This window comes from Pangasianodon hypophthalmus, chromosome 14 (genome assembly GCF_027358585.1).
Source record: "Pangasianodon hypophthalmus isolate fPanHyp1 chromosome 14, fPanHyp1.pri, whole genome shotgun sequence".
Lineage (NCBI taxonomy): Eukaryota > Metazoa > Chordata > Actinopteri > Siluriformes > Pangasiidae > Pangasianodon > Pangasianodon hypophthalmus.
This window is the reverse complement of record NC_069723.1, coordinates 17,366,376-17,654,733: the sequence shown is the minus strand read 5'-3', so window position 1 is coordinate 17,654,733 and position 288,358 is coordinate 17,366,376. Positions and strand designations below refer to the sequence as shown.

General features: G+C 38.3%; 15 protein-coding genes and 1 long non-coding RNA gene across 31 annotated transcripts in view; 7 read left to right on the top strand and 9 right to left on the bottom strand.

The window, feature by feature from the left end:
* gabbr1a (gamma-aminobutyric acid (GABA) B receptor, 1a) overlaps positions 1–39,157 on the top strand; it is a 52,135-nt gene extending 12,978 nt beyond the window's left edge. For both annotated transcript variants that reach the window (XM_026935078.3, XM_026935080.3), the window contains 18 exons: positions 3,471–3,631; positions 11,024–11,158; positions 12,668–12,838; positions 15,244–15,345; positions 16,912–16,977; positions 17,522–17,713; positions 18,432–18,677; positions 18,921–18,984; positions 19,470–19,547; positions 23,257–23,407; positions 25,217–25,349; positions 25,511–25,627; positions 27,204–27,311; positions 29,606–29,699; positions 32,051–32,178; positions 34,885–35,013; positions 35,221–35,364; positions 36,982–39,157. In XM_026935078.3, the coding sequence (XP_026790879.1) occupies positions 3,471–3,631; positions 11,024–11,158; positions 12,668–12,838; positions 15,244–15,345; positions 16,912–16,977; positions 17,522–17,713; positions 18,432–18,677; positions 18,921–18,984; positions 19,470–19,547; positions 23,257–23,407; positions 25,217–25,349; positions 25,511–25,627; positions 27,204–27,311; positions 29,606–29,699; positions 32,051–32,178; positions 34,885–35,013; positions 35,221–35,364; positions 36,982–37,245 (2,483 nt within the window). In that variant the 3' untranslated portion in view covers positions 37,246–39,157. The remainder of the gene's footprint in view (positions 1–3,470; positions 3,632–11,023; positions 11,159–12,667; positions 12,839–15,243; positions 15,346–16,911; positions 16,978–17,521; positions 17,714–18,431; positions 18,678–18,920; positions 18,985–19,469; positions 19,548–23,256; positions 23,408–25,216; positions 25,350–25,510; positions 25,628–27,203; positions 27,312–29,605; positions 29,700–32,050; positions 32,179–34,884; positions 35,014–35,220; positions 35,365–36,981) is intronic.
* Positions 39,158–40,417: 1,260 nt separating this feature from the next.
* tnfb (tumor necrosis factor b (TNF superfamily, member 2)) lies at positions 40,418–45,456 on the bottom strand. The gene is made up of 4 exons (XM_026934736.3): positions 43,070–45,456; positions 42,910–42,961; positions 42,736–42,804; positions 40,418–42,274 (listed from the first exon to the last, which is right to left on the bottom strand). The coding sequence occupies exons 1-4, from the start codon at positions 43,241–43,243 to the stop codon at positions 41,826–41,828; spliced, it is 744 nt and encodes a 247-aa protein (XP_026790537.3). The 5' UTR covers positions 43,244–45,456; the 3' UTR covers positions 40,418–41,825.
* Positions 45,457–65,870: 20,414 nt separating this feature from the next.
* On the bottom strand, positions 65,871–68,485 carry apom (apolipoprotein M). The gene is made up of 7 exons (XM_034310923.2): positions 68,301–68,485; positions 67,809–67,948; positions 67,221–67,297; positions 66,984–67,091; positions 66,639–66,737; positions 66,395–66,427; positions 65,871–66,051 (listed from the first exon to the last, which is right to left on the bottom strand). The coding sequence occupies exons 1-6, from the start codon at positions 68,403–68,405 to the stop codon at positions 66,399–66,401; spliced, it is 558 nt and encodes a 185-aa protein (XP_034166814.1). The 5' UTR covers positions 68,406–68,485; the 3' UTR covers positions 65,871–66,051; positions 66,395–66,398.
* A 9,115-nt stretch (positions 68,486–77,600) lies between these two features.
* kmt2bb (lysine (K)-specific methyltransferase 2Bb) lies at positions 77,601–115,360 on the bottom strand. Its single transcript, XM_026934873.3, has 37 exons — positions 114,990–115,360; positions 110,095–110,173; positions 105,890–109,300; positions 105,541–105,752; positions 104,372–104,476; positions 104,097–104,253; positions 103,238–103,433; positions 102,957–103,021; positions 102,263–102,514; positions 101,480–101,586; positions 100,314–100,424; positions 99,333–99,446; positions 98,853–98,999; positions 98,520–98,612; positions 97,960–98,077; positions 96,864–96,977; positions 95,950–96,161; positions 95,737–95,847; positions 95,477–95,587; positions 95,136–95,212; positions 92,797–93,011; positions 92,542–92,645; positions 92,266–92,403; positions 91,173–91,331; positions 90,963–91,080; positions 90,776–90,854; positions 89,520–89,680; positions 89,280–89,432; positions 86,078–89,126; positions 85,254–85,349; positions 84,889–84,998; positions 84,207–84,344; positions 82,422–82,674; positions 82,110–82,217; positions 81,213–81,296; positions 80,740–80,869; positions 77,601–80,249 (listed from the first exon to the last, which is right to left on the bottom strand). The coding sequence occupies exons 1-37, from the start codon at positions 115,296–115,298 to the stop codon at positions 79,974–79,976; spliced, it is 11,472 nt and encodes a 3,823-aa protein (XP_026790674.3). The 5' UTR covers positions 115,299–115,360; the 3' UTR covers positions 77,601–79,973.
* A 1,155-nt stretch (positions 115,361–116,515) lies between these two features.
* On the top strand, positions 116,516–120,144 carry psenen (presenilin enhancer, gamma-secretase subunit). The gene is given in 5 exon segments (XM_053239728.1): positions 116,516–116,558; positions 116,561–116,632; positions 117,096–117,161; positions 118,524–118,628; positions 119,099–120,144. Coding segments are annotated over 5 exon segments (411 nt in total). The 5' UTR covers positions 116,516–116,530; the 3' UTR covers positions 119,239–120,144.
* A 2,283-nt stretch (positions 120,145–122,427) lies between these two features.
* Positions 122,428–124,881, top strand: hspb6 (heat shock protein, alpha-crystallin-related, b6). Of its 2 annotated transcripts, XM_053239727.1 has the most exons (4): positions 122,428–122,583; positions 122,850–123,009; positions 124,359–124,481; positions 124,614–124,881. In XM_053239727.1, exons 2-4 carry the CDS (start codon positions 122,851–122,853, stop codon positions 124,785–124,787), a joined length of 456 nt encoding a protein of 151 aa, XP_053095702.1. In that variant the 5' UTR covers positions 122,428–122,583; position 122,850; the 3' UTR covers positions 124,788–124,881. The 2 variants fall into 2 exon arrangements, with proteins under 2 accessions (XP_053095702.1, XP_026790714.1); XM_026934913.3 differs by lacking the exon at positions 122,428–122,583 and having other exon boundaries at positions 122,737–123,009.
* A 448-nt stretch (positions 124,882–125,329) lies between these two features.
* Positions 125,330–134,540, bottom strand: proser3 (proline and serine rich 3). 6 transcript variants are annotated; one of them, XM_034310726.2, is made up of 14 exons: positions 134,472–134,540; positions 134,048–134,107; positions 133,840–133,948; positions 133,476–133,738; positions 133,007–133,167; positions 132,531–132,640; positions 130,545–130,630; positions 129,967–130,106; positions 129,295–129,485; positions 128,747–129,213; positions 127,318–127,507; positions 126,760–126,934; positions 125,616–125,697; positions 125,330–125,467 (listed from the first exon to the last, which is right to left on the bottom strand). In XM_034310726.2, exons 2-14 carry the CDS (start codon positions 134,056–134,058, stop codon positions 125,428–125,430), a joined length of 2,025 nt encoding a protein of 674 aa, XP_034166617.2. In that variant the 5' UTR covers positions 134,059–134,107; positions 134,472–134,540; the 3' UTR covers positions 125,330–125,427. The 6 variants fall into 6 exon arrangements, with proteins under 6 accessions (XP_034166617.2, XP_034166615.2, XP_034166618.2 ...); XM_034310724.2 differs by lacking the exon at positions 134,472–134,540 and adding an exon at positions 134,248–134,465; XM_034310727.2 differs by lacking the exon at positions 134,472–134,540 and adding an exon at positions 134,291–134,465 and having other exon boundaries at positions 134,048–134,125.
* A 53-nt stretch (positions 134,541–134,593) lies between these two features.
* On the top strand, positions 134,594–141,022 carry lin37 (lin-37 DREAM MuvB core complex component). Of its 6 annotated transcripts, none has more exons than XM_026934910.3 (10): positions 134,594–134,714; positions 135,590–135,684; positions 135,816–135,891; positions 136,708–136,758; positions 137,901–137,930; positions 138,275–138,360; positions 139,023–139,180; positions 139,654–139,785; positions 140,411–140,484; positions 140,606–141,022. In XM_026934910.3, exons 2-10 carry the CDS (start codon positions 135,651–135,653, stop codon positions 140,682–140,684), a joined length of 720 nt encoding a protein of 239 aa, XP_026790711.1. In that variant the 5' UTR covers positions 134,594–134,714; positions 135,590–135,650; the 3' UTR covers positions 140,685–141,022. The 6 variants fall into 6 exon arrangements, with proteins under 6 accessions (XP_026790711.1, XP_026790712.1, XP_053095699.1 ...); XM_026934911.3 differs by having other exon boundaries at positions 134,600–134,714; positions 135,587–135,684; XM_053239724.1 differs by lacking the exon at positions 134,594–134,714 and adding an exon at positions 134,783–134,941.
* An 840-nt stretch (positions 141,023–141,862) lies between these two features.
* Positions 141,863–144,695, bottom strand: LOC113539243 (chymotrypsin-like protease CTRL-1). Its single transcript, XM_026934909.3, has 7 exons — positions 144,559–144,695; positions 144,322–144,425; positions 144,029–144,108; positions 143,846–143,927; positions 143,357–143,537; positions 142,452–142,579; positions 141,863–142,168 (listed from the first exon to the last, which is right to left on the bottom strand). Exons 1-7 carry the CDS (start codon positions 144,602–144,604, stop codon positions 142,007–142,009), a joined length of 783 nt encoding a protein of 260 aa, XP_026790710.1. The 5' UTR covers positions 144,605–144,695; the 3' UTR covers positions 141,863–142,006.
* A 3,195-nt stretch (positions 144,696–147,890) lies between these two features.
* Positions 147,891–153,582, bottom strand: hsc70 (heat shock cognate 70). Its single transcript, XM_026934766.3, has 9 exons — positions 153,449–153,582; positions 151,789–151,998; positions 151,156–151,361; positions 150,551–150,703; positions 149,850–150,405; positions 149,525–149,727; positions 149,196–149,394; positions 148,884–149,116; positions 147,891–148,441 (listed from the first exon to the last, which is right to left on the bottom strand). The coding sequence occupies exons 2-9, from the start codon at positions 151,991–151,993 to the stop codon at positions 148,256–148,258; spliced, it is 1,941 nt and encodes a 646-aa protein (XP_026790567.1). The 5' UTR covers positions 151,994–151,998; positions 153,449–153,582; the 3' UTR covers positions 147,891–148,255.
* On the bottom strand, positions 153,449–168,592 carry si:dkey-238d18.4 (TBC1 domain family member 15). The gene is made up of 10 exons (XM_026935155.3): positions 168,093–168,592; positions 164,913–165,098; positions 164,632–164,756; positions 162,753–162,856; positions 160,001–160,068; positions 159,701–159,847; positions 158,954–159,044; positions 158,643–158,791; positions 157,410–157,551; positions 153,449–156,060 (listed from the first exon to the last, which is right to left on the bottom strand). The coding sequence occupies exons 1-10, from the start codon at positions 168,373–168,375 to the stop codon at positions 155,898–155,900; spliced, it is 1,458 nt and encodes a 485-aa protein (XP_026790956.3). The 5' UTR covers positions 168,376–168,592; the 3' UTR covers positions 153,449–155,897.
* A 2,252-nt stretch (positions 168,593–170,844) lies between these two features.
* Positions 170,845–175,980, bottom strand: LOC113539288 (uncharacterized). Of its 2 annotated transcripts, XR_003403915.3 has the most exons (5): positions 175,876–175,980; positions 175,709–175,766; positions 174,950–174,998; positions 173,972–174,385; positions 170,845–171,978 (listed from the first exon to the last, which is right to left on the bottom strand). It is a non-coding gene; the product is annotated as an uncharacterized LOC113539288 (long non-coding RNA). The 2 variants fall into 2 exon arrangements; XR_004579528.2 differs by lacking the exon at positions 175,876–175,980 and having other exon boundaries at positions 175,709–175,855.
* Positions 175,981–182,317: 6,337 nt separating this feature from the next.
* Positions 182,318–190,127, bottom strand: LOC113539287 (myelin-associated glycoprotein). Its single transcript, XM_034310813.2, has 10 exons — positions 190,014–190,127; positions 189,777–189,844; positions 188,570–188,932; positions 186,681–186,971; positions 184,754–185,005; positions 184,282–184,563; positions 183,843–183,924; positions 183,599–183,673; positions 183,367–183,427; positions 182,318–182,738 (listed from the first exon to the last, which is right to left on the bottom strand). The coding sequence occupies exons 1-10, from the start codon at positions 190,031–190,033 to the stop codon at positions 182,664–182,666; spliced, it is 1,569 nt and encodes a 522-aa protein (XP_034166704.2). The 5' UTR covers positions 190,034–190,127; the 3' UTR covers positions 182,318–182,663.
* Positions 190,128–220,397: 30,270 nt separating this feature from the next.
* LOC128319995 (sialoadhesin-like) lies at positions 220,398–227,804 on the top strand. Of its 2 annotated transcripts, XM_053239480.1 has the most exons (5): positions 220,398–222,078; positions 223,052–223,426; positions 224,266–224,585; positions 224,976–225,008; positions 227,387–227,804. In XM_053239480.1, exons 1-5 carry the CDS (start codon positions 221,745–221,747, stop codon positions 227,435–227,437), a joined length of 1,113 nt encoding a protein of 370 aa, XP_053095455.1. In that variant the 5' UTR covers positions 220,398–221,744; the 3' UTR covers positions 227,438–227,804. The 2 variants fall into 2 exon arrangements, with proteins under 2 accessions (XP_053095455.1, XP_053095454.1); XM_053239479.1 differs by lacking the exons at positions 224,976–225,008; positions 227,387–227,804 and having other exon boundaries at positions 224,266–224,912.
* A 686-nt stretch (positions 227,805–228,490) lies between these two features.
* LOC113539361 (myelin-associated glycoprotein-like) lies at positions 228,491–240,710 on the top strand. 2 transcript variants are annotated; one of them, XM_053239481.1, is made up of 4 exons: positions 228,491–228,596; positions 238,661–238,722; positions 238,853–239,227; positions 240,068–240,710. In XM_053239481.1, the coding sequence occupies exons 2-4, from the start codon at positions 238,677–238,679 to the stop codon at positions 240,511–240,513; spliced, it is 867 nt and encodes a 288-aa protein (XP_053095456.1). In that variant the 5' UTR covers positions 228,491–228,596; positions 238,661–238,676; the 3' UTR covers positions 240,514–240,710. The 2 variants fall into 2 exon arrangements, with proteins under 2 accessions (XP_053095456.1, XP_053095457.1); XM_053239482.1 differs by lacking the exon at positions 228,491–228,596 and adding an exon at positions 228,827–228,848.
* Positions 240,711–245,802: 5,092 nt separating this feature from the next.
* On the top strand, positions 245,803–248,882 carry LOC113539084 (myelin-associated glycoprotein). The gene is made up of 5 exons (XM_026934640.3): positions 245,803–245,858; positions 245,991–246,365; positions 247,127–247,420; positions 248,375–248,474; positions 248,840–248,882. The coding sequence occupies exons 1-5, from the start codon at positions 245,813–245,815 to the stop codon at positions 248,880–248,882; spliced, it is 858 nt and encodes a 285-aa protein (XP_026790441.3). The 5' UTR covers positions 245,803–245,812.
* The last annotated feature ends 39,476 nt before the right edge of the window (positions 248,883–288,358 follow it).

Genomic DNA, 288,358 nt, shown 5'->3' with positions numbered 1-288,358 from the left:
TCACTTGGACCTAACGTTCTGTTGGTGGAAAGGTCAGGAATGAAAAGCTTTATGACTCTAATAAAGAGATAATATAAATTTAATATAAATTTAAATAAAAAATTTTGAAATAAATCTGTGCTGAGGGAGACCATGGAATTTAAATTCCTGGCTACGTAAAGTTTGAGAACCCCTGAATTAAAGCATTCTAGAGAAATGTTTTTTTACTGCTTCAGCAGCAGCCCTGAGACTTCCATAATAAGTAAGTTTTGAGTAAACAGGTTTTTATGTTTCTTGCTCAGTTCAGAGAAAGGTGTAGAAATTTTTGTCACTGGTAATCACACATACGCTACAGAAATCTCAATCTGTCAGTTTGCACAGCACTTATTGTAGTCTTGCATATTGCTGCAGTGTACGTGTCTTATCAGTGGATTTCATGTGTCATAATATCCAATAATATGATATGCTTGCAGCCAGTGTGTTTTCTCTAGTGCTCTAATGCTGACAGGTGTCTGTCAGCTACAATACCTGAATGAGCAGTAATTCTGTCCCATAAGCCTGAGCAGAGAGCAAAAGAGCAGAAAGAAAATGCATTAGGAGTTTCAGTGGCTTTATGCTGTAGTGGCTTCAAGACATGAACACAAAACCCTGTGGGAAATGAGCCGACATTATTCCGTCAATATCAGTTATTTGACAGAGATCATGTAGGCTGCTACTTGATTTATTGGAGAGGAGCATGCTGTGAGATGCCGCTGGTAATGGCATGAGAGATTGATTGTTTATCTGAGTAAGCTTGGTTGTGTTCGATGGTGTGTGTGTGAGAGAGAGAGAGAGACAGGCAAAAAGAAAGGGAAAAGGTGGTATTGACTGATTATGCAATACTCTTCTGAACTTTCTGAATTGAATTATTCAAACTGTTCTAAGGTCGCTTATAAAACACATAAGATATTTATGTTTTTGCAAGCTAAAGTATGGGCTGTGCTAAAATACAGTATTTACTGTATTTTAGATAGATGGATGGATAGCTAGATAGCTAGATAGATAGATAGATAGATAGATAGATAGATAGATAGATCACTTTATTCATCCCAGAGGGAAATCCACCCTTGCGCAGTTTTTTTTTTTTTTTTGCACAAATGTTCTAGCTGTTCCATGCAGGTATACAGCAAAATCTCCTGTGCTGAATTAACTCTTTACAGTCTTCATTAGGAGCCAGTGCATCTAGGTCTGTATGGTTTTCCTAGTTTATTACTATTTTTTTTAACAAACATTAGATTAATTATATAAATTTTCAAAATACATAAACAGAATTGCATCAGTAAATTCTAAGGCTTTCACACACATTTATTGGAGTTATTATTAAAATGTAGTGATTAGCATGGGAAATGGTGTATAACAAGCAACAGAGAGTTGTATTAACAGTAAATGGATGCTGTAGTAATATATATATATGTAGTAATATAACACCGTTTTGGGACCTAGGTGAAAACTATTTAGGAAAGCAACATATTTTTTTTAAACTGTGTATTTTTTTAATGAATGATTGCTATGTAAATATTACAATACTTTCAGTAGTCAAGAAGTTTGATTTGTACAGGGTTTAAGAGGGATGAGCAACATTGTTTGAGGACAGGGTTAGGAAAAATCCACCCTGAATGACTTGCATATTAATCTTGCATATAATTAGCATGTGAGGTTCACCGACTTCCATGATTTATTTTGCCTTTAAATTCTAATTTAATTTTTTTTTGGTTTAAACCTCTTTCATTGACATGTTGGTCTATGTTCACATTGGTTAAGTTTCCTACATTACCCACAATGTCACTCTCCTGAAACAGGTCAGGTTCCAAAGCTTCAAGTTTCTTGCTTTTCTTTCTTATAGTTTTCAGATTTTCAGTTTTCATGTGCTTTATTGCAATGACAAATAATTGTACATTTGTATTGCCAAAGCAAGTACAAAGGAAGGGTAGTGTACAACTGTCAATGCCATTGTGCTTATCATCTCAGAGATCAGTAATTAGTCAAGCCAAGCCTCGTTCACTGTCTCCATTTCTATGTTGGATTTCGCATTAATATGACCTTCAATGTTGCTGAAATATGGTGAATAAGAAAAGAAGCACTTGCTCTATTGTTTTAGGTGCTAATAGCCTACGTAACCAGAAACCCACGTAACTATTATCCCTTACAGCTGAGATCCATTCATTTTTTTTCCTCCTATTAAATGCCTAGCAATGTCCCCTGTGACCTCAGAGCCAGAGACAACCTCTGATGTCTCACAGGAATAATGAAAAGACAGCATCAGCCAAGGCTGGTACGGTGGCTCAGCGGGTAGCGTTTCCGTCTTACAGCTCCTGGGTCCCGGGTTTGATCCTGAGCTTGTGTTAAGTTTCTGCATTTCTGAGTTTCCTCTGGGTTCTCTGGTTTCCTCCCATCTCACAAAAACATGCCAGAAGGTGGATTGACTAAGAAAGTGAATCACAAATTAGCACCAGAATTGCAGAGCACATCACAAATATTTCACTATAAACATTTAATGTGTTTCAGGGTGGAATTTTCCTTCAAGAGTTCATTCACCATGTGGAAAAGCATACAGAGACACTTTAATAACTGTAATAAGACAGGGGATAATATGACCTGAAATGTGGCTTCAGTCCACACTCCCATCCCTGTCCATGTCCACCTCTCTCTCTCTCTCTCTCTCTCTCTCTCTCTCTCTCCCTCTCTCTCTCTGTAAGTGTATATATAGGGATGCTCTCCTTCAGCAGTGCTGTACTTCTCTAATCCTGCTTGCTCTGACCTTGGTGCTTGCTGTTTTCTTTTTCATCTCCGGATTAAGGGATTAGAACGAGTTGCATTTTTTTTTCAATATTTTGATCAAACCCCCGAATAGCACGCTGTAGAGTTCATCCTCGATCATCATGTCTCTTTGTCTGACTCGGAGATTTAGATTAGACTACGCAGTGCGTTAGTGATTTATTCCAGTAATAATGAAATATTGCGCGCTGATTGGATCCAGTTGATGCATGCACGCGCGAGTCGCTGTCCGATATTTCTGGGTATAATTATGCGCGTGCTGGTTTCGGTTATTTAACTACTTGATCTGTCGCACGGTGAGAACTTTCTCTTTAACGTGAATGCGTGTATTAGTTCTATGTTTAGAAGCGTGGATAGAAACACGGCACATGTGATGTGGCATTCGCTCCAGAGATCATTATGATAGCAGTCGACTCGGGACGCAGTGAAACGCGCCGCGCCGCGCGCAGGTCGCCGTGTAGCGCTTTCAGCTCGCGCTAACGCGCGCACATCGCTTGCTATCAGTTTGTATTGCAGATTAGTGGTGAAGCCTTGACGCGTTATTTCCGCACTTCATCTCGAGGAAATCCACCATTCAGCAGCAGCCATGGAGAACCCGGGTGATTTCAGGAGCCTGTGGCTGAGAATAGTGCTGTGTTGGCTTACATTGCTGCTCTCCTGGCCGTGTGCGGTTGCAGGGAAGAAGAAGCTGTACATCGGCGCGCTGTTCCCCATGAGCGGAGGATGGCCTGGGGGACAGGCATGTCTGCCCGCCGCGCAGATGGCACTGGAGCTCGTCAACAACCGCACTGACATCCTGCCCGACTACGAGCTCGAGCTCATCTATTACGACAGCATGGTAAGGACAACAATAAAACCTTAATGCACTCTTACAATAATAATAATAATGATAATAATGTTCCACTAAGAACCTTATTAAGAACATTAAGGGGTTTCTTATTAAAAATCCAAGGAACCTATGCAGCAAAGTTCCTGGAGGCACTTTCAAGGGTTTACTTGTACTGTGAGATCATAACTTTAGAGTTTTTAGACTGTCAAAACCTGATCCTTGGTGCTCTGTCAGTGTTCACCACCACAGCCAGCCCAGCAGTACAGATTTAGGGTGGATATTAGTGAACATTTTTATAGAAGTTAATTTAAAGTCTAATCTCTATCCGCATCTGTCACGCTCGTGCGATTACACAGATTACAGTAAATTCCTTTTACTGAGAAATGAAGAAAAAACCCATTAACTCAAACTCAGCTTACACTGGAAGTAAGGGCACTTGTTAAACTCCATCAAAAAATGCTTAAAATACACAGCAATGTAATGCCAGGTCTTAGCATTAGACACACATGAGAGTTAATAGCACACACATATGAAAGTTAATAGCTGTTTGTGTTTAGGTGTATCCAGATTTCCATCACTGCAGCAATACTTTACTACTTCTCCTGTTCTGCACGTATTTGTGAAAGATAAACATGGATATTACAAACATGGATAAACTAACCATGGAACAACATGGAAAATAAACTACAGCAGAGAGCCCAGTTTTTTTTTTTTAACCTTCTGTGGCCGAAGGTCCCTGAGGATATAGCTGTCCTCCCCAGTTTCTCACTGGAAGAGAGGAATAGTAGAGTCTGTTTTTTTCCCCCCAACACTATGCATCCTTCTTCTCCTCCTTGTCATTTGGAGTCTGAAAGGTTGTGACAAAGCTGAGGAGTTCTGCATACACAGATTTTTAACCTCTAAATTATAACCTTTAAATGATAAATTATAATACATCCATAAACACCAAGTATGTACAGTCAAATCTCTACTTTATATATCACCAAAATAAAACGGGTTATCAGAGACCTCACCTCCCTGCTCTTCCGGTGACTTTGGAATGTCACTGTTGAATAAGTGAGAAATCAAACACAGCAGGCTGTTATAGGAAAATAATCAACAATAGGGTGGTGTGATGTTTGACCATGCAAGTACATCCAGAGGAGTGTTATTGCTCTTATAGCACAGCAATTTGTCAGGCGTTTACTTAAAAAAAAAATAAGGAGGACACATCATCATGTTTAATCAGTTTATATGACTTTTAATGTTGTTGATTGTCAAGTTTGTTCCTACTATTAGTTATATTGTAGCATCTATTAACAGCTATGCCCTTACCAGACTCTCTTTTTCTCTATCTTTAACTTAATAAGACATAAAAACACAGCTTGTCAAGTTACCAAGAAACAGGAAATTGTAAAGTCCTCTGTCTTGAAGACTCTCTGGCTTTGGAAAAATTGAAACTGACACCCAAGACTCTTTTAATGTTAAATAAACATCTTACAGAAAGCTTCAACATATTAATGATTATAGTTTTTTATGTAGCAACACACAGTAACAGTAATGTTAATACAAATGCATTTATATAAACCTGTGGTTTGAATGACAGCTTTATTGTCAGAAGTGCTGTTATAGAAAATTAATAAGATTCGAGAATTCAGCTGTGCTGTGGTATAACACTGGGTAATGGTATTTATATTCCTTCAGGGTTTTTAACAAAATTATCATTCTTTATGACAAAGATTCTAGTTAATACCAAGCAGACCCTCCGTAGAATAAAGAGCCTTTAGTTACTGTCAAGGTACTAAATCTTCATGTAATGTATTTTTTTGAGAAACATTTAAACCATCTTAGGTGCTGCTGGATATTTTTCCATTTCACTGTGAAAAACACAGCGCTTCTTGTTGTGTGTCTCAATTGATCGTGCTGAGGGGGAAGAAGAGAAAGAAAAAAATAGGAACCAAAAAAAAAACGTGAGCAACCATAATATTGAAACAAGAAGTGTTCAGTGTGAACTTTAGAGAACAGGTATATTAATATCGCTTTAGGTCAGTAAACAGAGAGGGAGCTGTTTTGGAGCGAGATTGCAGCAGGTCTGAGTTTGGCAGAGAGCACTCTGCACTGGAATCACGCTCAGTAATGAAAAGCGAGGAAAAGGAAAGGAAAGTTGGCATGGCAACAGGCACCAATGAAAATGCGTACAGAGTGCACACAGAAATGCAGTTTTGTAAATCTTACATCAGTAATATGAGGGGATACTTCGGAAGATTTGTATGTGGTGACAGGTAAAAGCTAATACATTCATGCTTCAGAACTAACAGCAAATAGGCATCCTGGGCTCTGAATTCTGGAACAAGGAGTTGGAGATTCTTTCATTTACATTTACACACTGCACTGATTTACTGACTTACAAATGAGAGAGAATACAATCCAAACATGGAGCTGAAGATTTGAGGCTTAAAAGTCTTGTTTAAGGGGACAGCAGTGGCTCTCTAACAATCTTAGATTTAAATTCATAACTTTCCAGTCACAAGCACAATAATTTAACTGCTATGTGATTTACAGTTCCTTTATGAAACTCTACAGAGTGAGCAGTATAAATACAATATAAACCAAATGATACTTAGCAAATAAAGCAAGTGAATGAGTAAATGAGTATACGTCATAATTGATGTATTTCTTTTCGTGTAAATAATAGCTTATCCTGAAGGTAAACTGGCAAAACGTAACTACAAATATGAAAGGTTTAAAACATATATTAAGTGCACCATTCTGAAAGCAGAAAAAGAGCAACTATCCACTAAAAGACTTGCACTAAATTATGTCCCCTGCTAACGCTATGTTTACTTATACAGCAATGTGCAACATATGCAAAATGAGCCTTGTTGCATTTGCATATAAGGATGTGATGTATTTTTTGTGATGTAAGAACACTTGACTGTCATATGTTTGTCAAAGTCATTTTCTAATGACATTTTCGGCTCCTTCTGTGTTTTAAAACATTCAGGTACACTGGGGTGTCAGTTTTCACAATTAAATCAGTCTGCACACTCAGTGGGTGAATTCAGAGAGAAAAAAGTTGGTTATAAAAAACATGCTAGATTTTTAACTTTAAGCTCCAGAATGTTTTAGGCCAGTTACATTTAAATGCATGTGGGTATTATGATTTTTTTTCTTTCCTTGAGAGACCCGAGAGGGGACTGCTGTATACCGAAACAAGATCATAATCTAAATAGCTTTTGGTGCCAGAACTGTAATTACAAAAAAAATAAAAAAATCGGATTTGATTTGGGCTTGCTTTTAATTACCTTTTCAAACAAGTAATTATAACGCATAGCAATGTTTCCATGCTCTAATTTGTCAATTTAATATGACATTTGCTTGATGTTGATTAATGTCTTGGATGATGAGCTTAAAATCTGAAAGTAAAAACATAGATATTCCCATATTATTTTGCATCACTTCCTGTGAGTGTGTCTCATCCTCACCAGTAGATTATACCGTTTGTACTTTCAATCCTTTACTCCAAAGGTTCAATTAAACCTTGAAAACAGATTGTTATATGCTGTATAATGCTATAGGCTATAGGCAGTGTGAAACTGTAATTTGCTTCAACCAGTCAAAACCTCTTTTCCAGGATAAATGAGCAAATGTGTTTTTGTTTAAATTACTCTTGAGCATGACATTATAATTATTTCACAGTTCAAACAATTGAAACAATAGTCAATAGAAAATAACATTCTATGTAGAATAATACATTGTTAGTGGTTTTTTCCTTCTCTTTGCCAGGACCTATGACTATACATGAATAAAAATTTTGGAAGTGCCTCCATGTCCTATGCTATTCCTAATAGCTAGCTGGCTAGTTAAGTGCTATAAACTAATTCGCATTTGTCAAAAATGGGCACAAGTAGGATTTCATAATGCAAGGCTTGAGTTACTTTATGTTTAGTGGGTTATTTAACAGCAGCCAAACCTGTCAAAGTATGCCATAACAGCTACAATTTTGTTCGTCAAAGACATTAGCTGAGCTAGTAAACTAGCTGGCTAGTGCACCATTGATAGCTTACTGACATCTCAGTGACAGCATAGCTCACTAATTTGCATCTACATATTCTTAGTGATTTATGTAAAAGAAGATTGTAAATATAAGGATCAAAACTATTGGTTCACCATTAAAGTTAGCTAAGTTTGGTTGGTATCTGTTTAGTGCACCTGATATTGTTATCTGTTTAAACAAGATTTATTTTTTTTTCGTGGGTATGTGTGGGAATACTTTTATTATATTAGTTTGTACCTGCCCATGACATTTTCTAATGAATTTACTTGCTTCTATTTCTCAAAATATCTGACTGCTTGTTCATGCCCACGAGCTTCATCTGGTCACTCACCTGCACGAAAGTAAAAACCACCTGCTTGTATGACTTTTTATTTGGAGTTCTAATCTTAATGCATGCCACTAGTCTGCACCAGACCTAGTGTAAAATGAAAAATATACATCTGTGCTTGTATCTGTTTAGAACACATTATCTGTTCATTTCAAATAATGAATTTGGTCCTAATCCCTAATTTAATAGATAACATTGGGCCTGGTTGTGTTCTTTGATATTTATGAACTTTGCTTCACAATAACAATTTGGTTCACAATAACAGTATGTCTGAGCAAGGAGAATGAATGGGATATTAATTAAACCAAATTACAGAAAAAAAAATCCTGAGCACAATAAACTATATAATTTATTAAGGATTTCAGTGGAAAACTATTGATTGGGTATGTGTAGTAGTCTCTCTCTCTCTCTCTCTCTCTCTCTCTCTCTCTCACAGACTGCTGTCATGGTTCTATCAAATCTCACACTTTGATCAATTATTAACTGGGATGAAGAGAGACAGTATAGGTAGCAAGAGAGAAAGACAGACATGAAGAGGTGCTTCTGAGCTTCTCTGTGTTTTAATTGGCAGCTGTTGTTCCCAGATTGCATTGAGTAGCATTACCATATCCAAATACATGCTTTATTCATACACATCAATGTTTCCTGCTAAGTATCAAAGCACTGAAATAATAAACCAATACTTGGAGCTGACAGCAGAGTTGCAACAGATGCATACATAATACATGTTGTGAAACTCTTAATCCAAAATGTAATACCTCAAAAACAAGTAGGCTTTAAATAATGTCAGCTTGGAGCAGTGTGTTGTGTCAGTGGAAAGTTCAGGAATTAAAAGCTCTAATGCTCTAATAAATAGACAGAATGTTATTGTACACAGTTAAATAATATTCCTGAAATAAATCTTGTGATATTTGAATTTAAAGGGGTCCCTGACTGCAAAAAATTTGAGAACCCCTGGTCTAAGATACATGGTTCTCTAAATGGTCTTACAATGTTTGACTCTCCATGGACATTAATTATATAATTTTTGGTTCACGTACATGTCTCTGCTTTGCTGTTGGAAAATAAACGTAACTGTGATGTAATGCTACATTTATTAAGCTATTTAAATAATAATTACCCCTTCATTATTAGACTTCACTAATACTTATTACCATCTCGCATTATACAGTAAATAGGTGATGTCATATAGCACTGGCAACGTTGAAGCCAGAACACAGTTGTTTGCTGCTCAGTCTGTAGACCATGACTAGGCTTAGCTTGTGTGCTGAATAAAAAGCCTGCTCCCCAGAGAATTAGGAGGTGGGGGAAAGAGTATTCTGTTTTTCACCAAATAAAGCTATTGTGCAAAAAGTATGATAGATGCTGAAAAACATACTGATGGGGATGTGATGCGAATTATATATAGCTATTGGGGCCAATATCTTCCTAAAAACTCTATTTACATTGAATCTGAAATGAAAATATTTTCTAATCAGATCGTTTTATGCAGTGCATGTGTGTGATGTTGACTGATACGGCATACATCTTGCATGAGAGGAGACACAGAGAACATAAAACACATTGATGTCACATCTCTGATGTTTTGCAACACTTGGCAAGAGAAGCTAGGAGAGAGTCAGCTTGGTTACTGTGAGGATGATATTGGATCAGTATCAAACTATACACAGTGCTCTGATATCGGTGTCATATTGGAAATGGAAATGATGGAATAGGGTCATCTCTGTTTAGTGATCAGGGAAGATAAAGGACCAAATGTGAATCAATTAATCGCTTAATTTTCTTTTCGTTGCAGACAACACTGTGGAATCAAAGGAAACAGGATATAAAATGTCTTGCACAAACACATACAGGCAAAGAAACAAAATTAGAAGTTAAACAGTGTGACCCAGGATCCTTTCTAATCGCCGCTTCAGTGTGTAATCATACATTAGTGCTGTCCTCAGTGACAGTCACCTTCTTATTTGTTGTGAGTTAGAGCCACCATTGAGCCCTTGAGCCAAACCCTTAAAGGCTGTTTTTTTTTTTTTTGCTTCTGTGTGAACAGACTTCTGAAGTCTCTAGCAGGATGGAAAAGCACTTCTGGGGGAATCTGTTCTGAAAAGTCGTTTTCTGAAAAAGAAACATAGCTTGCTACCTATGAAGCAGTTGACCAGGGATGTTTAACGCAGTGGAAATTGAAGGAAATGTTGGCACTGTCGCTGCGTTGAAATGAACATATTTGAGAAATGGTTGTTCAAGATGCAGTAGCAAATCTATTGGTTTAACTACATTTCACAGTAGTGAGGTGGTAGTGCTACTACTTTTTAAATCAAGTAGTTCAATTATTTTATTGAGTATCATTGATTAGCACTACTAGTAACATTTTATCAAAAACAGCAGCATTCTCCACTTTGTCAAAGCTTGTTGGCATTTTGTTTGAACAGGCGACAACAAAATGTGTCTTTCACTTGTTTATTACCCCATTCCCTTGTTCTTTGATTACCAGTAGCTAAGAAACCCATACTGAATCCCAAACCAGAATGTTCCAGGCATTCAGAAGTTTGTTTCAGACCCTAATGCTGGGATAAGTGGAAATTAAATTTCTATGGTCATCAGTCATAGTAAAAAAAAAAAGATATTTTTACATACATATATTTTCTAACTGTTCAAAGGCTTTCAATGGTTAATAGTTGAGGCTAGCACCAGACAACTGATTTTCAAATTTTCACATAATTATGAAGCATTGTAGGTGTGTAAGGTGTGTAACAGTGAAATAACCCAACTATGCTGTGCTCCATGCATACAGGAAATCACCTGGACCACAGACTACACAGTGTGTAAATGAGATGTGGTCAGATTTAGTTTAGACCGGCTAGAGCAGCTGTAACTCCTCCTGTGTTACTTTTTATATGAATTGTGTTATGCAAATTGTTACAAATTTGCAAGCATGAGATAATGCTAAACAAGCTATATACCCAAACTTGAGAAACAAATTACAAGTATGTGTACCTTATGTACCTTGTGTTTATACTGTATCTTTTTGTCTCTGTCTCAGTGTGACCCTGGGGAAGCAACAAAGCTCCTGTATGACCTCCTCTACACAGAGCCGATAAAAATCGTACTGATGCCAGGATGCAGCTCTGTTTCTACACTAGTGGCTGAAGCAGCTCGCATGTGGAACCTTATAGTGGTGTGTTTCTCTTTACAAGCTCTGTTTATCTAGACCCATGCTAAGCCTTGTGTAAGAATAGATTACACTCTTAATCTGGGACTGAATCTGTAAGAGATCAACTAACCAACCAGTAATGAATTTTCTTGCTGTGTTTATCTGCAGCTCCTTTCTATAATTATTTTTATATTGTAAATACGTAATGATATTTAGATAAGTTATAACATTGTCAGTGCTCATTTAAATGTGAAATATGTGTTGGTCTAGTAGTGTTGGACACATGGATCCCAAAAGCTGAGACAATTTCTTATTTCTGTGGATTAAAAAAAAAAATCAAAGAGAGAACAAGCAGAGAAAGTTGAAGACTAAATTGGAGAGAAAGAGGGAAAGAAGGAGAATCTGTCACAAACTGGGAAAGAGATTAACTTAAAATTAATTACTTTCTGTCTATGAGCACTCACTGAGTTTTGAATTAGTAAGTCATTTTCAAGTGATTTCCTCAAATCTGCTTTATTGGTGCATCATAGAAATATGCCATGAATTTTCTCATTAATGCCTCACATCCTTGCAGATCTTAAGGATGCCTCATATGCATTATATTATTGCAGATTTCCCCTCAGCGAATTAGTTTGTCACATATTTATCAGCAAAAGTTAAGCTCAGGCAAGGCATCCGAGGCATCCAGGTGACAGCACTGTCTCAGCTTCTCTGCTGCTGATACACTGACTTTTAAAATTCTTAACTCAGTTACAGTTCCCCATGGAATATAATTAGCGTCAAACCGGGATGCTGTGGTGAGAGGGTATCGGTGTACTGTATGCTAAACAATCTAGTCGCAAAGTGAATTATTTATTAAGGCATTAGTTTGAATGAGTTTGTCACATTTTTATCAATGAAAGTTTGGCTCATGCATTATTCAGGCATTAGAAGAGCCAGACCTGTAGTTTTGAAACGGTGACAGCACAGTGTCTTGCTTTTTGTGCTGCTGATACGTTGACTTTTAAAATTCACAACTCAGTTACAGTTCCCCATGGAATACAATTAATGTCAAACCCACATCCTGTGGCAAGCGAGTATCGGCGTACTGTATGCCAGACAATATAGTCATGCAGTGAATTATTTATTAAGGTATGAGAAAACATCCAGTCACACTGAGTTGACATTAATCTTCTCTTACAGTTTGCTGAAAGATTGTCGCTTGTTAAATGTAGAGTTTATGAAGGTGGTCTAGGGTCATCTTATCCCGAACTTGGGTTACTGTCTGTGCACTTCTCCATGGTCATGTAGGCAGATTAGCAATGCTAAATTGCCCATAGGTATGAATGGGTGTGTGAATGTATATGTACATGTTGCTATATGGAGTGAATTCTCCTGCCTTGTGCCCAATATTCTCAGGATAGGCTCTGGATTCACCGTGATCCTGACTAGGATTAAGTGCTTACTGAAGATGAATATGGCTGTAATTTTGTAGCCCTGCAACACAAATCTGTATCACACCATACCTTAACCAGTTTATTTCTCTTTGTCTAGTTCTCCTATGGCTCCAGCTCTCCAGCACTGTCCAACAGGCAACGTTTCCCGACATTCTTCCGCACACATCCCTCCGCGACGCTGCATAACCCCACACGTGTGCGCCTCTTCCAGAAGTGGAATTGGAACAAGATCGCCACAATCCAGCAAACAACAGAAGTCTTCACTTCGGTCAGCCTCCAAAAAACACTTCACATTAAAATATTCTCTTAAAAAAATATTCCTAACCCAACCCTGACACATTGCCATTTGTCACTGAATAGGAAATATTTCAGTAAAGATGTCCATTGTGACCTGAAAAATCTGAATAAATTAGTTGGAGCCACTCCAACATATTAATCTTAGCAAGTGAAAATATCCTGAATATAGGCAAATATATATATTTTTCATAATAAGATTACAATGAAGCAAATATAATATTATTAATACATATTTACTAATTTGATGTTTGAAATTGCCATATTCCATTGGTTGATAATTTTACTTATTTCAAACATTTTATTTCTAGTAAGAAAAACTAGAACAGATTAAGGATGGAGGCGCAAATGTGTCTAAGAGAACAATACACTGGCATATCTCAGAGGGTTAACTACTAAACACACACCATGAGTAGGGTGGACGAAACTAAATTCATCTAACCCACTGTGCAAGTGAATCTTCCAACTTGTTTGCCCAGTCATGTATTGTTTAGCCAAGAAACAGTTAATATTAGTTAATATTATGCTCAAATTTGAAGAAATGCTAATATATTTATCTGACTTATTACAAAGTTAAATATACATCTGTTCATACCTTTTACTTGTTGTAATTACAAAAAAGATAGATAGTGTCCAGAATTCAACACCCAGTATATTGTGTTATTTGTCTTAAAGGTGCAATAGTCAATTTTTTTTATTCCTTGTACAAATAACCTGGAAGATATGTAGAACATAATAAAACACAACGCATTAAGTCATGGTCTTAACAATAGTGTATTAAGTCTCTGAGAAAACGCATTTGGAAAACTGTCTTCTAATCCGGAATGCTTGTTTGTGATTGGATGCGCCTCCTGTCAGTCATTTTATAGACACTTTACAAGCCACTGTAGATCACGGTGGTGGAGCTTCGTGAACATTGGCAGGACTCATTCGAATGTCGAACCCATTTACATTTACAGCATTTAGCAGCTCAAGGGCCCGGCAGTGGTAGCTTGGTGGTGCTGGGATTTGAACTCTCAACCTTCCAATCAGAAGTCTAACAGCTTAACCACTGAGCTACCACTACCCACCTACCTGTTACAGACCTAAACTTGAAAAAAAGACTAATCTTATGTTAATGCACCTTTAAAGCACAGCATTCAGTAATTCACTAATTTTTCAGTAACTATTATGGTTTATTGAAGCCAACAGATAAAGAATGTATTTACAAGAGGAAGAAATTTGGATCTGCCAATACGTCCTGAGAACAAAACATTTAGCAAGGAAAAGAAGTGAGCTTTATGTTAGTTAGCTAGCTAGCTGGCTAGCAACATTAAGTAGGCAAAAAATGGCTAATGTAATTATAGCTATATTAATGTAATTATAGACAGGATTGATAGTTGAGGGCCAAAACACAAACTAAAAGCAAAGTCGTAAATCAGGCATTGTTCAAACACAGACGATGCACACTGTACCATCCAGAGGGCAAGTCCAGGAGAGTAATCAACAGGCAATACAAAGGTCAACACATGGCAATAGCAGAGTAAACATAGCTCAGAATATGCACAAATGCTGAGAATGGCAAGACTTCACAAGGTTAAAATATATTGGCATACAGTATAGTAGCCTTATATGATGCACTACTAGGAAATATCCTACAAGTAGTGAGATAGCACCTAGGCTCAAGTGAGAGTGACCTCTGTTGGCCAGGAGGTGTAATATCCTGGGCTGATTTTAATAAGTTAACCCAAGTTTATGTTTGTCAATTAATTAAGTGCATACTCTCAGAATAAAAAGAAGTATTGTTTAGCAACTCTGGTTAGTGGACAGGAGAAAACAATGCTAGTGACCAGGATATGAGCAGCCTACTTAAGTCACTTGTCCCCCAAGCAGTGATAGATTAAAAACAAAGTGAATAGGCTGGACACACCTATTTGTAACAGGAGCCAGGGTTACTGATTTGTCCACCCCTGAGTTTGAGAAAAAGTACAGTTATAAAGCCTGTAGCATTCTGTTTCTATTTTAAAGAGTGTGCAAAGGCCACGGGGCTGATGGAGGATCATTTATCAGAATGTTGGTTGTGAATATTACTTGAGTCATAAATCTCTCCAGCACTGGTCTAATTCTCCCATATCTCCTCATACCTTTATAATTTTTTAATAATTTCCCTCTTTCCAATCTCCTCCTCTTACATTAGGCTGTCATGCTTCTTTCCTGTCAGCTCTTCTTGCTTTTCTTTATGCCACTTTCAGCTCTGAATCCCGCTTCTTTTGTGCATTTCTCTCCACCAATCTTGCTTTCTATACTGGACATCCCTGGCTGCTATTTTATACCATGATCTCAAAATTCTTTTGCTCTTTACTCACTATCTCCTTCCCTGTTCTCTCTCTCCTCTCCCAGACATTGGATGATCTGGAACAGAGGGTGAAGGAAGCTGGTATTGAGATAAGCGTGAGACAGAGTTTCCTCACTGATCCCGCCGTGGCTGTCAAGAACTTGAAGGTACTTTGATGAAAAATTTAGCAGCCTTCACTTCCTCACGGTGCGCTGTGCAGTTAGCCAGGCTGAGGATGATGGAGCTCATGAAAACATTATGTGAAATAAATCAACAATCTCAGGATCTCAGGAGCCTCAGATCAAGTGACAGCTCACATGACATATCTATGGTCCGGGGCTAAACTGACAGGAGATGATGAGCATGCACCCTTTTTATTGCAGCACCAATATTACATAAGAACCCCATGAGATTTACACTCCCTCCCAACAAGGTGCAAGCATGCCTTCATTTCATCAGCATTGTAGGTTGCACAGTGACGTGTGTTAAGGACTTCTATCAGAAAGGAGAGAAGATGTGAAAGGACCATAATACATTTTTGATGCAATGGAAATTTCTAGTGTGTAAATATTATTTAATGTGCCATAATATTTCAATAGACACAGAGTACAATGGATATAAAATGCCTACACACTCCTGTTAAAATGGCAGGATTTTGTGATGTAAAAATGAAACCAAGCACTTTTAATGTGAAATTGTAAATTATACAAATAAAGTGAAAAACAACCAGAAATTTTTTTAGGGAAAAAAGGAAAATAAAAGCTTACAATAACCTGGTTGCATAAGTGTGCACACCTCTAAACTAATATTTTGTTGAAGCACCTTTTGATTTTATCATACCACTCAGTCTTTTTGGGTAAGAGTCTATCAGTGTGGCACATCTTGGCTTGGCAATATTTTCCCACTCTTTCTTGCAAAAAATTCTAGATCCATCAAATTGTAAGGGCATCTCCTGTGCACAGCACAGATTTTTAGTTGGATTCAGGTGTGGGCTCTGGCTAGATCATTCAAAAACACTGATCTTCTTTTGGATAAACCATTCCTTTGTTGATTTGGATGTATGCTTTGGGTCATTGTCATGCTGAAAGGTGAAATTCCTTTTCACCTTTAGCTTACTAGTAGACACCTGAATGTTTTGCACTAAAATCGACTGGTATTTGTAGCTATTCATGATTCCCTCCCTGATAAAAGCCCCAGTTCTGAAGGACGAAAAGCAACCCTAAAGCATGATACTGCCACCACCATGCTTTTCACCATGGGTATGGTGTTCTTTTGGTGATGTAGAGATGTGAAGAAAATCTTACAAAAACGGCTGGTCTTTATTTGGAGTTATCAGGATAATTTCATTGATGACAGCTGTATGATAATTACTTTTGAACATGAGATTGAATGTGATTGGTTCAATCTGAACACAGCCACATCCCCCTATTATAAAAGGGTGTGTACACTTATGCAACCAGTTTATTGTAACTTTTTTATTTTTTCTATTTTTCTCTAAAATGTTTATGATTATTTTTCACTTAATTTTTGTACATTGTAATTTCACATTGAGGGTGGAAAATGTTCTGACATGATTCATCTTAGTCTCATTTTTTACATCACAAAAACCTGCCATTTTAACAAGAGTGTATAGACTTTTTCTATCCATTGTATATAAAGTTATGACACTGACAGACTATATTGTTTGTTTTGTCCATCTTTTCTTAAAAGATTCTTTCTTGTTTGTTATCCAGCGTCAAGATGCCAGGATCATTGTTGGCCTTTTCTATGAGACTGAAGCAAGAAAAGTCTTTTGTGAGGCAAGTTATGAACATTTATATTCATGAATATTATGAATTATATATTATGAATTAGCTGTTACTATAGAAACGATAATGAATTAGAACAAGCTCATTCAGTATAAACCTGTGATTTGTCTTCTGGAACCTTCAGAATTTAACAGCGCTGTGGTATAAATATGTTTATACCCCAGCCCTATATGAACATGTATATGTTACATCATCATATTGTACCATAAAGTATGCAGTAAAATACGTACAGTAGATTGTACCATTCACACATAATAGCATATTTTTATCAAATATTTCTGCTTTCATACTTTTTTCAATATTTAGTCAGTTTAGGTTTATTTTGTGCATTACATTCTTTTCTGGTTCAGCTATAATAAACAATACCAGGATTACTCATGTGTACTTATGTTTCATTAGTTATACTAATATTATGCCACTCTACAGAAACATTAATTGTCACACACTGATAATTTTATCATCCTCTGTTGAGAATGGTTCATTAATCCAACACTGGTCATTGTCTGTTCTCATTTTCTTCCTCTTTCTCTGCCAGGTCTATAAGGAGAAACTCTATGGAAAGAAGTATGTCTGGTTTCTCATTGGCTGGTACGCAGACAACTGGTTTAAAATCAAAGACCCAGCCATTAACTGCACCATGGAGCAGATGACAGAAGCTGTGGAGGGACACGTCACTACAGAGATCGTCATGCTGAACCCCGAGACTGTTCGTGGTGCCTCCAACCTGGTGGGTGAAATATAATTATATGTATTTATGCTAATTCTGATACTGTTACATATAAGATTAAGAGGGTGCCATTCAGCCAAAGTAACTAAAGAAGTGTGGGAATTGAAACACTTTCAGATAAAAGGTACTAAACCTTGATAAACTTTGAATACAGCTACATTATAATACTCTTGATGGTACATTTATCTTGGGAGGAAATGAAGCTGTACAGTACCTTGATATGACATTGAATTATGAATAAGCTGATTCAGTTTATTAGAGTTTTCACATCATTGTGTTTAATGATGGAACCATTGAAAACTTGGGCCAGTGTTTTAAATGCTAAACATTCTCAGGTGTCAGAGTAACCTTTGCTTCCAACATAGTCAGATATAAAAGACACATACATGTACATATTCAATACAGCTTGTGCATGTGTTTTATTTCATGATGTAAAACATCTCACAAATTATTGCCCTGATGATTACTAGCTTAAATTTAATTATTGTCTGGCTGGATACTATCTGTGACGTGTGTCTAGTCAAGTGTTCCTCTCCATCCAGTCTAATATAGTAGGTGAGGGTCAAGTCTATTAAATTTCCCAACCACTTCATTATTGTCAGTATTTAGCTTTGGTTAGAGTATTGCTCCAGCTCTGGTATTCAGCTTCTGATTACTGCACTATTCCCCTTAAACAACCACTTTGATTCTTAAATTCAGTCTTGTGTTATCTATTCAGACATCCCAGGAGTTTCTGGCGCAGCTCATGTCTCGTCTTGGTGGGAAGAACCCTGAGGAGACAGGGGGTTTTCAAGAGGCTCCCTTGGCATATGATGCAGTGTGGGCTCTTGCTTTGGCTCTTAATAAGACGGTTGCACCGCTACAAGCTAAAGGAAGAAGACTGGAGGACTTTAATTACAACAACCAGGACATCACAGCAGAGATATATCGGGCGCTTAATACCAGCTCATTTGAAGGAGTATCAGTGAGTAAAACATGGATGTTAGAGGCAGCATTAGAAATAGACAAAAATGTAAAAGATCTTAGAAATAAGATGAATTTAGTTTGAAAAATGTAGTGGTGGATAATCTTATCTGTAAAATATGAGCAAATTTATTGTCAGGCCTAATGAATACCTTTATGAATATTGTACTTAAACACAGGAGGATATTTTATAGGTATCTACATTCTTTTCGCTTGTAAATGCCCATATCTGTGTCTTTCTCAGGGCCATGTAGTCTTCGATGCTCAGGGATCCAGAATGGCTTGGACACTCATAGAACAACTGCAAGGTATTATCGCATTATCAATTCTGGCTATTACATCAAAATAACCCTCAAGACTTCGCTTCAAAAAAAAAAAAAAAAAAAAAAAAAAAAAACCGCCAAAATGCAATTTCTAGAAAAGTCTTTTTTTTGTCTCCATTAAATTGCATCAGCCTACAGCATGTCTCCTTAGCTAGCATTTATTAAGCAATTGTAATAAGGATTTTATGCACATTTGTCCCATTGCTTCATTCATTCCATAATTATCTATTGTTCTAATGGATTGAGGATTTAAGCCTCATTATTTTTGTAAATGACTATTTTGTAAATGAATGTTTTGCTAATGATGAGTTAATCCCTTTTTCTTCTAAAGTCTCCTTAAAGAATAGCTTTATTTCATGCCATCCACAATCACTAATAGGATGACTTAGGGGCCAGACTGAGTATTTTCTTTTCTGCCCTTTGAGACTTCTTATCTGAGTCTTTACCAGGTTCACTGTTTAATTTTGTAGGTGGGAGTTACAAGAAGATTGGATACTATGACAGCTCAAAAGGCAATCTTTCGTGGTACGGAAATGACAAGTGGATAGGTGAGACAGATTGATTCTTTTCTCCTCCGTCTAGACAACTGTCGCCAGCTTTGTCCGTTTCATTCTCCTCCTGTCCATTCCCTTATATTTGTCATGATTCAAGATTACTACTATTGATTTTTTTTGCTTGCTTCACTGTTTAATATGTCACTAGAACATAACTGCTCTTTGTGCTGGCTGTGGTTTTAAAAACTGAAATGCAAGAGCTGAAATTTATAGTGTCCTAAATATGAGCTGTTGATGAACTGAACACTGAATCGACATCCTGTGGTTTTAAAATCGATGTCAAGCATGGCTGAGCCTTGTTTTCAGGATTACAGCGTTACCTGAGCTCTGCTTGACCAAATCAGCATCTGTCACCAGTGTTCTGCTTTAAAGGAGAGCAGGGTTTTTGAAAGTATATTTCTTATATAGTAAAAACTAAACATAAAAGGTTTTAAAAAGGTCTGGATTTCACCACGAAAGGTACAAGACACCTGAAGGGGAAAAAAATATTGTTTAAAAAAATTGTCAGCAATAGTTAGCATTGGGTTAATGTTGCATGAAACTCAAGGATTTTTGCATTATGTAAACAAAATGCAAACATATTTGCATTACATTTTGTGTAAGTCATTGAAATGTGATTAACCTCCTAAGCTGGAAAGCCCTGTTTCATAACTCTGACATAGATTCATGAATGCCATGACTGGATTGTCAGTAAACTACTATGACAGTAAAATGCCAAATTACTTAATATTAAATAATGATTAAACCTTAATAACATTCCAATTACATCTCAAATTGCCTTGACTGTTGAAAGCTGATGTAAATGCCCCTGTGTATTTCTGATTTACTTCTTCCTCCATATACTTAGGATGCTATTTACATGCCCAGCCAGCCCCCATGAGTCAGACTCGATTGAAGCTCTAATCAGTTCTCCATGCTCTGGTCTCATTGAGGAAGAAGGTTCTGGCAGCATGACATTAGTGAACTGACATTGCTCGGTATCAGAGGAGAAAAGTGACCGGACAATTCACTTCAGCTTGTTGTGCAAGCAGATGCCAATGTCAGGATTAAGGCTAATCACAGCTGTAAAAGTTAAATAAAAACGGTTCACATAAGGTTCTTCTAATACGTTTTTGCTAGCTTATATTTTGACAAGCATTTTTATTTTATTATTTTATTATGTTAGGAAGGATTTATTAGGAAGGACGAATAGAGTAATAAAATGTCGATGTGCAGCATTTTTGTAATTACTATATTCGGCAAACAAGTTCTAAGCCTAGAGATTAAAATAAGATGATGCTAAAGTTTATTTTGGTATAGTAAATTGCAGCTCCGACTTTAGCCAACGTTCTGATGCGTGCTGTTTTGGGAAACTTTTTTTTGCCCACCAATTGCTTGTAATTGCAGTAATCTTTATCCTGATGTGTGACCAATTTATTTACAGCTCACTTTCTTCACGCCTACAAAATCAGTCCATGCCACTCTTGCTCTTGCTAAAAAAAAATGCAAAAGAGAGGCAGAATACAAATAACCCAGAAACTCTCAGGGTTCTCTCTCTCTCTCTCTCTCTCTCTCTCTCTCTCTCAATAGAGGCTTTAGGATTTAATTAGCATTAGGTTGATTGTGCTATTCTCAAGCTAATCTTTGACTGCTAGCTTTTGAAAGAGGATAAATGTTAAAATTGACCCCAAACTTAGAGTAAAACTTTGAAATGAACTCATTTGCAATTTTTCTGTGCGTGTCTGCAACATATTGCCTGCTCATGCTCTCTTAGCTCCTGCATGGTAGCCCCTGACAACTGCTTGAGCATGTCTTTCCTTTCCAAATAGCTTTGGCAACTGTTGTGAAGTGGGGTCTCCATGGCAACATGCCGTCCCAATTCTTAGATCAAGGACGAAGTAAGGTTTTAGTGTGTAAATGCGTCAAATGACAGCACTCTTGAGCTCACACCCACGCTCATCGTCTTGAATACATGTCCCTACATATTCACGTTTTTCTATCTTTGTGAGGACCATTACATCATTTCAGTAACATAGTGATTACTGTAGATTATTAATGCTATGCCTGCACCTAACACTAACCCTTCAGCAGTTTTTGTTTCAAACAAAGACATTTGACACTATACTATCATTTGTTCCTTTTCGGTGCTCACTGGTTTAAATGTATGTACACACACACACACACACACACAGAGACATACACTGCACCCTGATATTATGAAAAGAATCAAAACGAACCCGGATGTCGTGACATCGCATGGCACCTGGGATCTAACAGGGACACATGGCCCTCACGCTGTGTGCTCTCTTCTCCATAATGGCTCATGCTGTTTTGGCAAATAAGATGTTTGTTTTACTGAGTAAAATCTTCCTCCCCGTGAGGCTTACATTACAGCCTTTATTTATAAGTGGAAATTTAAACGGTGCCCTGCTTATTATTCTGACTTTAGAGCCGGGGTGTCAAACTCAGGTCCTGGAGGGCCATTACCTTACAGAGATTTGTATTTACCTTCTTCTAACACCCCAATTGCAGCCTTGGGAATTCTCTAATGAGTGGAATCAGGTGAGATAAAAACTAAACTCTACAGTGCTGCCACTTTCCAGGCCTGGAGCCTGACACCCCTGATATAAGAAATAATTAACAGCAGGGGTTCCAACCCTGGAGTTGATTACTTTCCTGTAAATGTACATGCTGAAGTGTTTTGTTCTCCTTATAGCACAGCAATTTACCAACAATTACACATTCTTAGTTATTAAAACCAACATTTTTAAATAAGTTTATAGTTACATTTAATGTTGTGGAAGGTCTGTGCTTACTAAGGCTGCATGTATATAACAAATATATTGTGCAATGTCTCTGCTATCACTTACTTTATAGTAGATATAAATAGCAGTTCCCTTAACAAACTTTTTTTTTTCTCTTTCTTTCTCTCTTGAAGTTAATAAGACAAAAAATGCAGCTTGTGATGTTACTGAGAAAGTCCTTTGCTCTGAATATTTTTCCTGCACTGGAAAGCTTAAAGCAACAGTTACATTTTAACTGTTACAAAGCCCTGAAACTGGAGACTCCTTCTATCAACATTAAATGAAAGATTCTCTTATATCCACATCATAGGAATGTTTTTCTTTGTCATATAACTACCCCTATAGTTAGACGTTAATTATGTAAGAGTCCGCTATACAAGTTCCTGTGAATTAATGGTTACTATAAAAACGATAACGTATTACAACATGCACAGGTGTCTATTCACCAAATAACCAGTGATTATTCACCAAATCTTTCAGAGCTGCTGTCATTCAGGAGGTGGGACTATGTGTTGATGAGATTCTAAAGGACATACTGTATTTAATCACCAGTATACACCATATGCTTTGCTCTTTATGTTCTGATTGATGGGCCAGTTTTAACCTGCACATGTAGCTGAATGTAGCTTAATGTAGCTGAAACTGCTCATAAAGACTAAAAAAACTGCAAATGAGAGTATTTATGCTGTGATCCTGCTACTTCCCCAGATATCTGTCATGGTGCTGAGCAACATTATAATGCTCCTCTTCTGACTAATTTTGAGTGCTAAGCTCTATCATCTCTCTGTTCCTGTGTTTTGACTTTTGAAGTCTTTATCGTAAATGGATTTCCATCATTTTGTTCTGCACTCTCACTCCTTCATTTCGAGTTCTTTATATCTTCCATTTTTTACCCTGACCTATTTATCTCCACTTTGCAGGCGGAGACCCTCCAAGAGATCAGACGGTGGTGTTAGAAGAATTTCGCTTCCTTTCCCAGAAGCTGTTTGTTTCTGTATCTGTGTTTGCTGGCCTGGGAATCATCTTGGGCATCGTTTGTCTCACATTCAACATCTACAACAGCAACATTCGGTAATCGCTCAGTACAGATGTGTAGTGTAATTAGGTTCTGTGTAATCTTGGAGCTCAGGATGTAAATAAGTTCAACTCAGTTTAGATTCTGAGCTCGGGTTATTTACTCTGTGGGACAGAAACTACTCAGTAACTCAGGGTGCCCTCCTCTTGCAAACTCCTCACCTCCTGCTGTGTGTTTACTCTGGGCTGAAGTGGAGTTCAACCTTTTGTTAAACATGTCTGCACGTGTAGTGTCGAAATCAATCTAATCCTTTTAAAATGTTAAGAAAATATTCCCAGTCAAACTTTTTACAGCAGTATTATGACAACTAAGTGCAGGTAATTCTAACTTCTTTGTATGGAGCATTAACTTACGATTTAGCATAGAGAATATATATAAGCATATAATCTTATATCAACAAGACATAAATTATTATTATAGATTTTTTTCCAAAATGAAAGTCTGCATATCGTTTTCAGTTAAACTTTTCAAATTTGAACAGCTAAGAGTGTGCATAATAAAAATTACATTCACATGACGGAGACGCATGCTATTTGGAGCTCTTGCATGAAATGAAAAAGTAGTCTACGTTTATTCATATAATATTTCAGTATCTACAGAGGATGCATGAGTAAAATTTTGTAAAATGCATTCAGGAAGCAAATCCCAACATAATACTTGTCTGTAGGGGTGTTAACCATCTGACAAACAGATATGTAAATACATTAATAGGCTAGCAAGGTGATTTGCTCATAACTCATAACTTTTTAAATAGCCTTCTGTACTCAATCATGATTTGCAAATTAACAGTGGACCTACACCAGATTCAGAACAAAGTTGGTCACATATCAATTGGAGGCTGCTAAATTGAATCGTATTGTATCATAGCAGATTCAGTTGTTTCATCATGTATCAGAAATAGTGGCTTTATGAATTGAAATTTGTTCGTATGGTGTGGAAGCCTGAGGTTTAACCTCTACTTGTTCGAGGCTATCTTCATTAAAGCCAAATGACTGCTGAAAGCAAATGTACTGTCCATAAAGTAACATGAAAGATACCTGAAACATTCACTGAATTGAAAGCATTAATTGAAAATAATATACATTCTATATGCTGAGTTTTATTTTGAAGTAAAATGACAAATTAGATCATGTTAATGTCATGGAAAATGTGAATACTCTGTGAATGCTGATCTAAACACAAGCCCTCTGGACAAAAATTAGTCGCATCCAACAATAGCAGCGCCTTTTTAATATAATGCCAATAGGTTGCACAGCATAGCATAAAACCAGATTATGAGTTGTTGGCGAGACTCTGAGGAGTGTGCAGAACACGTGAAGAGACAGTGTAGTGCAAAATGGGTCAGAAGAAGGATGTCAGAGTGGCAAAAGAGTGTCAGTGCATTTGGTAAGGCAAGAGGACACCAGTCACAGGAAGTTGAAATTCAAATTCGAAATTCAAAGGAAGTCAAATATGGGTCATGTCTGGGAAACGCTTGTGGGATTATTTGGAACAACCAGTAAAACCCTGAAATAGACACCACACATTGTTGTGCAGTGGGTTAAAATGGACAGGAACTCCATCTTACATGACCGGATTGATGCTGTGATTCAGGCAAGGGAAAGCCTTGTCTGGAGAGCTTATATAAATAAATACTTTATGAAGTGCTTATGTATAATATTTTGAATGTGTCATATAGACACTCTTCATACTAAGTGCAGTTGAAATAATGTAGTAAAATTTTGGCCTTACAAATTGGTGTTCCACTTTTTTTTTTTTTTTTTTTTTCTTTTAAAGGCATTAAAATGCAGCGTGTGTGTTAACAGGTACATCCAGAACTCTCAGCCATACCTGAATAACATTACAGCTGTGGGTTGTGTACTTGCCCTGGCTGCTGTTTTTCCACTGGGCATTGACGGGCTTCATGTAGACAGATCTCGGTTTCCCGTGGTGTGTCAGGTAATTGGATGAATTTATTTCTATTTCCCTCTTCTCCTGACTTCTTTGTCTGTCATGCTTAGACAGGCTCTTGGTGCTATGTGCTTAATACCCTGTTATAACTGTCTCTAAGAAATGCATTACTTTACCCTTTTGTATCCACACATTATCTGTTCCTCTAGTTCCGCCTGTGGCTGCTGGGCCTGGGGTTCAGTTTGGCTTATGGCAGCATGTTCACTAAGATTTGGTGGGTTCATACTGTGTTCACTAAGAAGGATGAGAAAAAAGAGAAGAGGAAGGTAAGCGATGGAATTTTGTGGTTAAAAATGGCAGAAAGCAATATATAAATGTAATTCAAGTTTAGTTAATTAGGAAGAACACCAACACTAATTACAGGCCTACATAAAATCTACAAAGAATTATGAGAAAAAACATGAATTTATGTTTAGAATTGTTTAAAATCTGATAATACTCACCGATTTTTCTCTCACAGCTCATGAATATTAGTGTAATATCGCTCTCATATCAACACTCTTAACAAGTTTTTTTTTTTTTCTAAGTAGAAGGCTCTCATTCCATTACACTACACTTCACACTTCCATTCACTGCCTCTCCACACCACACACACAAACATACACACACTGCATACAGTATTTACACATGTCTTGATATTTGCATCAGCATGTGTTTTTTTATATTTATATATATATACACAGGGTGTTCCAAAAGTGTCCATACATTGGGGGCTATGTGTGCCAGCACCACGTCGCTTGTGTCTTTGTCAATAGATGGTCATAGATGTCCACTTCTAGACTTCCAGTCTTTTTGAATTTGTTAATAAGTCTGGCAACAGTGTCGTGTGTGTGATGTGCTTGCCGTGTTTCCTGTTAAAGTCCATCGCAACCTTACGACAGCTTCCTGAGCCAGCCATGAGAATGCTTTCAATACACTCTTCTTCAAAGGCTTTCTTAAAGCTATCTGAAAAATAATATATAATATAAACTAAGTATGAAAAATTTTGAAAAGCATTTTGTTAAAAAGTGTGAATTTCCCCTATGTGTGGAGACTTTTGGGACACCCTGTATAATCGATTCATTGGGGAAGGCCTATGAGAAATATCAGATCACACCAGCTGCACAATATTCATGAATATGGATGAGTATTAAAAATTCTTTGTGGAGATCCGACCTTTGAGAGCTTTATTTTTTGAGCCTTTGCATGACAAAGCAGATTTATTCTCAACTCGCTTGATGTTCATGCTACAGCAGTTTGGCATTTTAGAGTCATTTTAGAAATGCTTGAGAAAGTCACATGTTCAGAGAGGAAGGTGGCAGAAATGGGGCTCTAAAGTCATTAGGTGCGCTACATGTACACTGGGAGGAGAGAGTATGTGTAGCACAGCTCAGTAGAATGCTATTTACAGTGTGATGGCCTGGAGGAAGCTGACAGTGCTGGGTTAATGGACGGTGAAACAGACATTGCCCTGCATTTTGGAACATTTGACTTTCTCCAAGTTTGTTGACAACTGCTATATATGCATCCAACAGATTCAATAAGATTCAACTGAATCAAGTAGAACCATTCAAGATGTTTACCATATACTCTTCTAAGACCCACTGGTGGTTTATATTCCTTGCTCTCATAATTACTAAGCTTTCCTGTTGGATTCACTGAATAATGCATAGAAGTAACTGATTAATATGGTTTAAGATGAACAACTGAATAATCAGCATGGACTTTACAGACTTAAAGAGTTTTTTTTTTTTTTTAATATGGTGTAACAGCGCAACTATAATTTGCCTTGATTTGAAAATTGTAGTTTTGTAAAAACACTGTGATAGATGACTGATGTGTTGTTGTGTCTCTTTCTCACAGCATTTGGAACCCTGGAAGCTCTACGCAACAGTAGGAGTTTTACTGGCCATTGACGTCCTGTCTCTGATGATCTGGCAGATTGTTGACCCTTTGCACATTACCTTAGAGGTGCTTCAATTCTTTTACCAAAATGCAAAATTATGTAGAAAACCTCTGTAATAATATTGTGAGAAGCAGCACTGCAATCAGGTTCAATCTTAAATTCTATGGATTTGTTGTGTTATGTTAAAAGTAATGTACAAATGTGGATTTTTGAAACCTGATATTCTTACATGAAAATGTTCTTAAGTATATCGACATTTCTACCTGAGGTTACCTACCCAGTTGTTATTATATTGTTATATTATATAGTATTAACACTTATGTCCAGTGGTGGAAAGAGTACAAAACACAATACTGCTTCTGTAGTGATAATTCATAAGAGAAAAAGTAGCAATCAAGAAAATTGCTCAAGTAAGAGTAAATAAGTCTGTATTGCAAAAACCTACTTGAGTAATTATTTTACAGATTACTTTTTCATATGTTTTTCATACAACTAATCAGTGGTATTATGCAAGGAATGCATGCAATAATTGTGTAACTATACAAGTGAACACCATCTTTATTATCAACAGTGTATAAAGAAAGGTAACATTAGCTGGCTATTGGTTTTAGTAGCTTGTTAGGTTTGTTAGCTAACACGTTTGTTAGCTAGCACATGTTAATTCATACACGTTTCTAGCTACAGAGTTTGCTACCTTACACATTATTCTGAGCGTTATAGGCTGTAGCAGTACTTAGATACAGTGGGCTTCAAAAATCTGAGACCACAGTGAAAATCTGGGATTTTTTTTAAATTTAAGACTAGAAATAAACAGGAAAAACAGGAAATGTGCAACATCCTATCCATTCAATATTCAAGATGTTGAACAATTTCTAGGTCACTATTTAAATTTAACAAATTTGTGATATTGACCATGTTAAATCCTTTGTACAAAAGTTCAGATTTTCCGGGTGTCTTATCCCTTCCACTAAAGCATGTGCTCAGACGACACGCCAGTGGATTTGATCTAACATGGATCATCAGATTTTACTTGTGGAGTCCACACCAGCTTGAGTGCACACTGTTATTAAAGCAAAAAAGGGACATACCAACTACTAAGAAACTCTGAAATTCATGTAAATATTTCTGAGATTCTACTTTTCGCAACTTGTTGCTGATAATATCATTTGTAATAAAACCCTTTGGTGAAACTGAAAAAGAATGCCAAACAGAAGCATTTTCACTCTCTCAGACTTTTGGACCCCACTGTATATTTAACACAACAGGCAATTGTTACCAAATATCAAAGTTTCGTCATAAACTTAATACTGAATTTTCATACTGTAGAACATCAATATATTAAGCTAGCTAGTTTAGCTCACTCAGCTAGCTAATGGTCTTCCTGTACATGTCTCAGCAGGTTGGATGTTGAGCTGTGAAATGCCGATATCTCCACTAGTTTCAGCTCATTTGCAGTTCATTATCACGCTGTTTCATTTGAAGCATTTAAAACTGAAGATTCCTGATTAATTAAGGCTCATCGTCTGTCTACACTGTCTCAGACATTGCTGCTGCTGCTGTTGAGTAAAGCATTTAGCACCTGAAATGTAGACAATCGGAAGGAAACTTTATTTTTGATTGGCTCTTGAAATTAAATAATTTAAAATTTTGACATAATGTCTTTTGGTTGGCTTATGCTCTTCCAGCGTTAAATGCAGTACAATTTTTTTACTCCTGTTTTTTTTTTTTTACTGTAACCGTGATCAAAATTAAATGTAACAAAATCGATTATCGTATTTTTGAAAAGCGTGAATAAAAGTATTAATTATATATTTAATTATAGTCACAAAGTATACTTAAATAGTTATTTAATTATACTCAAAAAAAGCAGCATTTAGTTACTTTTCACCCCTGTTTATGTCCCACCGTATAAGGATATTTGAGGATGTTCTCTAAGTAAAGTCGATATATGTGTTCACAAGCACATGGTTTTAAAGAAGTCACGGGTAGGAAGCATTTAGAAACATTTTTTCACAAATGTTTAATTAATGGTTCATAGAAACATTTAGGAATTAATTACAAATCCATATTTAGGATTAATCTATAAATGAGAGCCTGATTTCTGATTTCTGCTTTAAACTTTTATCATTTGTACAACTGCGTACTCGCAGCATTTCAGCTGCCTCTGATATTTAGCTAGTTACTAATGGTTTTCGAAAGATGAACATGTGAAATGAAAAAGTGAGGTTGAAACTGGTTGAAAGTTCTTTACCCTTCACCCACCTTCACTCTCTCTTTCTCTCACTCTCTCTGTTTCTCTCTCCCCCCTCTCTCTCTCGCTTCCTCCCTCACTGTCTCCTCTCGGTATCTGTCTGAGCAGAAGTTCACTAAAGAAGATCCTAAAGGAGATCTGGATTTTTTGATTCAGCCTGTACTTGAGCACTGCAGCTCAGAGAAGATGAACACATGGCTTGGTACTACATCCTTCATCTCTATCTACTCTCTCTCTCTTTCTCTCTCTCTCTCTCTCTCTCTCCCTTTCTCTCTCTCTCTCTCTCTCTCTCTCCCTTTCTCTCTAATTTCCTTTTCTACTTCATATTTCTTCTTTCATTTTCGTATTCTTTTGTATTCTTCGTTTCATTCTCCTTTATTCTTTCTGCCTATTTCTAAGTCTCTTTTCCATCTGAGCACCACAATTTGGGATTTAATTATGTGGGTCAATGAAAATGTCTTGGACACAGAGCAGGATGTTCTCATTTTGCCAAAAAAAAAAGATGTCATTCTATTGAGGAATCAGTGACAAGTATTAAGACAAATTCTTAAGACAAATAAACTTTGTTCTCAGCACCAACGTATTGATAAAATGTAGATAAACAGTATTTATGTGGCAGTGTTGTCTTTGCTATGTATTCCCTATGTAAGAACACTCACTGGGAGGAAAAATCTATAAATCGCGACAGTGCTGCAGGGACAGTGGCCTAGTTTACTAAGATACAGTGGCCAAACTCTTGCATATCAAGAAAACATGGGCAGGCATCCTAAATTCATCATCTTAGTTTGGAGACTCTGACATATGGTAGAGGAGAGGCCTTACTGATTACTGCGGATAACTATACTGGGGGAAGGCAGGGAAATAAAACCCAATAAATGTCAGTTATGTGACAGATAATGTGAATTTTGCTCAATATATCTTTTCAAAAATATTATTCAACAGTGAAGGTGTTTTTCTGTACTGCTGTTGCTGTTCTATACAAAGTTGTGTAGCTCTTAGAACTTTATCAGGGCGCATGATATTTCCATTGCTGAAGTGTTAAATGCATTTTTTTCTTTACTGTTATTGGAATTACAGCTTATAATTCTGACATTACAGTTTATAATTACAACCAGTTACTTGGCACCTCACTTTCTCTCATGCTTGCACTGCTAAACATTCGCGCTCTGCTGCTGCTGCTGAGTGAAAGTGTCAGCAGTGTGGAAGTTTCCCACAGTTTCAGCAGAGGACAGCAGAGCTACAGTCTTCAACAAATGATCAGTATAGATACAGTGAGGGGGAACTCTCAAAACAGCTCAAGCAAACACTGGGAGGAAATCATGACTAAAACAATACTGATGTGTCAGCTCAGACATTTCTTCTTTTTTAACATTTACAGGTTTACATGTTCTTTAAGTGGCAGGTGTTTAATTCACACTGACTTATAGTCAAGGCAGGACACAAACCACATGTGCGCAGATGAGCAGATAAGGGTTAACTTCTTTACTCAAGGACTCATGAATGGCTCTCTGACAGTCCTCATAACCCTCTGATCACTAGCACAGAACCTTAACCACTGAACCACCACATTTCAGCACTATGCTTCCTAGGACAAAAATTCTCTGAAAATCGCAGCAACATTTAGAGGTGATATTAAGAGGCAACATTATATCTTATTTGGTAGACAAGTTAAAAAGGAAGCAACACAAAGCCAAAACAGAAGAAGTAAAATACTGGTCTTTGGAAATGTTAGCAAATAAATGACCTCTGCCATTGTGTTTTTTCTCGCTCTTTATTATTACTTTCGACGTAAGTGTAATGGTAGTCCCTTTACTATTACAGTGTATCCTGAGCTAGCAAATGACTGAGGCTAATGATTCAGCTGTGGAGAACAGACACTGTAAAGTGTCAAACAAAACTGTCAGGAATAGCAACATTTTCCTCAGATGTGTTGGTAAATTACCAAGAAAAGTTTCTGTACAGCTAAAATTACTCTGTAACTACATTAAGCTTGACGGCTAGCTGAACTTCCATGGGTTTTTCCATACTGAGAAATGACAATATTGGGTCACAGCTCGTGAGCATATATCTGTCAGAAAAATTCCACTTTCAAAGCAGTGAATACTGCAAGAGTGGACAGTTTGTGTAGAAGTTTCTTATAAACATGGTGAATACACAACCCCATTTGACTGTAGCATTAGACATAGACTAAAATAATACTTGCAGATACTTGCAAGTGTCAAATTACTTGACGCACACTTCCTGTATGACTCACAAATAATTTGGCCCATTTTTTCAGGTGTATAACCATGGCTTGTATGTCCAATTAAGACATTGTGTTACATACGCTGCAGAGCTTATGTATTTGAGATTCAGTCAACCCTGTGCAATGCACTGTCATTAGAGCACCACTGTATGGAAGAAATAACATGTCAGGTATCATTGTCATTTATTTGTGAAGAGATGTATTAATTCAAGGCATAAACCTCGTCACAGAGTATTTAATGCTATTTTTCCACTTGTGTTCCCAAAACGCAAAAAAGAGATGCTTAATTCTCATCTTTTTCTCCTTAGGGGTTGTGTATGGCTATAAGGGCCTGCTCCTGCTGTTGGGCATCTTCCTGGCCTATGAGACCAAATCCATCTCCACTGAGAAGATTAATGACCACCGAGCTGTTGGCATGGCTATCTACAACGTAGCTGTGAGTGTGACTGCTGGTTGCTGCCATTCACAGCACTGCTAACGATTTCCTGCCTCTAGAGTCTGCCTACAGCTGATATGGTAGCATGTCATATGCAAACTGGACATGATGAAAAAAAATGAATGTGATGGCTTGATTTAATAGATTGATTTACCAGATTGCCACTGTCAGTCAAAAGTTTTTGAACACACTATATTGGAACTTTTTTTTTTTTTTAAATGACTTCATTTTAAAAATTCTATAATTTCTAACCATGAAATAGGTGTTAATGAATTGAAAAATGTTTATTATTGATAATAAATCACTCCTTTAGAGTCACATTGCGATTTGACAGTGAACAGGTAATACATTCTACAAAGATTTAGCGATCTTTTAAATTACTGATAATTTTGTTTGGTCTGTGGCAATAATAGTGATTACTCTATAGCACAAAATAGTCCAGGGGTTCAAAAATCTTTGCCCGGCATTGTATGTACTTAATATCTTTCGGATTATTCCATTCAAAATAGAAATGTGAATTAAAATGTACTGTGAATTGTTTAGTAACGAAAAGGGGTGGAGCTGAGCAACATATTTAAGGTGTAGGGAGAGCTTATTATGCTGGCTTAGCAGAGCCAACTTTCTGTTCTTCTTAATCTTATTATTATTATTATTATTATTATTATTATTATTATTATTATTATTTCTTGTTATATTTCTAGGCCCAGAAAAACAGAAGTCTGAAACAATGAAACTATTAAGATCCAGTGCATGGAAAATCAGCAAATAATTTTTTATATTGAAAATATAAGATAAGATATATTGAAAATTTATGAATATAGGTCTAGAAATGCTTTAAAAATTACAGATTGCACCTTTGCACAGAGCTAGAATGCAAACTTCTGTATTTGGTGTGGCCTCCAAGACACCTTGTTTTTGAGGTTTCAACAATATTTCACCCATTTTTTTAAATTAAAATCTCTATGTGCGTCACTTGACCATTTCTATACTTCTCTACAAAACTACTCATAATACCCATAGCTTGGATTCATGCTGATTTATTCCAGGGTAAATTGTATAAACTGAGATTTTTTCCAATTGTATGAGAGACTTCTTTTAAATGAAGCCTAAATTGCTAGTGCTGAATGCTGCGCTCTCTTGCCTGGCTGCTTGAGAACAGTTCCAGTAATAACTGCAAGTGCTTTGAAGGATGATTTGCATAATTGAAACTGTTTCTCCAAATCCCCTCCCTCTAAAACGGGTTTAATGAGAAAACAAGAAAACACTTGACTGGAACATGAGGGTGGCTGCAGCTTTTACCACCTGCAGAAGATTTCAGTTTCATCAGATAATGTTTCAACTTCATAGTTTCTCATAGTCATTTTTATTCAGAAGTAAATATAGATTTTCTGTCTGTGAGGACATGGCTTTTTGAGGCAAATGCTCAAGTCCTGTGAATATGTGAAAATGCATTAGTAGCATTGGTAATACAATATTATGGTGCAAGTACATGCAATTTCAGAGGTTAGAAACACAAATTCTATGCCAAAGATGTTCTGTTGATGTGCCGTCTGCTACTCTTGTGCCGATTTTTTTAAAGGTGGGCTGTAAACACAGCTATTTTCCCCCAGACCACTAGTTAGCCACTTTTCCACATCCAATATCTATCTACTCTGGAATTCTTTAAACTTATCCAACTGACCATTCCTTGGACAGGATGAAATTCCATGTTGTCTTTAGCACATCAGTGTTTCTCAGTTCTTGGAGGGAAGGAAATGCAGTTTGTGACTACTGCTTAAAACAGTAATAGTTTGTCCTGATGTGTGGTGCATTAGCTGAACTGTGGTTTTTGTAAAGATCTATGCTATATAGACAAAGGTGTGTGGACAGATTTCCCTTCATTGGAACTAAGAGGCACAAACATGTTCCAGCATGACAGTGCCCCTGTTCACAAAGCGAGATTTATAAAGTCATGGTTTGCTGAGGTTGCAGTGGAAGAACCTCAACTAAACTGAACATCTTTGGGATGAATTGGAATGCAGACTGCACACCAGGCCTTTTCACTCAACATCAGTGCCACGCACTTGTGGCTGAGCGAACACACAATCCCCAAAGCCACACTCCAAAATCTAGTGGAAACCCTTCCCAGAAGAGTCGATGTTATTATAACAGCAAAAGAGGGGACTAAATCTGGAATGGGATGTTCAACAAGAACATAAGAGTACGATTGGTCAAGTGTCCATATACTTTTGGCCATATCATCTATGATATATCGCACAAGAAGTGGCCCTCATTAGTTGCACAATCATAGCTTATAAACGAATATATCATTTATTATTGATTTATTAAATGATGGTTCTCATTAGCTGAGGTTGTGTTGACTGTGGGCAATATACCATAAAAAATACAAAAATGGAAAGCTAGGGCTGGACAATATGAGGACATTAGATCAATATCACAATGAGTTAACATCCAGATATGCTTTTCAGAGCTTCTGGAATGTTGTCAGGTGTCAGTACTTTTTATAACTTGTATTAAAATTAACTGATGGATGTTTTACTAAATTTGCTGATGGTGGAGGCAAGTTCTACTTGTTTTCATAATAAAATCTTTGAACTTTTTATGCATTTATCAAAGGCAGAAAGGGCATAATGTAGGTCTAATGATGTAGGGTTAATTAAAATGACCCCTCTCTCTCTCTCTCTTTCTCTCTTTCACTCTCTCTAGGTTCTGTGTATGATCACAGCTCCTGTGACGATGATTCTCTCCTCTCAGCAGGATGCCTCTTTTGCCTTTGCCTCTCTTGCTATAGTGTTCTCAGTCTACATCACTTTGGTGGTGCTCTTTGTGCCCAAGGTGTGTAAATCAGCTTATAAAACCTAATTATTATTATTATTATTTATTTTACACTAGCTTTTTGTTTCCCTTGCACTGTTCTTTGTCTTATTGTTCTCTTTACGTGAAGTGGTATTGCTTTCTATGTTCCTCATATACTTTCTATCTCTGTATGCTTTTGTAGTTTTGTTATGAGTTTGACAATGGGTTTTTCCTGTGGTTATGTAGATGCGGCGTTTAATCATGCGTGGGGAGTGGCAGTCTGAGCAGCAGGACACACTGAAGACAGGATCGTCTACCAATAACAATGATGAAGAAAAATCAAGGCAGCTCGAGAGAGAGAATCAAGAACTCCAGAAGATCATTCAGGAGGCATGTCTAGCATCTCTTTTGTGTTTCTATCCTACAGTCTATGATAGAAAGGTGTCAGAACACACAGTGCCTCCCAGCCTGTATGGGGTGCCCTGACCACTGTCCACTGCCGAAAGCGCCTACAGTGGGCATGTGAGCATTGAACTGGACCATAGAGCAATGGAAGAAGGTGGCCTGGTCTGATGAATCACTTTTTTTTTTTTTTTTTTTACATCATGCGGGGTGCATGACAGCCGGGTGCATGGGTGTCACTTACCTGGGGAAGACATGGCACCAGGATGCACTATGGGAAGAAGACAAGCAGGCAGTGGTTTTAATGTTATCTATCTATCTATCATATATATGTGTGTGTGTGTGTATGTATGTATGTGTATATATATATATATATATATATATATATATATATATATATATATATATATATATAAAACATTAAAACCACTGCCTGCTTGCCTTCTTCCCATAGTGCATCATGGTGCCATGTCTTCCCCAGGTAAATGACGCACACACGCCCGGAAGGAAGGGCTTCTTTAATTTTCTCTAATTTTCTGTAATTATCAAGGCCTACAAAGTGATCGTCTGATTCCAAAGGGTTAAAGGAAAAGTTTGTAATGTTTAGAGCCCTCTGCTGCCTGTGAGGTGAATTGCAACTGCAATGACACTGACAAGCCTCCCCTTTTCCCCACCTGACCCCAAATCACTGGTAAAATATGTAAGGCTTATAAGTTACATTTTAAGGGCAAGAGGCTGATCTGAACTGCTCTGTTTCAACTGGGAGGTGGAGCTAATTTTCCAGGCCAGAAAAAATGCAGATTAAACTAAGAAAATAACCAGACTAACCATATGAGAATATTGCAAAACATTTTTCTAATGTATCTTTGAAATTATGTGTTATAGGACTAGAATCAGTTTTAAAAATTATAAACTGCAGCTTGAATGCTAAACTACAGCATTGTGGCCTAGTGTTTTTTTTTTTGTTTTGTTTTGTTTTGTTTTGTTTTTGATTTTTTTTTTTTTTTGAGTTTCCTTTATTTTCTCCCCAATTTGCTCTTGCCAGTTCCCACTCACTAGCTAACTCTTCCCTATCACAGCATCTACCAGCTGGGGAGGCTAGGGTAAGCACGTGCTTCCCCTGAGCCACGTGAAGCCAACCTCCGCATCTCTGCAACAGGGCAGCGCAACACACTTGGGAAAATGCTATTAGCCCTATTCTACATGCATGAGCTCACAGACACACTAGAGTTCCTGTAAGTGACAGGGGAGAGAGAGAATGCCATCCCTCCCACTCTGAGAACACAGCTAATTTTGCCCTCTTGACCCCCGGCCATGGATGGCTATGGCATCTTTGAGATTCAAACTCACAAGCTCACAAGCTCACAAGCTCAAACTCACAAGCTCACAAGCTCAAACTCACAAGCTAGGCTGAACACTTTTCTGTTGTGCCGCTTGGGAGATAACAACTTATAATAAACACCCAAAACTATGTTTACATTTCAGTCATAACTTTACCTATACATAAGCTATCGATAATTATTTTAAATTCAGTAGATCATTTTGAGTGTATTTGAATATACATTTTGCAGACGGCTCTTTATTATTATTTTTTATTTGTTACAGAAAGAGGAACGTGTAACAGAACTGCGAAACCAATTAGCAGAACGTCAGGCTCTCCGGGCTCGGAAACCAGTATCTTGTCAGAACCAGAACCAGAACCACAGCGCCCCCCCTCTGGCTTTATCTGAGCCTCCTGTCTACTCGCCTGGCACAGAGCAGCACTCTGTGCCTCCCTCCTTCTCCAACAATTCCACCCTCTACCAGGGAGAAGGGAAGCTCAGCCGGAATCACTGCCACAACAGCCGACTGCCTCTTCTCTACAAATGAACTGGGCAGAACTGGAGATAAACAGGCTGTGTGTTGATGAGTCCATGTGAGTTAACAAGAGTGTAGTTCAACATCTTTGTTTTTAATGACTCTATCACTCCAGTCTTTTTTTTTTTTTTTTTTTTTTAAGCAATGTCTGCCAATATATGTTCAGGTCTAGTGCTATGTCGTCTTATATGTCGCCACTGTATCAATATTAATATCAATATTCTGCTCTATCAGTGTATATTATGGAGCTTGTCTTGTTTTACAATTTACAACTTTGCTCTACCTACATGTGTAAAGAAAGCACAAATATTAAGTAGCCTTTGGTAAATAACTAAAATGGGAAATGTTATATACAACAAATGTTATATGTATAGAAAATTGGAACAGTAATATAGAAATCGGAACAAATGCATATTGGTATCATTTTGATCCTTGCAATTTTATTTTAAGAAATGAAACATGTGATGCTCAATACAAAATGTCACTCTCTCCTTCTTCCATTTATTCCTCTTTATTGGGGGAATCCCTTGGGGGAATAAGAGCATTATCCTTTAGGCAGGGGAGGCCCCATGTTTGCAGAAGTGAAATTGATATTTAAAGCTTTCCAGGTGAGTCAGTTTATGTACAAACTAAAGCCAAGTCCATTATTCACTGCAAAAAAAAAAAAAAAAAAAAATTGCGTGAGTTTGCGTGACTGTTCTTTTGCTTCCTGAAATGTCTGAGTCTTCCAAGTGTTATTCTCTACAGACATTCTTTATGGACTCTTCATGCTGTATTTGATTTTTAGTGGTGATAGGAGGGAAGTGAGCAGACATTGTGTATGTTTAGGGTCATTTGGTTTGGGCGAGTGTTTCAGAAGGGGTCCATCCCCAAAGCAGTTTTCTTTTACAGTCTTATTCAATATTAACCTGCTTTTCAGACTTCGTGTAAATTTGGATTAGATGAAAAAGTCAAACCTTCCTTTGTCCTTTACGTTGTACTTTTGTGTGTTTTCTGTAAACCTTTCGTATGTTTTCTCATTCTAGCATAGGTAAGTTGGTCTGTGTTATTTTTTTCCTTGGCGTTTTATTTTTATGGAGTTGTGGTCAAATTTTACGACTTACAAAGGCACACCTGTAGTACAAAATCATGTGCTGCAGCATTTTTAGCACATAATGAGAGCACAGCGCACAAGAAATGGTGAAATTGTTCCACTTATTTATTTTTTTCGTGAAGTTCAATGTTGCCATTAAAAAAAATCCAGTTGCAATCCATTTTAGATTTAGCACAAATAATAAGCCTTACCCAAACCCTTTACTCTGCACTTTTGGCATAGATACAGTATGTCTGTGTCTGCAAGGTAGTGTTATTCAGAGAGAAAATATAACTAATTTGCTTATTGTGATGAGACTGAATGATATTCAGAAACACAGTTATAAAACTGGTACTCTCGTGCAATATTTCAGTACTCAGCCTTTGTGTCTTGATGATAGTACAATACTGAGCTTTATGTTTGCACAGTGCTACTGACCATTTTTCATGCTTCGGGTTGTTCATGTGTTACGTTACTGTTGTATTGTTGGAAGCTCATTCAGAAAATGTGTCAAGTTTCTTTGTATAATTGCTTCTCTAAACATATTTAAACACAGCACGACATAGCAAATGTTCCTACAGCATGTAAACATTATATTCACTAATTTAGCTCAGGGTATGTAATTATACTATCACTTTATATATATATATAATAAATGTTTATTTGAATTTGAATAAGATGTGTGCACTATATTACAACTTAGACATACTCAGAATCATTCCATATATAAATCAATAATCCAAGCCCTATATAATTTTTGGTAATTTATTTGTAATTAATATATGTATTGTAAATACAATAATCTTTTGTCTATATGCAAACTTTATAGTTCAATAAAACCCATTATTTTGCACTGACTTTAAATGTTGTCTAGATGTGGATTTAATACACTAGTAATATGAGAAATTACTAAAAATTAAATGAAAAATGAATCTAAGAAAGATTTACTATTATCTCTAAAACGTTTCTGTCATTGACTGATGTATGAATTTGTTCAAAATAGTTTTGTACACGCAGGATTTTCCAGTATACAGTATTTCACAAACTTATTTTCATTTTTATAATTAGAATCCATTATTATTATTATTTTATTAACACCATTTAATGTTTAGTGACATCTTGCTTGTTTTTTTTTTTTTTTTGGTGAAAGTCTTCCCACCTGGGTTCAGACCTTTCCATTTGTTTACATATTCATGTTAGTTGTATGAACAATAGTGAAACTCAAATGCATCCTACAGACTGGAATACATGAAGTGAAGTGAAGTGACTTGTGGCCAAGTCTGGTGACCCATACTCGGGATTTGTGCTCTGCATTTAACCCATCCAAGTGCGCACACACACACCACGAACACACACCCGGAGCAGTGGGCAGCCTTTTTGCTCCAGCGCCCGGGGAGGTATTGAGGGTGGAAGAGAGCTCATCCTCCCCTTCCGGACCTGAGACTCGAACCCACAACCTTAAGGTTCACCTTCGGGTTGCATGTCCAATTCTCTATCCATTAGGCCACAACTGCCTACATGAAGACTTTGGTATAGAGCATATTTCAGTGTGTCCTGTAGAGGGCCTCATGAGTCTACGTCAACTACACACACTCAGGCTATACCAGAGAATAGTCAGAGGTTAAATACAGTACATTACAGGGGCAGTTGAAATTTTTTTGTATAATTATGGCTGGTGTTTACTCTAAAATTCTGACATCACCGTATATATTTGTTGTGCTGTTTGCTCGTTTTTGATCTGTGACTGGATAGCAATGACTTCATTTTGCGTTACAGTATTAGGAAGTGGCAGGAAGTAAACAATGTAGCTGATGTCAGATCCTGTGCCCTTGTATCTTGGAGAATTGGAAAACAACGTGGGCTGTTGGCTCTGGCTCACAGAGAAAACCCAGCTATTTCTCCTTTTATGCATCAGTGGCTTTACTGCAGTACAGATCATCAGCTTACATCAGTGTTACAGTAAATACCACACTGATGTAATTCTTTAAAACGAAACCAATAAGGCTGAATAAGCCCATACTACAAACCTGTTGGCACTTTACAAGACTTTAAATAAATACTTCAGCATTTTTCAAGCTAATCTCTATTTACCAAATCTGTAGCAGTAACACTTTAAGGAACACATATTAGGCGTTAGTTAAGGTCTTTGTTCAATAAAGCCCAAAATCGGTGATTAATAATGCTCAATAATTTAAATAACATGGTTTTAACAAAGAATTTATTGCACATTATTGCAACCAATAATGTATTTATTGGTCGTTTTCACACAACAGGTCACCAATTATTAACCAATACATGTATTTATAAATAAAGTCTAATTTATAGTGAATAACATGTTTAAAAGTGTCTAATTTGGGCTTTACTGAACAAACACCAGAACAAACACTGAATTCACACCCTGTTTGTGTTCACCAATATGTAAGGTGTTACCTCTGTAGTATATGTGTGATTACCACAAACAAGAACTTGCTGTAGTGAGAAAATAACAGAAACTCTGTTTCCTCGATAGTTAAGGGCAGTTATTGGCCTGCATCAAGTCTTGCCAAAGCTGTTCTTTTGTAGTTTAACCCAACTTTTCAACTGGAGCAACACAATAAAACATACTTATTTCCCCTAAGATTTTGAGGTCTCCACAAGCCATCAGGCTGAAACAAAGGTACTTCCATGTTTAATAAGAGCTATGTGGACTATACAAGTATGGTATAAGCACAAATCGTTCCCTCTGAAAGTACCTCCATCTCTGAAGGGATGTTTTATACAGATTTAGAGCTTGACTTACAAATACCTCTGAAAGGTTCATGAAAGCGTTATAAATGTTTATTGACTGCCCCAACACTTGCACTTAGACTTCCATTATAAGTTAGTTTGGAGTAGACAGTTTTTCCATTCATTCCTCGATGCAGGACATTCTTGTCTGTTGTAATCAGACATATACTACAGATGTGGTGTATAGAGATTAGGCTTTAAAAATGCTGCAGTATTCCTTAAAAAGAGCACATAAGTGTACAGCATTGATTTTAAGAATTTTATTCACATCCATTATAACAACAATAATAAATAGGCAAGTGTGAATGAATAAATACATAATATGTCTCATTAATAAATACGAAATACTTATTTTGAATCAGTTAAAACACTAAACCAAAAAAAAAAGTGCATTCATTACAACATTCAGTTTGTACATGAGCAGTTTCTGTAGTGAGCTACAGTTTTTCAGTATTATTCTACAAGCTTAACATGCTGGTCTAGGAAGAGTACAGAGGAGTAGTGCTCTCCTGTTTCTCAGTTCAGTAGCCTTCTCACACACTAGGTATTACACCATAATACAGCAAGTACAATGGAGAACTTTGCAACACTTTGATACACTGTATCACATTCGAAACTATTACGTTTACAAAAGTTAATAATTTCACATTCCTCATGTGATTAATTTTCACAAATCACCCTGAGAAATACAACATTGGTGTTTTAACATAAAACAATTTGTCTTCACATTGGTCAGCAAGCAGCTTCGAAGTTCTCACAGCTCAAACACCCCAAAAAAGGTCTTGGCACTGTGTACATCGATGCCAACAAGATGGTTGGCCTCCGTTGACAGTTTGTCCCCCTTATAAAGCTGAAAGATGGCGCCAAGATAGATGGAATCATAGACAGGCTGTCCATTCATCTGTTCCTCTGTTTTGGTTTGGCACACGGATTTGACTCCATGGAGCAGATACCGTTTATTTTTGGATGGTGCTGTGAGAGATGACCAGAGAATTCTGTAGCTCAGATGCATGTTGCTACTGTCATTATCTTCCTCACTTGACTTGCAGATGATGTGGAATGATGCCTGGCTGTAGACAAAGTACAGGCCATCGTGGGGAATGACGATGTTGTTGTCCTCCAGCTTGAGGCCTCCTTTAGTGAAGGACTGGTCCACTCCACTCACCCAGACTGGAGACCTTTTCTTGTGGGGCTGATTTGAAACTAGAATGATGAGGGTTTTTTGAGTAAGCAGCATGAATAAGCAATGTCTACTTTTATCCTGTCATTGCCGTCTTCACTAAGGTCAGAGGTTCTACATCTTGGTGAAAGTACTATATAACCAGCTTTCCTATAGTAGCGGAAGGATGTCCTCTGACAATGTTAAAAGAACATCCCGAAAGATTTTGATTGACGTTTTCATTTAAAATGGCTTATAGCTAGAGAGTGACTAGGGATCATACTTTTAATATCATAATTTTTATTCCTATGGTTAACATTTCCAGCTGAACCTTTGTTAAAAATGTACAGAATTATGTTCCTTATGTTACTCATCATTTGATGTCACTTCCTTTTCAAATGCTATCACATTTGCTATCAAATCTTGTGAGAGCATTCCCATCTGGCGCTAATGCTACTTTACTAAACAAAGTAAAGACCAGTGACAAATAGGTATTGTAACTTACCATGGAGGTGAATGGCTGCCTTTGTACTCTTGGCGATCTGTGTTAGTATTTTCTGCTGGCTTGATGAACCTAGGATACAGAGAGAGGCTTTGTAAGTCTTCCTAGCCCACGTACGTTGGAGGTCTATGGCTAAGCCATTTAGAGTGTTTTGATGAATCATTTCTTGTTTCTTACCTGTGCTTGTGTTGCTTTGCTGCTTCAGGAAAAGCTCGCCTTGATTCTTATTCTGTTGAAAATCATGAAATGAATTTTACTCTTTGTCCCCCTTTATCTTATCTCACTTTCAAATCTCTCAGCTGCATAAACATGCCTCTAATGTGAGCTTCAGACTTACCGTGAAATGCCATGCAAAACAGAGAGATGCTACAGCACAGAGGGAAAGGAAGACCACAGCACCAACTATCGTCCACATCCAAGATCTGGATGGCTTCACGGCTTCCACAGTAGGTTGGTAAACATCTCCAATAGCGGCTTCTATGTCGGCTGCTGTCCCCTTGTAGTTCTCCATCCTGTACTTGGTCTCTTAGTATCACCTTCAGTGTAATTTATTATAACGACACCAGACTTTAGATGGATCCCAGACCTGTTCGGAGTTATATCTGAAGGGTAATGTGGTGTACAGAGTGTCTTCATGGAGTAGAATTCACTAATATATATATGAGAAAGAAGGGGAAAGTCCAGTGATGTCAGGGGAGCAGAAGTTGGTCTGAAAAGGGAAAGAACAATTTTGCTCGCAGGCACACCGACACTCTCACAACCTCCACCCCGCCCACACACACACACACTCTCACACACTCACACACACACACACTCACACACTGAATGAGACAGCGAGAGTCACTGATATTTGCCTACAAGCAAACAGGTTTCGTGAGCGTAATTATTCAAACATATATGCAACCATTAAAGTAAGAAAGAAGTCAAGTTCCAGATACCTTCATTACTTTTAGGACAACTTTTATATGTGTCACGAAATGTATAGAGTGTATCAAGCATTACATATTTGGAATTTCCACAAACATTCTTCAACTGACAGTGTAAACAAAAAAGGTAACCTATGGCCTCATAGTAGAAAGGTGTTTACTACTAAGGCTATTAAGTCATTGAGCCTTCAATTAAATACGTAACAAGTTATAAAGTGTAATCTGAGTACATTACAAGGATTTGAAATCCTTTATAATGATTAACAAAAGAATTACTTTAAAACTGACAACTTTTATAGGTTTATGTTTAGCAATACATAGATCACCATTCACAAAAGTAATTAAACTCATCACTGGTTTAGTGGATTAAACTTGAAGATTAACCCTAAAAAAGATTAAAAGTTTAAACCGGAAATAACTGGATTAAAAGATTAAACCTTAATTTAAGTGTTCATAGTCATGTGCCTGCCATGGTGGGGTTAATGGTAATGCAGAATTCATAGCGATATCACGCTTTAGATCACATTCGATCACAATCATTTTGAGAGTGTCAGTAATGGCTCTCAGATGTTGTGTGATGGGGGAACTAGCTAGTGAGGAGGAATTGCCAATGACCAAATTGTGAGAAAAACTAGTCTTCTAATTAGGTCAAAAGACACATTATCTGTTATCAGGGGCATGGCCACATGGGTAGCAGCTGGCATCCTTGAAATAAACTTTGCCACTGTAATCATCAACCCAAATCGGACTCCAAATCACACTATGAGATTACTGTGCAATTCATGCAGACATAATGAATCATATCTAGCTCTATTTGTAACACCTGAAGGTATTTTAGCCAAGGTCCTTGAGTATTTGGAGCAACTATGACACCACTACAGTAGTCATTATGTGTCCATTAATTTTGCATCATTCGGCAAGTGCAGTTTTGTCCTCTACATAGGTTGTGCTGTTCTTTAGAGTGCTCTTGCCCCCCCTCCTTTGCTACTCCATGTCTAAAAACCTGGAATCACCGAAGCTTGTAAAGCCTGTACATTCATGTCTCATTTTTCCACTAATTAGTAGAATTCAAGCTGCTGAAACAAAATCTTCTGACGCTATGCCAGCGTCAGAACAACGCAATGTTACTATATAGACAAGAGGACCTTTTGTCTAAGCAAACTACATAGGCTCTGTGAGAAATACTCAGGGACTAAAACAATGTACACTTTTATCTATTCTATCTTATCTAACAATGTACTCTAATCTTATCTATCTATTGTTATTATACACGTGCTCTCACCATTAGTGTAATCAAATTATATGATATATTAAAATGGTTACCTTGCAAAAGACATGAGTCTTTAAATATAGTGTTTCCTTCAGGACAAGAAACAGGATTTCTTGCTTATTAATGTTGTGTAATTCTTTTTTTTTTATCTGACAATAAAATGCATTCATTCACAGTTAACTGACGTCACAGCTATACTTGCAAGTTACGGCTGGCTCAGGAGGTTAAAAATAGCAATACTGTATACTGAAGAATGTCTTCAGGTGTTTATTAGAACTATACCATGAATCCTAAACAAACTGTGCAATGATGAAAACGATATATGTTTGATATTTTGAGTAATGTTTGAGTTTTAAATGAATATTGAGTGTACTTCAAAAAGCAGTGATCACCAACCTATTTACAGCTCCAGTTCACACCCTTTTTCCACCTGAAACCAACAGATAATCCATCTACTTGACTAGCTGGATTTGTGCAGGAAATAAATTCTTTGAGAAATTTGCTGGGAACAGGGTTGGTGATCACTGCCCTTGACCTTGTTTGTGTACTGTGTGCATTTACCCCTCCTACTTTGCATAGTGTAGCAGCTTGGGACTGTCTTTAGTGTCATAACTGAAGATAATTGTATGTTACGAACAATTAGGTTTTACTCTTCAAATAAGCAAAAAATAAGCCTGGACCAAGGAAATGCAAATATTTAATGGCCTACAGTGTGCAAGAAAGCTAAGATAATAGATTATGAGTAAAATGTCTATACAGGCATTTTTTAAATTTCTAGGAATAATGTTGGGCCTCTAAGTTTGTAATTACCCCTGGAATTTTAGCCTAGCGACGGCACTACAGTAATGTTTATGAGATCATGCAAAGGGACTTTATGGGTTAAGTAGGTCCAACTGAAAAGAAAAAAAATAATTCTTTCTTAATGATTTTGCCTGTATGTTTGCAAGACACAAATAGTTTTATTAATCATTATATGATTTACCCAATAATATTATTACAGGATTATCTGAAACCGAAATGGAAATAGAAAGACATCAGGAAGAGCTTAGACGCATTGTTTTACAACATCTTGGCTGAATGCCAACAGTCATTAGCTTGCTGGCTTTCATTCCCTGGTTGAGGCAATCTCTCACATGAGCTGGAGATTCCCCTCCTCCTCCCACATGCTAGGCCTTTTAAAAAAGTTAGACAAAACATAAATGCGGTTGTATAGTGGACAAAATAATTCACACCACATGCATTATGTAATAGGCTGATTTAGCAGGTTAAACATGTAAAACTGTTAGCTGTGGAAAAATAACTTTAAAGAACAGTGCCAGTTTCAGTTTTCAGTTCATGATGCAACTTCTGCACATGTGACCATACCAGCACAGGCGCTTTCCAACGGACATTCCAATAATTACCCCCCCTCCCCCCTCAGTCTTATGAGACAGTGGAAATCATTTTCTAGTTATCACTGAATATTTCTGTGCTTTTTCTTTGTTTCTGTTTCCCTTTTAACCTCACTTTCTCTTCCTCATTCACTCCCTCTCTTTCTACAAGCTAAGGGTTTTGCTTGACTAGATGATGATGACCAGTAAAAAATGCAGTTATTTAATAATGCAGTTATTAAACTGTTCTGAAAAAGAAAAAAAAAGATTTGTATGGTAAAGTGGCATTTAGAGGACTGTCACATGCTCCACCTCCTGCGGTTGGCTGTAGAAATGGATCAGGAAATTTGACATGATTGCATCATCAGTATAAGCTGTTGGCTTGTTTTATATTTCAGATTGCCACACTGATACGTAATAGTGAGGTTAAATGTTTCAACCTATTACATCACCAGCTTTAGCTGTTACTGAAACCTACTGAGGTTTCAGGATATGCCAGGTAATGAATGTCACAACATGACCTGCTTTATAACCTTTTCATCCTCCAGTGGTTTGGTATTTGATTGGCAGTAAAACCTTCCTAGAAAGTCCTGCACCAATAGATTTGATTAATTACCACTGCATGGAAAGAAACAAATGTATTAATTTGTACCTCTTTTGCAAGTATGATTACCATTTTTGATTACTATGCTATATATACAGTACTGTGCAAAAGTCTTAGGCACATGCAAAGAAATGCTGTAGAGCAAAGATGCCTTCAAAAATAATGAAACGAAATGTTTCTACATTAAAAAATACTATAAAGAGCAGTAAACAGTAATAAATGAAACAAAGTCAATATTTGGTGTAACAATCCTTTGCTTTTTTTTTTTTTTTTTTTTTTAAATAGTAGTCTCTGGAACAATTTGTGCAGTTTTGTGCAGTAAGGAAATGAGCTGCAAGTTTTACTGAGCATCTTGCAGAGGCAGCCACAGTTCTTCTGGAGACTTTGACTGTCACACTTGCTTCTTATTTTTATTTATGTAATATGCTGCTTTCTTTACTGACATACAGGCATTTTTTTGTAACATTTCATTTTGTGCTGGAAAACTAATGTTTGGAAATCTAAAATGTTTTGTACTGAATCAATAATGTAGAAGTGTAAAGTCATAAAATAAAAATCTATAACCAAGTTTGTACTAAAAAAAAAATAGGGTGCCCAAGAGTTTTGCACAGTACTGTGTATGTATATATATATAAATGATGGGTGGTCTCCCTCTCACCCCTCCCTTTTCCTTTTGGGGGGGGGGGGGGGGGGGGGGGGGGGGGGGGTTTGGGGATGGGGGTCTTTCTCAACCAGTTTGAGGGTTCTGCGCAGTATCTTAGCCGTTCCTAGGATTGCACTCTTCTGGAACGAGTCCTCAGATGATGTACCTGGAGTCTGCTGGAGCCACTCTCCCAGTTTGGGGGTCACAGCCCCTAATGCTCCTATTAGCACTGGAACCACTTTGGACTTCACCTTACACATCTGTTCCAGTTGTTCCTTCAGGCCCTGGTACTTCTCAGTCTTCTCATGCTCCTTCTTCCTGATGTTACTGTCAGCTGGGATTGCCACATCTATCACAACTGCTGTCTTCTTCTCCTTGTGAACCACCACTATGTCTGATTGATTAGCCCACAGCTGCTTGTCAGCCTGGAACTCAAAGTCCCACAGGATCTTAGCTCTACTGTTCTCAACCACATTCTATGGTGTGTCCCATTGAGTCTTGGGGACTTCTAACCCATACTCGGCACAGATGTTTCTATACGCTATCCCAGCCACTTGATTATGTCTCTCAATGTATGCTGTCCCAGCTTGCATCTTACACACTGCTACTATATTGTACTGTTTGAGGGACGTCTTTGCACCTTGGGTCCTGGTGGCTGTGATAGACCCCTGCCTCTATGAATTTGGTACTTAGGGCCTGTTCTTGTGCTGCTTTTATCAGAGCCTCTGTGCTGTCCTTCAGGCCAGATTTTTTTAGCCACTGGTAGGATTTCTTGATGTCAGCCACTTCTTCTATCTGCTGATAATGCATCCCATGTAGGGGCTTGGTCTTCCACGATATTTTCTCTTCCTCCTCATCACCCCTCTGTCTTCTGCTGCCTGAGGAACTCTCTTAGCAGCTCATCCCTAGGGGACATCTTCCTGATGTATTCAGGGATGCTCCTTGTTTCATTCTGGATAGTGGCTCTGGCACTCACCAATCCTTGCCTTCTCTCTTTTCGCTGCTTGTAGACTCTCAGGGTACTGGACTTTGGGTGAAACCCTCTGTGCATTGTGAAGAGTTTTCTTGTCTTGACATCAGTGGCATCTATCTCCTCCTGTGGCTGGCTTACTATTCCAGCTGGGTATCTGATGCCTGGTAGGGTGTACATATTGATGGCCTGGATCTTATTCCTACCATTGAGCTGGCTTCTCAGGACCTGTCTTACCCTCTGGAAGTATTTGGCTGTAGCTGATCTCATTGCATCCTCATCGTGGCTCCCATTGGCCTGTGGGATACCAAGGTACTTGTAGCTGCCCTGTATATCTGCTATTGTACCTCCTGGTAACTCCACCCCTTCAGTCCTAATCACCTTCCCTTTCTTTGCCAGCATGTGGCCATAATTATCCAGTTCAAATGGCATCCTGATGTCCTTGCTGTAGATCCTGGTGAGGTGGATCAGATAGAATGTGTGTGTGTGTGTGTGTGTGTGTGTGTGTGAACAAAGCATAAATATTTAACATAAATATATTCCTATAAAAAACAATTCCATTTGTAGATCAAGAACATGGATAATTATAATAAGACGAATAAGAATAAGATAGTATAGCATGCTTCAAGTCAAAGTTTCTATACATAAAGGTTTAAATATTAATTGTTAATTATCATATACTCTAAAAAAAACACTATTATATTATGAACTAACCTACATTATAATTCATGTGGCAAATCAGGACTTTTGAGGTAAGGTACTTCTCCGGGAGGATCTGATGACAGGTTCTTTCTTCTTGTAGCTTCCATGACCTTTTAGGAATTGAAAGCCACCCACTTCTCCCTGGTTGAGAGTAGACTGTAACCAAAAGCCAGGTAAAATCTATACTTTTGTGCTGATGTGAGAACAGTTTTGCCTTTTCTCCTATTATAGAAAAAGAGGATGTAGGCATGGGGAAGTAGCAACTGATAATTAAAAACAGACACATGACCATCATAGTGTGTCTTTCAGATTTACAACATACAGTTACATCTTGTACACTCATGAAATGACTTGTATTTATACTTGTACTCAATAATTCACATAAACCATGCCTCACATAAACTACAAACAACAGTCTTCAGCAGAACAAATTCAGTTATCAAAATATGGAGCAGATTGAGACTTCACTCATAACAGTGGGAAACCTAGACCAGAGCATAGAGAAATTCTCCAAATTCTCCACCAAACTGGTTTACACACAACACAACACGTGTTGTTAGAACAGTATTCAACAAGTGTTGTTAGAACAGTCTGCCTTGCCAGACATGTAAATCAACCCTGTGAAATCTGCCCTGTGTTCCAGGGATTCTGTGTGAAGAGTCCCCAGAAAGGTCAGTACCAGTTTTTAGAATCAGGAAACCAGCATAGTCACAATTCTGAATAAAGGTTTCTACTCAATTTACTTTCTCATTCAGATGAAGGATGACATTTCCGTCCAATTCTAGATTTGACAGTGTGGTGCCACAGGAGGTCTCAGGTGTGAGATGAGGTGTACTGCCCAATTCCCAAAATACTATCTTTGCTTCAGGGACAGTGGCAAGTCCCCATCTACGCTTAAAGTGTATTTGCCAGCCATTGTGGCAGGTCACAGCACTGTGGATGGTGTTTCCCTAGGGGCTCATGAGTTTATTATGGGGCATCAGATCTCCCCCTTGTGCTTAAGTCTTTTAAGGCCCCTCCTTACACGAGATGCTGAACTGAAATGGGTGTCTCTAAAACTTCCTTTTAGCTAGTGATTATATCAGCAAAAATGGATGCTTGTATGTGCTGGTGGCCACATAACTCTGGAGTTGTCTGGTGGCTAAATTTGGGGTTTCTGATCAAGATCAAGTGCCTCAAACCAGTTTATTTTAGCATTTCATGAACGCGAACCTGCAGAGTGTTTTCTATTCCACTTAGCATTTAGTGTTTTTTTTTACCACTTAGTCTGAACAGCAGCCATACAATCATCAATCACCCTCCCTTGTATAAATATAGTAGTGACTGGCCAGCTGGGTGATGGACATCATTGCCATTGGCCTACAGGCAGGACATACTAAGGGAAATACTGTTTCTCATTTCTGAAATGCTATGCAGTTTTGCACACAAGTTAAGTATCACCTAATTAGTTTTGCTGTTTCACTTTTTCTTTTGTTTCATTTTCAAACCAAGTCCTTGAAGAAACATTTTTTCTAAGCGTGTACACTCTTTGCTCTTGGGGATAAATAAAATACAGCTATCTGTCTATCTATCCATACTATATGGCCAAAAGATTGTGGACACCTGACCATCACACCCATATGTGCTTGTGGAACCATTCCAGATTTAGTCCCCATTTGCTGTTATAACAACCTCCACTCTTCTGGGAAGGCTTTCCTGTAGATTGCGGTATGTGACTGTGGGGATTTGTGCTCATTCAACCACAAGAGCCTTAGTAAGGTCAGGCACTGATGTTGAGCAAGAAGGCTTGATGCACAGTTCATCCCAAAGGTGTTCGTTGGGGTTCAGTCAGGGCTCTGTGTTCAAAGGTGTTCAGTCAGGGCTCTGTGCAGGCCACTCGAGTTCTTTCACACCAACCTTTGCAAACCATGTTTTTAGGGACCTCACTTTGTGCACAGGGGTATTGTCATGCTGGAAAAGGTTTGTGCTCAACCCGTTAGTTCCAGTGTAGGGAAATCTTAATATTACAGCATACAAAGACATCCTATACAGTTGTGTGCTTCCAACTCAAAAGTTATTTAGATGCAAAGATAGCTCAATATGACATTACATGTGAGCATCATGAATCCATATTTGATTGTTAATTTAGTATCTCACTCAAGAAAAATGGACAATAAAGACACAAAACTGTATTAGTAAAATAATTATCAACATGCAAGAATGAACAATTTGTCTTTTAGTTAACATACAGCGATCAGCCATAACATTAAAACCACTGGCCTAATATTGTGCAGGTTCCCCTTGTGCCTTCAAAACAGCTCTGACCCGTCGAGGCATGGACTCCAAAAGACCTCTGAAGGTGTGCTGTGGTATCTAAGATATTAGCAGCAGATCCTTTAAGTCCTGTAAGTTGAGAGGTGGGGCCTCAATGAACCAGAATTGTTTGTCTAGCACATCCCGCAGATGCTCGATCGGATTGAGATCTGGGGAAATTGGAGGCCAAGTCAACACCACAAACTCTTTGTCATTTTCCTCAAACCATTTTTGCAGTGTGGCAGGACTCATTATCCTACTGAAAGAGGCCACTGCCTTAGGGAATACCGTTGCCATGAAGCTGTGTACTGGGTCTGCAACAATGTTTAGGTAAGGGGTTCGTGTGAAAGTAATATCCACATGAATGCCAGTACCCAAGGTTACCCAGCAGAACATTGCCCAGAGCATCACATTGCCTCCGTCGGCTTGCCTTCTTCAATAATGCATCCTGGTGCCATCTCTTCCTCAGGTAAGCCCTGCCATCCAAATGATGAAAAAGAAAAAGTGGTTCATCAGCACAGGCCACCTTCTTCCTTTGCTCTATGGTGCAGTTCTGATACTCATGTGCCTATTGTAGACGCTTTTGGCAGTGGACAGGGGTCAGCATGGGCACTCGGACCGGTCTGCAGCTACGCAGCCCAATACACAGCAAGCTGTGATGCACTGTGTGTTCTGACACTTTTCTGTCATAGCAAACATGAACTTTTTCAGCAATTTGTGCTACAGTAGCTCTTCTGTGAGATCTGACCAAATGGACTAGCCTTTGCTCCCCACGTGCATCAGCGAGACTTGGGTGCCTATGACCCTGTCGGCTGTTCACCGGTGGTCCTTCTTTGGACTATTTTTGGTAGGTACTAACCACTGCATACCAGGAACACCCCACAAGAACTGTCATTTTGGAGATGCTCTGACCCACTCATCTAGCAATCACAGTTTCGCCCTTGTCAAAGTTGCTCAGAGCCTTACAATTTTTCCAGCTTCCAACACATGAACTTTGAGAATGGACAGTTCTTGCTGCCTAATATATCTCAACCCTTGACAGGTACCATTGTAACGAGATAATCAATGTGATTCACTTCATTTGTCAGTGGTTTTAATGTTATGGCTAATTAATGTATATACTATACAGTTTAACTGGACAATTATTTTGACAATCATGCATACACTCTTAGAGAAAGGAATCTTCTTTGGATAGTTAAGTATTTTAGCTTCCTGAAGGGGTTCTACTTGGAACACTTTCTAATTGGAAAACACTCTGTTGTAGGGTTCTACCTTGAAGCTTTAAGGGTTCAAAATGCTTAAGTATTCCATATTGTACATTTACTACAGGACGGACATTTTGTGTTGTTTCAGTAAAATGTTTCAGTAAATTTTTCAGTAAATTAACTCCTTAACCGAAATGAATGTTGAAACATTTTAAACTATGTATAATTTTCCAGAAGTTTTCCTAATGTGAAAATTGCACTGAAAAGTAAAAATGGCCCATTTATAATGGCTTTGTGCCAGTAGTAATTGATATTAGCAAAGAGATTATTTGTTTGATTTATTTATAAACCTTTACTCACACTCTCATGAAAATCCCTGAAGTAATAAAAGCTTATTATTATAATAAAGGAAATGATGTATGTTGCCACATTGACCACTGTCCCAAATCATCCTTTTCTAAACTCAGAAACATATTGCTGACAAGTAAAGTTATTCCCTATATTCATTCACTCCCTCTCTTACTAATTTCATAATATCAGCCAAACTCACTATTCCTATATGCCATATTTTATAATATATTTTATAATTGCTTAATTACATTGGATTTTTGTGGCTTGCTTTTGTACCTGTAGATTTCTCAGGCTTTAATGTAGTCTCTTAATATAGTCACATTGTCACTTTAATATAGCAGCCTGACGTATGTTCTAATTTGGGCTGAAGGGCTAATGTGTGTTCTTCCTGTGGCTATACATTGTTTAATTCTTGAACAGGAAGTGATGTAAAGTGATGTCCCGCCGACTAATAGCTTTAAATGGCGATTATAGTAAAGTACTGTCATAACTGTGAAGTTCTTCTAATTGCTTCAACATTCTTGTTTTTAAGCATTGTAAAGCCTCACATTTTATTTTGAATGCTTTATGGCAATTATGCTGAGGACATGCGGCATCCAAATGTCGTTCATTTTAATGTCGGATGAGTCATTCAGCATTGGGCGCCGATCAACATGACATAAACATGGAAATAAAGCAGCTTGAGATGTTACAAGTATGCGGTAATTCTTTAACAGGAGTACAGGTAGAATTTGAGGTTACATTAATGTGGTTACATAGCACTAAGGCTTAGTAAATATGTGGATTCCTCCTTCTTAGCACCTTCCCCGCCTACTCTCCGTCTAGCCTCTTTGCTCTGAGTCTGGCCCACAACTCTCCACGCAAAGTGTGCTTTAGCCTACACAGCATCTTTCCGTTTCAGCTTTGTGCCCTGAAACCATCCCTGCTTCCTTCCTTTCCGAGATTGTCCTCCATTACCCCCTTTACAGGGGATTTTAGCTGCATCTCCTAGTGACATTATAACCAAGCCTTTCCACCACCTCAGACTAATCTACATGTGGCAAACACCGTTCTTCGCATATGTGTAGGCTATGCTGTAGTCAATAGGCAAGAACGCTTTTCTTTCGATCAGTTACTTGAGGTCAAAATAAAATAGAGTATCTTAAGCCTGTGAGTCACAAAGTGGAGCCTGTGATGTATAGGCATGGGGTCAGTGATTTTAGTATTATTTATTTGTAATGATGGGACATTAAAAGTATTATTTTTTAATTAAGTAAGGAATAAAACATGGTGGGGCATACTATTATAGGGAAATAATCCACAGTGGGGTGGTGTGTTATGTCCTGAACCTGAAGTGTTTTATTCCTTGGTTCACAGTGTCTTATTCCTCTTATACAGCAGCGATTTGCCAACAATTACATTTTTTTAATTTATTTCTGAATGACATTTTGTGCTTTTTAACCAGTGTTGTTCCCGTCCAGCCTCTTTTTTTTCTCTCTCTTGAAGTTTATAAGACAAAATAAATAGAAACATACCAAAATCCAGCTTCTGGTGTTACAGAGAAAGCAAAAAGTACAAAGTCCTCTGTCCTGAAGATTTCCCGAAACTTACTGTTTGTAAGTGCTAATGCTAACAAATGCTAACACTGGAGACTTCTTCCATGAATGTGATATAAACATCACCTTGCATAAAGCTTCTTTGTTAAATAATATTTTTAATCTATTAATTATTAGTGCATTACTGTCAGTAGTTCTGGCTTTAATTAATAAGCAATAATCTGTAATTTCTAATAGTATACAGTATATATTTCTTCTTCTTCTTCGTTTCCTAATCTAAAGATTAAAAACAAATAGCTCAATGTTAGCTACAATTCAGAGGAAAACTTTTTGTTCATTTACTGTAGCTGGTCTGGTTTGGGTGCTGTGGACGGAAACTAATTGCTCCAATAAATAAATATAATGGAACATATTTGCCTATTGTGCAATAAAGTGTGAATAGGTTATATATGCTCATAAAATTAGTCTGTGCTCTAATCATAATGTGGTCTTTTTATTTTTATTTTTTTTTTATACTCTGGAAGTGGTTAAAATGAGTGGACTAAATGTTTGAGACCCCAAGCCATAGGCTTTGTGTACCATGGCTATGTGTCCATGAGGATATTTCATATTCCTCATTTTTCCTTTATATCTACCAAAGTAGTTTAACTGACAAAATGCTGTTGACAGTAATGTTGTTATTCCTCTTTCAGCTGCTCTCATTAGGGGTCGCCACAGCGGATCATTGGTCCGCGTATTTGATTTGGCACAGTTTTTGCGCTGGATGCCCTTTCTGACACGACCCTCCCCAATTTTATCCGCGCTTGGGACTGACACTGAGAGCGCACTGTTGTGTGCAACTCCAGTGGCTGGGATTGGTTCTCTGGCTGGGAATTGAACCTGGGCTGCAGCGGTGAGAGCACTGTGGCCTAAATGGATAGTAATGTAAAATTTCTTTGACCTGTACAGACAAAACCTGAATATCTGAAAATAGCAGAAAAAGAGAAGTAGCCTTTTCAAAGAAAGTAGCATTTTCATGTTAGTTCTGGTTAAGGTTCAGTGGATGGAAGCTCCATTGGCTCCATTAAAGAAATATAATGGCACATATTTGCCTAAGTGATGGCTGTGTGTACCATGATGTTGGCATTTTTTTTCCCAGTCCCACATGCTTCTATTATAGAAATCAAACTACTTTAACATATCTGGCAAAGGGAATAAGCTTATAAAATTAACTAAAGATGATAGCACTTGGTCAGTTTAAAATTTTATTGTTTGTCCAGTTATAACCTAATGACAGCACAAGAAATTATAACTTTAAGGGATACAGGGTATCCAGTTTGTCATAAGTACAAGTTTAGCATGCATTGTGGGACTTTTTATGGTTAAGATTTTCTGAATACCGCAATCAGTAACGAAATAACTGGTTGGAGAATCAAAGGTTGGAGAAACGAAAAGAACTGCACTCCAGCAGAGACCAATAGAGTGATTCATACTCACTAAACCAGTTTAGAAGACAGTGCATTGCTAAATAGTGTAATGTGCAGAGTCAGGCAGGGGTGTTCAGTTTCCTGTGTACATGCACATTAAAACCACTAACTCACAGGAAATGACAAGGCAAACACAAACAAACAAGGAAAGAAATGTCAAAGAAAGGTATGAAGCATTATATTGGGCAACTTGATGACACATAGGTCTCTGATCCCACACGCTTTGTTTTAAGTAGGCAAATTCCACCTTTTTTCATTCTTTAACAGATTTTACTGTTTCTCTTTTCACTGTTATGAGTGGTAAGTCAATTTAAGACTATCGACCCTTGTCTTATATTCATCAGGGAAACAACATTTGCTCTAATTGTACATGCTGAAGAGAATTTTGAGATTAAAACAAAAATCCCTAAGTCTCACAAAGTCCCAAGGTCTGGGAATCTTTTCCACATGAGAATAAAGGCAGTTTTGAGGTCAGATTAAGGCAGATAATGCGTTTTGTTGTATAAATGTCTGGTAATACAGGAGTAAGAGAACTGATGTAATGAAGTGCCATCTGGGCTATTCTTAGAGTTTACGCCTCAAATTGTAAATGCTTTCCTGTTCTCATGTATATACCAAATTTGGACTTCCTGCTTCCGACATATTCAGACCTATAGCAAAGCATGCAGAGCACAAAGAGCAATTTTGGATTAACAGGAAGCAAACAACTTATGTTTGTTAATCAAAATGAAAGATACTTGTCACAAATTCAGAACTGATTCCACAAATCAAATTCAGAACAACTGAGCACAGTTGCTGCTAGAACATCAATTAACAATAACTGTCAAAGCTATATCTACAGAAAAGTATGTTATATTTTATTTTGTAGCATTCTTTTTGATTGAGAAAGATTCAAAAGATTCAAAATTATCATCTAATTATCTACCAACTACTCTTTCATGGTTATAGTGTGATAGACATTTTATGCTGAAAAGCATTAATAAGGCTTTATCACTTGTTCATGTATGTGATTTAATAGGAAACCAACTTTAACACGAACTCATTTATATGAATGCACCTGTGTTTGTAATAAATGATAAAGTAGTTTAGTGAAAGAGTAACATTTACATAGCAGTCATTTATTTAGATTGTGTTGTAACTGTGAGATGATTGATGGTGCACAGAACCATCATAAGGATAAGATATAGCTTGTGATTTAGTAGCACCACCATGTGGTGAGGCTTAGCAGAGGCATAAATACAGATCGTAGAATTAGTTTCATAGACAGTACTATGTGTTAAGATTTTGTTGAAAACATCATCAGAATGGTGTTTAATAAAAAAAGAAGTATTTATGATTTTATATTTTTGAAAAGAGTTTTATTATGTGGAAAATAGTTAGAAATATAACCATGTTTATTGCAAAACACTCTTACATATTACATGTATCATGTCAGACTAACACAGTACTTCACTGCTGTTGGAGAAAATGTCATGCTTTAGAAAATAAAAGGAATTTCAATTCATTTAAATAAGCCTCATAAATAACCAATTTATCATTTACACTTAAGCATCTTTAGAATACATAATAACACGATTCTTAACAAAGTATCTTGTCATTTCATAAAAGCAAGTAAAACTTAAAAACGGCATTCAGTGTAGATTTTATAGTACCACTAACGGCTGAGAACAGTAAATGTTTCAAATGCTGAAATCACAAGAGCAAAAAACCCCACAGGAGAAGAAAATACAGAGAAGATATGTCTCGATGACACAGTAATCACAATTTGGATAATTAAGTGACTGGTTCTGCACATTTTGTATTACATATACATGAGTTAATGTCAGATAGACACTACAAAATTTAGACAGATCCACAATCTTCAGTCTCTGCAATTTTTCATTATAGAATACATTCCCTGAGCCAGTGTGACCTCTGGTTCTAGCAACTTATAGATGAGGTCAGTGAGAGTTTACCATCTCTGAACTCTCATTATAACCCTGATTATGCTAGTATGCAACACAGACAGCACATGATATAAAGAAGTTACTTGCCTTACTAGAGCAGACAACTAGAGTGCTGCTAGAGACTCACAGACATAAGCTCTGTCTGTTTCAGCATTATAAGACCTGAGATTAGGAACTATTTATTTGTCTGCTCGCTTAGCAAGCAGGAAGAGACCCCAGTATGTTTTTGAAGCCTCCCTTGACAATAGCAGAGAATCTGGTGAGATGTTCAGTTTCACGCTGTCACCATTTCTCAGACGGATCACCCCCGACATAGACACAGTGCCATATCCATGCTCAGCCTCACTCAGTTTGCGGGGTGTTTTGCCAGGCACATTCTCGTTTGCAACCAAAATCACTGTCGCCTCACGTGGTTCGTTGTTTATGAAGGTGACCTGGGCATAGGTGTGGTAAAATCCTCCAGTTTTAATTATGACTGAGTCGTTTTGCAGGCGGAGGGAGGTGTTATCGCAGAAACATGAAGAGCTGCGTGTCCATGGTGACTTGTCATTTCCTGCTATACCAAACATCACATCATTAAAGAAATGAGAAGAGAATAAGTTAAATGCCAATTATTCTACACTAAATCTTTCAGAAAGCTAAAATTGTGAAAGTCCTTGTAATATATATATATATATATATATATATATATATATATATATATATATATATATATATATAGTATCTATCTATCTGAAGCCCATGCAAACACACTCACACTCACACACACAGACACACACATATATATATATATATATATAATAACGCAATAATGCATTGACATCTCTACATAAATAAATATTTTACCAAAACAGTGTGGAAATGTTTTTATTCAGGCTACTGTCTAACCTTGCCTTAAGGTCTGCCTGCAAAGATCATGTTCAGTAAGAAGCTAGTTTAAGTCAATCTGCCTAAAGATGTCTAAAACCTTACTAGCTAAGTGTGTTTTCTCACACAATGAATGTCACGATTTGATCAGGTTACTGGATAACATATACGCCATAGTAAAAAGGACATAAGCCTAATCAGTTCATTTTGTAATCAAATACCAACTGTGAAATTATCCATGATGCTCCTGCACCGTTACATCATTATCACAACAGAGATGACAGTGGAAAAGTTTTAAAAATATTTAAATGACCTAATAAGAAATAATTAATAACAAAAAATGTATTCATTATACAGAGCAAAACTGCCAGAATGAATCAGAGATTATTTTCCCACTGATGTTAACATTAACAGATATCAGTTGAGTGAAGAGATGTTGATGTTTAAAATGCAGTGAGTGAATTTTACCTCAGGCGAGTAAAATTCCGAGACTGATGTGAATGATGCTGATAATCAAAGTGAAAACTCATTTCTCATTGTAAACCTATAATTCTTTCAAATTTGACAGTAAAAATCTTTTTCCATATGTAGATTATCTTATATAAAGGGGCCTTTCAGAGGAATTTAATCTTTTAATATAACTTTCTCTTTTTTCGCTTTTGGGTTTAACCAGATTCTAAAATGATAGAACCTGTGGTTGAGATATACGCAAAATGGAAACATGTTTTAGTTCAGGAGATTCGTAGTTTCAGAAGTTTATATAGTAGATAAGTCCAATTTTGACCATGTGGTGGGTTTTCCCAGGCCAGTTAAGGCTATATAATTTTGTGCCAGTTGAGGCTATATAATGTTGTAAAATATCTACAAAATTAAATGAATAGAAAGAGCTCATTAAATTCTGATTGGTTTCTGTATATGTAGATACTGAAAGAATGTACTGAATGAAAGAACAGTTTGTATTAATCTCGTATGAGAGATTATGCATCGACATGCGGAGGAGCACAGATCTACTTAAGTGCGTAGTGTCAGTTATTGCAGTAAAAGGAGCAGCGTGCAGTTGAAACCAACGTACATTAGATTTTAGTCAGATAAATTTGTTCCGTACGTGTAGGCCCTAGTTATAAGCCTAACCACATTTAGACATATGAACACCCACTTCTGAAAAGCAGCGGATATTAGACCCCCTCCCCACAGTTATCTCCTTTTCCATGGTGATTCACAATTCACCTACGATTTCAATGTTGAATTTTCCTCCTGGGTTAATCGTGTTTTGTTTTTTTTCGCAAATCTCGAACGCTGCACAACATAGAGATTAAAGCTACATGATAGCTAACTGTAAAAAAAATTTTTTTTGCCTGAGACGTTTTTGCGGTCAGTCAATGAGTGGGAGGTTCCATAATCGCAAGTTCTTTCAGTCTTACATAGAGAATACTGTAAACTGCATATTTTTAAACATGACTGAGTTATTTCTGTACTGACATATCTTGATGATAAATGCCTACAGTAGGTGGAATTAAGACGCAGTTTGTACTTAATGCCCAAATGTGTTATTTTCGTTTAGTCAACCACCGACTTAATCCATAATTAAGAGCATATGTGACACTTCCTCAATAAAACAGAGAAAAGGAACAAAATATTGAGATCATCTGCCTACTGAAAGTCCCTTTCTAAGTTTCATTAAGAGAGGGAAAGGGAAATAAACACATTGCTTACCCCACACAAGATGGATGTAATCTACTGAGCTCTGCCCAGAACCTTAAAAAAATAAACAATTTTCACACTCAGTTAGCAATCAGAGCCTGTCATAAACTAATATAATTACATATATGCATGTACTGCATATACTTTACTTTGTAGATCCATTTCATACATGCTATCATACATAAAATATGATTTTGTAATAAAGACACCAATTGGTGTCTTTGTCATTTAATACATATATGCAACCATTTACAATTACTATATAAAATTAAAGATGCATGCGATGCATTTATGGCTTGCATAATAAGAGGAACAGGGAAAAAAGTATATAAATGTCTCTATAAAATAAATAAAGCCGTGTTCCTCCCTTGACTTAACCATATGTTTGCCTACGTCGTAGCTGTTTGCTAAGCAGTTGTTCATAAAAGTAGGCCATGACCTATTTAAGACCCTGTATTTATATTACTGTAAGTATTAACAGACAAGAGTGAAAACAAACAAGTGAGGATTACGTTATTCAAGTGACTGCGAGTTACAAATGTTTTGCATATTGCATATTGCATACAAATGTTTTTTTGTATAAATTTCACAAATATAGTGACAACATTGCATTTCTCACCTGCAAGGTATTCAGGACCATGTGTATTACCTCCTAAAAGAAAGATATTGAATTGTTATTTATGTGGGCCATATAAATCTGATTTTATTAAACAGAAGTTAACACATTCACTTGGTGTGAATCACGTATCATCTCAGACACAACTACCAGCAACAGAGGAAATAAACCTACATCTGTAATTAGAAGGCGATAGCAAATATATAATTAAAGACATAAGACACAAGCCTACCTGTATTATTATTTACTTCTGGTGTTGGTATTTCTCTCTTCTGTATGTGAATAATTGTTTTAAAAATCAGCTGTTGTTTTTGAATAGTATAGTCCATTTTTCATATTGCTTGAGTTGAGCTTGTAGCTACACAAATATTTTGATTTGAGATGTACCTGGTCTCTCTCTTTAGCAATCATTGCAACCATAATCACAATGGAGAAGGATAACAGGCAACACCAGCTGACCAAGAAGTTGAACTTGTAGCTTTTGTTGTGCATCGCTTACTGAAAGTATCAGAGAGAAAGGGTGGTTAAGAGAGAATCCACACAATCCACAGTAACTCCACAAGACATGGAGCTTTTCAGTTAGAAAGAAATGTGAAGATAAAGACGCTGCCAGACTGTGGAGTGCTCAGCACTTATTTGGTGTGTGTATGTGTGTGTGTATGTGTGTGTGTATGTGTGTGTGCGTGTGCTATTTCAAGTGGAGCTAAAACAGTGCTGAGTGATGTGACAAAACGAAGTGGGTTTTCACCTTTACAAGGTGTTTTCCCCTTTAACCCACACACAGAATTCACCCACAGGTGAGTGAAACATCCTACGTTGAATTACACAGCACAACAACTTGGCATGTGGTACAGTTTCTAGGTCTCAGGGAATTCTTCACAAAGACTGATTTCTTTTACAATGTGGGTGTCATATAAATTTAATTGTACACAGTTGCTTTGCATGAGAGATCCTAGGAACAGGAAACAGACATTGTGCATGATGGTGAATTTGATCTTTTACTTTGAATCCTACACACACATGAAGCTATAGGATTCAAAGTATAAGAGCAAATTCACCATCATGCACCCTGTCTGTGTGTGTGTGTGTATACATACTTACATACATACATATATATATTCCTGTTCCTAGGATTTTTCATATATATATATATATTTATATATATATATATATGTGTGTGTGTGTGTGTGTGTGTGTGTGTGATTGTATATGTATATATATATATATATACATATCTTTTGAGCATTTTACAATAAGTACATTACTGTAATTCATTATAATCTGTAATTCAATTCATTGACTCTTGACTCTTTGAGTCAGTATCAACATATTGAGAATATATCAGTTTGCATATTTGTATTACATCACTTGTAAGTCGTCTATTTTTCATATTTAATAAATTAATGTACTATACTTAATTAATGCCACAAGCCTTAAATTACTCTGCAATTACTATGTTAATTACTTCATGCCAGTTATCTGTATCTCTGTATACTATCATATAGTCAGGCTAAAGAATCATAGACATAGCTGAGAGGTTAGAAGTTAATGACATGGCTGTTAACAATTAATACATTTATTAATAAGCCTGACCCAGGAGTAGCAAGAAAATTCAAATAATACCTCTTTAAATTTAAATTGCTGAATAATTTGTTATTAATATTGGTATGAATCAGATGAGAGATAGACTGTACTTACCTCATGTAGTGTAAAGACCAATGAACTAATATGTGTTTGTTCCAGTCACATAAATCAACTCTGCCCACAGGATTTCCCCTTCTTTGGTCTCTCTTTATACAGAGATTCACTCTCTCACTCACTCTGTGGTTGGAAAGGAAACTCGAGCAGCATGGACATCTTCTTCTTGTAGATTTAGAGAAAGTACACCTCAGAAGGTTGCCATTTCCCTGAGCTATTAAGCCACATGATGACCTTGATGCATGTACAACAAATTCAATATGTTTTGTAACAAGATAGTTTTTCTAAAGCATTTCAGCTTTCTGGTAGATGACTCATGTCAAAATACTGCATCTTTTGACTGCTTTAGATTCAGTGCATCTGTATTACATTCATTGGTTTCTGTCACTGATGAAATGGGTTTAAGGAGCAAACAACAATAGAATTTAATAATTTAGACAATTTCTCAGTAGGCGCATGGTGGTGCAGTGGGTAGCGTTGACACATCCCGACTCCACGATTCCTGGGTTCATGAGCTTGGCTTACTGTCTCCGCTGGTGTTCTCCCTGTGTCCATGTGGATGTCCTCCAGGGTTGCCCGGTTTCTGACCACCTCCCAAAAACATGCCAGTAGGCATGGCTGTGCTAAATTGCCCCTAGGTGTGAAAGAATGTGTGTGTGCATGGTGACCTGTGATGGACTGGCACCTCACCCAGGGTGTATTCCTGCCCCCCACCCAGTGTTCCTGAGATAGGCTCTGGCTCCACCATGACTCTGACCGGGAAAAAGTAGCTAGTAAACGTGAATTAGTGAATTTCCCAGTAGGTGGGCAAAACATAATATAATGACACATCAAGGTTTAAAACTTTTGCAATACATTTATTCATGCTGTGAGTATTGGGGCCAGTGTTTAAGACATTTACGGCTGTACTGAAACAGATAAACATGACTGAGTATATAGATGAGTGCTAACCTTATTTATACTCTATGAAAAAAAAAAAAAAAACACCTCAGCACAGCAAGGCCATTGATTTAAAATCAGTAGCTTGTTTGCTGGATTGTGAGAAAAGAAAGAAATATATGCAACGTGTTTATGTAAAATGAAATGCAGTGGACTTCCGTGTTCCAGTTGAGTGATACTGCTAATATCTGTGGTTTTTTTTTTTTTTTTTTTTTTGGTGTCACAGAGTAATTCAATGTAGTTCAATGTGTGGGACAACCCCGGGTAAGCCACTTGTACTTTCCTGCAAAGACACAGAGACACCAACACAGCAACATACCCCACCCACAAGACATAAATATATGCATACACTGAGGGGTGCTGTCCCTGAACTCACAAGGTCACCAAAGTAGTCATAAACAACAACAAATCACTTATATTTCTGCAGTTGAAATTAAATATATTTAATATAAGTGCTTCTTGGTGTCCAGTTACCTGGCAGGTTTCTTAGTTGTGCTCTTTTTCTCACATTCTGTCTGTGTGATTTCGATTTTCAATTGTAAAATACAAAACTCTTTCAAGAGCGTGTAATTATAAGATTTATATTTGGCAAATATAAATTTTAAATTAATTAATTAATTAATTAAAATGAATTTATTTTCATCCAGATGAATCAAACACGTTTACTATTTAGACCTAAACAAAGACATAATACCCTAGCCAAGCCTTTCAAAGACCAAACAATCAGCAGTTATCAAGAAGGAAGAAGAACAACATTCAGAGAAAGGCTGAAAACAAAAATCAGCATGTGGGTAGAAAGTGTTTGTGTGGGAAACTCTTTTTGCAGATCTGTAAGATTTTTTTCCCATGTTGGCCTCTGAGAGCAGGCAAATGTCTTTCTGTTTTCATTTGTATGGGAGGGAAAACAGAAAGCGAAACAGAGGGAATGAGAAACATATAACCGTTGATATTTTTTATATTTATTTTTTATATTTATATGTTTTAAAAACAGCATTGCTTTTCCATTCATGTCCACAGAGCAGGCAAAGTGACATTCCTCTTGTGGTTACCTACACAATCATGAAACGCTGGCTGAATTTCCCCGCTATGTCTTTGGCCTACTTTTTTTCACACACCTGATTTGACAGTGTGATATAGATGTAGAGTCTGAAGCGTAAGATAAGCCACTTTTAGCTTTGCGTTATATTGTTATGTTTTGTCAGCATAGGCTGTTAACAAACGTTTAAGGCTGATTATTTTGGATTTTTTTATGGCACCAATCTCAACAGCACCACCAATGGTCATAAAGACAAAGAATGGTATAAAGAAATGAGGCTGAGGCTGATTTCTTTCTAGTTCAGACTGTAGATTCCTGCAGCCTATCAGTGACAGTGATGTCAAGTGATTAAACAATGTGAAATGCCCTCTAGATTTGATCTTCATATAGGCTGACAATTTTCACTGACTCACCTGTAACACATCATTAGCAGTGATTGAGAGATTGAGAAGGTGCATGGAAACTACATTATTAGACAGACCAAGAATACATCATTCAATCACTGTACAAATTACACAGAAGAACGGATGGCAGACCCGTAATTTTAGTGGTTTTTTTTTTGTTTGAATCAAAGAGTTACAACTTTTTTGTTTATCTTTATCTTGTTTATCTTGGTATTCGGGGGAAACACATGCTGTGCTTCCCCTGAATACCAAACAAGAATACCAAACTAAGACTAATCTAGGCACACGTTTTGGGCATATGTAATACTACTAAACTTTCAGTTGATCCAAACCTAAGTGAGAATTACCAGAATATAATGTTATTGTATACATATACTCTTTATAGCAAAAGTCCTTGAGGGCCACAAGTTTTCATCTTCTTCATCTATTTAGCCCATGAAAGTATATTTATAATTAGCTGATAAGGTGAATCCAGAGTATTAAATAAGGTAGAATGCTAAACCTTGGAAGTATGGCCCTGAAATGAAATTGAGCTTACCAATTTACATAAATTGTACATATTAAAGAAGGTCTGAAAAAACAAAACTTTAAGTCTAATCACTACAAAATCACAAACTTTATTTGACTGATGTACAAAGGCATATATATCTGGCAGCTCTAAATGGTCAAATTAATTAAGTGTAGACAGCTCAGGTTTTCCTGTAGGGGATCTTCTTCTTGTACATACTGAAGTCTCTTCATCACAGGTGAGCCATAATTAAAGTAAGGGTTGTCAGCACTGAGGAATGTATATATATATATATATATATATATATATATATATATATATATATATATATATATATATATATATATGGAGAGATAGAAAGTATATTTTTAAAAAATATATATATATTTAATATATTAATAATCATATTAAAATTGATTTTTTATTTTTTGATATATGTAAGTATTAATAATTTTTCTGAAATTATATTACTTGAATACTATTATTTCAGTGAAAGAATAGAATTGAGTTAGGATATTAATATGAATAGCTACTACATTGCTGAAAACAACGCTGAATAAATCAATTTTTAGGTAGGATCAAACATGCAGCTGCTCTCAGACGATCTCATTACCTGCTCATTCAGTTCCTTCTAGTTCACAGAAGTCTGGAACATGAGACAGATATTTAGACAGACACAGGAATGTTCATTTAACATTTAGGGATGGCATTAGTACATGACATTGTACTGGCATTTTTCTGAATAGTTGCATTTCTCTATTCTCTGTAATCTGCACTGATTTACGTCGGAAACACCAGCGGAACTTAGAAACAATAAGGAACAATAACAGTTATAATAAAAGGAAATTTTCACGTACCTTTTGTCCGTGGAGATATTAAAAACCTATTGATCAACAAGCATCCCATTTTTGACTTAAAATTTTTCACCAAGTCATCTGACGTTTTCTCGTTACGGTCTGTAAAGACAAACCAAGAGTGTTTTAATCCTTGCATGCAAAATTTGATACATTGATTTGCATATAAACATACAAAAGCCACAATCATTATGTATAAAATATGTATCACCAGCTTCATAATGATGGACTAGAATATTATTTTTATTCAGATCTAACAGCTAAAACTACTAGGGTAACATCTGAAATACCAAGATGTTTGTAAGAAAATATAAGTAACTTAAATCTGAACTGTTAAAACTGACTGACCAAATAACATGACTCTTAAAAAGCTGTTGCTGCGATGAAACTTGGCAACAATCAGACAGGTGGGGCATTTTATCCATTCTCCATCCAAGAACACTCCAAGATTTTCTGCTGTAAGTGGATGAATAGAATAACAGTGAGAAGACAGTTTCAAGCAATGAAACTCTATCAGACAAATACAAATGCAAAGATCCCTCACTGATTCTGCTTGATATACTGTAAATGCATCTAAAATCTTACCCAAACCCTCTGTCATGACTGGATCCCTATCTGGGTGAATATGGTATGTCCAGGCCATGTTGATACACTGATCCTCCCTGCAATAACATAGTTTCTTTCAGTGACAGCCTGGTGTAGCCGATTGTTTGTTCACTATATGGTGAAGAAATTAAACTTAAAAATAATGATCCAGGAGCATCAGAGTAAACAAACCCATCACACTGTGCATTGTAGTGTCTTGTAGCTATTTGGGTGTTCAATTCAAGCCATATACTACAGAGAATGGCCAATCGCATTTGTGAAATGTATACATTACATTTATTTGTTTGGGTAATACTTTATGATTTACTCCTCCTGAGAGTTAATGGTCTGTCTCAAATGATTGTGCTGGTATTTGACCTCATGACCTTTTGGTCACTAGCTCAGAACCTTAAGCAATCAGCCACCACCTCTTGCCAAACATTTTTACACAAATAAGCCACATTTTTGCACCAGTGCATGAATGATTCATAGGCTTTATAAAAAGGATAATTATTTGGTAAAGTCCTTAGTAGTAGTTACTTATGCTATTGATCATTGTTAAAAGTGGCTTAAATGTTTGTTACTCACTGATGCAATGCTCCAGCCATAATCAGAGTGTTGTTTTCACCTTTCTTCAGTTCCACAACTGAATTATCCACTGACTTATAGCTTTCAATGTCCTCATCTTTCCACGAAGCCACTCCAATGTAATACCACTTTCCTAAATACTGGATTGGAAAGAACATAAAAATCATCAATATGGTGTGTATATACAAATACAATGAGGCCTGAAATTAACTGGAAATATCACACAGCTGTCTTGAAGAACAAATATAAGATCTACGGCTAATGCCAATTATGATAGCTAAAGATATCTTTTAATCTTACAATTGAAGTCTATAAGGTCAAGCAATATAAGGGGACTTTCCCCTTAGCCACCCACTTGGTGTGTTTGCCATTATCTCTCAAAACCGATGTAGCATAAAATACATAATTGAACTCTTACGAGAGTTTTCAGTATGCACTCACGTTATCATGCTATAATCTGATTAAATGTTGAGAAAAGACAATGTTTCTTACCTGGTCAGTAGACAGGACTTCACTGGACAAAGGAACTGGAGGAAGGCATGGCATTAGAACTTGTGCCACTGCATAAACGAAACCTAATAGTTTTAAAAAAGTCATATCTTCAGCTCAGAGAGCATTCATACACAACCAAGACAGGTACACTGATCCCTTATTGCTGAGTGACACAGTGTCAGAGATCAGCACGTCCTTAAATATGTTTGAGAGTTCATTCACCTCAAGGGACATTGCGTGTGACCATTTAACCCTTTAAATTCCCAAGATCTTTCAGCAGGCCAACACTTACATTCCTCACTTAAAGTCATAACTTATTATTCAGCAATATCTGTAAAACTTATGGGACTATAAGAAGTTATAAGAGTGAGGAAACTCCTGGGAGTTTAATGGGTTAAACCTGTAAATAATTGCTAATGTGTCTGTTTGGACTAGTGTGCACAGAATTTTTAAAAACTTTTACTATACTATAGGGACTATATGATATATCTATATGAGATATCTATCTTTTATCTATATGAGAACCATACAGTATAAAATGGTGAGTCGCATGCTGCCTTTTTAGTTGAAAAACTCGATACTTGGCAGTTTTGTGCTTTGGGGTTTTTCCTGATCAAGTAAAAGTTCAGTATTTATACTGTGTCAATATGATTGTGAAATTTAAAAAGGGAATATTGATTTGAGGATTTCAAACATTAGATAATGAGTTTGCAAACATTATATAATGAGTTAGCAAACATTATATAATGAATTTAGCTGAAATTCTGGCACTCACCACAATATATCCCTAATACTGATCTGACTGTGATCAGTCGCTAGAATTACATGATGTCCATGACAGAATATAAAGGTAGTTCTCACTGAAATCAGTAAGCCTTTCCTGGTACAGACTTAACAGACCATACTGCATTTTGAATGAATGCTGAAATATGCTGTACACTTAATAAATAAATAAATAAATAAATAGTGCAATCATTTGAACCAAATATTAAATGTTATTTATTTGAACATGTGCTGGATTTATTTTTTTTTTGGCAAAGTTTTTATTTTTATGTATAATATAACATGCACCACATGAGTGAACTGTTGATCATCAGAATGTCACTTTGACCTTTTCTAGGGTTTGACTTTTACTCTAGATTGGTGCAATGGAGATAAGGGGAGTTGCACTTTGATGGCTTGGGACTGCGATTGCTATGGTGGCTTTGGGGCTGCAGTTGCCAGGAACACCTTCATACTCATGACTCCATCAGTGAACAGTGGATAGGTGTAACAATCTGGACTTCTTGTGAAAACTGTGATGAATTTACTGGTTGCACAATTGCACTATTTGTCCATATAGTACACAGTTATAGAAGGGATTTACTTATAATTGCACTATCCGTTGCACCCAGATGAGGATTAAGAGTCATGTTATTTGGGTTCCCTTTTGAGTCTGGCTCCTCTCAAGGTTTCTTCCTCATATTGTCTCAGGGAGGTTTTCCTTGCCACCGTCGCCTCTGGCTTGCTCATTAGGGATAAATTCACACATTTACAATATATTTTTTGAATCCATTTATTTCTGTAAAGCTGCTTTATGACAATGTCCATAGTTAAAAGTGCTATACAAATAAATTTGAATTGAATTGAATAATGTAGGTATAATTCCACACAGTTAACTGAAACATCTGTATAAAACTGTATGAAACATTACGAACAAATAGGAATGCATTAGCAGTTACAGCATGTAGTCCATATGTATCTTATTTTACCCTGAAAAACAAGTGTAAAATTTTGTTAAAAATAAATTAAAAATAAATAAATTCTCTACATAGGTTTGTAATGTAAAATGAGCCTAGGTTTCATGTTATTTTACCTGTGCAGAATTGAAGAAGTTAACTAAATGATCTGAATTTGTATACACTCAAAAAAAAAAAAAAAATTTGAATCAAATGTGGACATATTTTTGCAATCTCAGCAAAGTTTGATTTGTTAACCAAGAGACGCTCATGATTTGTTAACCAAGAGACAGTCAGCATGTTTACTTTTGATTTGTAACCAAACATTTAGTCATGGGTCTGATTCTGGCTGACAGCAGATTTTCCGGAGAGAAAGAGAGAGAGAGAGAAACATTGAACACAGAAACTAAAGAAACATTGTTTGATCTAAATCTTATGGTAAAAATAAATCACATACAAGAATATCATTTATTCACATACATAGAGACACTCCAAAAAATAATTACTAACAATCAGAAACCTTAGGGCATCCATTTTACATTTTCTTTCAGAAATAGCAGTAGGATGACTGTATGGATTATCAGCTAGAGAGAATACAGAAATTTGAATTTACTATGATTAAATGATACACTGTACATTATTACAGAGTAAATAAATGCATAATTTTTTTTTTGCAGTCTGATACTCATACTCATCTGATACTCAATCTTTACTTCTCAAACATTGTAGTTAACACAATTACCCTTGTTTTTCAATAGTATTGAAAAACTTCTAATCTAAATTCTGAAGGAAAAAATGATATACAAGTTAAACATTTACAGTCAAGTTAGAATGTCACCTTAACAGCATTTAGCTGCGATGACCTGGGAAGCTGTTTAAATAAGCAGCATTATAAGCTGTCAAATACACTTTATGGCCTAAAGTATGTGAACACCTGATCATCACAACTATATGTGGTCCTTCCCCAAATTGTTGCCAGAAATTTGGAAGCACACAATTGTATGAAACATGTGTCAAGCTCAAGTCCACGGGTCATATTTGGTGAACTTAAAATTAATACCGAAATGGCCCGTAGTACCTACTACTCAACATTTTCACACTATCAAGAATTCACAGCAGACCTGTAGAGTAGCATCTGTATGTCTCACTGTACAGCGCAAGTGCTCACATTTCACAGTGCTGAAACACTGATCATAACGGGAAGCCTATCTGCTGTGTTTGATGCAAGTCAGATCTGTGTCTAAAAAAATATTCAGAAACGTGCCATGTATTGATCTTAAATATGATTCAATGATTAACATTAAATAAAAGTGAACGCAGGAAGATGAACGTGCTGCGTTGCAACTTGCCTATGTAAGTTATGAAACTGTGTAAGCAGTAACTACTCTGACTTTTGTTTATTTCAAATAAATTAATTAATAACTTTAATTGACTATGTTTCTTGCAGGCTTTGGAACTGGACCCTGTCTTTGTACAAACAGTGGTTGCTTCATATGCCATCCCCCACAACATGCCTGGGTGCCAGGGATGAACGTTCTGAGGAAGATGAAATTCAAGATAGCTCAGAAAATGAAAAGGAATCTCAGACCCAGCAAAAGGAAATTGCTGAGAAGGAATCTGTGATGATGTGTTAGCTACAGCAAACATTATTCACACTAAATTCTAATAACATTAAACTTTGATATAGTAAAAGTGATAGCTGTCAATTGTTCTAATTTAATCAGTTCTTCTTTTATTTATTTATTTATTTATTTATTTTATGTGGGGACATATATACACACAGATACATACACATTCATATACATACATAACTTGGGGTTATCCAGTCAGCCAGTCATGTGGGATCAGCACAGAGCACCGGGTCACGAGGACACAGATCAAGATCCCCACCCAACGGCCACACCAAACACCAGAAAGTGGAGGGAAAGGGCAGACCCCACAGGCACACTCGTGGTATGAACCACCAGTGCCAGACATGTCAACGTGACATCCCACATAATAAAAGGAAACACTCCTCCAGGGTTTTACATAGTGGCCAACAAGTGGGGAGGCTGCATGCTAAAATACCATTGTGAGAGATTGACCAAGCTGGTCAGGATCATAGTACCCCAAACTTGAGGTCAATGGGTCACAATAGTAGACCACATATGACCCATCCAACACCCACGCCGCGACCAAGGCCACAGAGATCATACCCCACCCCAGCCCCCTCCGGCATTGCATATGAACACAGCCCAAGGCTCCAGACCGCATCAGCCAGACCCAACACACCACACCACCACCACCACCCAATCAACCAACCAGATTATTATACAATTGCACAGGGCACCCCTGATTAAAAGATTTTTTAGATTTCCAGTTTACAAGTATTGTTTTCTTGGCGATAGTTAGAGAGATAAGGAGTGGGTTTCTGTATTGAAATAGGAGAGAGTTAGCTTGTGTAGTATTACCAAGCAGACAGAGTAATGGAGATTTGGGGGGGGGGATTCTACAGCTCAAAATAATGGAGAGTTTCTCTGTCACTGCTACCCAAAATGAGTAAACTGGTTGGCAAGCCCAGATAGCGTGGTAGTAATTATCAGTGCTATCCAAGGTACATTGTGAACAGGTGTCTGTATCTGTGAAACCCATTTTAAACAATTTGCTTTGGGTAATTTGAGTAATTTGAGTAATTAATCAGTTCTTCTTCTTAGCATTAAGCATTTAGATAATTGTATTTGAAACGTACATTCATACTTTGATACGTATTTATGAAACATAATTCCAGGTGTTTTAATGACTGTTATTAGTATTGGACCACAATGTGCTTTATAATCTTTCACTGGATTGGAATCCAGTAACAAATTTAATTCAAGTCACTAAAGCATTATTTGAGTTAATCGTTTCTTTACTATAGCAGTAGTAAAAGACAGACAATTATATAAATTATTTATTCATATAAATGTTCTATTTAAACACACATGGCCCGTTCTTCTGCTGTTTTCAGTCTTTTTCTTATTTCTCATCTCTGCAGGACAAAGAGAAAGAGAAAGAGGTAACCAAATGAGTTGTTTTGATGGGCATGCTTCTCTAATGAAATCATGAACAAGTGTTTTACTTACATTTGTAGACAAATTCTCAGTCTTTTCTGCTGAGCTTGTGACAATTTAGGAATATCTGAGAGTTTCCTTTGGGCACCAGCACAATGTTTGGATACAAGGTAAAGAATGTGCAGATAAACTGGCAAAACAGGCCCTCAGAATAAGCATTGCTGAAAAATGTTATGAAAAAGTGTTATGTTAAGCAAATCAGAAGCTAAAGCAATTTTACGAGTGTTGATAAAAAATATGGGAGTCTGCTGTGGGATAAGGAGACATTAATAACACTGGTGGGGGGGAATATAATAAAAAAAATCACCACATGATCTATACTATTATACTGATAAGTGTGATGCGCTCATGTATTTTGGGTGGAAGCCACTCAGCAGTAGAACCAGACAGGATATGAATTTGTTATTATAATCATTTAAGGCATGAGGACCCTGGAGGACTAGTGGTTAGGCCTCGGCGCTCTCACCACTGTGGCAGGGAACCAACCCCAGCCACTGGGGTTGCACAAGACAGTGCACTCCCGGTGATGGTCCCAAGCACAGATAAAATTGTGGACGACTGCATCAGGAAGGGCGTCCAACATAAAAACTGTGCCAAATCAAATATGCGGACCAATGATCCACTGTGGTGACCCCTAACGAGAGCAGCTGAAAGAAGAAGGAGAATCAGTTAAGGCATGATCAATTGACAACAAAACATGATATATTAATGACATTGACATAAAATACCTTTACTACAGTTCCAATGAAAAAAGTTAGATGCTAGTAACAGGGTGAAATGACATTTTATCTTATAAAACCAGCTCTACAATTGATTTTTCTCCTGCAGTAAGACTACAGTACGTCATCGCCTGTTACTTCAACATCCTCAATATCCCTGAGCTCAGAGTGTAGTGAGCTGGCTCTCAAACTGAAACGGGAAAAACGCATAAAACTAATAATGTTTCTCAATAGCTGGTAGCCAGTACAATTTGACTGCACAAACTAAGAGACAAGTTTGTTTGTACACTTGAAGTTTGGGGCAGTAAAATGAACATCGTTACAGCATAATTGCTGCACAAAGCATGTTATTTGACATTGAACATCATCTACAATATACATCAGGTAGAACACAAGCAATATTGACAGAATATCTATGAAACATAGGACTGTTTAGTAGGAACCTTCCATACACAAAGGCTGTCTCAGTTATATATGCAACTTATATATCAAATCTAATATGTTAAATGTTAAAATTTCTATTCATTTAAGGAAAAAAAAATTCTCACTTAATAAGGCAATCCCACATAAAAACTTTCATTTAAAATGGCAGATTGAGGCGATTATGTGGTTGAAATTAGTTACATAAACCAATATACAATGTTTTACTTGTTTTTTTAAATCATAAAAGTATTATCATTTTATTTGTGAATTTAGTTAAATTAGTAGTCAATTTACATTTCGAGTACACCAAGATTCATGTATTAGCATAGTATTAGCATGCTAGCTAGCTCCATAGTCACAGGTTGTTGTATAAAAAGGCCAGATGGTGTTAGGCAGTTATGATCTTGCTCTCAAACATTATCAGCTATGTAACATTATCTATCTGTCCCAGCTATGTGGTGTAGCACTGACTAGACCAATTAGCTAGAAATTTCATTGTCATAGAGCATTTCTTGCATGTTCTTTGCAGCAAGGGATGTTGATGGTTGAGAAGCTTACTAGACTATCAACATCCCTTGCTACATGCAAACATGCAAGGGATGTTGATAGTCTAGTAAGCTTCTCAACCATCAACATCCCTTGCTACAAAGAAATGTTGATGGTTGAGAAGCTTACTAGACTATCTCAATTTAAAAAAACAACCTTCACAAGATCTTACAGCAAATGCTAAGGGAAAAGATTGATACAGGATCCAGGACACAAAATGAGCTTTGTCTCCCTCTGGTGATGAAGTAAATGCTCCAGTAAATCAGTATGAGTTTATTTTAAAAACGAATAACGTGCCATAATGGAATCCAACATAACTTTTTTAGTCCAACTTGATCAGGACTAAAAACGTTATACTTTCTTAACATGAGGCAGTGGCGATAAAGCCTGCTTCTGACCCACGACTGTAATAGTCTGTAGAGTCTCAAATGTAGTTTTACTAACTTTTAGCTCATCAATCACAACATGAGAACTAAGATTTCAGCATGAATTTTGTTGTGAATTTGTAGTATCCAAATGAACCTTAAACCTGTTTCACCGACTTGAACAGTGAACATGAACAGCCATGACACTGAGATATTAGAAGAACAGTGAACATGAACAGCCATGATGCTGAGATATTAGAAGTCTGGAATATGCTTTAACCCTGACAGTATTATATTCTAGTTTGGTGCTGAACATATGAAGTGCTCAATCATTCATTCATCTTCAGTAATTGCTTTATCCTGGTCAGGCTTGCAGTTGATCCGAAGCCTGTCCTGGGAACACTGGATGCTACACTAAGCATGATTAATCTGGAAATGTCAAAGGGGATGAGCAGCTGATTTGACACCCATCTCTTGGGTACATTTAAAGAGTACAGATATAACACTGATAGGTCACTATGTGGTAAGAGCCTGGGGATCTACTGATCAGGAGGTCATGAGTTCAAATCCCAGCAAATCCAAGCTGCCACTTTTGGGCCCTTGAGCAAGGCCCTTAACCCTCAACTGCTCAGATGTATAAATGAGATAAATGTAAGTCGCCCTGTGCTCTGACCCCTAAACATCACAAGCTGGGATATGTGAAGAGAAGAATTTCGCTGTACGCTAATGTGTATATGGTAAATAAAGGCTTTCTTTATAAAGGCGAATCATAAAGGAAATTGTCCTTATCAGAGCTAGCAGTCAAAGATGCAGACATGTTACTAACTCCAAAATTTCTTAGACTGTTTGAAGAATTCTGGCACCTGTTATTACTAATGGACCCTTATGTGCCATCTTACTTTTAGCCCCTTTATTATGTACTAACTCACATAAAAGCATATTATTCATAACTACTGTGAATTATTCACTACTGTACAGCAACCAGGCTTCTCCACTTCAGACAGTGCTGAATGACTTGAATATCGTGGAAATCCTTCACTTACACCTGCAGAACATGAGATCTCCCTGCAGGCACTTGTACTGGCAGGTGGGTCACTTCGCTGATTTGTTGAACAACATGTGGCACAATGATGGCTGTGTTCAGGAAGCTTGCTGTTAATTGCAAAGGATGTGTAGTTAAAATGCAAGGATGAAGGAATAAACATGTAATCTTCTGCTCCCTGACTTAAGGCTTACAGTCTGGACAGGGCATGCTCTTATAGGAAAATAATCAACAATGGGGTAGTGTGATGCTAAGTGGAGAGCTGTTGTCACCCTGAAGTTTTATATTTTCCTAAAATAGCATGTCCAAATGTGTTTTTCTCCTCTTATAGCAATTTGCCAATGATTATTAATTTAAAAAAAGACACTTTTTTTAATCTATTTATAGTTATATTTAATGTTGAAGAACATTCCTAAAACAAGTAAACATTCCTAAAAATCAGTCATTCCCTCACCTTTTTTTCCTCCAAGTTAATTCCTCTGTCCAAAAACTCTCCCATGGCAGAAAACTTACTGACTCTTACAAAGTACTAACACTGGAGACTCCTTTCATAAATGTTATGTCTCCTTACAGAAAGCTTCACCATATCAATGATTACAGGCATCAGTTTTTAAATCCGTTTATTACTAGGCTGAGATTATGTGTCATGTCCGCCCTACAATCTGTACTTGTTACTACTAAAACAATAACATATTAGAATGACTCACTATTGTCAGAGCTGCTGTTGTAGCAAACTAATGAACACCTTCTGACCAATCAGATGAGAGAATTCAACAGTGCTGTGGGCGTACTGTTTCCTTCGAGTTATATTATATACAGTGAGGGGAAATAAGTATTCACACCGTTCTGTTTTTGTTATTTAATATACTTGCAGTGCATATATCCACTTCAGATTTCTAATATACAACTAATATAAACTTCTAATATAGTGTCTGATTGCTTTCGCTGAGTTTTGCTTTTTCTTATAAAAACATTGTACTTACTTTTTTGTTCAAATTTATAAAGTTGGAAGAAGTATATTAAATAACAAAAACAGAAAAGGGTCTGAACACTTACTTCCCCTCACTGTATGTTTGTTTGTGTACATTTCTGTCTAACAAGATATCCTTCCACAATTTAGAATTATTGTAGCAAAAGTAATGTTTTCTACTGATCTAGAACAAGACATCAAGTTAAAAAAAAAAAATCACATAAATTAATTTTTTGTTCAAACATTGTAACATCTTTATTAAGCAAATAACATTATAAATAAAAAAAGTGCATAGAAAAATTAAACAGGTTTAGAAATATGTATACAATTATTTACAGACTTAGGGTACTTTGTACAAGGTAGTAAAGACACATTTTCTCATTGTGAAGTCTTTTCTCAACACATTATTATTATTTTTTTTTTAAAATAACCCTACGTAGGAACATACAGTTTTTCCACACAACTCTGGGAGACAGATCGTCACAGAAGGTCTTGACTAGTGCTTTGCATCCTTCATTGCACACAGGCCATCTCTACAGGACATTTAAGACCGAGCGATATCGTATCATCATCTAGGTTTTGCATTAGTATTCTTTGACAGTCATTCTGAACAGCCTGAGGTAGAATCCTTGCAAGTTCAGTGAAAAAAAACAAAGGGTGAAATTCCGTTTCTTGATATTATCTGAAACGAGGAGGGCCAGACAAGGCAGAGGATGACCACACTGATTGACTTCGAGGGCTGTTAGAAAGCCAGCTACCATAAAAACATGAAAGGAGCAGCGACAAGCACTGGAAGCTGTTTCTGGCAGATAATGAAGTGGGGGGAGAAAAAGGAAACAGTTTCCCTAAAGCATGTTGCCACAATTTACAAGTTAAAACAAGAACTAAAATCATACTCTCTAAAAAAGAACCTCTGGCTCAAAACACGACCTTAAAAAGGCTGCACTGCAAGAACTCCTCCTCGAAGAATGTTCAAGTCAAGAAAAAAGAAAACTATGTAAACAAAAGAAAGACCTTGGCCATGGAGAAAGCACATTTACTCCCATAATCTAAACACAAACAAGAATAAATATGCCATAAAGCTTGAGCAATCTTGTCTTTCTAAGACACTATGATTGGTATCAGTTATCTCTTTTTCCTCATGATGGAAGGAAATCAGAATTGTCTTAAAATAAAGGGACGTCAAGGTGCTGAGTGCTTGGTGGCTGTTAGCTGAAAGACCCATCAGTAATTCTTAATCACTACTAAAGAGAATCTGTCTGAGGAAAAAAAACATTGCTTCTGAGAGATTTTCTTGAGCAATTATAAGGGATCATGATTTCTAGAGATGTACAATATGTGTATGTATGTGCAGCTATCACAGAAATGAGAAAGACCCAACCCAAAAACTGTCAGAAAAATGTAAAGATGCAAAGTGACTATCCCTAGTTTGCTCAAGTAGTGTTTAATGCAGATAGAGGAAAAAAGGATTGTTTCTCCATACCTTGTGATGCCTCTAAAAAATAATGTTGGCTTTCTACCTTTTATCTGTCAAGTACTTGAGCAATTCACAAATAATGAAGTGTCTTACACTGCGATTAATGACAAAGATGATGAAGATGATGAAATGTGCGATTTCCCACTTAAATTTCAAGACTTTTGTTAAGTTTAGCACCATAAAGAATTCAAAGGTTAAGAAAATGGCCAAAATTAACTGACACCAAAAAAAAAAAAAAAAAAAAAAAGAACCAGCAGGGTCCCAAGACGGGAGACAGAATTTTCTCCATGATTAAATTAACCATAGTCATGAATTGGGACAAAAATAAACACGGTAAAAGAATAAATAATATACACAGGCCTAGTGGGAGTTTTCTAATGAGATATTACAGCAGTGGCTTCTTAAAGAGCTTAAAGGCTGATTTGAGACTTTCTATAAAAAAAAAAGTCGTCTTACTAAATGACTTTACGAACGGAATGGATGGTGATGGCGTATTGCAGGGGTTCACAGCATCTTCCTGAGCAGAATAAAGCTTTTTCTTCTCCTAAACATCAAGTCCTATTCTATGTTCTAGCATGAGCATCACAGATAAACATCTCAGTTAAAAGTATATATAGATATATCTCTTGATTAGTCATATACTCATTCAGGTACAGTATATTCTCACTGCCACAAAACTCCTGTACATCTATTTGCACTTCTTTCTAAGTGCAGGAGAAAGCCGGAGTCAAATTTTTAAAGAGGCCATGGACTGCAGGAGGTCAGCACAATCCATTTAGCGGAAATGAAACTATTTTAATAGCTAAAACTGACGCACCAACCACTTAGACTTTTATCAGCCAGACAATCACTGTACTTGTTGCTCGTGCACAAGCTCAAAAAACACCTGGAACACCGTATACAGGTTCCCTACATGAGCCAAAATTGTTTTTCAGCAGCAACAATTTGAAAAGTATTTAGCAATAGGAGGAGTGTGCATCTTCTCTTCACTAGTCTGCACGTCATAAAGACCTCTGTGTTGTAAAAAGGGAAGCATGAAGCAGAAGTTTGCTTGTGAACAGGAATAAAATGCTCAGACTGTAAAACAGGTGTTTCTATGACCATCCCGCTTTCGTTGGAGTGCTTGTGCATCATGCACACATCCCTACGACCACGTCTGGATCTGTCCTGTGGATTTCCAGTGGTTTCAGTCCCACTTAAAGCCACTGCTAGTGAGGCTTCATGGACTTTTCCATCTCAGTGCTTTCTACAGTCCATTGTGCCTCCGTTTTATTGCCTGCCTGCTTTCCTCCTGGCGCTTTTCAGGATCTTCTTAACAGTCCACTCAGTTTAGGAAGCGACGGCAGCGCTTGGCTCCACAGTTGCAGCTGAGCTTGTTGCTGGCATCCTCGATGGGGAACTTGTAGTCGTAGGTGAGCTCTTCACCACGGTAGATCTTGCGTAAGGCGAAAATGACAATGTGCTTCTGGCCCTCCACATTGATAACACGGGAATAGCAGTTGGGCTCGCACGAGTGGTTGATAAATCGTGCTGCGTTGCCATGCATGGTTGCGTCGACAACGTCAAAGTCATCGATGCGGAACATGTAGCAGCCAATGCCCTGGTGATGATTAAGAACAAAGATCATTTGTACATACAGAAAAAAGGCATTTTGAGTCACTGACAATTCCCACACCAGTAAAACAAACACATGCTTCTACTGAGATTTACAGCCAGCTGCATATTTTCAATGAAGGGGAGCTGAATGCACTTATATCAATGAACGCTCTGGATGGAGGATCCATCCCACCCAAAGTTAAGGGCAATTATACTCTCTTGGGGTCCTGTGACATTGTCTCAATTCAAACTCCTAATTCTAATAACTTATTAACAATAAGTTATTAGAATGAGTGAGTTGTGCTGCATGAGATTCAAGAACTCATCAGTGCTGTGGTATAATATTCAATTACTAATAAGAATCATGCGATACAAAGATGCAGATGTCAAAAACAATGTATAAAGAGGTCCAAATGTGCCCCTTATTTAAGGCCACTTGGACTAAAACAGTATGTCTGGTAAAGGAAATGAGAATGGAGTTTGATTTCTCTCACCTTCCCATCGTAATATTTCTCCCGCTTGTCTGTCAGAACGGAGCGAATGACAATGCCGGAGTACTCAATGACCATTTCACCAGCTTCAATGTTTCTCTTACAGAACAGCCCTCGTCCATGAATAGCAGACCTGTGATTTTTAAAAGACACAGTTTACCTGAGATAATAATAACATGTAAAAAGCTGAAAACAATATCCCTTGCTAACAATCTGCACACTTACAATACATTTATAACTCATAAGAATCACTAGCCTTTAGCTTTATATAGCAAGTCAGAATAAAGACCACGTTAGTTCATGACACGCACTAGCACTATATAGCCATCTGAATTATGACTAACTCCACAGTTTCACAATGTATAATAATCCATCATGATGACTCACGTCAAACCACTTAAGCACTTGCTTTTACTCAAATGTGGTTTAACAAAACGCAGTTCCTGTCAAGTTCTTGGGAACACCTTCCCACCCACCTGTAAACACCAACAGCTTCTTTGGATGTCCTTTCTAGATGTCTGAAGCGCATTGCCATGGGAAGCTCCAAACTCGTTGCTCGTCTGTCAGGCAGAAGTTCACCCAATGAGAAAAGCAAGTCTGATCGTTTTTAATGATTCAAATCAGTCACAGGCCATTAGTCTGGTTAACCACAGAGCTAAGTGTAAATATATATTAATTTTCTCAGAGATCTCATCATTATTCAGCTACCGTGGTTAACCAAGATAGCACTACAAATGCAGAGTATAGAGTTAACAAAACAGAGAAGAGGAAACATTTAAGGAATCAGATGTGGTCGTATTCCAGCTGTCAGACTTAAGAAGTCAGCAATTATGCATCTTTGAGCCAATACATGAAGATGTATTACTGTATTTCTCTTGTTCAAAGAGCTCAAAGTGTTACTCCTTAAGGAGTAAAACAGGTGGTATAAATGCTATGCACTCATAAATCACTAAATAATATTGCAGCCATGGCTAAAAAAGCACCAGAACATCCCCAGAAGAACCTCCTGCCAGCTGCAGCATTTTCCAGTGGAGGTTTTAACCCTAAGCAAATTTCTAGTAGATTTATTTTCCCATGAGCCTAGATATTTTTGTATTAACATTATTGAAATTTATTTACTGAAAACAAAAATATGACACATGCAAATATAAACTGAGGTTTCGGACACCTGCAACTCATTATAATAACCCGTTAAACTCTGCTGACTTAAACCTATATGGAAAAATATGGAATTAAAGCAACGTCCCATGTAAAACCAGTCCCATTTATATTTATAATAATTTATATTAAACAATATAATGTACAAAAGTCAGACTTATACAACAACTTTAACAACTTCATTGATTTATTTGTTTATTCCGATCTAATCAAACCTGCTGGACTTGAGAAGAACTTCATCCTCCTCTTCATCATAGAGATCAGTGTCAGGAAGCTGTCTGTGCTGGGAAGCCAGGAAGTTGAACATGTCGAAGGTAGATTTCCTGTGAGGTTAGATGCAGTGGCAGATGATGAACAGAAAGATCAATGGATCATTTCTGGGGTGCAAGATATCATGCATGGGCCAAACATATCAATTTTTTCATTTCTCCCATATAGCCTAATCACCTCTATTGAAAGGTTTAAAAGAGTTAAACTCTAGATCGCTGCAAATACAGCAAGAAAGATCATCCAACAGGTGAACTCACCTCAGGTAGACCTCAGAGCGAGCACAGCCGCTGGGGTTTATGGGCAAGTCATCCTCCTGGCTAGGCTGCTTATGGAATCGGAAAGTGTGACCATGGCAGCTCATGGCCCCCTGAAGCTGTTCCACCAGGTAAACCACGGCATCATGGAGCAAACCCATCATACGAGCTCCAGTCATCCCAGTTAAGGAAAGCTGTCTAAGCTTGGCAACAGCACGAGCCTCCTGCACCCCATCAATCACAGCCCTCCAGGCCACTGCATGTGATTTGGGGGAAATGAGACAAGAGTGAGACAGGAAGAGTGTTTTTAATTAGAATCAATGTTGAAAATACAAACCATATGGTGTGACAGGGGATTTCTCACCATGTGTAAAGTGGGTATGAATAAACACTTTTTCCACCAGAGTACGGGTTCTTGGATAGTCATTGATACTGATAACAAAATGAGTAACTTACTTGCTTTATGCAATCAGAGACATCATCAAAGATGTTATTTAGCTCTGTTTAGGTTGGTTAGGTGCTGAGTTTAAACATCTTTAGTAGAGAGTGTGAGGGTGGCTGGCCTGTGCTTTATAGGACTCTTTGCCCTCATTTTTAATGATACCGCTCTCTGAGCACTCAGGTCAGTCGCCCTCGCAATATTTTATCAGACGCTGTAGTTCCTCCTTTTGATATTTCTACAGATCAGAGTTTGCAGTCTGCTTTGATTTACTCCTCATTATTAATCGTGAAATATGTCCAGATAAAGCACACTAAGAGTAAGTCACATAGTATAATGTAATATCAGATGCTAGTATTGAAGCATTTTTAATGAGTATAAGCACAAGTAAATGGGCATGATATCAGACCAATGTCTAATACCAGTATGTGTATTATTGCATCTTTAGTTTAAATTTCTGTGATGGAATGGACAAATATCTGATTGTCTGGACCAGCTACATTTAGTCTTTTAGCAGTTTGATGAATCACACATTTTCTTTATTTGTTTTGACTCAATGTCCTGTTTGTCTAGACACTTTGGACTGGTAACACTCCCTCTCTTCATCCCTAAAACAGCAGTGTTTATGCTGTAAGATAGCATCTTGCATTATGTGTACTCAATGTCAAGATGACATAATGCATCATGCAGTCCCCTCACAAAGTATCAGAACAGCAAGGCCAATTCTTTTGTTTGGTGTACACTGAAGACATTCGAGTTTGACATCAGAAGATGAAAATGAGATCATGGATCAGAATTTCAGCTTTCATTTGCTGATATTAAGAACATGGCATCTTTTGTTTGAACCCACCCATTTTAGAAGTGATCAAAAATATTGGAACATGTGACTGATAGGTGTTTCTTGTGTCACAGGTGTGACTGTTTCAACAATTAATAGCTCATTGTTGGTTCTTGGCACTTGTTTGAGCCCTGGGTTTCGCCTGTGAAGACTGCATTTGCTGTTAAGAAGGATAACCCATCATAAAGACCAGAGAGAGCTGTCTATGGAAGCAAAGCAAGCCATTTTGAAGCTCAGAAAAAAAAAATGGAAAAATCGATCAGAGCCATTGCATAAGCATTGGACATAGCCAACAGAATAAATTGGAATGTGCTGAAAAAGAAAAAGGGGGGAATTGGCCTTGCCATTCCAATACTTTCGGGAAGGGACCGTATATGATGTGATTTTTTTTTTTAAAACTTGTATGATATTAGAAGAAGTAAGTCGAGTCAACACTTAAATTTTCTTATATAGAATCAAAGGGAAAATATCAGAGAAATAGAATTAAAGGTCACAGAAGGCCATATTTTACCTTCAATGCTGTCTGCCTCCACACTAAAACCGTCGTCACTAGTGATTTCAAAGCGTAGGCGTGGCTGATCTCCTCTGGGAGGGTGCTTTTCTTCAGTTTCTGGAGGAGGTATCTCATCCTCTGAGCCCGACAGCATCCCTAATAAAAAAAAAATTCCAGGCCAGAAAAATATAAGGAAATATTCAGTATGCATTTAATGCATGCAAATATTAGGGATCACTACTGCTTTTGTATAGAATTACATTTTTTGACAAATTACAAATTTCACCTTGTTGTTTTTACAGACATACACTTGCAACTAACGAGTTATGCATCAAGTTAATATTAGCCAACTACAAATATTCGACACCCAATGTGAAAAATACAAATGTGTATACACATATCTAAAACAGCACGTGACATCAATGTCTTTGGGAAAGACAATCCAGTATTACCATACAAGATGCTTGTTTCATCTAGAAGACTCACTCCTACATGAGCCCTTCCTAAATCTCAGCAAATCTATTAACTATTTGCTAGCTGATGATAGCCAGATATGTTGAAATATAGATTGCTACTATTATTAGAGTTTATTGACAGATTGCTGGCCCACATATTTGGCATAAATGTGGCATACACAGGTGTCCTGTGCCAGTAGATTCTCCAAATTATGTACCAAAGTGTGTAAAGCACTGATGTATACCTGAGTATTTGTTCCAGTCAGACAGTGAACTGCACCATGTGGTGTCCAAGGCCTGCGGTTTACTGCTGTCACCACCTCGGGACACAGAGAAACGATCCCAGAGCCCTGGCCTTCAAAAAAAAACAAACAATAAATAAATAAAATAAAATTAAAAAAATAATAATAAAAATAAACAACAATAAAAAGAGGGGGAAATTTATAACCTCAAAATCATAATCAATGTCAAAGATGATTAAACATAATTAACATGCAACATAAGTTGCATAACAAACAATGAACTAAAATTATCTAATCTTACTTGAGCTGCAACTGAGAGCTGAGCTGCAAGAAATTTCACAACAGAAACGTTGAAAATTATTGCTTACTTTGCACTTTCAGAATCACTACTTTGCTCCTCATTGATTTTGTCCAGGTCAAGGATCCCTTTGACGGTTGGAGTTTTAATGCGAACTCCCCCACACCTACCACATAGTGGAGACAAAGCAAAACAAAACTTATAAGTGAAAAATACATCATCACTGAAAGATACAACACATATGAAGAGAAAAAAAACTGACTGTTAAGTCATGGCACAAAATAAATACTCTGTAATAATGTTTATGAGCTGCTTTGAGTCACCATGGTAATCCCATGACAGTAATTCATGGTGAGTGTTATGTCAGGGGTAGTGGCTTGAAATTGGCAGAGAACAACTCAGATGTCAAACATTCTCATGCTCCAACTTTAGGCATGAAACAAGACCACAGAGTGACAGACAAGAGCCAACACTCAACCAAAGAACAGAAAGTAAGTGAGCATGAGAGTAAATAAATGGGAGTCAGAATGAGAGGCAACATTCGGTCCTGGAACAACACTAGTGAGATCCTACATGTTCGACGTGAAATTCACTCCTGTAAATTAACTTCCATGTAACTTTACCAAATGAGTTTAGACTGGAAGCATTTTTAAGATGAGTGCAAGCAATGGTATTAACTTTAATTTAGTTCTGCATTATTTCTAGGCACAAACTTTGTGAGTGAACTCAACATTGCCTAAGAAGTAGATCAAAAGGAGATTACAGACTGGATATATTTGTAGATGCTGGGTTTAAAAACAGAAAATAGCAACTGGTTGTAATAACATCCCAGAACTCTTCATGGAATTCATGGATGATATTCTGGAAAAAAAAAATTCATTTCATCTTTCATACCTTGCAGCAGCTGAATTTAATTTGCGTTGCTCTTCTGGGCCACTGGAATGTTCTGGCTCTAAAAAGTCAGACTTTGATTTTTTGGTGGCAATGCGATCAGAAAGAGAGGACACCCTTTTCATTCGAACCTGCTTTGGTCGAGAAGATACAGAGCTTGGGGTAGACGGTGGAGAATTTGTGGACTCTGGTTCAACGAGGAGGCCTGGCGGTAGAACTATGGAACTTGGTGATTGGGCTGTGCCACCAGCAGTGGTGTTGGAAGGTGAAGAAGGACTCAAAATTCTACTAGCCTTTCGACTGGGGTCATAATAACTGGCCATAGCTTGGTTAATAATAGCTTGAGCACTCTCTGCATGATTGTCTGCTGGCTTGCCAGATGACCCGGGTACAGTAGTTGACTTGGTTTTCCTAGGTATTAAGGGTTCCTTCTTTTTCCGTGGTTTCTTTATTCCAGGTATAGAGCCATCAGCAGATTCTTTTGCATTTCGGTTTGTTTTCTGGGCTTCCAGTGGTGCTGCTGCTCCTTTGCTATTAGCAGTGAGGAGCTGTGTAATGGTATTAGAGTTCTGAATCACAGGTGTCACCATTCTGGGGACTTGGGCTGTGATGGCTGCTCCAGCAACTGCAGGCAAGTTGCCCGCAGCTGCCAGAGTAGCAGAGAGAGCATTGCTTTGCAGAAGGCTGGCAATCTGTGTAACGCAGTTGTAGGAAGGTGAGGTGGGACTGGGTAACTGGAAAGTGTTGCTTTCAGGATTTTTGACAAAGATTTGGCCAAGACGATTAACAAGTAAAACATGAGGGGTTGGATCCACATTGGGTCCACCCACCTCCTTCACAGTGAGAATTGCATGACCTGGTAATGCTTGCGTCACCGTTTGTTGAGGCTCCAATGTTGGCCTTGGAGTTGAAAAGTTTATGGAAATTGTACGTCCTGGGGCAGCTTCCCTTTGCATAGGCATAGAGCTATAGCCATTAACAACAACAGGGCATGGAGCTGGTTGAATAATGGAGGACACTGGACGGCACTGAGTAGATGTTTGGGAGTTTACAGATGGAACTATGCTAACTGTTGCTGAGCCCACAGGTTGTGTGTAAGTGGGGTACACAGGGGATGCCACTGCCCTAAGGGATGCAAGGGCTACACCACTGCCTGATTGCACATGAAGCACTGAATCAGGCTGAGTAGGCAAATCAGCAGAACTCACTCCCCTTGGGACTGATTGTTGGCCTATGTCTGAAGGTGATAGCAGTTTGTTACGAAAACTCTCCATTGGTGGAAGGATTGTCTTGTTTTCAGGGGTGTAGACAGGGTGTAAAGCAATATTTGATGATGATGACGAATTAGCAAATGACATGAAAGTAGGCTGCAAACATGGAGCAGACTGAACTGTAGAACTGCCTGTTTCTGTAGATGATGTAGAAGTTGGTTGTGGCAGCACTTGGTCTTGGCTTCCATTTGCTGGGTTTGTGAAGGACGCTTCTGTTGACCCCTCTGACAAGTTATCTGGGCAAATCATAGAACCATCAATGGAGGAAACAAAGTGACCACTGTTATGATCCAAGTAGATTTCTTTTGACTCTGTGGATTCTTGTGTGTCTATTTGAGAATCTTCCTTAACTGGAACCAACTCAGTAAAACAGGTGTTGGGTGAGGGAGAGTCACATCTATCTAGCATTATAGGTAACCCCAGATCTGTAGGTAAACTGTATCCTTGGATGTCTTCATTGAAAGTGGAAAACGTTGTATCTGTTTCCTTTGGGACAACAAAATTTGTTGAGGTCTCCTGAGGGGGCACCACAGGACTTGACTGAAATGTCTGACCAATAAAGTCAGTGTTCTGATATGTATCTGGGAAGCCTGATTTTGTGTAACCCCTAGTCTCTTGTGGAATCTCAGAATGTGTTGGGCTACTTGAACTTTGATCAGCAGTACTAACTAAGGATAGAGAGCCAAATGGTTTGGCTGGTGGCTGGAGCTGACTGCTAAGACTTGGAAGTTCCATACATAGCCCATTACTATTCCACTGTTTATGATGCTGACCATCAAGAGCCTGAGATGGTTTCTGAACCTGACTTGGGTTCTTCAGATTTTGGGTATTACTGCTTGTTACACTTGCATCACTCTCAGTTCCATCATCTACACCATCTAGTTGTGAAATTGATTTTATAGAGGCAGAAGGGGGTGTCTTTGAGGCTTCTCTTGGGACTTTGCAAGTTACTATAGTGCGTGAAAAGTCGAAATAGTTTCCCATATCATCATCAGAGGAACTATTACCCCAATCCTCTGTAGTATGAGGTAATCTTCCGGCAGACATCTCTGCATCTGGACCCCAAAACTCATCTTGCTCCTCTTCGCCTTCAACAACAATCTGTTCACTACAGTTCATAGCTACTCCCTCACTTAGTACTGTTGCTTCAATTTCAAGTTCAGTTTTGAGTTCTGATACCACAGTTAGGTCCGAGTCCAACTGAAAGGGGGTATAGGGGAATTCCTTATCAGTGACTAGGTGACTACCCCTCTGTGGATCCACCGCGTCTCTTAAAGGTGAGGTTCCATTTTCTGCAGGCAGTTCTTGTGGCGATGCCATGAAATTGTGTGGCAGTTCTGCAGAGTCCAACTGATTAAGGTCAAAAGGCAACCTTGGTCTTGCTGAAAGGTGGGTAGGCGAAGAGAGGGATCGGTTAGAGGGAGGGGTGCTGCCAGTGCCACCATGCCACATAGGCTCTGGAAACAGTCCTGAGGTAGAATGGGGTGCCAAAATTCCAGCACCCCGGGCAGAGGAAGCGCTTCGACTGACAGGGCGGGCTGACGAGGAGGTCAACAAGTTTTCAGTAGCACCAAGCGGGAAAATTGGGGAGGTAGGCTGGGTGGTTTTAGAGTGATGGGAACCCCCAGGTCGAAGATTAATTGAGCTAGTCGGAGATCCCAAGGAGGGGCAAGAGTTGTGTCCACGAATACTAGTATTCTGTGGTGTATGTCGCCGTAGTCTGCGGGTGTCATCGAAATCACTAATAGTCAAAATGTGGTGGGACTTTGAAGGGGCTGCTCCTGAAAAATAAAAATAACTTGCTTATTTTTTCCGACAGCCAAAGAGGGCATCAACTGGGCAACATGGCTAACCATAGCTCATAGACAACATAAATTTTGATAACCCCAAATTTCACAGTAATTCCAAGCTAAATATAAACAAACCTCGGTTACCTGGAGATGGTAGTGGTCTAGATAATCCTCCAGCTGGTCTTCTGTTCAGTGGGTAAGCTGAATTTTTGGGTCGAGTACCAGAGTCTGGCTTAGCAAAGGGAGATACTAAACTTGGATTTGCTGGTGTCACATCTCCCTCCGTAGTTTCAGATTCTAATAAAGAAATACATTCTTTGAGAATAAATATAAAGCCACATCAATACATCATAGAAACCTGTGCTCAAGTGTTTTAAAACAGACCTGATAGTGGACATGGACTGTGGGCAATTGTGCGATTTTCTCCCTGGTCAGCCAGTTCTTCTACTGGCTTCTCCTGAACTGGTGGTCGTACCTCCATGACCCGGCATGTGTACTTGCAGCGGCGACGTGGGTTTAGTGTGCTCCAGTACCACCGAGAACATCTGATGAAATATTTCACATGTACATTAATGTACATTTACAACTAAAGCTACATATTAAGTGAACTGCAGAGTCAGCACTAAGCATTAATTAGCAATTTCAGTGCTGATGTTAAACAATTATAAGGATGTTTCAGGACGTTTCAAGGATTAAGGTTAAGAATGTTTCAAATATTTTCTAAGATTAGGACTGCAGCAAAGGCTTCAGCTCAGGAAAGATTCAAGTTCCAAACCAGTGCAACATTAACAATTAAAAGCTAAACTACACTACAATCTTTTAGAGTCAGTATAAATGTCTGCTCCATTAAAATCAAAAGTCAATGTAAATTGCAGACAGAATTACACTAGAGTAATCACACTAGTGTAATTCTGAACATCCTGTTCAGAAAATATAACACCATACAGGTTTGAGATGACTCACAATAATATTAGGAATAGCTGACATATTCCAGCTATCATGACGGCTATTCAAGTTGAATGATTTAAATGTCTGTTGGGAAAAAGTGGGGTCTGCAGCTCTAAGATGAACACAGATAAATTGTGTTGTATCTCGTATGTATCTCGTGTTTCCTTGTTTGGCTATTCCGTAGGCCTATAAAAACTTCAATAGCCTATGTTTTCTGACTTTGGAACAGAGCACAAAAACATCTTTGTCTAATGCATCTTAGCTTTCCCTTGTCCATGCTTGTCAAACAGATAAAGCTGTGGATGTCTTCATTTGCAAAACATGAACATAGGCTTAAATTAAGAAAATGAAACATGCTGTTTATCAGGGCTACTTCACTATACAAGAATTCAGTATATCCTCTGCTGTTCACCACAGAGCATATGCACACATAGTTTATATCATTTTATTTAAAATTTATAATATGCTTAGTTACAACTAATAACTCTTTAGGTTTATTTACAGTACTGACTTCAGGTTTGCAAGCATTCCTGACCCAATAATCCAAAAATAAATAAATAAATTAAAAAAACAAACAAAAAAGAAAAACCCCAAAAGGCTGACTAAACACTAATGCCAGCAATTGCAGATACAGTTCAAATACTTTCATTTGAGTTCAAATGACCAACAGTGAGAGTCAAAAAATGACTTACTCATAACCCACTGGAAAAAGTTTTCCTTGAACAGCTGATAATTCATTCAGCCTCCCAAGTTTTCTGACTTGAAGAGAACCTAAACATTAGAAAAACGATATAACTGCACAGAATAGTGGACAACAAAAACCACAGCAAAAACAATTACAATGTGATGAAGTTAACTCACTGGCCTCGAGATGCTTACCAATCATCATATTAATATATTCTGGTTCTAATCCTGTCAAAAACTTCCTGCGAAGGCTGATTCCCTCAAAGTCCACGTAGACCCTCCGAAGAACTTCGAACCCTTGTCCAGTAATAATCTGGAAGGTCAAGAAGTGAGAGCATATTCAAAACCACTTATACTGTAAATGAAAGGTCAATGAAAATAAGTCGTGTTTAATGCAAACAGTACTTTTCCACTGATGAGATCACGGTGCTTGTAGCAGAAGACTTTCTTGTCATCCTGGAAGACACAGTTGCGAGAACGGGCACACATGAAGTGGTAGTTGCTTTGGCAGGAGGTAAGGCAGCAGCCCACTGTTGCCCCAGTCTGGTTACATCGTTCACAACGCTGTGGATGTTTTTGATGTGTGAGAAATAAGCAAAAAAATCTACAGCAGGACATTATATACAGTAACTACATTTATCGCATTATAAAATACTGAGCTAAAAACATCAATGCCACATGCTTTTTTAAATGGTAATCAAATGGATAAAAACTGGAAATTCATTTACTCCTAGCTTTATTTTTTTGTTTCCCTCTATCACTCAATCTGGGAGCATTAGGGCTAACGCTCACTAGCAAACCTGGATACTGGTTTACACAATATAACTGAGCTTAGTGTTAGCTAACTTGCATAAACCTGGTTAACAGTATTAAATGCACAACAGTTAACATTATTAGCTATCTTGGCTAGAGTTTTATGCAATACAATAGTTAAACCAATCTTAGCTAGTGAACCAACTGCCATAATTAAATACTAATTAGCCTAATGTCAGCTAGCTTGCTAGCAACCTTGTTTACTGGTTTACATAAGCCTTACGAAGAGTCTATAATAAAGAGTTTGAATTTGAGCATGCAGACAGCTGAACTGTGTAGCCAATGCTATTTTAACGTACCAATAGACAATCCTATACAGAAACCATGCAGACAGATTAAAAAGCAGTGGTTCAGTAGGCAATAAATCAAAACAGTCTGAATTAATTTTGTAGAACAGAGCTAAGCCTGACTCATGATATTTATGCAACTGTGGAAGGTGTGATATTATGAAGGTGTGGAAGACGTGCTTCTTAATTTTTCCTTATTTTCAGTAGTTGCCATTCTTTATTCTTTAAAGATCACAACCGGATCTTTCTGGTTTTTATCGATATTGCCTGCATTATAATAACATACCTTCAGCCCTTCGTAAGCATCCCATGCAGCAGACATTTTAAACTACACTGTGGAATATGACTCATATCGTCCAAAAGGTCAAGTGATCACACACAACTATAACATGCCATACCATAAGGCGGCCTCTAGCAACCGCACTATGCACATGCATCAGGCAGCCATTATCCTCCTCAAACACCTCAGCTGACCACATGGAGCAGTTGACATGAGCCCACTCATTTTGTCCAAGATAGAGCAGACGGCCTGCATCCTGCGTTTTAAAAAAAAAAAAATAAATAAATAATAATTTTTTTTTTTTTTTTACACACTGTTCCTGAGACTGGTGGGGTTTCATTTTCACACAACAGTTGGAAAATGAGTTGTTTGAGTGTAACCATGGCCTGCTTACGCTGGATTTTGCATCGCCGTACTTCTGACACAAGACACACTGCCGCTCATCCTCCTTTGACCACCCAGTGTCCAGATCTTCTCTGGATGGTCGTGCTTTTTTCCCTGTCACAGCACCAAAAAGATTCATCACAAAGATATTATAACAGAACAAAGGTTCTGATGATGTTTTTTGTAGATATCACTAAACGTATTATTAAAAATTTAAATATACCTCACATACAACATAAAAAAAAAAACTGATATGTACAAGTACCTGTCATTCTGAGTCTCATGCTCAAGTCTCTGTATTGGCCACTGACAGGCCTGCGAGACAGAGGGGTAGAGATAGTTGCTCCATCTTCTCCTTTGACCTCCATACGGCCTCCTGCTTGCTTGGTGTTCACAGTCCTGCTCTTCTCCTCTCGTTCCCGCCATTGGGCAAATACATGCTCATTTGTTGGTGGTATTACAGCATTAGAGAGCATTCCACTAGAAAAATAACAGAACACACAAAAAAAAACAAAACAAAACAAAACAAAAAAAAAAAACACAAATGTACAAAAATTTATTAACTGTCACTTAGCTTTACATCCCCTGGGAAAAAGTATGGAAACACCACACTTAGATGATGTTCACCCAGCTTTTTTACTTCGTAGCAAATAAACAAACCATAGATATGACACAAATCAATTTTTGAAAAATCATGGAATCACTCAATGTTGAGGAAAAAATTATGGAATCATCAAAAAAAAAAAAAAAAAAATCACCATTAGTACTTTGTTCCTCCTCCTCTGGCTTTTATGACAGCCTGAATTCTTTGAGGCATGGACTTCAATATTCTCCATCAATCTGGTTCCAACTTTCTCGAATAGTGGTCAACAGATCAGCTTTGCAGGATGCAGCCTTGTCATGGACCTTTTTTTTTTTTTTTTTTTTTTTTTTAAATTTCCACCATAAATTTTCAATCGGATTGAGGTCTGGTCTGTTAGCTGGCCATGTCATTGAGTTGATATGCCTTTCCTGAAGAAAAGCTTTAACACTCTTTGCTCTGTGGCAAGATGCATTATCATCCTGAAAAATGACTTCATCACCAAACCTATTTTCTATCAATGGAACGAGAAAAGTGTCCAAAATTTAATATATGCCTGTGCATTGTCTGTCGAGGTAATGAGTGCCAGCTCCCCTGGACCTGACATGTAACCCCTTATCATAAACGAGCAGGGAAAGTTCTAGCATCATCTCCTTGGCCAATGCAGATTCATGATTCATCACTGAATATCACCGTCATCCAATCATCCGCACTCCATAATTGCTTCGCTTTAGCCCATTGAAAAAACTTGGTTTCTTTTGTTTAGGTGTTACTGCAGGTTTTCTTTTGGCTTTTCTATATGTACATTTTGTATTTCATTCAGCCAATTTTTTACAGTTCTGTCACAAACATTGATTCCTGGTTCCACCCCTTTTTTTTTTTTCCATTTGTTTCACTGTGCATTTTCTATTTTCAAGTCATACTACTTTGAGTTTTCTATCCTGATGCTTTGATGTCTTCCTTGGTCTACCCACATGTTTCCCTTTTATAACCTTCCCATTTTGTTTATACTTGCACCAAATTTTAGACACTGCTGACTGGGAACAACCAACATCTTTCGCCACACTCCATGTTGGATTTCTTTCTTGAAGGAGTTTTATAATCCGTTCTATCATTTCAATTGACAAGTCTCTTGTTGAGGCCATGTTTCCTTTCAATTAGCCAAGTCGAACAGCTCAATAAGGTCTGTAAGCACTCTCTTAACTGCAGACTAATCTGCATTTTTAGACTTTAGTTTTAGTATTAGATTTGGAAATGCAAATTACAAAGTGATTCCATAATATTTTCCTCTACTTGAGCTGGAAAAAATATGTATTAATTAAAATAATTTAATTTGTCTAAGGTATGTTTCACGAAGCCAGAATGTTCATCTATTAAACAAAAATTGTTTTGTGTCATATCTGTGATTTGTTTATTTGCTATGAAGTAAAAAAGCTGGGTGAACATCATCTAAGTGTGGTGATTCCATAATTTTTTACCAAGGCTTATACAAAATTCACTGGCAGCAGGAGCGTGGTCGAGCGTCAGCTGCAGACAGAGAGGAGCCTGTTTTAACTGGCAGGTAACAGGTGATGATTCTTACCTGTGTCTTTTTACCGTCAGTCTACTTATATGTATTTCTTTGTGCTTTCAGTGACGGCTGTAACCATAGAGAGCGTGCAACAGACACACACAGACACACCCACCCACACCCACCCACCAAGGAGCGTGAACTTGAACCGAGTGGAAGCCACGAGTTTTCAGTTTCAGACCCTTTTCAGTTTTTTTTTTTTTTGACTGAGTTTTTGAAAGTGCGCTGAAAAGCACGGTGCGCATAAGCATGAGCCCGCAGCGCTGCTCAAATTCTGTCTGCCTCCCATGTCTTCCTCCATACCCTCACACACCAGCTTCTACATTCATACCAAATATCCAGGTCAAACATGTGTTTACAATTTTAATAATGAAGTATAGTTACAAACGATACAGTAGGTTCATGAAAGAATGGACTGAAATAAATGGTAAGGTGTAAGGTGTATAAAACTCACGCTGGTAGATGTTTGGAGCGTGGATCCCACACTTTAGGATCCTGACTGTTGAACCAGCTGAACACCTCTTCCATAAGCTGAACGCAAAAGTGAAAAAAAATACAACAGTAAAACTTAAACTAGCATTTAAAGATATAATGCTTTACTGTTAATAATTAGATGAAACCTACTTCTGGAGGGGAAGAAAAAAAAAGAGACCACCTAAACACCACCACATAATTCTTAACATTCAAACCTTAGTTTTATTAAATGCTGAGTAAATGCAGCTGGATGAATTATTTTGGGGACAGTAACATCATACCTTTTAAACAGCTGGAAACAGTATAAGGACTGAATCTGACCTTTAGATAGTATGAGCGAGCCAGAGCAGTTGGCTTTTGGTCCTCTGGTAAGGTTTCCTCTTCCTCTAGCCTTCTGCGAATCACTCTCACCACATCCTCATGGAAAGATTTCTGTACAGTGACATGAACAGGAATTTTATCAACTGTCTACACACAAGACATGCTTCCAGTGAATTATTTTACTGAACACAGGATACATCTGAAACACATGATACACTGAAAATATGCAAATATGAGGTGAAATTTTACTAATTACTCACCAGTGTTGTATAAAGACCTTTGTCGAACTTTTTCCCTACAGCACGCAAATCACACACAGGAAGAACATCATCTCCATCACCTTCATCAGCAATGTCATCCAGAGCTGTACACTATGAGAACAAGCAGGAGATGAGTTGAATGAGCAAATTTATAGTACCATGTACACAAGGGTTTTAGGAGTAATCTGGTCGAAAGTGCAATGTGAGCCTCACCTCGCTGCAAGTGACCAGGTGCTGAGTGAGAGTAGAGCTCAGCAGGCAGGCGAGCACCTTCTCCACTCCGGCTCTGAGCTCCAGCAGCAGGAGCTCCCTCCATCCTCCTCCCTCCTCACTCTCCTGAACTACACCGGCTTGAGCTCGAATGCAAGGCTGGCATGAGTACACAACACTCTCTGGCAAACTCGACAGGATCTCATACAGGTCATCTGGAAGGACAAGGGAGAACAGAGGTCAAGTATGAGAACATCTCTTCTTGAGTAAAAAACATATTTCATTATCATTACCTGTAGAACATTCTCAGAATTAAGTTTCATTCTAGCCATATTTAGGGAAAAGGATGAAAAATAGTAATTCCTAATGAAGAACATGCTCTGTCTAAAAGCTGTGGAGCTGGATGAAGCGCAACAATAATAGGTTCAACTGCAAAGTGGGTCCTAGCAAACAGGAAAGTGTGGTCAAAAAAGATAAAGACGTTTATTATTCTTTTGCTTCACTATCAGTTTGATGATAATGTAAGTAGGTTATAATTATTAGGTAATCACCAGACTATTAATTATCATGCACAATTGTGATTTACAATTTAACTGAGGCACAAAAATATAATTTTCTTTTTTGCAGTCTTTTCAGTGTACATGTTCTCGGGATCCCAGATGCCCACATTACTACTCTCTCTTTCACCTATTAATGTGCCTTACACAAGTTGATAAGAAGAGCGGTAGATGCTTAGAAAGGGAAAAAAAAAACTGGTGGACTATCTGGTGTCTCAGACACTTAGTTTGGAAAGCGCTGGACATAATTACAGGACTGCAATTGGAAACAATTCTACAACTGTATTACACGAGAGGACGTGAGATATAAGATGAGTCATAGTGTTTCAACATGATGTGGCTTTCAGACGTCAGACTTACCAGTCAATCCCTCGCACTTGGCATGGACCCAGTGGTTACATATCGAGCACTGCATCATCTGGCTCTCATAGTCATTGTCCTCATAGCACTTGAAGCACATTGTACAGTAGTTACCTAGAACAGCAAGCAAGAAAGCAATCAGACATTCTGGCTTGCCTTGTATTTATCAGTAAAGAGGAAAGATGGGATGGTGAAGCTTTGTGCTCATACATTCTTCACTTAATACAATGAACCAGAATCAGTTCATGCTCTAGATTACTTGTGTAGTATAAAAAGGGTGAACAAATTCATAAATGGAGGAAAAAAAAAATTACCAAAGCAGCAACATTTCTTACTGTTTACAGTGCTTACTAGGCTTGTGCGACTGCATACAATTTACTATGATCTTATGTCCCCTAACTAGCATCGAGTGATGAGTGATGATGTACTACCATGGCTTTGGAGGTGTATAAGCCGCAGTGATGATGACTTGAGGGAAAAAGAAAGAGGTCTTGCCAGAAATATGTACGTGTTAAGTCATTTCAGCCACAAAAAAAAAACCCCAGGAAGCTGGTTAGAAATCGGCTGAAGCTACTAGTTGCTGGCATTATCATTTAGTCATCACCCGTTAATCCGTTAATGTCAGTAATGCTTGCATAAACAACTGAAGTCAGAACTATAAATAAACCTAACAAGTTATTAGGTGTAACTTAGCTCATTATAAAATTGAAGTAAATTATATAAATGATGTGTACATATCCACTGGCTAGCAGATTAACATACACTTGGCTAAAGGACAGATATGTAATAGTATGTAAAAGTTTGTTGCCAAGTGCAAACGGTTTATGAATAAAGGGAAACGTGCTATATGCAAAATCTAGTTGAAAATCTGTTTTATTTTTAATAAATATCTCCCAGCAGGCTTTGCCATGACCCATTGCCATTCCTGGGCCAGCATCTATAAAGCTTCTGAGAACTCCTCTTCAAAAAAAAAAAAAAAAGTCTCTAGACCTAATCTACTTAATACAAAAAACAATGAACAATGACACTATACTCTACACTTGGCATGTTTTTATGGCAGTAAAATAATTATCTGCAATATGTTTAGTGCTCTCACCTTGATCATACAGCCGAGTGCAGTCAGGACAGAAGCCCTTATCATGGTTCCACTCTGTGTCCCAGCTCTTCCCTGGAGTCACGCCACAGCTCTTACACCTGATGCACGTCATACACACCTGTAAAAACACACAAACAGTATGAACCATGACAAACATAGTAAATTAATCCTATCTTTGACTTTTCACTGGGACAGAGGCCCTTAGTGGCTAGAAAAAGTCCAATGCTTTCTTTAATATTTCCCATGTGAAACATTGATTTAGAGACACGCAAATCAGATTTAAAAAAAAAAAAAAAAAAAAATTATGTATCTGATCAATCCTACACAGCCCTAATATGCTACTATGTTTTTGAACTTTTTAAAGGGGTTATAATTTGAATCCTCTCCGATGTAACCAGAGTGTGTTACAGCATTCTAACCATGGAAAGCATAAAATTAGGGGTGCAATGAAAATACACAAAATTTCTGAATTATAAAAGCTCATTGTTATATGCTGGGCCCTGTAAATTGCCACCACTGATGCGAGAGCAGAGCAAAAAAAAAACTTTAAGTTTACTCACCCATGGCCTCTTGCGCTTGTTGGGTTTGGGATAGTTCGGTCCTAGACAGGCAGGATGATAGCAGTTCTGGCATCGTTCACACTCAAGCAGAGGCTATGTGGAGAAAGAATACATAAGCCAAGTTTTTTTTTTTTTTTAAATAAAAAATTACACACACACACTGTTATTCATAACATTTATCAAACTCATTGCAGATGGCAGGAACATGAAAATGAGTACAGTTCAAAAAATTATAACCAAAATGTATCTCATTAGATTTCACTTTCAATATAAACCTAATGGTAAAATGTACTTAGATTACATAATATTTAAAAAAGTGAAAGTTCAACCAACTTTGGAATGTCTGTTCTTGCGACCGCACACACGGCAGAACTTGCAGCGGCGACAGCACCAGTTCTCCTTATTGTCGTCAACCGGCCTCTCTGACGGCTCCAAGCAGAAGTGATGAAAAGGTTCGCAACACACTTGACAGAACAACATCTGGAGTAAATAAACATGAGGTGAGGAATAAAGGTTTAACCACCAGAACAGCTAAATCATCCTTGGTATCGTTGGCAATGTTTTCATTTCTGTACAACTTAATATGTAATATAATAACTTTAAAATATGTCTGCCAAAAATACAAACACACACAGACATACACACAAACACAGTGTGAAATACAGCAGTTCTATACATTTGTAGAAATGATAAAAATATCAACCTTATCTACTGATTGAAACTTTTTAAAAGAAAAACAAAAACAAACAAACAAACAAAAAAAAAAACACACAATATGTGCAACTGTGGATTATCTATAATCTCAGTCCATACTTCATGTTGTCCTTTGCTGGCACACAGCAGGCACACAGATGGAGGCATGAGAGGCACAGAGGTGAGGATGCTCAAACCACCGGTCGACCACACACTCTGCAAACTGCAGTCCTCCTGTAGAGGAAAACACAGACAGGTATGCAACATATTTATCTGCAAGGAATCCCCAAGGTATAGGCCTGAGAAGACCCACCACATTAAATTCAGACAAACACAAAAGAAAAATGAAAACAGTAAATTATGCAAGCACTTAAGATAACCTTTCAGACACAATCAGGTTACTAGAGAAAAAGATTAAATATATTAATTTTCTCTGTTCTTTCCTTTTGCCTTCAAATGATTGGGGTAAAAAAAAAAAAAAAAAACACCAAACAATGGCAATCAGTAATTAAACTAACTAGGTTATGATTATTCAATGCTTTTTAAAGCACATTTTTAATAGTTCTTCCTATACAGAGAATGGGAAATCACATATAACTGAGTGATTTTATTCAGGCTTTGTTGCAGATTCCTGTACATAAATACTTTTACTAATAGCTACAAAATTTGTAGTTTAATGAAGGCACTGTGTTCAATTTAGACAAAGTGTAGTGTACTGGTAAGCTGAACAAGCGCCATCTCTTGTTTTAATAACAGCATTACAATTACACACACACAAGCACACACAGTACACACATAGCTGTCTAGCTACACACTGTTTCAGTTAAACATGCTAACCTCAAGTATATTCAATAACAACAAAATAGTGGCAGTTACACTTTAGATCATGTATCATTCATTCATTTATCTTCAGTAACCGCTTTACCCTGGTCAGGGTTGTGGTGGATCCGGAGCCTGGATGGGACTCCAGTCTATCGCAGGGCACAGATGATGCATATTTTAGAATAATTATCTGCTTACCTTTTGACCGCTATTTACGAACGCACACATATACCAGCTGTAAAATTCATAATTAGCCTGCGCTAACATTTTCCATCCTACCTTAAAGTCGACACAGATCTTGTATGTGGGTTCAGAGGGTTCGTTTACTCTCTCAGCAAAACCATTAGCCAGCGCTGCCAGGACACTGGGTGGTGTTTGCTCCTGAGGACTCTAGGAAACCAGAAGAGTTACAAAAGTGACCCCTTGATCTGTATGTTACATCATTTTCAAACAATGTGTATCCTCTTAGACAAGACACCGAAATATAAAATGTTCAGAGGTTACTGAACAATAAACACATTAACTATTGCAAAGACCATGTAAATGAATTATCTTAAAATCAGGCCATGTCCTAGTTTTATTCAGTGTCTGTTGCTACTCGATTACTAGATTATAATATGATTTAATTAAAACAACCACACTGAGAATTAATTCCAGGTTTACAGGCATGGTCTGCTTGACCAACTTCATTGTTTTTACGGAAACAACTGCGGACACTAAGCCCCTGATCTACTAAATCACGTGCAAACTTCCTAATGCCTGCAAAAACTGTGTAAGCTGATGTACTAAGAAGGTTTACAGAGGATTGTGCCTTTGATGTAAACAAAATTTAATGTATTGTCCATTTTTTCTGCGTGCCTTAAAATTGGGGGCATTCCTACTTAAAAATGCAAAATACAGGCTGGTGTTTATGCAAATAGATCTGAAAATCTCTTTGGAAACAGCAACTGTGCACACAAATTATTATGAAAAGCAGGAATTACATTTGTGAAAGTCCAGTTCTGCTAGATAAGTATAAAATTATAAAACTTACTATGTCTACATAGTGAGAAGGCTTTATCAAGAGTTTGACTTAGTTTCATAAAATGATCAGAGTTTCCTGAAACAATGACTTCTTATCACATCTAATATAAAATCAACTTTGCTATTCACAGCATGTTCTCATCTCCTCTGCCAACAGCATTTAAACAGAGACTGTGAAAAGGATTTTGTTCAGACGCACCTTATTAACACAACACACTATTTTATTTTGAACAGTTTTCGATGTCTCGCAGCCTCTGGCACTACGCTTAATGTGCAATAATGAGCACGAGGCGACTAAGTTTCGGTTTAATGAGTCTCATGAGTATGTACTTGCTAAAGTTATCAAGAACAGGACAATCTGTGTTGGACTCAGACTTTTGCATCCTACTGTAGACTGAAGACTTCCAATGCTGATTTGCTACCTTTTCAGGTTTCCGTCTGATGGGTGGAACTCTGTTAAATCCAGGTCTGCGATGTCGTATTCCCTCGTCGAGGCCATCTCCAAAGAAGTCGTCCAAAGACACATAGTCTGTGAGTAATTCACACACACACAAAAACAGTTCAGACACTTTTATGATGTAAAATAATAATAATAATAGTAATAATAATGTTGATTTATATAGCAGTTTACTCATACCCATAGTCACTTTACAATTAGAGGGGAAAAAAATAGAAAACAGTCACACACAAGAACAATAATAAACAAAACGCACAAAAAGAGACAGGTCAGACAGTCCTTCAAAAGCTGCTGCTGAGAACAAACCACAGAGGGACAGCTGGACACAGAGCCACTGCCAAGGCTCACACAGTTCGCACTGACACGTCAGAAGACAGCGTCGCGCAGAACACTGTGCAATGGATGTGCAATTGATGCCCAGAGCCACACAAGCTCCACAAAAAAACAAGAATGGGTGCATCGCAACACTGGTACTACCGAAACAAGAACATCAAACGGCAGAAACAGAGAGTCAACCTTCCCTGCCATCGACGAAAGCAGTGAGCTCACCAAGGCTGATCAGGTGATCAGACACACTGAAGCTCCACCACAACCGGCAACCATTAATCTAACCATCGACCAAAGACCAATAAAACAACACATCAAAAGAATCACGTACCGCGTACTCTCAACCATAAACGTAAAAACGCATGGACACAAATATGGCTTTGAAATGAGCAACTCTTCTTTCATGTGTCCTTGTTTTTACCATTGTTGCGCGGACCAGGTGCTCTCCTCCGGGCTGGTGAGGTCGAGTGTGGTGTCCTGTTCATGTCCGGGTCGAAGTCAGAGTCATAATCCAGCAGATCGCAGTAGTAGCGCGGTTTAACGGTGCGCTTGGGTTGCTTTCGTAATGATGGGCTCTGACTGTCTCCTCCTACAGAGGCTGCCTCTGTCCCTTCACACTCCTCATTACTTGAGTGACCAGCACTGACTAATGAGCGACGCCTCTTCATTTGCCCTACAAACACAGACACACAGCACAGAGAGAGAGAGAGAGAGAGAGAGAGAGAGAGAGAGAGAGAGAGAGAGAGCAAGCGAGAGAGAGAGAGTTAGCACTATGGGGAGGCTAAGAGCTGAAAATATCAACCTTGAAGTTGTTGCAGGACAAAGGATTTAATTACTGAGAGTATTTACTGTCCTCTAGTGACTTTTGGTTGAATTTACAGTTCCCAGAGCAAGAAAAACTCAATAGATAGTGTGTATGATGATGCTGAAATGCTTCCAAACCAGATTCAATCACAGAAAGAAAATCTAAGACCATGTAAATTCAAATTTAACACAGTGTAATACATAAGGCTTTTAATTAATTAAATGGAAGATCAGACAAGTAAATGACCCATGAACACTCTTGAGAATTTGAATGCAATTACTAAATTGCACAAGGACTAAAGACTGTTTACCTTTATAGAGCTTGCCACATAGTCTCATGGCCTTCCTTTCTTCAACCTCATCACACCTCTTAAACCTTTAAAACAGACAGACATATAAGCAGTTTAATAATGCAGAAAATATATATATTTTTTAATTTTGCATTTAAAATATATAAGAGATCTGTACAGTTTAGTGTCACAGTATGATATGACTCATATATGGGCTTTTCACTGACAATGTATTTATTTATTGCTGCATATTAGAATATTAAACTAAATGAAGACTGCAGTTGACTGCAGTAGGCACTTACACACAGCATTGTCTTTTGGTGTTAGGGCCACCAAATTTCGGCTTGTCCAGGCAGTTAATGCACTTGCCACAGTCCTCTTCATGGAGACAGCCTTTACACTGGCCACATCGACGCGCGTGGGCACGGGCTTTGCGAAACTTGGGCATCCTCTGCTCTTGCATTATAGGACTGTCTGGGTCAGAATGTGACTCCACATCTGTAAATGTAGCACAGTACATAATTACCTATCAGAACAGAACAGACAGATCCTAATCCTTTGAAAATAAATCGATCAGTTTTTAGAACCACCACTACAAAAGAACAATAGCTGTTACAACGCTGTTATAACAGTGAACATGACTTTAGGTCTTTCTCAATACATTAATTCTAATCAACAGCATTAATGGTGAGCTTAGCTAAAGTAGACCAATGTTAAAAACAGCTTTTTTATAGACTCTAGCACATTAAATAACAGGCTCACCATTTATATTTTAATTACATGGGTTTTGTGTACACTATAGTGCCAAATTTTGATCGTAAGCATCATTTCAAATATTCACTTAATGAATGTGACTGTGAAGCAGTCTTGTTTTAATTCAAAGATTTATACATTTAAAAGAAAATAGGTTTCTAATGTACAATGTGAGCAAAAGTGCTCTCCCCTGCATAACAACAAAGCACAATAAAACTTTCCTGAATTTCCTAAAATATTTCCTTTTTCCTAAATTTGATGAATAATTGTGATAAATAATTGTAAATACAACATTGCGCAAAACATTTGTAAATAAACATATCAACAGCCGAGATGTGTTCGTTAAATATATGGTGAACTGCCATATTTTTATTTATTTATTTATCCCCATTTTGACTGTGCTGTTACCTTTAGCAGCAGGTGATGGTGAAATGCCTGATCTTTCATGCAGTGGAAGAGCACTGAGTCTGGGGATATCATCCGGGATGACGGCGCGAGGCTGCCCCAGAACCACAGCTGCTGCTCGGCAAACATGCTTGATGCGCGGACCTCCTCTGGCCGGCTCCTGATGGAAAAAGCAAGGCCAAGCAGAGAAACAGGGATGTGAGGTTAAGTACTATAACTAGATATTAGAAGATCACAGCTTCAATCACTGTTCTGCAACATGAGGACTGCAGAATTACCTGCTCCGGAGAAGCAACAGTCTTGTCAGGACAGGAATCCTTAGGTTGCATCATCGGTTTTCTGATCTGCCGCTTCCCAGCTGTGATCCGACCTTCTGACAGGAGCTGTAAAGTCAAAGTATAAACAAGATTTAAGACTATAGTAAACAAAAAAACATCTTGTGTCTATAGTTTCAAACTATTTGATGGAACTTTGAGACAACCATAATAATCAATATAAGAACTCTAAAAAAGAATTATAAAGAAACTGTATAATTTAAAAAAATTAAACTATAAAAAAATGTTTTATAATAAATATTATTAAATATTATAAAAGGCTTTAAATTGCTTCAATTATTTTCGATGGATTTTATTTGGATCAACAGTATCAGCTTTTTCTGCCATCCCTGACAAAATAAATGCACAAAACCACGACTTTTTTGATGATTTTACAGGCTGGTTTAAAGCCTCACTTTTTATTCTCATTTGCTATCATGTTCGCAGTTTTCTTTAAAAAAAAAACAAAAAACAAAACAAAAAACAAAACTGATGAATCAATACTGTGGTTATATCACTATGTGTGACAAATATCAACCAGAAAGAAAACCTGCTAGAATCTTGCTTTTTACATGTGAATTCATAGCCATCTTGATAACAGAGGAGACATGAAAATACTTTATTACAGACGTTGCTCTGAGAATTAACATAAAATAGTTTTTAAATAACATAATTCTTCTCCTAAGTGGCGTAACACAAAAGCATTCAATCTACTGTTGGGAGAGTACGAGTTTGAATCCCTTGTATGCCACAGCCATCCAGGAGTGGGAGGGATGGTGTTACTCTCTCCCCTGCCAATCAAAGTGACACTAGTCAGTTTTAGCTGTCTGTGAGCTCAGGTATGCCAAAGAGGACAGATAGAGCATTCCTCCCCTGCCACATAGCAGGAGCGGCAGTTCAAAAAGATACAGTGGATGGCTTCATGTGTCTCAGACGAAGCACCTTTCAGCTTTCACCCTCCCTGGTTGATAAAAACTCTCATGTAATGGGGAAAACTGGCTAGTGGGTAGGAACTGGCAGTGATTAAAAAATAGGGGAGACTAAATGGAGTTCAAAAATATATAATTCTCTGTGTCCACTAACATCTAGCGGTAGAAAAACATTTAAAAACAAAAAAGAAGTTTCATTCCTACCCCTGATGACTTGAGTTGTTTCTGCTGATCAATCTTGATGAGCTGAACCTTGGCTTTCTTGAGGAGGTTGAACATGCGCTTGTTGGCACCGGAAAGGTGAGGACGTTGGACGACACTTTTCTCCTTTGACTCAATGACGTCCTTTCTCTTTTGATCAAAGCCTTGTTCTGACTTTTGATCTCTTGATTCAGCTTGAAACATGTTCTCTAGGTCTAATAATAAAAAGACCATAGGTCTATAAGTTATTTACAAATTACTATAGATTTGTTTGGTCTATGCTCCTTCCGACGCAACTTTGCTGAAGTGCCACTGACTAAAAAAAACAATATCAAATATACACAAGCCTTACCCATGGATTTCTTGGGAAGTGAAATGTCTGTATGGATGGAGAATTCATCTGGCATATCATCCACCTGCTCTTCTTGCTGTTGTGCCAACAACTTGCTGCTGAGAGTACGCACACAGATGGACACTTTACGGACAACCCCTGGCGTGTCAAGATCCTCAATCTTCAGTTTAGCCTTTTCTGCCTTAATATCAGAAAGAGACTGAATTAAATTTGTTTCGTTCTCCAAATCCACCTTTTGTGCCTCAGCAGGGGGTAAAACGGCTTTCCCTGTTTCAACCGATGGAGGCTTTTTTAGCTTTTTCTTGGTGGGACCAAAGTTTAGCTCATCCTTGAGTTTCTTATAGAGCTTTAGGTGTGATGGTGGCTTCTTGAATTTCATGCTCTGCTTCTTTTTCTGAGGTGGATCAGTTATTGAATCAAACGGGAGATCTTCTGCAGACAACAAGGCCTCATACTCCTTTTCGATATCTTGGTCAAAGTTGTAGATCTCTGCACCTGCAGGCTCCAGGACTTGCCAATTAAAACCTGGGTCACGGAGTAGTGATCTTCTCTTGCCAGAGAACTTATCTTCACCTAGGTTTTCCAAGTCATTTACTGGCTCAAGCTTAGATTCTTCAGCAGATGACAAGTCAAGATCTAACTGAGCTTCAGGCAGTTCCGACAGAAGATCTTCCTCATCCTGTGACGGAAGAGAGGAGGGCTCATCTTTCTCATCACCACCATCTCGTTTCTTTGATTTTGGATTCAATCCTAACTGGTGTCCTTTCTTCTGTGCATTTCTCCGTGGCAGATCTGACATGTCAGCATCGTCCATAAATCTTTTTGGCGTTTTGATCACCCGTGAGGACCGAGCACTGACAACTGGCATTATAAAATGCTTAATGTTTTTAACAAATTTTGTTTTACCAGGTTGGACTTCAACCGAATCAGGGTCTATTTTTTCATCAGCAGAAGCTTTTTCTTTGTGATCATTACTTTGAGCACCAAGCTCATGTTCCACTTGCTGTGCTAAAAGCTTTGTCCTCCTTTTTTTGTCTTCAAGAGTGTAAGAAAGACTTGATGAAACATGCCTCTTTCTGTACTTTGTTTTCAGTATGCCAACTAGCTTAGACCGTGCTGGCTCAGAAGCTATGACTGCTGAGCAAACATCAGCACCTTCTTCTGTTAACTGTCTTGGGGGCAACCTCTTTCTGCGAGCTTTTAACCTCTGACCTATCAAAACTCTTCGCCTTTTCTTGCCTTGCTTGATTGGTTGCCGAGCATGATAAGGAGGCTCTGCTTGATCAGGGACTGCCATTCGAGGCTCTAAAACCAAGACTTCAGCAGTCTCAGTTGATGGCACCTCCTTAGTCTTAATCTCTGGCTGCGTTTCTGTCGCAGTTTGGGGTGGAAGTGCAGCACAACTGACACTTGTAGGTTCAGCTGCCTCAGACATTGGTGCTTCACATCTTGGGAGAGACCCTTTTGCGTTCGAGAGAGCAGCCTGACCAGAGCACTTCCCTGCTTTAGGTTGTTCATGTGATTCTGGTAAGTCCCCCACCTTGATTTCAGTTTCAGCGGCTGGAGCTTCCGTCTCAGCGGCTGGGGCTTCCGTCTTAGCGGCTGGGGCTTCCGTCTCCGTGACAGAACTCTCAGTTTCAGCAGTCATTTTAGAATTGGGGTAATCCCCAGAAGGAGTACTCTTACATTTCCTCTTGCAGGGTGTCCAAGGTTTATGCCTTACACGCTTCTTTCGAGGGGAGTTGAGACTCAGTCTGTGCCTTGCCTTGGGCATCAGAGGAGGAGTTGTAGTTTCTATCTGGTTCTCTATTTCTGCTGGAGACTGATGATCAGCTTCTTTAGAAACCTCTTTTGGTTTAGGTGCAGTTGCAGCTGGCTGGATTGAAAATGACTGCTTTAAACTGTTGTGTTTTCCTGGTGAGGACACAACCTTTATCTGTAGGGGAGGAATGAAATCTTTACACATTGGCTCTAGATCTGTCTCTGCAGCCACATCTGGGTGTATTTCCTTTATAACCTCAGATGTAACGGAGACCCGAGGCTCCTCCTCATCTTTTCTTAAGGTCACCTCACCATCATGTCTCGACCTTGTCTCTGCATTCTTTCTTGAGGTCACATCATTATCCTTTCTCAATCTCTCCTCCTCGTTATCCCTTCTCGATATCTCCTCCTCACTTTTTCCAGAGGTCACCTCAGCCTTTCTTGAGATCTCATCTTTCTCTGTGATGTCTGCATTTTCTGGGCTTTTGGTAATATTAACAGTTCTTAACAATTCTTTATTTTCTGGCTCCTGCAGAGTGTTAATCTCTGAAGTGTCAGCCGGCCTAGATGTGGGCTCCGCTGAAACATCTAGCTCTTTTGCACATTTTGGGGGACATTCTGTCTCTTTGCTAAGGCTTTCTGGTGCTTTGTTTAGATTTTCTTGAGTTGGTGGACTAACAGTTTTGCTTTTGCACTTTACCAGTGTTAGGGTCCAAATAAACTTACTGCATTTCTTACGTGACCTGGCTTTTGGGTTTCGTATTCGTGTCAATTTTAAGCCTGGGATTCCCACAAAATTGTTCTCTATTGAGTCTCCTTTCAGTTGCTGAGACAAAGCATCACAGTTCTCATCACCCCTTTCTGAGACTTTGTCTTTCCGATTCCTCTTCTTCCGTTTTTTCTTTTTCTTCCTGGAAGGTGGTTTAGGTTCCTCAACTGTTGAGACCTCTAATATTGACTCTGACAAAGTGGCCTCATCTTTGTGGTCTCCTGATTGCTCAACGTGACTTGAGTCTAATCTGTGCCGTCTCCGAATCACAAGCTTTTTGACTTCTGTGCTTTCTTTTGACACACTGTCTGTTGGTTCTGCCTTCTTTTCACCAGCATTTGGCTCTACAGTGTCACTACATGATGTTGAACGAGTCTTGCGGGTTGACTTCCTCAACTTTTCCTCTACTTTTTGGTCATCAGCCTTTGCATCTGGCACATTCTGAGGAACAGATGCAGACCTCCCTCGCCTTCTTGTAATGACCTCTTCCTTTACCTCAACAGAACTACTTTCTGGGGCTTTTGCACCTCTCTTTAATTTCACTTTCGCAGACGAGAATATGGCACATTGATTTTCCTTAGTTTCAGACTTCTGTGATGCATCTACCTTAACTCTCCTCTTAGTCACTAACTTGACAGTGATCCGTGGAGCAGATGACGCATCATTTTTCACAGAGCCTCTTCTTTGTCTTTGTTTTGTTAGCTTATCTGAGCCAGAAACAGCATCTTCAATCAAAACAGCATTACAAGACTCTTTGCTGTGAAGTTCCTGTGTAGATCCAGAATCATTCTGAGGTGACTGACCCTTCTCCACAGCTGTGGCTGCTGCAGGAGCTGGTCTCCGACGTACCCTTTTTGATGAATTTGTTGATGCCCGATTACCTAGGAGATTAAAAACAGATTAAAAATTGAGAAATTTCTATCATTACAGCTTCTAAATGAGGATGAAATGATGGCAAATGTACCAGTGAATGCTAATTGTAACTGCAATCATTTATTCACCATTTTAGGGCTAAGTGCCATGCTATTTAAAAAATTTTTTAGATTTTCCATTAGCCATACCAATGCCCAAAAGCCACGTGTGTACAGGTATGCTTAGGTTAAATGTAACATATGAAACTTAAAACGTAATGAAACATCACATGTAATTTAAGACCAGATTTATGGTGATTACTTACCAAATATAAAAATAGCTCAAGTGTAAGTAAAAGTTTAGGTCTATTCAGATGTATTCTACAGCTCAAAAAATACAAAAACTACACCATCAGCCACACAGTATTAACAAGCAAGGGTTAAAGGGCTCTCCAGCAATTTTTGGTCAAATGTACATTAATGTTAACCTCTATTTAGTCTAGTCTAAGTGATCCATATTATCCAGTGTTTATACCGTGATGTCAAAGGTTTCCAAACACGTTAGAAAGAGAAAAAAAAACACTACCGGATGAATAACAGCCTAAAATGTGACACCAGATATATTCAGGCTTTGGGGTAATTTAATATACGTTCATGTTAATAATAATAATAATAATAACAATGATAAATTTAGAAAAATTAAGACATTAAGGGCCCTCAAACACCCTGCAAGAATAGCATGCCTATTAACAGGGTTTACATTTATAATGACAAATCAAAGTGACCACAGCAACATTGCAGGCTATGTCTAATCTTTCACTTACGTTTGGGACGATTTCGTCTGGACTGTTCAGGAACACTGCTGCTTTCATTTTCAGCCTCAAAACCTTTGAATTCAGATCCCTTCAATCCACAACAACAAAAGCAGACAGACATTGGTATTATTAACTGTAATTATTTGAGTTGAGTTGTAATTATTTGTTTCTCAAGCATTATGCATTCATTTTAGTTTGCATTAAAAGAATTAACACATCGTCATTAACTATTCTAAGTGACGTACATCAGGTATCAACAATCATATAGGTGCATTTTTTGTGTATGCCTATATCACATTTGTTGCTATTCAGCTTTCTTCAACTCTTCCCATCAGTACTAAGAAAGCACTTTGGCAAGTGGAACATTCTCAGCACAGCACTGAGATTATAATGTGTTATGTCATGTGGTACGAGTGTGTTATGCACAGCAGTGTTTAAACACTAACTTACTGGCCACTTTTTACAACACATTTCCTTGTTGGTGTACTTTGTAGGAGGACAGACTGACATGCCTGTATATATTTTATTACGACTATTCACAACCTAGCAGTAAAACTGAGGTGTGTCTGATACACTTCTACTAGATCAACATAAACTACCATGTCAGTGTCACTGCTGTACTGAGAAATGAGCCACCACCCAAATATCAACTGTTCCCTTACCATTACAGACAGGAGGTTAGAGAGAAGCTGACACACTGTGCAAAACAGATGGATCTCTGTCAATCAGAAGAATCTCTGTGGCTGAAGTAGGAAAGTAGGAAAATGTCTGGCCTTAAACTTCTAACACGTTTGCAAGTCAGAGCATCATGAAACAGGAAGGGTACTGATCAGAAGGTCATACGTAGAGGTATACCGATATCCCTCATTCATGATTCAATTCACAGAATATTTTGAACAAAATTTTAATGAAGAAAGAAAAATTAGGACTGAAAAAACTCATCAAATCAAAAACTGCTATGAACAGATGTTTAACACTGTAAACAAAATATCCTACAGTTTTAGCATCTTAAAAATAAAAAGCTAAATAAATGAATAAACAAACAAACAGATAAATAAACACAAAATTCTCCCAAAAAACTGACTGAATAAACATAATGAGCTCCGTAGCAGCACCTGAGGCATCATTTTAACTGGAAATAGAGCTCCAAAGTCAGGTAAAATGTCTGACTTCCACTGCCTCTTTCTCTGGCACTTTAGATCCCAGTAGCGTGGGGCTGGTGTTGTTTGAACGCTACTGAAGAGCTCTTTTTAACTGTTATAACGTGGTTGTGTATAACCTATAATGCATGTCGGCTGTTGTGCTCTGGAGCTATCGGTCGCTTCACAAGTGCAGAAGTGACCAGCGGAATATCAATGGGATGTGCAAATTGGATTGATAGAATGTTAATTTCCACAGTATGAATCGTACATTTTCACGATGTACAGTTACATTTTTGCATCACGATGCATCATGTCACCGCGTATCGTTACACCCCTAGTCGTAAGTTCAAATCCCAGCACCACCAAGCTGCCTCGGTTGGGTCCTTGAGCAGGACCCTTAACCCTCAACTGCTCAGTTGTATACTGTCTCAATTGTAAGTCACTTTGGATAATAGTATCAGCCAAATGAGGTAAATATAAATGGATTAGCTCTCACTCTGAATTATTAAACATGCTTGTTGGCTATGTATGAGCCACAGCACAAAAAAAGAGAACCTGTCACACATTTCTGCCTAAACGCACAAAATGTAACATGCTGACATGACAAAGAACATAATAAAAATACTGATTATTACCATCAACCCTGAAAGTCTCATCTCAACCTCTCTTAACTTCAGCCATTGACCCCGGCGGCAAGAAAGGACTGATGTTCAGTACGACTTTGCTCACTGTAAACAGTAGCATCACAGCTATGTCTTCAAGAGGCTGCTTAATTCAAGTTACCACCTCCATCAGTGGTATAACACAAAAACTAATCACTACTGAGTATCAGACTCATGGCTGATACTCGTTTGAAGCTGTGGACCACAACTGAAATGAATCTTGAGATCTGGATATGAAATGACATTTTCTCATCCAGCAGATCATTTTGAGGTTTACACGCCTATGACGTAGAAAACTCTGGTTTGTTAATGCATGACACAGATTAAAAGCAAATTTAGGGTGTTTTCCCATATGCAGTGTTTAGTTCATTTGAATCAAACCCTGGTGTATTTTTCTCCTTGGTGCAATTTATTTATATAGGTGAGGACAACTGGTCTGAGAACATATGAGTGACGTGGTTCCAAGCAAAATCTAACACAATTCAGCCGCAGGAAGCGACCTGAACACGCCGTCTATTTTCAGGTTGTGGGTAATATTTTTTTCTGTAGATCTGAGATGCTAAACTGTGGCACAGGGCAGAGCTGTAGCGCTACAGAAAGGTGATGTGTTCTGAAAATTTAGACCAATGAATAAACAGAGAAAATAAATGCTGGATGCAACACACAAACTATTTTAAACTAGTTATTTGCATAATTGTCCAGTAACTTGCTTAGCACCAGCTCTGAGTTCTCCATTCCAGGATAATTTTTTGATTTCTCTGCACATTTGAAAATGGTTTGTTTACCTTTTTCTATCCCCATTCTTCTGACCAATAAATGCAAAACTTTTACACGTGCGTTTCCAGATGCACACGCCCCCATCCAAATACTTTTTTGCTTAAACCATCTTCAACGTTTCACTCTAACTAATGGACAAAGTCAACTTGGTTACTAAGATGATAGCTCAGTATCAGCTAGTGGTCAATACTCATAACTCTGATACTGCCATTGTATTAAAAATGAAAAAAAGTAGTGTCAGTGAATCCTTAGTCAATCGGTCACAATCTTTGCCTTAATTTATAAATTAGGCCTCATTTAAAAAAAAAAAAAAAAGTGTTTTTTTTAACTGCTAGAAAAGCTTGGTACAGATTGCAAAAATAGAAGAAAGACTCATGTTCGCACATGCCAAGGAGCTGTATCACACTGATGTATAAATACAAAAGTCAAAACCATGACACAAGATTTCATAAAAACTTATCAGCACCAGTCCACAACTGTCATCTCTACCATTCCTCACATCAATCATCCAGACCTGCTGCAAGATAAGACTGACACTCAGTAGAGGTGTGTACTGTAACCAGCAGCATTTTGACAGCTCAGAAACAGCTTGACAAAAACTCAAGCACTATTCTTACGGATAAGGTTTCTGGACATAATGCAAATAGCAATATTAATGGTATAATAGTAATGCTTGCGGAGGACACCTGGAACGATTATGGTTGATTTGTACAGGATAAGTGATCTCTGGATAAATCACAGAGATGGGAATGTCTTCAAGATGTACACATGGTTATTACACAAAAAGATCTACGTGTACTGCACACACCCTATTTTAATACAAACTGACTGGTTTGACCTTTATAATAACATCTTTTGATCTAGAGATTGTGGCCACATAAGTTGCCTGTGATCATTAGCAGGTCACATGATCATAACATGTACGTACGCTGTATTTGTACTAGGAACTCTAACACGCTTAAAATTTCAAGAAGCATTGCTTCTTTGACAAGTCTTTTGAAATGCTGTTTATATTTCATTCTTCTACATTTTAAATTCCGCTGATACCTGGTTTCGGCATAAGACGATAGTAAAGAGCACTTCCAGGAGTGATTTTAGACCCCACAGGATATAATGCAATCTTTACCAACGGTATATACGTATATAACCTGAGGACATTTCATCTGGTCATTTACAGAATGTAATATACAGCAGAATCTTTCCAGACGTATGAATGCACAGTCTGTAAAAATGACAGATTTGGATGTGACTACACTCCCAGAGATACTCTGGTAAACAATGACATGAACCCACCTCTCTGCGAAAAACGAATCTGGTCCAAATAGAACTAAAATATTAGACTAGTTATGTACTCTATATACAGCTCCTATTAAATGAATACATATATAGTAGCAAATAGTGTAAAAAAAACCAAACAAACAAACAAAAAAACACTATTTAAATGAGCAAACACCGCTCTATATGTTAAACATATGGAGTATTATAAAGGCTTGGACATTTTAGAAAAGCAAGACAGTTAGAGATGCAATGCAAATAGCAAACTGCACCTAATACTGATGCAGAATTCAACTGTTGTTTATGTTTTATTATGGATATTGTTCTGCAGTGCTGCTTTTCAGCTCCTTATCACCCACCCCTCTCTCTCTCTGTGTGTGTGTGTGTGTGTGAGAGAGTGAACTGTAGCAGTGCCCCTTTTAGTCTTCACTCAGACCACACACACACACACACACACACGAGCGGCTTCTACTGAACCCACATCAACTTCCTCGTCAAAACAGGCCATGCATTAGATATGCAACGACGAATTTGTAAACCTGCAAATCTACAGAGCAGACAGATCTAGCTCAGTGCGCGCGCGCGCTCTCTCTCTCACACACACACACACACACACACACACACACACACACAGGTCTTGTGGCGTTAGCTCCTATGCTACAGTAGCTCGCCCCCTCCCCCTCCGCGATAACACACACACACACACACTGTTGTGAGCGCAGGAACATTGTTTCTAATCGCAGTGTAAAATGTAGCGGTTATGTTCCTGTAAGCAGCGAGCGATCACACACAGCTAACACTGCACAGCTCTCATCTTCACTTCTAATCCAACTTTACTCCATGTTCTGCGCCCATTTTATCCACACAACGGAACTGAAAGCAGGCAGCTAGTCATTTTTAGCTTGCAGCTCTGTGTCCATTTTGTTCCAATGATGCTAACAAGCTTCTCCAAACTAAACTTGCACTCCGTGTTAGCAGGCCCGGGATCCTGTGCACTTTCAGATGCAAAGCCAATATTATTTGCATTTCCAGGATTAAAGCTACTAACCTCTTCGCTTCCACTCGAGCTGTAGCCGGCCTCCCCCAGGCTCTTGTAGCTCGCCTCGATCCCCAGCAGGCGCAGGTGAGACGGGTCCTCTCCGCACGCGAGCGCCAGGCAGCCGCCAGGCCTCGGGCCTCCGCCGCCAGTGTCGTCCTGCTCCGTGCCCGAGCGGCCGAGCTGCCACCGCTTCTCCGAGCGCAGGCGGCTCCGCGACGACCAGGGCCGCCCGGGAAAGCGCCCCCGCGCCGCGGCCACGCCGCCCACCACCCCGCCAGCAGCCGCGGCCACTGAGCCGCAACCCGCCGCCGCTGCCATCGTTAGCTTCAACAACACCGATTTACAGAGTAGCTCCGAGTTCAGCGGAGAGGGAAAGCGCCTGATTGGGAGGGGGAGAGGCAGCAAGGCATTGTGGGAAATGGAGGCGCAGACAGGCGAGGGTCGACGCAGCCGAAAATAAAAACATAACGCTAAACAAGTGCATTAATACTCTATTTATTTTATGTTTGTGTATTTTAGAAGACATAAATCTTCAGAAGTGGTTCTTGATTTATTATTAACATTTAGACATGTTATAAAATAAAAACAAAGCAATATAATGAAGCAATATTTTCTCTCTTCATTAATGAGTTTTATTCTTTTAAATTATAGCGTCCTTAAATCTGTAATAAAATGAAAAATATATATTCCAAATAACAAGAGAAGTAATAAATTAATTTAATTGTCTTAACCTTTATTATTATTATTATTATTATTATTATTATTATTATTATTATTATTATTGACAGAAAGTTAAACCTATTAAATGTAGGGTTGAAACATGACGTATCACATTAACAGCACATTCTCTAAAATACTTCAGTGTATTTTTAGATTTCACTTTATTGAGGTTTGTATTAAAGCCATTCAATTCCCGTGACCAGCCATATTCTATTCTATTCAATTCAGTTTTATTTGTATACCTCTTTTAACAATGGCCATTGTCACAAAGCAGCTTTACAGAAACATATAAATTCAGAATTTTTATTTTATACATTTTTAACTTTAAAATCATAGGTTTTAAACTTAAAAATTTATAAATTTATCCCTAATGAGCAAGCCAGAGGCCACGGAGGCAAGGAAAAACTCCCTGAGAGTGCATGAGGAAGAAACCATGAGATGAAAGAAACTCAGAAGGGAACCCATCCTTATCTGGGTGCTAACAGATAGTGTGATTATAAATAATTTCCTCCTATAACTGTGTACTATGTGGACAAAAAGTGCAGTTGTGTAACCAGGAAATTCATTACAGTTTTCACATGAAGTGATCAAACTGTTCACTGACAGAGACTTGAGTACAAAACTGTTCCTGGCAATTGCAGTCCTAAAGCTATCATAGGAAATCTAATATCTACCTAAATAACAATTAGAGACACTTTGATGGTCATCTCTAGCCCTAAAAAACTGTCAGTGTTCAAAATACTGGCTCTGAACGTCCTACAACTCTCCTCGTGTTATGAACTACATTTCCCAAGACTCAAACCAGCTCCTGACGTCATATCACCTGCTTGATGCGGAAGCGGATGTTAGTTCTTTCTTCGCCTCAAAGCCATTTTCGACTTCAAACTTGCGTTTTGTGACCAACTGCTTGCTGATTCGTGTTTCTAACAGAGGTATTTATTTTCGTTAATCAGACACTACAGGTTTAGATTTCACCCCGCAGTGTAAATAGGTAGAAAAGGGAGTTTTAGCGCGGCTTCCTAGCCACCGTTAGCTAGCCTGTTCTTTTCTCATTTGCCTACGCTGTAGTGTTGGATACAAAAGCAGCGCACAGCCGCTAGTTAGAGCACAGAGATTAACAGGCGTGTTAGTTCTTTAAACAACGCCTAGTATACAAAGTGTAAGTGGATATTCTTGTTTTTTTCCCCGTTATATTTTTGATAGTTTGAGCATATATGTATTAAAGTTGATTTGTAGGCCTATGTTAGCTTTAAAGCACTGTTTGAGTAGTGAGTGTATTTGTGTAGTACTGCTGCTGGCCGCTAGGTGGCAGCAACCTTACAGTCGTACAGAGAAACAGTAAGATGCTTTTACCTCCTGAGGCTGATCCATTTCATATTTATAATATTTTGCAGAAAATCATGAATTTGGAGCGCGTTTCAAACGAGGAGAAACTGAATCTTTGCCGAAAATATTATTTGGGTATGTCTTTGTAACAACCTGCCTTGAATGAATGTTATTTATTTATTTGTTTGTTTTAATTTTCAGAGTTCAACTACTGTTTTAAAATATCTTTATACTGAATCATAAACCTGGAAATCTTTTTTTCCCCTAAAATATACTATTATACAGTCCATGTACAAACATTTCCTTAGTTGAGAGTTTTCTGGGATTTTATTGAGTACTGACATTATATTTATCACCTGTTTGTGCTTTGTGTACAATCGTCATCTTAACCATCTTAATCCACAACAGTTTGTGGATCCCTGACCATCACACCCATATGTGCTTGTTGAACATCCCATTCCTGATTTATTCCCCTCTTTGCTGTTATTATAACCTCCACTCTACTGGGAAGGGTTTCCTCTAGATTTTGAGTGTGGCTGTGGGGAAGTGTGTTCATTCAGCCACAGGAGCATTAGTGAGGTCAGGCACTGATGTCGTGTGAGGAGACCTGGTGTGCAGGTGTTCCAGTTCATCCCAAAGATGTTCAGTGGGGTTGAGGTCAGGACTCTGTGCAGGACACTCAAGTCCTTCCACACCAACCTTGTCAAACCCTGTCTTTATAAACCCCGCTTTATAAAGGGGTATTGTCATGCTGGAACAGGTTTGGGCCTCTTAGTTGCAGTGAAAGGAAATCTTAATCCTACAGCATCCAGTGACATTCTAAAAGCAATTGTGTGCTTCCAACATTGTAGCAACAGTTTGGGGAAGAGCCACATATGGGTGTGATGGTGAGGTGTCCACATACTTTTGGCCATATAGTGTGATTTCACAAACTGATTCACAGGTCTTAAAGTCAGGATCTCACTTAGCTGCTCGTCAAAATGTTTTTATTCTACGAAATTATAAAAAAAAAATACTGTCATGGTTTAATGAAATGAAATGCCATTTAGGTCAATTCATCATATTAAGAAAAGCATTATGTCAAAGAATGGCTTTAAGGCCTGTGAATCAGTTTGTGGGGAAAAGAAAATTGAAAGTGAAATCCATCCGAAAAATGGAATTTGTTGAATGCAAATTAACACAAATTGTAATACTCCATAAAAGGTTAATTCTGATATGAGTAAAGAAAATGTTCAATTAAAGTGTTTAGTAAAAGCTCATGTGTTTATACCGCACCTGTACACCATGCAGTCCTTTTAATGTACATTAGAAGTGTGTGGGTGAAATAGTCCTTCATGCCAAAAAAATTAGTTTGCTGTTTTAACAAATATTATGTTATATTTTTTGTGTAATCTTCCAGAACTGTATCACAGAGACATATTTATAATTATAAATAGAATATAGAAAAATATAAGTTGGGCATATCTTTATTTTCTTTTTGATTTATGTCTGATTTAGGTGGCTTTGCCTTCCTCCCTTTCCTCTGGCTGGTGAACGTTGTGTGGTTTTTTAAAGAGGCTTTTGTAAAACCTGCCTACACAGAACAACCACAGATCAAAATCTGTGAGTAAGACATCAAGCAGCTCTTCCCACTTCTTAGAGATGATGATACATTCACAGAGCCACAAGCCTGTCTGCTGAGTCTTCATAAACTACATCTATTATGATACAAGATTGTGTTGCAAACGTTGTTTCTGTAGTAACAGAATTACTAAGAGTTGATTAAAAATACTTGAATAAGTAAATAAAAAAAATTATGTTGACACCAGCACAGTCAAATATGAGAAAGCAAAAGAAGTGCTCATGATAAAAATGTGATTAATTGTATAGAAGTGCTAATAAAGTGTAGTTTATGAGCTTAATTCCACATTTAAATACTACACTCTTTGATTAAAAAGTGACTTGCTTGGTACATGATCACAGACACTCGCATCCCATACTGTTCTTTAATTAATGTGATGAGATGTTTTGTTAACGTGTTTCCGTGTTTGTGAGTAAAGTGTGAGTGTGTAACTAACATGTTCTGTGTGCAGATGTGAAACGGTCAGCGCTGGGGTTACTGCTGTGGGTGGCCGTGCTCACGACGTGGATCACCGTTTTCCAGCATTTCCGAGCACAGTGGGGCGAGGTGGCTGATTATCTCTCCTTCACCATTCCTCTTGGCACACCATAAAGAGACACTGCCTACACGTTATTTCCTCTGGAAGGCTTCTTGATTTTTTTTTTTAATCTCTTAAACAGTGTGATAAACATATGTCATATTATTTTGACTTGTTTTGAAAGTGAAAGAATGAAACATGACAGAATGAACATGAGTCTGAGCAATGTGATAAGAAATGAGTGACATACACCAGTTGTACACACTTTCCTCATTTACAGAGATGATCATAATCTAATCTTCTAATCCCAGAAACAGGACTGACATACCAGACTCTCTAATATCCACAAATGAAGCCTCAGTGATGTGTAACTCTTAACTGGCGCCTATTATGAAACCCAATCTCACGTTCGGGCAAATTCTAAGCCCCCTTGCTGCCGGGATCTCACTGGATGCTGTTTTTAGTAGCTTGTAGTCAGAGTGTTGATGGCAGGCAAAATATAGTTCCCCGCATCAGTACTTGGCATCCTTACAAATAAAAAAAAGATTGATGAGTTCTGCAGTCAGGCATCTGAACTACGTTTTCCATAATATGACCAGCAAGTAATCATTACGTGACAGTTCATAGTGTTCAAGTTCGTGAGTAGAGTCAGTACAGTTTATTCTTGGGACGCTCTCGATATTGAGAGTACGATGTGATAATGTCAATGTATTTACTTTCATTCCTTTCTCAGAATGCTGGCCAAAACCAAATCGAAACCTTGAAACATGTTTTGACTGTCTCAGTGGACCACAGAGTTTGTTTACTGTCCATGGCTGTGAAAGCCATTTTTATTGATTAAACTTACCTTCTTGTGTCTCTATAAAACCATATACCTGAATTTCCAATAATAGAGCTGCAATGTTATGAGACTGGAATAAATTCTTGTCCTAACCAAGTCTACTTGGTAGTAAAAATAAAACCAGAATTGCAGACATGAATTAGGCAATATTATTACAACCTCGATGTTCCTCTACCCCCTACAGGTAGTTAAATATGCTTTCAGATGTCATAGCATGAGTTGCTTTCAGATCCATTTACATCGTATGGTTTTATTTGCCCAGGAAGATGTCCTTAAGTTTAGGCAATGTACCAGTAATTACATAACCAGCACCCAGGAGCGGAAAGTTATAGATCTCGAAATCTGTGCTCTGTCAGGAATCTTGGGTGGTTTCACATATCATGGAAGACCAAAAGAGGTAGAACGGATTTCTCCTGGTCACATGTGCTTGTCCATGTAGGAGGTTATGAACCTGTGAAACAGTCACACTGAACAGTTACCAAAGCTGTTAACTTATTTATAGTCCAGAGCTACAGTCCAGAGTGACAAAGTGGCTTGTTGTCACTCTCCACAGGTGTGCAATCAACCCTGCGTCAAACTAATTCCTCCTGAAACATCTATAACTTTCATTACCCGAGCCTTTTCTCCCAGGACCAAATTTTTCCCTGGTGTTGGACTAATTGTTTTATTTTTTTGTTATTTCATTATCTGCTTCAGGACAATAGACAGCTATTGCATGATCTATAATGAAAAACTCTTTAGGCCATTGGTATAATAACCAAAAACAGGCCCATCAAGACAGTAATAACTTCTGACAACAGCACTGAAGTGTTATCAAGTGGCCATTTCACTGGGTGCATCTACCATGTACATATGTCCACTTTGTATGTATACGTTACTGACATTAGCCCATCTGTTGCTATTGTCCACCACCCAAATAATATCACGTAATATTATTATAATATATCATCAGTGATGTTCTGTTTCCAGTGATATGGCTGTGGTAGATACCTAATTGGGCCATTAAATGTAATTATAAAACAACAGTGTTGAATTGAGTCCAGTTGTTCACAAGGTGTTGATAAATCTACTTTAACAGCTCTGACAGTAGTTCTGGTTGCAATTCCAATCATAGGGTTTAAATTAATGCTTGTTCTAATATGTACCTGCAGAGCAAACATTTTTTCACCCACACACTTCTAATATATGTTAAAAGGACTGTATAGTGCACAGGGCAGTACATACAAATGAGCTTTTCCCAAAGACTTTAAATGAATTTTGTCTGTTATTTACAACCACACTAATATGTACAATTTTAAGGCCAGGCACCACACCCTGATTTATTTTTTTTTTCTTCAGATCAGAATTATGAAAGGCATCTTTATTGTCAGCACTCTTGCCTTGCTCAAGGGTCTCACCTCAGTCATGGTATTGAGGGTGGAAGAGAGCACTGGTCATTCACTCCCCCTACCTACAAGCCATTCTGGACCTGAGACTCAAACCTACGACCTTCAGGTTCACCTTCGGGTTACAAGGCCGAGACTCTAACCATTAGGCCACTGAAATTAACTAATTTAATTAATTGACTGCCCCGAAATTAAATTAAATATTGTTATTGTTGGCAAACTGATATGGTATAAGAGGAATAAAATTCTTTGGGACATGCTGTAAAATAGTTTATTTAAGGCTAGGTGTTTCTTTCTTTCAGGTGTACCTAATAAAGCACAACAATTTACACTATATGGCCAAAGGTGTGTGGACTCCTGACTATTACACTCATATGTGCGTGTTGAACATTCCATTCATCCCAAAGGTGTTCAGAGGGGTTGGGGTCAGAGCTCTGTGCAGATCACTCGAGTTCTTCCACACCATGTCTTCATGGACGTTGCATTATTCACAGCAGCATTGTCATGCTGGAACAGGTTTGGGCCTCTTAGTTCCAGTGAGGGGAAATTGTAATCCTACAGCATACAAAGACATTCTATACAACTGTGTGCTTCTAACTTTTTGGCAACAGTTTGTGCAAGAACCACATTCAGCTGTAAGGATCAGGTGTCCATAAACTTGTGGACATGTAGTGTATCTTCTGGTGGATTACTGATTTATCTTATAGGTCTACATAAAAAGTCAGGATATGAATCAAAGTCATAAACACTTTCTGCTTTTTTTTTATGGAGGATTAAACTAAAAGATCCATTTCTGAAGTCTGAGCACTCACTGGATTTAAATATATTTGATATTGACATAAGCACATTTCCTTCATTTCTTTCTAGCTCTAAGTAGGCTACATAGAGATAAATACATAAGCTGTATATCCTTCAGAAATAAAACTTTTAAAAATCCTGGGAATGCTTAATATCCAGGATAAAGCCTAAACCTGTTACCAAATCAATCTGCTTACATAATTATCACAGGACACATCACAGGCTACATAAAGGGCTGCAAAAGCTCCATGTGGGAGAGTTGCAGGGGTGAGAAGAGAGAGAGAGGAGTAAACTCTGTCTCTCCAGTAACCGTAATAATAATAATAACAATAATAATAATAATAATAATAATAATAATAATAATAATATCACAGAAGACAAGTTATATTCCACAGGTAAGTGCCTGCATGTTGAATGGGAAAGCTATATGACTCTTTCAGACATCTGTCCAGGACTCAGGGTGACTCTTGTTGAATATGAATATGAATCTGTTTCCGGGAGACATATTTGTGAAGGTGGTGAGGGGGGTGGAGAGCTATTTAAATCAGGAGGAGACTCCTGTTCACTGTGCGCAATAACCAGTGCGCTTTCATCACCTAGCTCTGCGCGGAGCAAGCATTTTTCCTCTTCACATTTTCTCGTTCTTTTCTGGCTGTTGAAGGATGGATTTCGACCTGCCTCCCACCATACCTGCGAGCGGGATCCCCTGGGAAAGAGTTCTGCCTCCCCTGCTGCCTCGCCTCGGGGGCACTGTGGGATCTTACGCATGGACCCCAGCCGAGCTGCTGATCCCGGTTAAAGAGCACACAGGAGCCGCACAGGTGCGCCAAACCTCTCACTTCATAAAGCTTTTCCAACATTTCCACACTGTCAGAATCAGTCTGAGTATGGACTGTGCTAAAAACACGCCTTGTAGGCTGAAACCAAAGCATGAAAACGTTTCTTCAGTTTGTATACTGTCAGAAAAAAGTAGCACCATCCTACTGTTACACACTAGGATTAAGCGTTAAAGTGTGGACACTTTATCCCTCTGGGGAACATTTACATGTTACATGTTTCCCTTTCACTTCACACATCCCTGCTGAAAAAACAACAACAACAGAAACCATCACAGAAATTCTAATGTAATACCATTACTGACTATCAGCTAACCATTAAAACCATTACCGGTCCTTAATGGTATCCACTAGACATAAAATGCCACTAACAGAAGGCAATAAATTACCAGTAGAGATGCACAGGGACCATTAGAGTTTCCATTAAAACCAGTACAATTCCTATTATAACCATTAAAACCATTACAAATTCTACGAGGGTCTCTATGTTTTTCCAGCAGGGGTAAAACCCTTTAACCAGTAAGCCAAAGAACCCACGAAGAACCTTTTTTCTTAAGAGTATACTGCCAACGGAACGTCTACAACTAAAACAGCATACTCAGGAAAAAAGTGCACTAAATTATACCTGTCCTTGTTTCTGTAAGGTACACCTATTGTTCCCTTTTCTTTAACCTAGAAAGCTTGATATAAGTATAAGTGTACCTATAAAAGCTAAATGATACTAATGGTACAAAAGGTGTATCCTTGACAGTACCATCCCAAAGAAAGCTACAATTTAATAAAGTACAAAGTACCTTTCTTTACAATGGTACTATGAAGGGTACACCTTTTTGTACCATTAGTATCCTTTACATGATGTAGATCAAATGGACCATAATAAGTTTTAGAGTAAATCTTTTAAAGGGTAGAGCTTAGCATGAGATGTTGGGAAACATTCAGTGATGTAGGCTACTATTTTTAACCTTCCGTTTTTGGTTTTGTCCCTCTGATGTAGTTTCCAAGTAAAACCCCTTTAGAAAGCTAGAACCATTAACTATCACCTTTTTTTTTTTTTTTTTTTTTTTTTTGAGTGTTTGGGACATCTGACCTTATCAAGCCTTAAAGTTTAAAATGTATACAGAGCAAAAACTACAATGTCATGGGCAACATTAGAAAAACAATCTACAACCTGTGTGTAATCTTCTCATGAACTCTGGTTTCCATTGTATAAGTGTCCCAGTGTGTCTGTCCCAAGCACTTCCAAATGTCTCAACTAATTAAAGCAATATTTCATCACATGATGATGCACATCATAGTGATACAGCCCAGGACATTCATCACATCTTTATATGCAGGTTGTGTGTGACCAAAATGGATTTACTGTACAACTTGATGTGAAACACTTCAGTCCTGAGGAGCTGATGGTCAAAGTCACAGGCGACTATGTCGTGGTAGAGGGAAAACACGAACAGAGAAAGGTCAGTTCTAACCCTCATAACCGGCTGACTTGATTGTTCATCTTTACACTTAATGTACATTTAGCTATGCATGCCTTAGAAAGCTAATCCTTACCTTTGTTAAACATGTGGTGTAAACTGACTTGGCTGTAGGATGGATCTGGATTAGTGACCCGGCAGTTTAACCGAAGGTACCGCATTCCAAACGAAGTGGACGCCATGAAACTGGAGTGTGCAGTGTCGCCAGAGGGAATGCTTGTTATTTCTGCCCCTTTGATGAAGGCTGAAAATGCCAAATCACCTACACACTCAGGACCAGGAGTGTAAAGACACTACACGGATGTTGACAGGGAGACAAGTCAACAGACGGACCTTTTAATATTTATGTAATTCTGTCCCAAGATATATTTCTATCACTCTCTCAAAAGGATGAGCATCAGGAGAAACAGACCAACCTTCCTCTTGCATGAAAGCTAGCGGGCACTATTTCCAAATGCCAATTCCAAGCATACTTGATACCAAGCCAAAGAACACATCATTAACCCTTTTTGTTTAACATTTTAATAATGTTAGGCTTCCAGACATACTGAAGAAACCTGATCCGAATTCAGAATCTAGCACGTTCTAAACATTCTAAGATTGCTGTTTGAAAACAGTTGCACATATCAGATATTGATGGACTTCTTAGTCTCATAAGTAACCAAATTGTTATTGTCGAGTTCATGACTGTACATATTCCTTAATAACTTTGTTTTGTAAGTGTTAAGTATGAGCTATGATATTCCATGCACTGATGTAACTGCTGCATTATCATGAAGTCTTCAAATAAATATTTTTCCTAAATAGTTTATTTACAGTGTAAACACATTCATATCCATTTGAAGACACAAAATAAATACACAGTGTATTGATTTGCAGTAATAAACATGATTGTGTGCTGAAGTGCATTGTTCTTGTTCACAGTAGATCAGTCTTCATGGAATTTATCCAGCATCATGTCAACCTCACTGGGAAAAGAAACATAACCATAATCATTACATAACATAACCATTTACATAACCATAGAACTTTGTTTTAGACGACATAGAAGCCTAGATCTAGCACAAAGTTTAAAAATGTATTCATTACCAAATAAGGTACAAAATATTTTCTCACCAGAGCTGCTCTTTCACCCACTTTCTCTGCTGCCGAAGAACTAAGAGCAAGGGATCGTCTTCAAATTCCAGCCCATCCGAGTCTGTATTAGGAAACAAAATTTGGGATAAGAAGCTCAGAGATAACCACCGCTGTTACCATTATGTCGTGTGTCGTAACTTCTAATCTAAAATGGAGGTTGCTTTTTTTAATACCTTTATTATAGTGAGACTGTATTTGAAGTAAACATTTTATGCATGTATAAAAGATTCATTTTATTAAAAAAATGCATTTATTTACCTGAAGAGATCCTGAAGAGAGATTTGAAAATCAAATAATCCCCTGATAAGTTAATCCCCTGATAACCCCATAGTTGTAAAATTGTGTTATTGTGTGGGTTCTAAAACTTTAGAACATTATTCCTTTAATTTCCTCCATATAACTTAAAACATCTCAGCAGCATGGAGGTGCAGTGAGTAGTGTTGCTGCCCCACAGCTCCAGAGTCCCCAGTTCGATCCTGAGCTCAGGTTACTGTGTGTGGAGTTACACATGTTGCCCCTGTGTTTGTGTGGGTTTCGTCTGGGTTCTCTGGTTTCCTCTCATCTCCCAAAAACATGCCAGTAGGTGGATTTACAACTCTAAATTGCCTCTTGGTGCGAATGTGTGACGGACTGGTGTCTCATTCAGAGTGTACTGACACCCAATGTTCCTGGAATAAGCTCCAGATCCTGTTACTGTTACTGAAGATGAATAAATGAACGCCAGCTTGCTTTCTATCTTACTTAATTATTTCCACCTGCATTATTGTGCTTTTGCCTTTTAGGATCTTATTTTGTGTGTTTATTTCCTAATATTATTTTTTAGACTTGATATTGTGTCTATAATGAGTAAGTTTGTTTATGTGTTGTAATAATTTTTATTCCATGGGGCCATTTTTGTAGTAGTATAATCTATAAATTGTGCTACATACTAGAGTATGTGCATATCTACCACAGCAACACAATAACAGCTAAAGGTACATTGCAAAACAGTTATTTATAGAACGGTGCTGTCCGATGTAACAGGTGGAGGCTAAAACGGTTAAACTGCGCTCACTGTTGACCTTACACACATCATGTCAGGAACCTAAGAGGAGCCGAGGGTTCATGATCATAACTATCTCACCTTGTGCCTCCTGCATCAGCTGACCTATGACCTCACTTGGTTGGGATGAGTGTTGAGGGGGAGGTGCAGGGGAATGAGGAGGTGCTGGAGCGGTGTATATGGGAGAGGTAGAGGAGTGTGGGGTTCTAGGCTGGACTGGCGAATCAGCACCGGGAAACAACACCTCGGAAACCACCTTGTAGGGCAATGCGAGATAAAAACAAAAAAACTGATGACAAATGGGAAATTACAGAGAAATTGAAGATAATATTCTAATGTAAAAAATACAACCTCTCTGAGTTTTCTAAACACATCAAAATGGAAAATCAATATTGCAAAGCAGTATTCTATTATATACTGTTACTGCTGGTACCACATGTAGTGTGTCCCATAAGTTCTGCATCACAGAAGAAAAAACTGGCAAAACAAATGCTTATATATACAGAACATGCTCAATATGTCTACCATTTTTCAGTTCCTACGAGTAGAATTATTTGGATCTTCCTTGCTCAGATACATCAGTCTGTAAAAATATAAAAATATCCATTAGCCCTGTGATGAGGAAGTGAAGACACCGACCTGGCCGAGAGTGTTGTGTATCGGTGATGGTGAATCCTGTGGACGAACGCCTCGTGTTGAACTCGGATTCTCCCTGTGCCTTGAATTCTCTTTGTTTTTAGAGTGAAAATTTTCTTGACCCCTAGTGTGCCTGTCTCTGGCCTTGACACTGTGTCGATTCCTCTCAACCACATCTCCGTCCCCCACATGCCTACAGAAACGAAACTCTCCACATCAGCCTGTGCAGCACAACCAGAACTGATAGAAAGCACATTTGCTACACACAGGCTACATATTCAATATTTTGTACACTGAGACTAGCTGAAAAGCCTTTTCTCATACATTGTGTATGTCCTAGGAGTGTAAATCAGAATTTAGGTTTCCCACTCTTCTTAGGAAATCATTTTCCAGATTATTTTTTTCTGATTTATATTCAAGACAGCTGTTGCTCATGAAACTCAAATCTGCCTATACTCTTGAAAGTCAAAGATACAAGAACCCTCAGCCAATTTTTATTTCATCATTAACTTTATAGAAATTATGGAAAAGTATGGAAATAAAACAGGGTGTACTGTTATAGAAAAGTAATCAACGATGGGTTGGTGTGAAGCGGTGTTACATTTACCACCCTGAAGTTGATTATTGTCCAATAACAGCATGCAATAAAAAGTGTTTTTATTCCTCTTATACCACAGCATTACTGTTATAAGTAACAAGTTCAGATTTCAAGAATTATCTAAAAAATATCTAAAACTGTATACAAACAGTATAGCTAGTTAATACCTAAGCCCAAAGAAAATCCAAATATGGACAGAAATTGAACTACAAGTAAGATTTTTTTTTTTTGGCTAAAATAAGCCATAGCAGTGGCTTAAAAGCACAATGTCTTAAGATATTGTATGCAATAAGAAAATAATATTCTTATTTTCTAGATGTTTTCAATAACTAGAGAACCATTTATAAATTTCCAGGTTTCCAAGATATTATGAGTAATGCAGTATCTTTTTATAACTATCTAATGTTTTTTTTTAAAAGTAAAAACTCTTAAGAACTCTAAGCAGATCATTTGATATTAACATTTTCTTCTGCTTTGATTCCTTAAAATGGTAAAATGTTCATTTTTATACATTTAAATGTTTAATTTGCTTTTTCAAAAAAATTTCAGTGTTGTTTTAGTTTTCTATACATTAAATAAAAGTATTATTTAATGTATTAAATAACACTTAAGTAAGTATTAAACTAATTTTAAATTTTAAATGTTTTCTGCTGTTTTGCTGGCAGTTTGTCAGCAAACGTATATGTATATCATGACCCTTATTGTGCATAATAGAAGTGTCTTCAATTATTGTGACATGATATCGTAATTTTTTTGTCATATTGCCCATCCCATGACTGGAAGTGCACCTTCATTAAAAATAAAAGCTGAAAAAAAAAAGAAAAACAAACAAACCAGGACGTGCACCTATCTAATTTCTTCTTTCGGGTAAATGGCACTGATTTGTTTTCCTTGCCCCGTTCCCCGTCCAGTCTGCCACTGCTCTGCATGCCCCCTCTTCCCTGAGAGCCATCTCCCTCTGAGATCTCAGCAGGTTGTGGAGATGGAGATGGAGATGAAGAATACTGCTTCTCACTGCACAGCTCTCCGGAGCTCTCTGAAGAGCAGACCTGTCCTCTGAGACAGGGCTGAGGGAAGGAATGAGCTGTCTGAGGCTGTTTAGTGCCCTTCTCTCTCTCACAGGGAGGAACTGAAACCAAGTGGCTCTGAGTAATGGACTCAACCTTGGTGTGGATCCTGGATGCAGGGTGGACTTGGGTGGAGGAGGATGGCATTGGCTCAGGGACTGGACAGGAGGCAGGGGTGCTTACGCTGCCAGTCGCCTCCACGGGTGTAGACGTAAAAGAGAGTCTAGGCTGTATCTTTTTGAGGGGAAAAAAAACAGCTATTGTAGCAATGACAGAGCAGTCATAATATCATAAATGAATTTGTTGTTTATTTACTTGCATTGCCAGTCTGCTCAGTAAGGGCTGATGAAGAGCTGAACTATGGGAGGAGGTGTGACTCCATTGTCTGGCCTGCTCCATCTTCCTCCTCAGGCGCCACTGAAACAGGATGTCATCCTCGGGCCGAGGCCGTGACCCCACAGGGCCTGGAGCAGTGACAGAAGGAAGTGAGCCTCTGGGTGTTATCACTAGTGGAAGCACAGAATGAATACAGTGAGGCGAGCTAAAATAAAAATGCACTTTAATGGACATTATGCATTGTAAGTAGAGGCAGTACTCTGTGCTTAAAGTACTAACAGTATGAAATGATATAACAAGTTCTGCAATCAGTGTATTTAGTATCAAAATCTAAAAATAGATGTTGAAATGTTAAAAAATTTAAGTGAAACTTGATTATTTTAAGAATTCCCTACATTAAACAGAAAATCTACATACAGCTCATTTTTTGTGGGACTTCAATTCACCCAAAAGGATTTATTTCTTATTTATATTTACAAGCTTGGCACAGAATCACCTCCATAGTTTGTGCAATAGTTAAATATCTCAAAGCAAATTAGAATAATTTCACCAAGGCAGCTGTTATTAAGTAAGAAACTAAGAACCATGCAGTGAACATTTGAATAAAGTGTGTGTGTGGATAATCAGTGCTGCTGTGTGGCATGTACTTACAGTTGGCTGTATCTATCAAGCTGGGAACTGTGGGCTTTCGGATCGGCTCATCAACACTAAGAGGAGAGGAGAAATCAGAGCAGCCCAGGCCTTCAGAGCTGATGGGTACACCGCTGGAGCCACTGCTCAGTGAGTGCTCACTGAAAAACACCATACACATATCATCTTACTCTTTTTAATAACCAGGGTCATGGTAGATCCCGAACCAACAAATAAATAATTCATACACGCAGGCTACATTGTGATGGAAACAGTGCTTTCAGTCACATTCCTGTCAGTCATAATTATTCATCAATCCATCACAGATTTATCTAAATTGTTCAATATTTAAATATATATATGAATTTTATATAATTTATATAGTTTAATAACAGATACCTCTCATACCAACCATTAACCATTAACCAGTGGCCTTCATATTATTTTCTGCACTAATTAATCACCCTTTTTTTTTTTTTTTTTTAACCCTGTTAAAAAGTGAACGAATTGATGATTTATGTGATTCTACTCATTTACAACAGCTCTGTATGCTGGAGGCTGGTGTGTTGAGTCAGTATGAGAACTGTATTGTATGGTACCTCCTCTGCAGAAGTCTTCTGGCTCTCTCCTGAAGCTGAAGGACTTCTGGCTCTCCTTGCTCACAGTGTGAGGAATCAGATAAGGCCTGGAACACAGCAAGCACAACATTCGAGTTTATATTTGTAGAAGCCTTTAAAAAGCATGTATTTATCTCAGTACTGCCACGCACATGATTTATTTTAAGTCTTCTGCCTGCATGCTTTGCTGCACTTTGCCTGCATAAGGTATCGGTCTTTGATACCTTATAGTTTGCTGCTTGGGGGACAAGTGACTGGGATAGAAACTTCATAAACACTGAAACCCTTCTGCAGTGCTAAAACGTAGCTCAGTGTAACATTTTTTAATACTGGCATTTCATATTAAAAACAATATCTCTTTATGAGACTGCTCCAAGACCAGATGATTCTGCATGCATTTTGACTTCCAAAAATAATGTTTTAAAGTCACAAAAGTTAGCTTCACTTTCTCAAACAAAACAACCACAAATGTGCCAGAACAGCAAACCTAAATTGCACAACTGGCTGCACAACTCAGTGCTGTCTATGAAGAATTCATAAATATACAACATGACACTGAACAACGACAACAGGAGGTGCGAGTGCAGCGAGCTGAGGAGAGAAGCTCGTCTTCCTTTAATGCCAAGGCATTTAACTGATAAACCACAGAGAACTGAATTTTAAACACTGCATGTGCCAAACCGTTTTAGGTCCTACAAACAAAGGACATGTAAGGCAGGTGTGTTTCAGATTAGGACCACTAAGAGGCAACATTTAGCCACCAGTCTCATCGAAACATGTGAAAACCTTTAATATAAAACAAAACAAAACAAAACAAAATCAAATGCAAATCAAATAAAGTGCCAAATACAGAATATGGAATATACAATAAATGATAACTAAAAAGTCTTTAAATATACAGTCTAAAGAGTATCTCTAACTTCAGGGACACACTTATTGAGGTGCCGACATTGTTGACAAAAAAAATCCTAGCCGACAGAGCGGGGGAAAAACCCCAACAAAAACTCTAGCGTATGTTGGTTGATGGATCAAGGCCGTGTCAACACCATAAACATTAAAATCTTTAGTAAGATAACTGTACTATTATTTAACTGTTATTAAACTAAAATTTGAAATTTACAGAATATTTTCAATTAAAATGTGAATCCATGGCACAGTGCTGTTGCATATCTACCTCACAGAGTGAACTGCTGAGCACAAGACATCAAGCTGTTAACCTGTGATAATACCAATGAGCTATTCAAAACAATACCACTTCTTTAATCTTAATGAAGACAGACAGAATGCTGAGTGCAAGCTGCAAAAATACAACAAATTTAATAGTGTGTATGACAAGAGATGCTGTTGCTTGGCGACGCAATATCTGTGAATCTGAAATAGCGTTCTATTGGGCATATTGCGCACTTTGTAGGTTCTACACTGGCGTCATGTTATACGTTATGGAGTGAGCACACAGTTAACCGGAAGCCATAGTTAATTCAGGCTTCACTGATGAAAGCATTAAGACTGTTTTGATTTTTTTATGTAGAGCTTGTAGTTTGTTTTTTTTTTTAAATCTACATAATTATCAGCGACCAAAAACAAACAACACTCTGGTCAAATTAATAAAAACAAATCGTAATAAATATTAAATTTATTATACAGTGATGACGCTGCCTCTTAATTTTCTGTAACAAAGTGAAAATTTAAAAACTTTACTGTATAAAGTTATACATCCATAGTGTAGTGTTACTGTTAATGTTTGTGGTGGTATAACATTAGAAGTTCAGTAGTGCTTCTAATGATTCCCTTTTTGACATTTAGCCTAAAACAGAGTCGTAACACAACTTTTAAGACATTGTTTATTTTAAATATCTAGTAATTAATTACTCTTTGCATTCAAGTACTCAGCTACAAAATGACTTTAAATGTCCACCACTTACTACTACACAACCATTAATAATCTAAAAGATTCTGTAAAGATCTTACAAGTGCACTCAGGTCAAGCAGGCCTCTGCTGGGAGAAAGCGAAGTGTCTGCTTGATGTCTGAGCAGGTCTTGCACGCTGCCTGTGTCGTCATTTCTACACTCAAACGATCCTGTGAAAATAGTAAAGAAATCCAGCAAACCAACTCAGACCCATATCCAACAGTTTTTAACTGTTAAATAATAAAATATCTTTGAACTGTGCCGCCTTGGAACGGATTTTAGTTCGTCTTTATTGTGGTTCCTTTTACATTCTTTGCATATGCTATATACAGACAAAAGAATTCTGCATAAGTGGACTAGAGAGCACAATATAAAGTAAGCATTATAGCCAAAAAGGCATGAATTTGCATGATTAAATTGTCCAAAAAAAAAAAAAAAAAAAAAAAAAAGCTGTGAAAAATTGTACGGAAATTGCATTTGCATGTTGTTTGGGCTAGTTTGTTTGGGATTAACCAGTGCTATACACTGTAACATACCTCTAAAGCATTCCTTAGATGTTTGAGTTGGAGTTGAGCTGGATGGCTGTGAAGGATTTGAGGACATCCACCAAAATGGCTGATCGTCTGCTCCATCAGCTGCCAACTTCTGTCTTTCTCCACGACTTTGTGGCCTTCCGTAACGGAAACGCTCAATGTATCTAGGAGAGATTTTCAAACAAAATAGTTCCTTCAGAATAGATCTTCTACAGTAGAAATCATTTAACTCATCTCAAAGATTTTATTTAACTTTAAAACGTTAAATGTTGCATTACATGCTTGTGTTATTAAGCACAATAGTTTGTTTAATCGATATAAAATACAGTATTGTTATTTTAAAAAACCATGGTCATGTATGAAAATGTAAAAAGACAAACAATATTATACAAAATCTGACACACTTTCTAGAATTTAAATGTCTCAAATAATTCATATTTCTAATACAGGGTTTTCCCATTATATCTCGTACTTTGCCAGCACGGAAGGCTCCTGCATTCGACTGGTCCTTGTGTGTTGTGGATGTTGAACATCAGTGCTGCCAGGAGAAGAACTCTGATCGGTAGAGGGCCAGGATTCTGAGAAGTTCTGCTGACCCTTTACAGATGGAGGAGGACAGAGAAGGACCCTGTGAGAGCCTTCAAGGAAGCGCTGGTCCTCTGGGCTGAGAGACGCAGTGTGAGGAGGAGACTCTGGAGGACTGGCTGACTGTGTAAACCGGACAGGGCTCAGTGCCTGGACACAACACGAAGAACACATTGGATTATCATTTTGACCTTGGTGACTGCCAACCACTTCCGATTTCTCTTTCTCTTTTCTCAAATGAGTTCTCTCACCAGCTTTTTCTGTTGTTTGGGGATCTTCTTTGCTCTAGATGGACTGTAATGGCTTTTAGTTCGGTGGGGTTCAGGTGGAAAGGGATTCTTTTTGGTGAAAACAGCCTCACTAAAACAAGAATTTGGGTTATTAATCAGTAGATTTTAAAACATATTGACATTTATCCCCAAGTCACAGGTAACAAATAGAGCTTTAGTTCTATCTCACCTTGATTTCATGATCCAGGGTTAAGAATTTCACACTATGAGGTAACTTCTTAGGCCTTCTCTATGTGCAAAAACATATCTATTGAAGAAGTTGAAATAAACCATTATTACTGTTAACTATTATATAATTCAGTAGGAAGTTAATAGCGAATTAGTAATAATTCTATGCCCATGAATTTCACTTCATTACATTCTGCCTACTTTAGCTGAAGGTAAACACTGTCTGATGTTAATATGCAGGTACCTAGTGTGTTACTAGGCAGTCAAAAGCGACGAGCTAGCAAGTCCGAAGAGAAAATGCACAAATATAAATTAAAATATAACTAAATATCATATATCAGAGATAGTACTGACTCTATCTTTACATTTATTCAAGTCAAGTTAAATAAAATGAATCTTCCACACACACAAAAAAAATTGCTAACCTTTTCCTGCAACTTGAAATCTGTTTACACCATATAAGTGGCCCTCTAGCAACCAATCCGGTGTTGCAGCGGATGACGGACAGATATTTTACCCAATAAGATTAAAGGACGGTTAACAAACCTGACCAATGAGGAAAAGGAAATTCAGTTGCGCGCGGAAGAGGAAAGTCAAGTGAACTGAAAATAGATTATAGCCGAGCTAAATGCTAAAGTCTCTGGCTGTCTGTTATTTTGTTAGATAATGTAAGTGACTTTAAACATTTATTATTCGATAATATACATCCTGTAAAGTTTAAATTACTGATGCATTCAATGAAAATTGAGCGAATGTGTTGGTATGACTATATAATTTAATATAGCTAGTTCGCTAGCTAGCGAAAGTCAGCTGATTAGGTTAGCTGCTAGCTAGCAGGTTACGTTTGGGTGTAGGAGCTAGTCAGCTGTTTTGTTACTCATTCGGATACGCTTATGTAAGTTTTTGTAATGTGTTTAAATAATTAACGCTCATTATAGCATAGACAGAATAGTTTAACCAGCCAGTTAGTTATGTAGTCGTGATGACAACTGGATTGTGTAGCCAGTAAAGGAAGTTTATTACTCTCCAGTTAAATATCGTGAGTTAAAGATCTAACAAACTAATTACTAACCAGTTTAAACGCTGTTACTTAACTAGTAAGCTTTAATTGAGTCTGTTAATTAGTACAGTACAATCAGTTTGTTAATCAACTGCATTATTAACGTCTGGAATATAAACTATATGGCCGGCTGCGTTGATCAAGAGAAGAGAATGCTAAAATTAATGTAATTTTCCAAATATTTATACACATTTATATCATATGATGTGACTAGGAGAGTTATGAATGACATCTGTCAGATGTAATTCATATAGTTTAATATTTTTACTGAGTAGCAGCAATATTATTCATCAGGATTTTTGTCATGAGTATCACTGCGGTCTTATAAACATATTGTTCATCCAAACTGAAGATGCAACATGCAGTGTAAATCCTGTAAATGTGATTAGAAAGATCTATGTATTTAACATTTTAATACACTCGAGTTAATCCATACTTCTGTTTGACCACTGGGATTTTTTTTTTTTTTTTTTTTTTTAGCAGGACAGACTAATGGAACTGCAGATGTCAGTATTTGTTGAATGAGGACAAGTCTGCAATCAAAATGCTTCACACGAAAGTTAAGATGGAGAAACCAGGTAAGACACGACCAAACGTCTCTTTCTTACGTGTTTAATATATTGTGTGTAAGACTTATACTGTGTATGTTTTTATTTGATGTCCTCAACGACACATTAACATGTCCGTTGTATACGGGTTTCTGTTGAAGATACCGAGGGTGCTGTTGCCAGAAGTCGTCTTGATGCAGTGCTGCAAGGTCTGGTGGAGAAAAGTGACAGTGAGAGGTCAGTCTGAGAGTAACAGCGCACCATGACTAGAATGAGATCAGAATGAGCTGCAGAGTGGATTGTTCAGAGGTCATGAGGAGGTTACCTGCTGACCGAGTGAGACACCTGGCAGCGTGCGATCAAACTCATTTGGTGATTTGCAGTGCTCTTAGAATATTTACTCAATCAAAGGTTGTGAAATTTACTATTTTTAATAATTGTTGGGGGGAAACAAGCAAGCATGGACATTCTCTATGACAATTTCATAGAGGCACAAAATAGGTAAATTTTAACTGTTATAAAAATTAATATGGAAACAAGCTATACCATCAGGACCAGGATAAAATCCAGACATGGAAAAGACTATTCATTCAGTCAGCATGAGATTTATCGAACATACTCAATAATTTGTGATGCCTTTCATTACTGTAATCTTTTCTCTTTGTGATTCTAAGCATTTGCCACACATATAAATACACATTTGCCATGTAACATGTTGTTGACTTCTCTAATTTGATTAGCCAAATGATAAATTACAGGAGAGCACAAACATAGTACTCTGATCCATAATATATTAAGTATACTATAGAGGAAATATATTCAGTATGTTATCCATTGTTATATTTTTATTGCAGGTTAGCAGTGTATATGATGATATTTTCTAAATTGTATGTATTTAATTTTAAAGTTAATTTAATGGATGCCCTTAATGTTTTGTAGTATTGTCATTACTTATTACTGCGGCATATGTTTCTCAGGAAATGCGCTTTTCTTAGAATTGACCGTTGTTCCTGTATCTCTAATCATCTTTGTTTTCTTTTCCTTCCTGTGAAGAGATCAGAATGAAGATGATTCTGGAAAAATGGTCGCAGACTCCATGAGCAAGTATGTCCTTCTGCTGCTTCTTTTACACAAGCAACACAATCAAGTGGTTCATTCAAACATTTATTGACGCTGAAGATTTAACTGCAGTATTTAAGTCATCATCCATGCTGATGACTTAGATAGGGGACACAGAATTGTCATACGTTGCAGTTTTTATCTTATACTGTATATTTATTTGGCTTCTACAGAAAGCCCAGTGTCCTGCTTCAACTGAATAGAGCATTGTGAAATGATTTCATTAGCGTGATTATTATTATTATTATTATTATTATTATTATTACTATTATTATCAGGTTTTGAAAAGAGGCTGACTTCATAAAACGCCCCCCTGGTTTGAACCACAAGTCTAGTTTCCAAGGTTTACAGCTAAGGGACTTTCAACATGACCTGAATGACTGAAACCTTTATTAATGATATGAAACAGTTTTGAAAAGTGAATAATTTAACTACTTTACATCTTTCTTTTTACATATGTCAAAATTTAAATTAATTCTGGGTGTAGAGTATATCAGACTGTAAAAAAAACTATATGTTTTTAGAGCCCCAAACAATGTTTATGTGATTAAAAAAAGGAGGAATTATTATTATTAATTATAATTATTCCTTTCACTGCTCAGTTAATATTAATTATCTTTTCCCAGAGCCATAAATGATCTGAATTTTGGTTAAAGCAAGACTGTAATAACTATCTTCTTTCAGTGGATAGTGGTCTCTTTCAGTGTGCTTTTGTGATGGTTGGAGCATTTCTATATGTATCACCAATGCTGCGTCATAAATATTTAATAGCTATTCTGTATCAGCTAGTCTGTACAGTTCTGTCAGTACAGTGTTCTTGCCCCGCAGTGTTTCTAACTATCTTGCAGTGAGGGTTACTGTGTGCTAATAGCACCCCCTGGTGGAAAAGGGTGAAACATTGCATTAAACCTTCTGTAACATTTCAGTCTTGATGCCTTTTTCATTTTTCCTTACTGTGTCCATGTACACATCTGTGTGTAATAGCCTTCTCCAAATAGATATTTAAGTGATACGCTAAGAATCTGAGTCTTGCTTCCTTATATAGAATTCTCTGTTTCTTCTGAAGAGTAAAGAATGTCATATCAGTAGAACTTTCAAGTACTATTTCTGACTTCTTTTTTTCATAGGGACTTATCCCCTTCCTCTCTTGGGAAAAGGTAAGAAAATCCTCATTTTATCTTGCTTTTTGCAAACAGTCCATGCTATCATATGCCTCTTGGCATTTTCTCAGTTACAGAGTGAATTGATGTCTTCTTCAGCATTTGTAGTTTGGCATTCATGGTTCACTTCCAGAGTTCTACCAAGTAGAAATGCACCTCCAGTGAAAATGAATTAGGATCACAGCAAAAAAGGTTTCTTGGAAAGCTGGATGTTAAATAGTTAATAATGTGAGGCTGTAGGCAACAGTCCATTTGTGTTAAGAAATCTAATACATTGTAAGAATATTGTATTGGGGACTGGAGATTTTTAAGAGATGTTGTTGTCTTTTTTTGCACCACAGGCCATCTTCACGCTTTGCACAACATCGGAGAAAGAAGCGCAAAGAGATGGAGGACGGCTTATCTGAGACTAACCAGCACAAACAAAGTAAGAATCCTAGTTTAAAAAAAAGATTTTTGAGAAGAAAATACATTAATCTGTCATTCCCTACTGAAAGTATTTTTGAAATTAAAGTTATCACATTAATGTAATTTATTAAGGAAAGTGTTCTTTTTTTAAAACTGCAAGTAGCTGTAAAAACAAAAATGAATTCAGTAGTGCATAACTTCTTTCAGATTCAGCTATATTTGATATACCAATTCCCTTTCATTTATCCTGACAATTTTTGTGATGATGAAATATCAACATGGGGATGTTGTAAATGATTAATTAGTTAATTTTTTAACTAATTAATTAACTAATTTTTTGGGTTAATTTTTCCAGCCTGAACTCATGTTTAAACCTACTGTCAACTCAGTTATTAATTAATATTAATACTTTTTTCTATTTAGGCAGTCGGAGAAACTACTTAAATTTCCTCTAGTGAAAACATTCTTTTATATTACGGCATCTTATATATTTAAGCTCAGAATATCACTAATTGCAGACGTCATTCATTTTCCTTTTTTTTATTCTTTTTTTTCCCCTCTTGCTAATTCTCCTGAAGGCTGCCAATAATTTTGGAGTAGTCTGTACCATCGTAGTTTTATAATTAAAGCCTTAACTTGTGACATTTAAGCCTGACCTGTGTGTCTGATTGTTTTCATCAGACTCGTACATCATCAAGCTGTTTGATCGCAGTGTGGATTTGGCGCAGTTCAGTAGCAACACTCCACTCTACCCCATCTGCAGATCGTGGATGAGGAACAACCCCACTGTACGAGAGAGACCAATGCCCAGTCCACCTCATAGCATGGCAGAGGAGGAGGTCAGCTCCACATCACACTGCATTCATCTCCTCTGTAGGATAGTTCTACAAACAATGAGACTCATTCATCAGTCTTTTTGTAAAGTAGTTTGTGAATCTTTGCGTAAGCCAAACCAAGCAAAAAAATGTCAAGTTTACAAAAGCTTCAGGAAAAGGCTGATTTTCTTCATACTAGCGTACATGAGGTGATGAATGCCAATCACCCATAAATTATCAGATGTGTCCATGACACAGCTGATTTGCATTTGGTAACGCCCACAAACCTCCATAAAAGGCAAAGCTCACAGAGCAATAATGATGAGCGAAAGGCAAAAATAGACTTTATCAGAGGTAGAAGTGAAAGTTATTTTGACTCACATCTACGTCATTAAAAATATATATTATTTAACAGCCAAATTACAGAAAAGATGAACAAGTGCTCTGTCTCAGAGGGAATGTAGTGCTAAATGGATTTTTTCTGGTGTCTCTTTCAGGTGTCAGACATGCTGAATGGCAAAGTTCAAAATATATACCGCCTTCCACCTCCTGGTTCTTGTCCGGTTAATGAGTCTGGTGAACCAGTCAACTTAAGGATTCCACCCACAGAGAAACCCACCATAAGCCAGGTGAGGTCACGAGGCTGATCACCTGTTATGAAATGTTATGTTTAATATTGTTATTCATAAGACCACATTCCACACTGATCGTTTACTTGTTGCTTGTTTTATTTAAATTAAATGTTAATGTATTTCATTTTCATTGCCAGTTTATGAAATACATGATATAGGGGGTCGGATGAATAACTGACTAGTGTGTTTATTATAATGTGTTTTACCACATTGCAGTTGAATTCTCCATTCTGATTGGTCAGAAGGTGTTGCTTAATTTTCTATAAGATCAGCTCAGACAGTATTTCCAGCTGCAAGACAAATCACATGTTTATTTTAATGCACTCTTTTTAATAATTTGTTTTCTATAGTAATTAATTCACTGGGACTTGTTTGGTGGACACTACATGTAAACTTTGCTGTTAACAAACAAAGGAGTATAATCATTAATATGGTGAAGTTTTCATTGTTCTTTACATGTCTTTTCATAACATAGTGTTTTATTCATTAAAGAACAGTTTTGTATTTATTGCTGTGATGGGAAATTAATCAATTTAGTAGCATTAACAGCCCTCTGCTTTGTGTTGGGCCACATCACAACACCCCTTATTGATTGTTTTTCTCCCTTCTATAACTCCTTTAGTCCACAGACACTGCATCAGGAGCCACTTCTCTCATGCTGAATCACATGAAACGCTGGAAGAAAATTAGACAGAAGTAAGAGTCTTGAGCTTTGAAAACAGTAGCTTAACAAGTAGCTAATGTTTTATGTTTTCATGCTAACTTCAAGAAATATTTGGTGATTTTAATATAAGGTATAATGTATGTTTCCATTTAGGTGGAAAGAGGCTTCTAATAAGAACCAGCTACGCTACAGCGAGAGCATTAAGGTCCTGAAAGAGATGTACGAGCGCTAGCTCATCTTCATCCCCTGCATCAGGAGACAGTTATGGTCTTCCATATGCAACTTCATTGAAACGGAGGTTAAGTGGAGAGTTTCAGGTGGAAAAATGGACTGATAATTGTGTAGTTGTCTGCACATGTTATTTTAATATTTGTTAATAATCAAATATTTGGTAAGTTAGTGATGTTAGTATGGCCTGCAATCCAGTAGCAAAAGCACAGATGTGATGTATTTTCAATTTCCATCTTTGTGATGCAGGTCAGTAGAGTCAGACGAATGCATGTTTGTTCTACAATCTGGTAATAACAAAAGAAGATAATTTGTGAACAAAATAAATGTTCACTTTTTCCATGCATGTTTTAAATGCTTATCTTTCATCCTTCTTGAAATGCATAATCTTTGTTCAGATAGAGGTTATACGTTTGTCTTTAAGGGTGCATGGATTTTACAGCCACTGAAAAGAGCTTATCAGAAGGGTCTTTTTGATCTGAAAACAAGTGGACAGCGTTAATTCCAGGTGTGAATGCAGTTAAATGTGTCTTGTAACAAAATGAAGCACAATGTGTGCACATTGATCTAAAACTCTAAAATATAATATCATTTGTAGATGGTGCATCCACGGCACCTGTTGCACTACCTCTCAGAATAAAAGCTCTAGACGGTAAATGCATTGGTGAAGATTAAATCATTTGATAGAGCGAAGGATGGTCTATATTGTCATTTTACATATAAACAGTGCAAAGAAAAATTAAGGGTAGTGCAGCACCCCTGTTGCAGAGGGGGCTAATGGCCTTACACAGAGGTCCGACAGTGGGAACTTGCTGGGATTTAAACTCTAGGGTCTGGTGTCACCTGGGTTAAGCCTAAGCTTAGACTAAAAAGAAGCTCTTGTTTGTCTCCCTACTGGCACTGCAATTTAGTTAGGCAAGCACATCCGCAAGCTACTTTTAACAAAAATGTAGTTTTTCTTATCAGGATTTCAAAATACCTCAGAAGCTAACACCATTATTAGCACAGCTGTCTGAGGTGCCTAGTATATATATGTTTTTCCACTGCTGTGACCTTCACATCACACTTGTATTTATTTAGGCTTAATTATATAGGAACCAATAAAATATTTTGATAATTTCCTTTCGGTTTCTGATATACAGAATGATTATTAGTGCCTAAAACATAACACAAAGTCTGGAATGATTGCCTCTTAAACTTTTATTAGGAATTTCTTTACAAGCGTCTGATTGAAAGTAACCTCAGCTGTTGACAAGACCTTGTATGCTCAAACCCAGGAACATAAGGTACTGAGATCCTCCAGGTCACCATGAAGCTGCTGGCAGTCTAGTTCGTGGCAACGGTCTGGTCAATCCAGCTACGCAGGTACGAGACACGGGCATAGACAGCAGGGGCGAGCACATTGCAATTGGTTGTTCCCCAGGACACAATTCCGACCTGATGCCAGACACCACTGCTCTCACAGACCAGAGGTCCACCAGAGTCACCCTGCACATATTACCCACACCAAACACATAGTAAGTATGTTAATTAACGGAAGCTACAATACATACAGTGCATGAACCACTAGGCTACACTGTTATACTTAGTAACAAAAACATTGAATTGTCTTACGGAAGTAATTCTTTTACATATAGAAGTAGTTCTGTGGATGCCCATGTTGGGTCTCAAACAAGTTACATGATCACAGTGGTTCCCAGGAACAAAATTTTCTAGTTAATTAATATGTGTCCAAATTTTCTAGCTAATCTGTGTGTCTGCTTCAGCTCACCTGGCAAGAGGAGACGCCAGAGGCTCCAGCACAAATCATAGAATCGAAGATCCTGTTGCCCCAGTACTGCTGGCATTGTGCTAAGCTCAGTATAGGCAGGGCGGTCTGCTGCAGAATACTGGGGCTTGCTAAACAAGACACAAATTATAGAGAGTATAAGAAATCATCAGAGCGTGGGCAGGAATGGCAGTAACAGAAAACACTTTTTTAAAATTTCTGTTAAGCCTCTCACATCTACTTTGCCTCCTGCTGTTCCAGCATTTCCTCTGGCTTGTGTCTGCACTTTGTATTTAACTGTCTAATAACCAGATGGTAGAAACGTCAACAAATCTAAGAAGGTGACTAATGGTAACACAAGAATTGCCAGATTAAAGTTGACAACTCAGAAAGCAATTGTATGATCAAATGAAAATTATAATGTGATTTAGTGTTTCCTAGTCTCATAACTGAGTAATTAGGAATGGATAGTCATACCGCCTCACACATTGCATTAGAAGGGTGATTGCAGAATTGCGAATCAATTCTGTAAGGTTCTAGAAAAATTGTATGTTGTATTGTTTAAGTAGCCATTCAGAATTTGACAGAAACTAATGTAGATCAATTGCTGAATTTTTGTAAAGTCATTTTGTAAAGCATTTTGGTGTGAAACTGTACACAGTGGTGAATTTGGACATGGCAGTGGCTTGATTTCCTCAATGTTTTCTCAGTGTTGGTATGCAGCGTCCACCCAATAATGTCTTACATAGAGTAAATAGAGATGGTTTTTGGAGAGGATAAATCAGCCTCAAATTTGGTATGGAGCTTTCTGCTGATGTATCTAACACTCGGCTGCCTTAACCGGAAGTCACCACCATTGAGATTCTCCTCTATATATCTATAGCCTGCATGCTAGGTAATGCACTCACAAGTGAATGCTGTTTTGCCCCAGCCGGTGGTTACGCAGCGTGTGCCAGCAGGAACATTGGTACTAGAAGTGGCCAAGCACACAGGAGACACACGGCTATTCAACTGCGCTGGAGAGGACAGCTTCAGCAGGGTGATATCATTGTTGAAGTTCTGACTGTTGTAGTAAGGATGGGTGATGGCCTGTGAAAATTTGAAATACACATTATACACATTCATTATATCTGGACACATTCAACAGTATGAGACTTAATTAAAAAAGATTTCAGATTCTGTTATGTTAAGGTTTACAGTATTGGACAACTGAACAAGAGATCAAATGCTGGCATACAGTGAGAAGACAAGTATAGTGCCCACAGTAGAATACAACAGATCAAAAATCTCAAGTGACTGTGTACCAGCAACTTTTTTTTCATTAAAAAATGCCGCTTTGAATGTACAGAAAAAATATATACAAATTTTAGAAAGTCACAAAAACATAAAATTGGTACCTTGGCAATGTTTTTGACCTGAATCGGTTCAGCATTAGACGCGCGATTGTACTCGCCGAGGATAACGAGATGACGTGAAGGTCTATATAATAAGGAGGTAAGAATGAAGTTAATTAAATACAGTGTACCACATTAAAATATTGTACATCATTATGGTACTGGAATAAGGTCAGTGTCATTTACGTCACACGGCAGTGTGCAGCAGTGACGACCCAGTACTGGTTGATGAGGGATCCTCCACAGAAATGGAAGCCAGTTGTATCCTAGTTTGAAAAGTTAAAGATAATCTTCAATAATTTCATTCTTTAATTGAATGAAGGTATATCTAATACAAAAAGGATACTTATTCAAACTAATGAATTAAAACGATAACGTTTTCTTAAAAAATATTTGATAAAATAGAGTATTAACTAATATTTATAACAATTTTAAGTTCTGTAACAAACCAACTTAAACACTTCCTGAAATGATGTTACCTGCAGTGACACCTGCCAGGGCCACGATCCAGACACTGCGTTCTCACCGTTCACAATCCTGTTGTAGCCACTAATTTGAGGCTTAATTGCAGGCACTCCACATCCTGTGAGAAAAATGCACAAATTTTTACAGAAACACAAAAGTGAAGTTGAGAGCAGGCTTATTTGTATGTTGCCTAAAATCAGAAATAAGCAGAAAATCTTTAACTACAATTCATTAGCTCGTAGAAAACTTGCCTAGTGTGGATGCCACAAGAGCAAAGCAACTAATGATCCACAGCATCGTGTAGGTGAAACACTTTTCTGCTACCCCAGAGGACTTGATACTGGCTTTATAGTCCTTGTAGAAGCTGATACAGCTGGGAAAATGTCAATGTGCTCTAGCACACCTGTAAAAATCCCACAACCCAGGAATATTTATAACTCACATTCATATCATGTTTATTATAGTGACCTATAGAATAACTACATTACCTCAACCAGCCTCTAGAAAAGATGTGGATCATATGTCCATGAATGAACCAACAAATGACCTTGATAGCTAATTTTTCTTACATCCAACAATTTATGCATGTAATTTTTAAGGATTTAGTCCAATCCAGTGTGTTATACAACTTTGCACACAGTGTTATGGAAAATGAATGAATATAAGTATTAAATATACAGTATGTAATATATTACAATAATTATTTATATGTAAATACATGTAAAGGTCTACATTATTTACAGTATATATAAATAATTATTATTATATATTATATATTATTATTATTATAATTATATATATATATATATTGCAACAATTATTATAAATTGTAATAATTGCATGGCCAAATGCCACAGCATGTAATCTATCTATCAGATGTTAATCTATGCCACAGCATGCAAACTACTTGTCTGTAATGATGTGTAATATCATGTGATGTCATGGAATTAGTGGTATTTTACTTGTACACGATTTCTATACTGTCTTAGGAATCTCCGATATTTGACCAGCTGGAGCATAATCTTAGTTGATCTGACCATGTACACTCTGACACATGATAACATGGCATTGAAAAGTCTGCGCTGATGTTTAGTGCTGGCAGAGGTCCTCTTGGTCACCCATGAGTCTAGTTTATGGTAGTGGTCTGGTCAATCTAGCCATGCAGGTAAACAATGCAGGCATAGACAGCGGTGGTGCTTATGTCAGATCTACCACATTTCACCACTGTTCTCACAGACCAGAGGGACACCAGTCACCCTGCACATAACATCCACATTAAACTCTCTGAGAGTTTGGAGAATGAAGTGATATTGCCACAAGTACATTAACCACTAGTCTGTATTGTTTGATTGCATCAAATAAATAACATTAATTAGTTTCCTTGCATGTAGTCCTCTACATTCTGCAAGCATGGACATCCATGTCAGGTTATAAAATGAGATACCCCAACACAGTGGTTACCAGGAGCTAGATACACTGTATGGCCAAAAGTATGTGGATACCTGACCATCACACCTATATGAGCTTTTTGAGCATCCTATTCCAAAACGTTAATATGGGCATTAATATAGAGTTGGCCCCTCCTTTGCAGCTGTAACAGCCTCCACTCTACTGGGAAGGATTTTGGAGTGTGTCTGTGGGAATTTGTGCCAATACGGTCATTCGTGAGGTCAGGAACTGATGTTTGACAAGAAGGCCTGGCTCACAAACAGCATTCCTTTTCATCCCAAAGGTTTTCAGTGGGGTTATGCTCATGTTTTTATGGACCTTGATATGTCCACAGGAGCACATTCATGCTGGAACAGGAAAGGGTCTAACTCAAATGGTTACCACAAAGTTGGAAGCATACAGTTGTCTAAAATGTCTTTGTATGCTGTAGCATTAGCATTACCCTTCACTGGAACTAAGGGGCCCAAACGCTGAAAAACAGCCCCAGACCCAGACCCTCCACCAAACTTTACTGCTGGTACTAGCGTTTGGTAAGTAGCATTCTCCTGGCATCCGCCAAACTCAGATTCATCCATCAGACTGCCACAAAGTGAACATGCCTCTCTGCAGAAAAGAACTCTGCTCCAGAGTCCAGTGTCCATACACCACACCAGTTAACGCTTCTTATTGCGCATAGTGAACTTAGGCTTGTGTGCAGCTGCTCGGGAATGGAAACCCATTTCACAAGGCTCCCAATGTACACTTCTTGTGCTGATGTAACTTTCAGAGGCAGTTTGGAACTGGATAGGTGCTTTTTATGAACTACACACTTCACCCCTCTGGGAGGCCCTGCTCTGTGAGTTTGCATGGTCTACCCCTTTGTGGTTTTATGGCTTTTTTTTTTTTTTTTTTATACAAAGGAGGCAGGACTTTACAAGCTTTTAACTAATTTTAGATTTAGTTGGGCTATAAGCTGGAATTAAAATAGAATGAATCTAAATGTTTTTTCTAGCTAATCTACTCACAACACTTAAACAATGCGAAAGTGAAAAGTGAACAATAAAACATTTCTAAGATTAAAAATAAATAACTACAATATCTTGGTTTGATAAGTAAACACCCCCTTTACTAAAACATTCCTAAAATATCAGGGATAACCAACTGCCTTCAAGCTCACACTGTCACATAATTTTTTCAACACCTTTGTGGAATCACAATTGACTTGATAGGTTGTATAAAAACAGCTGTTTTCTATGGCCCTTCAGTTTTCAAGTGTAGATCCACACAAAGGCAGCAGCATTGGCCCTAAATACCTCCAAAAACAACTCTGTGACAAGATTGTGGAAAGGTACACATCAGGTAAGGGATATACAAAGATTCTGAGGTTACCCTGGAACATGGTACAGGGCAGTGGCAGCTCAGTGGTTAAGATGGACCCTTGAGTGAGGCCCTTAACCCTCAACTGCTCAGTTGTATAAATGAGATAAATGTAAGTCTCTCTGGCTACTGTCAAATGCCATAAATGTAAGTGCATGGCACCACCCATAGTCTGCCAAAATCTGGACATCCTTCAAAATGAGATGACTGGGGAAAGAACACAACAGATGTTTCTCCTCTGCAGGGACTGGGGAACTTGTCAAGATTGAGAGGAGGATGGATGGAGCCAAGAACAGGGAGAGTCTGGGGAAGAACATGATGAAATCTGCAAAATGCCTGAAAATGGGTTCAGAAATTCATAAAAAGGCTAGTTTGAAAGGTGTGTATTCCTTTTTTAGCTAATGTATTGTACTAAAAATGTTTTCACCACATGAGAATGATGTACTTTGTGCTGGTATTTGTTTGTTTTAATGGGGTTTTTATTATATTGTTTTATTTTTATTACATTTCTTTTGCTATTTCATGTCTTATACTTGTATTCATTGTACAGCACTTTGGTCAGTGAGATTTGTTTTGAATGTGCTTTACTTGCCTTACTTACTTTTAAATCTTACTTGCTTACTTACTTTTAGTCTTTTGCAAGTAAAGCACTTTGAGATTTTGGAGAAATGGAAAAAAAGACAGATTATTCTTATTATTTCATGTTCTATGTTTTTAGGCACACAGAGCATTACAACAAGACCAAACTTTTGATTGCACACAAACACACAGACATAGATGAAGAGAATCCATACTATTTTATTGAAGTGCTACCACAGAGCTATGGAGAATGGGGAGGACATCTGTAAGGAAGTCACAAAAGTGGAAGAAATGGCACAAATAATCTCAACCTAACCTAAAGAACACATTGTGACCAATCACTACAAGATGCACTGAAGTTTAATGATTAAAAAAACACGTAAAGCTTCATGTCAGAGAAATATCGGATTTGGTCACAAGCTATATGTTGGTCTCAGTTGGCACGGGCTGCCATTAACAAGTCCTAATGAGAGTGTAATGTGAAATGTGTTGAAGAAAAGGACTCCTGGTTGTGTGTAGCTGATGCGTGGATTTCTCTCTCTCTTCCCTGGTGTGGTTTTAGGTTTAGTCAACCTCCTCAATGGTGGGGCCAGAGGAAGCACTACCACCTGTACCTCCAGGGAACCCACCTGAGCCACCAGGCATTCCACCTGGCATACCCCCAGTGCCTTGGTAAAGCTTGGTGATTATGGGATTACACACTTTCTCCAACTCTTTCTGCTGGTGCTCATACTCATCCTTTTCTGCGGTCTTTGGCACAGCATCAGAGACAAAAAGAGAGCAGACAAATGAAATATTAGAATTTTGTTATAAATCAATTCAATAAATGAATGGAACTTTCATATTTGAAATAAGGATTACTCTGAATTCCCTAGTTCCAACAATGATAAATAGGTATAAATAGGTAAAAATTATTTTGATGGATTAAACACAACTTAATACACAGTCATGATTCCATCAGTTCAGCACTGTGGCCTGACAAACATTGTTTCTATTCTGGTTGGTTTTAAAGCAATTATACAAATATTCTCAACACAGTTTTCCAAAGGGAAAACATTGTAAACCATAAAAGTTATTCGCAAATCACAAAACTCTTATGCTTCATTACTAATCACAGAGGTTGCAGCACTTGGTGGAAAACAGGATAAAGAGCTCAAAATCTGTAAAATCGATTTTGGTTTAGTGTCTTTACCTGGTTCCTGTCCAGCCAGGTAATAACCTCATTGCACTTGTCCACAATTGTCTGCTTGTCTTCAGCACTGATCTTGTCTTTGAGCTTCTCATCCTCTACTGTGCTCTTCATATTAAAGGCCAGGGACTCAAGAGTGTTCTTGGCTGTGACTTTCTCCCTCTGAACATCATCCTCTGCACGGTATCTTTCAGCCTCCTGCACCATTCGCTCAATGTCCTCCTTGGACAGACGGCCTGAAAGAGCCAGAAGTCATTAAAGTGGGAGAGAAAAACAAAGTCTATCTGCACTTCTGAGGCTGAGTTGTGCTGATACCTTTGTCATTAGTGATAGTTATCTTGTTCTCCTTGCCAGTGCTCTTGTCCACTGCAGACACGTTGAGAATGCCATTGGCATCAATATCAAAGGTCACTTCGATCTGTGGCACACCTCGGGGGGCAGGAGGAATACCTGTCAACTCAAATTTGCCTAGAATGTTGTTGTCCTTCGTCATGGCTCGTTCTCCTTCATATACCTGACAAACAAAGAACACTTTATTATAGCAGCTAAAGCTATAAGTGACCAGCTAAAGCCAGAAATCAGGCAAGTGATGCTGTTTTGATGGACTTATAATTGGGGAATCATCTGCTGTCAACAAGGGGTACCTGGATCAGCACACCAGGCTGGTTGTCTGAGTAGGTTGTAAAGGTCTGGGTTTGTTTGGTAGGGATGGTAGTATTCCTCTTAATGAGCACAGTCATGACACCTCCAGCTGTCTCAATCCCCAGAGACAAAGGAGTGACGTCCAGCAGAAGAAGATCTTGGACGTTTTCTGACTTATCACCTGACAAGATTGCTGCCTGGACAGCTGTATGGGAAGGTTTGAATGTCACAGTGCATGATGTGGAAAAACTGAATAAATTTGAAATTTATTTTATCAATGAATTTTATCAATGTATAAGTACTAGTTGAGGATGAGATTTCACGTACCTGCTCCATAGGCCACTGCTTCATCAGGGTTAATACTCTTATTGAGATCACGTCCATTGAAAAAGTCTTGCAGTAGTTTCTGGATCTTGGGAATGCGAGTGGACCCTCCAACAAGGACAATGTCATGAATCTGGGTCTTGTCCATCTTGGCATCACGCAAGGCCTTCTCAACAGGCTCTAGAGTACCACGGAACAGGTCAGCATTGAGCTCCTCAAAGCGCGCCCTCGTAATGGAGGTGTAGAAGTCGGCACCCTCATAAAGTGAGTCTATCTCGATGCTGGCCTGTGTGCTGGAGGACAGTGTGCGCTTGGCACGTTCACAAGCTGTCCTCAAACGACGCACTGCACGTTTATTACCTGTGATGTCCTTCTTGAATTTACGTTTAAATTCAGCGATGAAGTGGTTGACCATACGGTTGTCAAAATCTTCACCTCCAAGATGAGTGTCACCAGCTGTTGCCTTGACCTCAAAGATGCCATCCTCAATGGTCAGAATGGACACATCGAAGGTGCCACCACCCAGGTCAAAAATGAGAACATTACGTTCACAACCAACCTAAGGCAATGGACAACAATTTAAGCTTTGCACATGTGGCAGTCAGTGTTCAGTCAATTTAGCCAAAATAAATAGTCTCCTTTTTTAACATAACGCTATTATTCACATTTGTTTCACCTGGACAGTGGTTAAAATATCAGCATACCTTTTTGTCCAGCCCATAGGCAATGGCTGCTGCTGTTGGCTCATTGATGATGCGAAGGACATTCAGGCCAGCAATGGCACCAGCATCTTTTGTGGCTTGCCTTTGGGAGTCATTGAAGTAGGCAGGTACTGTGATAACAGCATTTGTCACAGTCTAATGAGGCAAGAAATTGAGAAGTAATGAATAAGTTAGATATACTTGATCTAACATGGATTTCTGATAAACATTTCTGATGAACATAGATAGACTGATGTTCGCTGAGACTGTTCTCTGGATGTTATTCTGACAGCTGCAAGTTCACTTCACTTAGATTCCTGATTCAGTATAGTGGTTCTCATTAATGCACACTGCAGTTTTATTGTTATATGTAGTGCTGATAAGTCTTTTGTTTTAACTGAGCCATATATTGTGCTGTGTAATATTTTGTGGTATGTTATATTACACTGCATTTTTATTACTATATTTTCATTGCGTCATAAGGGTAGCTGTTTGTTTTATTTCATTTTTGGTTTTAATTTGTAAATCATGTTTGTAAGTGGTATAATTATGATGCAGTCCTTTAGATTCATCATAAGAAAACAGCTGGCTTCTCTTATTCATCTTACTTTGCCCAAGTAAGCCTCGGAAATCTCCTTCATCTTAGTGAGGACCATAGAGGACACCTCTTCAGGATAAAAGGTCTTCATCTCTCCCTTGTATTCCACCTCCACTTTGGGTTTGCCTCCATCATTCACCACCTTAAAAGGCCAGTGCTTCATGTCTGACTGCACCACAGGGTCGTCAAATCGCCGACCAATCAAGCGCTTGGCATCTGTGAAACAATGTGATGATTTACAGTGTGGTACAATGAGATCTATTTACATATTTACATTTGTATATTATGCTAGAACAAATCTGCTAGCATTATTCTTATTAATGGAAAGGGTCAATATCTTACAATGAATCTGTTCATAGCTTCTAAACCTTTAAAAAAATTTTAGATGTTAATCAAGATATTTAAAGCAATGGAGGTCTTTCCACTAAATCCTATTTTCAATACCCTTGAATTTCATTGTTTAGTATTTAGTTTTTGTTATGTCATCTAGTGGAATAAACTGTACAAATCTAAAAAACAAAAAAACAAAACTGTACATAATTTTCTTTTCCTGGTTGCCTGAGATCACTGCATCAAGCATTGGTCAACCATACAGGGTACATAAGAGATCCCATGGTGGTTCACTGCATGTACACTGTCTTACCAAACACAGTGTTGTTAGGGTTCATGGCCACCTGGTTCTTGGCAGCATCTCCAATCAGTCTCTCTGTGTCTGTGAAGGCAACATAACTGGGGGTAGTTCTGTTTCCTTGATCATTGGCAATGATCTCCACCTTGCCATGCTGAAAAATGCCAACGCATGAGTAGGTGGTGCCCAAGTCAATGCCTACTGCTGGACCTTTAGACATTATTTCTGAAAAGAAGAGAGAGAGAGAGAGAGAGAGAGTGAGAGAGGGAGAGAGAGAGCACTCAGGTCCAGCTGTTGTCATAAATAGGACACAACGTGGGCACACTGCCCAAAGATGTCAACAGATTTAGAAAGTGCTAGTGAGCACCTGCTTGATAGTATTTGACTCTATAGTAGTAATAACCATATAAACGTGTCATGTCCAACCAGAAAATTCCCATTTCCACTGAATATGCTGCTAAGCCCATTGAGGTTGTCTTTTCAATTAACTATCATTCATGATCTTAGAAAGCCACTGCTGCACGTACAGCTTTGAGTATACAGGGCCAAAAAATATGTAATATGTGTTGTTGCCTTTTAACCTTTCAGGACTCTTTTAGCCATCACAGCCTTACAGAAACCGTATGTTGACCTTCTGCTGTACTGTAAACATAAGCTAGACCTATAACTGTCTTTGGATATTTTCAAGGGGAGAAATTTATCTCTTAAAAATTCAGCAGCAGGTTATTTTCCCAGAGCAGCCTAAGACGATAAGAGAGTACGGCAGAATATGAAAATGGGTATATTGTTCTTTCTCTTCAACTTTGTACCAGTCTCTGAAGATTGTTTAATAAAAACTGCAACGCTGCCATAACATTATAGATGTTCAATAGCATGATGCTTTTTCAGCAAATTAAAAATACTAATAAAATTAAAAATACTAAATACAAATGTGAGTTGGTTGCAGCGAGAGAGGGTGAGAGGGAGATGGTTGCCGGATTAGATTAGATAGGATTGGACAGTATCCAGTAAATTTTGTGAACTTTAGGAAACTACATTAAGTCTAAATTTACTGTATAACTGCCATACTAAGTCCATTTCACACCAGTCTAATCTGGTATGAAATCCAACTGTGATTTTGTGTTTCTTTCTTTTTTATTGATTGATTATTAGTAGAATTATCCTTGCTTGTGTTTATTCTGATCATTTATTCAACTACAGCCCATTGATTCACTTTGCTGTTAAGAAAAAAGGAGTATTCCAGTTGAGAGAGAGTTAATATACATTAGGGCTAAATCATATCTTAGGCAATGCCTTGAGGCAAATATTACAGTTGAAGCCTATCATTCATATTTATGATATATAAATACAGGTTTGATAGTGAAATATATTCCATGTTATTAATTTACATGGACAACTATGAATCAAATACTCTAATACTGTATGTATTGTGTATTTCTCAAATTAGGCTTCATTGTTCATTTTATGCATTTTTTTATTAAGTCCTCTGCAAAAGCACAGAATGTGAGACATGGCATGACAGAGAACGCTGAAATTCTGCAGCTGGCAAAGCAGAAGCCAACAGCCAAAAATCAACAGCAATATCAAACTAAAAACAAAAGGACATTACAGACAAAAACATGAAGCAAAGCCACTTTTGCAGGCCGTTTGCAACACCTCCGAGAAAAACTTTTACCTTTCCTGGAAACTTCAGAGATAACTGTATGGAATATGTAGGTTGGCTTTAGCCCTGCCTCAACACTGCTGACCTGTTCACACTCTTGTCCCGCTGGAATCAGAGACCGAGGCTCCAGACGCTTCTGTGTATATAGCCACAGCAGCCAGAGAGATTCCAGCGCTCAGTCACCTGATCCCACCACACAGAGAAAGTTCCAGACTGCACTGCTCATGTGTTCTGCTCAGGCCAAGTGTCTGCAACATACTCGCAGATCATAATCCACTGCTAATACTAATGCAGGAATAATGCTCTGAGTGTTGTTTGAATGCATTTTGACCAGATACATCTCATTCAAAGTTCTTAATAATGTGTGTGGATGGAGTGTTATGTATATTTTTATATTTTTAAGTCTTCTTTTAAACATTAAGGTATCATTCAGCTTAGTTGACTTGCTCGGCTGCAGGAGGCTAGATAAGGGTTTGCTCAGAAGTGATAAGCTCAGAACCACTGAACCTCTGAAACTGAAACTTGTTTGAGTTTAGTAAAAAAAAAAAAGAAGAGGACCAGATAAAAATGCATATAACACTCAGTTTATTCATTTCAGTACAGAAAAAAACTTACACTATGAGGCTTATTCAATGATTCAGTGACTCACATGGCTAAGGTTACTTAAATGTCACAGTAATCTTAAAATAAAACACAAATGACACTCCCATTCCCTCACAACACCCCCAACACCGTCACACAAGGACGCTTTGTTTATGTGTTGAAACTTGACAAACTTATTTAAAAAAAGCTCTTTCTCTAGCTTTCGAAAAAGGAATTTTCCAATTTCCTTTACATCATGTTGAGCAGCAGGTTGTTTCAGCAGGACACACCTTCCAAAAAAAGACAAAGTCCCAGTGGGACGTCCATTTCTGACACACTGACACTTGAGCATTGCTAACTATTGACTGTGATTCGCCACAGAGGCTCTTCTAGAAGCAGCAGTGCACTGGTCATCTTACACATAAGTTTCTACTGAGAACAACATCAACTCTATGTATATATGTGTGTTTCTATTAGTGCATACTGATCTAATCTGACTCAGAAGTCAAGCAGCAGCAGATTTTCAGTACCAAACTCTAATATAGACACAGGGGTCTGGCCTAAACCTTCAGAACAAATCTGTGTAGTGTATATTCTTCAAAACAATCCAAATACTAATGTTTAATATAATCCAAATACTATATGTTTTATATTTAGCAGTGGATGTTCTATTAACCCATGACATCTCTTTTGATATCTTTTATAGAAATACAGATGTTAATTCTATTTTTAAAATACCCGTTATAAGCAGTATATACAGTATTTATGGAAACGGACACAAACTGCCACAATGGACACAAAACAAGATGAGGACACTTGGACTCTGTGTGAAAGTAATTATTATTATTATTATTATTATTATTATTATTATTATTATTATTATTTAACCCCCCCATTTTTACACTTATTCCACCTAGTCAACCTCAACTCAACATTACCTGGGCATAATCCTGTAATAGAATTTTAAAAATTAAAAATTAATTTTCTTAAATCAACTGAATATTAAAGTTCATGTTTAAAAATTATTTAACATTGTACTATTTTATTAAAAAAATTAATAAATAAAATAAAAGTAAAAAAACAGTGCGATAACCTCCAGTCCCCCATCCCTGACAAATTATTTTTATAACAAAAATCACAATAGTGAATTATCAAATGCTAAATTTTAACTGGATTTCACTGACTACCTTAAATAGCTAATTATTTACCGATGCCTTTATGTAGCTAAATACAGCTTGTATCTGAAATGTTTCCTCTGCATTTTGTAACAACAAAATATTTTTTACCTGCTACATGCTTACATTGTGCAAATCAGGCCTTTGGTGTTTGGGGTGGTGCTTGGACCATAACCTACAGATAACAGATCAGTGGTTCACAATCTAAATTCTAGGACATTCATGCATCTGCAGTACCCAAAGTGTCAGCCTTTTTGTTTTGTGTGACTAATGCATAATGTGTGTTAGAGCATAGAGCACACAGAACACAAAAATCTGCTAGTCACAGCACACCAAAGACCGCTGTGTTAAAATAACTGTAAGTGTTCATTTAATACTGGGGATTTTACTGTGTAGACTCACCAGGACTGGGATTAGGGGCCACTGTATCAGACTAATACATATACATTTTCAACAAGAAAAGGAGACATTCATCTCAATATTCCTTATGCTACAGAAGATTGAATGATCACTTTCTCAATAAACCAGTCACTTTTCTAAGCAGCATTATTCAGTTTAAAGCCATGTTAACATATCTGTCACTACAACAAACTTCCTTCCTCAGAAAGGCCCAGAAATTCAAACCTGACAGAACAAACTACCTTTCAGTTATCAGTCATTTTAACTAGCCTCTTCCAGAAATGTCCAGAAAATCCTCCTTTAGCTCAGGAGAACAGGTTGCGTAGCTGGTAGAGGAAGGGCTCCTCTTTGCTCTTGTGTCTCCGGTAGCGCTCACTCAGGCAATCCCTGGCTGAGCGCTTACAGTAATTGTAGAAATGCTCCTCAGCTTTCTTCAGGCTGCTGTTCAAATCCAGAGTCCCCTGCAGACTGGACACAGACAGGAAACAGTAAGTCTCAAATGTTAAAAGTATGGCAAATCGAATAAGATGCTACACAGAGGTTTATTTTAAATTAAATACTGTATGCTATTACTAATAAAATCAATAAAGCAGTGTAATTAGTAAAAACAATCCACCAGTCCCAAAGTGAGCAACCGCAGTCCTCATTTACATGTTCCCAAGAGTTCAGTAAGGTCATAGCATGTCCCAGTTGCAAGAGTACTCATGAGCACCCCCATGCAGTTTTAACACTAACCCCTTGCCATATCGCCCAGGACCAATCACAACACTTGAGTTTTTTTAGATTAGAGAGCACTGATGAAGACAAAACTATTTAAATGAGTTTCCTCATTAATTTCAGTAATTAACCTTGTCAGAGAAGAGTATGATGGTCCCACATTATACAGAACAAAACCATAAAATTACTGATTAAACCAATGATTTACCTGTCTCATTTTATATGGAGGGTCAAGATTCAAGATTTATTTGTCACATGCACATTCACAGCAGGTACAAAAGTGCAGGGAAATGAGATGCAGCTATTCCAAAAAACATGCATATCAAGAACAATAAATACATTATACAAACAGTATAACAATGTGTATGGGGATAAGGGAGTAAGAATGAGTGCAGACAAAACAAGAGCATACAAAAATGTATGTATGTATGTATGTATGTATGTAGGTACGTATGTATACAGTATGTATATGTATGTACACTAAAGTGACCTGTGCATTTGCAAATGTGCAAATGTGCCAGATGTGTCTTATTTCAATTTTATTTGTATAGTGCTTTTGACAACGGACACTGTCACAAAGCAACTTTACAGAAATCCAGATAGAAAATTTTAATTTATATTTATTCCTAATGAGCAAGCCAGAGGTGATGGTGGCAAGGAAAAACTCCCTGAGGAGACAAAAGGAAGAAACCATGAGAAGAACCAGACTCATCCACAATATGTGACATGTGTGATCTGGTACTGTGTGTGTGTGTGTGTGTGTGTATGTGAGAGAGAGAGAGAGAGAGAGAGAGAGAGAGAGTGTACACAGGCTATGAATAATTGACTTTACAATGGTAACACATACATATTTCTTAGAATTATCTTAGACAATTTATTATTTTTTTGTGAAGGAACTACCAATATGTTTTGAATTTTGAATGAAAAATGTTCAAAAGTTTCACCAGACGTCACACACGATAGTGCAAATTAATGACACCATGTCTTAAAGGCTTTTGTGCCCATGCACTCTCAAGCGCAGATTTATAGGACAACCTTAGAGTGCTGTTTGGAATGGAACTGACATAAGAAAAAAAGAAAGGAAAGAAAAGAACAGCAACCTGTTTGTGAACTGCAGGAGCTGGACCTCATTTCTGCAGCTGAGCAGTGAATCTCTGTTCTCCAGCAGAATGGTGGCACAGATGAAGAGCTCAAACGTGAACTCTCTGTTAATGGACTTAGGTCCTGTCACTGGCTCATCCTCTGCAAGGATTATACAGCATTATGCAGGATAAAATACACAACTTAATTTTACAATTTTATATGTACTCAAAGCAAAACCAGAAAATCAATGGTCATCAAAAAATAATGGGTGCTTAGGGTGACCAATCAGAATTTAAAAAATCCATGTGGAACAAATCACTAGAATGACAGTACTAATCCTGTAACTACACTCTGTATAAACATTTTACACTAAATGTATTATTATTTTTAACTAAACACAGTTCCATTGCACTTTGTAGTGTATACAATACATATTCTTTGATCTGGAACCAGATTTTTATGTAATTTATGAAAACAGCAAAAGCAAATTAAACCTTATTATGGGCAGATTTGGTTGCACTCATTCTCATACTGTAACTGTTATTATACTAAGGCCACTAATATTATGCATATTGATCACTTTAGTAGACATGGGTACCTTGTCACTCACCTTGTAGGTACATTGGTAGAAACCAGAGCTCACCTTTTTTCATGCACAGTTTGTGTTTATCATCCTGTACCCTGCATCAGTGTAGATTTCTTACCAAAGCACTGCTGTTGGATGGATATGTTTGCAGATATTTCTTAAACCAGCACCAAAGCTGTGTTGAAAGCCAAGCAACACTGCTGTCCCTGATACACTCACCAGAGCTATGCACACACACACTACTGTTCCAGTATCTTGCCAGTGTCAGTGCTGTACTGAGAATAACCCACCAGCTAAATATTATTATTTAGTCTGTGGAGGATCTGTGGAGGTCCCAGCCTGATGATGGATGGGGTAAAGGCAAGAACTGGCAAGTTCATAAAAACAGATGGGCTACAGTCTTTTTTTTTTTTTTTCCAACAATGTGCATCTATAATATGTGAAAGGTATACCTGCAAATCAGTTCTAGTAATTCAAATTATAATGCACTTAATTACAATGAACACAACTATAGCCTGTCAGCACCCATATTTCACTAGTTGCACAGGAAATTTAATTACTTTTGATAAACCTCGAAGCAAATTCTTAAATCAAAACTACCAAAATGAAAAATTTGAACAAAGCTTCCTATTACATTTACTACTGAGGGTTTGAGAACTCTTACGAAGGCTGTGTTTGTAGGCCAGTCTCTCCTGGTAGCGTGCCCGGTCCACCTGCTGGGAAATGAGCTCCAGATGATCACAGCTGAGAATCTCAAACAGCCGGAGAGCATCACTGTGCTCAAACTCGCGCTGGAAACCCAGCAGCAGCCACCTGCACAGCAACACCACCACAGAGACAGACACTTTTAAGAGAAAAGGATATAAACAGAGTGATACACAGATAATAAAATATCACTACACATGCTTGTGAAGGAAGTGCTAGTAAGACAGGATAAGACAAAAAGGAGACAAGAGGGGTGAAACTGATGTGTACCTGTGACAGAATGTCAGTCTGTCCATATTATCTGTTACAAGATGAGCATGAAGATGAGGGTCCAACTCCTTTAGCAAAGCTGCCTCCAATTCTGATTAAAAATAAATATGTTAAGCAAGTTCGAATTTAATAATTTCATTATTTTATAAGCAAGGCATAAAACTCCTTGGGGTTTTGCTTTTATAGAAAAATAATCAATAATGGGGTGGTGTGATGCAGCCCAACATGAAGTAGAGTTACTGTTACCACCCTGAAGTTGATTATTTTCCTATAACAGCACCCCACAGTGAGTTTTATTTGTTTTACACCACAGTAATTTTCCAGCCAGAAAGCACAAAATCCTTCATCCTGAAAACATGAAGTAACGACTTTAACTGTGACTGTTAAAAAGTGCTGACACTGGAAACTCCTTCCAAAAATGCTAAGAAAACTGCACCATATTAACAATTACACATTTTATTACATCAGTTTATGGGGATCCTCCACTATAAAAGTCAGTATGTAAGTATGTAAGCTGTTTCTACATATACAATAATGTATTAGAACTACTGTCAGAGCTCCTGAAAATTAGCACCTTCTGACCAATCAGAATTAAGCATTCTATGGCACTGTGATATATATAGATAATAATGAACATTTCAAATAGTTTACATGATTTTATACACTTCATATTTATACAAACAAATATCATAGTTCTCTGTAATATGGAGATACAGCTGCAGTTGTTCTTTCTCTAAAGAAACCCACCAATTTTGCGGTGCAGGCCATCAGCACAGAAGTCTCTTGAAAATTTTTCCATGTAACAGCAAAAGCTCCAGTATGTGTCCACCTCTGAATCCAGAACCTCCAGGAACCGACTGCACAGATCATTCATACCCTGGGCATAACTGACCTCTGAGAGAGAGTGAGGAAGAGGGAAAGAAACATTCATATTCATCAACGTTTCAGCGAAAGGCAAAAAGTCGACTAAAAATGAAAATGAGGTCAGAAATTTGGACAGTATTCCTGACTAAAGAAAAGTAGGTGTGGTGTTTGAGTGTTCCTTGCCTGGGTGGAAAGCAGCATAGGTGGTCAGGATATCTCTCAGCACCAATAGATTACCCAGGCCTTCGTCCCTATGGAAAAAACCCACACATATCACATTTCTTTTACTTCACAAAATAACCTTCTGAAAAAAGTAACTTTTGTGTTGGGTTTGTCATTTCTTATCAGAGAAAGTAACTACGATAATAATTATCATAGTGAGTAGTTATCAGTAGTGAGATAATTACCAACCAATTCACAAATATTATTTTATGTAAACATACATATTAAGTCTATATACAGTTTGAAGTTTTGTTATTCATTATTCAGAAAATTATACTGGTGAATTTCTTTCTTTAATTTAATGGAAACACTGTTGAGACTCAGCTTTATGGTGTTATCCTCCAAAAGAATTTTCCACCAACAAAAAAATGATCAGTAGTTGTCAACATCTGATATAACAAGTGGATACAATCATTTTCTATATCTGGATCTGTCCATGTGAGTAACTGGGTGCGGTGAGTGTGAAATTTTAGGCCTCTATGCTGGTTCTAACCATATTCTTACAGTTTGTCTGTATATCTAAGCAGCCATCAGTGTAACACAATCAGACTGTTAATCTGTAAATTATAGACATTGCATTCAAATTTCACAGATCACTGAGAGGTGGTGGATGAAATGTAGTGACCATTATTAACTATTTCTGAAATAAACAGTTCTTATATAGCCATTAAGATACACTATATGGCCAAAGGTTTGTGAATACTCATATATGCTTTCTGAACAGAAAATAATAACCTCCACTCTTCTGGGAAGGCTTTCCACTAGATTGTAGAGCATTGAGATCAGTTCATCCCAAAGGTTTTCAGTGGGGTTGAAGTCAGGGCTCTGTGCAGGCCATTCAAGTTCTTCCACTCCAAGCTTGGCAAACCATGTCTTCATGGAGCTCGCTTTGTGCACAGGGTAATGTCATGCTGGAACAGGTTTGGGCCTCTTAGTTCCAGTGAAGGGAGATTGTAATGCTACAGCATACAAAGATATTCTATACAATTGTGTGCTTCCAACTTTCTGGCAACAGTTTGGGGGAAGAATCACATATGAGTGTGATGTTTAGGTGTCTACAAACTTCTGGCCATATAGTGTGTATGTAATGGGACAGTTAAGCACGGACCCAATCACAGAGTAAAAACACCTGCTTGCTAATGAGTGACTGGGCAAAAAGGGTTTATGGAAGTGAAATTAAAGGGAAGGGAAGGGTGTGATTAGTACACTTAACAAGGCAGCCTCAAGTGGGATTTGAACCAGGGATCTCAAGACTTTGACACATATGCACTACCATGATTACAAAGCAGAGTCAGGAAAAACTAACCAGAGGAGACACCAAAATGGCATATTCAAAGGAACCTTCTTTATTAAACAGGGAAAAGATAACAACAAAAAGGGGTATAGGCTCCTGAAGGAGAAAATTAGAACTCTTCAGGGTTGTTTTTCATATTATCAAAGATATTTTTATCTTTTAGTTTTTCTCTTCTTTTCACTTCTGTTTTGTATCTTTGTCCTAGATTGTCTCTCTTTCTTATCATGCCCTAATTCTGTCTTACCCCTTCTTTCATTCTGTTTTCCTTTTTTTCATATTAATTTTGTCCCAAGCAAAGCCCTGATATACCATACTGGTCACCCCTCTACAAAGGTGTGAATGGGTTGTGCCATAGGCTGGCCTTAAATATCCTGCCTGGCAGGTGCAGGCAATCCAGGTTAATTAGCCTGGAGGATTCTGGGAAACTGAGTTTTCCTGAATAGCCGCTCTAACTGTGTGCTGCTGTCGCCCTCTTTTGGCTGCTGGCGGAGTACCTTACAGTATATTATATGATACAAAGATACAGGTACAATAAGAAAATTCTTTCTAAATGGTAATTTATGCTTAAAGATGATAAGCAACTCAGAGACATACTGTATATGCCTGGAAATCTGACACTGTTTCATGTTTGCATGTACAGGAGGCATGTCTCTAGGTACTGTTCTTGTATGTACTTCTTTACAACTTAAATGAAAAAACAGAAATTCAAGATTTTACCACTAGATGTCGTTCTATTACCTGTCAAAATGTAAACATACACAATGATGGTTCAAACAGTTAACAGTTCTCTATATTAAAAGTGTCTGTTGTAGTTTTCCTAACTTAATATCTTGGTCTGTTCCCTAAAAAGTGAAGCGTTTCTGTATATAATCAGCTGTATTGAAACAATTATTTAGAAGCACTGTCATGGCAGAATATCGGGCCATTAATGTGTTTGGGATGACCTTCTTGCAGCGGAGAATCTTCCTAATCATTAGTCTAATCATTTGTCTGTTAATGTCCAGTACTGCTGGAATGTAAGGTGTGTCCTTTGACATAGGAGACCTTTATCTCCAAGGTTGTTTGATTAAGTGGTGTGGCAACAAGGACGTCTTGCTATTATGTCAATAACAGCTGTTTGCAGTTAAAACATCTATCAATATATTTTAATGCCTTTCTAGACTTTCAGTCCATTTGTAGAGTTACTAACACAGTGTTCACAAAATAGAGTGAGTTTGTACTCATTATGGACTTGAAACCCTGTTATTTTGAATTTCATAATGAAGTGCAGTGGCTCTACAGTGGCTTTGCGCCATCTTCACTGAGAGAATCACCAGCGGACTCACTCAGATGGTATGGATCACTGTAAATAATTTACAATGAGGTATTCGAGGCACAACAAATTCTTAGAAAGAAAGAAATAAAATTGACATGGCATACTTGTAGTAGGCCAGGCCTCTATCAGTTCTCGGGACATCTTTGTCAATGATGCGTATAGCCTCCTGAAGTTCTTCGAGGTCAAAAGTCACCCGTTCAAATATGACCTACAAAGATGAAAATACAGTACAATTAAATAAGAAAAAGCAATAAGTCTTTTCATGCATTGAACCCTCACGTGTGGCACTAAAGTGAAAGAAGTAAGAAAGATATAAACAGGACATTACTGGAAAAAGGAAGGAAGAGCGACTCAGTTTCAGTAGAAACCATTAAAGCTCTTCTCATAAGGCAACTTTAACAACACGCAATTGTGCAGAATGCTTTAAGAATTATTATTATATTTGAGTTTAATATAGTTTTAAGGTACCAACCTAGCAAAAGTATCCAAATTATGCATTTAAAATGAAAATTATCACAGAGCAGTTGTGAAATGTCCTACAAACTGAGTCTCTTCTGTTTTGACCTGCAAACCTGATGTACCTGATTTCTGAGACTTTTAAAGGAGTTGTACTGAACAATCCTGGAAATGTATTTTATCTTTTATCCTGTGAGCTTCATATCTGAATGCCTGCTTCTGCCTGCATGCGTAAAAAGCACTCGAGACTTACTGTAACTTGCACACCAAAACCGCAATGCACTATGCATCAAAATACTGGCTGACACAGCCTTTTCTTTTTTTATATTTTCTCACTGACTTTCTGTGGATAAAGGTCAAAACAAATAGTGATTTCAGTATTCAAGTACTGCTGCCTCAGAAAGTTAATCTGGTATTCAAACACCTGTGCACACCGCTGGTTTAAACCAATGCATGCAGTGGTTTAAAAGCATATATGCACTGTTTAAATCACTGTTTCTCCTCTGGACATAGTATTACTTCTTCTGTTACACACTGTGGAAAATGTGGTTTGTGAAAGTGTGGTAAGGTGCTTTCTCACGGATGCTGCTAAGCCACAGGGGTGGTTATGGCGGTATTTTACTTTTACTTAACCCACGTGCAATGTTTGCTCATCATAAATAACAACAGTAGCCTACTTAAAAAAAACTTTTGCTTGGTATATGTTTAAGTTCTTTTTTTTTTCAAGAGTTGCCATTTGCTAACTGTTTGATTTATTAAAGCTGCTGTGAAAGACACACATAAAGCAGTCATTACATTGTCTGCATCATCATGTTGGACCAATCACAGAGTGGTACATCTCATAAAATATGACAGTGACTTTGTTTTTGTTAAGTAGGCAAATGTAAATTGAGTAAACGGTTATTTCTGTAAGTAATATGAATTGCAGTGATACACTGCACCAGTCAAACAGTGGCCTCACAGTTAAAGAGCCTATGGGTTCATCCCAAGAGATCTTATTCCACAGAATTCTTGAATTCTTGATTTTTGATCCAGATTGGTCAGCAGATGTCGATTAATTTTCTATAACAGCAGCTCTGAGAATAGTGATGGCTATAATTCAAATGACAGGTTTAGATGAATAGTTTATATTATCATTTCTATAGTAACAACTTACACAGGCTCTTGTATGGCAGATGCTCCACATAAAAAGATTTTAAAAGTTGTGTAATTTCTGTAATTGTGTAAAGTTTTCTGTCAGTATTTTTGGAAAGGAATCTTCAGTGTCAGCACTTTGTAAGAGTCAGATATAAACTTGCTCCTTCAAGTTTTCAGACATGGTCAAGTCTTCATTTTCTGTCTAATTAACATAAAGAAAGAAAAATATAGAGGCTGGTTAGGGAATGACTGTTTATATAGCTGCATATGTATGACACAGGCCTTACTGACTACCCAAGAACTGATGGGCCTAATGAGGTTATGTTAAAATCGGCTGTAGCTGGTGCCATAGTGCTTTAAAATCTTGCTTGCAGGGGATGTTAGTTTTACCTGTGCCTGAAGCTCCAGGAAAGAAATCCTTTCCCTGACCTCTTTTGACTTGTACTGGTACTGCTGTATTTCTCTTTCTCTCTCCTGTCTCTGCTCAAAATGCTGCACTGCTGCTACCAGCTCAGCTGAGAAAAAGAGGCATGAGGGGAAAAAAGGAGGAAAAAACGGTTATACCTGTATAAAACTACAAAGGGATATCGAGTTATACAAAAATATAAGTTGAAGAGCAGAATCCACTAGTTCCTCAAAGCTAATGGCATAATGTTTAGAATGAAGTTTACCATCAGTGCCATTAAGACGAAGACGAACAGCTCCAGGAAGCAGACATTGCCACTTCCTTTTCATAACACTGTAACGTACTGACATCTCTTCCAGCAACAGGGTGCGCTCCAGAGTTGTAGTGCTGCACGGGTACATTCCAAATAAGAAGCGCCACACCAGGCCTCGCTCATCTGGAGACACACCGCCTAAACACACACACTGAGCAGGTTTAGTAAGCCTCTAGTGCAATTCCTATGCAGGTTGGGTCTTAGAAATGATAAAGCTTTTGGCTTTGCTAATGTTACAGGAATTTGTTACTGACAATGTAAAGGCTAAAACCGGACAGCATTTCACTGTGAACATAACTTTGAGTACTGAACTTTTTTTAAGTAAGAAATAAGACTAGTTGAAAATAAAGTAAATAGTATAAATGAAAAATCTGCATCTGTAACTAAGATGTACAATTTGTCATTTTTAAATGTGTTTATCAACTTATTCTAATCATAAAGTCTAGAAATATTGAGTTATTATTGTTATGCATTGCTATGCAGATTTTGCTAGATCGTTTGTGTCAGGCTTCTGTTTGTATTTTTCTGGCCCAGAAGTAGAACTGGCTACAGCTAAAGCTTTGCTGCTCAGCTCCCAAAAATGCAGTTCTTGAGGCATACATAGTCTCACCAAAAGAAGCTGGTAATGTTTTAGGTAAGCAGGAAGGCTTGTGAATGTTTTTATTGCAATTGCAATCAACCTCGCCTACAGCAGAGGGCTCTAAACATCACACACTGGAAAATGTAAAATAACAAGTATGAATAATAGCAACATGTTCTTCTTCTTTCGGCTGGGGTCGCCACAGCAGATAACCTTCCATTGTCTGCATATTGATTTGGCATAGGTTTTAAACCAGATGCCCTTCCTGACACAACCCCCTCCATTGACCCAGGCTTGGGACCAGCACTTTGAGTGCACTAGCCTGAGCACCCCAAATGGCTGGGGTTGGCACCCAGCATAGGGCTCAATCCCACAATCCTGAGATCAAGAGTCCCATGCTCTAGTCAGGCGCCTAAATAATAGCAACTTAATTAATCGAAAATCTATTAAAAGTAACATTTCTGCAAACTAAATACAAGCGCACTTCTGTAAACTAAATACAAACTAACAAATATACAAAATATTGTATATAAAAAACACTGGGTTGAAAATTTTTAAGTGCACATGCAGCACAGAGACTTTCTGGAATCAACCTCTGTCTAGATAGAGACATTGATCCAATTCAGCATTTCACCATACTAATTGTTTTCCAGTATGAACAAGTCAGCAGAAAACAAAACCCACAATCCTCTGTCTGGACTTTTCCCCTTCTTAAAGGTCTTAAATGAATCTTATTATGTAAGTCTTATGGGCTGTGAATAAAATGCCACTGAATAAAATGTGTTTTGGAGATGAGAGGCATGTAGAACATAAAAAGAGGCACTGTCATTTGCATCACATGTTGTTTTTCATTCAGTGATGCCATTCCTTGGCATTGTGAGTGAAATAAGATTTGCTTGTTACCTTTTTTCCGTGGATTTGCCCCGAGGTAGTGTATCACATGATTAACACTGCACACTGATCCAGCCCGCTATCATTTTCATAGCAATGTAAAAACAAGAAGACCAGTATCACTAATGCCAGTTCACAATTGTTCACGATGTGGGGAAATTTCTCATCTGCATGTGTGGTGGAGGCAGGCCAGCCTGTGTTAGAAGTATATTCACTCCAATGCATGAATGGATGATACAACAGGATTACTTCTCTTGTTAATGACTAGTTCTGTGGTCAGCATGCTCACAAAACTCTTCCATTAGTTTGCACATATGTTAACGTGACAAGGGTTGTGCACTGTACTTGTGTATTGGCATAGCAGCCATACAAACAGACCTTTTCAGTCAATTTGTGGATGCACAAATTTAGCATTTGACTTTAGCACACCATCAGTCAAAGAACAAACAGCCGTCATATGATTGTGAGAGATTTTCTTGAATGTAAATTTGTGTTTTCAGGTAGTGGGGCACTTCTGATTCTTCCAGTTATCTAAATAATGGGCTGAGAAGTTCAGGCCTGCATGAATTAGGCACTGCGTTTAGTAACACAAATTACACAATGTGCAAAGAAAGTGGAGACAACAATATTTAAGGTAGGTTTGTGTGTGCTAATTGTTGGATGTCAAAGAGATGGCAATGATAGAGGTATTTGTTGAAGATGTTGCTTTGGCACAAGATAAATATGACACGAGTGCCAGTAGGTGTAGATAAAGGATGTAGCCAAATGCAATACTTTATTTGGATTTAACAGATAATACGAATAGGAGGCACACTTTTTTTTTTTTTTTTTTAAGAAAGGTTACTAGAAGAGTGCATCGGGACTGGGGTCTCATGGGACACCACAAAAAAGTCACATAAGAGGGAAGTTTAACTTTCATGTGGGTGTGAGCGTGTGGTCAGATGTGAAGCTTCATTGTGAAAGAAAGAAAGAAAGAAAGACAGCACTGCGCAGTGCATTTACAGCATCCTGTACATAACTGCCTGGCTAGGGCCACAGTAGTTTAAATTAGGCTAGTAGCTTGTTTACATTTTAGGAAATAGAACCAACTCAGTTGATTAGAAAATATAGCAGGCAGCTACTAACAAAAATATCTGCCCAAGTGGGATTTTAAGAACAGTGCCGTGTACATGTCTAGTTGAGTCTATTCTATTAAAGACTATGAACTTGAGTGATGTAGCTGAAGTTAAGGAACTGTCAGTGCTGACATTTCTACCTCTGTGTTTTTTTTTTTTTGGGGTGGGGGCTTCATCCATCATAGGGCACAACTACACACCCATTACAGACAAATTTAGAGATGCCATTCAGCCTACAATGCATGTGTTTGAAATGGGGAGGAAACCCCTGATCACACACACAGAGAGAGGACAGAGGCAAGAATTGAACCCCCAACCCTAGATGTACGAGGCAAGCGTGCTAACCACTAATCCACGGTGCTCCCTAGGAGCTTTCATATTTACTTTAAAAAAGCCTTCCTGTTTAGACCACGCCCAATTCGGGTTTAAATCCGAATACAGATACGGATCTTTGGAGCACTAAACAGCCACAGATTATACACACGTTAGGTGTTCCTAATAAAGTGGATTCAACACTGGGACACATCATCACTGGTCTAATGTTACCATTTTTAAATATGTACATCCGCAGTCTGGACTCATCCACTCTCCCCTCTGCGTCCATAACACCGGGCAGATTCACGCGCTGCGAGGCGGATGTGGGTGACGTCACGGGGGCGACACGTGACACGTGGGGCATCCCGCTGTCAGTTCTCAGTGACTTTCCCATCTGAGAAATGCCACTTTCTCTGTTACTGTTTTCTTCCCACACCGAGCCGAATGTAATTTTCCCCTCCAACGAGGACGCATCACGAGGTGAGCTGACCGTGTGTGAACCCGTGCACTCCATATTCGGTCTGAAAAGTTCGTATCCGAAGGGAAGCCCAGCAAAACACCCGGCATGGGTTCATGCAAAGTCTTCAGTCACATGCATGAACAAATCAGCATAATAATCATGAGCTAAACGGTGCTGATCCCTGGCCAGGTCCACGCACTGCGCTCTCACCCGCAGCACTCTGCAAACTGACAGGTTTCAAGTAAACCCTGCACTCCTCCTGTCACATGACCACAAACTGCCATCTCCTCAGGGATCAGAGCTCAGAGTCATACTAGAAAAACTTTTAACCCCCTCTACTGGTGAGATCTTTTGCTCTGTATTTAGCCTAGGGTGTGGTGCTCATCTGATCATATTATCATTCACATTATAATTAGGCTAATCCAGATGTAAGAGTATGTAATGTAAGAGCATATGTGACTTAGGCTAGCTCTGTATAATATTATTCATTTTCAGTAACTGCTTTATGGATATGAGGCAGGAATACACCATGGATAGAATGCCAGTCCATCAAAGGGTACCATGCACACACATATTCACACACTCAAGCACTCCTAGGGGCAATTTGGCATAGCGGATCCACCCACCTGCATGTTTTTGGCAGATTGGAGGAAACATGAGAACCTGGAGGAAACCCACATGGACACAGGAAGAGCATGCACAGAAACTGCACACAGACAGCAACCTGAGAGTAGGATTGAACTGGAGACCCTGGAGCCGTGAGGCAGCAATAATACCTGCTACATCACCCTGCTGCCATTACTACTATATTCATAGTTATTTATGCATATTTTATTCATTTTGTATTTTAAAATAAAAATAATCTATGATTTAATTTATGATAATTGTGAATGATTCACCTCCATCATAAAGTTAGCCAGTACCCAACACCCATACAGCAGAATTCTTTTTTCCTCTAATTTAATGAAGAACAGTTTTTATATGCCTAGTTGCATACAGTCATGGGAAAAAGAAATTACACCCTCCTTCAAGTGTTTGTTTTTATTTATCAGGGCCTAAATAATAATTTCTATACATGAACAAATAACCTCAGGTGACAACAGAAAATGCACACCAGATTTCAATATGTAGGGCGGGGGGAACAAGTACACCCTTCTTACTTCCACAGTCATTAAGCGAGTAACGATTAGTTAAGGGTGTACTTTCTTTTCCTCATGACTGTACATGTTCTCATGCCTTCACGAGGATGAATCAAGCACGCAAAGAATGTTTTTCAGTGTATAGCAGAAAAATGTTGTGATGATTACAACTTGTAGCTCAACAGGGTTTTACTCTACCAGTGATTTATACGTGATTCACAGTAGATCCAAAAGTCATAAATGATCAGTGGAGATGAATAATAAAGGTGTGTGCAAAAGGAGAGAATAAAAGTTGGTAAAGAAAAAATTAAATAAAAGCACACTAGCAGCATATCCCAGCTTGTTAGGAAGCTGGGGTCAGCCATGACACAGCACCCCTGGAACAGATAGTTAAGGTTAAGGGCCTTGCTCAAGGGCCCAACAGTGGCAGCTTGGTAGTGCTGGAGCTTGAACCACTGACTGGCTGATCAGTAACTCAGAACCTTAACCATTCAACCAATTTTTGTTTCTAGCACTTGTGATTTGTAATTATTTGTTTATGATATATATATTGTATCATATATTCTAATGGCAGCAAGATGGACTGCTCTGTTGTAAATGGGCGGTGGTAGTGGTGGGGTGGGGGGGGGGGGGGGTGGGGGGGTGTTTGGGGTCGCTTAAATTATCACTTAAATTATTAACAGACAATAATTAAACAAACTAAAGGGAAAAAATTACTACATAAATATACATCTCTTCGTTTGGCAAAAATGTTCTTGTTAGAAGAAAACCTGCATGGGAATTTGACAGTATTATTCAGAGTTTATACATATGTGTGGTACTTTCACGGCTGTGTCATCAATGTGTTGAACTGTTGTACAGAGAGCTGTCTAAAGAACTTGGTAGTGAATGATGCTTCTTAACTTAGTGCATAGTTGTGAAAAAATGCAGTATTTAAATGCCTGGTTCAGTAATTAGTCATAATAATTTTTCCATTTAAGTGGTCAACAAGGAGGGTGGTGACAGTGACTCATAAGTGGGTGAAAAAAAATCTGCAGAAAAAAGGCTTCTAACCTTGTAACAGAAGCAGTGCTTCTTATTCATTAACTGGTTAATTTGTTTGCTGTTTCTTTAACTGTTTTTTATCACTTGGAATTTAATGTTCATTACAATCTTTCTACTTTCTTACTTAGCTATTGTCCATTCTCTGTCCAAGGGCACTGGGAAAAAGAAAGTACACCCTCCTTCAATTCTATGTTTTTATTTATCAAGGCCTTAATAACAATTGTGTGGTCCTCGCCAACTTCTATAAACAAATAAATAACCTCAGGTGACAAAAAAAAAAAACAAAAAAAAAAAACACACAACAGATTTCAATTTTATAGTCATTTTTTTACTCAAAACATTCAGAAACAAGGTGCGAAAAAAAAAACAAGTACACTCTATAATTATATAATAACAATAACATAATTAACATAATTATAATAACAGTAACATGTCTGTCACATCATTTTGGATAAATTTTGGCCCACTCTTCTTTATAACACTGCTTCAGTTCATTGATGTTTAAGGCCATTTTATGATTTAATGCATTGAGCCCCCTCTAACTGGACAACTTTGGTTCTCCTGGATAATTTTCATCATGTGTGGTCGCTATGGGCCCCCTGTCTACTCAGGATCCATGGAATCATCCTCAAGCCCCACCTTTTTACAGCACTCCTGCCTCTGGAATATGTATCTTGTGTATTTTGATTCTTGAATATTTTAATAATTAACGTTAGATTCTTTCATTAATTAGACCATTCAGTATTTCACATTTACAGTCCTAACTAAAAGTATCAAAATGGAAAAGTGAGCGTAAAATCTAAGCATTGGTAATATGTACATATATGCGTATACACATCAATATGTATTTCTCAGTAGAGACACTGTCAGAAACACCACAGCATTTAAAAGTGTATAACAGACTCAAACATTTTACGGAGTAAAGGGTCTTCCATCTGTCATGTTCTTATAATGGCTTAAAAATCTTCATCTTCACACTGTCCATGATGTTCTGGGAGGAAAAATAACAGTACTAGGTCCAAGTCAATATTTGTGTTAAGTTCCTACTAACACATTAATTTTTTCCTCACGTGAGGACAAAGAAGAAATAATGTTTCTGCCTATAGCCACTTTCATGCATTGACACACATTTGACACCTTTTTCATAATTGCGAACATGTGAGAGAAGCCACAAGTTAGAACAAACATCAAGAATTGTAATATTTATGCATAGAAGGACATTTTGACATCTGTGGGTGTTTATGAGTCATACGGTTCACTTATGTTAGGTGATAAACAGAAGCCATGTAGAGACATTTAGAAAGATGTCACCTTACATTTCTAAGTAAACCAGGACAAGAAATAGAAGTTGATGTATAGGAAAATAAAGTATAAAAGCATATAAACACAGTTGCCACAAACTTTAATGATAACGGAAGAGAAAGAAGGAATGTGAGAAGGACATTTTCTGTGACGTTGTTCTCAGTATCAGCATCTGAAAATTAAAAGCATGATAATAATAATAATAATAATAATAATAATAATAATAATAATAGTCTTATGTGGCAATCTGTGGGGTCCAAGCACCCCTGGAGTGCAAGTAGTGCCCAAAATGTCCAGTTGCTACACACTTACAGCAAATATAGTTACACAGTACAGTGGAGGGACCATAGCTATACATTCCTATCAGGTATGTGATTGCAACCCAATGCAAACCATACAAAATGCCTACTGATTGCTGGCTGGTGGCCGTTTTTTTTTTTTTTTTTTAAACCCTGTTAGCATAAAGATGCAGTTTACCAAATTTCAACTCAATCTGACTTACAATTCCGGAGAAACACCCTAACATTGCACATCACCTCAGAATCGAATCCTGACCATGCTTTTCAAGTGTTATGTGAATCAATTTATTGTCTTGAATTATAGCTTTTTGAGTAAATTAAGAATTGATTGGCATTGATTGGCTAGAACTGATTGGCAGATGATGGCATTATTGTTTATAAATGCTTTTGATAATTACTGAGGGTCAGATGTTGATAACACTGGTCTACAAATTTTGGGAAATAATCGATCTCTGAGATAAAATGTGCTAATTCTTACATATTTTGATTAGATGAATTAGAAAACAGGTGATAAAGGTGCTGGTTGGCTAAAGTTTTCAAGATATTTCATGCTAAAGATTTATAATTATCTATACACAGGCGAGTACATTTGCCTACAAAGGAGGGGGGTGTCTGATGATCATGATGCCTCGTAACTTCTCGACAAAGTACGGTAGAACAATGAAGATGGTACCATATGAAAGTTTATAAATTTATCTTCACTTTGAGACTAAAGATTATTACCTAACTGTAATTTATTGGTCTTTTATTGCAGAGTACATTTGTCTTGGCCAGATCTACTCATCATACAGTAACATTTGATGGCTTGTGAAAGTGTCATTGCCTAACATTTCCAAGGAACAGTCGCGTGATATTTTCCCTCAGAAACCAAGATGCCTCGAAACTGTGTAAACAACGCGGATAACTTCTGCTACATTTGTGGCAAGGTTACATTTGCATCTCAAAAGTGCAGTATGACGGCAGTGGTAAAAAAAGGCATACAACCTATATTTTGGATGCAAAATAGGGGATCAGGACAAGAGTTGGGCCCCTCATTATTGTTGCATTACATGTGTCAATTCAAATGTGTAGTTTCGGTCAGTTTTTCATGAAAAAACGCATGAAAATGTTCCATGAAAAAAAGCAATAAATGAATGGAAAGTTATGTTATTGGTATCAATAAAAAGATAAATTTATAATGATTGGTGTGGCACCATTCTCATTGCTATATCACTTTTTGCAGAAAAGTTATGGAGCATAATCGCACACACCCCCCACTAATTTTGAATTATTTTGGTGGAATTTTGACCTGAAGCTGTATCTTGGAAACTGGAGCCAATTAACACTCAGGACTTAATTTTCCTTTATTAGTGTCCCAATTCTGGTAAAATTTTGCTACTTTCATTTCCGAGGCTTTCTCCTTGTAGACCAGTGTGATTAATTTGGCACTTTTTTGAAGATATGGCAGAAATCCTAGGACTAGTTTGCAAAAAAGTAGTTTTCACATATTATGCAAAGAAGCTCAAAATCTAAGTGGGCAGAGCTCAAAGGTTTTTGGTGCGTTTTATATGGCATAAACCAAGGAATCAGAAGACAAAAGAATTTTGTTTGTAGGACAGTTCATCAGATATGGGCCAAAATATAAAAAGCTGCGCTAATAGCGCAACCATCAGGCCAGTCGGGCCCATCCTTTTGCCTGAGTATCAGGAGAGAGTACAATCTAATCACCAAGTTCTCTGTGTCTACGATTTATGGTTTACTATGCATAATTCATTTTATGGGAGAAAAATAAAAATAAGAAAAACTCATGCAAAGCAACAGGGTTCCAGCACCTTCTGTACTTAGACCCCTAATAATAATAATAATAAATTATAAAATATGACTTACCAGTATTATTACCAGTATTATTTGTGGTACTGAGGATGGTCGTCTCTGTAGTCACCTCCTCTTGGACAATGAGGCTTGTGCCATTCGCATAAAGCTGTAATATTTTCTGATCAATCTGGTAGATGAAATTGCAGAAGTATTTGCCGGTGTCATTTAGCTTGAGAGAGGAGAGTGAAAGGCTTGCACTTTGCTGATTGCTATTAGCCTTCTCATGCAACCTTCCTCTAAGCTGGGAAAGGTTTCCGACCTCATGTAGTTGTCCATCAGCCCCCTCAATGTACCACTCTACACGGAATTTAGAAATTTTCTCCCCTTCATCTGCACGGATGTGACATGACAGGGTCACATTTTCTCCCTCAGTGAGATGTACAATGGTTGGCAGCTGTTCCACACATATGTGACCACTGACAAATGCTATGGTTGGACATGGAGAGTAAGAATTGTCATTTAAAAATAATAGAATAGAAATAACCAGATAGAAATAAACTTTCTGAATCGTTATTTATGCTTATTTATATTTTCAATCACAGTTTCTCATTGCATGAACACCAAATTAAGCTTTATACAGTAAACTGTTGATCATTATTTACCCACAACCTGCCAACAAAAGGGACCGTTACAGAAAAGAGTTTGTTTGAGCATTCATATAATTCTTCATATGTCGGGCATGTGTTTTTAATTTTTCACATGTGATTTCTTCCATAAGATTTATTTAGTGTAATATTAAATTACAATATTATATTTAGATGTGTGTAATGAAACCATATTATGTACATATAAATATAAAATTATATTACAATATTATATTTATATGTAGATAATATAGTTTTATTTTTCACATATTCACATAATCATATGTGAAATGTACTGTATGTGGTGTTTCCATTACATATTTATGGACCAGTAATAAAGCAAATAGTTATAGTACAATATTGTATTTAAAATAGTTAAAACTTTAAATATAGCCAGACATATTACCTGAAAGATGGATTACAGCAAAAAGGAACTCATTAGGTAGCATCTCTTCCTGAATGAAAGAAAAGTCAACATCTCCTGCATAATCACATCATCTTGCTCTTGCCATAAACATTACTACTAGTGGTATATTTTTATGCAAAAGCTGATTGGCATACATTAGAAATGATAGCCACACATATATGCTGATTCCATAAATGCATCCAGAGGGAAATATAACAACTGTAAACACAAGACCAATATGCAAATAATACAATCCAGGCACTCAAATGCATTCAAACATTACATCAGTTTAAGCTTATGATACTTTCACTTTGATTAAACAGCTTTCACTTTTTGTGCATATTGAATAAGAGTAGTCTAGACGCTGTACTGAATAATTCTAAACAAAGGCCAAATTAGAGAATTTTACTTCAAGTAAAAGTTTCATTTTAACTTTAAATAAAGAATCGTTTTCAGTTGTTTTTCCGTGCCACTTATCAACCTTTTTTCACACACCTTTGAGCAATATTTTATCAGAAAAAGCACAGCAGGATGTGCTCTTTTCCCTTTACTGCAAATATGTTACACGTGACATAACCTAATGGTTAACACACAAATGCATGTTCCATTTACTTTTACAAGTGCAGCACGTGTCCAGCGTTCCTGCCGTACACCTACACAATCAGCTTGAGATAATTGACGTTTGGAAATCCAGTTGCTAGGATAAAAGTTTAATCCAAATTATATGTATATATGAGTATTTTTAAAGTTGTGACTTACCTATTTTCCCTCCAAAAACAGAGCTTTTTGTTGCAAGCTTTTATCTGCCTCTTAAAACCTGTGCTTTGAGAGAAGAAATGTCACATGTGATGGGGGCTTTCACACCTCTGTAAAAGAAAGCTATCATTTCCTTGTTCATAAATCTGTCTCACTGTTGCAGAACATACAATGGAGGAGAAATGTGTGGTCTCAGGCATCAGATGCAAGCACCTCTGCATAACTAAGCAGTATTTGCATGTAGTGAGCAGGTTCAGCTACATGTGATGAGAAATCCTTAAGTTTTATTGTTTTTTTTTTTTTTTTTTTTTTTTTTTGCGCTTTCACACACACACAAACACTTCACACACTTCCTGAGTGTTTCTTAACCCATGTGGTTATGGAGAAACAGGAAGTTTACAGCAAAAACCTTGTCAAGTAAATCTTGCAATATACAGGACTTGAGGCTGCTCAGCTTTAGACATCTCTTCTCTTCAGTGTGAGTTTCCTCTTTTTAACCTTAAATGAAATATCTTAATAATATTATTATTTATTAAAAATATTTATGGATGTATTTCTGAAAGGTTAAATAAGCATCAGCAGCAGTAATAAAGTGCTTAAACATTAGAAAGCACTCAGTTTTCAAGTTTTCTTGAAATTATGTTACATATTATCACTCATTGGTTTTACCAATTGATTGTCTTTAGATGGGATTTTCACTGTGGATAACAATAATTAGCATATGTTGTATGTTCTGCGATGTCACCAGTACTACAGGTAAGATATTTTACATGCAACATTAAGTAAGAAATAAAAGTGGAAATAAATGCAGCTTGTCATGTTAGCAAGAAACTCACAAAGTGTTTTACTTGTCAGAAAACTTCAAGTTACAGCTTAATCTCTGAGTGTTACAAAGAGCTGACACTGGAGACTTCTGAAAATGCTAAATATCGTTTTTAAATCTGTTTACATGGAGCATACGCCATACATACGTGTATGTTATTACTATAAAAATGATAATGTGTTGGAATAAGCACTTTAATATAACTTTGCAGCAGAATTACTGTTGGCCAATCAGAATCAAGCATTCAAGCATTCAGCAGTGCTGTGGTATGAAGATATTTGACATTTAACCACATCTCTTAATTATTCTCTTATTATTAACATGTTTTAATTTTGAATTTGGATTTGTAAATTTTTATAATAATAACAACACAAAAAATAATGTCAATTAATTCACTTTATCATTTATTTATTACTCAATAAAGGAAACTGGAGAATCAGCATAACGGCAGAAAAGTTTAATATTATGACATCCAGTAACATAAGCATTTCCTGCACAGTGGAGTACCATCCTCCTGAAAGAGAAAAAAAAAAGGACATCAAGGCTTTCTGGAAAGCACTAGATAAAGGCCAAATGAAAATAGACAGTCAAGATAAGAACAACTTTATTTGGCTTTGTGATGACTCATTTGCGATTGCAAATTTTCAGCACTGAACCCACTTCTTGGAAAATAACAGAAAAGGTGACTGTTCTCTGCTAATTTGGTGGAAATGCTACCTTCAAGTAGAAATTGGCTCTTTAAATTACAGCTTTAAAATGTTAACTATTAACCACAAGTTTCATAAATAAGTCATAAGTAAAACCAGAAAACCCTCAAGCAGGATTATATCACAGGAATTATGCCTGACATACAGTTTTGTAGAAGACATAAACAATTTAAACATGATTTAATATGAAATACCCAATTATGTGCTCTAAAGAAATGAATGACATTTACTTCTGAGCAGTGAAACCTTGAGACTGAAACTTAATAATTGTGTGGGTAACTTGTGAAAGCATCAGACTTCATTAGTTTTGCAATATTTTCAAAGACACTTCTGAAAATTAATTTCTTTTATTGCAAGACTATGGTTTGCTCATTGCAAAAAAACACAAGCATATGTTTATTCTGTTCATACTTATAAACTTTTACATTCATAGTTTAACATAATTTTTTTTTTAAACAAAATCATATTTGGCTAACACGCTAGTTAAATCAGAGAATAAAAATATTTTGTTAGACATTTGCTCCTTTTAGAAATTCTGCCGCATTACACAGTTTTACTGTCCTGTACATTTACTGCCAGGTAATGTCAGTCTACACTCATTAGAGCTCAGAACTCAGTCCTTATCATGAAAAATGAATCATGTACTTTTCACATGTCATACATACAGCCGTGTGCATTTACTACCTGACAAAATTGGATATTTAATCCACTGGATTAACTTCACTGCCTATGCGTTACTGTTTTTGCTGTTTGTCATAAGGCAAAAAGGAGAATCTTTTTCATTGTGTCCATTTTGTGTCCAAAGTGTGAACACGCTAATATGTTTTAGGATGCTTTGAAAATATTAAAATCTTTCCTTGTTTTGTATGTAGGTATAGGTCATACTTCTGTTGTTTCAAACAAGTTTTTTTTTTTTTTTGCAAATTACTTTTCAAGGTTAGTGTGATCACATCTCTAATCATTTACATCATTACAGAACATTCTTTTGCAAGCATCAAAATGTACACTTACATGAGAAATTTTAATGTCAGTTTTCCTGGGCAGTGTGACAGCGTAAAGGCCATCTATCAAACAATAACTAACATCTATCAAAAATAATTTAGTAATGTTTCATGTTTTTTTTATTACAGGAACCACTGAACAAACAAACACATCCTCCAGTAAGTATCAAAGCTCAAAGACAGTTAACTGTGGAAAATAACAAAATTAATAATAAAAAAATAATAAAATTAATAAAATTAAATTAAAAAAACTATGCTAGAATAACTGACGATAAATAATGACACAATAAAAATAACAATAATTATTTGCATTTTCTACCCTGCATAGCCAGCCAGGGTGTGCTACTGGTGGAATACAACTTACTTACTTACACAAAAATGGATGTTTATGAAATAAAAAGTAAATTTGAAGAAACTGGGCAGAGTGAAAACAGAAAATGCAATGTATACGCCAAAAATACTTGGTGAGCATTTTCTGTAAAAAAGGCAATATGGAAGGGATACATGTAGTTGTAGTACATAACAAGGATAAAGCATGGTGCAACAATCAGTAGCAAATATTGTTATGGAGGAATGAGTACAAAGTTGTGTTTTTTTTTGTTTACAAATGTGCCAGTATTTCTGAAGAAGAAGAAGCTTAGTGATGCCTGTCTGCGAGTTTCTGTGTATCACAGAGGTGACTCTATCAGGGTCAGGTCGTGCATTTCAAACAGGATGTGGTCAGCATCAAAGGAGCAATAAACGTTGATGAACACAAAAACATTGTGATTCATCCTACTGTACCTTGGTAAAACACAGCTAGCACTGTTTAGCATAACAGCTAAAATTAAAAAATTGTCAACAGTCTAAACCTTGTTTGCGTAATAGCAGAAGTATATTTTTACATCCCTTCTAATTTAGAGACAGTACACTAATCTAAATTGTAATATTTTAAAACATATTACTGCTATACTACTAGTTTTTTGACTATATTGAACATACTGTATATTGCATTATATTACATTTTTATATGGGATGTTAAAAAAGTTACCCATGTTCATATGGTAAAGAATTTTTTGAAAACATAGCTCATATTAGCAGGTCTATGTTGCTTAAATGGCTGAGGAGAAACACGACCTGCCTTTCTTACCAAAACATTGCAAGCTATGGAAAACTTAAATTACACTGATATTCCAAACCATATTGTAAGAGCTGTAACATTGCCAAACATGATTATTTAATTTAACTGCCTGAATGGACTAATTCAGAATTTCTTTTCTTTCCTGCTATTCTTTTGTTGAACAGCGACTTCAGCAAAATCAGAACTTGATTCTTCGAGCAAGCACTTTACCATCATTTTTCCTATAACTCTTGTTCTTCTAGCAGCTATTATTATTACAGTGCTGGTATTTATCTGCAGACGAAGAAGGTGGGTTTTATTTGAACGGTTTTGTGTAATTTTAATTTGATGGCTCATTTCGTGTTGAACTAACTAACTAACTAACTAACTAACTAACTAGTTTACCTCAGAGAGAGAACTGTGATTACTGTATGTTAAGATTTCTGAAAGTAAATAATATAGAACCTGATATTACTTTTAATTAATTTTTTGTTTATATTATTCCTGAATAGAATATTGAAAAGAAACCATGAACAAACAAACAAATGGGTGTTTACAGAAATCTAAATTTACTTGCAGGGGAGTTGATCTTCCACGACAGGAGTCAGTCTACTATAGAAATTCTGTTGTGCCTTGTACAGTGGAACATAATGGGTAAGACATTGCTTTGATATGTGTGTCAAATATAACAATGCAGATGGCAGACTCAGGCTTGCCTGTGAACAACATACTGACCACATCCCCAAAAACAAGAGCGAATCTCTGAACCCAGTGTAACTGCAGCTATGTTGAAACATAGCCTGGACATGCAATGTCACTTTTGTTTACACACCAGATCAAATTTGTCATATCTGTGATGACTCGGAGTTATACTCTTCCTAAATGTTAATATCCCTAATAACACAAAACAAATCGAATATGAGAATCATTATATTGCCATCTTTACACAGGTACAAATCATCAGAAAAGGAAAAGGACAACTATGAGCCAAAGCCACCTTTAACACCGAAAGAGGAGCCAATTTACATCAATGTCCAGGTAGTGTAGCTAATGCAAAGATAAAAAAAGATTTTATTAAGAGATTTCTACTCAATGTACCATGTTATCATAATGTTATTTTATTTCATTGCTTCACAATACACTCCATCAAGATGGTCCACTTATTTGCTCTGCACTGCTTCCATTTCACCTGAACCAGGTATTAAGTGTTCTTGATTGCTTGGTTCATGTGTATTGTTTGTCAGAAGCTGAGAGTGAATAAGAACATGTGCCTCTGGAATGGCTTTAGAAACTGCATTCAGGAAACACTGATGTAGTTCATAAAAATAACTGTAAAACAATGCAATAAAATATAAAGTTAAAAATTAGATGCTCATATCCCAGCTAACTATTTTAGTTTAGCAGAAAGTTTTTTGAATGTTACAATTTTAAAACCTTTTGGTACCTAGAGTGTTTTCTAAGCATTTAAACTACCTTACAATATTGCTGCATTGCTTTTTAGTTGCAGCAACGTTTAACACCAACGTTTCAGTGATGTAAATTTGCCTAACAGGGAACATGCTGAGTAACATGCTGAGAACATTGTGAATCCAAACTTTTATTACATTATGTTTTCTGAAGAATGCAAGAGAATTATTTACATATAGGTTCTTAGAACTTGCCATATACATATACCTGAATGTTGTGCTAATGTTCTGTCGTAGCTGTGATATGGCTAATCATGACTGAAAGACACAGTATTACCAAGTTCCATAGATTAATCCATAGATACTTTTTTGTGGGAAAAAAAAAAAAAAGATAGAAATATATATATATATATTTTTTTACCCTACAGGGTGAATCCTCTCTGGAGCAGAGTGTAGAGGGTACTCGAACTGAAAATATCTACTGTAATGTTGGCTATTATACACAGCAATAGGATGCAAAAGGTCAGACTTCAAGATCATGATCATATAATTTTTTGAAACACGTCCATATGACACATATGCTTTATGTACAGCTGTTATGAATATAAGTAACATAGAATGTGACTGCATTGCATTAGCATTGTTTTTCCTCAAATCTCAAAGGAATGTATCAAGCTGTGATAAACATAAAATTTTAAATGGTTTGTTTGTCAGATACAACAGAAAATTATATACAATGTACTGAGAAACCAGCAAATGCATACAATCTTTATTAGACGACTATATGCTGTCTCTTTAAAAATGCTGCAGCTAGTTCAGAACACGAAAGGTGGAGTCCTTATCAGGAAATGAAAGTTAATGCATACTTGTGTTGTCCTATTTATATTACATTCACATTTAGTATTATTTATATATCAAACAAGTTTTTTTTTCTGATGTCTCAAGTTCTGCTTTTGATTTCCTCTCCCTGCTTTGCAAAATGCAGTGTTCTAAAAAAACATTGTAAGTACAAACCAGTATTTTGCAACATATTACTCTGCAACAGAAACTCACATAAGATGATAGTGCACTCCACTTGTGTGGAAAATGGAAAATATGCTTTGTGTTGTTTTGTGTGAAAATACTTTTCTCTCTGCAACCGCCCTCTGTGTAATGGTTTTGACTGAAGAAAGAGGTCACATCATGGTATGAAAAACAAGGCATTCAGAAGGAGAGTTTTATGTAGTGCTTTTATGTTGTATGTTGACCAGTGCACAGAAAAAAAAAACCTGAAATGTATTTAAACAAGTGTCTCAATTCAAGATTTTTAATATAAAACGAGCATGCTGAAGATGAAAAAAATTCTGTTGTCTAAACAACATTTCTACATTTGAGTTTTTACAATTTTTCATGTAAGGAAAATTTAATAAAGGCTTCTGATTTCACTACTGTTGTGCCTCCTGACAGTAATTATGTGAACACAATGATTTCTCTTTAAATAAGTATTTATTTATATTTTAGAATTGTGCAATGTTTTCTTAACAATGTTTTCTTAATAATCCTATTGCGGTTATTACGTACATTAAGTGCAATTAACCATCAGGTTTTTTTGAAATTATGTTTAAATTTCATGCAAACACAAAATAATCTCATTGAAATATAAAAAAAAGTACATTAACACTAAAGTACAAAACAAAAATAATATATGCAGTATTTAAACTCAGACAACAGTGACAGTGATTATTTTCTATTGTGTTTATAAGATTTGCAGTCTTTTAAAAAATACTTTATTGTTACTGTACTGTAACTATACTGTATTTTTACTGTATTGTTATTGTAATATACTAAATTACACTTAATGTTCTCTAACAAGGTTAGATTTTACTCTTACGAAAATTAAAATACCATCTTTCAAACCTTCTCCAAGCACGTTTCTTTGGCATTCACACATTAGCATATGTTGCTTCATATTCACTGGCATATTCATAGGGGTACTCCTCTTCATATGGCTCCTCAGGCTGAAAGAGTTGAGTAAAGGTCAAGATTATATTACATACATTACACTGTATACATTTGTACTATGTGCATATAGCAACTGTTTTAAGCATAAAACTGTTTAAAGTAGATACACTGACATTTTGCATCTTTATGTGGTTTATGCTAAGCTATATGCTTACTCACTGTCAAAAATGTCTCAAAAACAAGAGCAATAATTCATATTCCTTACTTTGTACATCTAATCAAAAGGTATTTATTATGCAATAGATAACATAATGAAAGTCCCATTTCTTCTTCCACTTCTTCATGTGAGAAATACAGCAGAAGTAATAGCTTTGTCTTTACACTATCACATTACTTTCACGCATGATACCTCAATCCTCATCTGGTAGCATCATCACAATTAATTAAGATTAAAATGCTCATAAACTCTACGGGCAAATACCATATGTACATTAGGCTTGTTTTTTTTTTCCAACTACACCTTTATGCATTTAGTTCTTTTTGTACCCATTTATAATCCACTGAGAATATATGTATTTTGGTGTTTAAATTTATTTAAAGTTGATTTATGTTTTATGTACTTATTTGTTCTAAATATTTTATGAATACAAGACTGCAAAAAGGGAAAAGATGCAGTGAACCTACTGCCATGTTGCCGTACACATGCTCACTTCCATCATAGCTTGGGCTCACATCTTTGCATTTCCTGCAAATTGAATGACTTGTTGTAACTAAACTACATTCAGGTAAAGTTGATATGTTCAATTAAATACTTCTGTTTATACTACTATTTTAGAAGACATCACTATCTAAGATTCAAATTGACTACATGTATACAGAAGTATCTACCGTGTAAAAAACAGGGGAACACAAATACCTTTCTGGCTCAGACTGTCTGGTCACATTCATTTCCGTCTTTGGCTGTGGTGTTATGAGAGGGTCATTCCTCCTGCTTTGAATTAAAACAAAAAGGTGTGTGTGTGTGTGTGTGTGTGTATATTTTCTTTAGATGTTTACTCTGAGTATAGTTGAATTGAATATATGAATTGAATGGAGTTGAACTCTGAATATATCTGCATATGTCTGAATATAGTTACTTGAAAAAGATCATACATTCTTACCAGCATTTTATTATCCACACCGAGAGGCCAATGATTGTCACAAGAAATGCAGTGGCAGCAATTGAAATGTACAGGAGCTTGCCTGATAAAATATGACATCAAAATAACAGTGTCAGGTTATATTCTTGTAAAGTTTAATGCATGATATGTTATTTTAACCCTTATGTTCAGTTCTTAGAAGTCCAATTGGGCCAGGTCTTCCATTTTTTATAGTACATTTTATAATAACACCATTTTAAAATCAAATTTAAAATGGCCACTATATCATAATCAACATTACATTGGTTTAGTACATTGTTTTGATTTTTTACATTACCCACAATGCCAGCTGACTATTCTTCCACTTGTAGTAAAATGGGCCATTTTGAACATCAGGGTTAAATATCATACACAGCACATTCACGTTGCTGAAAACTGTGATATAAATTATGTTTCTCACTGTTGTGTGTCTCATGGTTGTGTGGCACTTGTAAAGTCATGGTGTAGTTCCCCTGACTGTTTGTGGCTTGGCAGTGAACAGTGTCAGAGAAGCCTAGCTCCACCTGTAGGGTCACTATATTCAGAGTGCCATGTTTCTCTTCATGAATTCTGCGCAGCTCTGTTGAAGGATCTGCACCCCACAACTTGATTTCACTGGCAGGATGTGAGTCTACTATACACAGACATGTCACTCCTGAGGTGTCCAATGTACAAGAAGAGCCAACTTTAATCTCAGGAGGATCTGAGGGGAAACATTTGGAAAAATGTCTACATTTAGATCACTTGTAAGGTACAAAAAATATTGGCATGATGAACTATATGCAGGATTATCCACCTTAATAGTACATACAGTTTATCCACTGGTTAAAATGCAATGGCTAATAAATATGTTTAAAGAAATCAACATGCATTCCCATTGTAAGTTTACTCACACAATACACTGAGCTGTATTGGACTGGAGTTGCCTTGTCCCTCTGTGTTAATGGCTGTGCAGTGGATGGTTCCTATGTGTCTGGACACATTCGTCAGTGTGAAAGTGTGTCCTTCTGACAGCAAGGTCCCAGCCTCAGTAAACCAGTGGTATGTGTGGGGAGCAGGATTACTGTCACTCGAGCAGGTCATGTTCAAGTTGCTGCCCTCAACCACTGAAACCTCTGAAATCACGGCAACATTTTCTGGAGCATCTATCACAAACACACACCTGTTAATACATTGTTTGAGGACACTGAGCAAATTTGTTATCATTACAGTTTGAAATATAGCACATTTAATAAAGTACTCCAAAATAATTCCAGTACTTGTATTACCAACAGGCCCTGAATAGCTGGAAAATGAGTTACAAGTTTGTGTGACTGTGACCTCTGAGACAGTGGCAATTATTTATATGTTTAGTTATTTACTCACTGCAAGGAAAGGCATTTAAAGTTAATTGAAGGTTTTTTTTATTTTTCAAAAAAATTTGTTGATTATATATTAGGTTGTTTATGTATTTGTAATAGGTGATTGATAACATTTTTAGTTTAAACTTTGGTCTAATAATATTAAAAAGATAAAACAATCCTATTTGTCAAAAACTGAAACAGAAGTGCTAAATGAATAAGTATTTGAGTAAAAGTCAAATTCCCTCCAGGATGTATTTCTGCCTTGCACTCAGTGCTCCGGGGATAGGTTCCAGCTCCACAGTGGATAAAGTTACTGTTACTATAAATAAATTAATTAATGAATGCAATTCTGTGTAGTTTCGAGCCTATTTGCATTTGAACGCTGAAAGATGAAAGCTGAGTCTGTGTCAGAGATGTGATCAATATGTTGATTTTAAATAATAAATTAATGACAATCAGAAAACCGTTTATTGTCAAAGCTCAATAATAATAATAAAAAAAAATGTATAGTTTATGTCTGCTCCATGAACCAACACAAACTACATTCCGAAGAATCTTCAGCCAAACACGAAAGCTCAAACCCAATCACATGACTTGTCACATGATCTGCTTCCTCATTAGTTCCCCTGGACTCCTGATCACAGCCACCTATTCCTCATTAGCACACTGCCCATAAATAACCCACTAAATAACCCATAGACTCACTAGTGGTTTCTGACAGAGAAATGATTCTAGAAAGGAATGTGTACCATGTGTATAGACCACAGCAGTGTGGGCGTAACATTTGTACTGGTCCAAAAAAAAAAAAAAAAAAAACGAAATAAACAGCTGATATAAGCCACAAATCAAATAAAGGAATTCTTGAAAGTGTATTATATTTGAGTATAGTATAGACATGAACTTACATAAATAATGTATGTGGACGGAGATATCTTCCTGCATGTTCATACAACTCGTAATGTTTTTAGTTGCACCTAAGCTGTGTTGCTGTTATAGGCCATTGATTTAATTATGTCTGTAAGATTAAAATCTAAAATCTAGTGTGCTTCAGGTGAATAGTGACAGTGTTTCTTTAAATGAGGCTTTATGATTTGACACATGCTTGTACATGGTCAGATAAGCAATACTCGAATCAACCCGGCAAAACTGGACCCATTCTCAAGCAATCTTGAAATTCAAGTCAAGGCAGATCTATAGGGAATTCAGCACTAGAATTATGTTCTGATTTTTTACTGAGCACAGTGTTGGAATTTAACTATGAGGATTTGATATGAATTAGTTCTCCTATGACTTGCTGCCAAATGACAAGCATCTAAGCTGGTGAAATGACCAGAATGTATTTCTGTCCAGGTGAAACCCAATGGAGGTGCATTTATCACTTATGCAAATGTTCTCTCACCTCCTAACTTGCCTTGTGGAAGCAACTTTAATTTGATATATAAAATGTATATTCTGGAAAAGATTTTTTTTCACTTACATTTTACTTCAAGAGTTGTCATGCTGCTACTTTTCTTGCCTCCTGGAAATACAGCTGTGCAGGTGAGAGATTTCTTGTGGTCTGTTTTGGAGGGTGTAAAGCTCAGAGATGATGTAATCTTCCACTTGCCATTGGTTTGCTGCAGTGATTGGCTGCTAAGTACTCCTTTGTGGCTCCAGGTAAAGTTGGGTGGGTCAGAGGGACAAGAGTGATAGACTGAACAGGTGGTGGTCACCCTTTTCCCTGAACTCATTACTTCTGGGATGGATGGAGTTGGTTGTTCTGGAGAATCTGCAGTTGAAGTAACAAACAAACAAAAAAAAAAAAAAAAAAAAAAAAAGAAAAATGCCACGAAAAATGTATTGGAATCCCATGCCTAGATATTTGGAACACACTTAACCCAGTTGGGGAATAATATTCAGTGCATTGGACAATAGTATGGCAGAAGATTGTGATTTCATGACTTTCCAACTACACTAAAGCTGGGGGAGCCTATCCCGGAGAACTTAGGGTGCATAATCCCACACTATGGACAATTTGGAAATAAAATGCAACAGGTGTGGACAAATCAGTAATCCAGGTACTCAGGACAAACAGATGTTGTGTTTGGGCTATTAGTTTTTTTATTCATAGTTATTCAGTAAACAAGTAGGATCCATCCATCCATTCCCTGTGCTGTTTATCCTACACACAGGGAGCCTGGAGTCTACAGGGCAGAATTACACACTACTGACAATTTAGAGATGCCAGTCAGCCTACAACACATGTCTTTGGTCTGGGGAGTAAACCAGAGTACCCAGAAGAAACCCCTTAAGCACAGGGAGAAGGGTGAAGGTGGGATTTGAACCCCCAACCCCAGAGATGTGAGGCAAATGTGCTAACCACTAAGCCATGGTGTCCCCTTGGGGAAAGGGCACATCTTAAAAATCTTTTCATTTAAAACTAATAAGTTTTAAAACAATGGTAATTTGAGGGTTTAACATTCAGGGTGGATCAGCTCCCAGTGAGAATATATGATATAAAAACTAGGAAATTTAGTATAAAGGTTTTAGTATAAAAGTTTTTGTATAAATCTTAATCAAATGGTGGGTGTAAACTTCAATCATGTGATGGGTTAGACCCTATGAGCTCACCCCAAAACTGAAATGAAACTTATGTCACAACTTGAACTGGAAAAATCTGCTCTGTATGACACACTACTGCCTGTATAAGCCGATTGTCCCCTTTTAATTGAATGTGAATTTTTTTACAATGTACTGTTGTTTACCTTTATGTTTATGCAAATTAAAAATGAAAGATCATTAATGCAAAGTCTCCCATTTATCAAGACACAACCATATGTACATCATGATGAAAACATGTAAAAGAGATTTTTTTCTCTTTTTCCTCTCTGAGTTGAACAAGTATGTCATATACTAATAATTCACTCATTGGTTTGGATGCATGTATTAAATTGATTCAATCAGCTGTTTTATTTTAACTTATTGCAGTTTTATGTTCAATGTAGGTTTACTAACTCATAAATGCAGTAAATCTACATAAGCAAAGATGAGTGCTAGTAATTGATTTTATTTGATGTTGACCAATTAAATCAATGATTTAAAATGCAAAAAGTAATTAATTATACAGGGGAGCCAATAGAATTTTGGGCCCAGTGACAGGTTAAAGCAATGGGCTGACATCTCTGTATAATTATCATTCTATAATTATATAAATGTTTTCTAAGGTCTGCTTGTGCACCTTGTCTACTCAGGGCATTCAGAATTATTCCTGCTTTCCCCATTTACTGCCCTCCTGCATAGAAATCTTAATAAGCCATCTTCTTTAGTGTTAAACCTGGTACATTTAACAGACTGGACCTAATTACACTGTTAATGAATAACACTTACCTTTTATTGTAATAGACACTTTATTGTGAGTGAATGAGTACTTGTTGAAATCTTCAATCTCAATCCGGAATGTGAATGGGCCACCATCACTACGAAGCAAAGGGTTGATTCTCAGAGAGCAGTTTCGGTGGCTTAAGTCACCCCAGATGCTTGTGCGCTGCTGGAATGCGCTGCTGATTTTAGACGTCACTGAATGGTAGACTTTCTCATTAGAATCCGTGTACCAGATTCCTATGAGGTGTGAAGCCTTCCTGTCTGCACCAGGGTACCTAAACAGGCAGGGAATTACCACACATGAGCCCTCGAGGCCAACCACGGATTGAGGAACCTCGGCATTCCATGACTCGCTCTCAGTTGGAGACACTGCAGTGGCAAAGCATGAGTAAAGGTCAGTTTTCCAGTGTTACTATGTGTGGCTAACTTGTTTTTAGACCCAGACTGTGACAAAGACTGACAGTAATCACCAGGTGACTTTGGCCTCATGTTTTTATCACCACAATGCTCTTCTGAAATATTTTGGAATATGAAAGTACGGCTTTGTGTAGGTGCTAAAATAGTCTTGATAGGATGCATCATAAGCAGGTTTCTGGACCAAAATTAGTTTAAAAATATAACTGCAGATCTTTTGCACTGGTCATCTCACTCCAGCAGAGGTGTTTTAATTTATATCAGTGAAAAAAGCAACAGAGCGGAAAAAATAAATAGTAATAATAAAACACACACTACACCACAGTTAACCAGCAAATTACGCTTGGGCAGGCACAAAAATAGAGCCCCAAAGCTTTTAAAACTTTGATTAAATATTTGCAAGCCTACAAAGTTTTGGGGAAAGCAATAGCATGAAATTAAACATTAATATATAAAGTACATTTAAAAAAAATCTAATTTTAAAATATGTATTGTTTTCTTATTTTTTCGTATTTCTTATTTTCTTTATCATAGACTAAATTTTTTTTGTAATTGTTAAGTGCATAAACAAATGGAAAACCTTACAGATTTTTAAATGCACTGCTTTAAAAGACTACAATATTTTCTAAAGTTAAGAATCAAACTAATTTTTTTTTTGAGAGGCACATAAACATTACACTGTAGCAGATTATATGCACATTAGTTTTTTCTTACTTGCCACCAGGTTCATGCAATAAATTAAAATAATATGTTCTTATAGTAGTTTCCCAAAAATACATACGGAGTTTGCTCTACCCACCTTTAAGCCAGAGGATGTAGATGCACAACAACCAGCAACTAAATGGCATCTTTCTCTCTATTATGAACCTGAAAAGATAATTCCATCATTTATTATTATTTTAGATAAACTGCACTTCATTTGTAATGTTTTTCATGTATATAGAAGAGTATACATACATTTATTATTTATTTATATAAACAGAGTACAAAAGCATGTTTCAATAATAATTTTTGGAAAGCAAAACTGGTTACTTACCTCTTCACAACAAATGGCATTGTCCTTTGTCACAACTGTCTCTTGAGTACTCAGTGGTTCCTTTTTTTCATAGACTCAGTTTTAGTCATCTCCACTTCCTATTTTTCTCACACTAAGAACAGATGTTTATTCAGAAACATTAAATGTGCAATGCATTTTCACATAACCACTTTAAAAAAGGCATAATGTTTGTAGCCATCTATTAAATGATAAATTAGTAATACTGCATAGCAAAAGTAATCAATTCAAATAGAAAATACAAATACAATTCATGCAAAACACATCTCATATATACACTCACTGAACAATTTATTAGGAACACTATATTAATACTGGGTAGGGCCTCACTTTGCTCTCAAAACAGCCTCAATTGTTTGTGGCATGGATTACACAAGATGCTGGAAACATTGCTTAGAGATTCTGGTCCATGGTGACATGATTGCATAATGCAATTCCCGCAGATTTTTCAGGTGCACTTTCATGCTGTGAATCTCCCATTCTACCACATCCCAAAGGTGTTCTGCTGGATTCAGATCTGGTGACTGAGAAGGCCACTAAAGAACGCTGAACTCATTGTCACGTTCATGATCGACTTTTGCTTTGTGACTTGGTGCATTATCATGTTGGAAGTAATCATTAGAAGATGGGTAAATTGTGGCTGTGAAGGGATGCACATGGTCAGCAACAATATTCAAATAAGCTGTGGCATTCAAGCGATGATTGATTGGCATTAACGGGCCCAAGGTGTGCCAAGAAAACATTCCCCACACCATTACACCACCTCCACCAGCCTGGACTACTGACACAAGGCAGGTTGGGTCCATGGATTCATGCTGTTGGTGCCTAATTCTGACCCTACCATCTGTGTGCCTGAGTAGAAATTGAGATTCATCAGACCAGGCTACGTTTTTTTTTTAAATTTTGCATGAATGAGTAGGTGTGCTGGTGTTCCTAATAAAGTGCACAGCGAGTCTGTGTGTGTGTGTGTGTGTGTGTGTGTGTGTGTGTGTGTGCCGTGCATACAGTCGCACCTGTGTTTTGAACTCTCTGCTTGAAATGTGCCCTGATATAGATCTCTTGTTTTCTATCACGATTAATGCAGATTTTTTTATTTCATTGTGAATGTGAAATAAAATCTAGCAATTCCCTCAGCGTAGTAAATAAAAGCCAGTTCTCATTTTCTCTGTCATTGTATTTGCATTTTTTTGTCACTGTACACGGAATTGTGGCCCCGTCACACTCCCAAAAGTATAACCCAGGTGTTCACTGAGCTCTTGAGGAATCACAGAGTAGTGTGAGCATTGCACACGGTAGTGTGAGAGAAGGCTGTTTCACTACTTCCTCTGCTGTCAGGAGTATCCTAGATGATGAATCCGTTCAGCTGATCATTGCACTCCCTTTCATTAAATGAGATTGCCTTAGAAAGAATTGGTATTGACCTTGCCATTAGAACAGAGTGCATGAGGGCATCGCTCTGTGTTAGTCCTAATGGATTACACACAGCAATACCCAGAAGCCATGCCTCTGCACAACACTCTTCAGAGTAATCTCCCGTTTATTCTGATTGACCGGGTCGCTACATATTATCAGTGTTTACCATCCGCAAACAGATGGACTGGTCAAGTGATTTAATCAAATGCCTAAAAATATAATTTGTTATTTCGTGCACAATGATGCTCGGAATTAGGACAAACGACTCAAACCCTTATTATTTGCAGTACAGGCAGTCCTGCAAGCCTGCACAGGGTTCTGACCTGAGAGCAAAACTCCACATATTGGGTCAACTAATAAAGGAGAATTTGCTACAGGTTCAAGACCATTAATCCTGACTGTATGACAGGATGCTCAGCTATGCGAGTTTTCACTGGGAGATCAAGTGTTCCTATTATTCTCATATGATTGTGAGTGCAGCCACTGATACATCGTCCATTGCATTTCTTTGTCCAGCTGGAAGATCTTTACATCCAATGCCTCCGAAAATATGGAAATTACTCAGAGTGAGGTCTGGTGAGTATGGCAGATGTGGCAGAAGACAAACTGTCCTTGATGGTTGCAACAGTTTGATATACAGTATGGGGCCACATGTTTTCATGCTGCAACAAGACATCATTACACAGAGATCCATGCCATATTTGACCTGATTGCAGGTTGTAGATGATTCCTTAGGATATCTAAATATGTCTGTTTCTCTAATTTATGTTACACTATTACGGTTTTCATTTGACTCATGCTTGTATGTGAGAACTAAGATTGTCTACATTTTGGATATGTGTACATAGTGATGCAACTTAGTGAATAGCTTTAAGCTTGGAAATAAGGTCCAGTACCTTGCCTGTCCTGTTAGTTGAGACAGGCATGTTGTAGATGTACTCGAAAAAGGAGAACACAGTGCCGAGTTGGGATGGATGGCTCAAGTTGCAGACTCAGAGCTTGGATAGCTTGTGTAAAGCACATGTGAGTCGTTCTTCCAGGGAAATAGTAATTCTGTCATTCTTTTTTAAATTTTTTTCTTCACTATCTGTTTGCATCTCCATATGCCTCACTGTTTTTTCCACTGCCCAACTAGTTGACAGCTCCGCACAGCAGTGACTTCTGAATATATTATTCAGCTATACAATCCTTAATATATATAAAATTTAGTCAAGGAACTCAAATAAGCCTGTGTTCAACTTTTTGGAATGATCTACAACTTGAATTATCTGGAACAACTTGAATAATTTGGAATTATCTACAACTATCTACAAGTTTTTCACTTCCAGTTTGGGTGAACCCTGGCGTGTCTGTCTGCTGCTGCCCTCTGGTGTTTTGCTGTTACTTGTTTGTCTTCGTCTTTGGAATTATACCGCTGGACACTGCAAAACTGCACCCGGTATATGAGGATTACATAGCTCATGTTCATATGGACATATTGATTTATTTATTTTATTTCTTGTAATTTTTTTCCCTGTCCTGCACTGGCCTACTGCGTGCTTTCCGAACCCTGGTTACTCCTAGTCTGTTGCATATAGACCCGTGGGTAAGTTTCCACTTCCCTCCTGGTTTATTGCTTATTATTCTCTGTTGGGTCTTAAAAGTTTGGGGCATCTTTTACCTGCTTGCTCTTTTTCCTACCCAGTGGTTCCCTTTCGATACTACACTCATACCGCGTCGCTAGACGCTATGGGGGAAAACTCCTTTTTCTCAGATGACTGAAGCCTTTACAATCACGCAGTGAAACTGCACGGCCATTGGTTCGTGCAGTGCAATAAAGCGAACCAATGGCTCGGCAGCGGAACTGCATGCGCCTATGGCAGAGAGGCCCGCCAGAACGGCCGGAGCCATATGGCTATATAAGCGGGCATAGTGCCATAGGATCTCAGATCAATTCTCCTTCAGCGCCGAAGATTTCTCTCTGCTCAATTACGGGACTTTAGCCTACGCTCGCCGTCGACACGCCTCGCAGCAGACAGAGCTACTCGCCTGCGCCGTCCCGTTGTCTGCTGAGCGTCAGTCGCCGTCAGCGTCCGGCGCAGATACCGGCTCGTCCCCTGCCGCCATCTGGCGAGTTTGAAGCGCGTTTCGAAACCGAAACCAAAGCGCTAAAGAGCAAAGCATTAAGAGCATTTCCGCTAAAAGAGCAAGCGCTAAAAGAGCATTTTCCTTCTAAAAGAGCAAGCAGCGTTGAGATAATGCCGCGCCGTCGCTGCGGTTCGTGCAGAGTCTCTCTGCACGCCGATGACGGCCATTCAGAGTGTGTTTCCTGCCTGGGTAAGCCCCATGCGGAAGCCGCTCTGACAGAGATGGAATGCTCACATTGTGTGAACATGAGTCTCTCTTCTCTGCGCGCTCAGGGACCTGCGAGGAAAAAACAGCGGGGCAGAGAGGCTCAGCACCCGGCCGCGAGCAAGCCCACGCCGGCTGAGACCCCGTGTCTCTCGCTCTCACCATGCAGAGGGGATTCTCCCGTCCTTTTCTAGCGCCCGGACCAGCGTCCCTCGGCTGACGCGAGTGACATGGTTTCTTTCGGCGCGATCGAGGACGAGCTGCTAGATGACAGCATGTCTTTAGCGGCGTCAGACACTGAGAATATTTCGGGCTCTCCTCTCGACCCCGCCCCTCTGCCGTCTACGGATCCTAGCGTCACCAAGATGGGGATGGACGCCGAGCTTTTCTGCGTTCTCTCTATAGCAGTGGAAGAGCTGGGATTGGAGTGGTCTGCGCCAGAGGAGCCCACTCGGAGCCACCTCGATGAATGGTTCCTGCCAGGTCCACGATGAGCTCACCAAATCGTGGCGCGCTCCCTACTCAGCTTGCCTTCACACGTCAGTTTCGTCCGCGTTCTCCATGGTCGACGACGCAGACGAAAGGGGCTAGGAGAGACTACCTCCATTGGACGAGTCAGTGGCTGCACATCTCTGCCCGCCCACTGCTATTGGATGGAGAGCGAAGGTCGCGCACCCCTCAAAGCCGTGTAGAACCACGTCTGCCCTTGCTGGACGAGCGTATTCCTCCACTGGGCAGGCGGCTTCGGCTCTGCACTCTATGGCCATGCTTCAGGTTTTTCAGGCCAAACTCCTCCAAGTAATGGATGAGTCGGGGCCCGATCCTGTAGCTTTTAAAGAACTGCGCAGTGCGACAGACCTGGCCCTTCGAGCTACTAAGGCAACGGCCCAGGCCATTGGAAGATCTATGGCCAACTTAGTGGTGCTGGAGCGCCATTTATGGTTGAACCTTATGGAGATTAAAGAGGCGGATAAGCGCTTTTCTGCCGCACAGAAGTCGTCCCAGGCATTGCGACACTTCCTGCCAAAGCGTTTGAGCTCTGTGAGTACCACCAGGTGCCCCAGGCCCGCGCCAGCGCAGCAGCCTGCTAAGCCCGCACCTGCGCCGGTTCAGCCTGCCCAAAAGCCTGACCCTCCACAGCGCTCCCGCTCGGCCAGACGCCACTCGTTTCTGAGACGTCAGGGACCCCGGCCCAAGCTGACGTTGGATCCTGCGCCTCGGGCACCATCCTGATTTGTCAGACAGGAAGAGGAGGGGGCAAGGTCTCGCTGTCGCCGGACCACCCCCCAAACTAGCTCTGTTATGTCCCCGAGCACCCCGTTCGGTTCCGGGTGCCGGTGGCAATGTGTTTGTAAATGCTGTTGTGGACACCGGGCCCGTTCTAGTAGTGCCTCCACAAACAGCCGTTGTTCTAACAAAAATAAAACACAAACATTTTCAAAAAGAGAGCAAAATTCCTCTTCCACTTATAACGAGTGTCAGGCTCCCTCAGAGCAATCTGCCACTGAAAGACGCATACTTCAGAGCAATCTGGACCTGAAAGACGCATACTTTCACATCCAGATAGCCCCCCATCACAGACGATTCTTGAGATTCGCCTTCGAGGCAGTGGCTTATCAATACACAGTCCTGCCCTTCAGACTGTCTCTGGCTCCTCGTACTTTTACGAAGTGCATAGATGCGGCTCTTTCTCCTCTGAGACAGAAAGGAATCCGCATTCTGAATTACCTCGACAACTGGCTCATTTTAGCCCAGTCAGAGGCCGAGATAGTGTCTCACAGATCTCTCCTCCTCAGCCACTTGGAGTGCCTAGGACTCAGGATCAATTTCGCCAAGAGCTCACTGTCTCCCAGCCAACGGATTTCGTTCCTGGGGGCAGTTTTCGACTCAGCCCACATGAGGGCTGTAGTCGCACCAGAACGTGCGCTAGTCATACAGCAGCTCGCGGCCTCCTTCAAAATTGGAGCTCTTCGCCCCCTGAAGATGTTCCAAAGGATGCTAGGCCTCATGGCCTCCGCATCGCCAGTACTACAGCTGGGCCTGCTCCGCATGAGACCTCTTCAGTACTGGTTGAAACCACAAGTGCCACCCATCGCGTGGCGTCACGGTTACCTTCGCATCAGGGTGACCCAGCCCTGGCCCCTTGGAAGGAACCCCAATGGTTCAAGCAGGGCATAACCATGGGCATTGTCCACAGAAGGAAGGTTGTCTCAACAGATGCTTCCAACGTGGGTTGGGGAGCTCTGTGCGAGGGCAACCCGGCCTTCTGCTCCTGGTCGATTGCAGAGGGTCGGTCACACATCAACTGCCTCGAGATGGCGGCAGTATGTCGAGCTCTTCAGACCTTCTTGCCGGACCTGAAGGGGCACCACGTGCTAGTCCGCTCGGACAGCATGACGGTGGTCGCCTATATAAATCGCCAAGGCGGGCTCTCCTTGAAACGCCTTTTCGAGATGGCAAAACGTCTCTTGGAATGGGCACAGCTCGACCTGCAGTCGTTGAGGGCAGCACACGTCCCTGGCTTGCTGAACTGGGGAGCAGACATGCTATCTCGGAGCAACGTCCCCTCAGGGGAGTGGACGCTCCACCCACAGACGATTCAGAAAATCTGGGAGGTCTTTGGCAGGGCAGAGGTCGATCTCTTCGCCTCAGAAGACAACTCTCACTGCCCAATGTATTTTTCAAAGAACGAGGATGCGTTGGCCCACGATTGGCCCAACCTCCTCCTGTATGCTTTCCCCCCGATCGCTTTGATCCCTCAGGTAGTCAGGTGAATCAGGGACCACAAACACAGAGTCCTCCTAGTGGCTCCGCTCTGGAGGAACCAGCCTTGGTTCTCGGAGCTCTCTCAGCTGCTTACGGCAGCCCCATGGCCCATTCCCCCGAGACGGGACCTCCTCTCTCAGGCGAACAGGACAATTTGGCACCCCCAACCCGAGTTATGGGCGTTGCATCTTTGGGCCCTCGACAGGAATCAGAAGATCTCCCTGAAAGTGTCCTGAACACTATTTCACAGGCTAGAGCCCCGTCTACAAGACGCCTCTATGCCCTTAAGTGGTCAGTCTTCTCTGCCTATAGCAGGACAGTCTGTGGGCCGGAACAACCTAGTTGTTCATTTCCTGAGGGGTTCCAGGAGGCTTAATCTGCCCCGGCCCCCCACCGTCCCTGCGTGGGACCTGCCCACAGTCCTGAGGGCCCTCAAGGGGTCCCCGTTTGAGCCACTACAGTCTGTGAACTTAAAGATCCTATCGTTAAAAACCACCTTGCTACTGGCGCTAGCATCGGTCAAGCAAGTAGGTGACTTACAGGCACTCTCGGTGAGCCCTGCCTGCCTCGAATTTGGGCCCAACGACTCCCCCCCTCCCCCCCCCCCCCCCCCCAGGAGCACATCTCTCTCTCGGAGGAAGACCCAGAGTTGAACCTTCTCTGCCGTGTCAGGGCGTTGAGAATTTACATCGAGCGTTCCGCTCCATTTAGGCAGTCGGAACAGCACTTTGTGTGCTTTGGTGGCTGCACCAAAGGGTCTCCGGTCACAAAGCAGAGAATTTCTCGATGGCTAGTTGACGCTATTGCGCTAGCATACTCCTCCCTGGGCCTACCGAGCCCCATAGGAGTGAGAGCCCATTCCACTCGGGGCGTGGCCTCGTCGTGGGCATGGTCTAGCGGGGTGTCCATGGCAGACATTTGTGCGGCGGCCGGCTGGGTCTCGCCGTCCACATTCAACAGGTTTTATAGCCTGGATGTTCCAGCCTTGCAGGCTCGGATCCTATGTAGGATCTGAAGTGAACAGGCAAGGAAAGCAAAGAAGCCATAAAGCTAGGAATCCTGCTTCCAGACTTTGCAGACTTTGCAAGTGGTTAATTACCACTTGTTTACTGATTGCTGGATTTCAACTGCCCTGTCAACAATCACCAACTGATAGGACATCCCTGACCAGAGGACGAACCCTCTTAGCCAAGAGGAACCTCTGTCAAACTTGTTGATCTAGATCGCAGCCAAGACCAGATGGCTCACCCAACACGATGCTAAAACTGATAACTACAGAAAAGGGGGGGGGACTCACCCAAGGAACCTCATGGAATGAGACCTTTGTTTTCCCCAGGAACACAAAGTTCACCACCCTTCACACATTCCACAGAACCCAGCTTTAACAGACTGCATAAGGCTACTTTATATCTCCTATAAGGACAATGACTTTTAAGATGATGCACCATAGTTTGGAAACTTGTTGCCTCTTTTAATGTCATTCCGTATGTGTGTCATGCTTATAGCCACCAGGTCATCATGATGCTTTTTGATCATTTAACAGGGACCATAGTGTTCGTGTGTGTATCAATAACACCAGGTATGTCATGTTTGGTATGTGTGTGATCACTATTGAATTTCCTAAGGGTTGGTATAATGTAAAGTTGAGTATGATGTATTACATGCATGTTACCAAATTCCTTAACAAAGTTCTAACTTAACCTTATGCAAAGTTGGCAAAGCCCATAACTCAGAGACCAGAATGTTAATTAGTGTCAGAGGAGGAGAATACAGTTTACACCCTGCCCCAAGATCCTGCTGATTGGAGCAAACACTTTGGGGTCAGCCCAACTGGAAAGGGTTAAAACCCCCTGACACAAAGGAAACTCTGAGTCTCATCCTATCCATCTTTGAGAGAATCCAACACATCTTTGGAGTCTCATCCACTACATCTCTGCAAGAGTCTCCATCCACATCTGAAGGAAGTCTCATCAACCAAGAGCTTTAGACGTTCATCACGAGGAGATCAGGCTTGCTCCGAGACTCCGCATCCAGACTGGTTCTTGCAAAGCCTCCAACTCTCGCCTTCGCACTGCTGTGAACCATTCTTCAAAGTTTTGCAACTCGCCTATGAGACTCCGCCGGGTTCGCGCCTAACTCTGTTTATCTTCCTCATTGGTCTTTTGAGACGCTACATAAGGCCAACCAGACCGCCGACCAATCAACATCGCCGGAAACCCCTTCCAAACAACAACGCAACGAGGGAATCCATGGCAACACAAACGCAAGTATAGTACCTCCAGATTCTCGCTGAACTGGTGCATTTAATACAAGTTTAAAGCCCTTCTAAACGAAGCGAATGTTAAAATAACTGATAAGTTGATGGTTCATTCAGGTCATGGTCTGAGAAACTGCTAGAAACTTGGAATTTCATTCACTCTCTCTTCAAAGCCATTTTCACCCCTGTTTATGTGTGTGTGTGTGTGTGTGTGTGTGTGTTTGTGTTAGATTAGTTTCTGTGTTGTTAGAATAGTAATAAAGTCTCGTCTGATTTTATAAAGGCCAGTGTCTTGTGTCTCTGTGCTTCAAATTTATTGCCTTAAACTGCCGATCTTGTTACTGTGCTCTCAATATAGTGTTTCACTATATTTAGGATATTATTGCCGGTGGCCACGGAGGTAATATCCCATATACAATTAATAAATACACTCATTTCAACTTATCGCTGGACGAATAGTTGATCAGCTATTAAAATATTAAGTTTACAAATTTCCCCTTTTGAGCTGATCTGCTATTCTCCTACATATTTTGGTGGAGAATACATCAGCTTAACCTAAACAGCTAATTTCCTTACATATTGGTGGAGAATACATCAGCTTAATCTAATTGAGCTAAATTTTCCCTACACCTATCTGCCTGAGAGACACACGCCGGTTATGACAGGCGGATTCCTTGTGCGTTTTTGGCCCTTTTGGGAGTGCTGAAACGGCACAGTATTATTTCGAAACGATTATCCTAGGCTGGGTTGACCTCAGTGAGCTCAGCCCTTACGTCTCTCACGGGGTGCACCCTGCTTATGCTGATCCCTCTGAGCCTTAGTCGCTCAAGGCTGGTTCATGCCAGTCATTCCACGTTCTTGGCACGGTGTGATTGTATTGGTTCCCCATAGCGTCTAGCGACGCAGTACGAGTGTAGTATCGAAAGGGAACGTACTCGGTTACTTACATAACCTCGGTTCCCTGAGATACGGGAACGAGTACTGCATTGCAGGCCGTGCCAGGACGTTGCACAACTCAAGGTCGTCGCTTCAGTCGAATTGATCTGAGATCCTATGGCACTATGCCCGCTTATATAGCCATATGGCTCCGCTCATTCTGGCGGGCCTCCTTGCCATAGGCGCGTGCAGTTCCGCTGCCGAGCCATTGGTTCGCTTTATTGCACTGCACGAACCAATGGCCATGCAGTTTCACTGCGTGATTGTTAAGGCTTCAGTCATCGGAGAAAAAGGAGTTTTTCCCATAGCGTCTAGCGACGCAGTACTCGTTCCCGTATCTCAGGGAACCGAGGTTACGTAAGTAACCGAGTACGTTTTCTAGATGGTCCTGTGGTGTTTAGGCTAACATATTTCTCAGTATGGTTGTGTAGACGGGGCAGAAAGATGCGTCGTTTATGGTTGTGCGTTAATATCCCAATGGTTTATCGCTACTCAACTACGGAGGTTTATCATTGGAATTCTTCAGCGCGCCTGCCAGGTGGAGTTTATAAAACCTTGTTCTGCCATTCTCCCCGATACATCTATTGATGGTCAAATATTGGCCATCTGGTCTAGTTTTCGATCAACATGATCTGAATAAGTACAGACCGGACCGATTTCCAAGCTTTTAATCTTTTATTTCAAAAGTCTTGGAAAAAGTTGTTTATTCTCAGATCTCTTAGCACTTTCAACATTTTTGATATATTTCAGTATGGTTTTAGAGAACAGTACCGAATCTGCTTTGTTAAAGGTCACCAACGATATTTTACTCTCTCTTGACTCTGACTCCTGCTGTCTTTTAATCCTGCTTGATTTAAGTGCAGCTTTTGAAAAGACTGAATCATGTCATTGGGTTTCAGTATCTGTGTTGAAGTGGTTTGCCTCTTACCTTAAGGGGAGAACCTTTTCAGTTACTATAGGGAATTATTTCTCACCTCATGCACAAATATCTTATGGTGTTCCCCAGGGTTCCATTTTGGGACCTCTTCTGTTTGCTCTATATATGCTTCCCCTTGGCTACATTATCCAGAAGCATAACTTATCGTATCATTGTTATGCTAATGACATGCAACTTTATTTTCCTGCTAGTACAAGCGACAGCTGTTCCATGCCAAATCTATTTGAATGTCTCAATGACATTAAATGCTGGATGGACATGAATTTTTTGCAGTCAAAAAGTGATAATTATCTTTGGTCCACCAGTCTCATCCGCTGGTATTGTTAATCAGTTAGGTACACTGTCTTCCAATGTGCGTGATTTTGTCAAAAAACCTTGGTGTTATTCTAGATCCTTCGTTGTGTTTTGATAAGCAGATTAATGCTGTTGTCAAAAGCAGCTTCTTTCAGTTGAGATCTATTGCTAAAATCAAGAAGATGCTACCTAAGCAGGATCTGGAAACTGTTATTCACGCATTTATAACATCAAGGTTGGACTACTGTAATTCCCTTTATTTGAAGTTGCCTAAGTGTAACAGGCACGACCTTGAGACAAAGGTTGAATCCAAGCGAGGGAAGTTTGATAATATCCGCTGACAAATCCGAATCATGAGACACACACATAGTGGGAAAAACAGGCACTATAATCCACAACAGGTAAACAGTCCAAAGTGTGACAACAAAGCCAAACCGGTAATCAAATAAACAGTAGACGCAAACCAGAAATGCAACAGGTAACACAGTGGAGAGGCGCTCCACTCTACCTATCTCTACCTGACTGTTTGCTTGAGGATGATATCCTGAGGTAAGGCTAACGTTAATCTGTAATTGTTTACAGAAGTCCTGCCAGACTCTGGACGTGAATGGGGTCCTTGATCAGATACTATATCTTCTGGCAGGCCGAAGATTCTGAAAACCTGGTGGGAGAGAGCATTAGCCATTTCCATTGCTGTGGGTGACCCTTTCATAGGTATTAATCGACACGATTTTGAAAAGCGATCAATGACAGCAAGTATAGTGGTATACCCATTGGAGTCTGGCAGATCCGTAATGAAGTCGACGGACAGGTGGGATCAGGGTCTCTGGGGGACGGGCAGAGGTTGTGCTAAACTGCTAATATTTCGCAAAGAGTTCTTGGTAAAACATGGCTATATATGCACATGGCAAACAGGAAGTAGTCCACGAGGAAGTGGTGTGCAGTCCGTATTTGGGAGAGGGCTCCCTCTGGTGGTTGGCTGAAAGGGTCTCAGCCAACTCTGTTACAGAGCCCCGCCCTCTACGAACACTTCCTGGTGTTCTTCTTGTAGGTCGTCCCCTTAGTTGTGGTCCAGGGCGATTCGGGTGCCTTTGGTGGAACTCTTGGATCAAGGATGGGTCCAGGATCTCCTTGGCAGCTACCCACGATCTCTTCTCTGGGCCATAGCCCTCCCAGTCCATGAGGTACTGCATCTGGCCCCCTCGACGATGAGAGTCCATGATTTCCTTGACAATGTATGCAGGTGATCCATCGATTTCCAATGGGGGGGAGGTTCAGGATCCATGGTTCCGGGGCCAGATGTCGGGTGGGCGGGTTTCAGCAACGATACAAGAAATGAGGGAGAGATTCTGTAGTTAGCAGGAAGTTTTAATCGGTATGTTACTGGATTGATCTGTTTTATGATTTTAAAGGGGCCTACATACCTGGGGCTGAGTTTCCTGCATGGTAGCAGCAACTTGAGGTCTCTGGTTGATAGCCAGACTCTCTGACCCGGCTGATAGTTGGGGTGGGGACGCCTCCTTTGGTCAGCTTCACTCCGTCTGATTCACTCATCCACCATTGGCACCTAAAAGGGTTCACCAGACCAAGGGAGCAATGGAGGTTGGTAGCCTAACACACACTGGAAGGAAGTTAGTCCTGTAGATGAGTGAGTGAGAGAGTTCTGGGTATATTCGGCCCATGGAAGACAATCACTCCACTGGTGTTGTTCCCGACTTCAATAAGTTCTGAGGTATCTACCTATCTCTACCTGACTGTTTGCTTGAGGATGATATCCTGAGGTAAGGCTAACGTTAATCTGTAATTGTTTACAGAAGGCCTGCCAGACTCTGGACGTGAATGGGGTCCTCGATCAGATACTATATCTTCTGGCAGGCCGAAGATTCTGAAAACCTGGTGGGAGAGAGCATTAGCCATTTCCATTGCTGTGGGTGACCCTTTCATAGGTATTAATTGACATGATTTTGAAAAGCGATCAATGACAGCAAGTATAGTGGTATACCCATTGGAGTCTGGCAGATCCGTAATGAAGTTGACGGACAGGTGGGATCAGGGTCTCTGGGGGACGGGCAGAGGTTGTAGTAGGTCGGCTGGTTGTTCCTTGGATACCTTGGACTGTGCACAAACCTGACAAGCCTTAACATACACAGTGATGTCAGTAATCATGGATGGCCACCAGAATAAGTTACGTACCAGTGAGATAGTTCTTTGGATGCCAGGTTGTCCGGAGCTGAGGGTAGACCCACTGCATTACTCTTTGGCGGAGGGTGCTTGGAACATAATGTTTTGTTGGCGGACACTCTGGTGGCGCTGGGTCTGTTGTTCTCTTTGGATTTCTTCCATAATGCTCCAGCTTATCGGGGCTATCATGACCAACTGGGGTAGTATGGTTTCTCCTTGTGGTGTAGCATCAGGTGGATCATACCTTCGGGAAAGAGCATCGACCTTACTATTCTTACTGCCAGGGCGATAGGTAACTGTAAATTGGAATCTCGTAAAAAAAAAGTGACCGGCGGGCTTGTTGTGGATTGAGTTGCTTTGCCCCTCTGATATACTCGAGGTTCCTGTGATCTGTGATCACTTGGAAGGGATGGATAGAGCCTTCAAGCCGTTGATGCCACTCTTCTAATGCTGCTTTCATGGATAGTAACTCCTTGTTTCCCACATCGTAGTTCCTTTCCGCACTGTTTAATTTGCACGAGAAGAAGGCACATGGATAAAGCTTTCCAGGGTTACCCTGGTGCTGAGAAAGGACCGCTCCAATGCCATAGTCTGATGCATCAACTTTGATAATAAATGGCTTGTCAGGGTCGGGATGTTTGAGGATAGGAGCGGTTGTAAAGCTGTTCTTAAGGGTCTCAAATGCCCTTTGAGCCAAGTCATTCCATGTAAGTTTAGAGGGTGTCCTATAAGCAATGAAGTCAGGGGGGCAGCGATGATACTGTAGTTACGGATGAATCGGCGATAAAAGTTTGTAAAGCCCAGAAACTGCTGTAGTTCTTTAATCGACTTGGGTTGTGGCCATTCGGTGATAGTTTGAATCTTAGAGTTGTCCATTTCAACACCAACTTAGAGTTGATTCTCCTGAAGGCGGGAGAGAACCATCTTGACATTCTTAATATGTTAGGTCAGATTAGGTGAGTAAATAAGGATATCGTCAATGTAAGCTATGACACACTTATTGAGTAGATCTCTGAAGATTTCATTAACAAAGGATTAGAACACAGCTGGGGAGTTGGCCAGGCCATAGGGCATAACCAGGTATTCATAGTGCCCCCTTGTGGTGATGAAGGCTGTCTTCCACTCGTCTCCCTCTCTAATACGAGTGAGATTGTAAGCGCTTCTTGAGTCAAGTTTAGTGTAAATGCGTGCCTCTCGTAGTTGTTCTAGAGCAGATGGAACAAGGGGAGTGGATACCTGTATTTGACCATGATGGAGTTCAAGCCTCCACCTCCACCTTTCTTCTTGACGAAAAAGAAGCTGCCTGCAGCTGGTGAAGTGGAGGGACGGATAAAACCTGAGGCAAGAGCTTCTTCAATGTAGGTATCCATAGCCATAGTTTCAGGTCTGGACAACAGGTAGACTTTACTCTTGGGTGGTGCCATGTTGGGTAACAGCTCAATGGCGCAATCCCAAGGACGATGGGGAGGTAGTTGCGTGGCTTTGGTTCTACTAAAAACTTCTGGAAACTCGGAATATTCGTTGGGAATCTGGGCTTGGACAGGAACCTCTGGACTTTCGACACTTGTTGTTGAACATGGCACGGTGATGGTTATATTAAGACAATTTGATTGGCATGAGCTCCCTCTGTCTCCAGGAGATGATAGGGTCGTGGATAGCTAGCCCTGGATGACCTAGAATTATGGTATGCCTCGGAGAGTTGATGACATAGGGGGAGATGGTTTCTGTGTGGAACAATCTAATACGTATAGTTACTGGTACTGTTTGATGCGTAATGCCTGTACCAATGGGTACATTGTTAATGGTGGTGATGGTTATGGTCGGGACACAAGGTATTGTGGGAATATTGAGTTCTTGTACAAGGTCTTGATGAATTAAGTTTACTGCAGCTCCTGAGTCAACTAGCACTGGAACAGATTTAGAGGCATTGTTAAAGGAGAGTTCAGTCGGGAGAGAGAAACTGTGACAATTGGTGGATGAGACCAGCCTGGTACTAACCTTTGTGCTTGAGTCCTGAAGTCTGCTTTTCTTATTCGGGCATGCTGCACATCAATGACCCTTTCTGCCACAGTAGTAGCATAGTCGTTCATGAAATCAGCGCTCGCTTTCCTTGTTCGAGACCCTGGTATATGCAATTTGCATTGGTTCGGGGATATCGGAACATGCCTGGACTTGACTCTGAGGGGGAGATTGTAGTGAGGGGCTAACCTTTGAGCGGGGTGAAGTACGTAGTAGGTTATCCAGCTTCACCGCCAATGTGATGAATTCGGCGAGGGTGGAATCTTTGCCCTTGCATACGAGTTTGGCCTGTAATTTGGGATTAAGTCCCCCTCTGAAAACAGCCTTGAGAGCTGTGTCATTCCATCCACTCTGAGCTGCTAACGTTCTAAAATGTATGGCGTTGTCTGATTGAGGCCCAAACTAAAGCTTCTCCCATGAGCAGAGACATCATAAATGCACATTTTTTTAAATCTTGCATGAAAGATTCTGGCTAATTGGAAAAGTAAATTCTGCACTGGTGCAGGAATCCCCTACATTTCTCCGGAGAACCATCAAATTTATCGGGAAGAGCGAATCTTACCAGGGGCGTTTGGGTGGACAGAAGAGAACGAATGTACTGGGTAAGGTCCTCATTCACGGCACTCAGCTTGTTGAGGTGTTCCTCGTAGCCTTTCAGGAGTTCGCTCTGGTAGCTAAATGCAGCCTGGAGCTGAGAAACTTCCACTGGATCCATTTGTGGGCAAAGTATTCTGTAACGGGCACAACGTTGAGACAAAGGTTGAATCCAAGCGCAGGAAGTTTGATAATATCTGCTGACAAATCCAATTCGTGAGACACACACATAGTGGGAAAAACAGGCACTATAATCCACAACAGATAAACAGTCCAATCCATGACAACAAAGCCAAACCGGTAATCCAATTAACATTAGTTGCAAACCACAAACGCAATAGTCGGGATGGGTAACACAGTGGAGAGGCGCTCAGTAAGACAGTGTTAAACTGCTAATACTTCGCAAAGACTTCTTGGTAAAACGTGGCCATTTATGCACATGGCAAACAGGAAGTAGTCCACTAGGAAGTGGTGGGCAGTCAGTATTCGGGAGGGGGCTCCCTCTGGTGGTTGACTGAATGGGTCTCAGCCAACTCTGTTACACTAAGACTGCACTAGATCGCCTACAAATGGTGCAAAATATGGCAACCAGACTTTTGACTGGGACCAGGAAGCGTGAGCACATTACTCCGGTGCTTGCCTCTCTTCACTGGTTGCCAGTCAATTTCCGCATTGAGTTTAAAATTTTATTATTTGTTTTTAAAACTTTGCATGGGCTTGCTCCACAGTACATATGTTATCTCCTTACTCCATACACTGGCTCAAGATCTCTTCGATCATCAATTCAATTACTCCTTTCATCCCACGTTCACGTTCCAAAACCAAAGGTGACTGGGCTTTCCCAGTGGCTGCTCCCAGGCTCTGGAATAGTCTCCTTTATAATAGTCTCCGTTTTCATATAAGATCATCCTCCTCTATTGCTATGTTCAAATCCTCTTTGAAGGCTCACTTTTATTCTTTATCTTTTAATTCAGTCTGAGGCTGTAAAATTTCCATTTGTCTTCCAGTATTTTGTATTGTTAAATGTTTTTTGTTTATACATCTGTTTTATACTACCCGTACAGCACTTTGGTTTCAACTTCAGTTGTTTTTAAATGTGCTGTATAAATAAATAAACTAAACTAAACTAAACTTTCCAACAATGGCGTACTGACATGCAGACTTACAGTACAATACAGATCAGCTGTGGCTGGTGGGTCTAAGATGAAGCCTATGGATGAACCTATAGCTCATCACCTACATAATTATTGTATTTCTAATGTACATTAGGTCATCATTATAACACCTGGTGTGCATGATGATATCAGAGGTACACTCCATTGAGAAAGAGGTTCCTTTTATGGATGGTCAAGGGATAACTCTTCCTAAATAGTTTCTACTTGTATTATTATTATTATTATTATTATTATTATTATTTTTATTTATTTATTTATTTATTTATTTATTTACAGATTTTACAGATACTCTCTGTTGTAAGGTTCTCCATAGAACTTTTAAGGGACAAGCTTAACCTAACCTTACAAGTTTAACCTTACAACCTCTTAACTCTTAGACCTTAATGCATCACAAAGATTAATAAAGCTAACCCAGAATCAGTACTGTCACACTGACCAGTACAAAATCAAGAAGGCAACTTAGTGGTGGGAGAAAACAGCACTTCTATTCATTTCTTTCAGTAATACAAAATAAACTCCTCCTCGCTGATGATGCAGATAAATAAATAAATTATCTCACACAGGATATTTTTTCTCAAGGCGTCCATTTTTCGCCTCCAAAACCACAACCTCCGAACTCATAAGCACTTTATTAAGGACTTAATAATGCTGCCTTCAAGTCCTCCTCCAGCTCATTGTAAGAAAAGGAAGTATGTTTGAGTTATCAGAAGCAAGGCAGGAATTCAGTGAACATAGCTGGTTTCACTTCTCCTGTGGAGGAAAGAAAGTGAAAATACTGCATGGGAATTATCTGTGTCCACTCAGACCATGATGCCCACAAGATCATTCAGCAGGATCTGTTACAGGCAAAAGACTCTGTTACTGATGGTCTGCTGGATGTGCATAAATCCCAGGCTAAACAGAGTAGAACCCACATTAGTGTAGATCAGTGAGCATCCAGGAGTCTCATGCTGATGCTGGGTTTGCTGTTAAGTTGACTAAATTAAGGATTTACCCAGAAAGAGGCTAAAGTTATTTATTTATTTATTTATTTATTCATTTATAACAATAGAAAAAAATATTGCTCACACTGTCCAGTTATCCTGTACAATCCTAATTTATTTAACATAGTTTTCTTTTTGCAAGGCAAGTCTTGAATATTTCAGAAAATGCAAAATGCTGTATACCAGAAAAAATGATGTATGAATTCTGTGGTTTCAATATCCAAATCAGAAAATGCACAGTTAATCTATACAATTCTTGCTCCATTGTTCCAATTCTTGTTCCACTCATCAAGTCCTCCGAGTGCATTTAATTAATTGATATGTCATTAACGATGGTGGACTTTTATTGACTTCTGCATTACAGGTGGAAGGAAGTATGATTGATGATTGGAGGAAGCATCATTTTGACTATTAAGAAGCACCATTTTGTCCAGCAGAGCAATGAAAAGAGACATGATGCTGCTGAAGAATGTGACACTGACCTCTGGGGGACACCTAAAGTAACACAGTTTAAAGTTGCTTTCACATTTTTTCCATCGGGAGAGAAATAAAATTAAGAGCTCCACAGGAAATCCCTATAATTTGCAAATATTGCAAAGAAGGTGCTGGGCCACAGCACTGTGTGTTTTCCTTTCAGGAGAGTGAGTAAACTTTTGGGTTACAAAGGCAACATGCACAAAGGACTTCTGCCTTAATAACTGCAAAACAGTTTGACCTGCATTCTGTTCTGTTCAGGAATAAAATGCTCCAAGAAATAGCCAGAATATCATTATGACATGTTTAGTTAAGCTGTAGGAAATTTGGTGAAACATATTCTGACTGACATTATGATAAAAGACTTTGATGATGAAAGACTGCTTATCATTGCATTCAAAATGCACCATTAGTGGTATTTCTATCATATCATTACTATTTTATTGTGTAATTTATGTCTAATGGCATTACATTTATAGCTTTTTAAAGAAAACATAGCTGTGAACAGAATATATTATAGAAACTAGTGATATAATTTAAATTATAATTTATAATTTACTTATATTCCATAATTCATATGGAATATAAGTAAAATTTGCATACACATTCAAATTACTGTAAAATTACAGCAATACAAATATTGTTTGGAAAGAGATATTATTAAAATGATATAAGTAGAAGGGAAAAAACTTACATTTTGGTTGTTGGATGTAGAAACCTATTCTGTGTCTCGTAAGTGAAGACTGCCACTGCTCTACAAATATATTGACTCCTTTGCATTATAAAGAAGTGCAAGCAAACGTCCTGCCCACAAACCAAGTGTGTGCATTTTTAAACCTGAGGTGTACACTCCTTCAGAAAACCAGAAGAGACTTTAACATGTACAGCTGTTTACAGTGCACAGGTGGGTGACAAATTAAAGGAAAACCCAACGAAAAGTGCCTTAGGAAGGTGTTGAGCCACCACAAGCCACCAGAACAGATTTAGTTTGCCCTGTGAAACAACTGGAGGGATGAACACCATGCTTCCAAAAGCTTTCAGTTTGTGTTTGTATGATGGAGGTGGAAAGCCCTTTCTAACACAGCAGTCCAAAATCTCACAAAGGTTTTAAAGCATTGTAAATTTTTTAATCCAAAAATAAACAATTAATAGATAAAAACAGTATTTTTATTGTGACCTCTTTGTGGAATTAGAACAATCAAGATGACAGATGACTCCCATAACTTCCTACAAGCATTTACCAATATCTACAAGTGTATAATGCTGGTATGCAACAGCTTCCTATCAATGAGGAGAATAAGTCCATTTTACAAAGGCTGTTACACACACACACACACACGCACACGCACACAAATAGTTTATTTCATTGCATTTTACAAGCATAGACTTTGGAAAAAAAGATCAGTTTTGCAAAAAGCTTTCAGCAGATAAACTTCATTTCAATGCTGGAATCAGTGCCGAAATCCGCTACATCTCTGCAAGAGTCTCATCCAACACACCTCTGCAGGAATCTCATCCAAAACACCTGTGCAAGAGTCCATCAACATCTTCAGAAAGCCTTTACCAACATCTTCAAGGAGTTCTCTTCAACTAACCGCTCAAGAGAGTCTCCATCCACATCTGAAGGAAGTCTCATCAACCAAGAGCTTTAGAAGTTCATCACGAGGAGATCACGCTTGCTCCGAGACTCCGCATCCAGACTGGTTCTTGCAAAGCCTCCAACTCTCGCCTTCGCAACCGCTATGAACCATCCTTCAAAGTTTTGCAACCCGCCTACGAGACTCCGCCAGGTTCGCGCCTAACTCTGTTTATCTTCCTCATTGGTCTTTTGAGACGCTACATAAGGCCAACCAGACCTCCGACCAATCAACATCGCCGGAAACTCCTTCCAAACAACAACGCAACGAGGGAATCCCTGGAAACACAAACGCAAGTATAGTACCTCCAGATTCTCGCTGAACTGGTGCATTTAATTCAAGTTTAAAGCTGTTCTAAATGAAGCGAATGTTAAATCAAACTGATAAGTTGATGGTTCGTTCAGGTCATGGTCTGAGAAACTGCTAGAAACTTGGAATTTCATTCACTCTCTTTTCAAAGCCATTTTCACCCCTGTTTACGTGTGTGTGTGTGTTTGTGTGTTAGATTAGTTTCTGTGTTTCAGAATAGTAATAAAGTCTCGTCTGATTTTTAAAGGCCAGTGTCTTGTGTCTCTGTGCTTCAAATTTATTGCCTTAAACTGCCGATCTTGTTACTGTGCTCTTAATATAGTGTTTCACTATATTTAGGATATTATTGCCGGTGGCCACGGAGGTAATATCCCATACACAATTAATAAATACACTCATTTCAACTTATTGCTGGACGAATAGTTGATCAGCTATTAAAATATTAAGTTTACAAATTTCCCCTTCTGAGCTGATCTGCTAATCTCGTACATATATTGGTGGAGAATACATCAGCTTAACCTAAATGAGCTAAAATTCCTTACACTCTATAGTTATAGATGTGCGTAATGTATTTTTGCATGTTGCTGTAATTATATATTTAGTGTGTTAATGTTGAATTACTTGTATTTATGCAATTCATGCATCTTAAGGTAATATCAGCTAGGCATTCATTCATCTTTAGTAACTGATTTATCCTGGTCAGAGATAAGGTGGATCCAGAGCCGATCTGGGGAACACTGGATGTGAGGAGGCAATACACCCTGGATAGGACATCAGTCCATCACATGCCATACACACACACACACACACACACACACACATACACATTTATTCACACCTAGTCCTGGTCGCTGTAATACTTTGTGGACTTAATTCTTCTTCTTTTACATCAGCATCAGGAAAAAGATCCAAGAGCTTCAATCTAGAAATCCAAATGTGTAAGTAATTAATAATATTACCATTAGGCCATTCTGTTATTTTTTAATAATTTGTTGGCTTGGTTAAGCAAATAATTAAGCGGGTAACAGTTTTTATTGTGTGTGATTTCATTGCTACTCTGGCACTGATGATGACGATGGCTCTGGTGTAAAAGGACAAATTCATTTTCAGTAAAAGAGATTTTCAGTAAATGAGATTAGCAGTGAATATATTCATAACAGATTAGCTAACACCTGGATTGGGATATTGTATAATTAGGAACCATAGTATTTGCATTCATTTCCAAGAAAAAAATCAGGAATATACAATTGGACATGCCCTTGCAGAAAACTCTATTCTCTCTAAACGACACTTGGGTCAGAAATTAGTGAGATGTAAGCAAGATATGACTTACAGAGTCCTACAGTCTAATTTGTGGTAATGAAGGGGAAGATTGTGGTTTTCTCCTTTTCTATATGCTGCTGCTGAAAATAGCCACATGCTTTTTCATTTCCTCTCATGTCATTTTCACACCTATGCACTGTTCAGAACCTGTATAAGTTTGTCTGCTAAAAGTTTATGGCAGAGCTGTTCTGTTTTTCCAAAGTTTATATTCATAAAAGCCAATTAAATATTTTTTATGTGCACAATTTTACATGCTTTAAACAATATACAGTAACAGTTGATGTATTCTTATTTTTTACATTTGTCCAAACTATGTGGTAATTTAAATGGCCACTAGAAAACAACTAGTAATTAATAAGGGTATGTTTTGCTGACATTTTGGCCCTTATGTAATTATGTTTATCTTTCTTATCTGTCTATGCTATGCTTCATTCTAACAGTAATGTTTTCATTAATGATGGGAAGCTATTGCATACCATTATGCATGCATTTGGATTAATGCTTGTAGTAAGTAGCCTGAGTCATTTGTCATGAACTATACAATTTAAATACTGTTTTTGTCATAGAAGAATTACTCTAATAATTATTTTTATATATTACTTCTGCAAATATATACTTTGTGTACCAGAGACTAATCCATAGATCTATCAAATCTCTATTTCCTCTGACTGCACTGCAGTTTCAATGCATGATTTGTCTACAGAAATATAAAGACTTATCTATTCTACTATACACTACAGTGTGGTTTATTATCCTAAAAATAATAGACCGGATTCTTTCTTCTACATAGAGTATGGAGTCGTCTCTCCAGAATGTTGCACAGGTAAGCATGCATTAGCTTGTATATTACTTTTTCCATACCAGTGACAGTAAAGTCATCATATTTAGATGCCATAGTGAATGCTAGAGAAGTACATTTCCTACACATTCTGTAATGACTGATGTGGTTGTTTTACTCCTGTAATCAACAGGGTCAGGTCAGTGGGACGTATAAGGACCATGGGAGACAGAGCCTGATTCCCTCAAAACTAATCTAAGTAGACTCATCTGTTGCCTGTTTTTATATACGCACTTCACCAGAAAAAAATGTAATTTTACAAGGCAGGCTTAATGTTTTTGGTATGTTAGTTATAATAGTTGTTTGTAAAATGCAATTAAATCTATTATTTGTGTGTGTGTGTGTGTGAGTGTGTGTGTATGTGTGTGTGTGTGTGTGTGTGTATATATGGGGTGGGGGGTGCGTTACATGCTTTACACAATATACTGTATAACAGCCTTTGTAAAATGGACTTGTTCTCCTCATTTGTACAAAGCATGTGATAATTTAAAATGGTTACTAGAAAAGAGTTTGTCATAGTAATCAATAAGGGTGTGTTTTGATGACATTTTATGCATTCTTATCTGTCTATGCTATGCTTCATTCTAACAGTAATATTTGCAATAATGATAGGAAGCTGTTGCATACCAGCATTATACACTTATAGATATTGGTAAATGCTTGTAGGAAGTTATGGGAATCATCTGTCATCTGTCATGTTTAATGAAATTTCTTCTCTTCTTAGACTAGTGTACAATAGACAATCAGACTATTTTATCCTTAATATCATCCTCATATTCATTTAATTTTGAAGTTATTGAGCTCATTTTATTTAATAGTAATTACTATACTGTTGTATTTGGTATACAGCCGAACCTGACAAACCAAATCTGGATCCCCAACCCACGTTGGAAGCATCTGTCGAGACAACCTACCTTCTGTGGACAATGCCCATGGTTATGCCCTGCTTGAACCATTGGGGTTCCTTCCAAGGGGCCAGGGCCTCTACGCAGGCCTGGGTCACCCTGATGCGAAGGTAACCGTGACGCCACGCGATGGGTGGCACTTGTGGTTTCAACCAGTACTGAAGAGGTCTCATGCGGAGCAGGCCCAGCTGTAGTACTGGCGATGCGGAGGCCATGAGGCCTAGCATCCTTTGGAACATCTTCAGGGGGCGAAGAGCTCCAATTTTGAAGGAGGCCGCGAGCTGCTGTATGACTAGCGCACGTTCTGGTGCGACTACAGCCCTCATGTGGGCTGAGTCGAAAACTGCCCCCAGGAACGAAATCCGTTGGCTGGGAGACAGTGAGCTCTTGGCGAAATTGATCCTGAGTCCTAGGCACTCCAAGTGGCTGAGGAGGAGAGATCTGTGAGACACTATCTCGGCCTCTGACTGGGCTAAAATGAGCCAGTTGTCGAGGTAATTCAGAATGCGGATTCCTTTCTGTCTCAGAGGAGAAAGAGCCGCATCTATGCACTTCGTAAAAGTACGAGGAGCCAGAGACAGTCTGAAGGGCAGGACTGTGTATTGATAAGCCACTGCCTCGAAGGCGAATCTCAAGAATCGTCTGTGATGGGGGGCTATCTGGATGTGAAAGTATGCGTCTTTCAGGTCCAGATTGCTCTGAAGTATGCGTCTTTCAGTGGCAGATTGCTCTGAGGGAGCCTGACACTCGTTATAAGTGGAAGAGGAATTTTGCTCTCTTTTTGAAAATGTTTGTGTTTTATTTTTGTTAGAACAACGGCTGTTTGTGGAGGCGCTACTAGAATGGGCCCGGTGTCCACAACAGCATTTACAAACACATTGCCACCGGCACCCGGAACCGAACGGGGTGCTCGGGGACATAACAGAGCTAGTTTGGGGGGTGGTCCGGCGACAGCGAGACCTTGCCCCCTCCTCTTCCTGTCTGACAAATCAGGATGATGCCCGAGGCGCAGGATCCAACGTCAGCTTGGGCCGGGGTCCCTGACGTCTCAGAAACGAGTGGCGTCTGGCCGAGCGGGAGCGCTGCGGAGGCTCAGGCTTTTGGGCAGGCTGAACCGGCGCAGATGCAGGCTTAGCAGGCTGCTGCGCTGGCGCGGGCCTGGTTCGCCTGGTGGTACTCACAGAGCTCGAACGCTTTGGCAGGAAGTGTCGCAATGCCTGGGACGACTTCTGTGCGGCAGTAAAGCGCTCTACAAAGCCTTCGACAGCGGGTCCAAACAGCCCCGTGGGAGAAACCGGAGAATCCAAAAAGGGAACCTTATCCGCCTCTTTAATCTCCGTGAGGTTCAACCATAAGTGGCGCTCCAGCACCACTAAGCTGGCCATAGATCTTCCAATGGCCTGGGCCGTTGCCTTAGTAACTCGAAGGACCAGGTCTGTCGCACTGCGCAGTTCCTTAAAAGCCACAGGATCAGGCCCCGACTCATCCATAATTTGGAGGAGTTTGGCCTGAAAAACCTGAAGCACGGCCATAGAGTGCAAAGCCGAATCCGCCTGCCCAGCGGAGGAATACGCTCGTCCAGCAAGGGCAGACGTGGTTCTACACGGCTTTGAGGGGTGCGCGACCTTTGCTCTCCATCCAATAGCAGTGGGCGGGCAGAGATGTGCAGCCACTGACTCGTCCAATGGAGGTAGTCTCTCGTAGCCCCTTTCGTCTGCGCCGTCGACCGTGGAGAACGCGGACGAAACTGACGTGCGAAGGCGAACTGAGTAGGGAGTGCGCCACGATTTGGTGAGCTCATCGTGGACCTCTGGGAAAAAAGGCGCGGCTCGCTGACGGGGGGCCTGATGGCGCCCTGACAGGAACCATTCATCAAGGCGGCTCCGAGTGGGCTCCTCTGGCTCCTCTGGCGAGAGGCGGAATCTCTTTCGGAAAAAAAAGCGATCCGAGCGCGCAGAGAAGAGAGACTCATGTTCACACAATGTGAACATTCCATCTCTGTCAGAGCGGCTTCTGCATACCCAGGCGGGGCTTACTCTTTTAAAAGAAAAAATGCTCTTTTAGCTCTTAGGTTTCAGTTTTGGTTTTGAAATGCGCTTCAAACTTGCCGGATGGCGGCAGGGGACGAGCCGGTATCTGCGCCGCACGCTGACAGCGGCTGACGCTCGGCAGACAACGGGACGGTGCAGGCGAGTAGCTCTGTCCGCTGCGAGGCGTCTCGACGGTGAGCGCAGGCTAAAGTCTCGTAACCAGCGGACAGAAATCTTCAGCGCTGAAGGAGAATTGATCTGAGATCCTATGGCACTATGCCCGCTTATATAGCCATATGTCTCTGCCCATTCTGGCGGGCCTCTCTGCCATAGGCGCGTGCAGTTCCGCTGCCGAGCCATTGGTTCGCTTTATTGCACTGCACGAACCAATTGCCGTGCAGTTTCACTGCGTGATTGTAAAGGTTTCAGTCATCGGAGAAAAAGGAGTTTTTCCCCATAGTGTCTAGCGACGCAGTACGAGTGTAGTATCGAAAGGGAACTGTAGCTCAGTGTAACTCTGATATCTCATGTAATGGTAATGATGTGTCATAGCTTGCTAGTTGAGGGTAATTTAAACAATGAACAATGGTGAGCATTTTAAAAGACGACGTTAATCTATTCATGTCGGTTTAGGTCAGTTTTCACGAAAATTTTGTTAGCAATTCAACAACAGTGATTCAGGAACCAGGAGACTGGTGTTCTTCAGACTCTGATGTTTATTATGGGCTTGAGGAATCTTCAGGTTAGCTTGTTACCAAGTTACATGTAGGACAAATTGGGAATGAGAGGTGGTAAGGGAGACTGGAGATAAAGAGGGAAAAGGCCTGATGCTGCTTATGTCTGGGAGTACTGCCACCTCTGACCTTGAAGTATTCAATCACCATGACACGTTCGACCAAAACGTAAGAAATGAGATATACAGCATCTTCAGAAACAGCCTAGGCATAACTTGTCAATGCATAATATGAAATACATTACATGAATGAAAATACACATTAGCAAATGATCATAGAATTAAAGGCAAATATTTCCTTCATAGCCTTATGAACAGTACCCTTAAGAAAATGCAAAGTGTTTAAGTGCACAACAATGGAACAAACTTGTATAAAGTCATAGTTCTTTGCCTTTAAATCACTCAGCATGTTTTTCAGGTAAACAAAATTTCTTTCACATCATTATTCCTGTGGCCGCTGTGCTCGGAACCATCATTGTATTTGGATTGGTATGTTTCTTCATGACCAAGAGATACAAGTGAGTATGAATGAAGCTGAAGACTATTTAAATACTGAGTCCTACAGTCTAATTTGGATTAATGAAGGGGAAGATTGTGGTTTTCTCCTTTTCTATATGCTGCTGCTGAAAATAGCCACATGCTTTTTCATTTCCTGTCATGTCATTTTCACACCTATGCACTATGCAGAACTTGTATAAGTTTGTCTGCTAAAAGTTTATTAAAGCTGATCTGTTTTTCCAAAGTTTATATTCATAAAAGCCAATTAAATATTATTTTATGTGCACAATTCTACATGCTTTAAACAATATACACAGTAACAGTTGATGTATTCTTATTTTTTACATTTGTACAAAGCATGTGGTAATTTAAATGGCCACTAGAAAACAACTAGTAATTAATAAGGGTATGTTTTACTGACATTTTGGCCCTATATAATTATGTTTATCTTTCTTATCTGTCTATGCTATGCTTCATTCTAACAGTAATATTTGCAATAATGATAGGAAGCTGTTGCATACCAGCATTATACACTTATAGATATTGGTAAATGCTTGTAGGAAGTTATGGGAATCATGTGTCATCTGAATTGTTCTAATTCCACAAAAAGGTCACAATAAAAATACTGTTTTTGTCTAAGGAAAATGTCTCTATTGATTATTTATTTTTGGATTAAAAAAATGTACAGTTCTATAAAACCTTTGTGAGATTTTGGACTGCTGTGTTAGAAAGGGCTTTCCACCACCATCATACAAACACAGACTGAGGGAATAGCTATTGGAAGCACGGTGTTCATCCCTCCAGTTGTTTCACAAATTTGTAGTGTGCCAGGGCAAACTAAATCTGTTCTGGTGGCTTGTGGTTGCTCAACACCTTCCTAAGGCACTTTCGTTGGGTTTTCCTTTAAGTTGTCACCCACCTGTGTTTTGCATATAGATGTACATGTTAAAGTCTCTTCTGGTTTACCGAAGGAGTGTACACCTCAGGTTTAAAAATGCACACACTTGGTTTGTGGGCAGGACTTTTGCTTGCACTTCCTTTTACCACAAAGGAGTCAATATATTTGTAGAGCAGTGGCAGTCTGTCACTTACGAGACACAGAATAGGTTTCTACATCCAACAACCAAAATGTAAGTTTTTTTTTCCCTTCTACTTATATAATTTTAATAATATCTCTTTCCAAACAATATTTCTATTGCTGTAATTTTACAATAATTTGAATGTGTATGTAAATTTTACTTATATTCTGTATGAGTTAGATTATATACTTAATTTATATAATATTTTCTATTCACAATCATGTTTTCTTTAAAAAGTTATAAAAGTAATACACAGTTAAAGAGGGCAACATTTGAGTGAATTTGAATCCAGTTTGAATTGTTAATACATTTTCTTTAGTAAGCAGACTTTAATTTTGAAGCCACAATTACAGTAAAGAAAGCTTTTGTAATTGTTCAATGTTGTCAGAAAATGTTAGGAATGTCTAAAGCATATTGAAAGAAAACCATGATCTAAATATAGTTGTTATTTTTTCTATGAATGAGTTTAGCAGATGTTTCCTGTTGAACACTGAGATCCACCAAATTTATTTGAATTTCACTTGTTGTTTGACGACACACATATTTTAAGGTTCAATCCATGGATCAATGCCATTAGACATAAAGTACATAATAAAATAGATCTGGATCATTTCTATTTAATTTGTGAATGTTTTCCTAATTGCTATGATAGAAATACCACTAATGGTGCATTTTGAATGCAATGAGAAGCAGTCTTTCATCGTAGCGTCAGTCAGAATAAGTGTCACCAAATTTCCTACAGCTTAACTAAACATGTCTCACCCCTTCCACATGACTTAAAAGTCTCTCAATTTAAATTGGTGAACTAAGCTGTGTAGGCCAGGGGTTCACAAAGTTTTTGCAGTCAGGGACCCCTTTAGCTAGAAAAAAAATCCACATATGTTCTCAGTACAGACTTTCATTTCAGATATTAGGCTTATTACTCATATAATTAAACAGAACAGAACAGAAGCACATCAAACTGTTTTGCAGTTATTAAGTCTTGGATTAAACCCCTTTAATTCAAGTGACCAGTCAATCATGTATATCACAAGAACTCAATAATATATATAACTTATAATAATTGTGTTTTGTCATTCTAACCACAGTAACATAAATAAACAATGACAGCCCCTGTGGCTTTTCTTCATGGATGCCTGGGTTTACTTGATCTCATGTTGAGAGCCACTGGAGGAAACATCTCACCTCCCCTGTTTCCCCTGTCATGTATCAGATGCTGGACAATTAAGAGTGTACAAATTTATTTAAATAGATTGAACTTCACTGTTATAATCATATTTGTAATATGGTATAACTTACTATTTACTCACCAGCCCTGGTGTACAATAAACTTCTACCTCTATGACCATAGTCCATTATTTCCAAAGCTTTATTATAATAATTCTAATGGAAGTACAGTACTTTTGTTTATAATATGTTATAGTATAGTGCTGTTGAATTCTTGAATAAGAAGGTGTTGATTAATTTTCTATAACAGCACGACTTTGACAGCACTTCCAGCTGTAACATAAGTGATAGACTGTTATTAATGCGCTCGTTTTAATAGGTTCTTGTTTCTATAGTAACAGCTTATCCACAAGGACTTGTATTGTAGACACTCCACATAATATATTGCTAATAGTAAATGGATTTTTAAAAGCATGTTGTTGTTTGACAAAGAAAAACATACAATCGTTAAGACGGTGAAGTTTTCTGGTAGTTTTCTGCTTCTATTGGTGATGATTACAGTTTTTTAATTGCTAGACCATCATAACTCCAGAGCAGCTGCCCGAGTCTCACCCACAGCACCTCATTTTGATTGCAGACAAAATTGTCCGAACCCAAACCACACTGTCTAACACCATTGCTTTACTTTCCTCGTATTACATTTCTCACAAACATTTTGTAATGTTGTCCACAGTGTCAAGGAGCGTGTCAGGTTAAAAAGATGTTTAAGGCTACAAAAGTACAAATGAATAATAAAATAGAAGGTAAACAAAAAAGTCTTAAAACCTTCTTTTAAGGCAACACAATGATGACAAATGATTGCATATTTGCAGCTGCTGTTATACAATAAGACTATCCATCCAAATATGTAAATTTTACTATGATCTAAGAATTTTTTTAAAGGGAATGAAAAGGCTGTCTTATCCATTTTCTGTTTTTGGCCTTGATGAATTAAGGAACTGGACTTCCCAGTCTAAAACCACATATATGCCATGTTTATATCTTTATATGTAACTAATGTTTAACTACTCCAGTATCAAATTAATTTGCTTTTCATATTTTATAATTTTATACACATGTAATCACTAGATAATGTCTTGTTGCAGACACTGTAGTAGTTATTTATATTATGTAGTAAAGTAAATGTTTCATTTATTATTGTATTTGAAAACTATTACTAACATCAGATGTGTATCAATTTTGTAGCAGTTTAAGTTGCAGCATGGATCCACAGTCAAAAATACTGCTCTGCTGGATTTGCCTTCAAGGTACAGAATAACATTTACTTGGGTTACCTGATGTTTCTATTTATTTCACTCGTTATTAAATACAGCTGGATATTGCAAGTAGGGCTGAAACGATTCCACGAGTAACTCGAATACAAAAATACAAATTATTTGCCTCGAGGCTTCGTTTAGTTCATTTACTGGAACTACACACGGAACACTGTGTTTCCCCACGGACCATTATTACTGACGCACAACCCGATAAACGCTGGACATGTGATGTAAACACAGAAGACGCAAATAAACCGAATTCATTATAATTTTATTTTGGAATAATAAGCAACATTTGATACGAAGAGGTGATATGGTAAAATTAGCAGAAGAAGGAGGGATGAATGTAATTGATTTTGGGGCAATGAATGGAGATATTAAGTCAAGATGGTTACAAACATTTGTAAACAGTCTTTATGGTTTAGTCTTCTTTTTCATCTTTTCCAAAGGATAGGAGGCATTTCCTTTCTTTTAAGATGTGATTTTGACCCATTAAAACTGCCTTTTAAGTTATCTGATTTTCATATACAGGTATTACTATATTGGAAAATGCTGTACAAGCATAATTTTACTCCACATAAGGCTATAATTTGGAATAACAGATGTATTTTACATAAGAGGAAATCTTTATTTTATAAAGACTCGATGGAAAAAGGAGTTTGGGCTGTTATGCATTTAATGGATGATGATGGTAATATATTAAGTTATGATAATTTTAAGATAAAATTTAATTTGAATTGTTCATATAGACAATATTCTTTAGTTGTCAAAGCTATTCCTGTAGCTTTGAGAAATCTAATTAAAGGTATATTACAATACTCTTCTCCAATACCCACACCTCTGAGTTTGTTTATTGATAAGTATAATTTCTTGGATAAAAAATGTAATAACAAGGTTTTGAGATCACTTATTACAAAAGAATATTTTCCTCTTCCTGTTAAAAGGAAAGTTGTATCTCTGAGGTTTTCAAAAGTATACACTATCAAAGTTAGAACCAGATACTTGTCATTTCCTTTGTTACCTAAAATGAAAGAAGTACATTTCAAAACAATTAACGACATTTATCCATGTAACGAATTTCTATGAGTAAGGTTTAATTTGGATTGCAAAGTGTGTACATTCTGTCAAAAAGATATTGAATCTCAGGAGCATCTTTTTTTATATAATTGTATGATTGTTAAGTCCTTTTGGGACAGATTGTATGAGTGGTTGAAAACAAAAAATGTAATATCTACCTTTGACTATCACATTGTTAAATTTGGTGTCTTTTTGGACCTACACAAATGTAGATTTGTTAAAGTTTCTCCATGTTTTGAGGCATTTAAAAATGATTAAAAAATTTTATTTGAATCCTTAAAAAAACTAAAAATGAGGAGTGCCTTAAAGCTCGCTAAATTAGTGGCAATATATATGGATTAACCCCCCGGAAGGTAATGTACTCTGTTATAATTTGTTGTTCATGTTTATTTATTTATTTAGGTTTTTTTTTGGTTATGTTATTATTATGCTGTTTACAAAATGCTGCTTGGTCTTATTGTTAATGTGTTTAACAATGATTATAAGTTAATGCCTGTTTGTTATTTGAAACGATTTAATAAAAAAAAAAAAAAAAAAACACAGAAGACGCGGCAGAATGAAAAACGGAGGAACGGCGAGAAAACAGCGAGCCAAACAAAACCGCAGAAAGTTTCCAAAGTTTGGGATCATTTCAAACTAAAACCGAAAGAAACTCCGTACAGTGTGTTTACTGTGAGACTGAACTGGCGTACCACAACAGTACAAGTTCGATGCTTCAACATCTCATCCGAAAACACCCAGTCCTCGCATCAAATCCAAGCGGAATCCACACAAGGTACCGTTAGCGTTCGCATTTACCCTAAATCAGTATGACTGCTAGTTGAAATGAAGACCCGTAAAAATGTATGTTGATTGTGGCTATATGTAGTGACTATTTAAGACCGTAAATCAATATGGTGGCTAGTTATGATGTCACTAAGTTAGCTATGTTTTGTGAAAGACTAAGCGCCATTCACATTCTCATTCTCTCTCTCTCTCTCTCTCTCTCTCTCTCTCACACACACACACACACACACACACACACACACACAGACACACACCAGTACGTAGAGAGACATTTAAGAGGGTTTATTCTCCAAATAACTCTAATTTCATGCTGCAGAAAAATGTGTTAAGAAATTTTGTGTATGGACTCTTGTTCTTGTTCCAAGTTACCTTCCTGTCCACTGATTTTTGCCTCTTACAAAAACCACAAAGCCTTCCAAGAAGACAGAAGGCATATGTCATGCTTGAGCTGTAGTTAGGCTGAAACTTGAAAGTTAAGTTGGACGACATGAATGCAATGTTTAGGTATTATTATTATTTTTATTACTATTATTTTGATTTATGCCTTAGTTTTAGTTTGTACTGTTTACCTTTTTTAAAGTAATGTGAAATTGATTTTTGTATTTTTATTTAATTTTTTTTATTTATATATTTGCATTTGCATTTTGAATGTAATATGGCAATTAAATGCACTAAATGGGTTTAGTTTTCAATGTTATTAATGTATGCAATTTCAGCAATAAAAATGTTCATTTTTCTAAAAAGGAAACAAATTAGTTGTTTATTTTAAGAGACCTATCTTATTTTCTCTTGTATATTTACTATTGCTCTTTAATAAAGAAAAATTACTTCTTGTCCGAATAATCGATGGAATAATCAATAGCATACTCGATTAAAATTATCGATAGCTGCAGCCCTAATTGCAAGTAAAAAAAAAAAAACTCTACGTCTCAGCTCACTGATATTTTGATCATCTTCCACAGTGATCTTTGCCTCTGCTTTTTCGGATGTGTGGAAGGCAGAAGTTGTCTCTCCAGTGGAGGCGCTGGTCTCCTCTTGTGTCGTGTTGCCCTGTAAGTTTAATTACCCTGGCCTTCAACGTCCTGACTCTCGGCTGAAGGGTATCTGGCACAAAGATCCAAACAAAAATGAGCGCGACTATGATGAAGATCCTTTCTTTATTGAGGATAACTTCAAGGGGCGCACAAAGCTAATTGGCCGACTGAGTGAGAAAAACTGCTTGTTGGAGATAGACGAAGTGAGAGACCACGACGACGGCCCATTCTGTTTCAGAGCTGAAATCACAAATATAGAGAAATTCTCTTTTGTGGAGAAGTGTGTGACCATCAATATGAAGCGTGAGTTTGGTTTTGAAATTTGAGTTCTCAAAGCATTTCAATAATGATCAGATATATTAAAAAATCTTCTGCCATTAATGGCATATATACACTGCCAGTAAAATGTTTTTGAACATCCTGTAACATGTTTGGTTAAACTTCAAGAAATAGGCTCAAGTATACCATATTTCTCAAGATACTGGAGAATTAGGAAAACTAAAACCATTATATTGGAAATTATAAGTGGTACAAAGAAAGTCACCCAGCCTAAATTTATCTTATGGTTGATATTAACACTCTGTATGGGTCATTTATCTATAGGCTTAGAGTAAAGGGTTCATCTTCCACTTGCCTTTAATAAAACACTAATTTACAGTTTCATTATAATCTGAGTGGGGATAATTAATAAGTCCTTGAAAACAGCACTTTATTTGGGGTTTGATGGAACACTTGTTTATTTTTTTCCTTATTTATTTGCTGATAGTGGGTAAACTGTAATAAAATGTAGGAAAAATCCACAAAATGTTTGACTGGCAGTGTTTATATTTAGAGAGACATTCACCATATCTCTTATTCAACCCAGGTTTGTTCACTCCAAGAAAGTTCAATGTTGTAGCATCTTTAATTTAATAACCTGTTGAAAAATATGCTTCTATAAAATGATGTGTAATATTTTCCTTTATGAGGAAGTAGGTCCTAATTTAAACAGTTTAATGACATTTCTTCTCTTCTTAGACTAGAGTACAATAAACAATCAGCCTATTTTATCCTTAATATCAGCCTCGTATTAATTTAATTTTGAAGTTATTGAGCTCATTTTATTTAATAGTAATTACTATACTGTTGTATTTGATATACAGCCGAACCTGACAAACCAAATCTGGATCATGAAGAATCCTTCACAGAGGGAACAGCTGCTGTCTTTAAGTGTTACGTCAGACACACCTGTCCCACACACCACCCAACTATTGAATGGAATCGTCAAGATGTTAAACCTCGTTTGTCCTATAAGGACAATGGCTTTGGAGTTTGGGAGGTGGAGTCCCTCCTGATCGTCCCTGCCACAGAGAAGGACAATCACACTGACATCACCTGCACTGTCACATTCCACGGCAACAAGAAATCTGCAGTCACTCACAAGATAGAGATAGATATATTGGCTAAGCAAATAATTAAGCAGGTAATAGTTTTTATTGTGTGTGATTTCATTACATATCTTTCTTATCTGTCTATGCTATGCTTTATTCTAACAGTAATGTTTTCAAAAATGATGGGAAGCTATTACATACCAGGATTATACACTTAGATATGGATAAATGCTTGTAGTAAGTAGCCTCAGTCATCTGTCATGAACTATACAATATAAATACTGTTTTTGTCATAGAAGTATTACTCTAATAATTATTGTTGTATATATTCCTTCTGCAAATATATACTTTGTGTACCAGAGACTAATTCATAATTCATTTTCTACAGAAATATAAAGACTTGTCTATTATACTATACACTACAGTGTGGTTTATTATCCTAAAAATAATGGACCCGATTCTTGATTCTTTCTTCTACATAGGGTATGGAGTCATCTCTCCAGAGTGTCACACAGGTAATATAAGCAGCATGAGAAACAGAGCCTGATTCCCTCAAAACTAATCTAAGTCGACTCATCTGTTGCCTGTTTTTATTCATGCACTTCACCAGAAAAAAAATGTAATTTTAAGAGGCAGGCTTAATGTTTTTGGTATGTTCGGTGTAACGCTAGGAATAGATTTAAAAAGAACACTTATGTACATACAATTTAAATACACACAAACAATTTAAACACACACACACACAGAGTCATTATTTTGTCATGCGTCTGTCATAGAGTGTTGAGAACATTATTATGGTTATCCTGTGCCATGGCAGCTCTCTCTTATTCTTATTAATGTTGTCTCATGAAATGGTTTTTGAAATTTAGCCTTTTAATTTGAAGAAAGTGTAATTTATTTATTTTCTTTAACTGAAAGCTTGACTCTCATAATGTGCATCTCATCATGTGCAGTTTTTAGAGACTCGTTTTAACAAAAATGCAAATTGAGAAAGATCCACTACCAGGCTGAATGACATCATGACATAATACAGTATAAGCACGGTTGGACATCATTGCTATTCTTTAGGAGTTATAAAGCAGATAGCATCAGCTGTACTCAACTTCGTCCCTTAATTATATGACTTTCATGAGTGCTTTTGTTTATTTCTTATAAGTGCTGATAAATTTGTAGGTTCGTGAAAAATCACACACACCTCAAGAAATAGCGAGGACATTTTGGTACTCATGAATAAAAGTCTTAATATGAAGTATCTGTTACTGTCAAACATTCACTCAAATGTACAAGATCGTTCACTGATATGGTGGGCATATAGCTGGTATCCTCTAGTTGGTGCTTGTAAGTTTGGAGGTTGTAATTACGACGTGGTGTGTGTGTGTGTTTGTGTGTTCAAGTGGTTTGGCCTGAAAAAAAAGGACAGCGTGAGAAAACCTTTTTGGTTTTAATTTATTTATTGTATCACTGACAAGAAGTTACTTTGCCTTATAAAGAAAATAGAGAACTGAACAGTTAACATGCATAATTATCAATAAAATCTTACCGTCTGCTATAGATGTCATGTTCACATTGATGTTTTTGTTAGTGACACACAGTTGTTATTGTTATTGACCCCAACTCGGAAAGATTAAAAAAAAAAAAAAAAAAAACACTAGCTCCCATATGACCTTGTGGTGGTGTTCATGTGTGTTGACTTCTTAAACACCAGAAGTCTGCCAGCACTTGAAGGCAGCATACAATACATCTGCAGCTTCACTAGACTGAGTGCTGACTATCTAAAGTCATTGAACTACTGAGCTCCTAAAGGGTCACGATAAGATAATGGCTTTGTGTACCTGATGTCTTCATTTCCTCTGTGAATGCCCTCATGGATCCAGCTCTTTGTAAGTTTCACCTTTCCTGTGGAGGAAAGAAAGTGAAAATACTGCATGGGAATTATCTGTGCCCGCTCAGACCCTGATGCCCACAAGATCATTCAGCAGGATCTGTTACAGGCAAAAGACTCTGTTACTGCTGGTCTACTGGATGTGCATAAATCCCAGGCTAAACAGAGTAGAACCCACATTAGTGCAGATCAGTGAGCGTCCAGGAGTCTCATGCTGATGCTCGGTTTGCTGTAAAGTTGGCCAATTAAGGATTTACCCAGAAAGAGGCTAAAGGGATGAATATGGCCATTTGCAGTTATGTAAAATATACATTTAATTTGTGCTTCCTCTGCTTTAACACATTTAATTAAACATTTAATTTAAATTAAATTAAAACACAGAACAGTGGGCAGAGAAAGAGAACTGAGCACATTATTATTATTATTATTATTATTATTATTATTATTTTATTTTTTACAAAGCAGGAAAACGAGACTGAATAAAAATATAAATAAGTGAATAGATAAACAAACAAACAAACAAACAAATAAAAAAATAAAATAAAAATTATTTTAAAAATAAAAATTAAAAAGGTGTAGTAATATATTCCAGATTAATTAAAAATGTCTGTTACAGAAAGAAGCTTACAATAGTTTACCTTTCATTATTGATAAACAAAAAGTTTAAATTATGTCTAAAAATAATGGATGGTTTTCTGATTTTATTTATTTATTTATTTAAATATAAAAATATTGTTCCCACTGTCCAGTTATCCTGTACAATCCTAATTTATTTAACATAGTTTTCTTTTTGCAAGGCAAGTCTTGAATATTTCAGAAAATGCAAAATGCTGTATACCAGAAAAAAATGATGTATGAATTCTGTGCTTTCAATATCCAAATCACAAAATGCACGGTTAATCTATACAATTCTTGTTCCATTGTAGGCACTCATGAAGTCCTCCGAGTGCATTTAATTAATTGATATGTCATTAATTAAGTGGTGGACTTTTATTGACTTCTGCATTACAGGTTGAAGGAAGTATGATTGATGATTGGAGGAAGCATCATTTTGACTATTAAGAAGCACCATTTTGTCCAGCTGAGCAATGAAAAGAGACATGATGCTGCTGAAGAATGTGACACTGACCTCTGGGGGACACCTAAAGTAACACAGTTTAAAGTTGCTTTCACTTTTTTTCTATCCAGAGAGAAATAAAATTAAGAGTTCCACAAGAAATCCCTATAATTTGCAAATATTGCAAAGAAGGTGCTGGGTGGGCCACAGCACTGTGTGTGTTTTCCTTTCAGGAGACGCTATGCGCCAACACAAACACAACACACTCGACTTGAACTTGAACTTGACCCTCTATGGAGCTATGTCCTTTATAAATGACACAAAGAAGAATTTAAAAACATTCCACAAACTGCTTTTCACTATTATAATGTCACATGACACTTATCCAATCCTCCCTTTATTTTCTGTGTGTAAAGTGAGTAAACATTTGGGTTACCAAGGCAACATGCACAACATGGTGTGGGGCGTTACATGCTTCACACAGTATTCTGTATTCTGTATAACAGCCTTAGTAAAATGGACTTGTTCTCCTCATTTGTACAAAGCATGTGATAAAATGGCTACTAGAAAACACTGTTTGTCATAGTAATTAATAAGGGTGTATTCTGATGACGTTTTGGCACTTACATAATTATGCATTCTTATCTGTCCACAAAAACGTCACAATAAAAATACTGTTTTTGTCTAAGGAAAATGTCTCTATTGATTATTTATTTTTGGATTAAAAAAATGTACAATTCTATAAAACCTTTGTGAGATTTTGGACTGCTGTGTTAGAAAGGGCTTTCCACCACCATCATACAAACACAATCTGAGGGAATAGCTATTGGAAGCACGGTGTTCATCCCTCCAGTTGTTTCACAATTTTGTAGTGTGCCAGGGCAAACTAAATCTGTTCTGGTGGCTTGTGGTGGCTCAACACCTTCCTAAGGCACTTTTCGCTGGGTTTTCCTGTAATTTGTCACCAATTTGTACATGTTAAAGTCTCTTCTGGTTTTCTGAAGGACTGTACACGTCAGATTTAAAAAATGCACACACTTGGTTTATGGGCAGGACTTTTGCTTGCACTTCTTTATACAGCAAAGGAGTCAATATATTTGTAGAGCAGTGGCATTCTGTCACTTACGAGATACAGAATAGGTTTCTACATCCAACAACCAAAATGTAAGTTTTTTCCCCCTTCTACTTATATAATTTTAACAATATCTCTTTCCAAACAATGTCCGCAGTCTTTGGAATTATACCGCTGGACACTGCAAATTTGCACTCTGTTTATGAGGATTACATAGCTCATGTTCATATGGACATATTTATTTATTTATTTAATTTCCTGTAATTTTTTCCCTGTCCTGCACTGGCCTAATGCGTGCTTTCCGCACCCTGGTTACTCCTAGTCTGTTGCATATAGACCCGTGGGTAAGTCTCCTGGTTTATTGCTTATTATTCTCTGTTGGGTCTTAAAGGTTTTACCTGCTTGCTCTTTTTCCTACCCGATGGTTTTCTAGGTGGTCCTGTGGTGTTTAGGCCAACACATTTCTCAGTATGGTTGTGTAGACGATAAAGATAAGTTGTTTGTGCCTTTTTATCCCAATGGTTTATCGCTACTCATCTGCGGAGGCTGGAATTCTTCATCGCGCCTGCCAGCTGGAGTTTATAAAACCTGTGTCGATTTGGGAATTGCTCGTCGCTTACGCTATGTACATCGCGGCTCTAAACGCAAACATTGTTCTGCCATTCTCCCCGATACATCGACTGATGATCAAATATTGGCCATCTGGTCTCGTTTTCGCCGCTTTCGTGCTAGACCAAGTGCTGGAAATGGAGGAGCTAACTTCAACAACCTCAGATCACTGGAATATCTACCAACAAATAATACCGTGTCAGACCCAGTGTGTACTATGAACTGCCCTGTTAAACTTCGTCTAATAAATGCTAGGTCCTTGTCCAGTAAATCATTTATCTTGAATGACTTTTTCACCACTCGTGCTTTGGATTTTTTATTTGTGATGGAGACCTGGCTCATCCCTGGTGACTCTATGGCCCTAAAGGAACTCATGCCTTCACACTGCCTGTTTTTTAATACTCCAAGAACCGCAGGTCGTCGAGGTGGAATAGCAACAATTTTCAAGAACTGTTTTGACTGTAGACTTTTGCCTGCTGATGAATTTTCAAGCTTTGAGGTGCAGCTTTTCAAGGTTGATTTCTCTACTCCCTTGCTCCCTCTGGTTTATAGACCACCTAACTTTAATAAGGACTTCATCCAGGAATTTTCTGACTTTTTGTCATCTGTGGTGTCTGATAGACTTCTGGTTATGGGCGACTTTAACATACATGTTTGTTGCCAGTCAATACCCCTGGTAAAAGAATTTTTATCCCTCGTTGACTCTTTTAACCTTGTTCAATCTGTCTCTGGACCTACACATCAGAAGGTTCATACTCTTGATTTGGTGGTATCATTTGGTTTGTCTTTGGCATGTCTTGAAATATGTGATGTTGCTATTTCCAATCATTGTCCAGTGTTTTTGAATCTGTGCTGTCATGTCAATTGTTCAAATCCTGTCTCCCACCATGCTATTCTAGACATATTAATTCCTCCAATGCCAGGTTTTTCAATGATATCTACATATCTTCCCAAGTGCCAAATGCTGTGGAAGTTTTATCCATATGTGTGAACCCTGACGATCTGGTTGACGATCTTTTTAACAGTACTTGCATTACTACCTTGGATTCAGTTGCCCCTTTTAGGTTACAAAGATCCATAGTGATGCATAAAGCTCAGCCCTGACTAGATGGGTCCATTCGTGCCCTTAGACAGGAGTGTAGGCACGCTGAACGTAAATGGAAGAAAGATAAATTACAGATATCTTATGAAACTCTTAGGGAGTGTCTTAGGCAGTATCAGAGCTCTGTTAAGGAAGCACGGTTTAGATATGTGTCAGATTTAATTGCACGAAATGCACAAAGGCCTAAGGTACTTTTTTGTAAAATTAATGCTTTTTTAAGTCCTACCCCTAGTGGCCCTTTAGAGAGTTCCACCGCCCGGTGTGATCAGTTCTTAAATCATTTCATCCAGAAAGTTGAGGCCATCAGATCTAACATACCATTTCATAGTTCTGTTCTGTTAGAGACACTGTGTTATCAGAACCATTTATCTCAGTTTCAACTTGTCTCACCTTCACAACTTTTTGACATTGTTTCAAATATGAAGTCTACAAACTGTTCTACAGATGTTCTACCTTCAGATATTTTTAAGGAGGCTTTCCCAGCTTTAAGTCTGGTTGTTACTGCTATTATTAATAGCTCCCTAGAAAATGGAATTATACCAGCCACTTTTAAACATGCTGTGGTTCAGCCATTGTTGAAAAGGCATGATCTTGATCAACATGCTCTGAATAATTACAGGCCGATCTCCAAGATATAATTTATTTCCAAAGTCTTGGAAAAAGTTGTTTATTCTCAGATCTCTTTGTACTTGAGTACTTTCAACATTTTTGATACATTTCAGCCTGGTTTTAGAGAACTCCACAGTAGCGAATCTGCTTTGTTAAAGGTCACCAACGATATTTTACTCTCTCTTGACTCTGGCTTCTGCTGTCTTTTAATCCTGCTTGATCTAAGTGCTGCTTTTGACACAGTAGACCATGAGATCCTTTTGAAAAGACTAAATCATGTCGTTTGGTTTCAGGGATCTGTGTTGAAGTGGTTTGCCTCTTACCTTAAGGGGAGAACCTTTTCAGTTAATATGGGAAATTGTTTCTCACCTCATGCACAAATATCTTGTGGTGTTCCCCAGGGTTCCATTTTGGGACCTCTTCTACTTGCTTTATATATGCTTCCCTTGGGCCACATTATCCAGAAGCATAACTTATCGTATCACCGTTATGCTGACGACATGCAGTGTTACTTTCCGGTTAGTACAAACGACAGCTGTTCGGTGCAAAATCTATTTGAATGTCTGAATGACATTAAATGTTGGATGCAAATGGTGCAAAATGCAGCAGCCACACTTTTGACTGGCACCAGGAAGCGTGAGCACATTACTCCGGTGCTTGCCTCTCTTCACTGGTTGCCATTCAATTTCTGCATTGAGTTTAAAATTTTATTATTTGTTTTTAAAGCTTTGCATGGGCTTGCTCCACAGTACATATATGATCTCCTTGCTTCATACACTGCCTCAAGATCTTTACGATCATCAAGTCCATTACTCTGTTCAATCCCACGTTCATGTTCCAAAACCAAAGGTGACCAGGCTTTCCCGGTGGCTGCTCCCAGGCTCTGGAATAGTCTGCCTTTTCATATAAGATCATCCTCCTCTATTGCTATGTTCAAATCCTCCTTGAAGACTGACTTTTATTCTTTATCTTTTAATTCAAAAATTGTAAAATTTCCATTTGTCTTTCGGTATTTTGTATTGTTAAATGTTTTTTTGTGTATAGATTTGCTTTATACTACTTGTACAGCATATGCAGTATATGCTTTATAAATGAATAAACTAAACTAACTAATCTAAACTAATTTTACTCATATTCCATATGAGTTAAATTATATCATTAGTTTCTATAATATTTTCTGTTCACAATCATGTTTTCTTTAAAAAGCTATAAAAGTAATACACAGTTAAACAGGGCAACATTTGAGTGAATTTGAATCTAGTTTGAATTGTAAATACATTTTCTTTAGTAAGCAGACTTTAATTTTGAAGCCACAATTACAGTAAAGAAAGCTTTTGTAATTGTTCAATGTTGTCAGAAAATGTTAGGAATGTCTAAAGCATATTGAAACAAAACCATGATCTAAATGTAGTTGTTATTTTTTTCTATAAAGAGTTTAGCAGATGTTTCCTGTAGAACTCTGAGATCCACCAAATAGTTTTATTTGAATTTCACTTGTTGTTTGACGACACACATATTTTAAGGTTTAATCCATGGATCAATGCCATTAGACATAAAGTACACAATAAAATAGATCTGGATCATTTCTATTTAATTTGTGAATGTTTTCTTAATTGCTATGATAGAAATACCACTAATGGTGCATTTTGAATGCAATGAGAAGCAGTCTTTCATCGTAGTGTCAGTCAGAATAAGTGTCACCAAATTTCCTACAGCTTAACTAAACATGTCTTACCCCTTCCACATGACTTAAAAGTCTCTCAATTTAAATTGGTGAACTAAGCTGTGTAGGCCAGGGGTTCACAAACTTTTTGCAGTCAGGGACCCCTTTAGCTGAAAAAAAAAAAATCCACATACGTTCTCAGTACAGATTTTCATTTCAAATATTAGGCTTATTACTCATATAATTAAACAGAACAGAACAGAACGCAGGTCAAACTGTTTTGCAGTTATTAAGGCTTTGATTAAACCCATTTAATTCAAGTGACCAGTCAATCATGTTTATCATAATATAAATAAAACTTATAATAATTGTGTTTTGTCATTTTCACCACGGTAACATAAATAAACAACGACGGCCCCTGTGGCTTTTCTTCATGGATTCCTTGGTTTACTTGATCCCATGTTGAGAACCACTGGAGGAAACAACTGACCTCCCCTGTTTCCCCTGTCATGTATCAGATGCTGGACAATTAAGGGTGTACAAATTTATTTAAATAGATTGAACTTCATTGTTATAATCATATTTGTAATATGGTATAACTTACTATTTACTCACCAGCCCTGATGTGCAATAGATTTCTACCTCTCTGACCGTAGTCCATTATTTCCAAAGCTTTATTTTAATAATTCTAATGAAAGTACAGTACTTTAGTTTATAACATGTTATAGTATAGTGCTGTTGAATTCTTGTATCAGAAGGTGTTGATTAATTTTCTATAACAGCACGACTCTGACAGCAGTTCCAGCTCTAACATAAGTGACTGTCAGGACCCGGGATCGAACCTGGGTCTCCGGCATGAGAAACAGACATTATACTGTTGAGCCGCAGGGAGGTGGTGAACCTGTGAAGCAAACGCTGAGGTAGTGCACAAGAATCTATTTATTAAGTAAAAAATACAAGGAAATGACTCGAGGGAAAAAAACGGGAAAACAGGAAGGCAATGAATAACAAAAAACGAAGACGGGCAAAAAACCGAAAAAAGCCAAAACTAAAATAGAGAAAAAAGGATGAAAAAAAGACAAAAAACAAGGCAAGGGCGCTAGGAAAAAAACACAGAAGAAATTTAACTCGAGAGACGCAACTATAACGACGACAGGGCTTAGGAAACAACAATAACCAAGTGGGGAACAAAGGCAAAAGGGACGGCTTAAATACACCAAAGGGGAACAAGACACAGGTGAAAGCAATGAATCCAATTACATCAAAGAAAGGCTGAGCGACATCTAGTGGGGAAAACGTAACACAACAAAAACACAAAAAAAGGACCAAAACTCTGACAGCTCGAACGGGGACATGCCTGTGGCAGAGGAGCGGAGAGTGTTGTGCGCGTATTCCGCCCACATGATGAAAGTGGACCAGGAGGATGTGTTGTTAGCAGCCATACACCTCAGGCTGGTCTCGAGATCCTGGTTGATTCTCTCTGTCTGACCGTTGGACTCGGTATGGAACCCGGAGGATAGGCTCACTGAGGCCCCCAGAGACTCACAGAAGAATTGGGGTCCCCAATCGGAGACGATGTCCTGTGGTATGCCAAAGGTGCGGAAAACATGAGTAATGATAAGCTACACCGTTTCTTTGGCTGTGGGTAGTTTGGGCAAGGGGATGAACTTGACGGCCTTGGAAAATTGGTCAACAATGACCATGATGCTGGTGTTACCTTGGGACGGTGGAAGCCCGGTGATGAAGTCCATGGACAGGTGGGACCAGGGCCTATGAGGGATGGGAAGAGGCTGCAGGAGACCCTGGGGAGATTGGTGCGTAGTTTTGCTCTGATTACACACAGGACAGGCCCTGACATAGGTGATGACATCCTCCTTGATGGTAGGCCACCAAAATCGCCTCTGGAGGAACTCGAGAGTATGCGAGGGACCCGGATGACAAGAGAAACGGGAGGAGTGCCCTCACTGGAGAACCGGGGATCGAACAGCCTTGGGTACATGGCGGTTGGTCGGGCCGCTTCCTGGGTCAGGTTCTCTGGCTTGGGCTTGTCTCACTGTGTCCTCAAGTTTCCACCTGATCGGAGCTACAATTTTCGAGCTGGGAATGATAGGGAGGACCTTGTCCTCTCGAGACGTGCTACCATAGACTCGGGACAGTGAATCATGCTTAAGGTTCTTGGAACCAGGGCGGTAAGACAAGACAAAGTGAAATCTGTTGAAGAACAGTGACCAATGCGCCTGTCGGGGATTGAGCCGCTTGGCTTGTTGGATGTACTCGAGATTTTTGTGGTCCGTGGGAAAAGAAAGCGCAGGGGTGCAGCTTGCCGTCCTTACCCCTTCGAGACAGCACCGCTCCGACTCCTAATTCAGAGACATCCACCTCTACAACAAAGGGAATCTCCGGATCCGGGAGAGCCAGAATAGGGGTCGAGGAGAAGCGGGACTTGAGCTCGCAGAAGGCCGACTCAGCGTCCTGGCTCCAGCGAAAGCCGGCGGAAGTGCCCTTGGTGAGAGCCGATAGCGGGGCAGCAACGGAGCTGAAGTTCCGGATAAACTTGCGGTAGAAATTGGCGAACCCGAGGAAGCGTTGGACCTCTTTTACTGATGAGGGGGTAGGCCAATCCATGACTGCACGCACCTTTTTTGGGTCCATACGGATTAGACCGGGCTTGACGATGAACCCCAAGAACTGGACCCGGGTCACGTGGAACTCGCATTTCTCCAGTTTGACGTACAGGTGGTTGTCCAGTAGGCGTCTGAGGACTTTGCTAACATGGGAACATGCTCCTGCAGCGAGCTCAAGAAAATGAGTATGTCATCCAGATAGACAAAGACGAATTTGTTACGCATGTCCCTAAGTACGTCGTTGACCAGGGTTTGAAAAACCGCAGGAGCATTAGTGAGGCCAAAAGGCATGACCAGGTACTCATAGTGCCCCGTAGGCATGTTGGAGGCGGTCTTCCATTCGTCACTCGGCCGGATACGCTCAAGGTGGTAGGTGTTACGCAAGTCCAGTTTAGTGAAAATCGAGGCCTCTTGAAGGACCTCAAAAGTGGTGGCCATGAGAGGTAGGGGATAGTGGTTGCGCACAGTGATCTTGTTCAGCCACCTGTAATCGATACATGGCCGAAGGCCCCCGTCGTTCTTCCCGACAAAAAAGAACTCCGCCCCAGCCGGGGAAGTGGATGGATGGATAATCTCGGCCGCAAGGGACTCCTCAATGTACTCGTTCATGGCGGCCCTTTCAGGAGGGGACAATGAGAAGATACGGCCTCTAGTGGGACTGGAGTCAGGGACGAAGTCAATACCGCAGTCATAGGGACGATGAGGCGGCAATGAGGTGCCTTTCTTCTTACTAAAAACTGTCTTGAGGTGGTGGTATTGGGGGGGGGGGGGGGATTCAGGACAGATCTATAGTTTCTAGAGACTCGGGAGCAGGGTCAGGGTCTCTCTGGCCCAAACACACAGACTGGCATGATGCACCCCAACTGAGAATTGCCCCCGTGGACCAGTTGACGTGCGGGTTGTCGCAGGAGACTCGATACGGTAAAAACAGATTTCCTCCTGGTGCTGGCCGACGGCCAGCCGAAGGGACGAGATAAGATAGGTGATTTCGCCAGGGGCTAGCGGCCTACCATCCAATGCTATGGCAGTCATGGGGGCAAGAAGAGAGTTCTTGGAGTTTCTGGGCTAAGGAAATGTCCATAAAGTTCCCAGCAGCACCAGAGTCAATTAAGGCCTGGAGTGGGTGTTGCTGGTGACCCCAGGTGAGAGAGATGGGACCAGCCCGGAGTCAGAGGGAGTGGCAGTGCGAGTTACTCCCGCGACAGTCCTGCCTCGCCTGTACGGGACTGAGCATTTCCCGAGAGCTCGGGGCAAGAGGTATAGAAATGGCCAGGTCGACCACAGTATAAGCAACAGTGTTCCCGCATGCGACGGTTTTGCTCCGCAGGGGAGAGACGGGCCCTGCCCAACTGCATCGGTTCAGAGGGATCTTGGGGATCCGAGCGCCCCTGAACTGCAATAGGGCTGGCCAGCTGGGTGGGGGCATGGGAACGGCTCTGGTCTCTCTCTCTCTGGCAATTATCCAACCGGATAGCCTGGTCAATGAGGGCCTCCAGGCCCAGGCTCTTTAGCGGCCAGGTCGTCCTTGATAGCCTCGGATAGCCCGCTCAAGAAGCAAACCATGAGGGCTTCGTCAACGAAGCCACTGCCAGCAGCTATGGTCCGGAACTTGATGGCATATTCAGCAGCACTGTTGTTGCCTTGCCAGAGGGTGAGGAGCCTGGTGGAGGCTTGCCGGCCGCTCAGAGGGTGGTCGAACACTCGCTTGAATTCCTCTTCAAACCTAGAGTAGCTTGCACCTTCCAGACAGCCGATGCCCACGAAAGAAGAATGCCTTTCCAGAAAGAAGGGTAATCACATAGGCAATCTTGGCCCAATCACACAGGAAGGAGGAGGGCTGCAGCTCAAACAGAACACTGGGTGAGGAGCCCGTCACAAACACTAGGGTCACCCAAGAGGCGCTGGGGGGAGGTAACCAAGGTTCAGCCACCAGAGTGGGGGCTCGAGACTCACAGAGCCTGCCCTAGGTGCCGGGTCAGAGACTCATCAGCAACTGGGAGTGTTGGGCCATCAGGGTCTCCTGCTGAGCCAGGGCAGCCTTGTGGCGTTGTACGGAGGACTCATGCTGGGCCACAGTGGTACAGAGCTCCTGAGTGTTCGGCATTTCTGGGTCCATTGTGGCTTAGTTATTCTGTCAGGACCGGGGATCGAACCCAGGTCTCCGGCATGAGAAACAGACATTATACTGTTGAGCCTGTGAGGCTGTGAACCTGTGAAGCAAACGCTGAAGTAGTGCACAAGAATCTATTTATTAAGTAAAAAATACAAGGAAATGACACGAGGGAAAAAAAACTGGAAAACGAGAAGGCAATGAATAACAAAAAACGAAGACGCACAGGAAAACCGAAAAAAGCCAAAACTAAAATAGAGAAAAAAGGATGAAAAAAAAGACAAAAAAGGCAAGTGCGCTAGAAAAAAAAACACAGAAGAAATTTAACTCGAGAGACGCAACTATAACGACGACAGGGCTTAGGAAACAACAATAACCAAGCGGGGAACAAAGGCAAAAGGGACGGCTTAAATACACCAAAGAGGAACAAGACACAGGTGAAAGCAATGAATCCAATTACAACAAAGAACTAAGGCTGAGCGACATCTAGTGGGGAAAACGTAACACAACAAAAACACAAAAAAGGACCAAAACTCGTGACAGTGATAGACTGTTATTAATGCACTAAATAGGTTCTTGTTTCTATAGTAACAGCTTATCCACAAGGACTTGTATTGTAGACACTCCACATAATATATTGCTAATAGTAAATGGATTTTTAAAAGCATGTTGTTTGACAAAGAAAAACATACAATCGTTAAGATGGTGAAGTTTTCTGTTAGTTTTCTGCTTCTATTAGAGATGATTACACTACAGATTTTTAATTGCTAGATGATCATAACTCCAGAGCAGCTGCCCGAGTCTGACCCACAGCACCTCAGTTTGATTGCAGACAAAATTGTCTGAACCCAAACCACACTGTCTAACACCATTGCTTTACTTTCCTCGTATTACATTTCTCACACACATGTTGTAATGTTGTCCACAGTGTCAAGGAGCGTGTCAGGTTAAAAAGATGTTTAAGGCTATAAAAGTACAAATGAATAATAAAATAGAAGGTAAACAAAAAAGTCTTAAAACCCTCGTTTAAGGCAACACAATGATGACAAATGATTGCATATTTGCAGCTGCTGTTATACAATAAGACTATCCATCCAAATATGTAAATTTTACTTTGATCTAAGAATTTTTTGAAGGGAATTAAAAGGCTGTCTTTTTCATTTTATGTTTTTGGCCTTGATGAATTAAGGAACTGGACTTCCCAGTCTAAAACCACATATATGCCATGTTTATATCTTTATATGTAACTAATGTTTAACTACTCCAGTATCAGATTTATTTGTTTTTCATATTTTATAATTTTATACACATGTAATCACTAGATAATGTTTTGTTGCATATACTGTAGTAGTTATTTATATTATGTAGTAAAGTAAATGTTTTATTCATTATTTTATTTGAAAACTATTACTGACGTCAAATGTGTATCAATTTTGTAGCAGTTTAAGTTGCAGCATGGATCCACAGTCAAAAATACTGCTCTGCTGGATTTGCCTTCAAGGTACAGGATAACATTTACTTGGGTTACCTGATGTTTCTATTTATTTCACTCGTTATTAAATACAGCTGGATACTGCAAGTAAAAAAAACTCTACGTCTCAGCTCACTGATATTTTGATCATCTTCCACAGTGATCTTTGCCTCTGCTTTTTCGGATGTGTGGAAGGCAGAAGTTGTCTCTCCAGTGGAGGCGCTGGTCTCCTCTTGTGTCGTGTTGCCCTGTAAATTTAATTACCCTGGCCTTCAACGTCCTGACTCTCGGCTGAAGGGAATCTGGCACAAAGATCCAAACAAAAATGAGCGTATCTATGATGAAGATCCTTTCTTGATTGAGGATAACTTCAAGGGGCGCACAAAGCTAATTGGCCGACTGGGTGAGAAAAACTGCTCGTTGGAGATAGACGAAGTGAGAGACCACGACGACGGCCCGTTCTGTTTCAGAGCTGAAATCACAAATATAGAGAAATTCTCTTTTGTGGAGAAGTGTGTGACCATCAATATGAAGCGTGAGTTTGGTTTTGAAATTTGAGTTCTCAAAGCATTTCAATAATGATCAGATATATTAAAAAATCTTCTGCCATTAATGGCATATATACACTGCCAGTAAAATGTTTTTGAACATCCTGTAACATGTTTGGTTAAACTTCAAGAAATGGGCTCAAGTATACCATATTTATCAAGATACTGGAGAATTAGGAAAACTAAAACCATTATATTGGAAATTATAAGTGGTACAAAGAAAGTCACCCAGCCTAAATTTATCTTATGGTTGATATTAACACTCTGTATGGGTCATTTATCTATAGGCTTGGAGTAAAGGGTTCATCTTCCACTTGCCTTTAATAAAACACTAATTTACAGTTTCATTATAATCTGAGTGGGGATAATTAATAAGTCCTTGAAAACAGCACTTTATTTGGGGTTTGATGGAACACTTGTTTATTTTTTTCCTTATTTATTTGCTGATAGTGGGTAAACTGTAATAAAATGTAGGAAAAACTCCACAAAATGTTTGACTGGCAGTGTTTATATTTAGAGAGACATTCACCATATCTCTTATTCAACCCAGGTTTGTTCACTCCAAGAAAGTTCAATGTTGTAGCCTCATTAATTTAATAACCTGTTGAAAAATATGCTTCGATAAAATGACGTGTAATATTTTCCTTTATGAGGAAGTAGGTCCTAATGTAAACAGTTTAATGACATTTCTTCTCTTCTTAGACTAGAGTACAATAAACAATCAGCCTATTTTATCCTTAATATCATCCTCATATTAATTTAATTTTGAAGTTATTCAGCTCATTTTATTTAATAGTAATTACTATACTGTTGTATTTGATATACAGCCGAACCTGACAAACCAAATCTGGATCATGAAGAATCCTTCACAGAGGGAACACCTGCTGTCTTTAAGTGTTACGTCAGACACACCTGTCCCACACACCACCCAACTATTGAATGGAATCGTCAAGATGCTAAACCTCGTTTGTCCTATAAGGACAATGGCTTTGGAGTTTGGGAGGTGGAGTCCCTCCTGATCGTCCCTGCCACAGAGAAGGACAATCACACTGACATCACCTGCACTGTCACTTTCCACGGCAACAAGAAATCTGCAGTCACTCACAAGATAGAGATAGATATATTGGCTAAGCAAATAATTAAGCGGGTAATAGTTTTTATTGTGTGTGATTTCATTACTTATATTTCTTATCTATCTATGCTATGCTTCATTCTAACAGTAATGTTTTCAAAAATGATGGGAAGCTATTACATACCAGGATTATACACTTAGATATGGATAAATGCTTGTAGTAAGTAGCCTCAGTCATCTGTCATGAACTATACAATATAAATACTTTTTTTAAGAGGCAGGCTTAATGTTTTTGGTATGTTCGGTGTAAGGCTAGGAATAGATTTAAAAAGAACACGTATGTACATACAATTTAAATACACACAAACAATTTAAACACACACACACACACACACACACACACACACACACACACACACAGTCATTATTTTGTCATGTGTCTGTCATACAGTGTTAAGAACATTATTATGGTTATCCTGTGCCATGGCAGCTCTCTCTTATTCTTATTAATGTTGTCTCATGAAATGGTTTTTGAAATTTAGCCTTTTAATTTGAAGAAAGTGTAATTCATTTATTTTCTTTAACTGAAAGCTTGACTCTCATAATGTGCATCTCATCATGTGCAGTTTTTAGAGACTCATTTTAACAAAAATGCAAATTGAGAAAGATCCACTACCAGGCTGAATGACATCATGACATAATACAGTATAAGCATGGTTGGACATCACTGCTATTCTTTAGGAGTTATAAAGCAGATAGCATCAGCTGTACTCAACTTCGTCCCTTAATTATATGACTTTCATGACTGCTTTTGTTTATTTCTTATAATTGCTGATAAATTTGTAGGTTCATGAAAAATCACACACACCTCAAGAAATAGTGAGGACATTTTGGTACTCATGAATAAAAGTCTTAATATGAAGTATCTGTTACTGTCAAACATTCACTCAAATGTACAAGATCGTTCACTGATATGGTGGGCATACAGCTGGTATCCTCTAGTTGGTGCTTGTAAGTTTGGAGGTTGTAATTACGACGTGGTGTGTGTGTGTGTTTGTGTGTACAAGTGGTTTGGCCTGAAAAAAAGGACAGCGTGAGAAAACCTTTTTGGTTTTAATTTATTTATTGTATCACTGACAAGAAGTTACTTTGCCTTATAAAGAAAATAGAGAACTGAACAGTTAACATGCATAATTATCAATAAAATCTTACCGTCTGCTATAGACGTCATGTTCACATTGATGTTTTTGTTAGTGACACGCAGTTGTTATTGTTATTGACCCCAACTCGGAAAGATTAAAAAAAAAAAAAAAAAAACACTAGCTCCCATATGACCTTGTGGTGGTGTTCATGTGTGTTGACCTCTTAAACACCAGAAGTCTGCCAGCACTTGAAGGCAGCATACAATACATCTGCAGCTTCACTAGACTGAGTGCTGACTATCTAAAGTCATTGAACTACTGAGCTCCTAAAGGGTCACGATAAGATAATGGCTTTGTGTACCTGATGTTTTTATTTCCTCTGTGAATGCCCTCATGGATCCAGCTCTTTGTAAGTTTCACCTTTCCTGTGGAGGAAAGAAAGTGAAAATACTGCATGGGAATTATCTGTGCCCGCTCAGACCCTGATGCCCACAAGATCATTCAGCAGGATCTGTTACAGGCAAAAGACTCTGTTACTGCTGGTCTACTGGATGTGCATAAATCCCAGGCTAAACAGAGTAGAACCCACATTAGTGCAGATCAGTGAGCGTCCAGGAGTCTCATGCTGATGCTCGGTTTGCTGTAAAGTTGGCCAATTAAGGATTTACCCAGAAAGAGGCTAAAGGGATGAATATGGCCATTTGCAGTTATGTAAAATATACATTTAATTTGTGCTTCCTCTGCTTTAACACATTTAATTAAACATTTAATTTAAATTAAATTAAAACACAGAACAGTGGGCAGAGAAAGAGAACTGAGCACATTATTATTATTATTATTATTATTATTATTATTATTTTATTTTTTACAAAGCAGGAAAACGAGACTGAATAAAAATATAAATAAGTGAATAGATAAACAAACAAACAAACAAACAAATAAAAAAATAAAATAAAAATTATTTTAAAAATAAAAATTAAAAAGGTGTAGTAATATATTCCAGATTAATTAAAAATGTCTGTTACAGAAAGAAGCTTACAATAGTTTACCTTTCATTACTGATAACAAAAAGTTTAAATTATGTCTAAAAATAATGGATGGTTTTCTAATTTCATTTATTTATTTATTTAAATATAAAAATATTGTTCTCACTGTCCAGTTATCCTGTACAATCCTAATTTATTTAACATAGTTTTCTTTTTGCAAGGCAAGTCTTGAATATTTCAGAAAATGCAAACTGCTGTATACCAGAAAAAAATGATGTATGAATTCTGTGGTTTCAATATCCAAATCACAAAATGCACAGTTAATCTATACAATTCTTGTTCCATTGTAGGCACTCATGAAGTCCTCCGAGTGCATTTAATTAATTGATATGTCATTAATTAAGTGGTGGACTTTTATTGACTTCTGCATTACAGGAGGAAGGAAGTATGATTGATGATTGGAGGAAGCATCATTTTGACTATTAAGAAGCACCATTTTGTCCAGCTGAGCAATGAAAAGAGACATGATGCTGCTGAAGAATGTGACACTGACCTCTGGGGGACACCTAAAGTAACACAGTTTAAAGTTTCTTTCACTTTTTTTCCATCCAGAGAGAAATAAAATTAAGAGTTCCACAAGAAATCCCTATAATTTGCAAATATTGCAAAGAAGGTGCTGGGCCACGGCAATGAACCTCTATGGAGCTATGTCCTTTATAAATGACACAAAGAAGAATTAAAAACATCCCACAAACGGCTTTTCACTTTTATAATGTCACATGACTCTTATCCAATCCTGCCTTTATTTTCTGCCAAGTGAGTGAACTTTTGGGTTACCAAGGCAACATGCACAAAGGACTTCTGCAACACATGGCTTGAAATATTTAAATATGGCGGATAATTTAAAAATAATGTTTTTTTAAACTGTTTTAAATAAATTAAATGCATTTAATGTGTAACAATTAAAAGAAAATTCATATTCCATTCTCATTTATACATGATAGTTTTAATCCATTTGAATTTTCTTCTACTTTTCTGAATGTGGTCAACGACAGGCAGTAAGTAAGGCAATTTATAAACCGGTATCAGAGACAAAGGCAAAAAACAACAAAACTAGGAAAACAGACCAGGTCAAAAGCCATGAACGAGAACACTAATACAGAGGCTTGGTACATAAGATACAAACACACAGAGCTGCACAGATACTTCACAAAGAGTGTGTGTATGCAGTGTGCTTATATAGGTGAGTGGTAATTGAGTGCAGGTGTGTGTGTGATTTATCAGTTATCTGGTGACTGGGAACATGACGGAAGAGACGGTTGGGTGTTGTAGTCCGTGGCGGTCATATTTATGGGGCGTGGTGTGTTCTGGGAGATGGATTTCGGCACTGATTCCAGCATTGACATGAAGTTTATCTGCTGAAAGCTTTTTGCAAAACTGATCTTTTTTTCCAAAGTCTATGCTTGTAAAATGCAATTAAATAAATTATTTGGGGCTGCAAATGCTTTACACAATATACTGTATGACAGCCTTAGTAAAATGAACTTATTCTCCTCATTCATAGGAAGCTGTTGCATACCATCATTATACAGTTATAGATATTGGTAAATGCTTGGCTAAACACCTTCCTAAGGCACTTTTCGTTGGGTTTTCCTTTAATTTGTCACCCAACTGTGTACTGCTTACAGCTGTACACGTTAAAGTCTCTTCTGGTTTTCTGAAGGAGTGTACACCTCAGGTTTAAAAATGCACACACTTGGTTTGTGGGCAGGACTTTTGCTTGCACTTCTTTATAATGCAAAGGAGTCAATATATTTGTAGTCACTTACAAGACACAGAATAGGTTTCTACATCCAACAACGGAAATGTAAGTTTTTTCCCCTTCTACTTATAATTTTAATAATATCTCTTTCCAAACAATATTTGTATTGCTGTAATTTTACAGTAATTTGAATGTGTATGCAAATTTTACTTATATTTTTTATATCATTATATCATTAGTTTCTACAATATTTTCTGTTCACAGTCATGTTTTCTTTAAAAAGCTGTAAATGTAATGCCATTAGACATAAAGTACACAATAAAATAGATCTGGATCATTTCTATTTAATTTGTGAATTTTTTCATACTTGTTACGATAGAAATACCACTAATGGTGTATTTTGAATGCAGTGATAAGCAGTCTTTCATTGTAGTGTCAGTCAGAATAAGTTTCACCAAATTTCCTACAGTTTAAGTAAATATATTCTGGCTATAACAGAACAGAACGCACGTCAAACTGTTTTGCCGTTATTAAGGCTTGGATTAATCCCATTTAATTCAAGTGACCAGTCAATCATGTTTATCACAAGAACTCAATAATATATATAACTTATAATAATTGTGTTTTGTCATTTTCATCACGGTAACATAAATAAACAACGATGGCCCCTGTGGCTTTTCTTCATGGATGCCTGGGTTTACTTGATCCCATGTTGAGAACCACTGGGGGAAACAACTGACCTCCCCTGTTTCCCCTGTCACTCGACATAATATATTACTAATAGTAAATGGATTTTTAAAAGCATGTTGTTGTTTGACAAAGAAAAACATACAATCATTAAGATGGTGAAGATTTCTGTTAGTTTTCTGCTTCTATTAGAGATGACTATACTACAGTTTTTTAATTGCTAGACCATCATAACTCCAGAGCAGCTGCCTGAGTCTGACCCACAGCACCTCATTTTGATTGCAGACAAAATTGTCTGAACCCAAACCACACTGTCTAACACCATTGCTTTACTTTCCTCGTATTACATTTCTCACGCACATGTTGTAATATTGTCCACAGTGTCAAGGAGCGTGTCAGGTTAAAAACATTTTTAAGGCTATAAAAGTACAAATGAATAATAAAATAGAAGGTAAACAAAAAAGTCTTATAACCCTCTTTTAAGGCAACACAATGATGACAAATGATTGCATATTTGCAGCTGCTGTTATACAATAAGACTATCCATCCAAATATGTAAATTTTACTTTGATCTAAGAATTTTTTTAAAGGGAATGAAAAGGCTGTCCTTTTCATTTTCTGTTTTTGGCCTTGATGAATTAAGGAACTGGACTTCCCAGTCTAAAACCACATATATGCCATGTTTATATCTTTATATGTAACTAATGTTTAACTACTCCAGTATCAGATTTATTTGCTTTTCATATTTTATAATTTTATACACATGTAATCACTAGATAATGTTTTGTTGTTTTAATGTTTTTGCATATACTGTACTAGTTATTTATATTATGTAGTAAAGTAAATGTTTTATTTACTATTTTATTTGAAAATTATTACTGATGTCAGATGTGTATCAATTTTGTAGCAGTTTAAGTTGCAGCATGGATCCACAGTCAAAAATACTGCTCTGCTGGATTTGCCTTCAAGGTACAGAATGACATTTACTTGGGTTACCTGATGTTTCTATTTATTTCACTTGTTATTAAATACAGCTGGATACTGCAAGTAAAAAAAAAACTCTATATCTCAGCTCACTGATATTTTGATCATCTTCCACAGTGATCTTTGCCTCTGCTTTTTCGGATGTGTGGAAGGCAGAAGTTGTCTCTCCAGTGGAGGCGCTGGTCTCATCTTGTGTCGTGTTGCCCTGTAAATTTAATTACCCGGGCCCTCAACGTCCTGACTCTCGGCTGAAGGGAATCTGGCACAAATATCCAAAGAAAAATGAGCGCGACTATGATGAAGATCCTTTCTCGATTGAGGATAACTTCAAGGGCCGCACAAAGCTAATTGGCCGACTGAGTGAGAAAAACTGCTCGTTGGAGATAGACAAAGTGAGAGACCACGACAACGGCCCGTTCTGTTTCAGAGTTGAAATCACAAATATAGAGAAATTTTCTTTTGTGGAGAAGTGTGTGACCATCAATATGAAGCGTGAGTTTGGTTTTGAAATTTGAGTTCTCAAAGCATTTCAATAATGATCAGATATATTAAAAAATCTTCTGCCATTAATGGCATATATACACTGCCAGTAAAATGTTTTTGAACATCTAAAACCATTATATTGGAAATTATAAGTGGTAAAAAGAAAGTCACCCAGCCTAAATTTATCTTATGGTTGATATTAACACTCTGTATGGGTCATTTATCTATAGGCTTAGAGTAAAGGGTTCATCTTCCACTTGCCTTTAATAAAACACTAATTTACAGTTTCATTATAATCTGAGTGGGGATAATTAATAAGTCCTTGAACACAGCACTTTATTTGGGGTTTGATGGAACACTTGTTTATTTTTTTCCTTATTTATTTGCAGATAGTGGGTAAACTGTAATAAAATGTAGGAAAAACTCCACAAAATGTTTGACTGGCAGTGTTTATATTTAGAGAGACATTCACCATATCTCTTATTCAACCCCGGTTTGTTCACTCCAAGAAAGTTCAATGTTGTAGCATCATTAATTTAATAACCTGCTGAAAAATATACTTCGATAAAATGATGTGTAATATTTTCCTTTATGAGGAAGTAGGTCCTAATGTAAACAGCTTAATGAAATTTCTTCTCTCCTTAGACTAGAGCACAATAGACAATCAGCCTATTTTATCCTTAATATCATCCTCATATTAATTTAATTTTGAAGTTATTGAGCTCATTTGATTTAATAGTAATTACTGTACTGTTGTATTTGGTATACAGCCGAACCTGACAAACCAAATCTGGATCATGAAGAATCCTTCACAGAGGGAACACCTGCTGTCTTTAAGTGTTACGTCAGACACACCTGTCCCACACACCACCCAACTATTGAATGGAATCGTCAAGATGCTAAACCTCGTTTGTCCTATAAGGACAATGGCTTTGGAGTTTGGGAGGTGGAGTCCCTCCTGATCGTCCCTGCCACCGAGAAGGATGATCACACTGACATCACCTGCACTGTCACATTCCACGGCAACAAGAAATCTGCAGTCACTCACAAGATATACATAAAACGTAAGACAAGTTAGGCTGTGTGTCCTTCATAAATCATGTTTTTCTTAAAATTGGCTCCTCTGAGCTGATTGAAGAATAGAAAAAGAATAATTCAAACATCTTCTTTATCTCCAAATATACCCCTGATACAACTGGCTGTGTTTTTCCAGTTAAACATTACATGAGCCTCACTATTTGACTATATGACACTCACATAACCCCTTTATGACAACTGGCAATCCTATTTAAAGTTTCATAAGGACTTTCTCTAATAGGCATCAGTTGAAATAAAGACATTTTGATGTCAAGTTGAAATAACACCTGTGTCAAGTGACAAATTTTTTTCACAACAACTGTAGCTCAGTGTAACTCTGATATCTCATGTAATGGTAATGATGTGTCATAGACTGCCAACTGAGGGCAATTTTAAAAATGAACAATGGCGGGCATTTTAAAAGACAACATTAATCTATTCATGTCGGTTTAGGTCAGTTTAGGTCAGACTCTGATGTTTATTATGGGCTTGAGGAATCTTCAGGTTAGCTTCTTACTAAGTTATATGTAGGACAAATTGGGAATGAGAGGTGGTAAGGGAGACTGGAGATAAAGAGGGAAAAGGACTGATGCTGTTTATGTCTGGGAGTACTGCCACCTCTGACCTTGAAGTATTCAGTCACCATGACACGTTCTACCAAAACGTAAGAAATGAGATATACAGCATCTTCAGAAACAGCCTAGGCATAGCGCGTCAATGCATAATATGAAATACATTACAGGAATGGACATGCACATTAGCAAAAGATCATAGAATTAAAGGCAAATATTTTGAAGCAAAGCATTAAAGGCAAATATTTCCTTCTTAGCCTTATGAACAGTACCCTTAAGAAAATGCAAAGTGTTTAAGTGCACAACAATGGAAAAAATTTCTATAAAGTCATAGTTCTTTGCCTTTAAATAACTCAGCATCTTTTTCAGGTGAACAAAATTTCATTCACATCATTATTCCTGTGGCCGCTGTGCTCGGAACCATCACTGTATTTGGATTGGCATGTTTCTTCGTGACCAAGAGATACAAGTGAGTCTGAATGAAGCTCAAGATTCTATAGCTGTTAAGATGTGCGTAATGTATTTTTGCATGTTGCTGTAATTATATATTTAATGTATTAATGTTGCATTACTTGTATTTATGCAATTCATGCATCTTAAGGTAATATCAGCTAGGCATTCATTCAATCATCTTTAGTAATTGATTTATCCTGGTCAGAGATAAGGTGGATCCAGAGCCGATCTGGGGAACACTGGGTGTGAGGAGGCAATACACCCTGGATAGGACACGAGTCCATCACATGCCATACACACACACACACACTTATTCACACCTAGTCCTGGTCGCTGTAATACTTTGTGGACTTATTTCTTCTTCTTTTACATCACCATCAGGGAACAGATCCAAGATCTTCAATCTCGAAATCCAAATGTGTAAGTAATTAATAATATTACTTTATATAATATATAATTTATATATTATACTATATATATAATATAATTTGGTTGCTTGGCTAAGCAAATAATTAAACGGGTAATAGTTTTTATTGTGTGTGATTTCATTGCTACTCTGGCACTGATGATGACGATGGCTCTGGTGTAAAAGGACAAATTCATTTTCAGTAAAAGAGATTTTCAGTAAATGAGATTAGCAGTGAATATGTTCATAACAGATTAGCTAACACCTGGATTGGGATACTGTATAACTAGGAACAATAGTATTTGCATTTATTTCCAAAAAAAAAATAAGGAATGTACAATTAGACATGCCCTTGCAGAAAACTCTATTCTCTCTAAACCTGACCCAAGTGTCTTAAATTAGTGAGATGTAAGCAAGATATGACATACAGAGTCCTACAGTCTAATTTGGATTAATGAAGGGCAAGATTGTGGTTTTCTCCTTTTCTATATGCTGCTGCTGAAAATACTCCCATGTTTTTTAATTTCCTGTCATGTCATGTTCATATCTATGAACTATGCAGAACTTGTATAAGTTTGTCTGCTAAAAGTTTATTAAAGCTGATCTGTTTTTCCAAAGTTTATATTCATAAAATTCAATTAAATATTTTTTTATGTGCACAATTTTACATGCTTTACACAATATACAGTAACAGTTGATGTATTCTTATTTTTTACATTTGTACAAAGCATATGGTAATTTAAATGGCCACTAGAAAACAACTAGTAATTAATAAGGGTATGTTTTACTGACATTTTGGCCCTTATATAATTATGTTTATCTTTCTTATCTGTCTATGCTATGCTTCATTCTAACAGTAATGTTTTCAATAATGATGGGAAGCTATTGCATACCATTATGCATGCATTTTACACTTAGATATGGATAAATGCTTGTAGTAAGTAGCCTGAGTCATTTGTCATGAACTATACAATTTAAATACTGTTTTTGTCATAGAAGAGTTACTCTAATAATTATTTTTGTATATTACTTCCGCAAATATATACTTTTTGTACCAGAGACTAATCCATGTCAAATCTCTATTTCCTCTGACTGTACTGCAGTTTCAATGCATGATTTTCCTACAGAAATATAAAGACTTATCTATTCTACTATACACTACAGTGTGGTTTATTATCCTAAAAATAATAGACCGGATTCTTTCTTCTACATAGGGTATGGAGTCGTCTCTCCAGAATGTCGCACAGGTAAGCATGTATTAGCTTGTATATTACTTTTTCCATACCAGTGACAGTAAAGTCATCGTATTTAGATGCCATAGTGAATGCTAGAGAGAAGTACATTTCCTACATATTCTGTAATGACTGATGTGGTTATTTTACTCCTGTAATCAAAAGAGTCAGGTCAGCAGGATGGATAAGGAGCACGGAAGACAGAGCCTGATTCCCTCATAACTAATCTAAGTAGACTCATCTATTGCTTGTTTTTATATACACACTTCACCAGAAAAAAACGTAATTTTAAGAGGCAGGCTTAATGTTTTTGGTATGTTAGGTAAAATTGTTGTTTGTAAAATGCAATTATATCTATTATTTGTGTGTGTGTGTGTGTGTGTGTGTGTGTGTGTGTTGGGGGGGGGGGGGGGGGGTGTTACATGCTTTACACAATATACTGTATAACAGCCTTTGTAAAATGGACTTGTTCTCCTCTTTTGTACAAAGCATGTGATAATTTAAGATGGCTACAAGAAAACAGTTTGTCATAGTAATCAATAAGGGTGTGTTTTGATGACATTTTGGCACTTACATAATTATGCATTCTTATCTGTCTATGCTATGCTTCATTCTAACAGTAATATTTGCAATAATGATAGGAAGCTGTTGCATACCAGCATTATACACTTATACATATTGGTAAATGCTTGTAGGAAGTTATGGGAATCATCTGTCATCTGAATTGTTCTAATTCCACAAAAAGGTAACAATAAAAATACTGTTTTTGTCTAAGGAAAATGTCTCTATTAATTATTTATTTTTGGATTACAAAAAATGTACAATTCTATAAAACCTTTGTGAGATTTTGGACTGCTGTGTTAGAAAGGGCTTTCCACCACCATCATACAAACACAATCTGAGGGAATAGCTTTTGGAAGCACGGTGTTCATCCCTCTAGTTGTTTCACAAAGTTGTAGTGTGCCAGGGCAAACTAAATCTGTTCTGGTGGCTTGTGGTGGCTCAACACCTTCCTAAGGTACTTTTCGCTGGGTTTTCCTTTAATTTGTCACCCACCTTTGTACTGCATACAGCTGTACACATTAAAGTCACTTCTGGTTTTCTGAAGGAGTGTACACCTCAGGTTTAAAAATGCACACACTTGGTTTGTGGGCAGGACTTTTGCTCGCACTTTCTTTTACGGTAAAGGAGTCAATATATTTGTAGAGCAGTGGCATTCTGTCACTTAAGAGACACAGAATAGGTTTCTACATCCAATGTCCAAAATGTGAGTTTTTTTCCCTTCTACTTATATAATTTTAATAATATCTCATTCCAAACAATATTTGTATTGCTGTAATTTTACAGTAATTTGTATGTGTATGTAAATTTTACTTACATTCCATATTATTATTTAATTTAAATGATATCAATAATTTCTATAATATTTTCTGTTCACAATGATGCTTTCTTTAAAAAGCTATAAATGTAATACACAGTTAAAGAGGGCAACATTTGAGTGAATTTGAATCCAGTTTGAATAGTAAATACATTTTCTTTAGTAAGCAGACTTTAATTTTGAAGCCACAGTTACAGTAAAGAAAGCTTTTGTAATTGTTCAATGTTGTCAGAAAATGTTAGGAATGTCTAAAGCATATTGAAAGAAAACCATGATCTAAATATAGTTGTTATTTTTTCTATAAATGAGTTTAGCAGATGTTTCCTGTTGAACACTGAGATCCACCAAATAGTTTTATTTGAATTTCACTTGTTGTTTGACGACACACATATTTTAAGGTTCAATCCATGGATCAATGCCATTAGACATAAAATACACAATAAAATAGATCTGGATAATTTCTATTTAATTTGTGAATGTTTTCATAATTGCTATGATAGAAATACCACTAATGGTGCATTTTGAATGCAATGATAAGCAGTCTTTCATTATAGTGTCAGTCAGAATAAGTTTCACCAAATTTCCTACAGCTTAACTAAACATGTCTTACCCCTTCCACATGACGTAAAAGTCTCTCAATTTAAATTGGTGAACTAAGCTGTGTAGGCCAGGGGATCACAAAGTTTTTGCAGTCAGGGACCCCTTTAGCTAAAAAAAAAAAATAAAAATCCACATATGTTCTCAGTACAGATTTTCATTTCAGATATTAGGCTTATTACTCATATAATTAAACAGAACAGAACAGAATGCAGGTCAAACTGTTTTGCAGTTATTAAGTTTTGCAGTTATAAACCCATTTAATTCAAGTGACCAGTCAATCATGTTTATCACAAGAACTCAATAATATATATAACTTATAATAATTGTGTTTTGTCATTTTCACCATGGTGACATAAATAAACAACGACGGCCCCTGTGGCTTTTCTTCATGGGTTTACTTGATCTCATGTTGAGGAAACATCTGACCTCCCCTGTTTCCCATGTCATGTATCAGATGCTGGACAATTAAGGGTGTACAAATTTATTTAAATATGTTATAGTATATTGCTGTTCAATTCTTGAATCAGAAGGTGTTGATTAATTTTCTATAACAGCACGACTCTGACAGCACTTCCAGCTGTAACATAAGTGATAGACTGTTATTAATACGCTCGTTTTAATAGGTTCTTGTTTCTGTAGTAACAGTTTATCCACAAGGACTTGTATTGTAGACACTCCACATAATATATTGCTAATAGTAAATGGATTTTTAAAAACATGTTGATGTTTGACAAAGAAAAACATACAGTCGTTAAGATGGTGAAGTTTTCTGTTAGTTTTCTGCTTCTATTAGAGAGACTACAGTTTTTTAATTGCTAGACCATCATAACTCCAGAGCAGCTGCCCAAGTCTTACCCAAAAAGCACCTCATTTTGATTGCAGACAAAATTGTCTGAACCCAAACCACACTGTCTAACACCATTGCTTTACTTTCCTTGTATTACATTTCTCACGCACATGTTGTAATATTGTCCACAGTGTCAAGGAGCGTGTCAGGTTAAAAATATGTTTAAGGCTATAAAAGTACAAATGAATAATAAGATAGAAGGTAAACAAAAAAGTCTTAAAACCCTCTTCTAAGGCAATACAATGATGACAAATGATTGTATATTTGCAGCTGCTGTTATACAATAAGACTATCCATCCAAATATGTAAATTTTACTTTGATCTAAGAATTTTTTTTTAAGGGAATGAAAAGGCTGTCTTTTTCATTTTCTGTTTTTGGCCTTGATGAATTAAGGAACTGGACTTCCCAGTCTAAAACCACATATATGCCGTGTTTATATCTATATGTAACTAATGTTTAACTACTCCAGTATCAGATTTATTTGCTTTTCATATTTTATAATTTTATACACATGTAATCACTAAATAATTTCCCTGATGTTTCTATTTATTTCACTCGTTATTAAATACAGCTGGATATTGCAAGTAAAAAAAACTTCACATCTCAGCTCACTGATATTTTGATCATCTTCCACAGTGATCTTTGTCTCTGCTTTTTCGGATGTGTGGAAGGCAGAAGTTGTCTCTCCAGTGGAGGCACTGGTGTCATCTTGTGTCGTGTTGCCCTGTAAGTTTAATTACCCTGGCCTTCAACGTCCTGACTCTCGGCTGAAGGGAATCTGGCACAAAGATCCAAACAAAAATGAATGCATCTTTGATGAAGATCCTTTCTTGATTGAGGATAACTTCAAGGGTCGCACAAAGCTAATTGGCCGACTGGGTGAGAAAAACTGCTCGTTGGAGATAGATGAAGTGAGAGACCACGACAACGGCCCGTTCTGTTTCAGAGCTGAAATCACAAATACAGAGAAATTCTCTTTTGTGGAGAAGCGTGTGACCATCAATATGAAGCGTGAGTTTGGTTTTGAAATTTGAGTTCTCAAAGCATTTCAATAATGATCAGATATATTAAAAAATCTTCTGCCATTTATGGCATATATACACTGCCAGTAAAATATTTTTGAACATCCTGTAACATGTTTGGTTAAACTTCGAGAAATGAGCTCAAGTATACCATATTTCTCAAGATACTGGAGAATTAGGAAAACTAAAACCATTATATTGGAAATTATAAGTGGTACAAAGAAAGTCACCCAGCCTAAATTTATCTTATGGTTGATATTAACACTCTGTATGGGTCATTTATCTATAGGCTTAGAGTAAAGGGTTCATCTTCCACTTGCCTTTAATAAAACACTAATTTACAGTTTCATTATAATCTGAGTGGGGATAATTAATAAGTCCTTGAACACAGCACTTTATTTGGGGTTTGATGGAACACTTGTTTATTTTTTTCCTTATTTATTTGCTGATAGTGGGTAAACTGTAATAAAATGTAGGAAAAACTCCACAAAATGTTTGACTGGCAGTGTTTATATTTAGAGAGACATTCACCATATCTCTTATTTAACCCAGGTTTGCTCACTCCAAGAAAGTTCAATGTTATAGCCTCATTAATTTAATAACCTGTTGAAAAATATGCTTCGATAAAATGACGTGTAATATTTTCTTTTATGAGGAAGTAGGTCCTAAGGTAAACATTTTAATGAAATTTCTTCTCTTCTTAGACTAGATTACAATAGACAATAAGCCCATTTTATCCTTAATATCATCCTCATATTAATTTAATTTTGAAGTTATTGTAAGGGACCAGACGTGGAGGCAGTTTCTGAATCCATGTGCGGAGAGTTTATTAAACAGAAGCAGCAAATAATTCCAAACAATGAGGCAAAGAGGCGTGGTCGTTGAGTCAAGCAAAAGTCCAGTCATGTGAGAGGCAGTCCAACCAGGCAAACAAAACAAAGCATTAATCCAAAAGACGTAATCCAGAAGTCAGGCACAAAGATCGTGAAACAAGAAACAAACAATAGGCAATGAAGTAACGCTCAGTAAGGCAGTGGTAAGCTGACAATACTTCGCAATGAATACAGGTGAGCTAGGCCCTGAAATACATGTGCCAAACAGGAAGTAGGCATAGAAGAAGAAGTACATCAGTATTCAAGAGAGGGCTCCCTCTGGTGGACGGCTGAATGGATATCAGCCTCAGTTGTTACAGAACTCCTCCCTCTACGAACACCTCCCGGTGTTTTTCTGCTGGGATGTCCCCTTTGTTGTGGTGCTGGGCGGTCAGGGTGTGCTTGGTCAAAGTCATGGATCAGCGACGGGTCCAGTATGTCTCTGGCAGCCACCCAAGATCTCTTCTCCGGTCCATAGCCCTCCCAGTCCACCAGGTACTGCATCTGGCCCCCTCTTCGTCTTGAGTCCAAGATCTCGTTGACCATGTATGCTGCTGCTCCATCAATGTCCAATGGAGGTGGGGGTTCATGACCCGTGGTTCCGGGGCCAGACATTGGGTGGACTGGTTTCAGCAGGGACACATGGAAGGAGGGAGAGATACGGTAATTAGTAGGAAGCTCCAAACGGTATGTAACTGGGTTAATCTGACATAATATTTTGAAAGGACCCACATACCTTGGGCTGAGCTTCCTACAGGGTATTCGCAACTTGAGGTCACGTGTGGATAGCCATACTCTTTGACCTGGCTGGTAGTTTGGGTCAGGACGTCTGCGTCTGTTTGCCTGGATCCGTTGGGCTCATACTGCCCGCTGCAGCCGAATGTGCGCACTATCCCACACTCGTTCACTCCGCCTGATCCAATCATCCACCGCTGGCACTGAAGACGGTTCTCTCGACCAAGGTAACATTGGAGGTTGATAGCCCAGCATGCATTGGAAAGGAGTGAGGCCAGTAGAGGAATGAGTAAGGGAGTTCTGTGCATATTCAGCCCATGGGATGAAGTCACTCCACCTTTGTTGCTCTTGGCCTGAATAAGACCTGAGATATCTGCCTATTTCCTGATTAAGTCTCTCTAGCTGTCCGTTTGTTTGTGGATGATATCCAGAAGTTAAGCTTATGTTGATATCTAGTTGCTTGCAAAAGGCATGCCAGACTCTAGAGGTGAACTGGGATCCCCGATCTGTTACAATGTCCTCTGGTAGGCCATAAACTCTAAAGACATGGTGAAACAGAGCATGAGCAGTTTCCATAGCCATGGGTAGACCTTTCATGGGAATGAGTCTGCATGATTTAGAGAACCGGTCTATGATGACAAGAATTGTGGTAAATCCATTGGAATTAGGTAGATCTGTAACAAAGTCAACAGATAGGTGTGACCATGGTCTCTGTGGGATGGGTAATGGGTGGAGCAGGCCAGCTGGCAATTCTTTGGGAGTCTTAGACTGAGCACAAATTTGACAAGATTTGACATAAGCAGTAACATCGCTTGTTAGAGATGGCCACCAAAATGAGTTACGTACAAGATTAATTGTTCTCTGAATACCTGGGTGTCCTGTGCTCAAGGATGTGTGGACCCACTGGATAGTTCTTTCTCGCAGAGTTTGAGGTATGTAGTGTTTCGTTGGTGGACATTCAGGTGGTGCAGGATCAGACTGCTGCGCTCTTTGGATCTCCTCCATGATGTCCCAGGTAATGGGTGCGATGATGACTGAGGGTGGTAATATGGGCTCAGTATGTGATAACGCATGAGGTGGATCATACCTGCCTGAGAGGGCATCTGCTTTGCCGTTCTTACTGCCAGGGCGGTAGGTGACTGGAACCTAGTAAAAAACAATGACCATCGGGCTTGATGGGGATTGAGTCTTTTGGCACTCTTAATGTATTCAAGGTTCTTGTGATCGGTGATGATTTGGAAAGGATGGATGGCCCCTTCTAGCCAGTGTCACCATTCTTCTAGGGCAGCCTTCATAGACAGTAGCTCTTTATTCCCGACGTCATAATTTCTTTCAGCTTCATTCAATTTCCTGGAGAAGAAAGCACAGGGGTAGAGTTTGCCTGGATTGCCATGACACTGGGACAGGACTGCACTGATACCACAGTCAGAAGGGTCTACTTCCACAACGAAAGGGAGGTTAGGGTCTGGATGCTTGAGAATCTGTTCTGTGGTGAAGCTGGTCTTGAGGGAAGCATAAGCTTTTTGTGCCTCATCATTCCATGGTAACTTCGATGGTTTACCTTTGAGTAGTGTTGTGAGGGGAGCTGCAATCATGCTGTAGTTTCTGATGAATCTTCGATAGAAGTTTGCAAAACTCAAAAATTGTTGAAGCTCTTTGACTGTATTGGGTCTTGGCCACTCAGAAACAGCTTGTATCTTTGAGCTATCCATTTGTACACCTTGGTGGCTGATGTTGTAACCGAGGAAGGTGGTTTGAGTACTGTGGAACCCACATTTTTCTGCCTTAACATACAGTTGGTGTTGTTGGAGGTGTGAGAGGACTGTCTTAACATGTTGTGTATGTTGGGCCTTATCTTGAGAGTATATGAGAATGTCATCTATGTAGGCTATCACACACTGGTTTAGGAGATCACGGAAGATTTCATTGATGAATGACTGGAAGACTGCTGGTGCATTGGCTAGCCCATACGGCATTACCTGATACTCATAGTGCCCCCTAGTGGTGATGAATGCTGTTTTCCATTCTTCCCCTTCTCTGATTCAAACGAGGTTGTAAGCACTTCTCAAGTCTAACTTGGTGTAAATACGTGCCTCCTGAATTTGTTCAAGAGCTGAAGGAACAAGTGGTAGTGGACATCTGTATTTTATGTAATCATTCTCTGTAATCTATACATGGTCGGAGGCCTCCGTCCTTCTTCTCAATGAAGAAGAAGCCTGCTGCAGCCGGTGAAGTAGAAGGATGAATAAATCCAGATGCTAATGCCTCTTCGATGTAAGTCTCCATAGCTAAGGTTTCTGGTCATGACAATGGATATACCTTGCTTTTAGGGGGTGTCATATTCGGTAGTAACTCAATTGCACAGTCCCAAGGTCGGTGAGGAGGGAGTTGAGTTGCCTTAGCTTTACTAAAAATTTTGGAGAATTCTGCATACTCATCAGGGATCTTTGTTTTCGTTTGGACGTCTGGGATTTCAATACTGGTAGTAAAACATGGCAGGGAAATTGCAAGGTAACTGGTACTGTCTGATGTGTTATTCCGGTGCCAATGGGGGCATTGTCCACAGCTGTGATGTTGATGGACGGTATACAAGGGACTGTGGGAATGCAAAGTTCTTGAACCAAGTCGTGGGGTATTACATTAACTGCAGCTCCAGAATCCACTAACGCTGTAACAGATTTACAGTTAACATCAGAGGAAATTTCCTCTGGTAAAGAAAAACTGTGATGGCGTGAAGATGCAGAGTTTTGCATACTCACGTTAGATCTTGAATCACGGGGAACTCCTGTTGTTGTGAGGACACAAGATGCTCTGATGACCCGGTTCCCCACAGTAAAAGCATAGGCGTTCCTCAGAGGAGACTCGTGTATAAGCAATTTGCATGGGCTCTGGAGACTCTGAGCTTGTAAGGGCTTGAATGGCAGATACAGTTTGTGAGACTGGGCGAACTTTAGAACGTGGTGCACTACGAAGTAGATTGTCAATTTTGATCACCATAGTAATGAATTCAGACAGTGAGGAATCTTCACCCTTGCAGGCAAGTTCAGCTTGCAATTCATGATTAAGCCCCTCTCAAAAAACAGTCTTGAGCGCAACATCAATCCATCCACTCTGAGCCGCTAATGTCCTGAACCAAATAGCATAATCAACTGCTGTTTTTTGGCCCTGGCGTAAATGAAGCAACTGAACGGAAACATTTTTACCTCCTGCCGGGTGTTCGAACACCTCATGAATTAGTTGAGCAAAGTAATCAAAAGATGTTTGGTATTGTGGGTCGCTCTCCCAAACTGCTGTGGCCCAGTCAAGAGCTTTGCCAGTGAGAAGAGACATCATAAATGCACATTTCTTTGAATCTTGGCTAAATGATTCTGGTTGGTTTGAGAAATGTATTTTACATTGGTGCAAAAAAACCCTGCACTTCTGAGCAGAGCCATCAAACTTATCAGGGAGTGCAAATCTTACCGGTCCAGTATGAGCAGATGGCAGAGAATGGATGTAACGAGTGAGGTAGTCATTGGTGGCTCGTAAGTTGTTTAACTGTTCTTGGTACCCTTTAAGAAGATCACTCTGGTAAGCAAACGCGGCCTGAAGCTGTGAAACTTCCGCTGGATTCAAGGCAGGCAAAGTATTCTGTAAGGGACCAGACGTGGAGGCAGTTTCTGAATCCATGTGCGGAGAGTTTATTAAACAGAAGCAGCAAATAATTCCAAACAATGAGGCAAAGAGGAGTGGTCGTTGAGTCAAGCAAAAGTCCGGTAACGTGAGAGGCAGTCCAACCAGGCAAACAAAACAAAGCATTAATCCAAAAGACGTAATCCAGAAGTCAGGCACAAAGATCATGAAACAAGAAACAAACAATAGGCAATGAAGAAATGCTCAGTAAGGCAGTGGTAAGCTGACAATACTTCGCAATGAATACAGGTGAGCTAGGCCCTGAAATACATGTGCCAAACAGGAAGTAGGCATAGAAGAAGAAGTACATCAGTATTCGGGATAGGGCTCCAGCTGCTGTCTTTAAGTGTTATGTCAGACACACCTGTCCAGCACACCACCCAACTATTGAATGGAATCGTCAAGATGCTAAACCTCATTTGTCCTATAAGGACAATGGCTTTGGAGTTTGGGAGGTGGAGTCCCTCCTGATCTTCCCTGCCACAGAGAAGGACGAACACACTGACATCACCTGCACTGTCACATTCCACGGCAACAAGAAATCTGCAGTTACTCACAACATATACATAAAACGACAAGTTAGGTTGTGTGTCCTTCATAAATCATGTTTTTCTTAAAATTGGATCCTGTGAGCTGATTGAAGAATAGAAAAAGAATAATTGAAACATCTTGTTTAACTCCAAAAATGCCACTGATACAACTGGCAGTGTTTTTCCAAATAAACATTACTTGAGCCTCACTATTTGACTGTTGTTTCTGACGTGATTTTATATCGACACTTACATAACCCCTTTATGACAATTGGCAATCCTATTTAAAGTTTTATAAGGACTTTTTCTAATAGGCATCAGTTGAAATAAAGGAATTTTGATGTCAAGTTGAAATAACACCTGAGTCAAGTGACAAATTTTTTTCAAAACAACTGTAGCTCAGTGTAACTCTCATATCTCATGTAATGGTAATGATGTGTCATAGCTTGCCAACTGAGGGTAATTTAAACAATCAACAATGATGAGCATTTTAAAAGACAATGTTAATCTCTTCATGTTGGTTTAGGTCAGTTTTCACGAAAATTTTGTGCAGGTGCTGTTAGCTGTTCGAAATTCAACAACATTGATTCAGGAACCAGGAGACTGATGTTCTTCAGACTCTGATGTTTATTATGGACTTGAGGAATCTTTAGGTTAACTTCTTACTAAGTTATATGTAGGACAAATTGGGAATAAGAGGTGGTAAAGGAGACTGGAGATAAAGAGGGAAAAGGCCTGATGCTGTTTATGTCAGGGAGTACTGCCACCTCTGACCTTCAAGTATTCAGTCACCATGACATGTTCTACCAAAATGTAAGAAATGAAATATACAGCATCTTCAAAAACAGCCTAGGCATAACTCGTCAATGCATAATATGAAATACATTACAGGAATGGAGATAAACATTAGCAAATGATCATAGAATTAAAGGCAAATATTTTGAAGCAAATCTTTAAAGGCAAATATTTCCTTCATAGCCTTATGAACAGTACCCTTAAGAAAATGCAAAGTGTTTAAGTGCACAACAATGGAAAAAATTTCCATAAAGTCATAGTTCTTTGCCTTTAAAGTGAAGTGAAGTGACGTGGCCAAGTATGGTGACCCATACTTGGAATTTGTGCTCTGCATTTAACCCATCTAAGTGCACACACACACATACACACAGCAGTGGGCAGCCTTTTTTTTTGCTGCGGCGCCCAGGGAGCAGTTGGGGGTTCGGTGCCTTGCTCGAGGGTCTCACCTCAGTCGTGGTATTGAGGGTGGGAGAAGGCGCTGGTCATTCACTCCCCCCACCTACAATCCCTGCCGGATCTGAGACGCGAACCCACAACCTTCAGGTTGCAAGTCCGACTCTCTATCCATTAGGCCACGACTGCCCCCTTTAAATAAGTCAGCATCTTTTTCAAGTAAATAAAATTTCTTCCACATAACTTTTCCTGTGGCCGATGTGCTCAGAACCATCATTGTATTTGGATCAGCATGTTTCTTGTGACTAAGAGATACAAGTGAGTCTGAATGAAATTGAAGATTCTGTGATCTGGGGAACACTGGGTGTGAGGAGGCAATAAACCCTGGATAGGACATCAGTCCATCACATGCCATACACACACACACACACACGCACACACACAAACACACACTTATTCACACCTAGTCCTGGTCGCTGTAATACTTTGTGGACTTAATTCTTCTTCTTTTACATCACCATCAGGGAACAGATCCAAGAGCTTCAATCTAGAAATCCAAATGTGTAAGTAATTAATAATATTACCATTAGGCCATTCTGTTATTTTTAATAATGTGGTGACTTGGTTAAGCAAATAATTAAGCGGGTAATAGTTTTTATTGTGTGTGATTTCATTGCTACTCTGCCACTGATGATGACGATGGCTCTGGTGTAAAAGGATAAATTCATTTTCAGTGAAAGAGATTTTCAGTAAATGAGATTAGCAGTGAATATGTTCATAACAGATTAGCTAACACCTGGATTGGGATACTGTACAATTAGGAACAATAGTATTTGCATTTATTTCCAAGAAAAAATAAGGAATATACAACTGGACATGCCCTTGCAGAAAACTCTATTCTCTCTAAACCTGACCCAAGTGTCGTGAATTATGGAGAAGTAAGCAAGATATGACATACAGAGTCCTACAGTCTAATTTGGAGTCCTACAGTCTAATTTGGATTAATGAAGGGGAAGATTGTGGTTTTCTTCTTTTCTATATGCTGCTGCTGAAAATAGCCACATGCTTTTTCATTTCCTCTCATGTCATGTCATGTTCACAGCTATGCACTATGCAGAACTTGTATAAGTTTGTCTGCTAAAAGTTTATGGCAGAGCTGCTCTGTTTTTCCAAAGTTTATATTCATAAAATCCAATTAAATGCTTTACACAATATACAGTAACAGTTGATGTATTTTTATTTTTTACATTTGTACAAAGCATGTGGTAAATTAAATGGCCACTAGAAAACAACTAGTAATTAATAAGGGTATGTTTTACTGACATTTTGGCCCTTATATAATTATGCTTATCTTTCTTATCTGTCTATGCTATGCTTCATTCTAACAGTAATGTTTTCAATAATGATGGGAAGCTATTGCATACCATTATGCATGCATTTTACACTTAGATATGGATAAATGCTTGTAGTAAGTAGCCTGAGTCATTTGTCATGAACTATACAATTTAAATACTGTTTTTGTCATAGAAGAGTTACTCTAATAATTATTTTTGTATATTACTTCTGCAAATATATACTTTTTGTACCAGAGACTAAGCCATGTCAAATCTCTATTTCCTCTGACTGTACTGCAGTTTCAATGCATGATTTTTCTACAGAAATATAAAGACTTATCTATTCTACTATACACTACAGTGTGGTTTATTATCCTAAAAATAATAGACCGGATTCTTTCTTCTACATAGGGTATGGAGTCGTCTCTCCAGAATGTCGCACAGGTAAGCATGTATTAGCTTGTATATTACTTTTTCCATACCAGTGACAGTAAAGTCATCGTATTTAGATGCCATAGTGAATGCTAGAGAAGTACATTTCCTACATATTCTGTAATGACTGATGTGGTTATTTTACTCCTGTAATCAACAGGGTCAGGTCAGCAGGATGGATAAGGAGCACGGAAGACAGAGCCTGATTCCCTCATAACTAATCTAAATAGACTCATCTATTGCCTTTTTTTATATATGAACTTCACCAGAAAGAGATTTAAAATGAACGCTTAGGTTTAATATGTACATACAAATTAAATACACACATACAATTTAAACACACACACACACACACACACAAAGAGTCTTTATTTTGTCATGCGTCTGTCATAGAGTGTTAAGAATACAATTAGGATTATTGTGTCATCGCAGTCTGCATTGATAGATGATCTCTTATTCTTATTAATGTTGTCTCATGAAATGGTTTTTGAAACTTAGCCTTTTAATTTGAAGAAAGTGTAATGTAAATTTGCTTTAACTGAAAGCTTGACCCTCATAATGCGCATCTCATCATGTGCAGTTTTTAGAGACTTGTTTTAACAAAAATGCAATTTGAGGAAGATCCACTACCAGGCTGAATGACATCATGACATAATACAGTATAAGCACAGTTGGACATCATTGCTATTCTTTAGGAGTTATAAAGCAGATAGCATCAGCTGTACTCAACTTCGTCCCTTAATTATATGACTTTCATGACTGCTTTTTTTTATTTCTTATAAGTGCTGATAAATTTGTAGGTTCATGAAAACACACACACACACACACACACACACACACACCCCTCAAGAAATAGCGAGGGCATTTTGGTACTTATGAATAAAGTCTTAATATGAAGCACCTGTTACTGTCAAACACTCACTCAAATGTAGAAAATCGTTCACTGATATGGTCATATAGTTGGTATCAGAGTTATATCTGATCATTCTGAAATCAGTGCATAACAATATGAACATCTGTTGTTGTTCTTCTTTCGGATGCTCCCTTTAAGGGTCACCACAGCTGATCATTGGTCCCCATATTTGAATTGGCACAGTTTTTACACCAGATGCCCTGCCTGATGCAACCCCAATTTTATCTGGGCTTGGGACTGACACTGGAATTGCACTGTTGTGTGCAACCCTATTGGCTGGGGTTGGTTCCCTGGCTGGGACCCGAACCCAGGTCACGGCAGTGAGTGTGCCGTGGCCTAACCACTAGTCTTCCAGGGACGCGATATGAACATCTGCACTACAGATGCTTGATCAGAAGATGTTGATTAATTTTCTATAACAGCATGATTATGACAGTAGTTCCAAGTAGTAGCTGTAAGTGGAAATGTTTATTTAACATTTACAAAGGTGTCAGTGCTTTGTCAATAAGTTTTCCGACATGGGAAAGTGTTCAGGACGGAGGACCAGGGGTAGACAAAGTACTGAAAAAAATTATAGTTAAAAGAAAGTATAGATAATGTGTCATAATCTTACTCAATTGAAAGTGGAAGTATCCTGCCAAAAGTGTACTTGAGTCAGAGGAAGAAGTTTCATTCCATATAAATATACTCAAGTAAATATTTTAAATCGATGGCATTATGTTAATATCATGTTCTCATGCGTAACATAAAGCTTATCACTTATCTAAAACTATTAGAAGGTGATTTTCATTTTGAAGCAATTACACCATTTTGCCTGAAAACATCATTCAATCTTTGCAAGTTTGCTGGTCATATGCATGATGAACACAAAGTACTTTCCTAATAAATTCATCAGAAGTAAATCCTGTAAATACCAAATATTTACCATAAGCTAGGATTTGACTTTCTGCCTAGCCAATTTATGTTATGTTTATGTTTGTATTTATGGAATTAATGCTAGTGTAACCTGGCATTAGCAAAGCATAACCTAGTTAAATATAGCCAGTTAATAATAGAAAATTAGTGAAACTTACCTCAACATGCTTTTTCAAAGTAGATGGAGTCCATGCCTTCTAGGAAGGCGAAGCAGGTTCCTCTCTTTAGACTAGTCATTTCTTTGTCTAGCATATTGAAACATTTACAGAGTTAGGCCAGGGGCACTCATCCTCAAGTTCCACAGTGCATTCCCCTGGCTTATCCATCTCCAGATGTACACAGATCGCTGTAGCTTTAACTACACTGTGTTGCGTGAGAAGGTCAGAGAAGATGACTTATAGGTGTGATTCTTGAGAGTTTTTTTTTCCTACATTGATGAAAGTGATTGGATGCAAAACTGAACCAATTCATTTGATATATAGCACGTAGTCATTGGCTGGATGAGAGAAGAAGCCTTTGAGATTTGTAACAAGTACTTTGGTCAGGTCAGGTCTAAACAGAAATGTAAGGAGAAAAAGTATAAAAATGAAGCACAATTACTCATGTTTTTTCCAACCCTGCAGAGGTTTCTCAGAACATGACAAACTATAAACAATTAAAAAGTGCAATGTATCATTCTTTATTAAATTAAAAATTGTCATCTTTGGCAAATCACTGCAGTATGAAAACAGTACTTTGGGGTGGTAACAGTAACTCCATGTAGTGTCAGTCTGTGTCAGACTGCCCTGTCACTGATTATCTTCATGTCCTGTTGTGTTTTATTTCTTGCTTGTAGCTTAAGTGAATGGCAGGCAACAGTGTGCCAAAACAGAACAGTGCAAAATACTGACCGATCAGCAGATTGATAATCATACAATCATACAAGGGGTAACAAAGACAATGCATGAAAAAGTGAAGTAGGATTAATAATTTGTCTTTATTTAGTATTCTTAGAACTGTCAAACAGCATCAGTGAAATGCAGCTTTTTTTTAATTGTCTTTTTCTGTTCCTTTTTTCTGTTCCTCCTTTATTACAGGAAAACACAAACATAGCTCTCAACTAAAACTGCACAATGGATTTGTGTTTATTTCCATTCACTGTTTATTTAACATTTTACTCAATAGAGTACAAATTTAGTAGAACGATTAAAGATAGCATTATCTAAGGCATCATACCAGGGTAAAGTAAAAGCTTTCAAACCACACTTACTTTCACAGGTTGTCCAACATGAAAGTCTCACATTATTTATACTGTGTGAGCTATTTTGCGAAGAGGACTGGACCTTCTCTGAGAACATCTTTCAGTGCATAATTTGATGCCTGCTCCTGAAAACCAAATAAAACTCATTCCTATTAACCATGCATGCAAGTACTGGGACAGGAACGCTGGAATTGTTAGCTTGCTAAATTAAACATAATAAAAAGCTAAACCAATACTTAAAATAATACCTTTAATGAATCTAATGAATCTAAAGTTATTTTTTTTTACCCAAACCTGACTGTTTATCCATTACTACTTTATAGGAGCTATGGAAGAAGGCAAGAGCCTGAAAGGAGTGTTGACACTAAGTAAGTATCTTTATTATGCATCTTTATTAGATTAAAAAAATGTTGTGTTGAAGAAACCACAGTTAAAGTCCTCTACAAATGACCAATAAAACCAACAGGTAGACACAACTACAGCTTAAAATTTGTAAGAAACAAAAAAATAGTGCAATAGTGCTGAGGCACGATTTCTCAGCTTCATATAGGCTACATATGTACAGAAACGGAAATATCAGATTTTGACTTTAATATGTTTAAATATGTTCTATGATGTTGCTCTGTACACTTAGATCATACTTACTGTTTACCTAATACTGGCTGTGTAATATTGTTACAATCCAGCAGCTGTAAAAATGTAAAATCTGAGTCTTAAAAGCTCTTTTGGTTAAATGATACAGATCACAACCAAATAACCAAACTTCTATGTTTTAAGGTTAAACAACTGTGTAAGTTCCGTGTCAGGAACAACAGGATTCTCAAAACCCCGCTTTCCATCTCCAAAGAGGTAGAGTAGTTTGTATGCATTGTATTATGCTGTATTATTCCATAATATACTATTACTTCATGCCTTGTATCTTACACAGTGGCCAAGTACATATATACCAGGGGTGGACCAATCAGACAAGAAGTTTAAAAATAATAATAATAATAAAACCTCCTCCTTATTGACTTTTCAAAACAAAACAAAACAAAAGTTTCATTTGGTTATAGTGTGGATGGGTGATGTGATGCAGCTTGATGCTGTAACTCGAGGGTATGGTACTTGTTCAGAATCCCACTGTCCAATGTACTACACCCATCAGCAAAGGTGTGATATGGTTGATGGTAGATATTTACCAGTTGGATTAATTAGCATGTACATGACAGATGATCTTTTCAGAATCAGGTATGTGGAAACCAGAAAAATCCAGCGCAAAGCAGCCATCTAAGTCTCCTTCTAAAGTACCAGTCAGTACATTTATGTAAAATTTATTTGGCGCCTTCTGATTTCTTGGGAAGGTGGACTAGAAAAAGAATTCTATTTTTAGAGAATAGCAACAACTATGGTCGACTATAAACAGTCGTGAGTGAACGGCTGTTTATAACTGTTATAACACATTTACATTGTCACGCAGATATTCCATAACTTTCAGTGTAACTATTAAGTTAAATTTGCAAATTGCTGTGGTATAAGCAGAATAAAACACCTTGGGATATGCTGTTATGGGAAAATAATCTACTTTTGGGTGGTAACGGCCCTCCGTTTTACATCAGTTCTCATCACACCACCCTAGAGTGGAATGTTTTTTATATAACAGCATAGGTCATCATGTGTTATTCATTACACTTTAGCTACCACTTTTTAGCCTTTGTCCACCCTGATGTACCTATTTATACTATTTATCCCTGCCATTTCCTCTTAATTCGATGGTCTCAGCCAGCTGTACTGTTTTGTGCCTTTACTTGTTACAGTATGTGTGTAAAATGCTATGCACAGTGTCTCCTTCTTATGCAGTAAATGCAGCTGCTCTCTTTTGTTTTCTCGTGTCATGTTGTCTGATAAGAATTTAATTGTGTTTTGAATGCTTTGTATACAATAAATATGACTGGAAGTAACTCCATACTCATTAGTTATGTTAATTAATAAATGCCTGGATTCTGATAACTTTCAATTAATGAAATAATAGTACATTTTGTAACACACAAAACAATGTGTTTTTTGTCTGAGGGGAAATTTAAAAAAAAATTAATCACAATCCTTCTTTTTCACTAAATGTTAGTGAAAAAAAGCCAACAAATCTGGTGGCACATGTGCAGCTGTAAGTAATTTTCATCACATATTTCCACTTTTTTTTTTTCAGTTTCAATGATCACTAACCTTTTATTATGGTGTTAATTTCATAGCTTGCCTTATGTCATGTTTTATCCTGAAAAGAATTTAATAAGAGAATAGATATTAATAAATATAAATTAATAGATATTAATATTAATTTTAAGATATTAATAAATAGATATTAATAGATATAAATAAAAATTGATATTGAAGTAGTTATTATAATAGCACATTTTGGAAATTATTTTCAATAATACTTTGGCATACAAATTTAGACTACCTTGATTAAATCTTTAGTACTCTGAAGTTTGTGAAGTCTTCATGCCATTTTCATTTCTTCATTTCTTTTCTCTACAGGACTGTGGTGATGATTACATCAACATGGAAGACCTCAATGTGTATGGGCATATCTGATGACAGAAATCCAGGCTATCATCTCTTTTTTTTTTTTAAATATTTTTTGTGTATAATGTGTTATATTCTTTTTAGGCTTACTGTGTCTTGCTGTTTTAAAATTTCTGTTGTAATGCGAATCCTATTCATGCTTTGTATGTGGAGTTTGTTAAATGAGGAAGCTGAGTTGAGTCTTCATTTGTTGCCAATGATAAGAGGATATTTTGCATATTGGAAAGGTCCCCTGAACAGCAGCTTCACCACAGATTGTGCTATTTTTTTTTTTTACATTTCAGTAGATAGGGTTTTAGTTCTGTTAGGACTTGGACTATCTTGGCCTCTAGAGGCCGCTATTGCTTCCGTGTTTTGTGTTTTTGTTTTGACAGCCATGTGCTTTTGTTTTTCCATGTGCCTTGTGCCCCGCCTAGTCCTCATTACTTACACCTGTTTTCAGTTTGCCCCCTTGATTTGTTTGTGTATTTATACCCCCTCAGTTTGGCCTCTTGTCACAGTCTTTTTGCTGTTATGTTTAAGACTAGTAACCTCTGTTCTGTGTTCCTTACTTATGTCTTTGTGTTGTCTTTGGTACTTTGCTTTCTTGTGGACTTTTTGGACTTTGTATTTGCTGTTGTTGGATCTTCTGAGCGTTTGGATTTTTGCCTCTTTTTTCTGATTTTTGGACTGTGCACTTTTGGATTTTTTTTTTTTTTTCCCTTGTATCTTCTGAGCGTTTGGATTATACTTTTGTTATTTTTTGCCTTGGATGTTGGATTTTAATTAATAAACTGTTTCCTTTACTTACTCTCGCTTCACTCCTCTGCACTTGAGTCATTCCCCTGGTGGCCTAGTGGGGATTTGCTGGATTACTACGCCGGTGACCCGGGTTAGATTCCCAGCAAAACCCTAACAGAAAGACTCCGTCATGACCGACTCAGCAGAGGCTTCTTCAACTGTCTACCCGGCTAACCTTCAGGGAATTGTGGCCGCTTTAACACGTTTCGGAACTACCATGGACGAACACTTGCAAGCCAACGCGAGGCCCTTGCTCGCCACGAGGAACTGCTTCAACAAATTGGGAAAGCCCTGGCACAGCTGACTCCTCTGCCTCCATCTCCTTCTCCTGATCCTGCTCCACCATCTGCTCCTGCTCCAGTGCTTCATGCCATGCTGCCTCCTTCACCTCGCGAACCCTGTCTTCCTGCACCACAGAGGTATGACGGCAAGCACGGTGAGTGCCGGGAGTTCCTTACCCAGTGCCAACTCACCTTTGAGCTCCAGCCTACCACCTACACTACAGATCGCCACAAGATTGCATTTGTGATAACTTTGTTAGCTGATAAGGCACGAGCTTGGGCAACAGCCATCTGGCAGAGACAGGGACCGGAGTGTTCTGATTTCAAGCTGTTTACGGAGGAGATGCTTCGGGTCTTCGATCAGGCAGACATCAGTAAAGATGCAGCCAGGAAGCTCATGTCCATCCGGCAAGGAGGAAGCGTTGCAGACTATGCCATCTTGTTCCGGACGCTTGCAGCGGTCAGCGGATGGAATGAGACTGCCCAGGTTTCAGCCTTCCACCATGGTCTGTCTGACCCCATCAAAGACAGTCTGGCCTCTATAGGATGCCCAAGCGACCTCGAAACTCTGATCTCACATGCTATTCGTCTTGATAACAGGATTAGAGAGTGTCACCAAGTTCTGAGTTCCCCTTGCTTCACTGCCTCAACCTGGAGGCCATCCACCTCCTCCAGTGACTGTCCAGAGCCCATGCAAGTTGGCTGTACTCGTCTCTCCGCAGCTGAAAGGGAATGCAGAAGGAGGGACAAGTGCTGCATCTACTGTGGCAAGCCTGGCCATTTCCGAGCATCATGTCCCGAGCTCTTGGGAAAAGGACCGCCCCGTCCAGCCGAGGGAGAGTTGCGACGGGGACTACCCTCTCTCCCGAACTTCCCGGCCAAGGAGTCTACATCACTGTCTCCATCTCCTGGGGTGAGTCCGTCCACTCTTGCCAGGCCTTGTTAGACTCTGGGGCAGCTGGAAACTTTATGGATGTCCACTTCGCCCGAAGAATCAATGTCCCTACGGTACCTCTTGAAGTCCCGCTGTCTGTGTCTGCTCTGGATGGCCAAGCTTTAGGTGACGGAAAGGTCACCCAAGTAACTTCTCCAGTCTTTCTCCAGTCTCAAGGTCACAAAGAAGAAATATCCCTGCACCTGATTCATTCACCAGAGTTCCCAGTTATTCTAGGCCTTCCTTGGCTTACCCGCCACAACCCTCGCATAGACTGGGTAACTAGCCAGGTTGTGGAATGGGGTCCTGCTTGCTATGCCTCTTGTCTGCTCTCTAGCTCTCCTGTGTCTCCTGCCGAGCCTCCTGATCTCAGAGTTATCCCAAGTTCCCCCAGAGTACTGGGATCTGAAAGAAGTCTTCGGCAAGAGCAGGGCCGCCGGTCTTCCTCTGCACCGTGCCTACGACTGTGCCATCGACTTGCTCCCTGGGGCTACCCCTCCTCGTGGCAGACTGTTTTCCCTCTCAGCCAGAACGCAAGGCCATGGAGGAGTACATCAAGGATGCCCTGGCCTCTGGGTTCATTCGACCCTCCACCTCACCCGCTGGGGCCGGCTTCTTTGTCGGCAAGAAGGATGGGGGGCTCCGGCCGTGTATTGATTACAGGGGCCTGAACAAGATCACTGTGCGCAACCGCTATCCCCTTCCGCTGATGTCCACAGCGTTCGATCTGCTCCAAGGCGCTACTGTCTTCACCAAGTTGGACTTACGGAATGCATACCACCTCGTCCGCATCCGACAGGGAGATGAGTGGAAGACTGCCTTTAACACCCCGTCAGGACACTATGAGTACCAAGTGATGCCCTTCGGACTCACCAATGCGCCAGCAGTTTTTCAGGCCCTTATCAACGACGTCTTGAGGGACATGATCAACCAATATGTCTTTGTTTACCTCGACGACATTCTGATTTTTTCCAAGACCTTGCAGGAGCACCGCCATCACGTCCGCCAGGTTCTCCAGAGGCTGCTACAGAACAATCTGTTTGCCAAGGCCCAGAAATGTGAGTTTCATGTCCCTGAGGTCTCCTTTCTGGGTTTTATTGTACGAACGGGACAACTCCAGATGGATCCAGCCAAGACCCTGGCCGTCCGGGACTGGCCCACTCCCAAGTCAGTTAAAGAAGTGCAGCGGTTCTTAGGATTTGCTAACTTCTACCGCAAGTTTGTCAGGAACTTCAGTTCTGTAGCAGCGCCCATATCAGACCTCACCAAAAAGACCAGTGGATCTTATGTCTGGTCTCCTCAGGCGGAAAAGGTGTTCAGGGACCTCAAGCATCGCTTCTGCACGGCACCCATTCTGGTCCTCCCGGACACATCGCAACCATTCGTCGTCGAGGTGGACGCCTCGGACAATGGTGTTGGCGCAGTCCTCTCTCAACGCTCGGATGGCAGGTTGCACCCCTTCACTTTCCAGGCTATTCTCGTCCACCAACAGGGAGAGTGAAGTTGGGCCTATTATCCCTGTGTCCCGGATTGTGGCCCCTGTTCGCTGGGGTGTTGAGGAGGCCGTCCAACAAGCTCAACGCCAGAACGCCAGGACCCCGGCCCTGGGACGGGGCCACCGGGCCTCTTGTACATCCCTCGTCAAGCCCGGGCCAAGGTTCTCCAGTGGGGTCACTCGTCCCCTCTCACCGCCCACCCGGGAGCTCGGAGGACACTGGACTTCTTGAAGAGACGCTTTTGGTGGCCAAGCATGGAGAAGGACGTGAGGTCATTTGTCCTGTCTTGTGATGTGTGCACCAGAAGCAAGAACCCACGACAGCATCCCCAGGGCCTCCTGCATCCTCTGCCCATTCCCTGGCGTCCCTGGTCCCATGTGGCAGTCGACTTCATCATGGGCCTTCCTGACTCACAAGGTAACACTGTCATTTTGGTCATAGTCAACAGATTCTCTAAGGCCTGCCGCTTCATACCGCTGTGCAAACTCCCTTCTGCTCTTGAAACAGCCAAACTAATATTTACTCATGTCTTCCGAGTCTTTGGTCTCCCACAGGACATCGTCTCAGACCGGGGGCCCCAGTTCTCCTCCCGAGTGTGGCGGGAGTTCTGCAAACTCATTGGGGCCACTGCCAGCCTCTCCTCTGGGTTCCACCCCCAGTCCAATGGCCAGACTGAGAGGCTCAACCAGGACCTGGAAACCACCCTGTGAGGCCTGGCGATGGATAACCTGACATCATGGAGCACCTGGCTGCCATGGGCAGAGTACGCCCACAACACTCCAGTCATCGGCCACCAGGTTGTCGCCGTTCCAGTGCCAGTTCGGGTTCCAGCCACCTATGTTTCCGGAACAGGAGGAGGACGCTGGGGTGCCCTCGGTCAGCCAGTACATGAGACGGTGTCTCAAGACCTGGAACAAGGTTAGGAGGACCCTCATCCAGACTTCCAGGGCCAACCAGACTCAGGCCAACCGCCACAGAAGGCCTGCCCACAGTTTCCGTCCTGGGCAGCGGGTTTGGCTGTCTGCCAAGGACCTTCCTCTGCGGGTGGAGAACCGCAAGCTTGCCCCCCTGCTACGTTGGCCCCTTCAAGGTGGTGCGCAGGGTGAACCCTGTTGCCTACCGGCTCCAGTTGCCCCAGTCTCTACGGATCAACCCCACATTCCATGTATCCCTGTTGCGGCCTGTACTGACATCCTCTTATGCCCCTGCCCCTAGGAATCCCCCGCCTCCCCGCATCCTCCAGGGTCAGACCGTGTTCACTGTGCGCCGCCTGCTGGACTCCCGCCGGGTCCGTGGCGGGCTTCAATATCTGGTGGACTGGGAGGGCTATGGCCCTGAGGAGCGCTGTTGGGTCCCCGCCCGGGACATTTTAGACAAAGATCTTTGACGGGACTTCCATTTGGCCCATCCTGAGCGCCCTGGGAACGTCAGGAGACGCTCCTTGAGGGGGGGGTCCCGTTAGGACTTGGACTATCTTGGCCTCTAGAGGCCGCTATTGCTTCCGTGTTTTGTGTTTGTTTTAACAGCCATGTGCTTTTGTTTTTCCATGTGCCTTGTGCCCCGCCTAGTCCTCATTACTTACACCTGTTTTCAGTTTGTGTATTTATACCCCCTCAGTTTGGCCTCTTGTCACAGAATCTTTTTGCTGTTATGTTTAAGACTAGTAACCTCTGTTCTGTGTTCCTTACTTATGTCTTTGTGTTTTTGGTACTTTGCTTTCTTGTGGACTTTTTGGACTTTGTATTTGCTGTTGTTGGATCTTCTGAGCGTTTGGATTTTTGCCTCTTTTTTCTGATTTTTGGACTGTGCACTTTTGGATTTTTTTTTTTTTCCCTTGTATCTTCTGAGCGTTTGGATTATACTTGTTATTTTTTGCCTTGGATGTTGGATTTTAATTAATAAACTGTTTCCTTTACTTACTCTCGCCTCACTCCTCTGCACTTGAGTCATTCCCCTGGTGGCCTAGTGGGGGTTTGCTGGATTACTACGCCGGCAACCCGGGTTAGATTCCCAGCAAAACCCTAACAAGTTCTTTTTACTGACTGATGATTAATCAATGTTTATGCCCACACACTTGGCCAGTTGCATTATGTACAGTTGATTAGTAACTCTACTAACAATGCAAATACTATTGTGTTTTCTTTGTTTTTTTGGCTGTGACCATTAAAGTATTAAAGTATTTTATAAACATACTGACTGATCTTTTATTTGTTTTTAATATATACTGATTTTTAGTCTTTTTCTATAACTATTACAATTTTAAAAAAGACACTGTAAAAGTTATTCAACAATATACAGTGAAGTAAACAGGATCCCTACTAGAAGTTCCTAATCATTCTGTTCAAATTAAATACAAAAAATAATTCATTAATTAAAATGAAAATGGAATCGCTTTTATAAGTATGCCTTCAAAAAATACTGGTACAGTAATATAACTTGAATAGAATTTGGCCTTTATTCTTCATCTATATGCTCCCTTTAGGTAACATTATCCATCATCACGGCTTTAACTTCCATTGATATGCAGACAACACCCAGCTCTATCAGTTCTCAACACAACTCTCCTTTTCCCACCAACTCCATAACAGCTTGTATTAATGATATAAATGCTTGGATGACCAGTAACTTTCTCAAACTCAACACTGATAAAACAGATCTACTACTTGTCAGTTCACCAAGAAATGTTGCTCCTTTCTGTGCTGATAATGTTAACATTGCTGGGAACTTGGTTCGACCTTCCACCACCATTAAAAACCTGGGTATAATCTTTGACTCCTCTCTCTCCTTCCTGCCTCACATTTCTTCACTCACTAAATCTGCCTTCTTTCACCTCCGTAATATTGCTCGTTTACGTCCCTTCTTAAATATCAATGACACTGAGACACTGGTTCATGCCTTCATCACTTCTCGACTCGATTATTTGTAATTCTCTTTTCTATGGTCTACCAAACACAACATTAAATAAGCTCCAATATATCCAGAACCACAGCTAGGGTTCTCACTTTTTCTAAGAAATCCTCTCATATTACTCCCATCCTACACAGTCTTCATTGGCTACCCGTTCGTTTTCGTATTCAATACAAGATTCTCCTCATCACCTTCTAAGCACTTCATGGTCTTGCCCCCTATATATTTCTGATCTCATTCATACTTACTTACTTACTCCCCAGTTCGCACATTACGCTCTTCAGATACTGGTCTACTGTTAATTCCACTCCACAGGTTAGCATCGTTTGGTGGACAAGCGTTTTGTATCTCTGCCCCCACACTCTGGAATTCTCTTCCCAAAAACATACGTGATCTTTCTTCATTACAGGATTTCAAAACCCACCTTAAAACACATCTTTTTCTTTCTTGTTTTTCTGATCTCTGACTTTATTGTCTGTTTATTTTCTTTTGTTCTTTGTCTTCTGTCATGTTGTTTCATATTGTAAAGTGACCTTGAGTTTGCAGAAAGGCGCTATATAAAATAAACTTATTATTATTATTATTATTATTATTATTATTATTATTATTATTATTCTAACTTAAAGACAAAAGAACATACAATATATGGAAAAATGCTGAATATCACTTTTTTACTGGCATATATCAATAATATATCAATTTATTCATCTACCTTCAGTATCTGCTTTTATCCTGGTCTATCCAGCCTATTTCAGAAAGTTGGAGGAAACCAGAGAACCATCAGGAAATGTACATGGACAAGGGGAAAACATGCAAATTTCCACACAGACAGTAACCTGAGCTCAGGATCAAACCAGGGACCCTGGAGCTGGGATAAAAAATAAAATATAATAAAATAAAATAAAATGTATGGTTGTATCTAAGTGTTATTAAAATTACATTTACAGAGATGATTAATTGATGTCATTCAAAACAAGTTACCAGTGTTATAAATTTACATTAATTAAGATACATTGCATACGTGCCTATGGTTACCCAATCTGCAGCCCGATTCGTAATGCGTGTGTGGACCATTGAACCACACATTTGTGTTTAACTATATTAGAGCACATTTTTTTGACATTCCAAAATAAACTTTTATACCATATGTTTGCATGTTGTGACTGGTGGGAACATAAAAAGGAGAAAATTTAAACATTTGAATTTTATCAAACATTACAAAAATATCTTGTGCAGCAATTGCAGCATTTGCAGCAAAAGGATGTGATATGCCGTGTGTAAAAGAGCGCTTTGGAGCTATATGTTATTCCATCACCAAAGTTAAAAGTTACATGATTACATCTCCAACCATTTCTTACAGGTGTATCTATAGTTATTTCCTGTTGTGTCTGTCCTAAAATATGCTGGATATATGTGATTTTACATTATAAACAGCTTGTTTTGTTTCGGAGTTCTTGGTGGGGAAGTTATTACAATTGGGTTTTGGCTTTGGAGACATTTAAATCATGTGCTAAAAATTCAGTTCATTTATTAACTCATAGCTCAGATGAAGTGTTGTGCCCACTGTCAGATTAATGACCTTATCAAGACAGAGACACCAGTCTTGCATTCTAATCAATGAATTAGTGGATTTATTTTTGCTAAAGTTAGATGATTCATTTTGCTGAATAATATGCATAGAAAAATCTTAATTGCACATTATCATAACAAATAATCCTTTTTATTGGTCATTTTTTTTATATAAAACAGATCCCTAATTATGAAGCACTAAAAGTGTTTATGAATACAGTCTAATGCATATTGAATTAACCATTTACAGACATTGACAAATTTGTTGGTACCTTTCCATGAAAAAGAGGAACCCACAGCTATCTCTGAAATAATTTGAAACTGACAAACATTAATGGCATCAATCACTGTTAATTCCATGTTTAACACAAATCAGACATTACTTTTGATTTTTGATTAAACTTAATATTTTACATAATGAACAAAATGAAAATGACAAGGACAAAAAAGATGTACCCTTAACTTAATATTTTGTTGCACCACCTTTAGCAGCAATCACTGCCAACAAGTGATTGCGGTAGTTTACAAGGAGACTTCTGCATTGGATAACAGGTATTTTGGCCCACTCTTCCTGAGCAAACTGCTCTAACTGTGAGGCACACTGCATTTTTCAGATCATTCCATAGATGTTCAGTAGGATTAAGATCAGGGCTCATAGAGGGCCATTTAAGAATAGTTCAATATTTTTTTTCCCAGCCATTCTTGAGTGCTTTTAGCTGTGTGTTTTGGGTCATTATCCTGTTGGAGGACACATAACCTATGACTGAGGGAGAGCTTTCTGACACCGGGCAGTAAGTTTCTCTCCAGCCTTCATAGTCTTGAGCCTTCATTGTGCACTGCACAGATTCAAGGCCCCCTGTGCCAGACTCAGCAATGCAGCCCTAAAGCATGACTGAGCCCTCTCCATGTTTCACAGTAGGTATGGTGTTCTTTTCTTTGAAAGCTTCATTTTTCTGTCTGTGAACATACAGCTGGTGTGGCTTGCCAAAAAGCTCTAGTTTTGTTTTGTCAATCCAAAGGACATTCTCCCAGAAACTTTGTGGCTTGACAACATGCATTTTAGCAAATTCCAGTCTAGATTTATGTTTTTCTTTCAATAATGGTGTTCTCCTGGGTCTTCTTCTTCAGATGGTGCGATCAGATAGTGCCATACCTTGACCTTGGAGTTCAGCTTGAATGGCTTTGGATGTTTTCCTTGGCTCTTTGTCTATCATCTGCACAATCCTTCTGATCAACCTGGGGTTGCATTTCTTCTTGCAGCCATGTCCTGGGAGGTTGGCTACAATCCCATGGACCATATACTTTTGAATAATATTTGCAACTGTAGTCACAGGAACATCAAACTGGTTGAAGATGGTCTTATAGCCTTTACTTTTTAGATGGCTTTCTACAACTTTCTTTCTGAGCTCCTCAGACAACTCTCTCCTTTGCTTTCTCTGCTCCATGTTCAGTGTGGTGCACACAATGATACCACACCACACAGTGGCACGTTTTCTCTCTTTAAATAGGCTGATTGGCTGTTACAAAGATTGAAGACACCTGTGACACTAGTTAAGGTTTAACAATTAGTCTGAAACATGATTTTTAGGGGTACCAAGAAATCTGTCCAGGCTGTTTTAGATTATCTTGGTAAAATAAACAATAAGTCATTTCTCTTCACAATTTTATTGGTTTAATCTATCACATACTATGGGCAGACAGGTATACAGTCAGATCCGGAAGTATTTGGACAATGACAGAGTTTCTGTGATTTTGCCTTGATACACCACCACAATGGATTTGAAATAAAACAATCAAGATGTGATCAAAGTGTAGACTTTCAGCTTTATTTTAAGAGGTTCCACAAAAATATGGCATTTACCATTTAAGAATTACAGCTATTTTAAGCAAAGTACTTCTATTTTCAGGGGCTCAAAGGTATTTGGACAAAGTGACATAATTGTAAATATAACCATAATTTTAATACTTGGATGAAAATCCTTTGCAGCCAATGACTGCCTGAAGTCTGGAGCCCATGTTCTCAAAACTCAAATTCTGAATTTCCTCCCTAGAGATGCTTTGCAAGATCTTAATTAATTTCTAATATGTTTTCTTTAAAATGTTATAGTCAATTGTATTTGGATGACTAATTGGATAAACATATTTGTTTTGTGATTTTTTTTTATTTATTCTAGTGATTTTGAAAGAATTATCAGTAGCCAAATGAAGAAAAATGAGCAGATGCCATACCCCATGTAGTAGTAGAAATTGCTCCTTAAATGTTCTCTCTTTCTCTCTCTCTCTCTCTCTCTCTCTCTCACACACACACACACACACACACACACACACACTCACACACACAGTGAGCTGTAGCTCTCTCTATTTCTGAAATAAGTGAAAAGCAGTGCTTAATGTTTTTGCTCTTCCTTCCTTTTTACTAACATTGCTTTTTAAAAGCTATTTGATTTTATTGTAGTTTTGATCGACAGTTACAGAACATTTATTCAGATTTTTTTTTTTTTTTTTGCCATGTAAGAGCAATAACTTAAGGTTGGTAGCAGTGGCAATGTGATCAAACCTTGATCAAACATAGGATTCTTATTTACCTTTAACTTTATAGTAAGTAACATGAAATGAATGTCCAGCATAAAGGCCTATATACATGTTGGATCTCTAAAAACCAATGCTGTTGTTTGATTGGATAAACAAAGTATTTAATATTCGGTGCTCTAGCAGAGACTTCAAGGTATGATAAAACAGTGTTGGTGTATACAGAAGACAATAAAATCTGCATTTGATTATATGCAGTAGGTCACACAAGTTACTAATTAGACTATTCCAAAATCTTTGTTGGATTGATTCTGGCTGTAAATCGTGCCAACACCCATGCCAGTAAAAAAATGGTCGGCTTCAAGAAAATAATCTCCTTACCATATGCCTTTGAATACCCATACATAAGACCTTGTATACTGTCTATGACCTTGAAACCATAATGAAAGCTGTAAGGCTAATGGTAATGAGATTTACTAGGTGTTGAGCAGCAGCAAACAGAATAATGCCATCCACAGAGTGAATTGTGTGTTGTAGGGAAATCATCTCATAAATTTTAAACATGTTGGAAGTCAATGCGGTTTGAAGCCTTCATTTTATTTTTCCACAGCTTAGATGGTGCTATTTCCTCATTCTATCATCCATGTTCTTTATTTACAACAGTGCGTCTATAACATAGATATTCGTCACTAAATTTAACATTGAAATAAACAAATATGCCAACTGTTATTTAAGTTGTGGACTTAACTTACTCCCGTTTTAAATGAGGAACAAAAAAAAAAGGAACTGAGAGAGATCATTGAATTAATAGCATAAATGTCTATGGCCTTAACTCTTTATTTCTCAGTTATAGAAATGAGTGTGAAGTATATTTAAAGCCTAGCACAGAATGATGAAATTAGTAAAGGGCTGCTAAAGAGCATTTTAATTGAGGTTGCAAATTACCCTTGTGGTACAAATGAGAAGTAAGTCTACTTTCATATGTATATTTTGCCTTGTGTACATACCTAATTAATGATCATTTCTTACAGGAAATTTATAGGAAGAATATACTATAAGTGTATAAATATATTTGTATATATAATATGTGCAATCTTACCTATTTTAATTAATCCATTGAAAAATATATGAATCCTGCCAAATGCTTTTGGGAGGCAAACTTGCAAAATACAAATCACATGCCTTAGTAAAGGAGTGATAAAAAAAAAAAATAGACAACTATTTTATTTTAACATAGTTATATTCACTCAAGATTGAATGCATTAGGAATGTGAATGTTTTTGTCAGCAGCCCAGGAGTTGTCAAACACTCAACCAAATTTAAGCTTGTAGATTACAAAACAATAAAAAAAACGAAAGTAGACTTACTTCTCATTTGTATATTTTGCCTTGTGTACATAACAGGGCAGCACTAAACTCTTCAGAATTATGTTGCCTGAAGCATAAAATGTGATCTCAGTGACTTTGACCATGGCTGAGGCTACAGTGGATACAAGCTCACTTAAACTGGACCACTGAAAATTGGAAAAACATTGCCTAGTCTTTTTCCAATCTTGAACAGTCTCCTTTCAGTGTACATGCATGCAAGCATTTCATATATACATACCATTTCATATATACATACATCTTCAGTGTACATACAATTTAGAGATGCTAATCAGCCTGAATACCCAGAGGAAACTTCTAAAGCATGGGGAGAACATGCAAACTCCATGCACACAAAGTGGAGGCGGGTGTTATATCTTTATATGTTTTGTAGATGAATAATGAGACGACACGGACACCAGGGCTTTTAACCAGGAGATTCAGACTCTTTTACTGAAATCGACTGTTGATGACGTCACCATGTACGGGTAGCACACTCATACAAAATACATGACATCTCTTCTCTTAAGTTTAGAACTATCCAGCTTTTAAGTATTATTGCTCAACAGCAATCTATAAACAATTTTTTTTGTAAACAACTATATGTATAAACTCTTTATCATACAATAGTCTTAATTAAACAATTATACTTACTAAATAGAACTTTTTTTTTTTTTTTTTTTTTACAAAGTATTCAAAAGAAAAACAAAACTCAGGTTAGTGCAATAAAGATTTGTAGTGTCAACCACTGTTCAGTCTTTGTACCTTGAGGGCATATTCACTTTTCTACCTGACCTGGTAATGTATCCATGTGACTGAGACTCAGGTAATTCAGTGTTTTGTGTTTCTTTGTCCATTGTAGATGATTTATTGTCAGTGACATGTGAGTCCATCACACTATTAGTCTGTTGCTGTTGTGAAACTTTTCTCTCCAGTCTTGAGAAGATGTTTTCTGTTCCTCCTGTGTGTTCTTCCATCTGGAGTTTGTATGATGAAGGATCTTGGTTGTTCATGCTTTTTGATGATTACTGCAGGTTGCCAGACATCTCCTCTTTGTACTGTCACACTTTCTCCTATGTGAACATCTGGAAGCAGTCTTGTTTGTCTGTCAGAGTAAGCCTTTTGCTTGTCCTGTCTTTGTTTCAGATTGTCTTGGATCTGTATGTTGTTTTCGGGTGACAATAAGGTGACTGAGGTAGGTATCTTGGATTTCAATCGACGTCCCATTAGAAACTGTGCCGGCGAATACCCAATGCCATCCAATGGTGTGTCTCGGTATTCCAACAAAGCAATGTAAGGGTCACTTTTCTTTAACAGGTTTTTTATGGTTTGGACTGCTCATTCAGCTTGTCTGTTCGACTGTGCGTGTCCTGGGCTGGATGTCACATGTGTCACTAAATGAACAGTTTTGACCACCAGAGGTCACCAAATACTCTCTATGTTGTTGACTTTGCCTAGCCTTGTACCTCACTGTCTCCCTGTCATGTGATCTATTAGCTTGTTACCTTCAGTGTATTTAAACCCTGTCTCATGTCCATGTCTTTGCTAAGTCTTTGTCTTCTGTTGTGTTGCAAACTCAGTGCCTTTTGTTACTGTTTTGGATTACCTGGTCTCCTGAATCTCTGCCTGCCTCTGTGTTAATGATTTCTGGAATTTCACTGTGGATTTGTTTGCCTGATCTCCTGAATCTCTGCCTGTGTCTGTGTTAATGATTTCTGGATTTTCCCTGTGGATTTGTTTGCCTGATCTCCTGAATCTCTGCCTGCCTCTGTGTTAATGATTTAATGAGTCTAGTGGATCAGTGTTGGACTATCACTCCACAGACCCGGGTTCAATCCCCGCACTGTGACAGAAAGACTTTAGCCATGACAGACTCTAACCAGCAGGACACACTAGCACGCCATGACCAACTCCTTCGACAGCTAATTGAAACTGTGAGAAGTTTGGTGCCACCAGCTTCTCTCTCCGCTCTGCCTACTACCATGATGACACCAGTCCCACAGGATCCCCTGGCTCCAGCTCAACTTCTTCTCTGATCTTCCCTGCCACAGAGAAGGACGATCACACTGACATCACCTGCACTGTCACATTCCACAGCAACAAGAAATCTGCAGTCACTCACAAGATATATATAAAATGTAAGACAAGTTAGGCTGTGTGTACTTCATAAATCAAGTTTTTCTTAAAATTGGCTCCTCTGAGCTGATTGAACAATAGAAAAAGAATAATTCAAACATCTTGTTTAACTCCAAATATACCACTGATACAACTGGCTGTGTTTTTCCAATTAAACATTACATGAGCATCACTATTTGACTATATGACACTTACATAACCCCTTTATGACAACTGGCAATCCTATTTAAATTTTTATAAGGACTTTTTCTAATAGGCATCAGTTGAAATAAAGACATTTTGATGTCAAGTTGAAATAACACCTGAGTCAAGTGACAATTTTTTTTCAAAACAACTGTAGCTCAGTGTAACTCTGATATCTCATGTAATGGTAATGATGTGTCATAGCTTGCTAGTTGAGGGTAATTTAAACAATCAACAATGGTGACCAGGAGATACAAGTGTGTCTGAATGAAGCTGAAGATTCTATATTTGTTTCTATAATGTTTTTTTTGCATGTTGCTGTAATTATATATTTAATGTATTAATGTTGCATTACTTGTATTTATGCAATTCATGCATCTTAAGGTAATATCAGCTAGGCATTCATTCATTCATTTTTAGTAATTGATTTATCCTGGTCAGAGATAAGGTGGATCCAGATCCGTTCCTCTCTGATACACTTTGGATGGGACACAAGTCCATCACATGCCACCATATACACACACACACACACTTATTCACACCTATCCCTGGTGGCTGTAATACTTTGTGGACTTTTCTTCTTCTTTTACATCACCATCAGGAAACAGATCCAAGAGCTTCAATCTAGAAATCCAAATGGGTAAGTAATTAATAATATTACCATTAGGCCATTCTGTTATTTTTAATAATTTGTTGGCTTGGCTAAGCAAATAATTAAGCAGGTAATAGTTTTTATTGTGTGTGATTTCATTACTTATCTTTCTTATCTGTCTATGCTATGCTTCATTCTAACAGTAATGTTTTCAATAATGATGGGAAGCTATTGCATACCAGCATTATACACTTAGATATGGATAAATGCTTGTAGTAAGTAGCCTCGGTCATCTGTCATAAACTATACAATTTAAATACTGTTTTTGTCATAGAAGAATTACTCTAATAATTACTTTTGTATATATTACTTCTGCAAATATATACTTTGTGTACCAGAGACTAATCCATACATCTGTCAAATCTCTATTTCCTCTGACTGCACTGCAGTTTCAATGCATGATTTTTCTACAGTAATATAACGTCTCATCTATTCTACTATACACTACAGTGTGGTTTATTATCCTAAAAATAATAGACCGGATTCTTTCCTCTACATAGAGTATGGAGTCGTCTCTCCAGAATGTCACACAGGTAAGCATGTATTAGCTTGTATACTACTTTTTCCATACCAGTGACAGTAAAGTCATCATATTTAGATGCCATAGTGAATGCTAGAGAAGTACATTTCCTACACATTCTGTAATGACTGATGTGGTTGTTTTACTCCTGTAATCAACAGGGTCAGGTCAGTGGGACGGATATGGAGCATGAGAAACAGAGCCTGATTCCCTCAAAACTAATCTAAGTAGACTCATCTGTTGCCTTTTTTTATATATGCACTTCACCAGAAAAAAAATGTAATTTTAAGAGGCAGGCTTAATGTTTTTGGTATGTTCGGTGTAAGGCTAGGAATAGATTTAAAATGAACACTTAGATTTAATATGTACATACAATTTAAACACACACACACACACACAGAGTCTTTATTTTGTGATGTGTCTTTCATAAAGTGTTAAGAATATTATTATGGTTATGTTGTGCAATGGCAGTCCTCTCTTATTTTTATTAATGTTGTCTCATGAAATGGTTTTTGAACCTTAGCCTTTTAATTTGAAGAAAGTGTAATCCATTTATTTGCTTTAACTGAAAGCTTGACTCTCATAATGTGCATCTCATCATGTGCAGTTTTTAGAGACTTGTTTTAACAAAAATGCAAATTGAGAAAGATCCACTACCAGGCTGAATGACATCATGACATAATACAGTATAAGCACGGTTGGACATCACTGCTATTCTTTAGGAGTTATAAAGCAGATAGCATCAGCTGTACTCAACTTCCTCCCTTACTTATATGACTTTCATGACTGCTTTTGTTTATTTCTTATAAGTGCTGATAAATTTGTAGGTTCATGAAAAATCACACACACCTCAAGAAATAGTGAGGACATTTTGGTACTCATGAATAAAAGTCTTAATATGAAGTATCTGTTACTGTCAAACATTCACTCAAATGTACAAGATCGTTCACTGATATGGTGGGCATACAGCTGGTATCCTCTAGTTGGTGCTTGTAAGTTTGGAGGTTGTAATTACAACGGGGTGTGTGTGTGTGTGTTTGTGTGTTTGTGTGTTCAAGTGGTTTGGCCTGAAAAAAGGACAGCGTGAGAAAGTGTGAGTTATTTTGCCTTACTAAAAGAAAATAGAGAACTGAACAGTTAACATACATAATTGTCAACTAAGTCTTACCGTCTGCTGAAGATCATTCAGCGGGATCTGTTACAGGCAAAAGACTCTGTTACTGCTGGTCTGCTGGATGTGCATAAATCCCAGGCTAAACAGAGTAGAACCCACATTAGTGCAGATCAGTGAGCGTCCAGGAGTCTCATGGTGATGCTCGGTTTGCTGTAAAGTTGGCCAATTAAGGATTTACCCAGAAAGAGGCTAAAGTGATGAATATGGCCATTTACACTTATGTAAAATATACATTTAATTTGTGCTTCCTCTACTTTAACACATTTAATTTCAAAACATTTAATTTAAATTAAATTAAAACACAGAACAGTGGGCAGAGAAAGAGAACTGAGCACATTATTATTATTTTTATTTTATTTTTTACAAAGCAGGATAAGGAGACTGTGAATAAAAATATAAATAAATAAATAGATAAACAAACAAACAAACAAATAAAAAGAAATAAAATCAAAATTATTTTAAAAATAAAAATTAAAAAGGTGTAGTAATATATTTCAGATTAATTAAAAATATCTATTACAGAAAGAAGCTTACAATAGTTTACCTTTCATTATTGATAAACAAAAAGTTTAAATTATGTCTAAAAATAATCTAGGGTTTTCTAATTTTATTTATTTATTTATTTAAATATAAAAAATAAAAAAATATTGTTCGCACTGTCCAGTTATCCTGTACAATCCTAATTTATTTAACATAGTTTTCTTTTTGCAAGACAAGTCTTGAATATTTCAGAAAATGCAAAATGCTGTATACCAGAAAAAATGATGTATGAATTCTGTGGTTTCAGTATCCAAATCAGAAAATGCACGGTTAATCTATACAATTCTTGTTCCATTGTTCCAATTCTTGTTCCACTCATCAAGTCCTCCGAGTGCATTTAATTAATTGATATGTCATTAAAGATGGTGGACTTTTATTGACTTCTGCATTACAGGAGGAAGGAAGTATGATTGATGATTGGAGGAAGCATCATTTTGACTATTAAGAAGCACCATTTTGTCCAGCAGAGCAATGAAAAGAGACATGATGCTGCTGAAGAATGTGACACTGACCTCTGGGGGACACCTAAAGTAACACAGTTTAAAGTTTCTTTCACTTTTTTTCCATCCAGAGAGAAATAAAATTAAGAGCTCCACAAGAAATCCCTATAATTTGCAAATATTGCAAAGAAGGTGCTGGGCCACAGCACTGTGTATGTTTTCCTTTCAGGAGACGCTATGCGCCAACACAAACACAACACACTCGACTTGAACTTGAACTTTCAGATTTCTGCTACTGCCATTAACCATGTTCTTTCCCACTGAGGGTGGAATATTTGGAATAGGAAGTGGGAAACCTAGTTTTGGACAATGGAAGTAGCTGGCTTGTGAAAACTTTACCCTGGAAACTTTCCAGGACTGGACAAGGCACACTAGGGGTTGCCACTGTCTTGTCATAATTACTGTAACATTGCCAGAGCAGAGATAAGATGTTGAGGAAAATTAAATGTTACTTTACTTTCTCTATAACAAGAAGTTTTTTATTTTACTTATTTTACATTGTTCAACACAACACAACTGAGTTTGTAGCTTTGGTGCTTGTGTTTATAGTTTTAATGGAATGTGTCCTAGGGAATAACTAAGGTATATGTAAACACAATAGTGGTAAGCGTTAAAGAAGACAATCAAAATGGTATACTGAAATCTTAATCGGTTCAGCAGTTTTCATATATGTATCTCTAAAATTGTGTGAATGGGAGTTAAAGGAAAAGAAATTTATGTGTATAGGATTACAGGGCTGAAAAAGAGACATAACATAAAAAGTTTAAGGAAGCATCATGTATATTGTGTCTACATAATATACTGTACAGTTTTTCTGTCACATTAAACAGAAAGGGACGAAAAGGATAGGTGGGATCAAATCTGACTCTAGTGTTGCAGTTACATATGATACTAAACTTATTATTTATTATTATATAAAGACTATGTCTGTTTCACTTGTAATTTGTGTACAGGTCCGTTGAATACTGAAAATTTCAAAATAAAAAAGCTGACTATATTTGGTCAGACAGCTTAACTTATGTTGAATGTATTTGTTCAGACAATATTTAATCTGGTATGATTCAGGGCATGCTACAGATTTTATGTTATAATTTATTTGTGCAACCAGTTGAATAATTTTGTTATAGAATATTCAGATATATTTTATACTATTAACAACTGGAATAAGTAGTTAAGCTATGCTGCCCAGCCTGCCTGACTATGATGATAAACTACTCTTGTAATTACCCTTGTCAGTAGCTGGATGGAAGTAGCTGATTAAATATTAAATAGGTAAGATGAACACCAGTTTGGTCAGGCTGGGAGACCAGCAAAAACCAGCTACATCCAGCTTAAACCAGCAAAGACCAGCCAACCAGCCTAGGCTGGTTTTAGCTGGATTTTTGAGCAGGGCTGTGTGTGTTTTCCTTTCAGGAGACGCTATGCGCCAGCACAAACACAACACACTCGACTTGAACTTGAACTTGAACCTCTATGGAGCTATGTCCTTTATAAATGATACAAAGAAGAATTTAAAAACATTCCACAAACTGCTTTTCACTTTTATAATGTCACATGACTCTTATCCAATCCTGCCTTTATTTTCTGCCAAGTGAGTGAACTTTTGGGTTACCAAGGCAACATGCACAAAGGACTTCTGCAACACATGGCTTGAAATATTTAAATATGGTGGTTAATAAAAAAATAAATTAAATGCATTTAATGTGTAATAATTAAAAGAAAATTCATATTCCATTGTCATTTATACATGATAGTTTTAATCCATTTGAATTTTCTTCTACTTTTCTGAATGTGGTCAACGACAGGCAGTAAGTAAGACAATTTATAAACCGGTATCAGAGGCAAAGGCGAAAAACAACAAAACTAGGAAAACAGACCAGGTCAAAAGCCATGAGCGAGAACACTAATACAGAGGCTTGGTACATAAGATACAAACACACAGAGCTGCACAGATACTTCACAAAGAGTGTGTGTATGGAGTGTGCTTATATAGGTGAGTGGTAATTGAGTGCAGGTGTGTGTGTGATTTATCAGTTATCTGGTGACTGGGAACATGACGGAAGAGACGGTTGGGTGTTGTAGTCCGTGGCGGTCATATTTATGGGGCGTGGTGTGTTCTGGAAGATGGATTTCGGCACTGATTCCAGCATTGACATGAAGTTTATCTGCTGAAAGCTTATTGCAAAACTGATCTTTTTTCCAAAGTCTACGCTTGTAAAATGCAATTAAATAAATTATGTGTGTGTGTGTGTTTGCATGCTTTACACAATATACTGTATAACAGCGTTTGTAAAATGGACTTGTTCTCCTCATTGATAGGAAGCTGTTGCATACCAGCATTATACACTTATAGATATTGGTAAATGCTTGTAGGAAGTTATGGGAATCATCTGTCATCTGAATTGTTCTAATTCCACAAAAGGTCACAATAAAAATATTGTTTTTGTCTAAGGAAA

Bases quoted from the DNA above. Each gene is read 5' to 3' on its own strand.
- si:dkey-238d18.4 (XM_026935155.3), bottom strand. From the start codon at position 168,375: ATGGAGTGCACGGGTTCACACACGGTCAGCTCACCTCGTGATGCGTCC. The intron at 162,857-164,631 runs GTAAAACTAACA...TCATCTTTGTAG, and splicing joins TCCTGGAGCTTCAGGCACAG to GTCATATTTGAACGGGTGAC. The intron at 159,848-160,000 runs GCAAGGAACACT...ACTCTCTCTCAG, and splicing joins CTATGCTGCTTTCCACCCAG to AGGTCAGTTATGCCCAGGGT.
- LOC113539243 (XM_026934909.3), bottom strand. From the start codon at position 144,604: ATGCTGTGGATCATTAGTTGCTTTGCTCTTGTGGCATCCACACTAG. The intron at 143,538-143,845 runs GTACCAATTTTA...AAATTTTCACAG, and splicing joins AGGTCAAAAACATTGCCAAG to GCCATCACCCATCCTTACTA. The intron at 142,580-143,356 runs GTGAGTGCATTA...TGTCTTGTTTAG, and splicing joins GGGCAAAACAGCATTCACTT to CAAGCCCCAGTATTCTGCAG.
- LOC128319995 (XM_053239479.1), top strand. From the start codon at position 221,745: ATGCTGCTTGGTCTTATTGTTAATGTGTTTAACAATGATTATAAGTTA. The intron at 222,079-223,051 runs GTACCGTTAGCG...CATCTTCCACAG, and splicing joins CCAAGCGGAATCCACACAAG to TGATCTTTGCCTCTGCTTTT. The intron at 223,427-224,265 runs GTGAGTTTGGTT...TTTGATATACAG, and splicing joins TGTGACCATCAATATGAAGC to CCGAACCTGACAAACCAAAT.
- LOC113539084 (XM_026934640.3), top strand. From the start codon at position 245,813: ATGGATCCACAGTCAAAAATACTGCTCTGCTGGATTTGCCTTCAAG. The intron at 247,421-248,374 runs GTAAGACAAGTT...CATCTTTTTCAG, and splicing joins TCACAAGATATACATAAAAC to GTGAACAAAATTTCATTCAC. The intron at 248,475-248,839 runs GTGAGTCTGAAT...CATCACCATCAG, and splicing joins TTCGTGACCAAGAGATACAA to GGAACAGATCCAAGATCTTC.
- apom (XM_034310923.2), bottom strand. From the start codon at position 68,405: ATGACTTTTTTAAAACTATTAGGTTTCGTTTATGCAGTGGCACAAGTT. The intron at 67,949-68,300 runs GTAAGAAACATT...TTTCCAATCCAG, and splicing joins AAGTCCTGTCTACTGACCAG to TATTTAGGAAAGTGGTATTA. The intron at 67,092-67,220 runs GTAAGATTTTAG...ATCCACTTACAG, and splicing joins AGTCATGACAGAGGGTTTGG to CAGAAAATCTTGGAGTGTTC.
- hspb6 (XM_053239727.1), top strand. From the start codon at position 122,851: ATGGATTTCGACCTGCCTCCCACCATACCTGCGAGCGGGATCCCCTGG. The intron at 123,010-124,358 runs GTGCGCCAAACC...CTTTATATGCAG, and splicing joins AGCACACAGGAGCCGCACAG to GTTGTGTGTGACCAAAATGG. The intron at 124,482-124,613 runs GTCAGTTCTAAC...ACTTGGCTGTAG, and splicing joins GAAAACACGAACAGAGAAAG to GATGGATCTGGATTAGTGAC.
- hsc70 (XM_026934766.3), bottom strand. From the start codon at position 151,993: ATGTCTAAAGGTCCAGCAGTAGGCATTGACTTGGGCACCACCTACTCA. The intron at 149,117-149,195 runs GTATCAGCACAA...TGGCTCTTTCAG, and splicing joins AACTATCACTAATGACAAAG to GCCGTCTGTCCAAGGAGGAC. The intron at 148,442-148,883 runs GTAAAGACACTA...GCTGTGCCAAAG, and splicing joins CCTGGCTGGACAGGAACCAG to ACCGCAGAAAAGGATGAGTA.
- LOC113539361 (XM_053239481.1), top strand. From the start codon at position 238,677: ATGGATCCACAGTCAAAAATACTGCTCTGCTGGATTTGCCTTCAAG. The intron at 238,723-238,852 runs GTACAGGATAAC...CATCTTCCACAG, and splicing joins CTGCTGGATTTGCCTTCAAG to TGATCTTTGCCTCTGCTTTT. The intron at 239,228-240,067 runs GTGAGTTTGGTT...TTTGATATACAG, and splicing joins TGTGACCATCAATATGAAGC to CCGAACCTGACAAACCAAAT.
- LOC113539287 (XM_034310813.2), bottom strand. From the start codon at position 190,033: ATGCCATTTGTTGTGAAGAG. The intron at 188,933-189,776 runs GTGGGTAGAGCA...TTGCCACTGCAG, and splicing joins CTACATCCTCTGGCTTAAAG to TGTCTCCAACTGAGAGCGAG. The intron at 185,006-186,680 runs GTAAGTGAAAAA...TGTTTGTGATAG, and splicing joins GACAACTCTTGAAGTAAAAT to ATGCTCCAGAAAATGTTGCC.
- kmt2bb (XM_026934873.3), bottom strand. From the start codon at position 115,298: ATGGCAGCGGCGGCGGGTTGCGGCTCAGTGGCCGCGGCTGCTGGCGGG. The intron at 109,301-110,094 runs GTAAGTGAAAGA...TTAATCTCCTAG, and splicing joins CAGACGAAATCGTCCCAAAC to GTAATCGGGCATCAACAAAT. The intron at 80,250-80,739 runs GTGAGAGAAATC...AATCATCACCAG, and splicing joins AGAAATATTACGATGGGAAG to GGCATTGGCTGCTACATGTT.
- lin37 (XM_026934910.3), top strand. From the start codon at position 135,651: ATGCTTCACACGAAAGTTAAGATGGAGAAACCAG. The intron at 136,759-137,900 runs GTATGTCCTTCT...TTTTTTTCATAG, and splicing joins GTCGCAGACTCCATGAGCAA to GGACTTATCCCCTTCCTCTC. The intron at 139,786-140,410 runs GTGAGGTCACGA...TAACTCCTTTAG, and splicing joins AGAAACCCACCATAAGCCAG to TCCACAGACACTGCATCAGG.
- tnfb (XM_026934736.3), bottom strand. From the start codon at position 43,243: ATGGAGAACTACAAGGGGACAGCAGCCGACATAGAAGCCGCTATTGGA. The intron at 42,962-43,069 runs GTAAGTCTGAAG...GATTTTCAACAG, and splicing joins GTTTTGCATGGCATTTCACG to AATAAGAATCAAGGCGAGCT. The intron at 42,275-42,735 runs GTAAGTTACAAT...TCATCATTCTAG, and splicing joins GGCAGCCATTCACCTCCATG to TTTCAAATCAGCCCCACAAG.
- proser3 (XM_034310726.2), bottom strand. The intron at 127,508-128,746 runs GTTTGTTTGTTT...TCGTTTCTGTAG, and splicing joins TTAGATAGGTGCACGTCCTG to GCATGTGGGGGACGGAGATG. The intron at 126,935-127,317 runs GTCGGTGTCTTC...TTGCCCTACAAG, and splicing joins TACACAACACTCTCGGCCAG to GTGGTTTCCGAGGTGTTGTT.